This window comes from Pelodiscus sinensis, unplaced genomic scaffold (assembly GCF_049634645.1).
Source record: "Pelodiscus sinensis isolate JC-2024 unplaced genomic scaffold, ASM4963464v1 ctg111, whole genome shotgun sequence".
NCBI lineage: Eukaryota > Metazoa > Chordata > Testudines > Trionychidae > Pelodiscus > Pelodiscus sinensis.
Genome location: NW_027465815.1, coordinates 1 through 270086, shown reverse-complemented (window position 1 = coordinate 270086; position 270086 = coordinate 1). Strand labels below are relative to the sequence as shown.

At 62.6% G+C, this 270086-nt stretch overlaps 12 protein-coding genes and 2 long non-coding RNA genes across 27 annotated transcripts in view; 6 read left to right on the top strand and 8 right to left on the bottom strand.

The window, feature by feature from the left end:
* Positions 1-8697, bottom strand: part of CAD (carbamoyl-phosphate synthetase 2, aspartate transcarbamylase, and dihydroorotase) — a 41838-nt gene extending 33141 nt beyond the window's left edge. For 4 of the 5 annotated variants that reach the window (XM_075914495.1, XM_075914496.1, XM_075914497.1 and 1 more), the window contains exons 1-6: positions 8540-8697; positions 3620-3759; positions 2947-3076; positions 2079-2221; positions 642-783; positions 400-571 (exon numbers count right to left, since the gene is read on the bottom strand). In XM_075914495.1, coding sequence (XP_075770610.1) covers positions 400-571; positions 642-783; positions 2079-2221; positions 2947-3076; positions 3620-3759; positions 8540-8621 — 809 coding nt within the window. In that variant the 5' untranslated portion in view covers positions 8622-8697. The remainder of the gene's footprint in view (positions 1-399; positions 572-641; positions 784-2078; positions 2222-2946; positions 3077-3619; positions 3760-8539) is intronic. The other variant, XM_075914500.1, reaches the window with a different exon arrangement.
* A 36173-nt stretch (positions 8698-44870) lies between these two features.
* Positions 44871-92024, top strand: LOC102462066 (nuclear GTPase SLIP-GC-like). 3 transcript variants are annotated; one of them, XM_075914501.1, is made up of 20 exons: positions 44880-44972; positions 49355-49435; positions 50134-50294; positions 56238-56336; positions 58278-58383; positions 59202-59424; positions 61224-61424; positions 62375-62596; positions 63275-63450; positions 69570-69588; positions 70619-70708; positions 72450-72555; positions 76477-76607; positions 77620-77781; positions 79635-79852; positions 80573-80693; positions 83294-83402; positions 84329-84465; positions 89577-89667; positions 91811-92024. In XM_075914501.1, the coding sequence occupies exons 3-20, from the start codon at positions 50267-50269 to the stop codon at positions 91867-91869; spliced, it is 2298 nt and encodes a 765-aa protein (XP_075770616.1). In that variant the 5' UTR covers positions 44880-44972; positions 49355-49435; positions 50134-50266; the 3' UTR covers positions 91870-92024. The 3 variants fall into 3 exon arrangements, with proteins under 3 accessions (XP_075770617.1, XP_075770616.1, XP_075770618.1); XM_075914502.1 differs by lacking the exon at positions 49355-49435 and having other exon boundaries at positions 44871-44972; XM_075914503.1 differs by lacking the exons at positions 44880-44972; positions 49355-49435 and having other exon boundaries at positions 49443-50294.
* Positions 92025-100374: 8350 nt separating this feature from the next.
* LOC142823448 (uncharacterized) lies at positions 100375-102104 on the bottom strand. The gene is made up of 2 exons (XM_075914519.1): positions 101297-102104; positions 100375-101101 (listed from the first exon to the last, which is right to left on the bottom strand). Exons 1-2 carry the CDS (start codon positions 101844-101846, stop codon positions 100509-100511), a joined length of 1143 nt encoding a protein of 380 aa, XP_075770634.1. The 5' UTR covers positions 101847-102104; the 3' UTR covers positions 100375-100508.
* Positions 102105-112131: 10027 nt separating this feature from the next.
* On the bottom strand, positions 112132-122723 carry ATRAID (all-trans retinoic acid induced differentiation factor). Its single transcript, XM_075914494.1, has 7 exons — positions 122572-122723; positions 120452-120582; positions 119853-119924; positions 118893-118967; positions 118546-118667; positions 117986-118086; positions 112132-117648 (listed from the first exon to the last, which is right to left on the bottom strand). Exons 1-7 carry the CDS (start codon positions 122653-122655, stop codon positions 117544-117546), a joined length of 690 nt encoding a protein of 229 aa, XP_075770609.1. The 5' UTR covers positions 122656-122723; the 3' UTR covers positions 112132-117543.
* An 18271-nt stretch (positions 122724-140994) lies between these two features.
* On the top strand, positions 140995-161419 carry SLC5A6 (solute carrier family 5 member 6). Its single transcript, XM_075914521.1, is given in 20 exon segments — positions 140995-141431; positions 142144-142253; positions 142389-142646; positions 142648-142818; positions 142820-142882; positions 142884-142892; positions 143337-143402; positions 143804-143855; positions 144197-144264; positions 144632-144786; positions 145042-145182; positions 145515-145643; positions 146604-146693; positions 146826-146938; positions 148149-148216; positions 156969-157055; positions 157226-157413; positions 157889-157992; positions 158817-158938; positions 160312-161419. Coding segments are annotated over 18 exon segments (1878 nt in total). The 5' UTR covers positions 140995-141431; positions 142144-142253; positions 142389-142559; the 3' UTR covers positions 160477-161419.
* A 2568-nt stretch (positions 161420-163987) lies between these two features.
* TCF23 (transcription factor 23) lies at positions 163988-174653 on the bottom strand. Its single transcript, XM_075914520.1, has 3 exons — positions 173688-174653; positions 171382-171642; positions 163988-171018 (listed from the first exon to the last, which is right to left on the bottom strand). Exons 1-3 carry the CDS (start codon positions 173919-173921, stop codon positions 170884-170886), a joined length of 630 nt encoding a protein of 209 aa, XP_075770635.1. The 5' UTR covers positions 173922-174653; the 3' UTR covers positions 163988-170883.
* Positions 174654-177539: 2886 nt separating this feature from the next.
* Positions 177540-185139, top strand: PREB (prolactin regulatory element binding). Of its 2 annotated transcripts, XM_075914505.1 has the most exons (9): positions 177547-177726; positions 179618-179819; positions 180598-180815; positions 182580-182660; positions 182949-183073; positions 183582-183755; positions 183848-183920; positions 184552-184711; positions 184798-185139. In XM_075914505.1, exons 1-9 carry the CDS (start codon positions 177595-177597, stop codon positions 184890-184892), a joined length of 1260 nt encoding a protein of 419 aa, XP_075770620.1. In that variant the 5' UTR covers positions 177547-177594; the 3' UTR covers positions 184893-185139. The 2 variants fall into 2 exon arrangements, with proteins under 2 accessions (XP_075770621.1, XP_075770620.1); XM_075914506.1 differs by lacking the exon at positions 184552-184711 and having other exon boundaries at positions 177540-177726.
* Positions 185140-185488: 349 nt separating this feature from the next.
* LOC102443437 (protein ABHD1) lies at positions 185489-191214 on the bottom strand. The gene is made up of 9 exons (XM_075914514.1): positions 191046-191214; positions 188894-189054; positions 188596-188775; positions 188433-188481; positions 186590-186702; positions 186322-186495; positions 186166-186214; positions 185928-186093; positions 185489-185855 (listed from the first exon to the last, which is right to left on the bottom strand). Exons 1-9 carry the CDS (start codon positions 191118-191120, stop codon positions 185641-185643), a joined length of 1182 nt encoding a protein of 393 aa, XP_075770629.1. The 5' UTR covers positions 191121-191214; the 3' UTR covers positions 185489-185640.
* A 125-nt stretch (positions 191215-191339) lies between these two features.
* CGREF1 (cell growth regulator with EF-hand domain 1) lies at positions 191340-206197 on the top strand. 2 transcript variants are annotated; one of them, XM_075914511.1, is made up of 6 exons: positions 191340-192296; positions 195107-195192; positions 196563-196631; positions 198750-198910; positions 201600-201724; positions 202637-206197. In XM_075914511.1, exons 1-6 carry the CDS (start codon positions 192075-192077, stop codon positions 202970-202972), a joined length of 999 nt encoding a protein of 332 aa, XP_075770626.1. In that variant the 5' UTR covers positions 191340-192074; the 3' UTR covers positions 202973-206197. The 2 variants fall into 2 exon arrangements, with proteins under 2 accessions (XP_075770626.1, XP_075770627.1); XM_075914512.1 differs by having other exon boundaries at positions 198840-198910; positions 202637-203395.
* On the bottom strand, positions 206198-212287 carry KHK (ketohexokinase). Of its 3 annotated transcripts, XM_075914508.1 has the most exons (9): positions 211922-212287; positions 211345-211461; positions 210113-210247; positions 209892-210026; positions 208697-208769; positions 208366-208512; positions 206926-207014; positions 206517-206674; positions 206198-206433 (listed from the first exon to the last, which is right to left on the bottom strand). In XM_075914508.1, the coding sequence occupies exons 1-9, from the start codon at positions 212011-212013 to the stop codon at positions 206348-206350; spliced, it is 1032 nt and encodes a 343-aa protein (XP_075770623.1). In that variant the 5' UTR covers positions 212014-212287; the 3' UTR covers positions 206198-206347. The 3 variants fall into 3 exon arrangements, with proteins under 3 accessions (XP_075770623.1, XP_075770625.1, XP_075770624.1); XM_075914510.1 differs by lacking the exon at positions 209892-210026 and having other exon boundaries at positions 211922-212270; XM_075914509.1 differs by lacking the exon at positions 210113-210247 and having other exon boundaries at positions 211922-212268.
* A 2230-nt stretch (positions 212288-214517) lies between these two features.
* On the top strand, positions 214518-257769 carry LOC142823440 (cGMP-dependent protein kinase 1-like). Its single transcript, XM_075914504.1, is given in 26 exon segments — positions 214518-214623; positions 218420-218556; positions 220019-220138; positions 222240-222549; positions 227934-228100; positions 230038-230151; positions 230294-230399; positions 231161-231224; positions 231836-231913; positions 233694-233782; positions 234612-234677; positions 235095-235148; positions 236426-236470; positions 237915-238041; positions 240414-240544; positions 242666-242755; positions 253224-253302; positions 253305-253367; positions 254159-254272; positions 254274-254323; positions 256088-256136; positions 256138-256205; positions 256344-256406; positions 256972-257047; positions 257381-257600; positions 257735-257769. Coding segments are annotated over 24 exon segments (2409 nt in total). The 5' UTR covers positions 214518-214623; positions 218420-218468; the 3' UTR covers positions 257579-257600; positions 257735-257769.
* Positions 228107-229734, bottom strand: LOC142823445 (uncharacterized). Of its 3 annotated transcripts, none has more exons than XR_012898646.1 (3): positions 229112-229734; positions 228460-229041; positions 228107-228387 (listed from the first exon to the last, which is right to left on the bottom strand). It is a non-coding gene; the product is annotated as an uncharacterized LOC142823445 (long non-coding RNA). The 3 variants fall into 3 exon arrangements; XR_012898644.1 differs by having other exon boundaries at positions 228107-228501; positions 228574-229041; XR_012898645.1 differs by having other exon boundaries at positions 228107-228637; positions 228688-229041.
* A 2311-nt stretch (positions 257770-260080) lies between the features above and the next one.
* On the bottom strand, positions 260081-267802 carry EMILIN1 (elastin microfibril interfacer 1). Its single transcript, XM_075914513.1, is given in 25 exon segments — positions 260081-260954; positions 261505-261517; positions 262144-262573; positions 263242-263379; positions 264047-264064; positions 264500-264599; positions 264884-264994; positions 264997-265110; positions 265112-265183; positions 265186-265257; positions 265260-265313; positions 265315-265377; positions 265379-265411; positions 265413-265493; positions 265495-265563; positions 265565-265604; positions 265606-265646; positions 265649-265711; positions 265713-266204; positions 266207-266333; positions 266335-266562; positions 266564-266855; positions 267512-267617; positions 267619-267672; positions 267674-267802. Coding segments are annotated over 23 exon segments (2823 nt in total). The 5' UTR covers positions 267788-267802; the 3' UTR covers positions 260081-260954; positions 261505-261517; positions 262144-262232.
* On the top strand, positions 260948-262352 carry LOC142823446 (uncharacterized). Of its 2 annotated transcripts, none has more exons than XR_012898648.1 (2): positions 260948-261151; positions 262144-262352. It is a non-coding gene; the product is annotated as an uncharacterized LOC142823446 (long non-coding RNA). The 2 variants fall into 2 exon arrangements; XR_012898647.1 differs by lacking the exon at positions 260948-261151 and adding an exon at positions 261158-261282.
* Positions 267803-270086: the final 2284 nt, after the last annotated feature.

Sequence of the window (270086 nt, the reverse complement as noted above, 5' to 3'; positions counted from 1 at the left end):
CCTGGGAGGGAGGCTGCAAGGCTGGGGCAGGGTGCCGAGTAGCTGAGGGTGAGCGGAGGGGGGCTAGGCCCTGAACCCCCCACTCCTCATGCCGGGTTGGCCTGGCTGCCCAGTCTGTCGCATGCTGCGTCCCTGGGGACCAGGAGCCCTTCCCCCCAGCCGGCTCGGAGCCCCTCGGGCTGCGGGTGGGGGCAGGGCCGGCGACACCCCTCGGCGAGGCACCGCTCGGCGCGAGGGGCCTGATGGCCCTGCACGGGGGGCGGCCCCATAAGCCCCGGGGCTGGGTGCAGACCGGAGGGCTCTCCGTGCCAGAGCCTGGCGCACGCCTGACCTGGCCAGTCTCCCCAGTGCGGGCCCACGGACGGGGCGTCAGACCCCCCCCCCCCCCCCCGCACTCACTTCATCTTGTAGGTCTTGGCGCCGATGGCCAGCGCCAGCAGCTGGTGCCCCAGGCAGATCCCGAAGACGGGCTTGGGCCGGGCCGCGCCCAGCACCCGCCGCAGGCTGGCGATGGTCTCCTGGCACGAGAGCGGGTCCCCGGGGCCGTTGCTGACGAACAGCCCGTCAAAATCTGCAGGGACAGGCCGGGTCAGCGGCTGGGTGGGCTCCCCCCCCCCCCCCGCCGAGCCCCAGCCCCTCACCTGCGCTGTCCAGGGGGTGGTCCCAGGGCACCACGGTCACGGCCGCCCCCCGCTGGCACAGGCATCGGAGCTGGTTGTACTTGAGGCCACAGTCCACGGCCGTGATCCTGGGCGAGCCGCCGGGGTTGAAGACTCGGGGCTCCTGCCAGGATAACAGAGGCCAGTGGCGGCCAGGCCCCCAGCCGGCAGAGCGGGGAGCCTGGCGTCACGGCCCACGGGATCCGCGCTGCGTCCCAGCTTTGCAGCGGCCCCTCGTGAGCCCCGGCCCAGGAGTGAGGCGGCCGCCTCCGGACCCCAGCCGCATGCAGCCCCCACGCGGCGTTTCGGACGCAGCAGGGCTCACTCGGCACCTGGCCCCAGCCTGGGGTCAAGGCCAGTCCAGAGTCCCCCGGCCCCCCTCGGAACAGGAGCACAGCACCCGCTCGCTCCAGCACCCGCAGGCCCTGCCCAGCCTGGCTCCGGAACGCCCCCAGGTGTGAAAACCCAGCGCCCCAGCTCTGCAGACCCTGGCACCAAAGCGCTGAGACACCCACCCAGAGGGGGCCCCAGACCCGACTGTGGCCCCGTCTCAAGCCCCTGCCCCTGCTCTTCCAACGTGTGCAGGCAGCGGGGGGACGGGGACGCGGCTGCAAAGCAGCCCCTGTCTGCAGGGGTCCCAGAGGGGAGCTGGCCCTCACCAAGCAACCCCTAGTCACGGCAGCCAGGCCGGCCGCGGGCAGAGGCTGCTCCGGCACCAGCCCGTTCGGGCCCGGCCGGCCGCGGGCAGAGGCTGCTGGGACTGAGTATCCCGGCCCGCGCCGGATGCTGCACCCTGCACTTTAACCGTAGTAACAGCCCAGCGGCTCCTCCAGCGTTTAACCGGCGGAGCCGCAGCGCAGGCGGCTCTGGAGCTGGCATGGGCCAGGACTGCTCGGTGCCGGCTCCAGTCGTCTTCTCTGGAGCGCGGCCGCGGCGACTAATCGCACAGTCGACACCAATCGCACTGGCTGTGCGGTCGGCCAGGTAACCCCCTTTTAACACCCGCAGCACCCCCGCCCCCAGGGCCCCCGGCCAGCCCCCTCGTACCGGCAGCGACACCCCCGCCCCAGGGCCCCCCCCCGGCCAGCCCCCTCGTACCGGCAGCGACACCCCCCGCCCCCGGACTCCCCCCCCGGCCAGCCCCCTCGTACCGGCAGCGACACCCCCCGCCCCCGGGGCCCCCCCCCCGGCCAGCCCCCTCGTACCAGCAACGACACCCCCCGCCCCCGGGGCCCCCCCCCCCGGCCAGCCCCCTCGTACCGGCAGCGACACCCCCCGCCCCAGGGCCCCCCCCGGCCAGCCCCCTCGTACCGGCAGCGACACCCCCCGCCCCAGGGCCCCCCCCCCCCGGCCAGCCCCCTCGTACCGGCAGCGACACCCCCCGCCCCCAGGGCCCCCCCCCGGCCAGCCCCCTCGTACCGGCAGCGACACCTCCCGCACCAGGTGCCGCGTGTTGGGGTCCTCGAAAGGCAGGTTCGTCTCACTGCTGCCGTCCAGCACCAGCCGGCCCAGCAGCGTCCCCTTCTCCCGGATCCTCTTCGTCAGAGCCCTGGTGTCCACCCCTGGCAGAGACCCAGGCTCAGAGCTCTGCCCCCGCCAGCCCTGCCCCCCAGCCCCTAACCCAGCTTCAGCCCTCCCTTGCCAGCCCCGAGCTTACACCCCCCCGAGCCTACTGCCCCCCCCACAGAGCTTACGCCCCTCCCGAGCCTACCGCGGCCCCCCTCCAGAGCTTACGCCCCCCCGAGCCTACTGCGCCCCCCACAGAGCTTACACCCCCCCGAGCCTACTGCACCCCCCCCACAGAGCTTACACCCCCCGAGCCTACTGCGCCTCCCCCACGGAGCTTACGCCCCCCCGAGCCTACTGCACCCCCCCCACAGAGCTTACACCCCCCGAGCCTACTGCGCCTCCCCCACGGAGCTTACGCCCCCCCGAGCCTACTGCACCCCCCCCACAGAGCTTACACCCCCCCGAGCCTACTGCACCCCCCCCACAGAGCTTACACCCCCCGAGCCTACTGCGCCTCCCCCACGGAGCTTACGCCCCCCCGAGCCTACTGCGCCTCCCCCACGGAGCTTACGCCCCCCCGAGCCTACTGCGCCCCCCCACGGAGCTTACGCCCCCCCGAGCCTACTGCGCCCCCCACAGAGCTCCCACTCCCTCCCTGTAGGCCCATCCCAGAGTCCCTGCCTCCAGCCTAGACCTTCTGCCCCCTCCCCAATATCCAGCCTAGCCTGTAGCCCCTCCCATCCCTGACACTGGCCCCAGACCCCCAGCTGCTCCCCACCTTCCAGCCCGGGGATGTTCTGCTCCTGGAGCCACTGGCTGAGCGAGCGGGTGGCGCTCCAGTGGCTGGGGGTCTGCGCGCACTCGCCCACGATGAGCGCCGCCACGTGGATCTTGCTGGACTCGAACCACTGCGGGAGAGCACAGAGTGAGGGGCAGGCCCCTTCCCCACCCCCCAGCGCAGGGCCCACCCGCCCCCGGGCTGCATTCCCACCGCGCAGGCACCCCCCGCTGAGCCTGGCATGTCTGGGGGGGGCTCCCGTATCTGCCCCCCGCCGGCCACGCAGCCTCTCCTGGGGGCACCCAGGCCTGGCCTAGCTCCCAGCCACGGGGCGCTCTGGGTCAGGGTGCTCTGCCGAGGCAGGGTCCCGCTGCTGCCGAGCTGCCAGACACACGGTGCAAGAGGCAGACGGGCGCGGGGGCCCGGCTCCCTGGCACATCCCCGCATGGGCACACGCCGCTCTGGCCTCCCCTCGCTCCGCGGGCTGCTCTGCAGCCCCAGTACCGCACGGGCATCGGCACCTGCCCCGTGCCCTGGCCAGCGGGCGCAGGAGACCCGGCACCTCTTCCCCGCCGCGACTCAAACCACCTCCGTCCGGAGGGGGCGGGGCCTCTGCCGCCCACGCCAGCCCCACCGCGCCAAGGCCCCGCCCACGCGCCCGGCCCCGGCTCACCCTGCTGAGGCCGTAGGGGTCCAGCTCGTCCGGAGGCACGCCGTAGTTCCCGATCAGCGGGTACGTCAGCACCAGGATCTGGGACTTGTAGGAAGGGTCTGTCAAGGCCTCGGGGTAACCCACCATGCCGGTCTGGAAGACTGCGGCCAAGGCCAGGAGAAAGAGCTCTCAGCACGGCACGGCACGGCTCTGCAGGGAGGGCAGGGCCCCGGAGCCCGGCACCACAGCCCCTGGGCGTCCCCAGCCCAGCCCGGCACTGCACCCCCCGGCTGTAGTCAGCACAACTCTGCCAGGGAGAACAGGGCCACGGAGTCTGTCTCCGCAAACCACCACCCCGGTTGTACCCAGCACAACTCAGCAGCCTAGGACTGCACCCCCCTGGCTGTATCTAGCACAGCTGGGCAGCCTGGCACACTGTCCCCGGCTGTACTCAGCAGAGCTCTGCCATGGTGGGCAGAGCTCGGGAGCCCAATACCATGCCCCTGGCTGTACTCAACCTGGCTCTGCAGCCCGGCACTCAGCCCCCTCTGGCTGTAGTACCGGCTCTGCTTGGAGGGTAGGGCCCTGGATTGCAGCACCCTGCCCACCGGCTGTACTTAGCACAGCTCTGCATAGAGAGCAGGGCTCCGGATTGCAGCACCCTGCCCGCCGGCTGTATTTAGCACAGCTCTGCATGGAAAGCAGGGCTCCAGATCGCAGCACCCTGCCCGCCGGCTGTACTTAGCACAGCTCTGCATGGAGGGCAGGGCTCCGGATCGCAGCACCCTGCCCGCCGGCTGTACTTAGCACAGCTCTGCATGGAGGGCGGGGCTCCGGATCGCAGCACCCTGCCCGCCGGCTGTACTTAGCACAGCTCTGCATGGAGGGCGGGGCTCCGGATCGCAGCACCCTGCCCGCCGGCTGTACTTAGCACAGCTCTGCATGGAGGGCGGGGCTCCGGATCGCAGCACCCTGCCCGCCGGCTGTACTCAGCACAGCTCTGCATGGAGGGCGGGGCTCCGGATCGCAGCACCCTGCCCGCCAGCTGTACTCAGCACAGCTCTGCATGGAGGGCAGGGTCCCGGATCGCAGCACCCTGCCTGCCGGCTGTACTCAGCACAGCTCTGCATGGAGGGCGGGGCTCCGGATCGCAGCACCCTGCCTGCCGGCTGTACTTAGCACAGCTCTGCATGGAGGGCAGGGTCCCGGATCGCAGCACCCTGCCCGCCGGCTGTACTTAGCACAGCTCTGCATGGAAAGCGGGGCTCCAGATCGCAGCACCCTGCCTGCCGACTGTACTTAGCACAGCTCTGCATGGAGAGCGGGGTCCCGGATTGCAGCACCCTGCCCGCCGGCTGTACTTAGCACAGCTCTGCATGGAGAGCGGGGCCCCGGATCGCAGCACCCTGCCCGCCGGCTGTATCTAGCACAGCTCTGCATGGAGAGCGGGGTCCCGGATTGCAGCACCCTGCCTGCCGACTGTACTTAGCACAGCTCTGCATGGAGAGCGGGGTCCCGGATCGCAGCACCCTGCCTGCCGACTGTACTTAGCACAGCTCTGCATGGAGGGCAGGGTCCCGGATTGCAGCACCCTGCCCGCCGGCTGTACTTAGCACAGCTCTGCATGGAAAGCGGGGCTCCAGATCGCAGCACCCTGCCTGCCGTCTGTACTCAGCACAGCTCTGCATGGAGAGCGGGGTCCCGGATTGCAGCACCCTGCCTGCCGACTGTACTTAGCACAGCTCTGCATGGAGAGCGGGGTCCCGGATTGCAGCACCCTGCCTGCCGACTGTACTTAGCACAGCTCTGCATGGAGAGCGGGGTCCCCGATCGCAGCACCCTGCCTGCCGGCTGTACCTAGCACAGCTCTGCATGGAGGGCGGGGCCCCAGATCGCAGCACCCTGCCCGCCGGCTGTACTTAGCACAGCTCTGCATGGAGGGCAGGGCTCCGGATTGCAGCACCCTGCCCACCGGCTGTACTTAGCTCAGCTCTGCATGGAGGGCGGGGCCCCAGATCGCAGCACCCTGCCCGCCGGCTGTACTTAGCACAGCTCTGCATGAAGGGCAGGGCTCCGGATTGCAGCACCCTGCCCGCCGGCTGTACTTAGCACAGCTCTGCATGGACAGCAGGGCTCCGGATCGCAGCACCCTGCCCGCCGGCTGTACTCAGCACAGCTCTGCATGGAGAGCGGGGCTCCGGATTGCAGCACCCTGCCCGCCGGCTGTACTCAGCACAGCTCTGCATGGAGAGCGGGGCTCCGGATTGCAGCACCCTGCCCGCCGGCTGTACTTAGCACAGCTCTGCATGGAGAGCGGGGTCCCCGATCGCAGCACCCTGCCCACCGGCTGTACTTAGCTCAGCTCTGCATGGAGGGCGGGGCCCCAGATCGCAGCACCCTGCCTGCCGTCTGTACTCAGCACAGCTCTGCATGGAGGGCAGGGCTCCGGATTGCAGCACCCTGCCCGCCGGCTGTACTCAGCACAGCTCTGCATGGAGGGCGGGGTCCCGGATCGCAGCACCCTGCCCGCCGGCTGTACTTAGCACAGCTCTGCATGGAGGGCGGGGTCCCGGATCGCAGCACCCTGCCCGCCGGCTGTACTTAGCACAGCTCTGCATGTAGGGCAGTGTCCCGGATTGCAGCATCCTGCCCGCCGGCTGTACTTAGCACAGCTCTGCATGGAGAGCGGGGCTCCAGATCGCAGCACCCTGCCCGCCGGCTGTACTTAGCACAGCTCTGCATGGAGGGCAGGGCTCCGGATTGCAGCACCCTGCCCGCCGGCTGTACTTAGCACAGCTCTGCATGGAGGGCGGGGTCCCGGATCGCAGCACCCTGCCCGCCGGCTGTACTCAGCACAGCTCTGCATGGAGAGCGGGGCTCCAGATCGCAGCACCCTGCCTGCCGACTGTACTTACCACAGCTCTGCATGGAGGCCGGGGTCCCGGATCGCAGCACCCTGCCCGCCGGCTGTACCTAGCACAGCTCTGCATGGAGGGCGGGGCTCCGGATCGCAGCACCGTGCTCGCCGGCTGTACTTAGCACAGCTCTGCATGGAGGGCGGGGTCCCGGATCGCAGCACCCTGCCCGCCGGCTGTACCTAGCAGAGCTCTGCATGGAGGGCGGGGCTCCGGATCGCAGCACCCTGCTCGCCGGCTGTACTCAGCACAGCTCTGCATGGAGGGCGGGGTCCCGGATTGCAGCACCCTGCCCGCCGGCTGTACCTAGCACAGCTCTGCATGGAGGGCAGGGTCCCGGATCGCAGCACCCTGCCTGCCGGCTGTACCTAGCACAGCTCTGCATGGAGAGCGGGGTCCGCGATCGCAGCACCCTGCCTGCCGGCTGTACCTAGCACAGCTCTGCATGGAGAGCGGGGTCCCCGATCGCAGCACCCTGCCCGCCGGCTGTACTTAGCACAGCTCTGCATGGAGGGCAGGGTCCCGGATCGCAGCACCCTGCCCGCCGGCTGTACCTAGCATAGCTCTGCATGGAGAGCGGGGTCCCCGATCGCAGCACCCTGCCCGCCGGCTGTACCTAGCACAGCTCTGCATGGAGGGCAGGGTCCCGGATAGCAGCACCCTGCCCGCCGGCTGTACCTAGCACAGCTCTGCATGGAGGGCAGGGTCCCGGATAGCAGCACCCTGCCCGCCGGCTGTACCTAGCACAGCTCTGCATGGAGGGCAGGGTCCCGGATCGCAGCACCCTGGCCGCCGGCTGTACTCAGCACAGCTCTGCATGGAGGGCAGGGTCCCGGATCGCAGCATCCTGGCCACCGGCTGTACTTAGCACAGCTCTGCATGGAGGGCAGGGTCCCGGATCGCAGCACCCTGCCCGCCGGCTGTACTTAGCTGGGGCCCCGGATCGCAGCACCCTGCCCGCCGGCTGTACTTAGCACAGCTCAGCATGGAGGGTAGGATCCCGGATCGCAGCACCCTGCCCGCCGGCTGTACCTAGCACAGCTCTGCATGGAGGGCAGGGTCCCGGATCGCAGCACCCTGGCCGCCGGCTGTACTTAGCACAGCTCTACATGGAGGGCAGGATCCCGGATCGCAGCACCCTGCCCGCCGGCTGTACCTAGCACAGCTCTGCATGGAGGGCAGGATCCCGGATCGCAGCACCCTGCCAGCCGGCTGTACTTAGCTGGGGCCCCGGATCGCAGCACCCTGCCCACCGGCTGTACCTAGCACAGCTCAGCATGGAGGGCAGGATCCCGGATCGCAGCACCCTGCCCGCCGGCTGTACCTAGCACAGCTCTGCATGGAGGGCAGGGTCCCGGATCGCAGCACCCTGCCAGCCGGCTGTACCTAGCACAGCTCTGCATGGAGAGCAGGGCTCCAGATCGCAGCACCCTGCCCGCCGGCTGTACCTAGCACAGCTCTGCATGGAGGGCGGGGTCCCGGATCGCAGCACCCTGCCCGCCGGCTGTACTTAGCACAGCTCTGCATGGAGAGCGGGGTCCCGGATCGCAGCACCCTGCCCGCCGGCTGTACCTAGCACAACTCTGCATGGAGAGCGGGGTCCCGGATCGCAGCACCCTGCCCGCCGGCTGTACTTAGCTGGGGCTCCGGATCGCAGCACCACGCCCCCCCACGCTGTGCTCAGCACAAGTCTGCAGCCAGGCACCACACCCCCGGCTGCACCCAGCACTGCCCAAGCGGGGAGCAGGGATGGGGACGGGTCACGGAGAACCCCCCCCCCCAGTTCTGTTAACCAGGTCCCCGCCCGCCCCCTTGCACTCGTGGCAGGCAGCCCGGCTGGGCCTAGGGGCGGGGGCAAGTGCGTGTCCCCCCTGGTCCCCGAGGGGGACGCTCAGCCCCAGGCCTGCAGCAGAGCCGGGCACCAGGCAGAGCCCGGGAAGAGGCCCCGGGGCAGCCTGGCCAGCCGGGGGGGCGAGCGGCGCTGGGCCCCGGGATCACGCCCCCCCCGCTCGGCCCCCCCGCTCACCCACTTCCCCGGCGGCGCCGCGCGGGGCCCCGAAGGGGCGGCCCCTCAGCACGGCCCCGTCCTGCAGCTCCAGGCGGCCCATGGCGGCGGCGGGCGGGGCGGCCACGTGCGCGGCGGGACCGGGGCGAGCGGGGCCTGCGCCACGAGCCGGATGCGGGATGGGCGGGGCCGAGCGAGCCCCGCCCCCGGGCTGGCCCCGCCCCCTGCGCAGAGCGGCCCGCGGGGGGGCCGGGGGGCTCCGGAGCGTCCTCGCGCGGCCCCGGCTCCCTGCGCGCTACAGGGGGGCGGCCCCCGGCCCGGGCGCGGGGAGACCCAGTGTGCAGTGCGCAATAGCAGTGCCCCCCAGTGTCCTGTACCCCATTGTCCAGTGCCCCCCATTGTCCTGTACCCCATTGTCCAGTGCCCCCCATTGTCCTGTACCCCATTGTCCAGTGCCCCCCATTGTCCTGTACCCCATTGTCCAGTGCGCGGTAGCAGTGCGCCCTATTGTCCAGTGCATCCCTTTTTCCAGTGCACAATAGCAGTGTGCTCCATTGTCCAGTGCTCCCCATTGTCCAGCGTTCCCCATTGTCCAGAGTGCTCCCCATTGTCCTGTGTGCGGTAGCAGTGGGCTAGGACAGTGACGCTATTGCTCATGAATGAAAATTCAGGAAGAGGCGTTCCCAGGTGGCAGAGCACTGGTCTGTCTGGGAGCAGAGCAGCACAGCCACCAGGGACCCCCGGACCTGCAGCCCTGCTCCCCTGCACGCGTGTCAGCCCCGTCTGGGCTGTATCCAGATGTGCTTAAATCCTCCAGTGACTGGGATTCCGCAGGCAGGCCCGGCCAAAGAGTGTGCAGGGCCCAAGGCAGCACGAGCGCCCGGCTCCCAGCAAGGCCCTGGCACCGCGGGGCCCTGAGTGTGCGGGGCCCAAGGTCACCGCCTCGCTCGCCTTGCGCAAGGGCCGGGCCTGTCCACAGCCTCCCTGGGCAACGTATTCTGGGCGGAGCCTCCCTAGCAAGACGTGTTTCCTAATGTCCAACCTACACCTCCCTTGCTGCAGTTTCAGCCCAGTGCCGCTTGCCCTGCCCTGAGAGGTGACTGAGAGTGAGGGACCCTCGTCCTACTTCCATGTGTTTGAAACTCCCGGCTGCCCCTCAGTCTCTCTTTCCCAATCTAAACAAGCCCAGCGCTTTCACCCGTCCCACGCAGGACGGCTACGTCTGCACTGGCACCCTTTTCCGGAAATGCTTCAAACGGAACAGTTTTCCGTTATACGTATTTCCGGAAAAAGCGCGTCTACATTGGCAGGATGCTTTTCCGAAAAAGCACTTTTTCCGGAAAAGCGTCCGTGCTAATGTAGACGCGCTTTTCCGCAAAAAAGCCCCGATCGTCATTTTCACGATCGGGGCTATTTTGTGGAAAACACGACTGTGCTGTCTACACTGGCCCTTTTCCGGAACAGTTTTCTGGACAAGGACTTTTGCCCGAACGGGAGCAGCATAGTTTTTCCGGAAAAACACTGACAATTTTACATTAGATCGTCAGTGCTTTTCCGGAAATTCAAGGGGCCAGTGTAGACAGCTGGCAAGTTATTCCGGAAAAGCGGCTGATTTTCCGGAATAAGTGGCCAGTGTAGACACAGCCGACATGTTTTCTAGTCCTTCTGCCGGTTCGGTTGCTCTTCTCTAGACCTTTTCCAATTTCTCCACATCTTCCTTGCAATGCGGTGCCCAGAACTGGACACAAGACTCCAGTGGCCTACTCAGTGCAGCGCAGAGCGGAAGAACGCCTCCTCGCGTCTGGCTCGCAGCACTCCTGTTAACGTGCCAGAAGGAGGTTTGCTTTTTGTGCAATAGTGTTGCATTGTTAATTCAGGCGTTGTGATCCACTCTGCACTCCCCGTGCTTTGCTGCAGTATCCCTTCTAGGCAGTCTTGGCCCAGTTTGGGGCTGTGCTGTGTGCTGTGCTATTCCATGTCATTTATAGTAAAGATTTGGTGCAGCCTAGACAAACACAACCAATTTGCCGTAAGGAAAACAGAGCCAGTGACACTGAAGAAGAGGATGCAGAGGGACGGAGGCAAGAAGCAACCCTTCTGTTTCTTTGCTTAACCAAATGCAAGCCCAGTTCCCACTAGCAGTCCAGTTCTGCTCTGTCTTACACTGACAGCAGCCCGGAACGCCTGCCCGCTCCCAACTGAGACCGAATTTGGACGGGCTGTCGTCCAGCTTAGAATCCTCGATGTGGAAGGGACCCCGAGAGGTCAGGTCCCGTCCCCTGCACGCATGGCAGGACCAAGCACCATCTAGACCAGGGGTGGGCAAAAGCCTCTTAGTGGGCCGGATCTGGCCCGCCTTGGCCTTTGATCGGGCCCCGCCCCTAATTACGGGACCCGCGGGGGGTGGGGGGGGAGCTCAGCCACTCCACGCCCCGAGCTGCTGCTGGAGAGGGGGCAGCGCTGCAGCTCAGGCTCCTCAACAGGGCCAGCCCAGAGGCGCCGCTACCGTGGCCACACGGCCCAGGGCTGGCCCCAGAGGTGCCGCTGCCACAGAGCCTCCAGGGCCAGCCCCGGGCCACCTGGCTGCGGTAGCGGCGCCTTCGGAGCTGGCCCTGGGCCACGGCACCACCGTGTAACCGTGGCAGTGGCGCCTCTGGGGCGGCCTGTGGCCGTGGTGCCTGAGGGGCCTGCTCCAGGCACGTAGCCAGTCCCAAGCATCTCCTGTGGGTGCGGTGCCGTGGGTCTGGCCACGTGGCTGCGGAAGTGGAGCCTCCGGGGTGGCCTGTGGCTCCTCACCACATGGCCGCAGCAGTGATGTCTCTGGTCTCCATGATTGCGTGGCCGCGGAAGCAGGGCCTTCCTCTGGGGCGGCCCGGACAGTGCGGCTGCAGCCATTGCTGCGAGGGAGCACAAAGCCAGGGACGGTTCCCCCTCATGTCCAGAGCCCCCACCCCCGTCACATCCCTCTCCCCCAAGACCCAGCGCCCCCAGCTTGCTCCGACACCCTCCCTTGTTCCTGTTCCCTCTCTCCTGGCCACGCGCTGCCCCCTCCCTTGTTCCTGTTCCCTCTCTCCTGGCCACGCGCTGCCCCCTCCCTTGTTCCTGTTCCCTCTCTCCTGGCCACGCGCTGCCCCCTCCCTTGTTCCTGTTCCCTCTCTCCTGACCACGCGCTGCCCCCTCCCTTGTTCCTGTTCCCTCTCTCCTGGCCACGCGCTGCCCCCTCCCTTGTTCCTGTTCCCTCTCTCCTGGCCACGCGCTGCCCCCTCCCTTGTTCCTGTTCCCTCTCTCCTGGCCACGCGCTGCCCCCTCCCTTGTTCCTGTACCCTCTCTCCTGGCCACGCCCTGCCCCCTCCCTTGTTCCTGTACCCTCTCTCCTGGCCACGCCCTGCCCCCTCCCTTGTTCCTGTTCCCTCTCTCCTGGCCACGCGCTGCCCCCTCCCTTGTTCCTGCTCTCTCCACCTGGCCAGTCACCCTACTCCCAGCCTGCTTCTGCACCCCGCTACCTCCCAGATCCCGCACCCCATCCCTAGCCTTCTTGCTGGCAGCCCTGTCTCGCGCACTGTACTCTTCGGTTTTGTCCCTACCCCAGAGCCTATGGAGGTCCAGAAAATCCACTAACTCCTGTACCCCAGAAAAGTCAATCTGCTCTATGAGAAGCCCTGAACCTCACTTTCCCCCTTCCCTGCCCCTCACCCCATGAGGCGGGTGCACCAGAGGAGTGAGGTGTCAAATGGGGCCACATCGGGGGGGGGGGTTGGAAGGAGTTTTTTTGCTTCTCACGTGGATGGTCCCCAACTGATGTTTTTGTGGGTCAGTGACCCTTGACCCAAAAAGGGTTCCCCAGTCCTTCCAAAAACAAAGAAATCATGGAAACCTTTTGTGTTGGACAGCCTAGTTTACTTTATTTAAACTAACATGAGGAAATTAAAATGCCTCATCTATTTCGTAATTGAAATTAAACTGTTCTTGCTGGCAGCAGCTGGTTCAGAAAATAAGGTCACCATACCCAGCAGGGTAGTCCTCAGCCCCGCCTCTTCTGCCCTCAGCCCCGCCTCTTCCACCCTCAGCCACGCCCCTTCTGCCTGAGGCCCCTCCTCTTCTGCCCTCAGCCCCGCCCCTTCCACCCGAGGCCCCGCCCCTTCCGTCCGAGGCCCCGCCCCTTCCGTCCGAGGCCCGTGGCCACTTCCGAAATTTGTGAAGTGGCCCCCTTCCAAAATTATTGCCCACCCCTGGTGTAGACCATCCCTGACAGGTGTCTGTCCAACCTGCTCTGAACTATCTCCAGTTAGGGAGCTGCCACAGCCTCCCTAGGCAACTTATTCCAGTGTTTCACCACCGGGCTTGCTGGCAAGAGCCAAAGGGGGTGTCGGAGAGGCTGCAAAGGCAGAAAGTGCCAGAATAAGGGAGATTTCAGCTGCCTCGTATTGACTGAGTCAATGTTAGCTCGGGGCTGATGTGGAGATCGCGTTTCTAGGAGCAGCCAGTGCGGGAGCCCCTCGGGCAGGAGCGTTTCTGGCGTTAGCCGGCAGTGGAGCACTTGATACCAGTGAGCTGGAAGCCGGGACCGGGCCTGGGGACACAATACGAGCCGAGTGGTGAATAAGCCTGAGGCCAGGGCGGTGACAAGGAGAGATCTGGATCCCTTGGGAAACTGAACCCATGAAAAAACAGGTTTCCCAGAGCCAAAAGCAAGGTCCTGCCCTAGCCCCAAAACCCGCAGGCCCCACCCTTGGAAGGGGGCGCTGCACCCAGGCAATGCGACCCCAAGGGCGTCGGTAGCAAACACGGTTACAAATGCCCCTGGTGCCCTTGCCAGAGGCAGTGTCACGCTGTTGGATTGTAAAGATCCCTGCTGCACCCATGGGCGGGTGTTTGCCCCAAAGTCTGTACAAAGGGGCCGTGTGAGGGGTCACAGGAAGCTTCTGTTCTCCTGGTTCTGTGTCTGCTAGTCCTGCACTTGTGTGATATCTGTGTGTGGAGTTAGACACATGGACTCTGGGTCGATGCTGGAAACTTCTCTGTCTGTGGCTGAGCACTGGGCCAGGCATGTTCGGCCAGTGGCTAAAGAGCGAGGCCCCAGGGACAATAGATCTCTAGGTGCCAAAGACACACCTGGGGAATGAATCGAACCTGCAGACCAGCCAGAGTCGTGACTGCTGGCTTGGGACGCAAGGATAGGTCCCTGGGCCATGTGACCCGCTCCAGCTTGGAAGAGACCAGGCATGGATGTAAAATGCCATGAGGCAGGCTCCATCTTGCCTTCCCTTTTGCTACTGATCCCAGTTGCAGCCTTGCGAGGGACAGCGAGTCGGGAAGAATCATGAGCCCAGCCTGACACAGGATGTAACCAGAGACGTGTAAGATAGCAGTTTGTAACATCTCTGCTAGAGCCTGCATTGGAGATTCGCTGCATGTAACGTACTGTCCTTTAACAGCCTCACTCTCGCGCTTTTATTTTCTTGTAGCAATAAACCTTTCGATGGTAGATGCTAAAGGATCGGCTCAGTGTGGTCTCGTGGGTAAGATCCAGAGGGTAAATTGACCTGGGAACTGTGGCTGGTTTCTTGGGACCGGAAGAACCCGTTGGGGTGGGTGAGATTGGTTCTATAACCCCTCCCCGTGTGCAGGCCCGGGGCTGACTGGGGCACTGGGAGAGCTGGGGCGTCAGAGGGGTTTTGCACGTGAGGCTCCAAGCTGGCCAGATTAGCAGCTGGAGCACTCGGTGGGACTGGTGTGTGGCCTATTTGGGAAGGTCCCTGGTCTGGGGCTGTAAAGAGCCCCGAGTTTTGAGCAATTCGCCCTGAGCAGATGCCCTCAGCCGTGCCCAGACACAGCCCGGTCCGTCACAGTGGCGTAGTCGGCAGGATCCACAGATCTTGATCAATCGAGCATTGGACCAGGACCCCACGCTGGCATGAGAGAAAGTCCTGTCAATGTACACTGGCTATGGCATTGTTCCTATTACTCATGTTAACTTTTGTAACCAATGTACTTTTGTTACTGAGAATTGTAAAGATGTACAATGTGCACGATCTTATGGAAATACCGTGTAACCTGTCAAGAAATGTACCAAATGGCAGACTGTACGTTAAAGGACCTTATGATGTTGATATTTCATGGTTAATGCCTGTAACTGATCTTGGAACATCTTACAGGACAAAGGAGATTTCAGCCATAATGTATTATGTGAGAGGGGAAACTGAGGCACGTCACCATTATGTGTTCATGGCTAAGGGCCAAGAAGCCTACATTATGGCTACCCATGGGAGACATTCCCCTTCGCCGGGTAACCCCACCGCTGCCCATGCGGGGTCGCTCACCCGTTCCCCGGCAGCAGCGGGTGCTGGCTGGCTGTGTTCTCTGGAAGTGGGGCGCTTGGGCGGCCCCCCAGGAGAGATTCAAATGAAGAGCAGAGCGCCCGCAGCCGGCAGCAGGTGCTTCTCGTGGTGGTGCACATCTGCACAGGCCTTGGTGCACGGAACAAAATTTATTCCACCTGTGGATGGAAAAATGAGGGGGAACATTGCTGGCCAGTGTCCCAGGCAAGATGCAGGCCGGCTGGACCCCAGGCTGGGCCTGTCTTAAGCATTTCTCCGTGGGCTGTGTGTTTGTGGGAACCCAGCACCTTGGACAGCAGCAGCCCCTGACCCACAGAGCAGGGACTCCCCTCTGGACAGCCGTGCACGCAGCCACAGGGTTGCGCTGGCCCAGGGCGTGTGGCCGGGAGGAGGGGGAGGGAAGCTCTGAGCCCAGGGTGAGCGCCCTCGGGGGAGGGAAGGGCCAGCCAGGGCCGGGCGCAGCTGCACTGCGCTCTGGGCTGCCAGTCCTGGCTCGTGGGCTCCGTGGGTCCCCGCCCAGGCGTGAGCGTCCCCACGGCTTTGTGCGCCTGAGTGCGATGGCCGGGTCACACGGCCGGGCCGGCGGGTATCACAGGCAGGGGGAGGCTCTGCCTCCTCAAACCGCCAGCCTGGCCCCCCCAGACTCCGCCCCCACAACACGACTGTAGATGTACTGGGGGGTGGAGTGTTGCTGGCGCGAGCACCTGCCCTCCCCGAGCTCCGGGACTGGGGAGGCTGGAGCCACATGCCGCCCCATCTCCCTGTGATGCTGGGGGCGTGGCCAGCTTGGTTCCCGTGGGTGCTGGGGGCGTGGCCAGCTTGGTTCCCGTGGGTGCGGGGGGCGTGGCCAGCTTGGTTCCTGTGGGTGCGGGGGGCCTAGGCAGAAGAGGCAGGGCTTGGGATGGGTTGGGAAGTTGCCTACTCCGGCCCCACCTTCCCCCACCGCCCCTGCATGCGAGCAGCGTCACCCTGCACCGCACAGACCTGCCTCGGCTCGGCCTGCGGCCCACTGCTCATGGGAAGGCGGGAAGGGCCGCGGGCTCCGGCCCTGGGACCGGGGTCGGGAAGCCTGCTGGCCTGAGTCTGGCTGCTCTGGGTGTGATGGAAGGAAGCTTTGGGGCCAACCTGGATCCGAGCCTGGTCCCTTCCCACAGGGCAGACACCCCTGAGAGGCAGCCGCAGGCTCCCTGGCGGAGGGGCTGTGACGGACCGGGTGGGTCTGGGCACAGCTGAGGGCGTCCGCTCAGGGCGAATTGCTCAGATCCGGGGCTCCTTACAGCCCTCAGACTGGAGACCTTCCCAAACAGGCCACACACCAGTCCCACAGAGCGCTCCAGCAGCCTGCCTGAAGCCTCACGAGCAAAACCCCTCTGACACCCCAGCAATATCCGTGCCCCAGATGGCCCTGGGCCTCATACACAGGTGGGGGGTCCTAGCACCCAATCCCACCTACCCCGAACAAGTCCTGTCTGGTTCCAAGAAACCAGCCACAGATCCCTGGTCAATTTACCCTCTGGATCTTACCCACAAATCACGCTGAGCCAATCCTTTAGAATCTATATCTAAAGGTTTATTACTACAAGAAAGAAAAGCAGGAGAGTGAGGTTGTTGTTAAAGTATCCTACATTACGTGCATCGAGTCTCTCAGTTCTCGATGCAGGCTTGCAGCAGAGATGTTCTAGCTGCTGGCTAGAAGTCCTTGGTGCACATGTCCGGATGGGTCCACAGTTCTTCCCGGCTCGTGAATCCCTGCGAGGCTGCATCTGGGGTCAAAGCAGATCTTGAGACCTAGATGGAGTCGGCCACATGGCCTATTTCTACCTTCTTCCTGGCTTCTTCCAAGCTGGAAAGAGTCACATGGTCTCTGACCAGGCCCCTAGATTCCTTCATAGGTGGGTCTCTGGGTACTTAAGAGACCTATTGTCCCTGGAGCCTTAGAATCACAGAATCATAGAACTGGAAGAGACCTCAGAAGGTCAAGTCCAGCCCCCTGCTCTAGGCAGGACCAATCCCAACTAAATCAACCCGGCCAGGGCTTTGTCAAGCCGAGACTTAAACACCTCTAGGGATGGAGACTCCACTACTTCCCTAGGGAACCCAGCCCAGCGCTTCACCATCCTCCTAGTGAAATAGTTTTTCCTAATATCCAACCTGGACCTCTCCCACTGCAACTTGAGCCCATTGCTCCTTGTTCTGCCACCTGTCCCCACTGAGAACAGCCTCTCTCCAGCCTCTTTGGAACCCCCCTTCAGGCTGCTCTCAAATCCCCCCTCACTCTTCGCTTCTGCAGACTAAACAGACCCAAGTCCCTCAGCCTCTCCTCATAAGTCATGTGCTCCAGCCCCCTAATCATTTTGGTTGCCTCCGCTGGACCCTCTCCAATGCGTCCACATCCTTTCTATAATGGGGGGCCCAGAACTGGACACAATACTCCAGATGTGGCCTCACCAAAGCCGAATAAAGGGGAATGATGACATCTCTGGATCTGCTGGCAATGCTCCTCTTAATGCACCCTAATATGCCATTAGCCTTCTTGGCTACAAGGGCGCCCTGTTGACTTCTATCCAGCTTCTCATCCACTGTAACCCCCAGGTCCTTTTCTGCAGAACTACTACTTAACCGGTTGGTTCCCAGCCTGTAACTATGCTTGGGATTCTTCTGTCCCAAGTGCAGGACTCTGCTCTTGTCAATGTTGAACCTCATCAGATTTCTTGTGGCCCAATCCTCCAATTTATCTAAGTCACTCTGGACCCTATCTCTGCCCTCCAGCCTATCTACCTCTTCCCCTAACTTAGGGTGTGTCTAAACCACATGGCTCCGTTGATGGAGCCATGTAGCTTAGGCTGATCAGCAGAGGGAAATGAAGCCGCAATTATTTAAATCACGGCTTCACTTAAATTTAAATGGCTGCTGCGCTGAGCGGACAAATAGCTGATCAGCTGTTTGTCAGCTCAGCGCGCTAGTCTGGACACTCTCGCGCCGACCTGAAAGCCCTCGTAGGATGAGGTTTACCGGGGAGGTCGATAAAGGGCTTTCATGTCTACAGGGGAGTGTCCAGACTACCCCAATCTGCCGACAAACAGCTGATCAGCAGAGCGGGGCAACCATTTACATTTAAATGAAGCTGCGATTATTTAAATCGTGGCTTCATTTGCTTTTGCCAAACAAACAAATCTACATGGCTCTGTCGACGGAGCCATGTAGTCTAGACGTACCCTTAGTGTCATCCACAAACTTGCTGAGGGTGCAATCCATCCCCTCATCCAGGTCATTAATAAAGATATTGAACAAAACCGGCCCTAGAACCGAACCTTGGGGCACTCTGCTAGAAACCGACCGCCATCCTGACATCGAGCCATTGATCACTACCCGCTGGGCCCGGCCTTCTAACCAGCTTTCTATCCATCTTACCGTCCATTTATCCAGTCCACATTCCCTTAACTTGCTGGCAAGAATATTGTGGGAGACCGTATCAAAAGCCTTGCTAAAGTCAAGGTATATCACATCCACTGACTTCCCCATGTCCACCAAGCCAGTTACCTCATCTTAGAAGCTAATCAGATTGGTCAGGCACGACTTACCCTTTGTGAATCCATGCTGACTATTCCTAATCACTTTCCTCTCATCCAAGTGCCTCAATATGGATTCCTTAAGGATCCCTTCCATGATTTTTCCAGGAACCGAGGTAAGACTGACCGGCCTATAGTTCCCTGGATCGTCCTTCTTCCCTTTTTTGAAGATGGGCACCACATTTGCCTTTTTCCAATCATCCGGGATTTCTCCCGATCTCCATGACTTTTCAAAGATAATGGCCAAAAGCTCCTCAGTGACATTTGCCAATTCCCTCAGTACCCTCGGATGCGTTAAGTCCGGACCCATGGATTTATGTACATTTAGCTTTTCTAAATAGTTCCTAACCTGTTCTTTCTCCACCACGGGCTGCCCATCTTCATCCCATCTTGCGTCACTTAGCGCATTAGTTGGGGAGCCAACCTTGTCCGTGAATACAGAGGCAAAGAAAGCATTGAGTACTTCAGCTTTCCCCACATCATCTGTCATACATCATCGACTCATACAGTTACCTACATGCTTCCAGCTCCCATCCAGAACACACCACACGATCCATCGTCTATAGCCAAGCTCTTCGATACAACCGCATCTGCTCTAACCCCACTGACAGAGACCAGAAGCTTCAGGATCTCTACCAAGCATTTATAAACCTCAACTACCCACCCAGAGAAATAAAAAAGCAAATTGAAAGAGCCAGACGAATACCTAGAAACCATCTACTTCAAGACAGACCCAAGAAAACCAACAATAGAACACCACTTGTCATCACCTACAACCCCCAACTTAAACCTGTCCAACACATTATCAATAAACTACAACCTATACTGGAACAGGATACCATACTCCAAGAGGCTCTGGGAGACAGACCCATAGTCTCCTATAGACAACCACCTAACCTCAAGATGATTCTTACCAACCACCACAGGACATACCACACTAATACCAACCCTGGTACCTTCCCTTGCAACAAACCCCGTTGCCAGCTTTGTCCACATATTCACTCTGCTGATACCATTATTGGACCTAACCAAGTGAGTTATAAGATCAAGAACACATATTCCTGCGCATCCAGAAATATAATCTATGCTATCATGTGCCGAAAGTGTCCGTCTGCTATGTACATTGGACAAACGTCTCAGACACTTCGCCAAAGGATTAATGCCCACAAAACAGATATCAGACAAGATCACAAAGAGAAAACAGTTTCTTGCCACTTTAACCAGAAAGGACACTCTCTAAATGACTTAGCCACCTGCATTCTGCTACAAAGACCTTTTACATCTGCACTTGAAAGGGAATCCTCTGAACTGTCATTGATGTTAAAATTCGACACTTGCCAACAAGGACTTAACAAACATTTGAACTATCTCACCCATTACCAAGATAGCTTCCCCAATTATCACCTCTAATACCATTAACTCACAAACATCCCACTCTCCCTCCCTCTAATATCATCAATTCACAGACACTTACCTTCCTTCCTCCCCCCCCCCCCCCCGCATCCCCCTCCTGTTCTGTAATGTGATTTGTCCTTTTCATATTTGTTCATTTTTTTAATTGTATCCTTTGGTATATATGGTTGTGACTATTTTCTTCCACTATTTGATCTGAGGAAGTGGGTCTGGCCCACAAAAGCTCATCACCTAATAAACCATCTTGTTAGTCTTTAAAGTGCTACATTGTCCTGCATTTTGCTTCAACTACCCCAGACTAACACGGCTACATTTCTATCACTAGGTTACCTCCTTCATCCAGTAGGGGCCGCACACCCTCTCTGATCACCTTCTTCTTGTTGACATGCCTGTAGAAACCTTTCTTGTTATCCTTCACATCCTTAGCCAGTCGCAATTCCATTTGCGCTTTCGCCTTCCCGATAACCCCCCGGCATTCTCGAACTAGACATTTAAACCCCTCCCTGGTCATTTGTCCAAGTTTCCACTCTTTGTAAGCTTCCTTTTTGTGCTTAAGTTCACCAAGGATTTCCCCCGTAAGCCAGTCCGGTCTCCTACCACGTTTGCCTCTCTTGCTACGCGTCGGGATGGTTTCTTTCTGTGCCTTCAATAAGGCTTCTTTAAAATACTGCCAGCTGTCCTGGACTCCTTTACCCTTCATGTTAGCATCCCAGGGGATTCTGCCAATCAGGTCTCTGAGGGTATGTCTACACTGCCACCCTAGTTCGAACTAGGGTGGCTAATGTAGGCATTCGAAGTTGCAAATGAAGCCTGGGATTTAAATATCCCGGGCTTCATTTGCATCTTGCCGGGTGCCGCCATTTTTAAATCCCCCTTAGTGCAGACTCCGTGCCCGCGGTTGCACGCGGCACGGAGTAGGTAGTTCGAATTAGGCTCTCTAATTCGAACTACCATTACTCCTCGTGGAACCCAGTTAAAAGCTTTTCCGGAAAAGCACTTTTTGCGGAAAAGCGTCCGTGCCAATCTAGACGCGCTTTTCCGCAAAAAAGCCCCGATCGTCATTTTCACAATCGGGGCTTTTTTGTGGAAAACAAATCTCAGCTGTCTACACTGGCCCTTTTGCGCAAAAGTTTATCGGAAAAAGACTTTTGCCCGAACGGGAGCAGCACAGTATTTCCGTAAGAAGCCCTGATTTCTTACATGAGATCGTCAGTGCTTTTGCAGAAACTCAAGCGGCCAGTGTAGCCAGCTGGCAAGTTTTTCCGCAAAAGCAGCTGATTTTGCGGAAAAACTTGCCAGTCTAGACACAGCCCTGTTGTTTGCTCCTTTAAACTTAACCCATAGACTCTCAACAGGTTTTTCTCCCTCTTTATACCAGAGTTCAGAGCAATCGTAGTTCTCTCTTAGGGTACGTCTACACTACAGCACTAATTCAAACTAACTTAATTCAAATTAATTCGAACTAAGCTCATTCGAACTAGTTCATCTAGACCTAAAAACTAGTTTGAATTAGCGTTTTGCTAATTCGAACTAGCATGTCCACAATAAGTGGACCCTGAACCGGGGTTAAGGCTGGCCAGAAGCAGTGCCAGCAGGGCACCAGGTTAGGATTTAGAGCATGGAGCTGCTGTCTCAGGCTAGCCGAGGGCTGTGCTTAAAGGGACCCGACCCCCACCCCGGACAGACAGTTCTCAGGGTTCCCCGCTTGCTTGTCTACCTCGATGAGGGACAGCAAAGCAGTCCTGACTTGGAGTGCCCTGAGTGTCCACACTCGGCACATCACAGCACTCGGCCATCAGCCCGGCTGCACTTGCCACAGGCTGCCATCTGGGGGGAGGGTCAATTGGGGGGCTGCAGGAGAACTTCCACCCCGAGGAGCCCGCAGAGCCAGCCCAGTCCTCCCCATTGGGGGCTCGTACCCCATTCCTCCCTCACCTCCTTCCACTTACCCCTCCCTAGCCCCCCTTCCTGATGTACAAAATAAAGGACACGTGTGTTCAAAAATAGAAACTCTCTTTATTGAACAAAACTGGGGGGGGATTAATCTCTGGGGAGACTGGGAAAAGGAGGTGGGAGAGGGGAAGACAGAGGGTGGGAGAGGGGAGGGGGAAACCTGGGAGGAGGGAGCTGGAAGAGGGAAGCCAGGGGAAGAAGGAGGAGGGGAAGTATAAAACTATGGTATGCCCACATCTTGAATGCTGTGTACAGATGTGGTCTCCTCACCCCAGAAAAGATATTTTGGCCTTGGAAAGGGTTCAGAAAAGGGCAACTAAAATGATCAGGGGTTTGGAACAGGTCCCATATGAAGAGAGGCTAAAGAGACTGGGACTTCTCAGCTTAGAAAAGAGGAGACGGAGGGGGGAAATGATAGAGGTGTATAACATCATGAGTGGTGTGGAGAGGGTGCATAAAGAAAAGTTCTTCATTAGTTCCCATAATAGGAGGACTAGAGGACACCAAATGAAATGAATGGGTAGCAGGCCTCAAACTAACAACAGAAAGTTCTTCACAAAGCAAATAGTCAACCTGTGGAACTCCTTGCCACAGGAGGCTGGGAAGGCTAGAACTAGAACAGAGTTTAAAGAGAAGTGAGATAAAGTGATGGAGGTTGGGTCCATGGAGTGTTATTAGCCAGGGGATAGAAATGGTGTCCCTGGCCTCTGTTTGTCAGAGGCTGGAGATGGATGGCACAAGACAAATCGCTTGGTCATTGTCTTTGGTCCATCTCCTCCGGGGTACCTGGTGTTGGCCGCTGTTGACAGACAGGCTACTGGGCTACATGGACCTTTGGTCTGACCCAGTACGGCCATTCTAAGCTCAGGGCTCAGGGTCGGGGTATCACTGGACCACCTTGATTTTCATGCAAACTTGCTCCTGGGTTCGCATGTGGCCTTTGGTGGCCAGGCTGGCAGCTCTCCTGCCCTAGAAGGCCACTTTCCTGTGCCTAGTGCGGAGGTCGTGGATGTTGGAGGCCTCCCCCCAAAACCTGGATGAGGTCCACGATGTCCGCACTAGACCAGGCAGGCGCCCGCCTCTTGCAGCCCCAGGCAGGCTCCTGGGAGCCGCCAGCCTGGTCCTGGGAAGAGGCGGAGGGCTGGGTGGCAGCGGGTGGCTGGCTCGAGCCATGCCAGGTGCAGGATCTGCTGGCTGGGTGCTGGCAGGGTTGTACCTGGCACGGGCACCGTAGCCCTTTAAGGGCTCTGGGGCCGGGAGGGGAGCAGACGAGTTTCCCTGGTTTGGCCCAGAGTGGCCACCAGGGCAAGCTGGGGAGGGCTAGCCTCCCACTAGTTCGAATTAAGTGGCTACACAGCCCCTAATTCGAACTACTTAATTCGAACTAGGCTTAGTCCTCATAGAATGAGGTTTACCTAGTTCGAATTAGGCGCTCCGCTAGTTCGAATTAAGTTCAAACTAGCGGTTTGCATATGTAGCGCCTGTCAAAGTTAATTTGAACTAACACCTGTTAGTTCAAATTAACTTTGTAGTGTAGACATACCTTTACATATAGTGCAACTCCTCCTGCTTTTCTCCCCTGCCTGTTCTTCCTGAACAGTCTATACCCTTCCATGACAGCGCTCCAGTCATGCGAGTCATCCCACCAAGTCTCTGTTATCCCAATTCAATCATATTTCTTGGTCTGGGCCAGGGCCTCCAGTTCTTCCTGTTTGTTGCCCAGGCTTCTCGCATTAGTGTACAAACACCTCAGATAACCTGTTGATCGTCCTATCTTCTCCATTCGAAGCAGGGGTCCTCCTTTCTTGTTCGTTCCTCTCTGCATTTCTTCCCGGTATCCGACTTTCCCACTCCCCTCAGGGTTTTGGTCACCGTCCCCCGACGAACCTAGTTTAAAGCCCTCCTCACCAGATTTGCAAGCCTGCCCGCGAAGATGCTCCTTCCTCTCTTCGTTAGGTGGATCCCATCTCTTCCTAACAATCCTTGTGCCCGGAACTGAGTCCCATGGTCGAAGAAACCAAAGCCCTCTCTGCGACACCACCTGCGCAACCACGCATTGACGTCCTCAATTCGACGATCCCTGCCCAGTCCTTTCCCTTCAACAGGGAGGATGGACGAGATCACCACTTGCGCTCCGAGTTCTTGGGTCCTTCTTCCCAGCGCTACATAATCCGCAGTAACCTGCTCAAAGTCGTTCTTGGCTGTATCGTTGGTTCCCACGTGGAGAAGCAGGAAGGGGTAGCGATCCGAAGGTTTGATCAGCTTGGTAAGCCTCTCAGGATATGTCTACACTACAATGTTAGTTCGAACTAACATTCATAGGCGCTACACTAGCGCTCCGTTAGTTCGAATTTGAATCGAACTAGCGGAGCGCTTAGTTCGAACTAGGAAAACCTCATTTTACGAGGATTAAGCCTAGTTCGAACTTACTAGTTCAAATTAAGGGCTGTGTAGCCCCTTAATTCGAACTAGTGGGAGGCTAGCCCTCCCCAGGTTTCCCTGGTGGCCACTCTGGCCAACACCAGGGAAACTCTATTGCCCCCCTCCCGGCCCCAGACCCCTTAAAGGGGCACGGGCTGGCTACGGTGCCCGTGCCAGGTGCAAGCCTGCCAGCACCCAGCCAGCAGACCCTGCACCTGGCACGGCACAGAGCCACCCACCCGATGCCCCCCAGCCCTCCCCCTCTTCCCGGGACCAGGCTGGCGGCTCCCGGGAGCTTGCCCTGGACCGCAAGAGGCGGGCACCTTCCTGGGCTAGTGCGGACATTGTGGACCTTGTCCACGACCTCCGCACTAGGCACAGGAAAGTGGCCGTCTAGGGCAGGAGAGCTGCCAGCCTGGCCACCCAGGAGCAGGTGTGCATGAAAATCAAGGGGGTCCACTGAGACCCCCGACCCTGAGCCCTGAGCTTACAATGGCCGTCCCGGGTCAGACCAAAGGTCCATCTAGCCCAGTAGCCTGTCTGCCGACAGCGGCCAACCCTAGGGACCCTGGAGGGGATGGACCGAAGACAGTGACCAAGCCATTTGTCTCGTGCCATCCCTCTCCAGCCTTCCACAAACTTTGGGCAGGGACACCACTCCTACCCCCTGGCTAAGACTACTCCATGGACCCAACCTCCATGACTTGATCTCACTTCCCTTTCAACTCTGTTCTAGTTGTAGCCTTCCCAGCCTCCTGCAGCAAGGAGTTCCACAGGTTAACTATTTGCTTTGTCAACAACAACAACTTTCTCTTACTAGTTTCAAGCCTGCTACCCATTCCTTTCCTTTGGTGTCCTCTAGTCCTTCTTTATGGGAACTCAGGAAGAACTTTTATGAATGCACCCTCTCCACCCAACCCCTGCTTTTAGAGACCTCTATCCTGTCCCCACTCCGTCTCCTCTTTTCTAAGCTGAACAGTCCCAGTCTCTGTAGCCTTTCTTCATCTGGGACCTGTTCCCAACCCCTGATCATGTTAGTTGCCCTCCCCTCTCCCAGCCTTTCTCTTCCCCTCTCCCACCTCCTTTTCCCAGTGTCCCCCAGTTTTTTTCAATAAAGACAGAGTCAATGTTGGAAGAAACGTTATCTTTATTTTGTACATCAATAAGAAGAGGGGCTAGGGAAGGGTAAGTGGAAGGAGGTGAGGGAGGAATGGGGTACGAGCCCCCGATGGGGAGGACTGGGCTGGCTCTGCGGGCTTATGGGGGGTGGAAGCTCTCCTGCAGCCCCCCAATTGCCCCCTCTCCCCAGATGGCAGCCTGTGGCAAGTGCAGCCGGTCTGATGGCTGAGTGCTGTGATGTGCCCAGTGTGGGCACTCCAGGCAATCCAAGCCAGGACTGGTTTTCAAGCGGAGCACCCCTGAGAACTGTCTGTCCGAGGTGGGGGTTTAAGCACAGCCCTCGGCTAGCCTGAGACAGCATCTCCACGCTCTAAGTCCTCCTCTGTTGCCCTGCCGGCACTGCTTCCGGCCAGCCTTAAGCCCTGTTCAGGGTCCACTTAATGTGGACATGCTAGTTTGAATTAGCAAAACGCTAATTCGAACTAGTTTTTAGTTCTAGACGCGTTAGCTTAGTTCGAATTAACTAATTCGAACTAAGTTAGTTCGAACTAACTCTGTAGTGTAGACATACCCTCAGTGACATCCTGAATGCGAGCTCCCGGTAAGCAGCACACCTCTCGAGATTCCAGGTCCGGACAGCAGAGGGATGGCTCAGTCCCTCTTAGGAGGGAGTCCCCGACCACCACCACCCGTCGTTTCCTTTTGGGGGTGGTGGCCATGGAACTCCCATCCGTAGGACTACGCATCCCCATGCCTTCCAGTAGATGGTGTTCCCTTCTGGTTTCTTCCTTGCGAGGTCCCTTCCAAAGCTTTCAGCACTGCAGAGCCTGTGGAGAGAGCTTGAAAGCGATTGCTTACCTCTATAGCATCGGGGGATTCCCGTACTGGCCTTTTTCCCCTTCTAGAAGTTACATGCTGCCAGTTCTCTTCCTGGTCCCGTACTGCCCTCTCTGGCTCCTCTGCCTGCCGTGCTTGAAGGATCAAACGCTGCCTTCTATCGAGGAGTCTTCATCCCCCCTGATCGAGCGTAGGGTCAACACTTGGGCCTCCAGTCCTCTAATTTTTCTTCCAAAATGTCGACCAGCTTGCACTTGGTGCAGATGAAATCCGTTCTTTCTTCGGGCGGAAGACAAACATGGCAGACGCTGTGCAGGTAACAGCAGCAGACCCATCACCATCCATCACTGCTGTCCTGGAAAAGGGATTTAAAAAGAAAGTCAAGAGAACCTCCCGCCCTTCCCTCCGCCCTTCCAAACTCCCTGTTAGCACTCACCTGTTCACAAGCTCATTGGTCGCTTGCCCACTGCCTTATAAAGCCCTGGACTGCCTGAAAGTCCCTCCCCCTACCAAGGCTCAGCCAATCAGCAGAGGCTTCTAGAATTCAAACTTTAATTAGAAGCCAACAGTTTCCACCTGCCTAATTAGCATGTCCATAGGCTGAGCCGGTTGCTCAACCACATCCAGAGAAACTTCCAGTCTCCATACAGAGAACATCTTTATAACTCCACCCAGACGTTATACCGATCTATGGAGAGCAGATACAGAATAAGTGGAAAGCAGCTTTTGTTTGACCCCTCACATGGTCCCTTCTTACTAACTTTTGGGGGAACAGGAGGAGGGCTCTGGAGCTTGCGGTGGTAAATCCGGCACCCAAACACTAGGCTATTGTGGGATTTCAGGGGGTTCCTTTGCCCAGAGTGCAAGGACTTAGCTCTTCATCTGAACAGCACCTCAGGAATTCGCAGGGGGCGCCGGGCTGGCCGGTGACTTTCCAAACAAGGAGGAGGCCGGCTCATTGGGCAGGAATTCCTCCCCCCCCCCCCCCCCCCGGCTCACGCTCCCTGCAGGACAAGATCCCAAAGTGAAGGGTGCTCTGGGAACCGCTGGGAAACTCGCAAAGGGCATTTCTGCTGCAGCGCCCACGGACCCGGCTCATGCTATGAACAGGGCAGGCTGACAGGCCCTGCTGCAGACACCCCGAAAAGGGGCGGGGGCGCGTCCCAATTCAGGCAGCAGAACTTGAGAAGAGAGGCTGTGAAGGTAGCACATGTGACCCTGAATTGGAGGCTACTCGGTGCAGGTGAAGAACCCAGCAGGGGCAGCCCTGTTCTCACATTTGATCACTGCCGTTGATTTTTCATTCCCTTTCCTCTGTACAAACCCCGAACCCTAATGTCATTACCTCACAGACACTAACCTCCCCCACTCACCCGCCTCTGTTCTTAAATCTGATTCGTCGATTTTATACGTGGTCACTTTTTTTTTATTCTATCCCTTTGGTATCTATGGTCGTGCCAATTTTCTTCCACTATTTGATGTGAGGAAGTGGGTCTGGCCCAGAAAGCTCCTCACCTAATAAACCATCTTGTTAGTCTTTAAAGTGCTGCATTGTCCTGCCTTTTGTTTCGTCTGCATCTCTATCACTGTTGAACCTGCAAAGTGCCTAGAAACAGACAGACGGGAGCCCTGAAAGCCTGGGGAATAACCCTGCAGCGCGGAGAAGAGGTGGCGCTTCCTGTAGGACTTTGGGCATGGATCTGGCGAGCTGCCCCCCTGCAGCAAGTTACAGAATCATCCCAGAGGGAAGGAAAGGCTGGATGGCTGCCTGACTCCTCTCTCCCAGGAGCCCCTCTCTGCCTGAACACAGGGGCTCAGGCTAGACCAGCTCACCGTGTGACGTCTGCCCTGCCTGGCTCCATGGAAGATGGAGAACTGAGCAGCATTATGACATCACAGGCAGTAGGTTTGGCCTTCCCAACATCCTCTGACAAGGAGTTCCACAGGTTGACTGTGCGCTGTGTGAAGTTCATTTTGAACTTGCTGCTTATTAATTTCATTTGGTGACCTCTAGTTCTTACGTTAGAAGAAGAAGCAAATACCACTTCTTTATTTACTATCTCAGTCATGATTTTATATAGGCCTTTATCATATCCCTTCTTAGCTTTTCCAAGTTGAAAAATGTCTGTCTTATTTCTCTCGCCTCATTCGGAAGCTCTTCCATACCCCTAATCATCTTTATTACCCCTTTCTCAACCTTTTCCAATTGTGACGTAGTGGGGGTAATTGCTGGGCTGTGGTGACCCCTGCTGCCTGGAGCAAGACCCAGCAGGGAAAACCTCACTAGGCAGAGGTAAGGCCAAACTGGTTGAACCAGTGGCCAGACACCCCCCATGGAGAGGAACAAAGGAAGGTGGAATGCTGCCCTGACTGCGGGGGCAGGGCTGGAAGGGAATTTAGTTAGACTGTGGGAGAGCATGGAGGAGAGCCTAGAAGAAGGGACTGGAGTTTAGGGGCCCAGTCTCCCCCATCTCAAGGGGGCCTGAGGCATCCTAGCCCAGCTCTGGGACCAGACTACATCTGTGCTGGGCTGTATCCTGGAGAGGCAATAAACTTCCTCTATTCCACCGGCTGGTACAGTCTGTTTGTGCCATTTCGGGGTGCAGGAGACGGGGAACCCCCAACGCGCCGTCACACTGGTGTCAGAAGTGGGATGCACTGCACCCCGTGGATGGAGCTTCCAGCGGCGAGCGACAAGGCGCTGTAGAAGCAAGAGCCCTGGAGCCAGGCGTGCTGGAGACAGAGCGAAGCGGTTCCGGGGAATCGTGGGGCGCTGCAGCACTAGACTGGTGAGTCTGCACCGAGGGGCCCAGCGGGCAGATGGCCTACGCCCGACTCTTGAAGGCAGAGCTGGTGGGGCTGTGCAGAGAGAGGGGCTTGCCTGTGCAGAAAGCAACCAAGGCCCAGCTGATTGCCCAGCTGGAAGATAATGACCAGCCACAGGGCCAGGATCTTGTCCCCAGGGGAAGCAGCCAGACCCCCCCTGAGAGTGTGTCAGGCTCAGAGAGGGGGAGGAGCGCTGGAACCCAACGGAGAGATGAGACAGCGTCTCCCGGGAAGCCTGCAAGCTGTAGCCCATCTAGGGCAGGGGCCAGCCCAGCGGAGCTGCGGCGGCTGGAGATCCGGCTGCGGATCAGGGAATTGGAAGTAGAGGACCGAGAGAAGGACCGCCAGGACCGAGAGAGGCAGCGGCAGCATGAGCTGGCCATGGCAGAGCGGAGAACCGGCGGGGCACCGGCTGCGCCAAGTGCGGATGGGCCCCAGGGTCCCAGGACTGCCAGGCGCTTGGAGAGGCTCGTGGTGGCCCAATTGAAGGACATGGGCGACATAGACGGGTTCCTCAGCTCCTTTGAGAGGGCCTGTGGACTGCAACGGGTTCCCCCAGCTGACTGGCTGCAGGAGCTCATCCCCGCACTGAACCAGGAGGCGGCCGGAGTGCTCAGTCAGCTGGAGGACCTACAGCCAGGGGATTACAACCGAGTCAAGGAGGCCCTGCTGCACAAGTTCGGGCTGACCCCCGAGATGTACAGGAAGAAGTTCCGGGGGGTACAGAAAGGGCCACGGGAGACCTATGTGGACCTGGCCTCCCGCCTGGCGCAATACTGCCGCAAGTGGGTGTCTGGAGTCGGAGCCCAGACCGCAGAGGAGCTGCTCAAGCTGGTCATGATGGAGCAGTTCTATGAAGCGTGCCCACCCAAACTGAGGCTGTGGCTCAAGGACCAGAGACCAGAGAACCCCCAGGAGGCCGGGAGACTGGCGGATGAGTTCACGGAGAGCCGGTCCGGGTGTGAACGGGAGTCCCGGAGAGAAAGGGAACCGCGCAGAGACCGGATCTCGGCTGAGCGACGGAGGGAGTCAACTACGGGGCGAGACCAAGGAACAGGTCGTCTGCGCCCCAGAGAACCAGCCAGGGCCTGGACAGAGACAGCCCAAAGCCTTACTTGCCAGCGCTGTGGGCAACGGGGCCACAAGAGGGCTCAGTGCACCAGGTCCCGGGACCGGGGACTTTCCAGGGTTAACTGGCTGGGGCGGGAGGAAGGGCAGGCTGCCCCAGAGGCAGGGGCTGGCAGGCAAACCTCAGCTCAGAGAGAGGGGAAGGATGCTCTGTGCACCTCCCCTGGGAGGTCTGATTCTCAGGAGGTGGATTTCTCCGTGTACCGGGTGGGGGCAGGACGGCCCCTGCGGAGCGAGTGCCTCATACCCCTGGAGGTGGATGGTAGGAAGGTGACGGGCTTCTGGGACACGGGGGCGGAGGTGACTCTGGCCCGATCCGACATAGTGGCCCCGGAGCGGATACTACCCCACGCGCAGCTGACCCTGAAGGGCATAGATGGGTCCCCGTTTAAGGTGCCTGTAGCCAGGGTGCATCTGAAATGGGGGGCCAAGGAGGGCCTCAAGGAAGTGGGGGTGCACCCGCACTTGCCCACCGAGGTGCTGATGGGGAATGACCTAGAGGAGTGGCCCCATGAATCCCAGCGGGCTCTAGTCCCTACCCGGAGCCAGAGCCAGCGGGGGGCTGACAACGTGGGTCCAGGGAAGGACTCCTGGCAGCGTCCTCAGGGTCCCATCCCAGCGGGCACGGGGTCCAGCCAGGCTGGGACTCCGGACCTAGGCAGAGGTGGGGGACAGGTCCCGATCCCTGCCTCAGCAGCTGAATTCCAGGCTGAGGTGCAGGCAGACCCCTCCTTGCAGAGGCTGAGGGACCAGGCTGGCCTCCGTGCAGCTCAGCCCTGGGGGAGAGGTGGCCAGGAGAGATTCCTGCAGGAGCGTGGGCTCCTGTTCCGTGAGTGGCTCCCCCCCAGGAAGGCGAGGGCATGGGGGGTCCAGTGGCAGCTGGTCGTCCCCCGAAAGTATCGCCTCAAGCTGCTGTATTTGGCCCACGATGTCCCCGTTGGGGGCCACCGGGGGATCCGGAGCACCCGGCTGAAGCTGCTCCAGCACTTCTATTGGCCGGGAATCTTTACAGCCGTGCAGCGGTACTGCCGGTCCTGTGACTCCTGCCAGAGGGGCGGGAAGGCCCAAGACAGGAGGAAAGCGGCTTGGGGGTCTCTACCCCAGATAGACCCTCTGGGCTGGCTGAGAGAGTTATGGGAGGGGAAGTCCTCCCTGGATGGAGCTTCGGGGGTGGAAGCCGCCCTGGCTGTCCAGAGAAGGCTCACTGGGCTCATGGCCCCAACCCGAGAGACCCTGGCCAGAGATCAAGGCCAGCGGAAGGGTGGGTGTGACCCCCGAGGACAGGCCTGCGTCAGTCGCCCTGGAGCGGGGCGGCGAGTGGACAGAGGGAAGCCAATTCATGTGGGGCCTCGCCACGGCCGGCCCGAGTCAAGGGGAGCACCCATGTCCCCAGGGCGGGTTCTCACGCAGAGGACCCGAACTTCCCTAGGTCACGAGCGGAGTGACCCTGCTCAGTTCGCTCTCGGAGGGGGGAGAACTGTGACGTAGTGGGGGTACTTGCTGGGCTGTGGTGACCCCTGCTGCCTGGAGCAAGACCCAGCAGGGAAAACCTCACTATGCAAAGGTGATGCCAAACTGGTTGAACCAGTGGCCAGACACCCCCCATGGAGAGGAACAAAGAAAGGTGGATGCTGCCCTGACTGCGGGGGCAGGGCTGCAAGGGAATTTAGTTAGACTGTGGGAGAGCATGGAGGAGAGCCTAGAAGAAGGGACTGGAGTTTAGGGGCCCAGTCTCCCCCATCTCAAGGGGGCCTGAGGCATCCTAGCCCAGCTCTGTGGCCAGACTACATCTGTGCTATGCTGTATCCTGGAGAGGCAATAAACTTCCTCTATTCCACCGGCTGGTGCAGTCTGTTTGTGCCATTTCGGGGTGCAGGAGACGGGGAACCCCCAACGCGCCGTCACACCAATGCCAGTATATTATTTCCGATAAGATGTGACCGCATCTGTATGCAGTATTCAAGATGTGGGCATACCATGGTTCTGTACAGGCAATATGATTTCTCTGTCTTATTCACCATCCCTTTCTTAATGATCCCCAACCTGTTCTTTGCTTTATTGGCTGTTGCTGCACATTGAGTGGATGTTTTCAAAGAACTACCCCCAGTGACTCCAAGATCCCTCTCTGGCGTGGTAACAGCTAACGTGGACCCCAGCATCTGAGATGTACTTTGGGGGGTTGTTTTCCAATGAGAGTTACTTTGCCTAGATCAACACTGAATGTTATCTGCATTTTGTGTCCCCGCCTCCCAGTTCTGTGAGGTCCCTTTGTAGCTCTGTGCAGGCTGCTTTGGACTGAACACCCTCGAGAGTTTTAGCTCATCTACAATCTCAGCACCTCTCTGCTAACCCCTTTGTCCAGCCCATTTATAAACAGGTTGAACAGGGTTGGTCCCAGCACAGAGCCCTGTGGGACCCCACTAGTTACGTCTCTCCACTCTGAAAACTGCCCATTTCTTCCTACCCCTTGTTTCCTGTCGTCTAACCAGTGACCAGCCCGGGAGAGACCCGTCCCCTTATCCCAGGACAGCTCCCTTGGCTTAAGAGCCTCTGGGGAGGGACCTTGTCAAAGGCTTCCTGCCCGTCCCAGTGTGTCAGCATGCGGCATGGCCGTCAGTGGCTTCTCCTCCTCCCACAGGGACATGGGGTATGGGCCAGGTAACTCAGGCTGAGGCCTGACAAGAACTCAGATACACCCCCGCGAGGAACTCATTTTCATAGTGACGCCCCTGAGCTAGCAGCCCCTCAGGCCACAGGGCCACGCGTGGAACGTCCACACTGCCACTGGCAGATCCCGAATACCCACCACACCCCACAGCAATGTAGTGACTGTGACCCCTCACCTTGCATGTGCTGTGGCCAGCTCTGAGGTGCTGGTCCTGCCTCTGCTACTATCCTGATGGGCGGCCTTGAGCAAGTCACTGCCATGCTCTGTGCCTCAGTTTCCCCTCATTAATGTCACTGATCTCCTTTGTAAAATGTGTTAAAAACGGCTGCTGGAAAGTGTTAGATAAGAAATGAGGATTGTTGTGGTCCCGTGATATAGGATGCTTTTCAAAGTCAAGAGAACCTCGGCTTTTTTTTATTTTATTTTTAGCCGATCTCAGGCTCTGTTGGTTCAAAGAGAAGCTGCAAAGCAGGAATTGCCCCTCCCGGCTCACACCCCAGCAGGCACACGAAGCGTCCCGGAGCCGAGATGCATTTTCTTTCTCCTCATGCTAAGCCAACGGCCTGATGTTGGGGGGCCCATTTCCTGGTCTGGACTGCTGGGCTGGTAGCGCCAGGTGCATTGCTCTGCCCTCAGGGCTCCAGGGGACTCAGGTCAGGGCTGCGTCTCACCCCGGCCCGGGAGACTCTGCCTGAGTCCCAGGGTCTGTAAGTTCCCCCAAGCAGGGAAAGTTGACCATGCGGTGACTCCTCTCACCCAGGGAGCTGGAGCCAACTCAGCCTGGCTGGGGAAGCCTCCCAGCAAACTCCACAACCTGGGAATCAGCAGTAGAGACATAAACCCAGCGGAGGGATCCTGCCTTCAGGTCCCTAGAGGCCAGTTCTCAGGGGGAACCTGCCTGCAGGCCTGGGCTTACTAGCTCCCACCCAGCCAGCCCCCCCTTGCCCTGTTGGCTCCAGACTCCCCTCAACCATGGTCGCTCCTTCCCCCTGGGAGGGGCATCTCACTCCCCATGGGTTGCCGCCCCTGGTAGGGAGGGGGAGCCAAGGCAAACTCAGAGCCTCTCCCTGAGCTGCCAGCAGACAAGGCCCCGGGAATCTAAGTCATCTCCTTGGGGGTTACACACACTTAGGTTGTGGCCCTCAGCATGGGCTGGGAGTATCATTGTGGCCCTTGGTGCTTCCAAAGTTGCGTCGCCCTGATGTAGGGTTAACCCTTCCCGGGCCAGTGTGGGGTGAGTGCACCTTGCCACACGCCTGCTCCTGCCCAGGGTCTGACAGGTGCCATGTACTCTCCCCCGGACTCCCGGCGGGTGACAGGAATATCAGATTCCTGGTGTCTAGTGTCTGGAGACAGCAGGTTTGTGGCAGGCTCAGGGAGTGATGCACGGCCTAGTGGTTAGAGCCTGGTATTGGGAGCTATGTGATCGGCTCAGCTCTTGCACTGACATGCCGCATGGCCTGGGACACGTGGCTCTGATGTTGCAAAGGGGCAGCTGGGTGCCCAGTGTCTGCGCTGTCCTTAGCAGCGTGGCCACGGCACAGCGGAGCAGGTCTGTTCCCATCCAGCAGAGGGCCGTGGTGAGGCCACACGTGCCTGGCGGTTCCCACATTCCTTGTAGAGTCTTGCTGGAATTCCATACGATGCCTCCATGCAAAAGGGAAACTGAGTCATGCACTGTGACCTGCCGGGGGCCTCTCTCAACCCACAGCCAGCTCACCTGGGCTCTGGGGAATTTTCACAGCAGCCCCCTGCCGCACACAGACTCTTAACGAGCTGGCCTGGCAGCACGTGTCCCGGGGGTGCTCCACGCGAGCGTTGTGGCGGCTGCGCTCCTATCCGGAGTCATTAGGTAGCAGGGCCCTGTGCACTGCACACACGCAGCAGCCATCTCCAGCAGGGCCCACAGCCACCATGGGCCCCAGCTCAAGGGGGGGCTCCATGTCCCCAGGAGGGGCAGGGCCAAGGGCAGTCGGCCCCCAGCACTGCCTGGACAGCGGCTCTGGGCTCCCCCCCAGCCCTCAGAGCTGCGCAGAGAGGCGCTCTGGTGCTCCCACGGCAGTTCCAAGGGGCCCGGGGCTCTGGCCACTGCCCTGTGGCAGTAGCAGCGAAAGGCTGGGAGCTCTAGGCCCCTTCGAATGGCCAGTTCCTGGGACAACAGCCCCTTTGCCAGGGACGCGGTCCAGGGACTAGCGGGGAGCCTGGTGCTGGCAGTGGGTGTCAGGCTCCCCCCACAGACCGGTGATGGCAGGGATAAGCAGAGGAGCCAGGCCCCAGCCCACTCTGCCCCCCAGCTCCCCACTGCAAGGCCCTACGTCCCACTGCAGGTAAGTGTGGGGGGGTGGTTCCACTCCTCCCCGAGATCCTCTCCTCCCAGCAACGCAGCTGAGAGCCGGGGCAGTGGGGCAGGCTGGGGCAGGTCACTTCTCTTCCCTCTGCTGCTCCTGAGTGAGTGTGGGGGGTTACCCTGCAGCCCAGGGATTTCCCTACACCCGCCCTATGGGGGTGTATCCCCTCCTGAATTTCCCCAACCCTCCCTCCCAGTTTTGTGAACTAGTTACATGCCAATTTAGTGATTGTTTGGAGAGCTGAATTGAAATTGAAACATTCATACACACTTCAAAAGCACAGACAGTGTCTGATCAGGTGTGTGTCTGAACAAGTGTCATCGATTTGAGAAGTATGAACATAGACGAGCTTCCTTGCACAGCTGTTGTTTTTGTGACAATGTCAGTGCCTTCATCTGGGTGATGTTGGCCAACCTAATCATTTCAAATGACGATTTGTAAGCAAAGTCACAATGAGCTCCCTGACAGCTGGTGATGGGCTGGGGGCTGGGGGGAAAGGCTACAGCGCCAAATTGTATTTACAGTCACAGCTAATCCCCCTGGGGGATCCAGCAGACAGAGCTGTGTCGCCCAAGTGATAGATTTTGACTGGGGTTGGGTTACAAATCACTTGAATGGGGGGGGGGGGGATGAAATGTTGTTGTTCTTATTGTATGAGTAAAGGGCAGTAGAACTGTACTTAACCTGGACTGACTAAGAGCATCCAGAGAGAGGGTGGGACAGGTGTTTTGCTTGGTGGTCAGTCTGAGTCACAAGTACTATCTGACCCGCCCCTCTCCACTGGTTAAAGGCAGAGCTATTAGGCTCCATATCTAGTCTTTTGTTTTGTTAAGTGACCACTCCAGCTGAAATCACGGATAATCAGTCTAACTAAGCCAGGCATGTCCAAAGTCCGGCCCGCGGGCCAATCGCGGCCTGTGTTCCGGTTTAATACGGCCCCCCAGGTAATTTGGCAATATCTATCTTTTATGGCCCCCAACGAATCCATATGTATTGAGATGAATACATTGTAAAATCTCAGTTAATGTCAGTTGGTCTAAATCAGTTATAAATATATTTGGACACAACATGTATACTTGGTGTTATGTTCTTGTTCATATTTTTTGAACTTAAAAGTTGACAGACAACCTTTCTTACCAATAATATGTAAGGGTACGTCTACACTACAGCGCTAGTTCGAACTAACTTAGTTCGAATTAGTTAATTCGAACTAAGCTAGTTCGAACTAACGCGTCTAGAACTAAAAACTAGTTCGAACTAGCGTTTTGCTAGTTCGAACTAGTAAGTCCACATTGAGTGGACTCTGAACAGGGCTTAAGGATGGCCGGAAACAGTGCCGGCAGGGCATAAAAGGAGGACTTAGAGCATGGAGATGCTGTCTCAGGCTAGCCGAGGGCTGCGCTTAAAGGGTCCCGACCCCCACCCCGGACATACAGTTCTAAGGGGTGCCCCGCTTCCAAAGAAGTTCTGGCTTGGAGTGCCCTGAGTGCCCACACTGGGCACATCACAGCACTCGGCCATCAGCCCGGCTGCACTTGCCGCAGGCTGCCATCTGGGGAGAGGGAGTAATTGGGGGGCTGCAGGAGAGCTTCCACCCCCAGAAGCCCGCAGAGCCAGCCCAGTCCTCCCCATCGGGGGCTCGTACCCCATTCCTCCCTCACCTCCTTCCACTTACCCTTCCCTAGCCCCTCTTCTTATTGATGTACAAAATAAAGATAACGTTTCTTCCAACATTGACTCTGTCTTTATTGAAAAAAACTGGGGGACACTGGGAAAAGGAGGTGGGAGAGGGGAAGAGAAAGGCTGGGAGAGGGGAGGGCAACTAACATGATCAGGGGTTGGGAACAGGTCCCAGATGAAGAAAGGCTACAGAGACTGGGACTGTTCAGCTTAGAAAAGAGGAGACGGAGTGGGGACAGGATAGAGGTCTCTAAAAGCAGGGGTTGGGTGGAGAGGGTGCATTCATAAAAGTTCTTCCTGAGTTCCCATAAAGAAGGACTAGAGGACACCAAAGGAAAGGAATGGGTAGCAGGCTTGAAACTAGTAAGAGAAAGTTGTTGTTGTTGACAAAGCAAATAGTTAACCTGTGGAACTCCTTGCTGCAGGAGGCTGTGAAGGCTACAACTAGAACAGAGTTGAAAGGGAAGTGAGATCAAGTCATGGACGTTGGGTCCATGGAGTAGTCTTAGCCAGGGGGTAGGAGTGGTGTCCCTGCCCAAAGTTTGTGGAAGGCTGGAGAGGGATGGCACGAGACAAATGGCTTGGTCACTGTCTTCGGTCCATCCCCTCCAGGGTTCCTAGGGTTGGCCGCTGTCGGCAGACAGGCTACTGGGCTAGATGGACCTTTGGTCTGACCCAGGACGGCCATTGTAAGCTCAGGGCTCAGGGTCGGGGGTCTCAGTGGACCCCCTTGATTTTCATGCACACCTGCTCCTGGGTGGCCAGGCTGGCAGCTCTCCTGCCCTAGACGGCCACTTTCCTGTGCCTAGTGCGGAGATCGTGGACGAGGTCCACGATGTCCGCACTAGCCCAGGAAGGTGCCCGCCTCTTGCGGTCCAGGGCAAGCTCCCGGGAGCCGCCAGCCTGGTCCCGGCAAGAGGGGGTGGGCTGGGGGGCATCGGGTGGGTGGCTCTGTGCCGTGCCAGGTGCAGGGTCTGCTAGCTGGGTGCTGGCAGGCTTGCACCTGGCACGGGCACCGTAGCCAGCCCGTGCCCCTTTAAGGGGTCCGGGGCCGGGAGGGGGGCATAGAGTTTCCCTGGTGTTGGCCAGAGTGGCCACCAGGGAAACCTGGGGAGGGCTAGCCTCCCACTAGTTCGAACTAAAGGGCTACACAGCCCTTAGTTCGAACTAGCTAGTTCGAACTAGGCGTTAGTCCTCGTAAAATGAGGTTTACCTAGTTCGAACTAAGCGCTCCGCTAGTTCGATTCAAATTCGAACTAGCGGAGCGCTAGTGTAGCACCTATTAAAGTTAGTTCGAACTAACGTCCGTTAGTTCGAACTAACTTTGTAGTGTAGACATACCCTAATGTACTTTACAATGTTCCTGACATATATTTCAGCTTCCTGGATTTTTTTTTTCATCTGGCCTTCAGATATGAAAGGCCGAGTGATTTAACACCTGTGTAGATTTGTCCTCAAGAGACCAAGTCGCAGAGGTCACAGTGGCAGCAGAAGGTGACGGCGCGGGGCCATCGGCCACAGAGCGATGGAGTGAATGGTTTTCACAACGAACAACAGTGGCCAGAGCGAACAGTGAGCAGCTGGAGGAACAAGCAAGGTGCCTTCTTGCCCCCACCTGGGAGGCGTACTCACGGGAAAGCACCTCTGAGCTCTGAGTCGCCACTGACCAGGACAACACCGGCGAGTGGGGTGAGGCGGGGGGAAAACGAGGGGCACGTTAAATAACCATTTGTTTAGTGACTTTGCTCCAGAACGCTAGATCTGTGACTGGGAATGGAAACGTCTAGACATGTGTTTCCTAGTAGGCCAAGGTTTTTAAAATGCATCATTTGCCAAGGGTCGTATCTCACATCGTTGCTCTCTTGAGAGCTCGTTATGGTGGGGAGTTTCTGTACTAAACATTTTTATTATTAAAATTAATTTTTACATAAGAACGGTCGTGCTGGGTCAGACCAGTGGTCCGTAGAGCCCGGTGTCCTGTCTGCCGACAGTGGTCAAGGCCAGCTTCAGAGGGAATGAACAGAACAGGAAATCAAGCGACCCATCCCCTGTTGCACGTTCCCAGCTTCTGGCAACAGGCTAGGGACACTCAGAGCGTGGTGCATCCCTCCCCATCCTGGCTAATCACCACTGCTGGACCGATTCTCCAGGAATTTATCTAGTTCTTTTTTTAATCCTCTTATAGTTTTGGTCTTCACGGCATCCCCTGGCAAGGAGTTCCACAGGTTAACTTGCTGTTGTGTGAAGAAGTACTTCCTTTGGTTTTTTTAAAACCTGCTGCCTATTCATTTCATGGGGTGACTGCTAGTCCTTGTGTTATGGGAAGGATTAAATAACATTTCCTTTTCACTTTCTTCACACCAGTCAAGATTTTACAGCCACCTCCCATCATAATCCTCCCTTAGTCGTCTCTTTTCAAAGATGAAAATTCCCAGCCATTTTAATCTCCCCTCCTGTTTCATACCCTCATCATTTTAGTTGCCCGTCTCTGTACCTTTTCCAGGTCCAATCTATCTTTCTGGGGATGGGGTGACCAGACCTGCACTCAGTATTCAAGGTGTTCCCATCCCATGGATTTATAGAGAGGCAATATGATATTTTTTGTCCTATCCTCTCTCCCTTTCTTAATGATTCCCAACATTGTGTTTGCTGTGTTGCCTGCTGCTGCACTTTGAATGGCTATTTTCAGAGAACCATCCCCAAGGATCTTTCTTGAGTGTTAACAGCTCGTTTGGACCCCATTGTTTTGTACGTGTAGTTGATTTTATAGTGCCATACAGCCCACCTTCACCCTCACAGTCTCACCCCTCGTCAGCCCTGGCACCCCCCGTAAATTCAAACACCCCCCTAATTTCAGTTCCTGGGGAAAACACTGCTACAGCCTGGCCCGGCCCCCAAACCTTTGGACTCTGTCGCTCAGGGGAGGGGGCTCGGAGGAAGGGCTGGAACTGGCCCCCACACTCACCCGCCGTGGGACGCGGAGCGACGGGTCTGGAGCCGGCTGAGTGGAGCGGGCTGGGGCGGGGTCCCTCTGCTCTGGCTTCCCCAGAATGGCTGGAGGGGGAGCTGACAAGTAGCAGACAGGCCGGAGGGCGACTCTCTCCCATCTACTCATCCCTTTCTGGGAAACAGAGTCATGCCGCCTTCTCCCCAGTGGGAGGGGACTAAACCCTCCCTGGGTTGGGTAGGAAGAGTAGCTGAGTCCTTGCCCGTCCCACTGGCGGGGTCACCTCAGGCTCAGCCCGGGCTGGAAGTGAAATCACAAACGTCTTCATCGCTCCGGGCACTAATGCTGCTAGCCGCAAACCCGCACGGCAGTCACCAGCCAGGGCCCCGCCCTCCTGTGAGTGATCCGACAGGCAGGAGTACCCGCCGGCTGACGGAGCGGAGGTGTTTTTACTCATCCTACTGATGACAGAGACAGGTGTGACGTAGTGGGGGTACCTGGCTGGTTTCTATGCTGCTGGCTCTGGGGGAACCCCCACTGGCTGCCGTGGGTACCACGACCCAGCAAAACAGGATGAGTCACTATGCAACCAGTGGGCAGACACCCCCCATGGAGAGGAACAAAGGAAGGGGGAATGCTGCCCTGGCTGGGGGGCAGGGCTGGAAGAGGGTGAGTTAGTTGCTGGCTGGAAGCATGGAGGAGACAGCCTAGGGAAAGGGGCTGGAGTTTAGGGGCCCAGTCTCCCCCATCTCAAGGGGGCCTGAGGCATCGTAGCCCAGCTCTGTGATCAGATTCCATCTGTGCTGTGCTGTATCCTGGAGAGGCAATAAACTTCCTCTATTCCACCGGCTGGTGCAGTCTGTTTGGGCCATTTCGGGGTGCAGGAGACGGGGGACCCCCAATGCGCCGTCACAGCAGGTAATCAAAGCAGGAAGCAACATCAAACCAAAACGACCCCTGAAATAAATACTGGAAACGCCCAGACCTGTCTGGCAAGAAAGCCTATTTGCCGGCGACCCTCCAGTTTCGCAAGCTGCTTGGAAACTTTTCAAAGACACCACCATGGAGGTGCAAGTTCAATGTGCACCCTGCATTAAACAACACTGTGAGAGAACCAAATACTGCCACGGTGGCTTAGCAACCCAGTCACGAGAGAGCAAAAGAACCATTGTTTAAAAAGGAGAAGTTAAACCCTAGTGAGGAAAACGAAAGGAGCATAAACTCTGTCCAATTAAGCGTAAAAATCTAATAAGGAAGGCCAAAAATGAATTTTAAGAGCAGCTAAGCAAAGATGCAAAAAGTAAGAGCAATTTTTTTAAGTACATCAGAAGCAGGAAGCCGGCTAAACAATCTGTGGGGTTACCGGATGATCGAATGCCAAAGGAGCACTCCCGGACGATAAGGTCATTGCAGAGCAACTAAACACATTCTTTGCATCCGTTTTCAAGCCAAGGATACTGGGGAGATTCCCAAACCTGAGCCATTCTTTTTAAGTGACAAATCTGAGGAATTGTGCCAAAATAGGTGTCATTAGAGGAAGTTTTGGAACAAATTGATAAACACAAAAGTAACAAGTCACCGGGACCGGATGGCATTCACCCAAGAGTTCTGAAAACTCATTGGGAAATTCTAGAACTATTAACTATGGTTTGTAACCTGTCCTTTAAATTGGCTTCTGTACCGATTGACTGGACGATAGCTAACATGACACCGATATTTAAAAAGGGCTGTAGAAGTGATCCTGGCAATTACAGGCTGCTAAGGCTAGCATCTCTACCAGGCAAATTAGTTGAAACTATAGTAAAGAAAAAAATGTCCAGATACAGAGGTGAACACAGTTTGCTGGGGGAAAGTCAACGTGGTTTCCATAAGGGGAAAATCATGCCTTACTAGTCTACTAGAAAACAGCCATGCAGTGGGCAGCAGCAATCAAAAAAGCAAACAGAAAGTTAGGAATCATTAAAAAAGGGATAGAGAACAAGGCAGAGAATATCTTATTGCCTCTGTGTAAAACCAGGGGACGCCCACAGCTTGAATCCTGCACACAGATGTGGTCACCTCATCTCAAAAAAGATCTCTGGGCATTGGAAAAGGTTCAGAAAAGGGCAGCAAACATGCGGAGGGTTGGAAGGGGTCCCGTAGGAAGAGAGATTGAAACGGCTGGGACTTTCCGTTTAGAAAAGAGGAGACTCAGGGTGCGTCTGCACAAGGAGGAGCAGGGTGGCTGCACAGCCGGGCAGCAGGAGAGAAGGGATGTCAGATCTGGCGTGTGCAGGGCACAGGGACGGCCCAGACTATCAACACCAGGCGCTTCCCTTCAGCCTTTCTAAGGCCCAAATCCACCCACAGAATCCCACCCTGACCCCACCCCAACAAGTGGGTGTTATTGGGGTACCCCTCGCCCGTGTCACAGTGACAGCCCGGCTCCCCAGCACCGGTTCCTTGCCTTAACGAACCTAATCACAGCTCTAGCACCAGAGGCATAGCGAGGGTGTTATGCGCCCTGGGGCAAAAGCAAAATTTGCTCACCGCCCCGCTCCACCATGCGGTGGGACCCCAAACTTGGTGCATGGCTGAGCCCGACCCTGGGAGGAGGGGGGAGCTTGTACCGTGTCTTCCCTCGCTCCTTCCAGTTTGGGAGGGGCCCCCTCATGCACTATCCCGCCGCCGAAGATGGAGGAGGGTCAGGCTGGGGGCGAAGCGCAAGGGAGGAGGCTCCAGCCAGTGGCGGTGGGCGGAGGAGGAGCAGGCGAGCGGAGGGATGACAGGGGAAGTGGAGGGGGACTAAAGTAGCCCCCCCCGCCCCACCTTTGCCATGGTACTGAATGTAAGAGATTAACTTGCCTGTTAAAATAACACTCACAAAAACTTTTACACAAAACGAACGCACAACGTGAGAATCGCCCTCACTTTCCTGAAGGCACGTGAAGCCATGAGTAGCTGAGGATACACTGCAAGCCTGTCTGTCTGCCACGAGGACCTTTTCCTTCAGTGCCATGAGAGTCTGCCCGTAAGGAAAGGAGGGGTGTCTCCGAGATGCTCTTCCAATTTCACACAAGCCACTCAAGTGAAGCCGTAGATCTCAAGACGGAAGGCCAGCCTTGCCTCGGGCAGCCTGCCTCGCCAGGTGTTCCCAGTCACAACATCTGAACACGTGCAAGACTCCCAGTTGTTAATCCCAAGTCTCTGGAGGACGGGGAGATGCGGGTGACCGATAGAAAACACCGGCATTTTCTTTGGAAAATCCACAACAAATCATAGAGTGATTGATCACCTCAGTATTGCCAGCTCCTTTAGACCTGAGGCCCTGATTATCCAGCGGAGGTAGAGCGGGCACTGGGCGCATGGCTGATCGATTTTTACCAAAACTGCTGCTTGCCCAACTCCCCAAAGGAGAAAGGAAACAGGGAGGCCCAAAGGAATGGGACAGAGCAGTGTTCCCAACTGTTTTTTATAAGCTTCAGAGGGGGAGCTGAGTCAGTCTGCAACAGGGAAAACTTAAAAAAAACCAAATAGTCGGGTAGCACTTTAAAAACGAATGAAACGTGGAGGTGGGATTGTGAGTTTTTGTGGGAAGAAGTGGGCTTTGCCCATGAAAGCTCGTCATCCCATCCACGTGTTGTGTTAGTCGTTAAAGCGCGACCAGACTATTGGTTTTTAAGTTTTTAACCTTTTTTATAAAGTGCCTTTTCACAAAATTATAAGTACCCCCAATGCACCACCCCTCCCCCAGAGCCAGGCACCCCAGCCCAATGCACCACCCCTCCCCCAGAGCCAAGCACCCCAGCCCAATGCACCACCCCTCCCTCAGAGCCAAGCACCCCAGCCCAATGCACCACCCCTCCCCCAGAGCCAAGCACCCCAGCCCAATGCACCCACCCCTCCCCCAGAGCCAAGCACCCCAGCCCAATGCACCACCCCTCCCCCAGAGCCAAGCACCCCAGCCCAATGCACCCACCCCTCCCCCAGAGCCAAGCACCCCAGCCCAATGCACCACCCCTCCCCCAGAGCCAAGCACCCCAGCCCAATGCACCCACCCCTCCCCCAGAGCCAAGCACCCCAGCCCAATGCACCACCCCTCCCCCAGAGCCAAGCACCCCAGCCCAATGCACCCACCCCTCCCCCAGAGCCAAGCACCCCAGCCCAATGCACCCACCCCTCCCCCAGAGCCAAGCACCCCAGCCCAATGCACCCATCCCTCCCCCAGAGCCAGGCACCCCAGCCGATCCCAGCCCAATGCACCCACCCCTCCCCCAGAGCCAGGCACCCCAGCCCACCCCAGCCCAATGCACCCACCCCTCCCCCAGAGCCAAGCACCCCAGCCCACCCCAGCCCAATGCACCCACCCCTCCCACAGTACCAGGCACCCCCACACACACACCAAATCCCCCCCCCCCCTCAAAGCCAGGCACCAGAGATAAGAGACGGGTAAGGTAAATCCTGCCTTTAAAGTGACCGTTCCAGCTGGCCTGCCCGGCTGCTTCGGCTTGCTCACAGTTTGTACAGGGAGGTAGCACGTGCCCCCCAGGTATCCCTGGCTCGCCATGATGCAGCACATGGACCTGTGTGCTCCAGTCCCGCTCCAGCACCAGTGGGAACTGCTCCCCCACACCCTCCCCTCGCTACGCCTCTGACCAAGACATGGGCCGCAAGCAGCGGCCAGAACACGCCTGCAGCTTCTAGGGCGCGTCGACTGCCGCATGTGTCAAGAAGAGGTCAGACGAGGTCGCCCTCGCGGGCCCTTCTGGCTCTAAGGTCCTCACGTCTGAGGGGGCTTTGTGCGGGGCGGTGATGCTGTTCTGCCCACAGAGAAACGTCCGTGCGTGTGGGATGCAACTAGGCAGGCTGGGACAGCTCTGCCAGCGGGGGCTCTGCCGTGGAGACGCCCCCTCGGCTTTCTTTGAAACCTGATTCACAACCTCTGCTTTGCAGATGCCAGGCTGGGAAACCCCCCACCCAGTGTGTCCTCAGGCGCAGAGACACGCCAGACCCCAAATGCAGAATGACGCTCATCTTTAATCACGCTCTTCCAAGCCAATCGAGTGATGTTTATCTGACTCATGATGTAGGTACACCTGGGGGCTGGCCCTGCTCCAGGAAGTGAAAATTTTATCGATAAAACATCTGACAGGACCTTAAGTTTCATTTCTGCTGTTCTGGAAACAAAGGAGGAGGCAGCAGCCAGCCAGAGGCAACAGAGTCAGAAGGTTGTATGAATTCATATGATCTATCTATCTATCTATCTATCTATCTATCTATCTATCTATCTATCTATCTATCTATCTATCTATCCCCACACACCCATCTATCTATCTATCTATCTATCTATCTATCTATCTATCCCCACACACCCATCTATCTATCTATCTATCTATCTATCTATCTATCTATCTATCTATCTATCTATCTATCCCCACACACCCCCTCTATCTATCTATCTATCTATCTATCTATCTATCTATCTATCTATCTATCTATCTATCTATCTATCTATCTATCTATCACCACACACCCCCTCTATCTATCTATCTATCTATCTATCTATCTATCTATCTATCTATCTATCTATCCCCACACACCCCCTCTATCTATCTATCTATCTATCTATCTATCTATCTATCTATCTATCTATCTATCTATCCCCATACACCCCCTCTATCTATCTATCTATCTATCTATCTATCTATCTATCTATCTATCTAATCTGTCCCCACACACCCCTCTATCTATCTATCTATCTATCTATCTATCTATCTATCTATCTATCTATCTATCTATCTAATCTGTCCCCACACACCCCTCTATCTATCTATCTATCTATCTATCTATCTATCTATCTATCTATCTATCTATCTATCTATCCCCCCCCCCCCCCCCCACTGCCACACACATACCCTTGATCTGTTTTGGGAAGAGATGTTACCTGTCAGGCTGCTCCTGGTTTGCCCCAGTGGGGTATGGGAAATACACGAGTTCTGTGCTTTCGTAAGGGACAGGCGCCTTGACGGGTAATGTGCGCACTTGGCAGTGCTAGGAGGATGGCGTTGGTAATACAAGCTGCTCGTTACCTGACCTAGAGGGAGTTGCCGCTGCGTGAGCTGCTTTACTCCATGTGATGTGTTGTTTACTTTTGGGTGGGTGGGGCAGGCCTGGCTGGGGCTCTCCCGGGGCTATTCTCTGCTGTCCGTGTGCAGATGTTTCATGGCACTGACAGAGGTTCCCCGTGGGCACGTGTGGGCACTTACTGGTCGTGACCATTGCCTGGTTCCGTGCCAGCTCTGTGCGTGCGGCTCCTCTGCAAATCAGGCCCCTTAAATGTCGGTGTTTTCACGAGGACTTAGTGGCCTGATTCAGCAACCTGGGAGCTGCCATGAGTCCAGGGTTCATCCAGCCATTTCCCAGCTGTGACCGTGGCCAGCCCCCGCTGCAGCAGAGCAAGGGGCAACCCCCGGTACAGTGGAGACTGGGAAGTAACCTGTGTGCAGGGCACGTTCTTCCTGACCCCATCAGAGGTCGCACCTGCCCTGAGGCCCGAGGGCTCCTTTCCCTTCCCAACTGCCGGTTGTTCTGTTTGATTTTTAATCCTTTTTGGGGTCCCCATGGAGGTCCCAGTGTGTGTTCGGTAGGAAAACAGGAAGTGTCCTTGTTTGTTTCAAATCAACTGACATTCCAACCTTGTGTGGCCCTGTGCTCTGTGCTATGACAAAGGGTGAAAAGAAGTTCTAGACCCTCCTCTTCAGATCCTCTTCAAGCAGCAGTGGGGGAGGTCTAGGTTGGAGATTAGGACAAACGATTCCCTTAGGCGAGTGGGGAAGCTCTGGGCTGGGTTCCCTAGGGAGGGGGTGGAATCTCCATCCCTAGGGGTGTTTAAGTCTCAGCTGGACCAAGCCCTGGCTGGGATGATGGAGTTGGGCTGGTCCTGCTTTGGGCAGGGGGCTGGACTCGGGGACTCCTGAGGTCTCTCCCTCCCTGGGGTTCTAACCCCTCTGCAGGTGCCGTAGCTCAGCTAGAATCCCAGGGTGGAGTGGTAGAAGCACAGAGCTGGAAGAGACTCGGGAGTCCAATAACTGCGAGTGGTTGGGCCGGAGAACTTGATTTCAGATTCTAATGATGAAAACATTGTTAAGACCCCGCCCCTGCAGTGCGCTGTGTGGGGGCAAACCAGCCCCGGCCGAGTTAAGTGTGTGGGCGTCAGAGGGTGTCAGTATCCTGTGCCATCCGTGAGGTCCGTTCCCATGGGCTGCTGGCCCTTCTGGTCTTGCTACGATTCTGACTCTCGCGCTGTTCTGCCCTGGCTTGTGTGGAGCCGTTTGCAGGATCGGGGCCTAAAACCTTCCCTGACTGGGCATCAGTTCCATTGGCTCTTCCTCTGGGTTTTGTTATTTGAGCAAGTGTGTTTATTTATTAATTAGAACAGATCCAGGTCGGTCTGCGGTTACCTCGCCGTGTCCTTTCCCACTTTCCATCTTCCCAGGGGCAGAGCACAGTGCTCTGGGCCCAACACAAGGTTCCCGGGGAAATGTCGAAGGAGGCAGATTGGATCCCCCCTCGCAAAGGAGTCTGGGGAAGATTCCTGAGAATGATTTAGGGGCCTGGGCAATCGGTCACACAAGGAGAGGTCGTCAGGGTGTGGATCGTGCGCTGTGACATTCTGGGATCCAACTGCGACTCCTAACGGAGTGTGGCCTGGTCTGCCCCGCAGTGCTGGGAGCCATGAGTACGGAGGGACTGTGCTGTGACTCCTAGCCCCTATACCAACGGCCCCGCATGCAGCCCTGGCGTCCAGCACCCACTTACTGCTTGCAGTCGCACCACGACCTCCCCAGTCCCGCATTTCCCCCAAGCTGCCTCCTTGCAGTGCCCGGGCCTTTTCTGGAGCTCTCATGAAAGTTCAGTCGCTGCTCTTTTAAAGAGACAGAAACAGCGCCTTGTTATTTCCCTGGCAGTAACACTTCAGTCCAGGCAGGGGGCTGGTTTAGCTAAAAAGTAAAACCAGTCGCTTTGCTAGAAAGGAACGAGGTTTGAAGTGAGGTCAGGTACGGGACGAAGATAGAAACGGTCACAAACAGACCAAGTAGAAATCTGCCTCTAACACTAAACCTAACTCACCGTCTCCCTTTGCCTAAGCAGGTTCCTCGCTTCCGTTCCGTTCTGAGCTTTCAACCTTCTTTTCTTACGTGTGCTAGAGCCGCGGCCTCTGACACCTGCCCAGCAAGCGATACCTGTGGGACTCTCTCCCTTCCTTTGTATGGCCCAGGAAACCTTCCAGAGGTGTTGTTTGAACAGCAAACCCAGAGAGCGTTTCTTTTCCCCGCGGGGTGGAGTCTCCCTGCTGTCTGATGTAGGCGCCATGCTGTGTTCTCCCACACTGGCGATTGCCACCGTTCAAAGTTGCTCTTCCTGTAGCTCTGGATGCAGACAAATGGCCCACATGCAGTCTGAGAGGTTGGCCTTTTTGTCTGCACAAACCCATGTTCCGAGCTCTCCCTGTTACGCCTGGTTCAGATGCATTTTTATGGCACATTTCCAGCATACGTCTATAAGTCCTGTCTGGGTTTACTCTGCATGCGTCAGGCCAGAAAACTAATGATCTGCGAGTTTGGGGTTTTCCAGCTTCCATTTTTGGGGTAACTATCTTGCCCTGGTGTATTAAGTGGATTATGTCAGGTCTTGCTTCCACAGAGCAGTGAATCATGAATGGTGTCGCCTTGGCCTTCGCAGAGATGAGTAAGAGGAGTAATGTCTTGTCCATGAAGTCAGAGCAAAGATGCCCGGTCACCCTGTCTCCTAACACAAGAACAAGGGCACAATCCAGGAATCTGCAAGGCAGCAATTTTAAAAACAGTGGTGACATAAAATAGCATTGTCTGCAGTACAGATTTGACTGGGGAACGCATTGCCACAAGAAGTCACTGAGGCCAATTCTTAGCAAGATGCGTTCGTTCCCTTTGGGGCCCCTGGCATTGGCCGCTGTGGGCAGATGGGACCTTGGGCTGGATGGACCTTGGGTCTGACTCCGTCTGGCCGCGCTGATGTTCTTATTTACGTGGAGTTTAAAACCAGCCAGTTCTTATGGCTTGTGCTAAAGAGGGATTTGGGGAAGGGCTGGGTCGTACAACACTGGCCAGTGCTGAGCGGGGTCACATGTGTGTGGATGTGGGACAGTCGCCCACCTGCACCCTCTGTGGGGGTTTGTACTTTCCTCTGAGGCAGCTGATTGAATCTGTTTGTTCCTGTTCACTCTGTGACTGTCCCCTGCTCCCTATAGGGGGTCTCGCATTGCCTGGCCAGCAAGCAGGAGGGGGAAAGGCTTTGGGGAGAAAGGAGGTTGTCAGTCTCTGGGTTCACACTGGAACTGAGGGAGACCTGCCTCCCATTGGTGCCATCAGGAATTCGCAATGACGTTGTTCGATGGTTAACGGGTACACAAAGGGTTATACGTGTGAGGGCTCTTTGCCGGATGGCTTGGCCTTTGGGTTTATTACGAGGATACCTGGTTGAATTAGGGTCGGATGGTCTCCCCTCTGAATACTAATTTCTAATACTATCAGTTCTGATATTTGATGCTTTTTCCCTTTTCTCTCTGCAGTCTTCTGTGTTGCTGCTTTTCTTTTGTTTCTGTTCTCCTTGGGCACGAGTTGAACCGCCTTTACTTCTGCCACTACGACAGGTACTTCTTGGACCCGGGAGGTTGCTGGGTTCTCCTTGACCTCTGAGGATAGGTTAGCGAGAGACCTGTCAGGGAGGGTCTGGATGGTGCTTGGTCCTGCCGTGAGGGCAGGGGACTGGACGCGATGACCCTTCCAGTCCTAGTGTTGTGGGATTCTGCTAGTGTGTCAGGTTCTTGTACCTGGCATGTGAGGTGCCTGGTCTGTTACCAAGTATTAACAGCATTGCAGCTGGTTACAGACTCTCTTAAAAGTGCCAGGCTCTGTCTGTGTTAGTAGCTGCCCCTAGGCTGAACCCTTGTGCAAATGGTGAAAGTCCTCCTAAGCCACGATTTTCACAGGTGCACTTTGCCCATGTTTGTCTAGCTATGGGTGGAACGCTCCCATTGGTTTTGACTCCAGATACCTTCGTGGAGGACTCAAGGAGTTTACCAATGGCTAAGATGCAACAGCCTCCTTCCCAGCAGGAGGTCAACTGCACCCTGCAAATGTGGGGTTTAGGTGTCTGCATGGAGGGTTGCAGTGGGCTGGTTTCACTGCCGGCTGGGGTTGGTGTAGACACGGTCTGAGCCTCCCACGTAAGAAAACCAAAACCTCCGTGGAGCGGTGGAGGGTGTAAAGGGCACAAGCTAAGGGTGCAGGCGATACGGACACAGCGGGTTAGTCACACAAGGCAGCCTGACTTCCTTCTCCCCCTCAGGCAGCTGCTGTGATCATTGCACCTTGCAGGGTCATTCCCAGCCCTGGGCTCTGACTCCGCCCCGCTTTGGAAGAGCCCTGACGACCCAGTACCAGCGGGAACTCGCTTGTAACTTCGGAGCGGGTGAGCGAGCATGGCGAGCGCCTGGCCTGAGTGCTCAGGTAAGAGGAGATGCCCCACAACTGTACTCTGACCGCGAGCCCCGTGGCGTGCGCAGGGAGAGCTCCCCAGCTGGTGCCACGCGACGCGCCCTTGGGATTGGGGTCAGAGCAGAGTGAAACGGGCTCTTGCCGCAGTGGGACCAGCAGTAACATGTCTCTCTCCACCTCCGCATTCACCGGGGGAGCAGGCTGAGTCGGCTCCAAGGCGAGCTGGCTGTTCACAGCCCCAGGGCCGCTGGATTTCCTGAATCGGCTACGAATGCAAAAACAATTCCTTTCCCCAGGCACCTTTTGGCTACAATGAAGTGCTGAGGCTGGGTGAGATTTCCCACCTGTGGGGCACTAGGAACTCCCAGTGTCTTCCCTCCCCAGGATCTACCTCGTGAGGCTACTCCAATAGGGCCTCTCCTACAGGCTATTCAGAACGCTCTGGGATTAGGGCTGCCTGCCGATTACTTTTCCTTGTGAGCGACTTCCCTGGAGACGAGGGCAGAGGCATTTCCAGAGCGCCTGGCCCTCTCCTCACAGTGCCTCCTCCCCGGTTGCTCCTCTTAGGCCACGTCTCAACCTACTGGAGGACGGATACTCTTGTGATCGATATTCAAGAGTTCCATTCAGTGGGTCTAGTGAAGACCCACTAAATCAAATGCTGAGGGCTCCCCTGTCAACCACAGAACTCCTCACGGTAAGGGAAGTCGATGACAGAGTTTCTCCCATTGACTTCCCGATGTGGGGGTGCCCCAGAAAATCCATGCAAAGTGCGTCGACATTAGCTACACCATTCGCATAGCTGGGGTTGTGTATCTTGCATCAATTTCCTCCAGCTGTGTAGACCGGGCCTTACATAGATGAGATCCATCTGAGAGGTGGTGTGTTCCTACCCAATTATAGGATAGATTCCCAATAATTAACATAATCCCAGGGGTCATAGCTTTAGCCTGAACTAACTAAAAAGGGGGCTCACACACAGGCTGTGTCTTCGCCCCTCACAGGGTCAGGCCCTGTCAGAAGCCAACTGAGGCGAGAGGCGTGGGGTTCACCTCGCTGCGGTGAACAGGGGATTTGTTTCCTTGCTCTGTGATTGTTCGAGTGGAGCTGTGGGTACACGCCCCCTCCCCTCCCCGGCGTGGCCGGTTTGGGTTCTGAATGGACTTGCCAGGAATGGTGGGTTGTTTTCTCCAGAAACCTACAAAGGGTGTGTCTGCTGCAGACGTATCCCGCATGAGTCAGCCTGTTACATAGCTCACCCCGGCCTGACCTGAAAGGGAGAGAACCAGCCTCCTCGGCTGGGAGCCGCTGGCTTTTCACTCACACTGTAGCGGCTCTTGTGCCGAGGTCTGGGGTTCGGTTCTGCCCACCAGCATTACATGGGGGCGGGCCTTGTTTGGGCAGGTTCATTAAATCGGCCTGTTGCCATAGGCCACTGGGTTTCAAATGAGGATGGGGCGCGACCCAGGAGTGGGTGGTGGAATGTCGGGCCCTGGGTCTCGGTGCTGCAGAGGGGCGGGGGAGCTAAGGCAGCTCCCTGCCTGTCCTGGCACCATAGACTGTGCTGTGCCCTGGAAGCAGCCGGCAGCAGTCCTGGCTCTTGGGGAGTGGGGGAGAGAACCACACAGGGCTCCACACTGGCCCTGCTCCGATCATGAGTTCCTCATGTTATGCTTAAACGAAGCACACGAGATCTTTTCTAGGGGAAAAGGCAGTACGCCGCATGGACTGAGAATACAACAGTTGCGTAGGCTTTTCAGTCACACACACACACACACACACAGTCCCGCCAGATGATGTTACAGTTACCAGTCCAGAGTCTGGATCAATCTAGTGGCCACCCAGATCGATCACGGAGGGAGAGCAGGGCCTTTTTCGGTCGCGATCCGATGCTCTCCTGGAGTTGGTGGCAGGACGAACCCGAAGTTCCATAGCCAGGCACCCTGCTGTTCTCAGCCTTTCCTGTGTCGCTGTCTGTGGATTCCGCTGTCAGCCTGTGACCGGCGTGTTACCTTGTTGATGTCAGTCATTCCCAAACATCTCCAGAGCTCATCCTGTAATCAGTCGTCTTTTAGGGGTGCCAGCTCCACTTTAAAGACGTCAATCTGCCAACCCGGTCACTCCTTGGTCATGGGTACGCACTGCACTGATGGTTACTGATGCTTCCTCTGATGCCAACAAGTATCAGAGGGGCAGCCGTGTTAGTCTGAATCTGCAAAAGCGGCGAGGAGTCCTGTGTAGAGACTAACTGGAGTGTTGGAGCATAAGCTTTCGTGGGCAAAGACCCACTTCGTCAGATGCATGTAGTGGAAATTTCCAGAGGCAGGTATAAATATGCAGGCCAGAATCAGGCTGAAGATGACGAGGTGGATCCAATCAAGGAGGATGAGGCCCACTTCTAGCAGCTGATCTGGAGGTGTGAATTCCAAGAGAGCAGAAGCTGCTTGTGTAGTTAGCGAGCCATTCACAGTCTTTGTTTAATCCCGAGTTGATTGTGTCGAACTTGAAGATGAACTGTAGCTCAGCAGTTTCTCTTTGAAGTCTGGTCCTGAAGTTTTTTTGCTGCAGGATGGCTACCTTTAGATCTGCAATTGTGTGTCCAGGGAGATTGAAGTGTTCCCCTACAGGTTTTTGTATGTTGCCATTCCTAATATCTGATTTGTGTCCATTGATTCTTTTACGTAGGGACTGTCCAGTTTGGCCTATGTATATAGCAGTGGGGCATTGTTGGCACATGGTGGCATATATTACGTTAGTAGATGAGCAGGCGAATGGACCAGTGATGGAATGGCGGATCTGGTTAGGTCCTGTGATGGTGTTGCTGGTGTATATATGTGGGCAGAGTTGGCACCGAGGTTTGTTGCATGGATTGGTTCCTGAGTTCGAGTTATTATGGTGTGGTGCATAGTTGCTGGTGAGAATATGCTTCAGGTTGTCAGGTTGCCTGTGGTCAAGGACTGGCCTGCCTCCCAAGGCCTGTGAAAGAGAGGGATCATTGTCCAGGATGGGTTGTAGATCACTAATGATGCGTTGGAGAGGTTTTAGCTGAGGACTGTAGGTGATGGCCAGTGGTGTTCTGTTGGTTTCTTTCTTGGGCTTGTCCCGTAGCAGGAGGCTTCTGGGTACATGTCTGGCTCTGTCAATCTGTCTCCTCACTTCCTCGTGTGGGCATTGTAGTTTACAGAATGCTTGTTGAAGATCTTGTAGGTGTAGGTCTCTGTCTGAGGGTTTGGAGCATATGCGGTTGTACCTCAGTGCTTGGCTGTAAACAATGGATCGTGTGGTGTGTCCGGGATGGAGCTGGAGGCATGCAGGTAAGCATAGCGGTCCATAGGTTTTCGGTATAGGGTGGTGTTGATGTGACCGTCACTTATTTGCACCGTGGTGTCCAGGAAATGGACCTCCTGTGTAGACTGGTCCATGTTGAGGTTGATGGTGGGGTGGAAGCTGTTGAAATCGTGGTGAAATTCTTCCAGAGTCTCCTTCCCATGGGTTCAGATGATGAAGATGTCATCGATGTAGCGTAGGTAGAGAAGGGGTGTAAGTGGACGAGAGCTGAGGAAGCGTTGTTCCAGGTCGGCCATAAAAATGTTGGCGTATTGTGGGGCCATGCGGGTGCCCACAGCAGTGCCACTGGTCTGGAGGTATATATTGTCACCAAATCTGAAATAGTTGTGTGTGAGGATAAATTCACAGAGTTCAGCCATCAGTTGTGCTGTGGCATCATCAGGGACACTGTTCCTGACAGCTTGTACTCCATCTGCATGTGGGATGTTTGTGTAGAGAGCCTCTACATCCATGGTGGCTAGGATGATGTTTTCTGGAAGATCACCAATGCATTGTAGTTTTCTCAGGAAATCTGTAGTGTCACGGAGGTAACTGGGAGTGCTGGTGGCGTAGGGTCTGAGCAGAGAGTCCACATAGCCAGACAGTCCTTCAGTGGGCCTCATCCTCCCTGATTGGATCCACCTCGTCATCTCCAGCCTGATTCTGGCCTGCATATTTATACCTGCCTCTGGAAATTTCCACTCCATGCATCTGACGAAGTGGGTCTTTGCCCACGAAAGCTTGTGCTCCAACACTTCGGTTAGTCTCTAAGGTGCCACAGGACTCCTCGCCGCTGACGCCAACAAGTCTGTCTTCTTCACCCACGCTTCTCCCCTCCTTCCTTGGCCATCTGGATAACCTTCACACCTTTATCTCGATGTGTACATACCACTTCCACACATAAACAATTTTTTACAAGGACTTTCAAAGAAAAGCAAAACACCAGTATCTTGTATTGGGCTAAGCAACAGCCAATTAAATCAAACAAGACTTCAGCCTTCAACATTTCTCTAGTCTCATTAACATAGACACAAAACCAAAACTCCATTTCTGTACTTGCTAAACTCATTCAACTTTAAAACAAGACAATATCTACGTCACTAAAGGGTTTCGTTTAGCACAGTATTAACTGTGGTAATCTGTTACCGTACAATGCTACATTATTAAACCTAACATACAAATATAGAAAGAATAAAACTTTCAACACCAACACACTCTCCCATTGGCTGGGAACCTGCTGCCGGCTGTTTCTGGGGGCAGCGCGGTTTGCGGTGCCAGGAGAGGCAGGAAGCTGCCTTAGCCCACCCCCCGAACCGCTGCCCAGGACCCACTCCAGGTAAGGCCCAGCCCTAAGGAGTCCAGCTCCCTCCTTGGGACTTAGCCACATTGCCAGTGGCTGTGAGGAATCCAGTTCCAATCCAGGGACCCTATAAATAGCAACCAGGTTGGGCTCCCTTTCATGAGTCACAGTTGCATTACCTGGGCCTCTTCCCACCTGGCCCCTCAACCTCTCCCCGCTACCTCAGAGCTCTCAGGCCCGCCCTCCCCAGCGCCAGTCTGTGGTGCCGCTTGACCTCCCGTGGCTGGAGCACCGCTCCTTCCTCACCCTCTGCGCCCAGCCAGGAACCGTCCCGCTGCTCCTTTCACCTGAGCGCTGGCAGCTTCCACACGGCTCCCTAGGCCGGCCTGCAGGACCCCCCTTCAAGAAAGCTGTGGAGAAATTGGAGAGGGTCCAGAAAAGAGCAACAAGAATGTCTAGAAAACATGGGCTATGAAGGAAGACTGAAAGAATTGGGCTTGTTTAGTTTGGAAAAGAGAAGACTGAGAGGGGACATGAGAGCAGCTTTCAGGTGTCTAAAAGGGTGTCACAAAGAGGGGGGAGAAAATTTGTTCCCCTTGGTCTCTGAGGATAGGACAAGCAGCAATTGGCTTAAACTGCAGCAAGGGAGGTTTAAACTTCCTCACTGTCAGGGTGGTCAAACACTGGAATAAATTGGCTAGAGAGGTTGTAGAATCTCCATCTCTGGAGAATTTAAGAGCAGGTTTGACAGACACCTGCCCGGGATGGTCTGGATGGTGCTGGGTCCTGCCATGAGGGCTGGGGACTGGATTCAACGACCTCTCGAGGTCCCTTCCAGTTCTAATGCTCTATGGGTATGTCAACACTTGCAGCCTAATTCGAAATAGGGCTGCAAATGTAGGCATTCGAAATTGCAAATCAAGCCCAGGATTTAAATATCCCGCACTTGATTTGCATCTTCCCGGCCGGGTGCCACTTTTTGAAATTGACAAGCCCTATTTTGAAATACCTGTTAAACCTCATCACAGGAGGAATAACAGGTAGTTCAAAATAGGGCTTTATTTCGATCGCCTGTTTCACTGTCGCATGAGACACAGGCATGAATGAACTGAGGCCAGGGTTTTCGCGTGTATACAGCGCCTAGCGCAGTCTCAGCCACTAGGCCGAATTGTCGTGCACATGACAGTTGTGGATTGACACCCACACGTGGCTCAGCAGCTCCTGTTGCCGCCTGAAGTGAATCCCAGGTTATTTGTTAGTGAGACTTGGGCCTGGCACCCATCTCAGATCTAAGTGCATTAATGAGACGGCCCCTTTCATCTGCCAAGGTGAGCGGCGGGAATATACCTATGAACCCCCTGCCAAGAAGAGGAGGACGGCGGATCGACCTGGGACAGGCCTGTTGGGTGACCCGACCATGATCATCTGTAAGTACGAGAACCCTCCTGTGCTTGCCCACAGTGCATAGCGACGCCCAGGACAGTCCGGGAACGCCCTGGGCTTTAGGGAGCGGGCAGGACGGGCCGGGAACGCCCTGGGCTTTAGGGAGCGGGCAGGACGGGCCGGGAACGCCCTGGGCTTTAGGGAGCGGGCAGGACGGGCCGGGAACGCCCTGGGCTTTAGGGAGCGGACAGGACGGGCCGGGAACGCCCTGGGCTTTAGGGAGCGGGCAGGACGGGCCGGGAACGCCCTGGGCTTTAGGGAGCGGGCAGGACGGGCCGGGAACGCCCTGGGCTTTAGGGAGCGGGCAGGACGGGCCGGGAACGCCCTGGGCTTTAGGGAGCGGGCAGGACGGGCCGGGAACGCCCTGGGCTTTAGGGAGCGGGCAGGACGGGCCGGGAACGCCCTGGGCTTTAGGGAGCGGGCAGGACGGGCCGGGAACGCCCTGGGCTTTAGGGAGCGGGCAGGACGGGCCGGGAACGCCCTGGGCTTTAGGGAGCGGGCAGGACGGGCCGGGAACGCCCTGGGCTTTAGGGAGCGGGCAGGACGGGCCGGGAACGCCCTGGGCTTTAGGGAGCGGGCAGGACGGGCCGGGAACGCCCTGGGCTTTAGGGAGCGGGCAGGACGGGCCGGGAACGCCCTGGGCTTTAGGGAACGGGCAGGACGGGCCGGGAACGCCCTGGGCTTTAGGGAGCGGGCAGGACGGGCCGGGAACGCCCTGGGCTTTAGGGAGCTGGCAGGACGGGCCGGGAACGCCCTGGGCTTTAGGGAGCGGGCAGGACGGGCCGGGAACGCCCTGGGCTTTAGGGAGCGGACAGGACGGGCCGGGAACGCCCTGGGCTTTAGGGAGCGGGCAGGACGGGCCGGGAACGCCCTGGGCTTTAGGGAGCGGGCAGGACGGGCCGGGAACGCCCTGGGCTTTAGGGAGCGGGCAGGACGGGCCGGGAACGCCCTGGGCTTTAGGGAGCGGGCAGGACGGGCCGGGAACGCCCTGGGCTTTAGGGAGCGGGCAGGACGGGCCGGGAACGCCCTGGGCTTTAGGGAGCGGCAGGACGGGCCGGGAACGCCCTGGGCTTTAGGGAGCGGGCAGGACGGGCCGGGAACGCCCTGGGCTTTAGGGAGCGGGCAGGACGGGCCGGGAACGCCCGGGGCTTTAGGGAGCGGACAGGACGGGCCGGGAACGCCCTGGGCTTTAGGGAGCGGGCAGGACGGGCCGGGAATGCCCGGGGCTTTAGGGAGCGGGCAGGACGGGCCGGGAACGCCCTGGGCTTTAGGGAGCGGACAGGACGGGCCGGGAACGCCCTGGGCTTTAGGGAGCGGGCAGGACGGGCCGGGAATGCCCTGGGCTTTAGGGAGCGGGCAGGACGGGCCGGGAATGCCCGGGGCTTTAGGGAGCGGGCAGGACGGGCCGGGAACGCCCTGGGCTTTAGGGAGCGGGCAGGACGGGCCGGGAATGCCCGGGGCTTTAGGGAGCGGGCAGGACGGGCCGGGAACGCCCTGGGCTTTAGGGAGCGGGCAGGACGGGCCGGGAATGCCCGGGGCTTTAGGGAGCGGGCAGGACGGGCCGGGAACGCCCTGGGCTTTAGGGAGCGGGCAGGATGGGCCGGGAATGCCCGGGGCTTTAGGGAGCGGGCAGGACGGGCCGGGAACGCCCTGGGCTTTAGGGAGCGGGCAGGATGGGCCGGGAATGCCCGGGGCTTTAGGGAGCGGGCAGGACGGGCCGGGAACGCCCGGGGCTTTAGGGAGCGGGCAGGATGGGCCGGGAATGCCCTGGGCCTTAGGAAGTGGGGGCACTGACTCAGAGGGCTCGCCAGCCGCGGCCATTTCCTGGAGCTCCCAGGGGTAGCACAACCCTGCTCACTGCTCAGCTGGGACCCGGCTCCCGAGGGAGGGCTGCGGTGCTCTGACGTCACCGTGTCCTTCTTCAGACGAGACCCTGGAAGAGGAGGCCAGGGGACTTCTGAAGAACTTGTACGAGAAGCTGTGCAAGTTTCTGCCCGAGGGCAACATGTGGGACGGACTGAAATACCTCAAGTGAGTCGGCCGCTTGGTTCCTCTTGGGAAGACGAAGGGATTTAGACCCCCCTCCCAGCCCCTGCTCCCAGAGTGCTCAGCTCACCCGCTCTACGCTGGGCTCTGAACACCGCCTGCAGGCCTGGCTCTAGCCAGGAGCATAGGAACGGTCAGGCTGGGTCAGGCCACGGCCCCTCCAGCCCAGCGTTGTCCTTGACAGCTGCAGCCACTTCAGAGGGAAGCATAAGAACCCCTCCATTATGGGATGTCCCCCATGAATGTACAGCTCACCCCTCCCCCCCCAGCCCTGTATGGCCCCTGGAAAATACCCCTGCAGATACCTTCTCAGAGCCCTACCCGCTGAAGAGACAGCCTGGGGAGAAGAAGGAGTTCCGGGGGAGGGGTGTCTACACTGAATGCAAACCGGGGTGTGAGGGACCCACACTTCCAGAGACCCTGTGTGTGGAAACCTGCTCTTGTGTGTCCATGCGGCGCTGTAAGCCTGGGATTGCGATGGCGAGACCAGGACTCACAATTGCGCTGACATGTCCGTGCCGCCCCACGTAGATCTGGTGTATCCCGGGCATGTAGCAACCTCGCCGGCTGCAGCTGCTCGAACCCTCGTGTCCTGGAGGACGGTGGGAAAACTCACCTGTCCTTCCTGCCCACTGTAGCGGCAGAGGAGCCCAACCCTATGTCAACCGAAATCAGCTGAGGGCAGGGGAGAAAAGGGGCCTTTCCACTCACTTCCAAGGGGTTTATTTGTGAGACCAGGCAGGCATCAGGCTTCCCAAATACATGAACCTGCCTAACCCCCTCCCTCTCTCTTCCTCTAACAGGGACCGCCTCACTACCTTGAAAGAAAGCTCTTCCTTGGACCCCATCTGCATCGGGCTCTTAGGGAACACTGGGACCGGGAAGAGCTCCCTGCTCAACGCCATTATCGAGCGTCAGTTCTTCCTGCCGACGTCGGGGTACCAAGCCTGCACCTCCTGCATGGTGCAAGTCAGCAGCGGCCGGGGCCAAAACTATGAGGCGAAGATTCACCTTCTTTCAGAAGAGGCAAGTTGAGTGCAGCCTCCGGGCACAGGGACAGGGGCCTGTTTTCTGGGCGGATGGGCGAGGAGCCACAGCCCCCGCCCCACAGGGTCATGGTCGCCCATGGGGCTCAATCGGGAAGGGTGTGGGGTCTGCATCTGCCTGGCTCTGCAGGCCACAGCTGGGCTGTAGTTTGCCTTAAACCCCACCCCCTCATTGCCAAGGGCTCCAGCCAGGGAGGAGCACGCAGGAAGGGAGGCCTTCTAAGAGGAGAACCAGGCCCTCCCTGCCTGGCCTGTCGGTGGCCAGAATGGATTCCCGCTCCCTGAACCACACGCTGCTGGTTCATCTGACGCAGAAGCCAGGGAACTGTTCCAACTACTCCTGCGCTATTGCTCCCCATACCTGCTCCTCCGGCACCGAGCTACTTCCCGGCTCCCACCCCCACCCTCTGCTCACACTCACCTAGCTCCTGTGTCCCTCGGACTGCAACGCTGTCACACCAATCCCACCCTGTCTGAGCTCGCAGCACCCCTGGGGCTATTTGTTCCCACCATTCTCCCATCCCACACATGCTGTGATGGATAGGAGGGGTGCTGTCCTTTTCTGAACACCCCCAATGTTCAGTACCCAAAGGGTTAAACCCAGGTAGCTAGTAAGTATTGGCAGGGAGCCAGGAGAGCCAATGAGAAGAAAGCATTGAGATTTGAATGGAAGAGATACCTGCCTTCTGTTTTCCGTTGGGTGAGTTTAACCCGGGAGCTGGGGAAACAAGATGAATTGAACCAGACAGAGCTACCATGCCTACAAAGAAACGGACTGGACCTTGTAGCATGGATATGTGCGTAGACAGGGAATGTCTATTTAGACAAGATCAGGTTATTTTCTTTGTTTTGTTGTTTGATTAAACTTCTCTGTGGTAAATCCCTGTGCTCCTCCCCCATACACTGCAACTTTAAGCTGTATCCCAGGGATGAAATTCTCTGTGTTTTAATTTGTGCTTTTCTCAGTTGCTTCAAAACCCCTCGTAACCAAGTCTGCTTTACCAAGGATACCTTGTTGTTTTGTTCATAAAATCACCTTTCATTTTTTAAGGTTATGGTTTGATTCTTGTATCCTGGAAGAGAATAGAAGGTCTCTGTATGCATGTGTAAGATTGCAGCTATGTCTAGACTACAAAGAAAAGTTGGGAAAAGATACGCAAATTGTGAACTGCAATTTGCATATCTTTTTCCACTTTTCTTTTGAAAGAAGCTTTTTTGAAATTTGGTGCATCTACCCAGCACCAGATTTCAGAAAAAAATGCTCTTTCAAGCCGTCCCTTCTTCCTCATAAAATAAGTTTTACAGGGATGGCAAAAGAATAAAAGAAGAAATTTTTCAAAAAAAGCAGACGCTTTCCTTAGATGTGGCATTGTTTTTCCTGTATATCTCCAGTATCCCAGAAAAGCACTACAGGCTAGACATAGCCTGAGCGGTCAACTACCAGCGATTGCAGTTTGCTTTTTTTCTTTTTTTTATAAGCTCTCTTGTAAAACAGCTTGGAGGTACCCCTCTGGAAAACATTCCAAGTGCTTTCTTCCCATTTTCCAGAAGAAAGTGAGGGTGGGGGGTTGTTTTGTTTTGTTTTTACTTCATGGTAACAATCTATTTCCTGGGTCTGGGACTCTGTGATCTTGGGGAGTTTTTTGAAAGCAGAAGCATCTAGAGGCAACGTATTTTTAAGTTCTCTTGCAGGCCCCCACTTTCTGTACTCAGAGGGCCAGAGCGGGGGACACATGCCCAAGACAATAACGGTCCCTTTGCCTTGCTCTGACCTGGCAGGAGTGGCGGGAGGAGCTGAAGAATCTGGTGGAGGTTGTAGGCAATCCCGATGAGAAGGACAGCGATGTCGATGAAGCTGGCCAAAAGCTCCGAGCCCTCTATGGGAAAAATGCGGAGACCAGGCCTTATGAAGAGCTGTTGAGGGCAAAGCCACTGATACCGATCCCTCCCTCACGGTGTGTGGTCCTCAAGGATGAACAGGTGAGAGAGGGTGCGCCCGTAAATTCCCACCCAGAAGACAATGGTGACCTTCTAGTCCAATGGTACTAAGATGTCAATGGTGCGGGAGCCAAATTAGCAATTCCCGCCCGCCAAAGAGCCCCAGCCATGTGAATTCGTTGCTTCATTTACCATAGTGCTATATCTCCAAGGGGCCACCGTGTTAGTGTGTAACTGTCAAAACAACGAGCAGTCTTGTGGGACCTTTGCAACAAACAGATGTATTAGGGTATGAGCCTTTGTGGGTAAAACCCACTTCCTCAGGTGGGTTGCAGAGGAGTTTGCAGAATCCAGGCTATATGGAACAGCAAAAGAAGTTACGTGTCAATGGTTGGACCAGTGTGAATGAGGCTAATTGAGTCAGTTGGTTACTAACACAGTAAACTGGCTGAAAACACAGTAAAAGCCTCCTGACTGGTTAATATTTCAGGCATCCTGTAGTGTTGCAGAGAGCCGCAGGAGACACGTTAAAAGGCCATTTGCAACTCAAGAATCTTAGTTTGAGTGTCACTGACCTAGTCTGCAAAAGCGACAAGGAGTCCTGGAGCACCTTATAGACTAACGGAAGGTGCCACAGGACTCCTTGTCGCTTTTGCAGATCCAGACTAACACAGCTCCCCCTCGGATACTGACCTAGGCTGACCTTCTAGATCAAGTGGGCAATAAAAGGATAATGGGTCACATGGGTTAGCCCCTGCTAACCTGCAGGGTTATATTTACCTGCTCCTCCACAGGTATAGACGGTCCCAGCCCCCATTGGCCGGGAACGCTCACAACCATCTGAGGAAGTGGGTTGCCCATGAAAGCTCATGACACTGGTTTTTAAATTTACAGACCAACACGGCCACCCCTCTGAGCCTTTTCACAAGGGGATTTTGATTTTACTTACACTTTGTGCTATGCATAATAGCATCAACACTCTTTGTCCTCAGGCGGAAAAACTCTGTGCAAAACTGGACCCTTATGTCCGGTCTCAAAGAGACGAGGAGGAGCCAGGCCCGGATGCGGAGAAAGCCCTGGAGCGCCTCTGGCCGCTGGTCAAGTACGTGGAAGTGAAGATCCCGAAGTCGGACGTGATTCCAGAAGGCGTCGTGTTTGTGGATATTCCCGGGACGGGCGATTACAACAGCAAACGGGACGACATGTGGAAAGAGGTGACTTCCCAGCTCTGGGGGGAGGGGAGGGAGGGAAGCCGAGAGGGAAGGATGTTGAACCATTGACTTGGCTGGTGAGAATTTCAGCATTGGGTTGAATGGAATTGGTCCCAGGTCATACAGAGGATCGCTCGGAAGGGGGCAGGGTGCTCTGTGGCTTGGGAAAGGTGTTAGGGGGCGGGACAGAAGCAGCAGCTGGATCATACTCAGAGGCTGAGCCCCGGATATTAGTCAGAGACACGTCCCAGCCTGGCTCCGTTGCTGCTCCTGGATTCCGGCAGCATCAAAGGCCCGTGGGATCTTCCCTCCTCTGCGCTTCACTAGGGGGCTGAGGCTCTTCCTCCTGCATGCCCCTTTTATCTTCTCTCCCCTGGATCCATCCTAGGGGCCCACCGGGAACCTCCACCTAGCGCCGAGGCCCAATGGAGGGACTCAAAATAGGGACGTGAGCCTGCCAATTGCTGGCACAGTCCTGCAAAGCCTGCCCCTAGCCAGTGGGGAATTGCGGGTGCTCTGCATGGGGCAGGATGGAGCCCGGCTGCCTGCCTGCTCCCAGATATAGAATCACAGAACCCAGGGCTGGAAGAGGCCTCGGGAGGCACCAAGTCCAGCCTCCTGCCCAAAGCAGGACCCGGCCCAACTCAATCATCCCATTCTCTCTCTCTCCCTCCACTTAAGAGCATCAAAAAATGTTCAGTCATCTGGGTGATCAGCGACATCAAACGGATTCTGGGGGAGAAAGGCCATGAACAGCTGCTGGCAGAGGGCATCAAAGCGTACCAAGGCGGGATGTGCCGGGACCTGGCCCTGGTGGTCACCCAGTCGGATAACCTGAATCTGGGGGAATACAAGAGGTAGGACCCTCGATCATCCCCGGACTTTGGGGGACTGAGAGGTCTTCCTTTAGAGCAGGGGTGGGAACCTTTTTTGGGCTGGGGGCCACTGACCCACATTAAAGTCAGCTGGGGGCCTCATTCAAGCAAGAAGCCAAAAAAGCCGCTATTGCTCACACTAGAGGACACTGCTCTGTAGGCCCAGGTTACACAAAGAAATCCACTCAGAGCCCCAGCTTGAATTGTTTTAGACAGAAACATCCTCTGTTTGACAAACCAAAATAGCTGAAATCAGCCACAGCTTTCCTTTTCAGACTAACGTCTCACGTCTCTTGCAGTTTATCATATAATCATAAAATACCAGGACTGGAAAGGACCCTCGTGGCAGGACCAAATACCGTCTAGGCCATCCCTGATAGACATTTATCTAACCTGCTCTTAAATATCTCCACAGATGGAGATTCCACAACCTCCCAGGGCAATTTATTCCAGTGTTTGACCACCCTGACAGTTAGGAACTTTTTCCTAATGTCCAACCTAAACCTCCCTTGCTGAGGTTTAAGCCCATTGCTTCTTGTCCTGTCCTCAGAGGCCAAGGGGAACAAGTTTTCTCCCTCCTCCTTATGACACCCTTTTAGATACCTGAAAACTGCTATCATGTCCCCCCTCAGTCTTCTCTTCTCTAAACTAAACAAACCCAATTCTTTGAGCCTTACTTTATAGGTCATGTTCTCTAGAACTTTAATCATTTTTGTTGCTCTTCTCTGGACCCTCTCCAATTTCTCCACATCTTTCTTGAAATGCGGTGCCCAGAACTGGACACAATACTCCAACTGAGGCCTAACCAGCACAGAGTAGAGCGGAAGAATGACTTCTCGTGTCTTGTTCACAACACACCTGTTAATGCATCCCAGAATCATGTTTGCTTTTTTTGCAACAACATCACACTGTTGACTCATATTTAGCTTGTGGTCCACTATAACCCCTAGATCCCTTTCTGCCGTGCTCCTTCCCAGACAGTCGCTTCCCATTCTGTATGTGTGAAACTGATTGTTCCTTCCTAAGTGGAGCACTTTGCATTGTCTTTATTAAACTTCATCCTATTTATCTCAGACCATTTCTCCAATTTGTCCAGATCAGTTTGAATTATGACCCTATCCTGCAGAGCAGTCGCAACCTCTCCCAGCTTGGTATCATTTGCAAACTTAATAAGCGTACTTTCTATGCCAATAACTAAATCATTGATGAAGATACTGAACAAAGCCGGTCCCAAAATAGACCCCTGCGGAATCCCACATTATACCTTTCCATCAGGATTGAGAACCATTAATAACTACTCTCTGAGGGTATGTCTACACTACAAAGTTAGTTCGAACTAACGGACGTTAGTTCGAACTAACTTTAATAGGTGCTACACTAGCGCTCCGCTAGTTCGAATTTGAATCGAACTAGCGGAGCGCTTAGTTCGAACTAGGTAAACCTCATTTTACGAGGACTAACGCCTAGTTCGAACTAGCTAGTTCGAACTAAGGGCTGTGTAGCCCTTTAGTTCGAACTAGTGGGAGGCTAGCCCTCCCCAGGTTTCCCTGGTGGCCACTCTGGCCAACACCAGGGAAACTCTATGCCCCCCTCCCGGCCCCGGACCCCTTAAAGGGGCACGGGCTGGCTACGGTGCCCGTGCCAGGTGCAAGCCTGCCAGCACCCAGCTAGCAGACCCTGCACCTGGCACGGCACAGAGCCACCGACCCGATGCCCCCCAGCCCACCCCCTCTTGCCGGGACCAGGCTGGCGGCTCCCGGGAGTTTGCCCTGGACCGCAAGAGGCGGGCACCTTCCTGGGCTAGTGCGGACATCGTGGACCTCGTCCACGATCTCCGCACTAGGCACAGGAAAGTGGCCGTCTAGGGCAGGAGAGCTGCCAGCCTGGCCACCCAGGACCAGGTGTGCATGAAAATCAAGGGGGTCCACTGAGACCCCCGACACTGAGCCCTGAGCTTACAATGGCCGTCCTGGGTCAGACCAAAGGTCCATCTAGCCCAGTAGCCTGTCTGCCAACAGCGGCCAACCCTAGGGACCCTGGAGGGGATGGACCGAAGACAATGACCAAGCCATTTGTCTCGTGCCATCCCTCTCCAGCCTTCCACAAACTTTGGGCAGGGACACCACTCCTACCCTCTGGCTAATAGGACTCCATGGCCCCAACCTCCATGACTTGATCTCACTTCCCTTTCAACTCTGTTCTAGTTCCAGCCTTCACAGCCTCCTGCAGCAAGGAGTTCCACAGGTTAACTATTTGCTTTGTCAACAACAACAACTTTCTCTTACTAGTTTCAAGCCTGCTACCCATTCCTTTCCTTTGGTGTCCTCTAGTCCTTCTTTATGGGAACTCAGGAAGAACTTTTCTGAATGCACCCTCTCCACCCAACCCCTTCTTTTAGAGACCTCTATCCTGTCCCCTCTCCGTCTCCTCTTTTCTAAGCTGAACAGTCCCAGTCTCTGTAGCCTTTCTTCATCTGGGACCTGTTCCCAACCCCTGATCATGTTAGTTGCCCTCCCCTCTCCCAGCCTTTCTCTTCCCCTCTCCCACCTCCTTTTCCCAGTCCCCCCCAGTTTTGTTCAATAAAGACAGAGTCAATGTTGGAAGAAACGTTATCTTTATTTTGTACATCAATAAGAAGGGGGGCTAGGGAAGGGTAAGTGGAAGGAGGTGAGGGAGGAATGGGGTACGAGCCCCCGATGGGGAGGACTGGGCTGGCTCTGCGGGCTTCTGGGGGTGGAAGCTCTCCTGCAGCCCCCCAATTACTCCCTCTCCCCAGATGGCAGCCTGCGGCAAGTGCAGCCGGGCTGATGGCCGAGTGGTGTGATGTGCCCAGTGTGGGCACTCAGGGCACTCCAAGCCAGAACTTCTTTGCAAGCGGGGCACCCCTTAGAACTGTGTGTCCGGGGTGGGGGTCGGGACCCTTTAAGCGCAGCCCTCGGCTAGCCTGAGACAGCATCTCCATGCTCTAAGTCCTCCTTTTATGCCCTGCCGGCACTGCTTCCGGCCATCCTTAAGCCCTGTCCAGAGTCCACTCAATGTGGACTTACTAGTTCGAACTAGCAAAACGCTAGTTCGAACTAGTTTTTAGTTCTAGATGCGTTAGTTCGAACTAGCTTAGTTCGAATTAACTAATTCGAACTAAGTTAGTTCGAACTAGCGCTGTAGTGTAGACGTACCCTGAGTATGGTTATCCAGCCAGTTATGCACCCCCCTTACAATAGCCCCATCTAAATTGTATTTGCCTAGTTCATTGATAAGAATATCATGCAAGACCATATGAAACACCTTACTAAAGTCTAGGTATACTCCATCCACCGCTTCTCCCTTATCCACAAGGCTCGTTATCCTACCAAAAAAGCTATCAGATTGGTTTGACATGATTTGTTCTTTACAAATCCATGCTGGCTGTTCCCTATCACCTTGCCACCTTCCAAGTGTTTACAGATGATTTCCTTAATTACTTGCACCATTATTTTCCCTGGCACAGAAGTTAAACTGACTGGTCTGTAGTTTCCTGGGTTGTTCTTATTTCCCTTTTTATAGATGGGCACTAGATTTGCCCTTTTCCAGTCTTCTGGAATCTCTCCTGTCTGCCATGATTTTCCAAAGTTGATAGCTAGAGGCTCAAATACCTCCTCTATCAGCTCCTTGAGTATTTTAGGATTCATTTAATCAGGCCCTGGTGACTTGCAGGCATCTAACTTTTCTAGGTGATTTTTAATGTGTTCTTTTTTATTTTATCTTCTAAACCTTCCCCCTTCCCACTAGCATTCACTGTTAGGCATTCCTTCAGACTTCTCGGTGAAGACCGAAACAAAGAAGTCATTGAGCATCTCCGCCATTTCCAAGTTCCCTGTTACTGTTTCTTCCTCCTCACTGACCAGTGGGCCTACCCTGTCCTCACTCTTCCTCTTGCTTCTAATGTATTTATAAAAAGTCTTCTTGTTTCCTTTATGCCTGTAGCTAGTTTGAGCTCATTTTGTGCCTTTGCCTTTCTAATCTTGCCCCTGCATTCCTGTGTTGTTTGCCTATATTCATCCTTTGTAATTTGTCCTACTTTCCATTTTTTATTTTTAGATCATGCAAGATCTCGTGGTTAAGCCAAGGTGGTCTTCTGCCATATTTTCTATCTTTCCAATGCAGCGGAATTGTTTGCTTTTGGGCCATTAATAATGTCCCTTTGAAAAACTGCCAACTCTCCTCAGTTGTTTTTCCCCTCAGTAGAACTCCACCAAGATCACCTGTGGCCACTAAGAACTTCACAGTGGTAGTGGGGATAGAACTGTGATCCTCTTGTTCCAAAAGCAACATTTGGGCTATTGGAGACTCGCCACTAGCAGGCACTACAGGGCCTAGGACACACACAATTGGCAGTTCTTATACCAGCCAGTAGTGTTCAACACTAGCACCCTCCAGCCTTTCTATAAGGGGAGCAAATGAGCCTAATGGCCAATAAAAGGGGACAAGGCTGGGAAGGCAGTAGGAAAAGGAAATGCAACCAGATGATTTGATCCCATTCGCCCCACGCTCCCCTCTGCTCCGTTCACATAGCTGAGACACAGTTGTGAAAAGGGGAGTGGCCTGGCAGGAGAGGGGAGGAGTCAAGGGACATTTTCTGCTCCTTTAAAGAGACAGGAACAGCAGCTTGTTCTTCTGGCTGGCGTTAACGCCCCCTTCAGTTCAATCCATGCGCTGGGCTGGTTCAATACCAAGGAAGACAGAAACGCAAGGGAGGGAGATTTTGAGTGAGCTTAGGCACGAGGGGTCCAGACAGGCTGGTGAATAAGGAAACGAAGGTAAATCTACGCTTCTAAGATTCATCCTCAGCAAGTTACAATCTCCTGAAATGTGGGTGCAGATAAAGATCCTGTCCCGATCCCACGTGGCTGCCAGACTGTCTGGTGTAGGCTCCAGGCTGTCTTCTCCTCCCCTGAAACAAAAGGCAGGACTGTGCAGCACTTTAAAGACTAACAAGATGGTTTATTAGGTGATGAGCTTTCGTGGGCCAGACCCACTTCCTCCCCTGTGATTTTTCAACGCCAATGAGCTCTTCACAACCTCAGATATAGATGAATAATTCCCAGCATCGTGCCACACCTGGTGTGAGGTGTTGCCTTCTTTCCTTTGTTTGCAGAGAGCTCATTTCTCCAGCCCTCTGACTTTCCTGCCCACCTGCAGTGACCTTTGTGGGCTGACTCTACATACCTCTTCACAGTCTGCTTGGGTCTTAACTATCCTGAGCAGTTTGGTATTATCTGCAAATTTTGCCTCCTCACTGTTCACCCCTTTCTCCAGGTCATTTATAAATAAGTTGCATAGGATTGGTCCCAGGACAGATTCTTGGGGGACACCACTAGTTATCTCTCTCCACACTGAAAACTGACCATTTATTCCCACCCTTTGTTTCCTGCCTTTCAACCAGTTCTCAGTCCATGAGAAGACATTCCCACTCATCCCATGACAACTTACTTTACTTAAGACCCTTTGATGAGGGACCTTGTCAAAGGCTTTCTGGAAATCTAAGTACACTCTAGCCACTGGATCCCCCTCGTCCACATGTTTGTTGACCTCCTCAAAGAACTCCAGCAGATTAGTAAGGCAGGATTGCCCTTTACAGAAACCATGTTGACTTCCCCTAACAAACTATGTTCATCTAGGCTCCTTTTTGACTGAGTATTCCGGTCAAAAACCAAACACCAGGCAACCTTGCAGGCAAGAACATTACTGATCAGTGAGTTATGAGTTTTCCAGTGAGATATTGCATGTCACCTTCTGGGTGTATATGACGACAGGGTGTTAGGTGCAGCTTGCCTGACACAAATTGTTCCATGGGCATGTGTGTCACAGGGGGTTAGCAGGAAGCAGGTCATTCTGTTATTGTCCTCCAGAGAAAATCTTGCACCTTCCCCTGGAGCACCTGTTGCTGGCCAACGCCGGAAACAGTAATGCGGGGCTAGAAGGACTTTGGGTCTAATCCAGTCTGCCTTTGCACTTTACAGACTGGTCATTGTCACCTCACAGACCCCGCTGCTCACAGGACAGGACAGGGGTTTTGAAGTTTGCTGAACCTGGTTAATGTGTCCTTTTTGTCTTTCTTCCAGGGAAAGGAAAGTGAAAAATGTGAGTATTTGCAAACCTTTTTTCTTAAAGGAGGTTATAATCTTTTTTGAAAAAGAGAGAAAGAGAGAGAGAGAGAATACTGTCTATGAACAAAAATGAGAGCTAGCTGATTTGTCTTCTGAAGACGAATGTTCCCCCTCCTCATATTTATCAGTCCTTGGCAACGTTCCCTCTATTTTTAATGTGTATGTGGAATAAATTTTGTTGTATGCACTAAGCCATGCTCAGATGTGCACCACCAAATCGAAACACGTGGTGCCAGTTGTGGGAGGCTGTGGGTGCTCTGCTAATTAGGTAGGCGGCATTTCACTCTCTGCTGCAAAGTGCTCAGTTTACAGGGAATGCTGGTCCTATAAAAACAAGTCCTGCTCACTGTAAGAGGAGCTATAGGATTAAATTTTGAAAAAATTAGGCATTTATAGCATGCTTGGATCCTGTCTAGATGTCACTTGCTCACCACACACATGGGAGTCCCTCACTTGCTTTGTGTACATAACAGAGAGTTTAGCTCGCAGTCAGGATAAAATTACAAGAACTATTGGCATTTGTACCTCAGGAAGGAGGTTGATCACCAGCTAGAACCAGGTAAATATCCTGAGAGAGGCCCTGATCCAGTGGCGTGAGATCCAAGAATTCCTTTGATCTCACCCAATCTGTGACAAACTCAACATGTGCCCTTGGGCAAGTCACTTAACCTCTGTGCCTTGGCTTCTCCATCTGTACAACTGGGGCAGCAGGGCTGTCCACATACATGGCAGCCCTGAGGAATGCAAGAGGTTAGAACTTCGGCAGCTGAGCAACGTTGACAACAAAGCCGAGTGGAATCCGTCCTATGGGTTTATGACCCTAATCCCAGTAGTGTCCAAATACCTCACAAAGCTTCTCAAAATTCCTGGGTAAGGTTCTTTGCCTGGCGTAAGGTTGGTCCCTGGTGGCCTTAGATGGTCCCTGGTGGCCATCACATCTGCTGTAGCATTTTGGCAAGTTTCGAAGTGATCTACAATAGCTTTTATTGTATTTCCGTGTGTAGAAATCCATAAGAAATAAACACGACGCCATTATAGAGAGGAACACAACGGTGAAACTGGAGAAGGGCAGCCAAATGAAGGTCAAGCTCCAGGTAAAGTTAGGATCCTGAGCGCTCTGGTTTCAGTTGCGTGACTACAGGATACGGTGGTTATACCCTATGCATATATTAGCAGAATTGGGATCAATGTATTGACATGAGAAAGCTGCTCCAATATGACTCTGCCAAGCTTTTAGACTAGCCATGGGCATGCTGGCTAGTGTGTGGGCTGCAGGAGTGGCCCTCCTTCATCTCAATGGGCTGCAAGATTGTTGTATCCCAGAGGGTCTCCCAGGATACGGCAGCTTTGCTCACTGTGCTTGAGAACTTTGAATTTGTGTGTGTGCGTGGGGGGCGGGGCGGGAGACTGAACTGTAGCAGCACAGTGATTGGAGGCTGAGGGAGCATGCGGCTCTCGCAGTCAACGTCATGTGCCATCGACACGCCCCTCACTTCCCATGCCCTGGCTTTATGTGCCCATCACTTTAGTAAGGGTATGTCTACACTACAGAGTTTTGTTGGAAAAGCGACCGATTCTCCGACAACCTGAGTTATGTCCACATTGCAATCGCATTCTTCCAAAAGTAAATCCAAAGAACAGAGGGGATTTCCGACATTGGTAATACACTTTCTATGAGGACGAAACTTTTTTGGGAAAGAGCTCTTTGGGAAAGGCATCTGTGGATGGGGAAGAGAGTTCTTTCGCAAGAGGAGGAAAGAGGAAAAAGCACAGGGCGCACAGGTGCCCTGGTGGCCACTCTGTCCATAGTAATGACAGCTTACATGCAAGAAAGCGTTCACACTGAATGGACACTATCTGTCGAAAAAGCAGATCACTTTTTCGATGTGCTTTTGCTGTATGGATGCTCTCTTTTGGAAGAAGTTTTTTCGGAAGATCCCTCCAATAAAAGGTTCTTCCGGAAGAAGCCTGCAGTCTAGACATAACCTAACTACAGTAGGAAAAAAACAACGTGGACGGAAAATAGCATAATCTGACAGCCCTGTGTGTGGGCAGTGGTAACAAAATGTCTCGTGGCCCACATGTGAGACCCCGATGGGCCACAGGTCACCCACCATTTCCCTACAGTATCTGTCCCTGGTAGTGCCCGGATAAATTCTACGTGACTAAGGAACTTGGCGGATTTGCCTCAGAGGCTCCCAGCAGCCTACAGTTGTCGGCCCCACACCCAGAGCTTCAGTTTGCCGTTTGTCGAGCTCTTTGCATCCTTGGCCAGTGTAGGGTAAAACAGGGATCAAGCTCCAGAGTCCTTTTCCCCGAGTGGAAATGGAGAGGTGGGTGTTGGGGGAAACCCGGGCTCCCCGCTACTGCGGGTTCCAGCCTAGGGCCCTGGGACACCTGCTAGAAGACAGCTCCAGGACCCCATGGCTACTTCCCCACACCTTCCCCAGCCCCTTCTCTCAATTTTGTCCTCCTAGTTGTGGGCTCCTTTCCTCCTACTCATAACACCACTCTCCTCCTTCCTCCCAGCTGCACACCCCCTACCACTGCCCACAGCTTCTTTTCTAGCCAGTCTGAATTGGTTTTCTTAATTGCCCCCAGGTGTCCTAATTGGCCCATGCTGCCTGACTCTGCCGGCCTGGTCAATTAGCCCCAGGTTTTCCTCCACCCCCATTGCCTCTGCTGGTTCTAAACCAGCCCCTCCCTGTTACCCTGGGAACAGAGATCTCCTCAGTGTGAGGCTTATACAGCTCCTCTCCATTGCTTTCTTATAGCCGTCTGCTCTGACCTTGTCACAGTGTTTGTGTGTGTGTGTGTGTCTTGTGTGTGTTTTAGAAAAATCTGGAGAGTGATCTGGAGCTCCTGAAGAACCCTGATCTAGTTTACACCGTCAGCGCCGAAGAATACTGGGAAGGGAAGTATCTCACAAAGGAGGAGACAGGTAACGTGCACTGGTTTCCTCTTACCTGAGTTGCTAACGCTTCATTGCCCAGGGTGCTGCCTCTGCTTAAAATCACAGAACCCCAGGGCTGGCAGAGACCTCAGGAGGCATCAAGTCCAGCCCCCTGCCCAACGCAGGACCCACCCCAATTCAATCATCCCAGCCAGGGCTTTGTCCAGCTGGGACTTAAACACCTAGAATCATAGAACCATAGAGCTGGAAGAGACCTTACAAGGTCATCAAGTCCAGCCCCCTGCTCTAGACCAATCCCAGTGCTTCACCACCCACCTAGGGAAATATTTTATCCTACTCTCCAACCTAGACCTCTACCACTGTAACTTGAAACCATTGCACCTCGTTCTGCCATCACTGATGAGAACAGCCCCTCTCCATCCTCTTTGGAACCCCCTGAAGTTATTTAAAGCTGCTCTCAAATCCCCCCTAACTCTTCTCTTCTGCAGACTAAACAAGCCCAAATCCTTCAGCCTCTCCTCATAGGTCATGTGCTCCAGCCCCCGAATCATTTTGGTCACCCTCCACTGGACACTCTCCAATGCATCCACATCCTTTCTAGAGTGGGGGGCCCAGAACTGGACACAATACTCCAGATGTGGCCTCACTAGAGCCGAATGAAGGGGAATAATCACTTCTCTGGATCTGCTGGCAATGCTCCTCCTAATGCACCTCAATATGCCATTAGCCTTCTTAGCTACAAAGGCACCACTCATATCCAGCTTCTCCTCCACTGGAATCCCCAAATCCTTCTCTGCAGAACTGCTCCTTAGCCAGTCAATCCCCAGCCTGTACCAATGCTTGGGATTCTTCCATCCCAAGGGCAGGACTCTGCACTTGTCCTTGTTGAACCTCATCAGGTTTCTTTTGTCCCAATCCTCTAATCTGTCCAGGTCACTCTGGACCCTATCCCTGCCCTCCAACATATCTACCTCTCCCCCCTAGCTTAATGTCACCTCCAAACTTGTTGAGGGTGCAACCCTTCTCCTCAGCCTGGTCATTAATAAAAATGTTGAACAAAACCAGCCCTAAAACTGATCCTTGGGGCCCCCCGCTTGAAACTGAAAACCAACCTGACATCAAGCCATTGATCACTACCCGTTAGGCCCAACAATCTCGCCAGTTTTCTATCCACCTAATCGTCCATTTATCCAATCCCACACTCCCTGAACTTGCTGGCAAGAATATGGTGGGAGACCGTATCAAAAACTTTGCTAAAGTCAAGGTGTATCACATCCACTGATTTTTCCCACGTCCACAGAGCCAGTTACCTCATCTTAGAAGCTAATCAGATTGGTTTCCCTTTGTGAATCCATGCTGACTATTCCTGATCACTTTCCCCTCTTCCAAGAGCTTCAAAATGGATTCCTTGGAGATCCCCTCCATGATTTGTCCAGAGATTGAGGTAAGACTGACTGGTCTGTAGTTCCCTGAATCGTCCTTCTTCCCTTTTTTAAAGACGGGCCCTACATTTGCCTTTTTCCAGTCATCCAGAATCTCTCCCAATCCCCACGAGTTTTCAAAGATAATGGCCAAAGGATCTGCAATGACATTTACCAACTCCCTCAGTACCCTCGGATGCATTAAATCTGGACCCGTGGATTTGTGTATCTCTAGCTTTTCTAAATAGTTCTTAGCCTGTTCTTTCTCCACCAAGGGCTGCCCACCTCCTTCCCATACTGCATTGCCTAGTGCAGCAGTCAGGGAGCTGACCTTGTCTGTGAAGACAGAAGCAAAAAAGTACTTCAGCTTTTCCCACATCATCTATCACTAGGTTACCTCCCTCCTCCAGTAAGGCCCCCACACCCTCCCTGATCACCCTCTTATTCTAACATGTCTGTGGAAACCTTTCTTGTTTCCCGTCACATCCTTTGCTACCTGAAATTCCAATTGTGCTTTCACCTCCTTGATAAGTCCCCTGCATTCCCAAGCAATATATTTATACTCCTCCCTGGTCATCTGTCCAAGTTTCCACTTCTTATAAGTTTCCTTTTTGTGTTTAAGCTCACCAAGGATTTCCCCGTAAGCCAAGCTGGTCCCCTACCATATTTGCTTTACTTACTGGGCATCGGGATGGCTTTAACATCTAGCCAACTCTCCTGGATGCCTTTCCCCCTCATGTTACATCCCAGGAGATCCAGTTCTCTGAGTGAGCCAAAGGCTGCTTTTCTGAAGTCCAGGATGTGTATGTTGCTGCTCCTCTTTCTTCCTTTGGTCAGGATCCTGAAATCTACCATCTTGTGGTCACTGCTGCTAGGTTGCCACCCACCTCTACTTCCCCTACTAGTTCCTCCCTGTTTGTGAGCAGCAGGTCAAGCTGCGCACGGCCCCTAGTCGGTTCCTTATCTTCTTGGTAATGTGCTGATCCCCAACATTCTCCAAAACCTTCCTGCATTGTCTGTGTCCTGCTGTATCAGTTTCCCAATAGATGTCAGGGGGATTAAAGACCCCTGAAAACCAGGGCCTGCGATGTAGAAGCTTTTCTTAGTTGTCTGAAGAAAGCCTCATCTGCCTCACCCACCTGATCTGGTCTCCAGCAGACACCGACCACGACATCACTGGGCCCGCTAATGCTGGCCTGGCCCGGCTTCACATCCTGTTGCCAACCTACTGCCCCAGTGGCCCCCAGGGTTTCTAGCTGGGACCACCTGGTGGCTCTACCACCACTGGGCATTTCCTGAGGTTTCCCCCTGGGGCCACCTGCCTCCGCCAGCCCCACTTCAGTGGGGGTTGGGTTATCAGGTCACCCCAGCCCTGCTGCCAAAAAGGGTTTCCCAGATTTCCTGGCATCAGCAGCCCAGCTGCAGCCAGGGGTTCGCTGGCTCAGGCCAGGACTTCCTGACTGCCTGGCCCCCTGATGCTGGGGTTCCTTGGCCAGGGCTAGGGTTCCTCAGCTGCTGTTGGGCCAAGACAGGGCTCCTCAGTCCCCCGCTTCTCTCCGCTGGCTCCCACCTCCGCCTCCGGGACCCTCTGGCCCAGCGACATCCAAGCATTGTAAGCACGAGATCACTTTTTGAATTTCAGTGCAATCCAAGATCTACCTCACACCCAAATACCCTGGCCCCGCCTCCTTCTGTGAGGCCCCGCCCCGGCTCACTCCCCCTCCCTCCCTTTCACTAAGCAGGGGCAGAGGGCTGGGGTGCAGGCTCCGGTCTGGGATTAAGGGATTTGCAGCTGAGCTCGGGGCAGGCAGTTGGGGTGCTGGAGGGGTCCTAGGTGCAGGCTCTGGGAGGGGTGCTCAGGGCTGGGGCAGGGGTTTGGGGTGCAGGAGGGGTTCATTCCTGGGGAGGGGTTTCAGGATGTGGCCTCTGACTGGGCCCTGCTTATCTCAGGTGGCTCCTGGGTGGTGGTGCAGTGGGGTTAAGGCAGGCCCCTGCCCCACTCCCAAAAGCAGCCAGCAAACTCCCTCCCACGTCCTGCTGTGCCCCCTCTCTGCTCTGTGGAGAGACGATACAGGGTGGGAGGGGGGCACCTTGACAACAGCCCCTCCTCTCCCTCCCCTGCCCTGCCCAGAAAGCAGGAGGCTCCCGAGGGGGCAGCTCTAAGGCAGAGGGCAGGAGGTGCCCAGCAGTGGGAGGGGCAGGGCAGGGTGCTGCACTTGATAACAGCCTCTTGGCCAAATCGGTCAGGATTCCCTGTCCGAGGCTCCAGGATCTACCGGTAGATCCCGACCGACTGCTTGGTGACCCCTGACCTGGGAGGTTCCCCCAGCACTCGGACCCGTTGTTCTTTTGCTGCTCCCGGAGGTGGTAGCGAGGCCGTCGACCGCGCTGCGTCCCCGTTGGGGGTCCGGTCGCCCTTGCTGCACCGCGCAGGGCACGAAGCTTCGCACAGCCCCACACCCCTCGCCCTGCTGTCCCCCACTGGGCTGGCGGCCCGGCTCACCTCTGCCTCTCTGTGCCCTTCCAGAGATCCCCAAGCTGAGAGCGCGCGTCAGGACTGTCTACCACAAGGAGAAGAAGAAGCAGCTGGAGGGTTATATGTCTGAGGTTCACAGCGCTGTCCTGCTGGCCCAGAACAACTTTACCAAAGAGGCGATGGTATGGCTAGAACGGCCGGGGGGAGAGAGGAAGGGGATGTTCTGATCTGCCTGCTGCAGGGGATATTACCCTCTCCTCACACCGCAGCCGCTTCCCTGCGCCTTCTCTCCATTGCCTCTCCCAGCCCTGGGCCTTGGAGTCAGGCTGCCCGCTCTCCAGGTCCTAACAGGGAACAAATGCAAAGACTGGGCTCCGAAAAGCTAGGAATGAGCTGGCCAGCATGTAAATGCATCACTGCCCTGGTGGGCGGAGCTGGAGCTGTTCAGCTGTGTGCCATAGTCCCCGGACTGCTGACGGTTAATAGGGATGGTTCTGGAGTTCCAATTAGAGAAGGGGGCTTTGTTTTTGACCACCATGGGCTGTCTCTGCAAAAGCAGCCAAATGCTGGAGCTTAGCCAGTTGCCCTGCTGTCACTTCCCCACCAACCCTTCCACTGCGGGTGGTGGGTACGCTGGGCAGGGCAAGGTGTTGCCTTCCCAAACTGCCATCCAAGCTCTGGCCACACTCCACCCGCTGCAGGTGTACTGGGGACAGAGTGTTTCGCGCCCCCCCGCCCCCACACACACACACCAGTTCCCAGTGCTCTGGGGAGGCTAGCGCCACACACCACCCAGCTTCCTAGTGGTGATGGGGAGAGGTGGGGAGGCAGCTTGGCTCCCATGGGGGGCAAGGCCTTGACAGAAGGGGAGGGGCATGAGCAGAAGGGGCGGGGCTTGCCTCACCCGGCCCTACCTTCACCCACTGCCCAAGCCCTGACCTCTCTCCTTGCAGAAGCCTCCAGTGCCACATCGCACTCGAGGGCTTTGGCTCTGTACCAACGCAGGACGCCCCTGGCTGGACGGGTGACCCCCTCTTCCAGCGCATTGTGCTCCTCAGGTGCCTGCGAGGCAGGGGCTGTTTGAAGCCAGGCCCGCGCTGCAGGTCTAGAGAGCAGAAATCTGGACAGGCCCCTTCATTTTGCCTCCTGCCTCAGCAGCGCAGTGACGTGGCCTCTGCCCTTCTGCTGTTGCAGGATCTCTACCAGCAGAGAGAGCTGGAAAGCTTCATGGAGGGCAAGATCGAGGATTTGGAGAAGGAGACTGAGAAGTGTTTTGCCCAGCTGGAGCAGCTCCTTCACAGAGGCCTGGAGGAAGCAAAGTTCTGTCATGCTGAAGTGCTCCCGCAGCTCATTTCGGTGAGTCCACTGAGCCCACGTGGGCAGCTTCCGTTCTGTGGCCACCAGCTGCCTCCGCCATGGCATCTCTGTGACTGAAGAACGGTGGAGACGTGCCTTGGGGCCTGGGCAGGAATGCCCTAAACGGGCTCATTGGCAGTGGGTGTTGAGAGGGGGAATTCAATTTTGTTGGATACAAGCCGCTTGCAGAGAGCAGCACCTTCTTCCAGCGGTGCCCGGTGGGGGCCCCACTCTAGGAGTCGGTGGGTCCTCGTGCCAGCGATCGGAGATTTCCGCGAGCAGCACCTGGCTGCGCCGTGCACGAGCAGTAGCCGTCTCATGCTGCAGTTGGCATCTGCTGACTGCCAGCGCGGCACCTTCGGTTCCTTCCCTACCCTCCTGGGCAGCAGACTGAGCTCTTGGGCAGCGCAACTCCTCAGCTTAGAAAATCAACAAACCCCCCTGAAAATGAACCCTCTCCCTGGCCAAGTGCAGTTCACTCCTTATTTAAAAGGAAACTAATATTTGTTTTCTGACAGCCCCATCTGGCAAAGTGCCAGCCGTGCCCCTGGTCTCGTGCTGCTGGCGGATGGTATTAGCCTCAGAGACTCGCTGTGGTCCTATACACGACCCCGTTCTCTTTACAGAAGGCAGAGCCCACGGCTTAGTGAGCCATGCTCCTCACAGGCTAGTCCGTGGTTTGGGGGTAAAACCCCTTGAGAAGCCTGACCTCCCTTCCTGGCTCTGTGTTGGCAGGGGGAGAGTAGGGGGAAGGAAGGCTTGGGGGGAACCCAGGCCCACTCAATACTCCAGGTTCCAGCCCAGGGACCCTACAACAGCAGCAGGCAAGGTTGTTTTCCCTTGTGACCTGGCAGCTTTTCCCTGGGCCACTTCCCCCAAACAACCCCTCCAAAGTGTCTCCCTCTGGTGCCTGTTAACCAGCTCTCAGCTCCCACATGGCTTCTTGTTCCTCCCTTTCTCCTTCCGGTCCGTCACACTTCATCTTCCGTGTCCCTTGCCTGGGGGACCCCTTTTAAAGCAACTCCACTGGCCTTACTGGGCTGCAGGTGCCAGTGACTTGCCTGAAGGAGCAATCTAGCTAACTAGCCCCAGGTGTGTTCTGCTGTCGTTGGCCCTGGTCAGCTGCTTGTGGCACCCTGTGGAGACCTTTAAATGAAAGTGTTTAGATGGGAACGCGGCTTATCCAGACTCTCCCCCTTTTGTGTCTACTACAAACAATCAGCTAGAAGGTGTCGGTGTGACAGTGCACACAACAAATCACTTTCCTGGAGCACAGGAGGGTGGGTGCTTGGGGGCAGCACCACTCTACCCCCCTCAGCCCCCCGTATGCCTACAGTCAGCATTCTGGGGCTGGAGAATGGGTGGGGCCAGGCTGGCGGTTTGAGAAGGCAACACCTCCCCCTGCCTAGCGTACCACCATCATGTTCCTCAGACTCTTCTTTACAATCTCAGTGGGTTCAGCCCCCTGTGGACTCCGGCTATTTGTCGAGGTCCTGAGCCAGAGCAGCTCCCTTCTTCTCTCCTCTCTGCCTAGCCGGGCACCCACCTGCTCAGCCCTTGCAGCTCCTTTTATATGAACCTGCTGGGCTCTGATTGGCTGTCGCTAGCCCTTCAGGGACACGTTGCTATGGTTTCCAAGATGGTTCCTCTGGAAAGGCCTCTCTGCACTGGCCTGGACGACCTGCCTTTACTGCTCTGCTCATCCCACAGGGCTGCTTCCAGAGGGAGGGTGAAGTAGGTCTGCGGGGCCGTGTCACAGGGCGGCTCCCAGCACGCAGGGGCCTACAGTTCTACAAATTGTCAGTCGTATCCCCCGTACTCACTGCGCTGCGACTGTGTTTCCAATTGTCCAGCGCAACACCAACCGGAACAGCAACCAAGGTTTCCACAGGACCCTGAAAGCCTTGTGCCAGAAGAACGGGGTGTACATGTCCCCCACCTTCGGCTACCTGGACCTCAACACCGCCCTGGCTCAGCCCATCTATGATGCAATCAACCCCGTGTTTGCAGAAATATTCAGGAGAGACGACCCCTGCCTTGCACAGGCTGCAGGGACACCGAGCTCCCAGCGGTAGGGCTGTCTGCCCCTCTCCCGCATGACCCCCAGTTCCTGCCGCTTCCGGGTAACCTAGTCTGGCGGAGTCCTCCCCCCGCCGGCTTCCCTAACCCACGGCAGCTGGTTTATGGCGTGAGGTTCTGTGGGGGGTAAAATCCCGGTGCACAGGGTGGCGGACACGTCCGCACTGTGACCCAGCAGCCCTGGCAGTACAGCATGTTCTCACACAGAGGAGGCAGGGGGAAACTTTTTTGGGTGGGGGGGGCCGCTGACCCACCACAAAATCAGCCGCACACAAGTGAGAGGCAAAAAAATCTCCCAAATCTTCATGGATGTGGCCCCTGCTGGGAGGGAAAAAGACACTCCCCGCCTTCCCCTTGCACGCCAGACTTCGGGAGGGGGCAAGCTAGAGCCGGGGGTGGGCATGGAGCACTGGTGTGTGCTCCTCAATGCTGAAGGGGAGCCCCAAGCTTCCTGAGCTGGATTCAGGCAAGCCAGGGGTCACATCTGGGGCCCAGGCCTTAGGTTCTGGCCGCTAGACCTGGTGAGGTAACACCACAGGGCCTGCCAGCTTGGAAGGCAGGGCCGACAGCTTCCTTCATGTCCCTGGCCGGTCCTGGCGCCCTGTGTAGGCCCAGGAGCCAGGCCAGGCAGGGTCAGCACAAGAAGCCGAACTTCCTAGCTGGAGTGATGGGCCGGCCTCGGGGCTGACTCCGGCTGTTCGCTCTTCCCCAGCGCCTCGCTGAGGCCGTGCCTGGACAAGTTCAGAACCTCGGTCCAGGCGAAGATCCGAGACGTCAGGCAGACGAGGGCTGTGACCAGTGACACCTGGAAGATCAAGTTCTTAATTCAGGAGGTAAGTGAAGAGGGGAGGGCGCTGCACCGCCAGCTAGCGCACCTGGGGCAGGAGTCGTCCAGCTCTGTCCACACCCTGCCCCACCTTCTCACTTCCCCAAAGGCCTCACCCCCACCTTGCTTTCTACCCCCTCCCACTCTGTCCCCGACTGCCTGTTCCTGCCCCATTCCACCCCGCTCCTGAGCGCATCCCTCCCGCCCCGTGCACTGCCCCGCCGCCTGGTGCCTCTGGCATGCTGGGGAACAGCTGATGGCAGCAGGCAGAAGGTGCCGAGGGAGGGGGGACGGTGGAGCGGATGGGGGGGCTGCCTCTGGGTGCTTGGCCACCACTGTTTTTTTCCAGCACCAGACCACCCCTGGAGTCAGCTGTTCAGAGTATTGCCTGGTGTCCCTGTTGGGCCGATCACCCGGCAAGCAGAGCTGTGTTTAGTGCAGGGCCCCGGGATAGGGGAACCGCGTTGACTCCAGGGCTGGTTTGGCCCTGATGTCAATTACAGCAACCCATGGGCTTTTCAAAGTGACGCCAGCAGGAGCGGTTCCCCTAGGGACCCCCCAGCGACCAAGCATAGGTGAGCGCAGCACATCTCATTAGGGTGTGCACCCAGGGAATTTTTTTTTTTTTAAAGGCAAACATTTATTGAATACTCAATCATAAAGGACATGCTGTGAGTGAGCACTGGCTTTCTATACATTTCTACAGCATCTATATTACGCAATTCGGCGCTTATTGCATAAGACAACAATCCATACTTGAAAACTAAAAGAGGGTATCATGCGATTCAATTAAAACGCAAAGCCACTTTTTTTTGAGACATTAGGGTGTGCCTGGGCACACCCAGCACACACCATGCGCACACCTATGCGACCAAGAACAGCCAAAGCACAAGGCAAGGTGACCCCAGAAACCCCACCCTTCCTGCTGTAAAGTGACCCCCGGACTGGATTGGCTGGGCCCTATAGGGAAGGATGTCAGCCAACCCCCCCAGCCCAGTGTCCTTGACACACCCAAGGGGAAGGCCTAGGACCAGTCTGTGAGCCAAGCAGAATTTGACTTTCTCTGCCCACCAATGAAATAAATAGCAAGAGCTGAAAATCATCCCGGCCCACAGTGTGGGGCGGATACGCTGCTCAGCCCCTTCTCCACCAGAGCCCTGCCAGGTACGTGTCATGTCAGCATCAACGGGCAGAGCTCGAATGCATCGTATCGTTGGAAAGCAGCCAGGCATGCCAAAGGACACACCAGCATGGGTTCTCATCCCCGTGGCTGGACAGAGAACCTGCTCCCTTAGGTTGCTGCTGAGTGTAGTTATTTGAAAGCACCAGAGCAGATCAGAACATCAGAACAGCCAGACGGGTCAGACCAAAGGTCCTTCCGGCCCAGGGTCCTGTCTGCCCACAGTGGCCAATGCCAGGGACCCCAGTGGGAGCGAACAGAACAGGGAATCATCACGTGATCCCTCCCCTGTTGCCCATTCCCAGCCTCTGCCAAACAGAGGCCAGGGACATCATCCCTGCCCATCCTGGTTAATAGCCATTGATGGACCTAACCTCTGAAGTTATCTAGTTCTTTTTTGAACCCTGTTCAAGTCCTGACCTTCACCACATCCTCTGGCAAGGAATTCCACAGGTTGACTGTGCGCTGAGTGAAGAAAAACTTCCTTTGGTTTGTTTTAAACCTACTACCTATTCATTTCCTTTGGTGACCCTTAGTTCTTATGTCATGGGAGCAAGTAAATAACTTTTCCTTATTCACTTTCTCCACACCACTCATGATTTCATAGACCTCGATCACATCTCTCTTCATATGGGACCCATTCCAAACCCCTCATCATTTTTGTTGCCCTTTTCTGAACCTTCTTCAATTCCAAGATATCTTTTTGGAGATGAGGCAACCACATTTGTACGCAGTGTTCAAGATTTAGGCATCCCATGGATTTATTCAGAGGCCGTAAGATGTTCTCTGTCTTATCCTCTGTTCCTTTTTTAATGATTCTTAACATTCAGTTTGCTTTTTTGATGGACGCTGTGCATGGAGTGACTATTTTCTGTGAACCATCCACAGTGACTCCAAGCTCTCTCTTGAGTGGTTCTAGCCAAATTAGTTCCCATCATTTTGTATGTAGAGTGGGGACTATTCTTTCCAGTGTGCACGCCTTTACATTTCTCAACATTAAAATTAGGTTTCTAGGCTCTGGTTCCTGTCCTAGAAGCAGAAAACTCAGCAGAGACTCCAAGTTTCTACCCACAAGTCGGCAATCTTCAGATTCCAGCTAGAACTCTGGGGCTCAGTGCATGAGGCCCAGGAATATGAAATCCAAGTTAGTTAGAAGCTACCAGGCAGCCTTTAAGGTGGAAAATTAATTGTGGAGATCACAGAGGCAGTTTGAATTCACCATTTGTGTCTAAACTCTGGCCTTAAAAATTCACACCTGCGTAGTCCACCTTAATTGTGGGTTGAACCACACACACCCACACAGACACACCCTGTGATCAGCTGCAATGTCCCAACACCTGACCAGTGTCCCAAACCATTTCTTTAGCTCATTTTCACAAACAGGGATAGCAGAGATAATGGCAAATGCTTTAAATTGATTCCCACAGACTAACATCATCTTGAGCCTGCTGGAAAGGAAGATCCTTCAGAGGAAGATAGATATCTACTCCTCCCTGGTGCAGTCCATCCAAAGTCACTTACGCCCTCACTACGAAGGTAGGACCCTTCTGCTGGGTGACCCCGAGCTTCCTGGTGTGGGCTGGTTCTTTGGCATCAGGCCGAGAGGGAGGGGTGGGGGTGAGGATGAATTTGAACTTCATCCTCCAAAGTGGAAGAATGTCAGGTGAAACTCGAGGGTGAAGGCTGCAGGAGAAGAAAACGTTTTAGGAATCGGTGGACCTAAGGTGGAATTCACGTGCTGCTTCACCGAGAGGGACAATGAGAAGCAAGTTAAACTAGCCGGGGTGGGGCGTTAGAGTCTGTGCGTCAGATAGTCCTGGGGGCTGGACTAGATGATCTATTGAGGTCCCCGTCCAGCCCTGCCCTTCTGCGATCCCATGAGCCTGTGAACAGCTCTGAGTTGTTGATCAAAGCTCCGTGGAGTTTTTTTGGCTTTTGTTACAGCGCAAGAACAACAAGGAAAAGGTGCTAGAGTCAAGGAACTTTAGTCCTTGATACCATCCGCCTTACCGTGTGCCTGGCTAATTAGAGAGACATTGTCATGTCTCTGGGAACGGGTTGGCCATTAGTAAAACCCACTTTCTCACATGAATCCACACGTCATTGTCGTCATCGATGGGGCAGTCTTGGAAGAGCGGCTGGGATCTGGCACAAATCCATTCCTGCTCAGCATTTCACTGGCACCTCTGCAGTACCTGAAGCCCACTCAGGCTGGAGCACGTACAGGCATGGAGGGGCCATTTGCCCTGAGAGATACGAGGGAGGGTTATTCTCAGCGGCAGCCAGGCGGCTCTGTTCTCCAGCACTCAGGTCGCTCTCCCTAGAAGAGCAGCGGGGACGTCCCTTTGGTGCTGACACTGCCGTTGTTTTCCTCCTGTAAACCTGTCTCCAGCACCTCCTGCTGCCACTGCAAATCTTCCCCGGCGCCTCTAGCTCGCTGACTGCTCCCGTCTTTCCAACAGTTGCAGCTCAGCTCAAGGGCCCGGGATCCTTCCAGCGGATGAAGAAAATCCTCCAGGAAAACATAGAGAGGGAGACGAAGGACAGGATGTTTGATAACGAAATAGAGAAGATGAACAAGCAGCTCCAGGATCTGAAGGTGAGAGGCACTTCCCCCTGTTCTGTGGGGCTGTACTGATGGGGGTGAGGAGTGGGGTCTGGGAGCTGCACAGTGTCCAAAGAAGGAGAGGCCCGGAGCAAGCTGCCCAGCCAGATACTAGACCAAAGATCAGGGCTGTTCAACAGATTCATAAAGCATCTGGAAAAAGGGGTAAACAGGTGGCAAACTGTGCAGATGGAAAGGGACAGAGAATAATCCTGAAACCGAATGTTCCTCCATACAGTTTGGAATACCCCCACCCAGAATACTGCATGCAGCCCTCTCAGCTCGCCTCACAAAGGTTATGTCTACACTACAGCACTAATTCGAACTAATGTAGTTCGAATTAGTTAATTTGAACTAAGCTAATTCGAATTAGCGCATCTAGACTTAAAGACTAGTTCGAATTAGCGTTTTGCTAATTCGAACTAGCATGTCCACACTGAGTGACCCTGAACCAAGGTTAAGGCTGGCCGGAAGCAGTGCCGGCAGGGCATCAGATTAGGACTTAGAGCGTGGAGCTGCTGTCTCAGGCTAGCCGAGGGCTGTGCTTAAAGGGACCCGACCCCCACCCCGGACAGACAGTTCTCAGGGGTTCCCCGCTTGCAAAGCAGTCCTGGCTTGGAGTGCCCTGAGTGCCAACACTCGGCACATCACAGCACTCAGCCATCAGCCCGGCTGCACTTGCCGCAGGCTGCCATCCGGGGGGGGGGGTCAATCGAGGGGCTTCAGGAGAGCTTCTACCCTAAGGAGCCCGCAGAGCCAGCCCAGTCCTCCCCATTGGGGGCTCGTACCCCATTCCTCCCTCACCTCCTTCCACTTACCCCTCCCTAGCGCCCCTTCCTGATGTACAAAATAAAGGACACGTGTGTTCAAAAATAGAAACTCTCTTTATTGAACAAAACTCAGGGAGACTGGGAAAAGGAGGTGGGAGAGGGGAAGAGAGAGGGTGGGAGAGGGGAGGGCAACTAAAATGATCAGGGATTTGGAACAGGTCCCATATGAAGAGAGGCTAAAGAGACTGGGACTTCTCAGCTTAGAAAAGAGGAGACTGAGGGGGGATATAATAGAGGTCTATAAAAGCATGAGTGGTGTGGAGAGGGTGCATAAAGAAAAGTTCTTCATTAGTTCCCATAATAGAAGGACTAGAGGACACCAAATGAAATGAATAGGTAGCAGTCTTCAAACTAACAACAGAAATTTGTTCTTCACAAAGCAAATAGTCAACCTGTGGAACTCCTTGCTGCAGGAGGCTGTGAAGGCTAGAACTAGAACAGAGTTTACAGAGAAGTGAGATAAAGTCATGGAGGTTGGGTCCATGGAGTGTTATTAGCCAGGGGGTAGAAATGGTGTCCCTGGCCTCTGTTTGTGGAAGGCTGGAGATGGATGGCGCGAGACAAATGGCTTGGTCTTTGTCTTCACTCCATCCCCTCCAGGGTCCCTAGGGTTGGCCGCTGTTGGCAGACAGGCTACTGGGCTAGATGGACCTTTGGTCTGACCCAGTACGGCCATTCTAAGCTCAAGGCTCAGGGTCGGGGGTCTCAGTGGACTACCTTGATTTTCATGCAAACCTGCTTCTGGGTGGCCAGGCTGGCAGCTATCCTGCCCTAGATGGCCACTTTCCTGTGCCTAGTGCGGAGGTCGTGGATGAGGTCCAAGATGTCTGCACTAGACCAGGCGGGCGCCCGCCTCTTGCGGACCTGGGCAGGCTCCCGGGAGCCGCCAGCCTGGTCCCGGGAAGAGGTGGAGGGCTGGGTGGCGGGCTCGTGCCATGCCAGGTGCAGGGTCTGCTGGCCGGGTGCTGGCAGGCTTGCACCTGGCACGGTCACCGTAGCCAGCCCGTGCCCCTTTAAGGGCTCCGGGGCCAGGAGGGGGGCAGAAGTGTTTCCCTGGTGTTGGCCAGAGTGGCCACCAGGGCAAGCTGGGGAGGGCTAGCCTCCCACTAATTCAAATTAAGTGGCTACATAGCCCTTAATTCGAACTAGGCATTAGTCCTCGTGGAATGAGGTTTACCTAGTTCGAATTAAGCGCTCCGCTAGTTCGAATTAAGTTCGAACTAGCGGTTCGTGTGTGTAGCGCCTATGAAAGTTAGTTTGAACTAACGTCTGTTAGTTCGAATTAACTTTGTAGTGTAGACATACCCAAAGATACACTACAATTTGGAAAGGGGCAGAGAAGGGCAACAAAGATGAGTAAGAATATGGACGAGGAGCCCTTGCAAAGACTCAGATATCTGAGCTTGGAAAAGTGATCTCCAGGGGATTTGCTCTCCGTCTATACAATCATGAATGGCATGTAGAAAATGAATATAGAAGTGCTATTTCCTCCTTCACATAATGAAAGAACTAGGGGTCACCCAATGAAATTAATAGACAGCAGGTTTAAAACAAACCAAAGGACGTTTTTCTTCATGCAGCACACATCAACCCGTGGAACTCCTTGCCAGGGGATGTTGCAAAGTCCAAAACAACAATGGGATTTCACAAAAGAATTAGACAAATTCATGGAGGATAGGTCTATCAGTGATTATTAGCTAAGATGGGCAGAGATGCAGCCTCATCTTCTGAATGTCTCAAGCTGGGAGTGGTAGACAGAGGATGGATGACTCGCTAATAAACCCATCCTGTTTTATCCCCTCTGGACGTGTGACATTGAGCACTGTCAGATCACAGGACACTGGGCTAGATGGACCTTTAATCTGACCCAGTCTGGCCATTCTTAAGTTCTCATAACACAAGAATGAGGGGACGTGAAATGAAATGAATCAGGAGCAATTTTAAAACAAACCAAAGGAAGTTTTTCTTCACTCAGCGCAGTCAACCTGTGGAACTCCTTGCCAGAAGATGCAGTGAAGGCTAGGAATTTAACAGGGTTCAAAAAAGAGCTAGATAGATTCATGGAGGATGGATCCTTCAATACTTATTAGCCAGGATGGGGAGGAATGGTGTCCCTGGTCTCTGTTTGTCAAAAGCTGGAAATGGGCAACAGAGGAGGGATCTCGTGATGATTCTCTCTTCTGTTCACTCCCTTTGAACACCTGGCATTGGCCACTGTGAGCAGACAGGACACTGGGCTAGATGGACCTTTGGTCTCACCCGTTATGGCTGCTCTGATGTTCTTATGTTCCCTATGGCAAACGGCATGGAACTCCAAGGCTGTAGCTAGGAACAATATTGACGGTACCAGCAAATATATATTCTAGCAACATGTACCTTCTTTGTGTAGCCCTCTCTTCCCTCCCTGGTCACTCGGGAGCAGGCCAGGCTCCCCTGGGTGCCTGGAGGTTTTAACACTAACAGGGATCCTGCGTAGCCAAGTGGTGATATTGGATAGCCGGGAATCCCCACTCACCCCCTTGCCACTGTCCCTTGGTCCTAAAGGAATATACAGTGCCGGTGCCTCCACCTGGCTGGCCCTGTGCACACTGAATGCTGCGCCTGGGGAGCCTCCAGGAATCAACTTACTCCAGTAACGATCTGGGTCTAACTCCAAGGCAACCATTGTAAATAACACTCCTCTCATTGATTGAATTAGAATTAGCCACCTCTGCTCAGCAACGTAACCAAACAGGGTTGAGCAGACTAAACATGAAGAAAATCAATTGAAGTGCCCAGGAAGAAAGGAGACGTGTCTCTGGCATGTGCTGCCACCCTCCTCTGGACTCACCTGCTGGCCTGGGGCGCTCAAAGGGCTGCAGCTGGAGTGGAGACAGCCCTGGGCAGGTTGTGTGTGTCAGTCCAGGCAGACAGCCAGCTGAAAACCCCTCTGCTGCTGGAGCAGGCCCACCCAATGCCAGCAGCTCTGGTCCCTGGGGAGCTCACTCTGGCTCTCTTTGGGCAGAGTCAGTCGGTCTTCCGGGCTCCGTCCCAGGCAGCGCTCTGCCAAACAGCCCCAGTTACTCACAGTCACCTCCTGTGCAGGCCCTTCCCAGCCACAGGCACAGCCGGGGGCTCTCCCCTCCAGGGACAATCAACCGCCCCGAAGCAGCCTGCTAGAGCCAAGCCCCAGCACAACAGCTCCTGGCCTGGAAGAGGCTCCTCAGCAGCAATCCGGCTCCTCTCCCCAAATGCAGCCTCCCCTGACTCTCCCTGCGCAGCCTGGAAGAGCAGCAACAGCTTTTCCCTCCTTTTTCCCAAGGGCTCCTGGGAGGGGGCAGGAAAGGATCAGGAGGAAGTTATTGAGGAAAAAAGGTCAGCTGCCTCTTTAAGGGCGGCCAGTTTGAATTCTGTTGCTCTCCGTGGCACACCTCCAACTGCCTCGCAGCACACCGGTGTGCCTCGGAACACAGTTTAAGAAACACTGGGCCAGACTGCAGCTCAGAGGATCCTCCCAGGAAAAGTCAGAGGCTCCTGCATTAAGGGGACTGACATTGCCTAGAATAACGAGCAGTTGTTTAACAGCTGGCACGGTGTGATGAACCATCCTCTCCACACGCTCCTGAAAGCTTCGTGACCCTGGTTCCTGTGGACTCGCCTGCAGGGGAATCCCAGGGACTTGGCGCAGATGCTGAAAGACACAAACAAGCAGTCTGACGTTGCTCCCTGTTGTTACGGATGCAGCGTCCAACTAGCCCAGGACCTCTGTGGCCTGCAATGGAGTTCTTCCAAGGGGGCTGGTGCCGCTGCCAGTGACCCTGGGCGGGCAAGGCGGGTGAGGGAATCTCTGCCGTTGGCTTTCAAGCATCACAGAGCTCTTCCTCGGGCCGGGAGCAGGAGGCCGGTGTGTCACAGCTCTATGCAAGGTGTGACTGAGGGCTCAGCTTAAGCCAGGGGTCTCCTCTGGAAAGCCACCGTCAAAATGGCGTCTCTGCCATCATTTGTACTGTGACCCAGACGAAATGAGCTCTGCCTACAAGCCACCTGCCAGAGCCGTCAACTCCCCTTGGGTTGTACAAGTCCAGCGGGCTCTTTCCTTCCTGCCCGTCCTAACCAGCACGCCCGTGTTACCCTCCAGCTGTCACACAAGGCCCTCCTTGACCCATTGATGTCATTGCAGGGTGTGTGTGTGTGTGTGTGTGTGATTGTGAGTGGAAAGTCACAGGCAGTGCAGCTGGGGCACAGATCCAGCTCCCTCTCCCCGTGCTCACTGGCAGGGCTGTGTGTTTATTGCAGGACAAGATCAAGATGCAGCTGCAGAAGGCCATCTCCATGATGTTCAAAGTCGCCCCGTTCCACTGGGAAGAACTCACCAAGGAGCTGCCAGGTAACACCGAAATCACCTCCGTCTGCAGCGGCGGGAGCCACCTTTGGTCAGGCAGGGCAGAAGGGTCCAACAAGGGGCCCATGCCCAGGTCTTCCCAGGCTGCTGAGCCAGGCCCTTACGTGATCTCGGAGCGTGAGCAGAACCGTGCGTGTGGGGAGACGTCCACGGGCTTAGGATGCGTCACGGTGAAGCGGGGGCCTCCTCCCTGCAAGGGACGGATGGGGTGAGCTTTGGACACCGCAGCTCCTCCCGCCCTTCTGAAAGGGGCTAGTGCAGAAGGCCCCTGTGAGGGCAGGCGCTGGGTTTTCCCAGTGCCACGAGCACCCCGGGTGCACACCATGCAACCAGTGTGGAGGGGCTGCCGACGGAGCAGGGGGGCTGCATGGCTCCCTGCATCCTGGCCGCTCCAAGGGCTACCCAACCTCCACCCATACCGCTAAACCACTCGGGAGGGTTTCCATTGACTTTGGGGTGGTAAAATGACCTGCCCATGGCTCACAGGCATGCTGGCAGAGCTGGGAATCCCACCGGCTCCATAGGCGGTGGGTGAAGGTAGGGCTGAGGGAGGCAAGCCCCTAACCCCACCCCCTTTGTCTAGGCCCCACCTCCACAGGAACCAAGCCACACGCCCCCAGCATCACGGGGAGATGGAGCAGTGCACAGCCCCAGCATCCCCAGCCCCAGAGCACAGGGAGGGAGGGCACTTGGGAGCAGCAACACTCCACCCCCAGTACGTTGACAGCGTTCTGAGGGTGGACTGTGGGCAGGGCCAGGCTGGTGGTTTGGGAAGGCAACGCCTCCCCCTGCCTAGCATACCCACTGCACATGCCCACCTCTTCTTAGTGCCAAGGCCATGCCTAACCCTAAGGTGATCTGTTCTCTTGCTGGCTGTGCTGCCTCCTTCTGTGTGGCCTTGGGAAATTCACTGAACTGCCCCGTGCCTCTGTTTCTCCATCTGTAAAATGGGGACATTTTCCCCACTATTCCAAAGCACTCTGTGCTCTTTGGATGCAAAGCCCCAGGGGAGTGTCAAAGAAGGTGAACTCCAGAGAAAACACATTCATAAGAGTGGAAGTTGTGTGCAGATGTAACCCACACGCCAGGGGTGGGTCACTGTCCCATGCAGTGGCAAGAGATAAGAAGAAGGGAGCTCTACAGCCCAACCGGGAGCCAGCTGGCTTTATCACGCTAGGGCTGTGTCTACACTGGCACCCTTTTCCGGAAAAGGGATGCAGATGAGCCAAGTCGGAATTGCAAATGCAGCGGGGATTTAAATTTTCCCCGCTCCATTTGCATGAACATGGCTGCCGCTTTTTTCCGGCTCGGGGCTTTGCCGGAAAAAAGCACCAGTCTAGACAGGGACCTTTCAGAAAATAAAGCCTTTTCCGAAAGATCCCTTATTCCTCTTAAAATCAGGAATAAGAGATCTTCCGGAAAAGGCTTTATTTTACGAAAGATCCCTGTCTAAACTGGCGCTTTTTTCCAGCAAACCCCGAGCCGGAAAAAAGCGGCAGCCATGTTCATGCAAATGGAGCGGGGAAAATTTAAATCCCCGCTGCATTTGCAATTCCGACTTGGCTCATCTGCATCCCTTTTCCGGAAAAGGGTGCCAGTGTAGATGTAGCCTAGCTGTAGAGGTCCTACACTAAGCCCCAGGGGTCCTAGGTTTAAATTTGCCCGGTGGTGGTTGCCCAGAGGGACTTCAGCAAGCAAGAGTCTCATCCAAATGCTCAGGGGCTGACCGTTTGTCATTTTTAGGAAGGGTTCCCCCACCTGTCACTCTCTGGGTTGAACTCATGCACAGGGGGGATTCTCTGCATATTGAAGTCTTCAGAGCAAGATTTAAGGACTTCAGAGGTGATAACCCTGCTACAGACATGGGTGGGGGAGGGTTAGAGGCCTCCGAAGTGCAGACTGGATTATCGTGAGGGTCCATTCTGACCTTAAAGTCTCAGTCTATGAGGAGAACGTATCACTGCGGCACTCCACAAAGCACTGAAATACACAGAACGGAGGTCGTTGTGTTCCTATGTTTGGATGGAGGATTAGAACCCTTTCCTTGCTGCGTAACAAAGGGAAATGGCCAATTCTTCTGCAGAAGAAAGTCAGCTAACCATGTTCTAACCTGCTGCTCTCTTTGCAGACTTCAACGTGGAATACAGAAAAATTAATCGGCTGCTTGAACTGCTGAAAAAAATGTGACTTTTCAAAGGAGGCAACGACAATTCTCATTAATGAAACCTGTCTTTTAGTGAGCTTTTGTACAGACTTTTTTTCCTTTCATTTTGTGGGGGTGTTAATTGAGCTATTTCAATGTCTCTCACTGAAGTATGAGTAAAGTGGGAATTTAAAATACAGTGATTGTAGCATTAATTAATTGAAGCGGGAAATACAGATGAAATGTGCTGTCATGCGGTGCCTTAAGTGTTATAGCAAATCTTAGGGTATGTCTACACTACAAAGTTAATTTGAACTAGCAGCCATTAGTTTGAATTAACTTTCATAGGGTATGTCTACACTACCCTCCTAGTTCGAACTAGCGGGGTAATGTAGGCATACCGCACTTACAAATGAAGCCCGGGATTTGAATTTCCCGGGCTTCATTTGCATAAGCGGGGAGCCGCCATTTTTAAAACCCCGCTGGTTCGAACCCCGTGCAGCGCGGCTACACAGGGCTCGAACTAGGTAGTTCGGACTAGGATTCCTATTCCGAACTACCGGTACACCTCGTGGAACCGTGCCAGCACCCAGCCAACAGACCCTGCACCTGGCACGGCACAAGCCAGCCACCCGCTGCCACCCAGCCCTCCGCCTCTTCCCAGGTCCAGGCTGGCGGCTCCCAGGAGCCTGCCCAGGGCTGCAAGAGGTGTACTGGTAGTTCGGAATAGGAATCCTAGTCCGAACTACCTAGTTCGAGCCCCGTGTAGCCGCGCTGCACGGGGTTCAAACCAGTGGGGTTTTAAAAATGGCAGCTCCCCGCTTATGCAAATGAAGCCCGGGAAATTCAAATCCCGGGCTTCATTTGCAAGTGCGGTATGCATACATTACCCACCTAGTTCGAACTAGGAGGGTAGTGTAGACATACCCATAGGCACTACACATACAAACCACTAGTTCAAATTTATATCGAACTAGCGGAGCGCCTAATTCGAACTAGGTAAACCTCATTCTACGAGGACTAACGCCTAGTTCGAATTAAGTAGTTCGAATTAAGGGCTGTGTAGCCACTTAATTCGAACTAGTTGGAGGCTAGCCCTTCCCTGGTTGCCTTGGTGGCCATTCTGGCCCAAACCAGGGAAACTTTTCTGCCCCCCTCCCGGCCCCAGAGCCCTTAAAGGGGCACGGTCTGGCAACGGTGCTTGTGCCAGTTGCAAGCCTGCCAGCACCCAGCCAGCAGACCCTGCACCTGGCACGGCACAAGCCAGCCACCCGCTGCCACCCAGCCCTTCGCCTCTTCCCAGGTCCAGGCTGGCGGCTCCCAGGAGCCTGCCCAGGGCTGCAAGAGGCGGGCGCCTGCCTGGTCTAGTGAGGAGATCATGGACCTCATCGAGGTTTGGGGGGAGGCCTCCAACGTCCACGATCTCCACACTAGCCACAGGAACACGGCCGTCTATGGCCGCATGGCTGACAGCCTGGCCACCAGAGGCCACATGCAGACCCAGGAGCAGGTTTGCATGAAAATCAAGTTGTTCCAGTGTGACCCCCAACCCTGAGCCCTGAGCTTAGAACATAAGAATGGTCGTACTGGGTCAGACCAAAGGTCCATCTAGCCCAGTAGCCTGTCTGCCGACAGTGGCCAGAACCAGGTACCCTGGAGGGGATGGACTAAAGACAATGACCAAGCGATTTGTCTCATGCCATCCATCTCCAGCCTTTCACAAACAGAGGCCAGGGACACCATTTCTACCCCCTGGCTAATAGCACTCCATGGATCCAACCTCCATGGATTTATCTAACTTCTCTTTAAACTCTGTAATAGTTCTAGCCTTCACAGCTCCTGTGGCAAGGAGTTCCACAAGTTGACTATGTGCTGTGTGAAGAAGAACTTTCGCTTATTAGTTTTAAACCTGCTGCCCATTAATTTCATTTGGTGTCCTCTAGTCCTTATATTATGGGAACTAATGGAGAACTTTTATTTATTCACCCTCTCCACACCACTCATGATTTTCCAAACCTCTATCATATCCCCCCCAGTCTTCTCTTTTCTAAGCTGAAAAGTCCCAGTCTCTTTAGCCTCTCTTCATATGGGACCCGTTCCAAACCCCTAATCATTTTAGTTGCCCTTTTCTGAACCCTTTCCAAGGCCAAAATATCTTTTTTGAGGTGAGGAGACGACATCTGTACACAGTACTGAAGATACGGCATTCCATAGTTTTATACTTCCCCTCCTCCTTCTTCCCCTGGCTTCCCCCTTCCAGCTCCCTCCTCCCAGGTTTCCCCCTCCCCTCTCCCACCCTCTCTCTTCCCCTCTCCCACCTCCTTTTCCCAGTCTCCCCAGAGGTTAACCTCCACCCCAGTTTTGTTAAATAAAGAGAGTTTCTATTTTTGAACACACGTGTCCTTTATTTTTTACTTCAGGAAGGAGGGGTAGGGAGGGGTAAGTGGAAGGAGGTGAGGGAGGGCTGGGGTGGCTCTGCGGTCTCCTCGGGGTGGAAGCTCTCCTGCAGAGCCTCCTGGATCCTGACAGCCCCGCAATTGACCCCCCCAGATGGCAACCTGCGGCAGGTGCAGCCGCGCTGATGGCCGAATGCTGTGATGTGCTGAGTGTGGGCACTCAGGGCATTCCAAGACAGGACTGCTTTGCTGTCCCTCATCGAGGTAGACAAGCAAGCGGGGAACCCTGAGAACTGTCTGTCTGGGGTGGGGTTCGGGTCCTTTTAAGCACGGCCCTCGGCTAGCCTGAGGCAGCAGCTCCACGCTCTAAATCCTAACCTGGTGCCCTGCCGGCACTGGTTCCAGCCAGCCTTAACTTTGGTTCAGGGTCCACTCAATGTGGACATGCTAGTTTGAATTAGCAAAATGCTAATTCGAATTAGTTTTTAGGTCTAGATGCACTAGTTCGAATTAGCTTAGTTCGAATTAGTGCTGTAGTGTAGACATACCCTTAGAGAGCAAGAGAGATTCTCATTCCATTACCTGGCAGTGCATTTCAATGGTAGAGAGTAGGGGATACCTATGTTTTCAGACTCCTCAGTTCACAGAATTTGCAAAATGCCCAACTTGCTAATGGCAGAGTCAGTTGTGCACATGTCAAATGCGAACATAGATATGTTAGAAGACTAGAACTAAAACAGCTCGAGAGATTTTTAAAAAAATTTTTTTTAGCAGCTAACAAAATGTGCAGGCTTTTTTTCCTCCAAAAACCTAAATGATATATTTCAAGATTTGCAGAGGAAAACCAGTCAGTTTGGGCTTTTTTTTCTGAGGGGAATGTGAGGAGGGTCTTTCTGCTTCTTAGTCAGAAGTCACATCAGGGAGGGAGGGGTTGTTTGTTTGTTTTGCTTCTCACTTGTGTGCAGCCCCCGACTGATTTTTCTGTGGGTCAGCGGCCCCCGGACCCAAAAAAGGTTCCCCAACTCTGCTCTAAATATTCAGACCAGCTTGAAAAGACTAATATATTTCAGAACATAGGTATTTGTATCACCTCCTGAGTCCCAAGTGTAACCATGTCACATTACTGGATTTTTAAGGGGAGCAACCAGCTCACTGCTGCACCCATAGGGGGGTAATTTGCCCCAAAGTGTTTACAAAGGGGGCCATGTAATGTGTCAAGCAAAAGCTTCTGTTCTACTGAATCTGTGTATGCTGTTCATGTACTTGTTTGGTATCTGTATGTGGAGTTATAAATATGTACTCTGTATGGATGCTGGAAAATTCTCTGTCTTAGGCAGAGAAATGGGCCAGGAATGTTTGCTTATTGGCCATGCTGATGAGCAAGGGTCCAAGGACAATACATCTCTAAATGCCAAAGACAAACCTGGTAAATGAAGCTATAGGCGTGACCACTGACCATGTGACCCACTCTAGCCAGGAAGATGCCAGGGGAGGTATATAAGTGTCGTGTGGTACTCTCCATCTTGGTCTTCAGCTCAGCTTTTATGCCAGCAGTTATAACATCTCTGCTGCAAGCCTGTATCGAGAACTGGGAGATTCGATGCACGTAATGTATTATCCTTTAAGGGTATGTCTACACTACCCCCCTAGTTCGAACTAGGGGGGGTAATGTAGTCATACGGAGTTGCAAATGAAGCCTGGGATTTGAATTTCCCGGGCTTCATTTGCATAAAGCCGGCCGGCGCCATTTTTAAATGCCGGCTAGGTCGGACCCCGTACCACACGGCTACACGCGGCACGGACTAGCTAGTTCGGATTAGGCTTCCTAATCCAAACTAGCTGTACACCTCGTTCCATGACATACCCTAACAGCCTCACTCTCAGGCTTTTCTTTCTTTTAGTAATAAACCTTTAGATGTTAGATTCTAAAGGATTGGCTCAGCGTGATCTTGTGGGTAAGATCCAGAGTGTAAATTGACCTAGGACCTGTGGCTGGTTTCTTGGAACCAGGAGAACCCATTCAGGGTAGGTGAGATTGGGTTCTACAACCCCTCACGGGTGTGTTAGGCCCAGAGCTGATTGGGGCACAGGAAGAGCTGGGGTGTCAGAGAGGTTTTTCTCTTGAAACTCACCTCCCATTCCAGCTAACCCCTCCTAGCACAAGCCAGGCACAACTCTACCTCCATGGGGTAGGGGCAGGGAGACTCTCTCTGTCCCCAGCCGCCACATGCTGTTGAAGAAGCTCACCCTGTCTCATAGCCTGCGGCTCGTGGAGGAGAGGATACAGGACGTGGCCCGGTACCTAGGTGAAGATCTGACACCGTAAGACCATGCACGGGGGCACCAGACTCAAGGATGTTGCGGGGAGGGGAGTGAATGCAGAGAAGAGGGGGCAGGGAAAACCAGACACTCCAGGATCCTAAAATAGCAGGGAAAAGCCCCCAAGAGGCTTTATCTGCCCAGGCCAGGGACCCGTGACAGGGACGTGAGGTAGCAGCAGGGAGGCCTTGCAAAAGCCTGAGCCAGCCCTGGCATCCTGGCAGCAGCAGCTGAGGGTGACTGTGGAGGAGAAAAGGAACCAGCCTCTTGTGGTGGGAGACACCGGGCAGGGGAGAGAGAGAGTGTGTACACATGGCTGCAGGAGACACGGGGTGGGGGGGGGGGGCAGCTACCTGCCCACTGTCAGCAGTAGCAGGACTCTGTGCCCACCCCACCCCACCCTGGCAGGGCCTAAGGTGGCCAGGCGGGCCTAGGAACCCTACAAGAGGTCCCTGAAAGGAAGAACAGCAGCGGGGAAGGGATGGCAAACAGACTGAGCTGGGCAGGAGCGGGCTGGGTGGAGAAAGCCAAGAAGCCGGCTGCAGAGAGGGGCTGCTGCTGGAGAGGACGGTCCCTGCCTGGGCAGAGGGAGGCATGTTTGGACCCGGCACACCCAGCGCAGGAAGGGGAACTAGGAGCAGTAGGAAGCAGTCCAGGGACGGAGCAGTGACAGCTGGGCCAGGCAGCCCAGAACTGCTGGGAGGAGGGTCCCTGGCCTGGAATGGGGAGGTAGATGGGCGCCTGGGTTTCCCTGCCAGCCACTGAGCTTGTCGCAGGGTCTGGCAGGGCAGTGAGAGGGGAACCTGCCGGGGCACCATAGGGGTGACAAGGAGCCGAAGGGCTGCCCTTGGGAAGAGGGGAAACGCCAAGTGGCCACGTCAGGGAGCGGAGTCAGGAACAGGCCGTTGAACGAGAGAGAAGCTGCAGCCCCAAGAGAGAGGGATGTGATGGCGTGTGACAGCGGGAGGGGCACTGACCTCCCCCACGAACTCCTGGGGTGACCAGGCAGAGTGGCACATCCCATGACACACCCCAACCATGGGTCATCAGCTGGGTTCAAACCCAGTATGTTCAGGCCCATAGTACAGCGCTCCCCCACTGGAGCAAAAGGAGAAACTCCACTAACTGGTAGCAGTAGTAGGTTGTCATCATCCAATGTATCAGCCACTAGAGGAGGACAATTTTCCAGTGGGTGTGGATGGGTGGGTGGGTCTGTTTCTCTCTCTCTCTCTCTCTCTCTCTCTCTCTCTCACACACACACACACAATTTTGAGTAGCTAATCTTTCTATTAGAATAGCACAAGCCCCCAGCCATGCTCAGGCCTGTGTGCTAGGGGCTGTACGTGTGCCTGCAGGGAAGGGGTTCTGGATCCAATGCTGCCATTTCCCCTGCTTCCTGGGGAGCAACGCTAGGATAGGAAGTGGCTGGAGTTCCACATCACCAAGACGCAGGTGCAGCACAGATGGGGGCTGCCCCGGAGGGTGCAGGATTCCCTGAGGGAGTTCATTGCCCCGCCCCCCAGGACAGAGAGGCTGGCTCTCTCTTCTGCACGGTGGCGGTATGGCACCGTATTTCTCACCATTCCTGCCGCCTTCCAGAAAGGCTCAGTCCAGTCTCTGGCCTCCCAGGACCCCCGCTGAGAGGGGGATGGATGCACGTGCCCTGCCCATGGACACAAGGCAGCGACTGGCCCGCTCTTACTCCCGGAAGTATCCTGGGGCAGTGAGAGGGGAGGAACACGCAGCCCACCATCGCCCCTGCATGGCAGACAGAGAGGCAAAGCACCGGCTCCGAACGCCCTGCCCGGCGCCAGGGCAAGACATCACTGCAGAGATGGGAAGAGCAAGGGTACGTCTACACTACAGCGCTAGTTCGAACTAACTTAGTTCGAATTAGTTAATTCGAACTAAGCTAGTTCGAACTAGCGCATCTAGAACTAAAAACTAGTTCGAACTAGCGTTTTGCTAGTTCGAACTAGCGCGTCCACACTGATTGGACGCAGGGGGGCATTTAAGGGCAGCTGAAACCGGTTCTGGCAGGGCATCAGGTCAGCAGTTGCTTTGTGTGGCTGCTGTCTGAGGCTATCTGAGGCTCGTGCTTAAAGGGACCCCCCCTGGACAGCCGGTTCTCAGCTTTTCCTGCTTGCTTGCCAACCTCGCCGAGGGACAGCAAAGCGTCGGTCTCTGTGCCCGTCTGTGTCGGTGCTTCCCTTCGGGGGGGCCGCCGCAGGTGGCAACATGGAGCCACGGCTCGCCCTGCACCTTCTGGTGCACGTTCTGGACTTGCTGCTGCAAGCCTGCCAGCAATGGCTCGAGGCTGCCTGGCACCACCTGGGGAACGTCAGCCCCCTGCCTCTCCGCCTGGCCGCCCTGGGGGCCGTGGAGGAGCCGCGGCGGCGCCCCGGCACCGGCGTGCCCCGCCGCATCTGGCGTCTGGACACCAGCAGCGACTGGTGGGACCGCATCGTCCTGGAGCGCTGGGACAACCGACAGTGGACCCAGAACTTTAGGATGAGGAGGGACACCTTCCTGGAGCTCTGCGAGTGGCTCGCCCCTGCCCTGCAAAGAAGGGACACTCGCATGAGGCCCGCCATCCCCCTCCAGAAGCGGGTGGCCATCGCCCTCTGGAAGCTCTCCACGCCGGACAGCTACCGATCCGTCGGGAACCAGTTCGGCGTGGGGAGATCCACTGTCGGAGCAGTGCTCATGCAGGTACGGCGCTCGTCGGCCACCGAGCCGGGGGGCAGGGGGGCTGCGAGGAGGGGATGGGCCGCCCCAGGGACAAAGGGGGGGGCGGGAGGAGGCGAAAGCGCCCCGCACCGGAGGGGTCGGGCTGTCCCGGCCGTACTACACGCCGCCAGGGGGGTTGCTTCCGGGAGTGGGGCGCGGGGCACTGCCAGGGCACGCACGCTTCCAGCCACCCGGGCGCCCCACTGATTGACGCTTTGCTGTGTCTCTCTCCGCAGGTGGTCAAGGCCATCAACCGGGTGCTGCTCCGCAGGGTGGTCCGCCTCGCCGACCCGGATGCCGTCATCCGGGGATTCGGCGCCCTCGGCTTCCCCAACTGCGGGGGGGCCATCGACGGGACGCACATCCCCATCCGTGCCCCGGAACACCAGGCGTCCCGGTACGTCAACCGCAAGGGGTACTTCTCCGTCATCCTGCAGGCCGTATGTGACCACCGGGGACAGTTGACGGACATAAATGTGGGCTGGTCCGGCAAAGCACACGACGCCCGGGTGTACCGGAACTCCTCCGTGTGCCAGCGGCTGCAGGACGGGACCTTCTTCCCCGACCGCCACATCAGGGTCGGGGACGTGGACATGCCCGTCTGCCTGGTGGGGGATGCCGCCTACCCACTGCAGCCCTGGCTCATGAAGCCCTACACGGGACACCTCAATCCCTCCCGCCAGGCCTTCAATAACAGGCTGAGCAGGGCCCGCATCGTGGTGGAGGGGGCCTTCGGGCGACTGAAAGCCCGCTTTCGATGCCTCCTCACCCGTCTGGACCTGGCCGAGCACAACATCCCTCCCGTGGTGGCGGCATGTTGTGTGCTCCACAATTTGTGTGAGCGGAAGGGGGAGGCTTTCTTGCCAGCCTGGATGGCTGAGGCTGACCGCATGGCTGGACACTACGGTCAGCCCCGCACCGCCGCCGTCCGGGAAGCCCAGCGGGGGGCCATCCGGATCCGGGAAGCCCTGCGGGAGAGCTTCCAGGTGGAGGAGGAGGAGGACTGACCTCTCCCTGCATGCCCCACCGGGGCCTTCTTCCACCCTACCCCCCCCCTTCCCCTTTCCCCTCCCTAGCTACTGTACAATAAAGACACCTGTTTTTCAAACAAAAACGTCTGTTTATTTCAGAGAACTGGGGTGGGGGAGGGAGGAATGAAGGTGGGAGAAGGGAGGGGGAAACCTGGGACGAGGGAGCTGGGAGGGGAGGGGAGGGAAGGGAGGAAGGGAAAGGAAAGCTCAGGGGTGGGAGTCTGGGTGCCTCTCCCGTCTCGCCACACTGCGGGTCCGGGGGCGTCGGTGGGGAATGGTTGTGGAGGGGGGGGCAGAGAGGACAGGGGGTGTGGAGGAAGCAGGAGCGGAAGCAGGAGGAGCAGGAGGAGCAGGAGGAGCAAGAGGGGGAGCAGGGGGAGCAAGAGGGGGAGCAAGAGGGGGAGCAGGGGGAGCAAGAGGGGGAGCAAGAGGGGGAGCAGGAGGAGCAAGAGGGGGAGCAAGAGGGGGAGCAGGGGGAGCAAGAGGGGGAGCAAGAGGGGGAGCAGGGGGAGCAAGAGGGGGAGCAAGAGGGGGAGCAGGGGGAGGAGGAAATGGAAAGCGGTCTAGCAGGCTCTGGAGGTGGCCTCGCAGGGCACGGCCCTGCTCCTCCAGGGCCTCCAGACTCCTCTGGCGCAGCCTGAGGTCCTCCTGGACCCAGTGGTCCTGGAGACGGAGCTGTCGGTCCAGGAACCGGAGATGCCGCCTCTGGTAGTCCTCCTGGTTCCTGGCTGTCCTGCTTGCCCGGGCGCGGGCGGCTGCTGCAGGCGGTGTGGTGCGCCCTGCAGGCCCCGGTGCTGCAGCTGTGGTGCAAGAAGACCAGCGGTCAATTACCCCAGGGGCCCAGGTGTGTGAAACCCAGCTCCCCTCTGCAAGGCCAGGGCCCCTGCAGGATCCCCAGCTGCTGCTCCGTGGTGGGCAAGGCCCAGGCGCACGGTCCCGGGGCTCCCTCTCGCCCCAGCCCCCCGTACACATAAGGGGAACAGGAGGGTACTCACAGGTGGACGCCTCCCCGGCCTCTGATGATGCAGGCGAGCGGCTCTGTGGGGTGCCTCGGGGGTCCCGGGTCCTGGGAAGGCTGGCAGCAGGCTCCTGGCTCTCAGAGCCCTCTTGCTCCTCCTCGGTGTCCAGGAGCGGTCCCTCTGCCCCGGGGTCAATCACGTCCCGGGGGGCAGGGACGGCATGAGGCCCCAGGATGCGGTCCAGGGCATGGAAGTGGGGGCAGGCCTCCGGGTCAGCCCCTGGCAGGCAGGCCCGGGAGTAGGACTGCCGCAAGTCTTTAATCTTGCAGCGCACCTGCTCCCGGCTGCGCTGGTGGCCCCTGGCGGCCAGGCTGGCAGCCATGCGTCCATAGACGGCCGCGTTCCGGTGGCTAGTGCGGAGATCGTGGACATTTGAGGCTTCCCCCCAAACCTCGATGAGGTCCACGATCTCCGCACTTGACCAGGCGGGCGCCCGCCTTGTGCGCCCCCGGGCAGGCTCCCGGGAGCCGCCAGGCTGGTCGTGGGGAGCAGTGGAGGGCTGGGAGCCCTCGGATGGCTGGCTCATGGTGTGGCAGGTGCAGGCTGTGCAGGCACGGGTGCTGGCAGCCTTGCAACTGGCACAAAGTGAGTAGCCAGCCCGTGGCCCTTTAAGGGCTCCGGGGCCGGGAGGGGGGCAATAGAGTTTCCCTGGTGTTGGCCAGAGTGGCCACCAGGGAAACCTGGGAAGCCTTAGCCTCCCACTAGTTCGAACTAAAGGGCTACACAGCCCTTAGTTCGAACTAGCTAGTTCGAACTAGGCGTTAGTCCTCGTAAAATGAGGTTTACCTAGTTCGAACTAAGCGCTCCGTTAGTTCGAATTAAGTTCGAACTAACGGAGCGCTAGTGTAGCGCATAGGAAAGTTAGTTCGAACTAACGTCCGTTAGTTCGAACTAACTTTCTAGTGTAGACATACCCCAATAGAGTGGCAGGCAGCCGGGCGAGCCCTGGGCCCTGTGACCTGCTGGCAGGCCAGATCTGACATCACCCCCTCCGGGGTCAGACAGGACAGAGCAGACGCTTGCGGTGACACTCCACGTTCACCGGAGCGAGGCCGGCGCTGCAGGGAGCGGGGAGAAGCTGGAGCTGCACAGGGACAGGAAGGGGGTCTCCGGAGAAGTCCTGTGCCTGAGGGAGTTGGGAGGCCAAGACGGAGCAGCTCTTCCCAGGAGCCAAGACCGCGAGGTTGCCCCCAAGGCAGCAGGCTCTGGGCAGTGCACAAGCTCTATCATCAACGCACTGGTCACTGGGCAGGTCACACACCACTTGCAGCTCAAGCGCCTGATGCAGATGCTGAACAGCGCCAGCCCTGGGGCAGACCATGTCTCCATGGGGCACTCAGCCGACCCGGACCCCGGAGCGATGCAGAGTCAGGAACCGCAGAAGACTCATGTCTCTGAGGAGTTGCTTGGTCTCTGGGACGTGGCAGCTCCACCTGGGCTCAATGGGACGGTGCCTCCTGAGGGCTGCAGGTACCAGCCCCCAGCCCGAGTCTGCCAGAAGTGCAGCAAGCAGCAAGAGAAGAGACCCGCTGGCTCGGCAGGTGCTGACTCGCCCACAAGATCCCCTGGGGTTCCTCAGTGCGGGGCTCTGGGAGACGCATGCGCATCGTCCAGCCACAGCATGCCAGTGGGGTGGCTCCTTCCCGCCTACAGAAGCCAGGCGCAGGACAGGAAGGGGAGAAAGGCTCCCAGCAAGCACCCAGCAGTGATGTCCATGGCCACAAGCACAACCAACCTTTTGCAAGCTAGTCCAAAAACACTGGGCAGCCCTGAGGGTTCCCCTCTACAGGCCTCCAGATTGAGGACACCCCCACTCCCCACCCAGGAGCAGAGTTCCTGTTCTCCGGCGGGTCCTCACACGCCTCCAGCAAACTTTCAAGCTACGGAGCAACATGAGGCCCAGCACGTCCCATGGCGCACACGCAAAGCCACCCGAGGCAAAGTCTACAAAGCTGCCCTTCTGCAAGGGATGGACTGCCAAGAGCGCGCATGTGCCCTACCAACTGATCCCACCCTGCTAACGTGCCCATCAGCAGATAGCTCACCAGCCCCACCAGTTCCCTTCAGCCGGCGGGTCTGGCACACATGGATTAGTTGTTTTACTTAGATTAGTTACTTTAACCAGTGGTTCCCAACCTTTTCCAGATGGGGACCCATTTCGACAATTCAGGAAGACTTGGTGACCCAGGACAATTCAAAAAATGTGTGAATGGCTCCTTAAGAGCCACCTGGGGGGATATCTGATTACCCTTTTGAAATGTAACGGCAACTCATATTTGGGTCCGGACCCATAGGTTGGGAAACCTGCTTTAACCTAACCAGAGTAGTAGTTTTACGTAATGAAATTAGTTGTTTTACTTTGTTGTGTTTCGGCCACACACGTAAATAAAAGCCAAACATGTTTCAAGGAGGATAACGCCCCAAGTTTTCACAAACTGCCCTGGTGCTAGATACCCAAAGGTGGTGGGAACATGGGGGTTCAGCTAGGTTCAGCATTAATCTCTTGGGGTATGTCTACACTACCCCGCTAGTTCGAACTAGGGTGGTAATGTATGCATACCGCACTTGCAAATGAAGCCCGGGATTTGAATTTCCCGGGCTTCATTTGCATAAGCTGGCCGGCGCCATTTTTAAATGCCGGCTTGTTCGAACCCCGTGCCGCGCGGCTACAGATAGTGCGGAATGGCTTGCTAGTTCGAACTATCTAGCCCGTGCCGCGTGTAGCCGCGCGGCACGGGGTTCGAACAAGCCGGCATTTAAAAATGGCGCCGGCCGGCTTATGCAAATGAAGCCCAGGAAATTCAAATCCCGGTCTTCATTTGCAAGTGCGGTATGCATACATTACCCCGCTAGTTCGAACTAGCGGGGTAGTGTAGACATACCTTTGGTCACCAGGACTGGGCTTGGCACAGTGGGAGACACGAGACCAGATGGAGGCTTGCAGTAGGCGGGCAGGGAGGGGCCCCTGAGCCAAAGGGTTGGAGATGGGGAGATCTGCCACTGACCCGCAGGGAGGGCCTCCAAATGGAGTTACAGCAACCCCAAACTCCCCGCTGCCCTGCACAGCTGAGCGGCCATGGGGCTGAGGGGCAGGAAGACACCCAGAGTTGAGGGGAGGCTTGGTGTGAGGACTGGCCCTCTGGGGTCAGGGCAATGCTCTGGAAAGCACAGATTTCAAGACCTGAGCCTGGAGAATGGAGATACCCCAGGCCACTATGCCTGGTTTTCACATCTTTGCCAAGCCGGCGGGGCTTGGTTCCCACGGCCCACGACCAGAGCAAGGCCAGTTTCAGAGCAGAAGAGAGCAGGTTCATGGCAGCGAGAAGCAGAAGGGGGCAGAGGGGCTGGAGACAAGGGTCTGGTTCTTCTGACTCCTGGTCTGTAACAGTGGTGAGCTGCCCCTGCCTCATGGCTTGGAGGAGGCTGGATGGGGGGCCCTGGGGCCTTGTGGCTGATGCCAGGAGCTGTTCACACCTGGGAAGGACTGAATTCAGAAGTTCCAGGAACCTAACGCAATCATCTTATGCAGGCACTGGCTGGTCTGCCCCAGCGTGAAAGGCCAAGGCAGACTGGGGTTTATGCAGGGTTGGGGGTGAGCGCAGCAGCTCGGAGGGAAGGTCACAATGGTCCCTTCTACCCTTAAAGCCTGGGAGAGAATGGGCCTGGCTTTCCCAAGGATCCCACGGCTCCGCCAGCCCTTCCCAGCTGTGAGTTCTTCCCCATGAGCTCACATCACAGCTCTGCCTGCCTCCAGGAGGCCAGGCTCCCGAGAGACACGGGCACTGAACTGCTGCTCTGTGCCCCGCCCTCCCAGCATCAGACCCTTTGGGACACCCGGAGCCCTTCCCAGTGGCGGCCAAGCCCCAACCTCACCGGACACATGTAGCTGATCAGGAGAGGCCCACTAGGCACCAGTTTTTCTGAGTGTACACCTGGTAACATCCACACCAGGCAGGGCAGGACTTTAGCCTCCTCACTCGGCTGTGGGGCCAGATCAGGCCCCTAGGAGTGAGCTGACAATGTGGGAGGAGGCTGGGAAGGTGGGAACCCCAGCATCCGGCCCTTGCCCCAATGGATTTTTAATTGTTTGCCCCACTGTGGGACTGTGTCAATGGGAGAGACTGAGGGACCCGGTCAGGTGTCCCAGGGTATGTCTACACTACCCCGCTAGTTCGAACTAGCAGGGGTAATGTAGTCATCCGCAGTTGCAAATGAAGCCGGCCGGTGCCATTTTTAAATGCCGGCTAGTTCGGACTCCGTGCCGCATGGCTACACGCGGCACGGAGTCCGAACTAGCCGGCATTTAAAAATGGCGCCGGCCGGCTTCATGCAAATGAAGCCCGGGAAATTCAAATCCCAGGCTTCATTTGCAACTGCGGATGACTACATTACCCCCGCTAGTTCGAACTAGTGGGGTAGTGTAGACATACCCCCAGAGCCTCGTGGTCCGAGCACTTCCCTGAGAGGGGGCAGATTCCAGCTCCAATTCTTCTGCCATCTGCTGCGGGGGATTTGAACCCAGAGTCTGCTCCACCCCCAGCTCCCAAGAATCCCTTGCTCAGGGCCTGTCGCTCCCCTGTCACTGGGCAGGGAGCCAGGCAGCAGACCAGATTTTGGGAGGTGTCTGGACATCAGGCCGTTCAGTATCCCCACCCCGTGGTCACCTTGTGACCTCAGCTTTTAGGCTCTTGGGGGTCAGAGGCAGGCTCGGGACAAAGAGGCTCATTCAGTGAGAAGAGCCGTGCTGAGTGACCTGAGCTGAGCAGGGAATGTCTCACTTGTGGCTTTGGCCAGTGACAAAAGGGCCAGGGGAGCAGGCGAAAGGCGGCACATGAGGGGTTAGTTGAACTGTCCAGCCTTTGGCCCAGCGGCAAGGGGCTCTGTCCCGGGCTGTGAAAGACGAGATGTCAGAGCCCTGCTCTTGGTCCCCCGTCCGCTCCCCTTCCCTCTCCCCCACATGGATGGGCACTTCTGGAGTCACTGAACCATCTGAAACATGTCCTGCTCAGTCTGACCCTGCACTGGCCCCTGGCCCAGGAGCAGCTGCTACCACGTGATGCAGGGGCAGCCTGTAACATATCAGCTGGGTCTGGGCACTGCTGAGAGGGTCACATCAGGGCCACATTGTTAAGCCCCACGATGGACACAGTACACAGAAGGCCCACCCCTCTTTGTGTCTCTCTTTGAAGGGTCATGGCCAGCCAGAGTCAGTGGAAGGGGAGACGGCCACCAGATGGTGCCTGTAAGCCAGGACGTCTTCCAGGCCTCCCAGGAGACTTCTGGTGAGTGGTCTCACTGTCACACACACAGGGTAGGTGAGACAGGGGACAAGTGTCGCTCAGGCTGGACATTGTGCTGCAGTCCATGCACGTGCAATCATGTGCAGCATTACTGTGCGGTACATGTACATAGCAGGCAGCCCCTGAGCACGTCTAGGATCCTGCTGGCAGGCTCAGGGGAGACCACATATGTCCTGCCATGGGGCGGGGAACCACCATGGCTGAAAGCAGGCTAACCACAAGGGCTCAGGCATGACCCCACACAGACGGAGGAGTGCTGCACCTAGCACATGCCCGTAGACAGCGCTGCTAACTGCATCTGTGTGTGAGACCCCCAGAAAGGTCCAGGCTGCTCCCAGCTCCTCTGCCACCCATGAGGGGATCCCACTGCTGCTTGTCCATGGACTGGGGTGGGGGGGAAGTGAGCAACACAGTCCTCTGGGCACATCTGTGTGGCATGGCCCGCTGTGCAATCCACACATGGCCTTGCTCCCAGGACATCCCCCTCCTCTGGGATGTGGACTGTTGGTCGCTTCTCACAGAGGAGGACACGGCCTCAGGGACAGTGTCTGCAGGGATAACTGACCGCCTCTCCCTCTGTGTGTTCTCCACAGCTGGGCTAATCCACACCACCGCAGCCACCTGCCAGAGCCCGGGGAATTGAAGGCATGCCAGGGTCCAAGAACAGCTTACGCGCCAGCACGTCAGTGTCCTGTGTGATATCCACCAGACCCTGGCACACAAGGTCAGAGTGGACTTGGAGTGGCGGGACCATGCATGGGAACAGTTGATGCAGCAGTGGACAACATGTGTGCTGTCGTAACCCGCCTCACGGCACACCCACCTAATGCCGCTCCTGGCTTCCGCCCTTCTGCCCCCCTATGCTATGCCCATATGCCTGCACCTCTACTATGTCTCTGCCCTCTCCACAGGTGATGCCCATGCCCCCTCCCCCTGGCCTTCCTGCCCACACTGACCCCGCTCCAGCCCCCTCCCCTCCATCTTGTCCATTCTCCTGTGCTGCCTAGGCCCACCTGACTGCAACTCCAAAGAGGTCCCCACACCGGAGGTGGCACATCAAGCCACCCCCTTCCCTGTCCCAGTTATGAGCCCCCCGCCCACCTTTTCAGAATGTTTCATAAATTGTATTGTGAGGTCAGGGAGAGGGTGAAGGGAGGAAGAGAGGAGAAGTGATAGGGAAGGGATAGGACTGCAAGCCAGAGGCCCCTAGAGAGGAGGCCTTGGGAGAGTTACTGGGGTCCTTGAGAGAACCTCTCCCTCAGGGACTCCTGGATGCGCACCCCATCCTGATGGGCCTCGCAGATACAGCTGTCCACGGCTGCTCAAAGGGTCTCCCCGCATGACTTGTGTCTTCCCCCAATCCTGGTAGGAATGCCTCCCCCTTCCTCTCCACTATGTTGAGGAGGATAAAACGTGCCTCAATCACCTCAGGGATGTTGTGCTCCCCCACGAGGCAAGTCAGCAGACACTGGAAACATGCCTTGAGGCGGACGAAGGTTCACTCCTCCTGCCAGCAGACAGAGCTCATCAGCTCCCTTCAGCCAGCAGACCTGGCTTGCATGGGCTGAGCAGAATGAGAACAATGGGGCAGAGAGATTGATCCAGAAGAGACCAACCTTGGGATGCTTATCCCCAAATTTCAAGATGAAAGGAAGCCCCAGGAGTTGAGCCTGGGGGTGTAGATACCTACTAGATCAGTTAGGAACTATGGTGAGCTGAATGGCAGCAAGTAGACGTCCCAAACAAACATCTTGTGCCAGACCCCATCACTGAGCAGAAAGGTTTCGCTCTTCCCCAGAGACTGTGGTGTGCTCTAACTGGGCTTAGGACCGGTCAGGGCAGGTGCCGTTATCTACTGCATAAGAGGAATTTGTTGCCATCTCCACTTTGTGATTGTGCCAGTACACAAACTATGCACCACATTGTTGCGGAATGCCCAACACAAAATCGTATCGGCTCACTGGAGGATCTCCACAATCTAACCAGTGATGCTCTTCGCTGCCTGGAGAGTTTGGACGTCCAACTTTGACGAGGAAATACAGCAGTGAACATGACATTCAAAATAAGAAGAAGACTGGATTAGTTGCTCTACTTCATTTTGGTTTGGCCACAGGTATAAATAAAAGCCAATGCTGTTTGATGGAACGTAAAGCCTCTATGTTTTCAGAAACTGCTCTGGGGCTAGACATCCAAAGGTGGTGGGGCATGTGGGGGGGAAATGCCCCAGAGATGTGTGTATGAGAGGGTGGCAACCTCGGGACTGCAGGGGACCTGGGTTTGGACAAGGCTCAGAAGAGACACGAACTAGGAAGAGAATGGGCCTGGCTTTCACGAGCAGCCATACGGATCCCACAGCTCCGCCAGCCCTTCCCAGCTGCGAGTCCTTCCCCAGGAGCTCACGTCCCAGCTCCGCCCACCTCTGGGGGCCAGGCTCACAAAGGACTCACACACCCAAATGCCACTCTGGGCCCCGCCTTCCCAGCATCAGGCCTCGCTGGGGCTCCCAGAGCCCTGCCTAGCAGCAGCCGAGTACCATTCTCACTGGACACCAGTGTTTCTGAGTGCAACTGGCAGCATCCACACTGAGCAGGGCAGGAGTTTGGCCTCCTCACTTAGCTATGGAGCAGAATCAGGCCCGTAGGGGTGATGTGACAGTGTGGGGGACACAACTGGGCTTTTGCAAGCTAGGCTGAAAGCATCTGGCAGCTCTGAGGATTCCCCTCACAGGCCTCCAGACCCAGGACACCATCCCCACCAAGGGGCAGAGTTGCAGTTCTCCAGTGGGTGCTAACACGCCTCAAGCAAACCTTCCCCAAACCTTTCCCAAGATCTGCAGCAACATGAGGCCCCACAGGTCCCACGGCACGTGCGCAGAACCACCCAAGGCCAAATTTACAAAGCCACCCTTCTGGAAGGGACCAACCCCCACGGACACACACTTCCTCTACCAACGGGTCCCACCTGGCTAATGTGCCCACCAGCAGACAGCTCACCAGCCCCACCCGCTCCCTCGCAGCCAGCAGCCTGGCACGCATGGGGCAAACAGAACGAAAACAATGGGACAGAGACTGATCCGCAAGAGCCCAATCTTGGGATGCTCATCCCAGATCCCAAGGTAATGGAAACCCCAGCAGATGAGCCTAGAGGTGTAGATACCTGCTGGGTTAGTTGTTTTAACCTAATGGCCCCTAAGTGCAGGGCCCTTTCTCTCCTGAGGACTGGCCGTGGCGCTGGGGGAGGCGCCCAGGCAGGGGCAGATGACCATTTTGCAGGGCCCAGGGCAGCCCAATTTCATGGGGCCCCCCTTTGCCACGGCGCATGTGCGGTGGCACCACAGTGCATGAGCTGAGCTTCTTGAAGCATGGGGCCCAGGGCGGCTGCCCCGCTCGCCCTGCCCTATATCTGCCCAGGACCTGCTCCCCTCAGGCTGATTTAGCACTGGGGAGTCCCACAATGTCCTGTCCTGCACTGGGGGGTGAAGGGGAGTCGCAGGCTGGTGTCAATACGGGCAGGCTACGTGTGGGGGGGGGATGGTAAATCCCCTGCTGCCCCTCACTGCCGGGGGCAGAGCAGAGGGACCCGCCTGCTGCCACTAGGGCACACGGCCCCGAGGCGGAGGCGGCGCAGCCCTGAGGGGACGGAACCTTCGCAGCCGCTTGGCGGGAAAATCCGGTTCCGACCGGTCTGTGGGCGGCGCAGCCCTGAGGGGACGGAACCTTCACAGCCGCTTGGCGGGAAAATCCGGTTCCGACCGGTCTGTGGGCGGCGCAGCCCTGAGGGGACGGAACCTTCACGGCCGCTTGGCGGGAAAATCCGGTTCCGACCGGTCTGTGGGTGGCCAGCACCTGAGGAGATCCAGCATGGATCCCTGGGCCAAGGGTCACCCCCCCCCCCGTGGTTGTTCAGTTACTGACCCAGACGCCGCCATCACATGACACTTAACTAGGCAGTACAATTAAACCGGTCAGAAACAAAACTCCCTGACACCAGTGCCCCAGCTCTGTAAGAGAATGCGAAGGGGAACTCGGAACCATTTACACTCTTCTCTCCCTGCCTGTGCGCTCTTGTCTCATTGCATGGCCCTGCCCCTCTGCTGTGAAGAACGGCAAACTCCATCCTCCATCGGGCCAGTTCTCTAACACCCATTTCTCCACACTGCCCCTTCCACTCAGCTCACTTTCCCCAGCCTGTCCACAGTGCCCCTGCCCTCTCCTCATTCAGCTCCCTCCTCAGACACATCTCAGCCACCGCCTACGAGACATTAGCCAGCTGCACCTGGAAACCTGTAGACCAGTCAGTAGCTAATGGTTGCTAGCAGAGTACACAGGGCTAGGTCACTTAGCCATGTGACCCGCTCCAGCTTGGAAGGTACCAGGAATGGATATAAAGTGTCATAAGGTGGACACCATCTTGTCTTCAATTCCACTACTGATCCTAGATGCAGCCTTGCGAGGAACAGAGAGCCAGGAAGGATTGCTGCCCCGTCCTGACATCGGATGTGCATCAGAGACTTTTAAGCCAGCAGTTTGTAACATCTTTGCTCAGATCCTGCATCGAGAACTGGGAGATTCGATGCATGTCATGTATTCTCCTTAACCTCACTCTCAGTTTTTTCTTTCTTTTATTAATAAACCTTTAGATTTTAGATTCTGAAGGATTGGCTCAGTGACACCTTGCGGGTAAGATCTAAATTGACTGGGAATTTGTGGCTGGTTCTTTGGGATTGGAAGAACCCATTTGGGATAGGTGAGATTGGGCTCTACAACCCCTCACTTGTGTGCAGGCCTGGGGCTGATTGTGACACAGGGAGAGCTGGGATACCTGAGGGCTGTGTCTACACTGGCCACTTATTCCGGAAAATCAGCCGCTTTTCCAGAATAACTTGCCAGCTGTCTACACTGGCCCCTTGAATTTCCAGAAAAGCACTGATGATTTACTGTAAGAAATCAGCTGCTTTTCCAGAAAAACTATGTTGCTCCCGTTTGGGCAAAAGTCCTTTTTCCGGAAAACTGTTCCAGAAAAGGGACAGTGTAGACAGCACAATAGTGTTTTCCGCAAAAAAGCCCCGATCACGAAAATTACGATCAGGGCTTTTTTGCGGAAAAGCGCGTCTACATTGGCATGGACGCTTTTCCAGAAAAAGTGTTTTTCCGGAAAAGCATCCTGCCAATGTAGACACACTTTTTCCGGAAATACTTATAATGGAAAACTGTTCCGTTTTAAGCATTTCCGGAAAATCATGCCAGTGTAGACGTAGCTGAGGAGTTTTGGTTGTGAGGCTTCTGACTGGCCTGGTAGGCAGCTGAAGCGCTCAGTGTGACTAGTGTGTGGCCTATTTGGGAAAGGTAGCCAGTCTGGGGCTATAAGGAGCCCTGGATTTGAGCAATCCGCCCTGAGTGGATGCTCTCAGCGGTCCCCGGACCTAGCCCGGTCCATCACACAGCGCCTTTAATCCATTATGCTGGTGTGAAAAGAAATAGCCAATACAATGAATTGATGTTCTAGGACCGGTTTTGTTCAATATCTTTATTAATGACCTGGATGAGGGGATGGATTGCACCCTCAGCAAGTTTGCCGATGACACTAAGCTGGGGGGAGAGGTAGATACGCTTAAGGGCAGAGATAGGGTACAGAATGACTTAGACAAATTGGAGGATTGGGCCACAAGAAATCTGATGAGGTTCAACAAGGACAAGTGTAGAGTCCTGCACTTGGGACGGAAGAATCCCAAGCATTGTTACAGGCTGGGGACCAACCGGTTAAGTAGTAGTTCTGCAGAAAAGGACCTGGGGGTTACAGTGGATGAGAAGCTGGATATGAGTCGACAGTGTGCCCTTGTAGCCAAGAAGGCTAATGGCATATTAGGGTGCATCAAGAGGAGCATTGCCAGCAGATCCAGAGATGTCATCATTCCCCTTTATTCGGCTTTGGTGAGGCCGTATCTGGAGTATTGTGTCCAGTTCTGGGCCCCCTACTACAAAAAGGATGTGGACACATTGGAGAGGGTCCAGCGGAGGGCAACCAAAATGATTAGGGGGCTGGAGCATATGACTTATGAGGAGAGGCTGAGGGAGTTGGGTCTGTTTAGTCTGCAGAAGCGAAGAGTGAGGGGGGATTTGATAGCAGCCTTCAACTTCCTGAAGGGAGGTTCCAAAGAGGATGGACAGAGGCTGTTCTCAGTAGTGACAGATGGCAGAACAAGGAGCAATGGTCTCAAGTTGTGGTGGGAGAGGTCCAGGTTGGATATTAGGAAAAACTATTTCACTAGGAGGGTGGGGAAGCACTGGAATGGGTTCCCTAGGGAAGTAGTGGAGTCTCCATCCCTAGAGGTGTTTAAGTCTCGGCTTGACAAAGCTCTGGCCGGGTTGATTTAGTTGGGATTGGTCCTGCCTAGAGCAGGGGGCTGGACTTGATGACCTTCTGAGGTCTCTTCCAGTTCTATGATTCTATGATGACCTCCCTTTAGTGTGGATAAGGAGGCCAGACCGCCCCAAGGGAGACTCCCAGTAGTGCAGACCATGGCGGGGAAAAGGTCTCTGAGAATCTAAGACTAGGGCCCTACCAAATTCACAGGCTAGGCAGGGATGGGAGTTGCATAGCTGCTCGTGGTAGGGAGACTGGAGTGCCCCTGAGAGGCAGGATAGAAATGAGGGTGGAACCCACTGTAGCCCTGCCCTGGAGGCAGCACTGAAGGGAAGGTGGCATTCCTGGGAACCCTCCCCACAACAATTGTGCAAACCCCCCAATCTCCACATGGTCCCATTTTGGGTCAGAACTCACGTGGCTAGAACATGGTGAAATTTCCCATGTCAACATCTGAAACTGTGGAAGGAAGCAATTTGAAAACTTCTGACCGTGGAATAGATGGGGAGGCAGGTGAATTTGGTAGGGCCCAATCTATGAGCTCGGCAGTGGAAGTTATGGGAAATGGTCTGCCAGAAACCTTCGGCTGTGTTGGACCTCAGGGTCATGGGGGAATCTCCAAGAGCAGCCTTTCTCCACCTGGGGCCCCCAACCCAAAAGGGGGTTGCAGGACCAGTGTAGGGGGTTGTGAATAGGGTCACTGGCTGTCTGGGCTTTCCCTGACATGACCTCTTCTTTGGTCCTCAGATCTTCCCCTGGGCAAATTTTGGAAGTATTAAAACACATCTCAGATTTTCCTTTGCCTTCTGAGCTGGGTGTCTGGAGACCTGCCGCCACTGTCTGAGCACCCAGCTCAGAGGCAGCACCACCATCAGGAGCAGTGCAGAAGGGAGGGGGGCCATGGGATGGTCTTGCCTCCCTTCCCTCTGCACTGCTGCGGGTGACAGGGCTGCCTTTGGATCTGGGCAGCAGCAGAACAATGTCCATTGGCAGTGCCCCCACACCAATGACCATGGTTAGGCGTAACCTAGTGACTCTCAAGGCCTGAGGCTGGTGCCTGGCTCCCTGCAAACTGATGGGTGAAGGCCAGGGCTAGAAAAGGGACTTGCAGATGTGGGGAATGGAGAAGACCCAGGTTCAAGTCCCACCCCCCAGCTGACAAGAATTTGACCCAGGATCTGCTCCTCTCTAATAAGTGCTCTGCCAAATGAATGGCGGGAGAGCATGACAGAGGCTTCTACAGTCTCTCCCCTGGAAACTGGTCCCAGCTCAATAATGAAAATCATTGGTGCAGGAGAGCGGGATGCTGGGGCTTCCCCCACTGCGTGAACTCACCTACAGGTGTTCGATGGGGCTGCCCAGCTGAGCAAGTTCACCAGACCCCTATCCTCCCTTCTCCACTGCACTGAGCCTCACAGCTCTCTGAGGCAGGGCCATGCCATGCCCTCACAGTACCACTGGCAATTGCAGGCACTGAGAGTCCAACAGGAACTGACCCTAGCTCACACTGGGCAGAGCCATCACCTGAATCTAAGGCCAGCCCTCCCCTCCGGTGCTAGTCAGGCACAGGCAGCAAACCCTTGTTCTGTGCCATGACACAGAACCAGAGGTAGGCTCTCCGCCTGGCTCAGGATGCTCAAAGGTGCCACCAGCCTTCTCTCAGCTCGGGGCAGTGTCCCATTCTCAACCAGTGTCATAACCCGGAGTGCTGATCAGCACCTGGTGACTAAGGGACCAAGCTACCAGGCAGTCAGTCAATAACACCGCAGGTAGAAATTTCAAACTGGAAAAGAGGGGTTCTCTCTCTCTTCTTTGTTTGCGATCAGAGCAGTTTCTCTGAGCTATTAAGGGAGATGGGAGTCGCTTCTCTCTCCAAGAACAGACTTCTTGAAATGTGTAAGCAGGGAAAAGTTTAGCTAGTCCATCAGGGCTTATTGTTTTCCCTCTTTGGGGGTTTGGAAATCATGTCTGAGCTGGCTAATTGTTTTTATTTTTTGTAACTAAGGATTACAGCCCAGGGACTTTCCCTGAATATCCATAGCAAACTGTGACTCTTTCCATCCAGCCCATCTACTATGCTTGCAAGACTAGTTTTGTTTTGATAATAAAAGATTGAGGGGTTTCTTATTAACCGGTATTGGTTAATTGTTGTCTCCTTAGGACACAGTGCCTAGTTACAAGGGCAGAGTCTATAGTTGCCTGCGGATTCCGTTTTTCCCAACTCCAAGCAAAACAGAGATTGGGCAGGGGGGAGTTTCACATTAGGAAGGGGAATTCCCACATGATCTCTTCCCTGATTTTCTTGGGATTACTTGGGTGGTAGCAGTGTCCCCAAAGATCTGCATATTAGGATTTTGTGGGGGGGAGTTTTTGTACCAGAGCCCATAGAGGCAAGGTTTTGGGAGTGCTCTCCAGAGTGGGGAACAGCTTAACACATGGCAACCCCAGGCCTACCATTGCTCCCAGCCATGCCGATGAAGCCCGTCTGGCCTAGCTCTGTGGCCTGACTTTTGTTACCAGGGTGGGGGAGTCTCCAGGCCCTGCACCCCCACTTGCAGCCAGAGGGGACTCTCAGCTGGCAGGGAGTGCAGAAGGTTTATTAGTTCACAAGGACACAGCCCAGAGCAGACTTCTCAGCACAGGAACAGCCCAGCTTGGAGTGAGGGGGCCAAACTGCTCCACTCCCAGCAGCCAGATCCCCCCCAAGCTCCTCCTGTCTTTGTCCTGCTTCCTGGACAACAGGTAGCACCTGGTGGCATCACTCCAGGTACAATGGGCATCAGTGGGGCTCCCTGTGGCTCGCTGGGCCCCCGCAGCACTTCCATGGCACACGGAGGCTTTCCAGCTCCATAGGCAGGCACTCTGGTGCTGTGATGGCTAGGAGGGTTGCTGTCCAGCATTCAGTGACTAAAGGGTTAAACTCAGGTACTAGGGGGTATTAGCAGGAGCCCAGAGAACCAGGGGAAGGAGGTATTGAGATCTGAATTGGAAGAGATACGCGCCTGCTGTTTTCATTGTGTGAGTTTCCAAGAGCTAGGGGAACAAGATGAATTGATCAGGCAGAGCTACCATGCCTACAAAGAATATGGGGCATGGAAACAGACTGGACCTAGAAGCAGAGATGGGAGTAGACACGGAATGTCTATTTAGACACAATCAGGTTATTTTCTTTATTTGGTTCAATGTCCCCGGGCCAGCTCCACATTTCTCTGTTTATAAATTGCTCTTTTCTCAGTTGCTCAAACACCTAGCAGCCAAGTCTGCTTCACCACAGCTACCTTTCTATTTCGTTAATAAAATCACCTTTTCTAAGGTCATGATTTGATTCTTGGGCCCTGGAAGGTAACAGGAGGTCTGTGTGCACCTGCCTGAGACAGAGGTCAGCTAGCTGAGCGTGTCATTCTCCTTTTTTCCCCCAAGCTCTCATGTGGTGAAAACGCTTGGGGGTGGCCCCTATGCAGAAGTCCAAGTGCCTTCTTTCTGGGGTCAAAAAGAAAGGGGATTTTTCACTTGGTGATGGGCAACTAACCCCCTGCCCTAGTGCTGGCCCCACCCTAGACGTTCTGGGCCAAGGAGTCTTCACCTCCCTGAGTGACAGTTCCAGCCGCCTAGTGTCCTACCACTTAGCCGCCAGGCCCGGGCAGATGAAATGACCGAGGAAGTGGCTGAAGTTGACCTAGCTGAGCTCCAGCAACCGGGGATTGTCCTACCCCGCAGCAAGGCTGCTGAGAACAAAGATGGGGCTAGGAGTTAGGCCCAGATCTCTCAGAGGGAGCTGCTGAAGGAAGGGAGGTAGATGCGCCCCAGAACTGGGGTTCCCTACAGTGTGGACGGCCTCTAATCCTCAGTGCCCTGGGGCTGCCTGGGCCATGCCACAGATAAACCTGCCTGCGCTGGCTGGTGCCCACGGGCGGAGGGGAAGAGAAGGGAGTACTGCTCCCCACGATGGTACAAGTCTCCCTTGGGTTCTGTCCCAGCTGGGCTCTTTGCCTGGAGCTCATGGAGGGGGAGAGAAGCACAGGGCTGGCAGGAGAGAGGCCCAGTCTCATCGCTCACCCCAGGGGAAGAGTGAGACCCAGGGGTCCAGCCCACTGACAGGCCCCTGCCAGAGCCTGTGCCCAGGCAGGGGTGTAGCCCCAGGCTCATAACTTGGGGAACAGGGGGTCAGAGCTGGAAGCCTCCAGTGCACCAGGGACCTTGCAGGCCAGCAGCCATGAGATGTGCACGCAGGGAGCTGGCCCCAGGCAGAGGCTCCATGTGGGGTGTGATGTGTAGCCCCCCAGAGCTCGCTGCAGGACTTGCCTTGTGGTGGACCCTGGAGTGGGGCCAGGCAAGGCCTAGGGCTGGGGAGTTGGGTCTCCCCTGCTGGTGGAGAATAATGGGACGCAGGCAGCCAGACTGTTCCAGGGCGCTACCCCCCCGTCTCTCGGAGCCCCTTGGCAGTGGTGCCCAGGGAGCTGGGCCATGGCAGCACAGTGAGTTCAGTAGCTGGGCAAGCCCTAGGAAAGGGCCCCCATCCAGTCTCCAGGCTGCACCCTTCTCCCCACAGTCCAGGAGAGGTCAGGAGGACTTGGCTTTCCGGCGCTGGGTGCCCCAGGCCAGCAGGGCCAGGCTGGTGGTCACAGCCCCCAGGGTCCCATAGAAGAGCAGCATGGGGAAGGCGCCCTGCAAAGTGAAGCCAGCAGGTGAGAAGCAGGGGATGTCTGTGAGTCTGACCCCACCCTTCGGCTCCAGGGAGCCTGCAGCCACCCCCTGCAGCCCAGCACTGCTTCCCCAGGCCTGGGAGGCACCCCAGAAAGGAGGTACCACAGCCTTGCACTGTAGCTTGCGCCATGCTCACTTGGATCCTGGCACACCAGCCAGAAGCAGCCGCCACGGCCAGTGTTCCCCAGGCAGGCAGGAGAGGCCTGAGCCCCCGGCTGTGAGGATGACCTCAGGGAGAGCCAGAGGCCTGTGCTGAGCCCAGCCCCTACCCCGCCCCATGGCCAAGCACCCGGCTCACCTCGCGCAGACACTTGTAGCCGTGGGAGCTGCCGGCGCACAGGCACTGGAAGAGGCCGGGCCCGTCCGGGGCGCACAGGGAGCTCTCTGGGCACAGACAGGCTGGTAGGACCAGACATGAGTCAGGATTGGAAGTGGGGCTGGGCTGAGGCCCTCTAGCTGCAGTGTCGGACAGCCGGGGGGACCCTGCTCCTGCCTGCCCAGCAGCCTGCCTAGGAGGGAGAACAGGCCCATCGGGGAGGCAGCGCTGGGTTGCCGCAGCAGCCCCAGGCCCAGGCTGGAAGGTGGGGGGAGTGGGTATGATGGAAGCCCCAGGGTGGTGGCTGGGGTGACACTAGAACTAGGGCAGCAGGAGCCCAGGAGGGTCAGCAGGAGCCAGGGCAGCATGGCTTTCCCTTGCATGTTGTGTTGCACATAGTGGGAGGGGAGATGGAGGGACACCTGCCCGGGATCCTACCCCTGTGCCTCCCAGTGTCGCTGCCATGGGCTCTTCTCAGCCTGGGGCAGGGGTCATCACAGAGCCCCTCCCCCCAGCATCTTCCCAACCCCTCCGTACCGTACCGAGCTCCCCCGAGCCGTTGCAGGGGTTCCTCTGACCCTGGCAGATCCGGCTGTCCCCGCGGATGGTGACGGTGTCCCAGGCCATGCTCCCTCCAGGGCACTCCAGGGGCAGCGGCAGGGATCTGGCCAAGAGGGAGTCAGAGCTGGGCAGGGCCAGCCAAGGGCTCACATGCTGCCCCACACTGGAGAGCCCCTCAACCCCCAGGAGGCAAGTCCCACAAGGAACCTCAGGTGTCCAGGGGAGAGATCTGCCCCTCACATGCAGGGTCGCCCCAGTGTCCCCACTGGGCCGTCCTCCCCCTCCCCTGAAGCAGGGCAGCCCGGCTGCAGGCCGGCCCAGCACTCACATGCTCTGCAGCCTGGTGAAGCCCCGGAAGGTGGTGTTGGGGATGCTCTCCTGCAGCGGATTCTCCGTCAGGTCGCTGCAAACAGACAGACCTGGTGGTATTAACCCCCCGACCCCCACTGCACCAGGGCCTGCCCAGCGCCCTTCCCCCGCCTGGCACCAGCACATCCCCTCCCCCCATCGCCAGGCTCCAGGATGCTGCTCCCGACCCCTTGGGCCAGGCTCCGCCCTGCCTGGGCCTGTCCCAGCACAATGGGTCCCTCTGGGCTCAGGGGTGCAGCTGTGACAAGGGCTGGGCAAGCAGATGCCCCAGCCACCCCCCATTCCACAGAGGTTCCCCCCAGTAGTCCACTGCCCTCAGGAGACCGACAGAATTGCCAGGGCCCTGGGCAAGGCGTGTGGGGGTGCCTGGCTCCGCACCCCCACAAAGAGCAGGGCCTGAGGCGGAAGGAGCAGGGCAGGGGTGTTGTCTCCCCCAGCCGGAGCAAGCCATGCGGGAGCCCTTTCGAATCTCCAGCCCCGAGGCAGCTGCCCCCTGTGCCTCCCCCAGTCAGTGGACCTGACGCTGAGGCTGGGGGGTGCTGCTGCAGGGGCATGCTATAGTGGCAGAGGGTGAGGAAGCATAATCCCCCCCTACGCCCCCCCAGGCACAGCTCCCACAGGAAGGCGCAGGGAGGCCCAAGCATCCAGCCGGGCAGGGGAGGCCAGAGCTATTCCAGGGGCTTGGCTGGGGGACGGGAGCGTGGCCGCTCCCCAGCCAAGCGAGGGGCCAGTGGCAGAACAGGCTCCGGGGAGCCAAGCCCCGCTCACTACGCTCCAGCGGCCCACGGGGGAGGGTGGGGGCAGGAGGTGGAAGGCCCACAGGCGGAGCAGCACGCCCCCCCTCCCTGCCCCCGGGAGGTGTGTGGCTTACAGCCCAGAGGAAGAGGAGCAGGCAGGGAGAACTCCAGGCCCCACTCACATGACAGCCGTGGTGCTGGCAGCCTGGAACCCAGCACAGGGCGCAGACAAGGAGCAATTGCTCAGATCCAGCCTGGGGAGGACAAAGCTGTCTGAGGCCCTGGGAGGCGGAGGATTAACAAGCCCCAATGCAGCCCTGACCCACCAACCCACAACTCCCACCCCCAATTCCATGCTCACCCCCCACTCACTGCTATCCCCTCCCCCACCCTGCAAACTCCTCCATCCCTTCCTGCACCCCCTCATGCTAACCCCCTCACCACCCAGCATGTGACTCCATATACTCCCTGCCCCCCATCCTACTTCCTCCCTTCGCCAGACACCCCCAGTGCCTGTCCCCACAGCCTTACGGGAGGCAGGCCCCCAGGGTCTGGGCTGAGCTCCTGCAGGGCTGGCTCACGGGGGGATTTGCCGCCCCACACTCGGGCCAGAGCAGATTCCAGGGCTCTGCCCAACCGCCCCGCTCCCGGGGGCTGCTCCCTGCCCCTCACGCACAGCCCAGGGGAGGGGCGAGGCGCCCTCCTGCACCAGCTCGGAGCCCCCCCCCGTCAGGGCCAGCGAGGCAGCACATTGCCCTGCCCCGGCCGCGCCCGCACTCACCCCACGATGAGGCCCCGCTCTGTGTCCCCGCGGAAGCAGCAGCGCCCCCAAAGCACCAGGTCGGACCGCGCCGCGCAGAACCCGGCCACGCTGGAGCCGGCGCGCACCGGGCCCGGGCAGCAGCTGCACACCTGGGGGGGGGAGCGCGGTGAAAGGGAGCCCCAACTCCCCGCCGGGCCGCCCCTCCCCCAGCGCCCCCCAACTCCCCGCCGGGCCGCCCCTCCCCCCAGCGCCCCCCCAACTCCCCGCCAGGCCGCCGCTCCCCCCAGCGCCCCCCCAATTCCCCGCCAGGCCGCCGCTCCCCCCAGCGCCCCCCCAACTCCCCGCCGGGCCGCCCCTCCCCCCAGCACCCCCCAACTCCCCGCCGGGCCGCCCCTCCCCCCAGCACCCCCCCAACTCCCCGCCGGGCCGCCCCTCCCCCCAGCACCCCCCCCAACTCCCCGCCGGGCCGCCCCTCCCCCCAGCACCCCCCCCAACTCCCCGCCGGGCCGCCCCTCCCCCCAGCACCCCCCCCAACTCCCCGCCGGGCCGCCCCTCCCCCCAGCACCCCCCCCCCAGCACCCCCCCCAACTCCCCGCCGGGCCGCCCCTCCCCCCAGCACCCCCCCCAACTCCCCGCCGGGCCGCCGCTCCCCCCAGCGCCCCCCCCAACTCCCCGCCGGGCCGCCGCTCCCCCCAGCGCCCCCCCCCAACTCCCCGCCGGGCCGCCGCTCCCCCCAGCGCCCCCCCCCAACTCCCCGCCGGGCCGCCGCTCCCCCCAGCGCCCCCCCCCCAACTCCCCGCCGGGATGCCCCTCCCCCCGGCGCCCCCCCCAACTCCCCGCCGGGATGCCCCTCCCCCCGGCGCCCCCCCCAACTCCCCGCCGGGATGCCCCTCCCCCCGGCGCCCCCCCCAACTCCCCGCCGGGATGCCCCTCCCCCCAGCGCCCTCCCCAACTCCCCGCCGGGCCGCCCCTCCCCCCAGCGCCCCCCCCAACTCCCCGCCGGGATGCCGCTCCCCCCAGCGCCCCCCCCCAACTCCCCGCCGGGATGCCGCTCCCCCCAGCGCCCCCCCCCAACTCCCCGCCGGGATGCCGCTCCCCCCAGCGCCCCCCCCAACTCCCCGCCGGGATGCCCCTCCCCCCAGCGGCCCCCCCCCAACTCCCCGCCGGGATGCCCCTCCCCCCAGCGGCCCCCCCCCAACTCCCCGCCGGGCCGCCGCTCCCCCCAGCGCCCCCCCCCAACTCCCCGCCGGGATGCCCCTCCCCCCGGCGCCCCCCCCCCAACTCCCCGCCGGGATGCCCCTCCCCCCGGCGCCCCCCCCCAACTCCCCGCCGGGATGCCGCTCCCCCCAGCGCCCCCCCCAACTCCCCGCCGGGCCGCCGCTCCCCCCAGCGCCCCCCCCCCCCAACTCCCCGCCGGGATGCCCCTCCCCCCGGCGCCCCCCCCAACTCCCCGCCGGGATGCCCCTCCCCCCAGCGGCCCCCCCCAACTCCCCGCCGGGCCGCCGCTCCCCCCAGCGCCCCCCCCCAACTCCCCGCCGGGATGCCCCTCCCCCCGGCGCCCCCCCCAACTCCCCGCCGGGATGCCCCTCCCCCCAGAGGCCCCCCCCCAACTCCCCGCCGGGCCGCCGCTCCCCCCAGCGCCCCCCCCCCAACTCCCCGCCGGGCCGCCGCTCCCCCCAGCGCCCCCCCCAACTCCCCGCCGGGATGCCGCTCCCCCCAGCGCCCCCCCCAACTCCCCGCCGGGATGCCGCTCCCCCCAGCGCCCCCCCCCCAACTCCCCGCCGGGATGCCGCTCCCCCCGGCGCCCCCCCCCAACTCCCCGCCGGGCCGCCGCTCCCCCCGGCGCCCCCCCCCAACTCCCCGCCGGGCCGCCCCTCCCCCCAGCGCCCCCCCCCAACTCCCCGCCGGGCCGCCCCTCCCCCCAGCGCCTCCCCCCAACTCCCCGCCGGGCCGCCCCTCCCCCCAGCGCCCCCCCCCAACTCCCCGCCGGGCCGCCCCTCCCCCCAGCGCCCCCCCCCAACTCCCCGCCGGGATGCCCCTCCCCCCGGCGCCCCCCCCCAGCTCCCCGCCGGGCTGCCCCCCCCCAGCGCCCCCCCCAACTCCCCGCGGGGCTGCCCCTCCCCCCAGCGGTCTCTCACCGGCTCCCGCCCGGCCGCGCCCCCCCAGGCCGCCAGCGCCAGCAGGAAGCAGCCCGCCGGCCCCATCGCCGACTGACGGGTCATGTGACGCGCGGCGCCCTCACGTGATAGCACCTGACTTGAGGTTTCACCACGTGACCCGCGGAGTGCCTGCCTGCCCGCCCGGCACCGCTAGGGCGGTCGGTGCGCAGGCGCGGGGGTATGACGATCGTCCCGGCTCGCCACGTGGCCGGGCTGTATCGGGCTGGGAGTGGGCGGGGCTGGGCTCGAGGGGCGGGGCTGGGTCCTGCCTGCACCCCGCGCCCATGAGTTAGGGAGCCCCTGTGCGCGCGGGGGAGGCCACGCCCACCTGCACACGGGGTGTGGACGCTTTGGAGGGGCCAGCGGGGGGCGACCAAAATGTTTAGGGGTCCTGGAGCACGTGACCTGCGAGGAGAGGCTGAGGGACTTGGGTCTGTTCAGTCTGCAGGAGAGCAGAGCGAGGGGGGGTTGAGAGCAGCCTGCAGCTCCCTGCGGGGGGTCCAGAGAGGCCGGCAGCAGGAGGAGGCACAATGGGCTCAAGTTGCAGTGGGGAGGTCCAGGTTGGAGATTAGGAAAAATGATTCCCTAGGAGGGTGGGGAAGCGCTGGGCTGGGTTCCCTGCGGGATGGCTGGACACAGCCCCGGCTGGGATGATGGAGTTGGGGTGGGTCCTGCTTTGGGCAGGGGGCTGGACGCGATGGCTCTTAAGGTCTCCTCCAGCTCTGGGGTTCTATGACATTATTCCTTCACAGCTAACCTGTGGAACTCTTTGCCAGGAGACGTGGAAAGGCCCAAACTACAACAGGTTGTCAATACAAATGAAGTAAGTTCAAGGTTAGGTCTATGAATGGCTGCTAGCCAGGATGGGCAGGGCTGCTGTCACTCACCTCTGCCAGAAGGCAGGAATGATGACAGGAAGATCACTTCACGATTCCTTCTGTTCACGCCTTCTGAAGCACCTGGCAGTGGCCACTGTGGGCAGACAGGATCCTGGGCTAGACGGACCTTTGGTCTGACCCAATCTGACCTTACTTATGTTCTTATATAGAGCCCGAATGTATCTGCCCCCTGCTGTAACCCACCAGACCCTCTCCCCTCCCAGAGCTGAGAGGTCCAACACGTCTTTGTCCTCTGTGCAGGCACTGGAGGAGTTGCTCAGCACTACTTGGGTACTTCCCTCTTTCCTTTTCTTCCTTTGAATCCTGGCTCAGGATGCAGGCTACCCTGGGGAGAGAGGATGCCCCAGCCCTCTTACCACAGCAGCTGCAGCGGGCACAGATGGGGGAGGGGCATGCGTCTCCCAGCTGGAGCAGGTCCAAGTTCATCTGTCCCCTGTGCTCCCCAGCTGGAGTGAGGAGTGCAGCAAGCTGCACTTTCCCCTCGCTCCCTGTCGAAGGGGACCAGCCAGCCAGATTCCTTTAGGAATCCGGGGGGGGTAAGATTCATCCCCCCACACCTTCCCACTTGTGGGGTGGGAGGCTGAGGGCTGGGGCAGTAATTGTGTCTCTCTTCTGTAGGGTTTTCTGAGATGCTGTCCCACTCACAGACTCATAGACTTTAAGGTCAGAAGGGACCATTATGATCATCTAGTCTGACCCCCTGCACAGGGCAGGCCACAGAATCTCACCCACCCCTCCCAGAATAATCCTCTCACCTATATCTCAGATATTGAAGCCTTCAAATACTTTGAAGACCCCAAGATGCAGAGAATCCTCTAGCTGTGATCCGTGCCCCATGCTACAGAGGAAGGCGAAAAACCTCCAGGGCCTCTGCCAATCTACCCTGGAGGAAAATTCCTTCCCAACCCCAAATATGGCGATCAGCTAAACCCTGAGCATGTGGGCAAGAATCACCAGCCAGACACCCAGAAAGTTCCCTATAGTAACTCCTGTCATCCCTCCATTGACCTAGTCCCACTGATAATGAATGGTCAATTAGATAGCAAGATCATGTTATTTCATCAAACCATCCCCTTCCTAAACCCATCAAGTTTAATCTTGAAACCAGATAGATCTTTTCCCCCCACTACGTCCCTTGGAAGGCTGTTCCAGAACCTCACTCCTCTAATGGTTAGAAACCTTCATCTAATCTCAAGTCTAAACTTCCTACTAGCCAGCTTATATCCATTTGTTCTTGTGTCCACATTGGTATTAAGCTTAAATAATTCCTCTCCCTCCCTGGTATTTATCCCTCTAATATATTTAAAAAGTGCAATCATGTCCCCCCTCAGCCTTCTTTTGGTTAAGGTAAACAAGCCAAGCTCCTTGAGTCTCCTTTCATAAGACAGGTTTTCCATTCCTCGGATCATCCTAGTGGCCCTTCTTTGTACCTGTTCCAGTTTGAATTCATCCCTCTTAAACATGGGAGACCAGAGCTGCACACAGTATTCCAAATGGGGTCTCACCAATGCCTTGTATAATGGCACTAACACCTCCTTATCCCTACTGGAAATACCTCGCCTAATACATCCCAAGATCGTATTAGCCTTTTTCACGGCCATGTCACAATGGCGGCTCATAGTCATCCTATAATCAACCAGGACTCCGAGGTCCTTCTCCTCCTCCGTTACTTCCAACTGATGTGTCCCCAGCTTATAACTAAAATTCTTGTTATTAATCCCTAAATGCATAACCTTACACTTCTCACTATTACATTTCATCCTATTGCTATCACTCCAATTTATAAGATCATCCAGATCTTCCTGTATGATATCCCGATCCTTTTCTGAATTGGCAATAGCTCCCAACTTTGTGTCATCCGCAAATTTTATTAGGACACTTCCACTTTTGGTGCCAAGATCAGCAATAAAAAGATTAAATAAAATTGGCCTCAAAACTGATCCCTGAGGAACTCCGCTAGTAACCTTCCTCCAACCCGACAGTTCACCTTTCAATATGACCCGCTGTAGTCTCCCCTTTAACCAGTTGCTTATCCACCTCTCAACTTTCATATTAATCCCTATCTTTTCCAATTTAACCAATAGTTCCCCATGTGGTACTGTATCAAATGCCTTACTAAAGTTGAGGTAGATTAGATCCACTGCATTTCCTTTATCTAAAAAATCTGTTACTTTCTCAAAAAAGGAGATCAGGTTGGTTTGGCACGATCTACCTTTTGTAAAACCATGTTGTAATTTGTCCCAATTGCCATTAGCCTCAATGTCTCTAACTACTTTCTCCTTCAAAATTTTTTCCAGGATCTTACATACTACAGATGTCAAACTAACAGGCCTATAGTTACCCGGGTCGCTTTTTTTCCCTTTCTTAAAAATCGGAACTATATTAGCAATTCTCCAGTCAAATGGTACAACCCCTGAGTTTAGAGATTTATTAAAAAATTTTGCTAATGGACTTGCAAGTTCATGTGCCAGTTCCTTTAATATTCTGGGATGAAGATTATCTGGGCCTCCCAATTTACTCCCATTAAGCTGTTCAAGTTTGGCTTTTACCTCGGATATGGTAATATCTACCTCCATATCCTTAGTCCCATTTGTTAAGTTACCATTATCCCTAAGCTCTTCATTAGCCTCATTAAAGACTGAAGCAAAATATTTGTTTAGATATTGGGCCATTCCTAGATTATCCTTAACCTCCACTCCATCCTTAGTAATTAGCGGTCCTACTTCTTTTTTTGTTTTTTTTCCTATTTATATGGCTATAAAACCTTTTACTATTGGTTTTAATTCCCTTTGCAAGGTCCAACCCTACCTGACTTTTAGCCTCTCTCACTTTATCCCTACATGCTCTAACCTCAATAAGGTAGCTTTCTTTACTGATCCCTCCCATTTTCCACTCCTTATATGCTTTCTGCTTTTTCTTAATCACCTCTCTGAGATGCTTGCTCATCCAGCTTGGTCTCACACACCTGCCTATAAATTTGTTCCCTTTTCTAGGGATACAGGCTTCTGGCATAGGTCCCAGGTTTGCCTCTTGCTCTGGGTTGGCTCATTCGTTGGGGGTCACTCTTGGGAGGGGAGGGGAGGGTACCAATTCTCGCAGCAGCTGCTTGTGTTCTCCTGAGAACAGCAGAGCGACCAACAGGGCCTGACCAAAGGTCTGTCCAGCCCGACCTCTCTGCTGCCAAATCCCTCCCCGTGGAGCTCTCCTGCAGGAGCTGGGTCCCCAGGGCCGGGTCCTTCCCTCCCCGGAATTGCACCAACACAGACACATCCACCAACAGCACCTCTGAGTGGGCCGGTTAGTCAGCGCTCCTGAGCCGGGCCCTTACGTGTCCCTGGACTCGGGGCTAGTGGCACAGCACTGCCACGCTGGGCCCCTCCTGTGCCCGTGGACTCAAGGGGCTGGTTGCACAGCACTGTGAGCTGCCACCCTCATGCACCCCCAGGTTCAGCACCTCTGTCCCCCTTTCACACCACAACCCTTCTGCCAGTGACCTGCTTGGAGAGCAAACCCCAATGGATTTGGGGGCGCTAGCTTAGGCACAAGGAGCCTTGTGGCAGAGGGCATGGGGAAGCCAAAACACCCCGCAGAGCGAGCGCATGCGAGAGAAGCAGCCAGCTTAACCACGAGAGTTATTTATTTCCAGGTACTCCCCGGACAAGGGGAGCCAAGCAAAGAGAACAGGCACGCCTGGCTGTGGATGGGGTGCAGGGCCTGGTGACTCCCCCACATTCCATGTCAGTGCCCCCTCCCAGAACCCTTCCCCTGCACTCCCTGGGTGTGATCTCCCTCCTGGAGTTCTTCCCCATGCCCCCAGCCCCTGTGCCCCCAGGTGTGATCCTCCCCCCCCCACCAAGCACCCTGCCCTCCCAAGCATGGGTCCCCTGAGCCCCTCCCTCCCTGTGTGCTCCCCAACCCCCTAACCCCACTCTCCTCTGAAGCGTGCCCCCCCCCCAGCCCTGCTGGGAGCTCTGGCCATGTGCACTGCCTGGCTGCTGATTGCTCTGCAGCCTGGTGGCAAAGGAGGCCACGGGGGCGCTGGGCAGCTGGAGCCTGGGCAGAGCGCTGCATCCCCAGCCCCGTGGACCCCGGCGGAGAACAGCTGCCCTCCTCCCACCTGCACACGGCCAGCCCGCAGTCCTGGGCCCCGGGCGCCCCCGTAGCGTGGTGCCCGACAGCCCCTCGCACAACTGCAGAGCTCTCGCTCACACCGGCCTTCTGAGGAACGGCCCTTGGAACCTCCCGCCTGCAACTGCCCCCGTCCTCGTTCCTGGAGCACGAGAGAGGGACAGCCCCACAGCTCACCGCAGAGTCCAGTCACAACCGCGCGGCCACCCCTCAGTGCACATATAGGTACCGAACAACGGGTTCCAGCCAGTCGTGGCCTTTCCCATACCTCACGTGGCCTGTGTACCCCCTCCTGTGCCCCAAGCCCCAGCCCAGAGCCTGTACCTCTTCCTGCACCCCAATCCCCTAGCCCAGGGCCTGTACCCCTTCCTGCACGCCAATCCCCTAGCCCAGGGCCTGTTCCCCCCCTCCTGCGTCCCACCCCCCAGCCCAGGGCCTGTACCCCAACCCCCATCCCAGAGCCTGTACCCCTTCCTGCACCCCAACCCCCAGCCCATGGCCTATACCCCCTCTTGCATCCCAACCCCCATCCCAGAGCCTGTACCCCTTCCTGCACCCCAACCCCCACCCCAGGGCCTGTACCCCTTCCTGCACCCCAATCCCCTAGCCCATGGCCTGTACCCCCTCCTGCACCCCAACCCCCAGTCCAGAGCCTGTACCCCTTCCTGCACCCTAACCCCCAGCCCACGGCCTGTACCCCCCTCCTGCGTCCCACCCCCCAGCCCAGGGCCTGTACCCCAGCCCCCATCCCAGAGCCTGTACCCCTTCCTGCACCCCAACCCCCAGCCCATGGCCTATACCCCCTCTTGCACCCCAACCCCCATCCCAGAGCCTGTACCCCCTCCTGCACCCCAACCCCCAGCCCAGAGCCTGTACCCCTTCCTGCACCCTAACCCTCAGCCCACGGCCTGTACCCCCTCCTGCGTCCCACCCCCCAGCCCAGGGCCTGTACCCCAACCCCCAGCCCAGAGCCTGTACTCCCTGCACCCCAATCCCCTAGCCCAGAGCCTGTACCCCAACCCCCAGCCCATGGCCTGTACCCCTTCCTGCACCCCAATCCCCTAGCCCATGGCCTGTACCCCCTCCTACACCCCAACCCCCAGCCCAGAGCCTGTACCCCTTCCTGCGCCCCAACCGCCAGCCCAGAGGCCGTACCCCCTCCTGCACCCGAATCCTCAGAGCTTGTACCCCCTCCTGTACCCCAGCCCAGAGCCTGTACCCAAGTCCACAGCCTGTACCCCTTCCTGCACCCCAATCCCCCCAAACCTAGAGCCTCCTTTCTGCACTGAAAACCCGTCATTCCCAGCTCCACGCAAGAGCTTGAACTCCCAGCCAGAGCCCTTGCACCCCAACTCTGTCCCAGTTCTGAGCCCCTCAATCCCAGCCCCACTCTAGAGCCCACACTCCCAGCCAGAGGCCTCACACTCCTGCACCCCAGCCCTGAGACTCGCCCCACATCAGAACCCTTTGGCCCCACTCATAGGTTTTGTTACATGTCGCACGTCCCCTCTACATTGGTGCACGTAAGAAAATTCATTCCGCAGGGGTGGAAAAAAGCGGAGGCAACACTGGTTCCAGGGTGCTACTTTGAGGTACATAGGAATCATAGAACCATAGAGCTGGAAGAGACCTCAGAAGGTCAAGTCCAGCCCCCTGCTCTAGGCAGGACCAATCCCAACTAAATCAACCCGGCCAGGGCTTGGTCAAGCCGAGACTTAAACACCTCTAGGGATGGAGAATCCACTACTGCCCTAGGGAACCCATCCCAGTGCTTCCCCACCCTCCTAGTGAAATAGTTTTTCCTAATATCCAACCTGGACCTCTCCCCCCACAACTTGAGCCCATTGCTCCTTGTTCTGCATCTGTCACCACTGAGAACAGCCTCTGTCCATCCTCTTTGGAACCTCCCTTCAGGAAGTTGAAGGCTGCTATCAAATCCCCCCTCACTCTTCGCTTCTACAGACTAAACAGACCCAACTCCCTCAGCCTCTCCTCATAGGTCATACGCTCCAGCCCCTAAACATTTTGGGTTGCTGGACCTCCTCCAATGCGTCCACATCCTTTTTGTAGTGGGGGGCCCAGAACTGGACACAATACTCCAGATGTGGCCTCACCAGAGCCGAATAAAGGGGAATAATGACATCTCTGGATCTGCTGACAATGCTCCTCCTAATGTACCTTAATATGCCATTAGCCTTCTTGGCTACAAGGGCACCCTGTTGACTCATCTCCAGCTTCTCATCCACTGTAACCCCCAGGTCCTTTTCTGCAGAACTACTACTTAGCTGGTTGGTCCCCAGCCTGTAACAATGCTTGGGATTCTTCCATCCCAAGTGCAGGACTCTACACTTGTCCTTGTTGAACCTCATCAGATTTCTTGTGGCCCAATCCTCCAATTTGTCTAAGTCACTCTGGACCCTATCTCTGCCCTCAAGCGTATCTACCTCTCCCCCTAGCTTAGTGTCATCTGCAAACTTGCTGAGGGTGCAGTCCAGCCCCTCATCCAGATCATTCATAAAGATATTGAACAAAACCGGTCCTACAACCAAACCTTGGGGCACTCCGCTAGAAACTGACCACCATCCTGACATCGAGCCGTTGATCACTGCTGGGCCGGCCTTCTAGCCGTCTTTCTATCCATCTTACCGTCCATTTATCCAATCCACGTTCCCTTAACTTGCTGGCAAGAATATTGTGGGAGACTGTATCAAAAACCTTGCTAAAGTCAAAGTGTATCACATCCACTGACTTTCCCACATCCACCGAGCCAGTTACCTCATCATAGAAGCGAATCAGATTGGTCAGGCACGACTTGCCCTTTGTGAATCCATGCTGACTATTCCTAATGGCTACGTCTACACTGCATCCTTTTCCAGAAATGCTTAAAATGGAACAGTTTTCCATTATAAGTATTTCTGGAAAAAGCACATCTACATTGGCAGGATGCTTTTCTGGAAAAGCGTCCGTGCCAATGTAGACGCGCTTTTCCGGAAAAAAGCCCCGATCGTCATTTTCGCGATCGGGGCTTTTTTGTGGAAAAGACTACTGTGCTGTCTACACTGGCCCTTTTCCAGAATAGTTTTTCCAGAAAAGGACTTTTGCCCGAACGGGAGCAGCATAGTTTTTCCAGAAAAACACTGACAATTTTACAGTAGATCGTCAGTGCTTTTCCGGAAAAGCAAGCGGCCAGTGTAGACAGCTGGCAAGTTATTCCGGAAAAGCGGCTGCTTTTCCAGAATAAGTGGCCCAGTGTAGACACAGCCAATCACTTTCCTCTCTTCCAAGTGCCTTAAAATGGATTCCTTAAGGATCCCTTCCATGATTTTTCCAGGAACCAAGGTAAGACTGACCGGCCTATAGTTCCCTGGATCGTCCTTCTTCCCTTTTTTGAAGATGGGCACTACATTTGCCTTTTTCCAATCATCCGGGATTTCTTCCTCTCTCCATGACTTTTCAAAGATAATGGCCAAAGGCTTCTCAATGACATTTGCCAACTCCCTCAGTACCCTCGGATGCGATAAGTCCGGACCTGTGGATTTGTGTACGTTTAGCTTTTCTAAATAGTTCCTAACCTGTTCTTTACCCACCACGGGTTGTCCATCTTCATCCCATCTTGCGTCACTTAGTGCATTAGTCTGGGAGCCGACCTTGACGGTGAATACAGAGGCAAAGAAAGCATTGAGTACTTCAGCTTTCCCCACATCATCTGTCACTGGGGGTATGTCTACACTACCCCGCTAGTTCGAACTAGGGTGGTAATGTAGGCATACCGCACTTGCAAATGAAGCCCGGGATTTGAATTTCCTGGGCTTCATTTGCATAAGCCGGCCGGCGCCATTTTTAAATGCCGGCTTGTTCGAACCCTGTGCCGCGCGGCTACACGCGGCACGGGCTAGATAGTTCGGAATGGCTTGCTAGTTCGAACTATCTAGCCCGTGCCGCGCGTAGCCGCGCGGTACGGGGTTCGAACAAGCCGGCATTTAAAAATGGCGCCGGCCGGCTTATGCAAATGAAGCCCAGGAAATTCAAATCCCGGGCTTCATTTGCAAGTGCGGTATGCCTACATTACCACCCTAGTTCGAACTAGCGGGGTAGTGTAGACATACCCTAGGTTACCTCCTTCATCCAGTAGGGGCCGCACACCCTCTCTGATCACCTTCTTCTTGTTCACATGCCTGTAGAAACCTTTCTTGTTATCCTTCACATCCTTAGCCAGTCGCAATTCCATTTGCGCTTTCGCCTTCCTGATAACCCTCCGGCATTCTCGAGCTATACCTTTAAACCCCTCCCTGGTCATTTGTCCAAGTTTCCACTCTTTGTAAGCTTCCTTTTTGTGCTTAAGTTCACCAAGGATTTCCCCCGTAAGCCAGTCCGGTCTCCTACCACGTTTGCCTCTCCTGCTACGTGTCGGGATGGTTTCTTTCTGTGCCTTCAATAAGGCTTCTTTAAAATACTGCCAGCTGTCCTGGACTCCTTTCCCCTTCATGTTAACATCCCAGGGGATTCTGCCCATCAGATCTCTGAGGGAGTCAAAATCTGCTTTTTTGAAGTCCAAGGTGTGTATTTTACTACTCTCTTTTCTTCCTTTGGTCAGGATCCTGAAATCTACCATCTCATGATCACTGCTTCCCAGGTTGTCACTCACCTCTACTTCCCCTATTAGTTCCTCCCTGTTTGTGAGCAGAAGGTCAAGCTGCGCACGGCCCCTGGTCGGATCCTTCAGCACTTGTACCAAGAAGTTCTCCCCAACATTCTCCCAAAACGTCCTGGATTGCCTGTGTCCTGCCGTATTGGTTTCCCAGCAGATGTCAGGTTAATTGAACAGTCAATTAACCTCATGAATTTTTATGGGTTAATTAACGATTCTGTAGTTCCCAGAGGTGGGTCTGGCAGCCAGTGTGCTCTGGCCCCACTCCTGAGGAGCCCCTGCCCTCTGTATTAGAGGTAGCAGCACGGGGTGCCAGGTGGGAGCAGCTCCCCTCGCAGACCAGCTGCCTGTTGCAGCCTGATACAGAGGCAGCAGTGCAGGGTGGCAGCAGCCCTTGCCCAGGGGGTGGGGTCTGAGCTCTGAGCCCTGGTGTGAGCAAGAACTGAGCCGGGCTGTCAGCCCGCCTGGCTACTAAGACACTTACAATGCAGAGCTGCAGCGAGGGTCGGTCCGGACTCCGTGCGCGCTATTACATCCCTAGCAGGACGTTGAGGCATTGCTGTATCATGCCCCGAGCTAGAAAGGCAGGGCCACACTCGTTTTCAGACACACTAGCGTGTCCCATCTCTTTCTCATCTGCTTAAGGGACAGTTCTCGGGGGGGGGGGGGGGGGGGAGTGAGGTGTGAACAAGACGGGACATTTCTGCCCCAGGAGGGGTCAAACTTCACTTCCACAAGAGACTGTGGCTCAGCCTGACTCAGCACGGAGGTGTCCAAGAGGAGAGACCGACTGCTTGACCTCACCCCTCCTCCCTCTCGGCTCATGACACCAGGGAGCTTGGGGGCAGGGGAATCCGGGCGGGGGAGGCGGTTCAGCCAGTGGAGGCTGCTGGCAGCTTCTGGTGAGAAACCCCTTTCTGGGCCCTGGAGCTCCTGCAGTTGGGTATTAACTTGAGTTCCACTTTCTTTGGAGCCAGCCCTGATTGTCACACCTGGTTACCTACAGGCTCCTACAGCCAAGGGGCTGGGTCCCGGCTCATCCCGCCTGCGTGTCCGTTTGACGAGGCTGCCTTGTGCAGCCCAGAGCTGGGCAGGGCAGACCTGTCGGGGGACAGCCTGGGCTGAGTCTGCTGCTGCTCTGCAGCTCGGTTTGGGACTGGCCCACAGCGCTCACCGCTGCGCATGGCGCAGGGCATGGGCTGGAGGCTGGCTGCTAACTGGCCAGTGCGGCTGTTCCCCAGCACGGGCACGGGACCCTGGGCCTCCCGGGGTGCTCTGGGGCTACGGCAGCCAGGCTCACGCACGCTTCCTACAAACATGGCAAGCACCCCTGCCTCACATCAAATGGAGCAGGGCCTGGCCCCCAACCACAGAGCGGACGCAATGGGGAGCCGGCCAGGGAGGAGGCCCCGATGCTCTTTCTGTCCCAACCTCTGCTGCTGCTTCTGGCACTCTGCCTCCTCTGGGGGCCTGCGTCTCCCAATGCCCGACCAACCGTCCTCAGCTGCATCCTGTTGGGCTTCCCAAAGTGGAGCTCTCCCCCTGCACAAGGGTGCAAAGACTGGGCTGGGCCGTTACCTTTGACTGCCCTCGTCTCTGCTGCACGTCACTGCCTGCAACATACTTCTTGTGTGTTCAGCATCCCACCGCTGCCACCACCTGTGTTCTATCCAGCCCAGAGAGCAAACACTTTCCCCCACTGGGGGGGGAGGGAGGACTGATTACACACATAGGGGACACTGAGGCACCCATAGGTTTCATTCAAATATTACAAAAACATTCTCCCCCCCGCCCTTCTGCAGAGCAGGAGCCTGCCAGCCCAACGTGGGATTCCCCCACACACGCCCTGGCCCAGAGCAGCAGCCCGCCCTCCCCATGTGGCACAGGAGAGATGCCCCTTCCCTCTGAGCCGCTTCTGCTCCAACTCTCTCACCTGTGGCTGCCTGCAGCCTGCCCCCAAACCCCCAGCCTGCTCACCCCTCCCCCCCGTGCACAGTTGTCAGCGTGCTCACCCCCCCCACAGGCACCCCCGTGCACAGCCCCCAGTGTACCCCCCCGTGCACAGCCCCCAGTGTGCTCACCCCCCACAGGCACACCCCGTGCACAGCCCCCAGTGTACCCCCCCGTGCACAGCCCCCAGTGTGCTCACCCCCCCACAGGCACACCCCGTGCACAGCCCCCAGTGTACCCCCCCGTGCACAGCCCCCAGTGTGCTCACCCCCCACAGGCACCCCCGTGCACAGCCCCCAGTGTACCCCCCCGTGCACAGCCCCCAGTGTGCTCACCCCCCACAGGCACACCCCGTGCACAGCCCCCAGTGTACCCCCCCGTGCACAGCCCCCAGTGTGCTCACCCCCCACAGGCACACCCCGTGCACAGCCCCCAGTGTACCCCCCCCCCGTGCACAGCCCCCAGTGTGCTCACCCCCCACAGGAACACCCCCCCCCGTGCACAGCCCCCAGTGTACCCCCCCACAGACACACTCCCCGTGCACAGCCCCCAGTGTACCCCCCCACAGACACACCCCCCGTGCACAGCCCCCAGTGTGCTCACCCCCCACAGGCACCTCCCCCCGTGCACAGCCCCCAGTGTACCCCCCACAGGCACATCCCCCCGTGCACAGCCCCCAGTGTACCCCCCACAGGCACCTCCCCCGGTGCACAGCCCCCAGTGTACCCCCCACAGGCACCTCCCCCGGTGCACAGCCCCCAGTGTACCCCCCCACAGACACCCCCCCCGTGCACAGCCCCCAGTGTGCTCACCCCCCCGTACACAGCCCCCAGTGTACCCCCCCACAGACACCCCCCCGTGCACAGCCCCCAGTGTGCTCACCCCCCCGTACACAGCCCCCAGTGTACCCCCCCCACAGACACCCCCCCGTGCACAGCCCCCAGTGTGCTCACCCCCCCGTACACAGCCCCCAGTGTACCCCCCCCACAGACACCCCCCCGTGCACAGCCCCCAGTGTGCTCACCCCCCCGTGCACAGCCCCCAGTGTGCTCACCCCCCCCGTACACAGCCCCCAGTGTGCTCACCCCCCCGTACACAGCCCCCAGTGTACCCCCCCACAGACACCCCCCGTGCACAGCCCCAGTGTGCTCACCCCCCCGTACACAGCCCCCAGTGTGCTCACCCCCCCGTACACAGCCCCCAGTGTACCCCCCCACAGACACCCCCCGTGCACAGCCCCCAGTGTGCTCACCCCCCCGTACACAGCCCCCAGTGTGCTCACCCCCCCGTACACAGCCCCCAGTGTACCCCCCCACAGACACCCCCCGTGCACAGCCCCCAGTGTGCTCACCCCCCCCGTACACAGCCCCCAGTGTGCTCACCCCCCCGTGCACAGCCCCAGTGTACCCCCCCCCCCGTGCACAGCCCCCAGTGTGCTCACCCCCCACAGGAACACCCCCCCCGTGCACAGCCCCAGTGTACCCCCCCACAGACACACTCCCCGTGCACAGCCCCCAGTGTGCTCACCCCCCACAGACACACCCCCCCGTGCACAGGCCCCCAGTGTACCCCCACAGGCACCTCCCCCGGTGCACAGCCCCCAGTGTACCCCCCACAGGCACCTCCCCGGTGCACAGCCCCCAGTGTACCCCCCCACAGACACCCCCCCGTGCACAGCCCCCAGTGTGCTCACCCCCCCGTACACAGCCCCCAGTGTACCCCCCCACAGACACCCCCCCGTGCACAGCCCCCAGTGTGCTCACCCCCCCGTACACAGCCCCCAGTGTGCTCACCCCCCCCGTACACAGCCCCCAGTGTACCCCCCCCCCACAGACACCCCCCCGTGCACAGCCCCCAGTGTGCTCACCCCCCGTACACAGCCCCCAGTGTACCCCCCACAGACACCGCCCGTGCACAGCCCCCAGTGTGCTCACCCCCCCGTGCACAGCCCCCAGTGTGCTCACCCCCCCCGTACACAGCCCCCAGTGTGCTCACCCCCCCCGTACACAGCCCCCAGTGTACCCCCCCACAGACACCCCCCGTGCACAGCCCCCAGTGTGCTCACCCCCCCGTGCACAGCCCCCAGTGTGCTCACCCCCCCGTGCACAGCCCCCAGTGTGCTCACCCCCCCCGTACACAGCCCCCAGTGTGCTCACCCCCCCGTACACAGCCCCCAGTGTACCCCCCCCCACAGACACCCCCCTGTGCACAGCCCCCAGTGTGCTCACCCCCCCGTACACAGCCCCCAGTGTACCCCCCCACAGACACCCCCCGTGCACAGCCCCCAGTGTGCTCACCCCCCCCGTACACAGCCCCCAGTGTGCTCACCCCCCCGTACACAGCCCCCAGTGTACCCCCCCACAGACACCCCCCCGTGCACAGCCCCCAGTGTGCTCACCCCCCCCGTACACAGCCCCCAGTGTACCCCCCCACAGACACCCCCCGTGCACAGCCCCCAGTGTGCTCACCCCCCCCGTACACAGCCCCAGTGTGCTCACCCCCCGTACACAGCCCCCAGTGTACCCCCCCACAGACACCCCCCGTGCACAGCCCCCAGTGTGCTCACCCCCCGTACACAGCCCCCAGTGTACCCCCCCACAGACACCCCCCCGTGCACAGCCCCCAGTGTGCTCACCCCCCGTACACAGCCCCCAGTGTACCCCCCCACAGACACCCCCCGTGCACAGCCCCCAGTGTGCTCACCCCCCCGTACACAGCCCCCAGTGTGCTCACCCCCCCGTACACAGCCCCAGTGTACCCCCCCACAGACACCCCCCGTGCACAGCCCCCAGTGTGCTCACCCCCCCGTGCACAGCCCCAGTGTGCTCACCCCCCCCGTACACAGCCCCCAGTGTGCTCACCCCCCCGTACACAGCCCCCAGTGTACCCCCCCACAGACACCCCCCGTGCACAGCCCCCAGTGTGCTCACCCCCCCGTACACAGCCCCCAGTGTGCTCACCCCCCCGTACACAGCCCCCAGTGTACCCCCCCACAGACACCCCCCGTGCACAGCCCCCAGTGTGCTCACCCCCCCGTACACAGCCCCAGTGTGCTCACCCCCCCGTACACAGCCCCCAGTGTACCCCCCCACAGACACCCCCCGTGCACAGCCCCCAGTGTGCTCACCCCCCCCGTACACAGCCCCCAGTGTGCTCACCCCCCCGTGCACAGCCCCAGTGTACCCCCCCCCGTGCACAGCCCCCAGTGTGCTCACCCCCCACAGGAACACCCCCCCCGTGCACAGCCCCCAGTGTACCCCCCCACAGACACACTCCCCGTGCACAGCCCCCAGTGTGCTCACCCCCCACAGACACACCCCCCGTGCACAGCCCCCAGTGTACCCCCCACAGGCACCTCCCCCGGTGCACAGCCCCCAGTGTACCCCCCACAGGCACCTCCCCGGTGCACAGCCCCCAGTGTACCCCCCCACAGACACCCCCCCGTGCACAGCCCCCAGTGTGCTCACCCCCCCGTACACAGCCCCCAGTGTACCCCCCCACAGACACCCCCCCCCGTGCACAGCCCCCAGTGTGCTCACCCCCCCCGTACACAGCCCCCAGTGTGCTCACCCCCCCCGTACACAGCCCCCAGTGTACCCCCCCCCACAGACACCCCCCCGTGCACAGCCCCCAGTGTGCTCACCCCCCCGTACACAGCCCCCAGTGTACCCCCCACAGACACCGCCCGTGCACAGCCCCCAGTGTGCTCACCCCCCCGTGCACAGCCCCAGTGTGCTCACCCCCCCGTACACAGCCCCCAGTGTGCTCACCCCCCCGTACACAGCCCCCAGTGTACCCCCCCACAGACACCCCCCGTGCACAGCCCCCAGTGTGCTCACCCCCCGTGCACAGCCCCCAGTGTGCTCACCCCCCCGTGCACAGCCCCCAGTGTGCTCACCCCCCGTACACAGCCCCCAGTGTACCCCCCCCCACAGACACCCCCCTGTGCACAGCCCCCAGTGTGCTCACCCCCCCGTACACAGCCCCCAGTGTACCCCCCCACAGACACCCCCCGTGCACAGCCCCCAGTGTGCTCACCCCCCCCGTACACAGCCCCCAGTGTGCTCACCCCCCCGTACACAGCCCCAGTGTACCCCCCCACAGACACCCCCCGTGCACAGCCCCCAGTGTGCTCACCCCCCCCGTACACAGCCCCCAGTGTACCCCCCCACAGACACCCCCCGTGCACAGCCCCCAGTGTGCTCACCCCCCCCGTACACAGCCCCCAGTGTGCTCACCCCCCCGTACACAGCCCCCAGTGTACCCCCCACAGACACCACCCCCGTGCACAGCCCCCAGTGTGCTCACCCCCCCGTACACAGCCCCCAGTGTACCCCCCCACAGACACCCCCCCGTGCACAGCCCCCAGTGTGCTCACCCCCCCGTACACAGCCCCAGTGTAACCCCCCCACAGACACCCCCCGTGCACAGCCCCCAGTGTGCTCACCCCCCCGTACACAGCCCCCAGTGTGCTCACCCCCCCGTACACAGCCCCCAGTGTGCCCCCCCACAGACACCCCCCGTGCACAGCCCCAGTGTGCTCACCCCCCCGTACACAGCCCCCAGTGTACCCCCCCACAGACACCCCCCGTGCACAGCCCCCAGTGTGCTCACCCCCCCCCCATGCACAGCCCCCAGTGTGCTCACCCCCCACAGGCACCCCCCCGTGCGCAGCCCCCAGTGTGCTCACCCCCCAGGGGTGCCCCCTCCCCACGTGCCCACACTGGCGCGTGAAGCGCTGCCCGGTGGTTCAGCTGCAGAGCAGCAGCGGTGACGCCGTAAACACAGCTCGCCCCGCCCCCTCCCCACGTGGGGTCAGCGCTGGGTTCGCTGCCCCGCCCCCGCGTGACCCCAGGCTCCGCTGCCCGGAGTGCAGATGGCGGTTCGGGAGACGGGCCGTCCGTGCCAGTGCCTGACGTCATCAGCATGCGCCGGCCCGGGGGAAGCCCCGCCTTGGGCTGCTCGCCCCGCAGCACGTGCGGGGCACCAAGGAGACAGGCCGGGCAGCGCGGGGCGGGGCCTCCCCGGTGAGTGGTGGGGAGCCCGCGTGGGGCGCGCTGCCGGGGGGGGAGCCTGCGTGGGGCGCGCTGCCGGGGGGGGGAGCTCGCGTGGGGCGCGCTGCCGGGGGGGGGGGCTCGCTGCCGGGGGGGGAGCTCGTGTGGGGCGCGCTGCCGGGGGGGAGCTCGCGTGGGGCGCGCTGCCGGGGGGGGAGCTCGCGTGGGGCGCGCTGCCGGGGGGGGAGCTCGCGTGGGGCGCGCTGCGGGGGGGGAGCTCGCGTGGGGCGCGCTGCCGGGGGGGGAGCTCGCGTGGGGCGCGCTGCCGGGGGGGGGGGCTCGCTGCCGGGGGGGGGAGCTCGCGTGGGGCGCGCTGCCGGGGGGGAGCCCGCGTGGGGTGCGCTGCCGGGGGGGGGAAGCTCGCGTGGGGCGCGCTGCCGGGGGGGGGGGCTCGCTGCCGGGGGGGGAGCTCGCGTGGGGCGCGCTGCCGGGGGGGAGCCCGCGTGGGGTGCGCTGCCGGGGGGGGGAAGCTCGCGTGGGGCGCGCTGCCGGGGGGGGAGCTCGCGTGGGGCGCGCTGCCGGGGGGGGGAAGCTCGCGTGGGGCGCGCTGCCGGGGGGGGAAGCTCGCGTGGGGTGCGCTGCCGGGGGGGGAGCCCGCGTGGGAGCGGGGGGGGTAGTTAGCGTGGCGCCGTTTTAACCTCCCTGGCTGTGACCCGCCTGCAGGCCCCGCCTGGAGCGTGGGGAGCGCCCCCAGTGCAGCGCCTCTGCCGGTGGGGGGGGGCGGGGGGTAGAGCCATGCTGACCCCAGCACGGCCGGAGTAACAGGCGGGGGGGGGGAGACAGCCGGGTCACTGCCCGCACGTGCAGGACACACACCCCCCCCCCCCCCCCCGCAGCCAGCAGCGCCCGGGGTGGCCGCTCCCTCACTGGCCGCAGCACGAGGTGCCCCCTGTGAATGGGGGCCCGCAGGGGGGCTGTGGGGTCACTGCCCGCCTGGCCCCATCCGGCTCCCCGCCCCAGGCGAGCCCAGACACGCAGCCCCAGGCTGAGCCTTAATCCCAGCAAATATGCCCAGAAAATTCCTCCTGGGACAAAGCCTCCGAGCGGAGCGGCCCCGGCCAGGCCTGAGCCCCCACCGGCCCCTCCCCTGCGCCCTGGCCCTGCTCGGCCCCCGGCTGCCCGTGGGTAGGAACCTGCCCCCAGCCTGATGTGGGGTTGGCGACGCACTGGTGCCAGGAGCCCTGGGCTGCAGGTACCAGACCCCGGCCGTGCCCCCCCCCAGCCTCTCCTCTGTGGCACCGCGCAGGGTCAGCCGTGGGCACCGGGAATCCAGGCCGCTGCCCTGCCTGCCCCACTTGCAGTCCGGGAATGGGCCCCTCACCCTCCTGCCTGCCCCTAGCCTGTGGGGTCGCCCACTCAGCAGCCTTCCTTCTCCCCCACTGGGCTGGGGCCGGGTGCAGGCTCTGGGGATGGTCCTTGGGAACGACCCCCCTGATGTGCCTGACCCTCCCCCCCCCCAGGGTCCCGTTGGGAACGACCCCCCTGATGTGCCTGACCCTCCCCCCCCCCAGGGTCCCGTTCCCCCAGGCTGTAGCCCCCAGCGTCACTGGCTTTTCGGTCGTTCGGGGATGGCGGCCAGTCCTGTTCAGTGTCCCGCCTGCCCTGGGAACAAACGCTCGCGTCTCCCTCCAGGGGAATGAGCCACCGATGGGGAAACTGAGGCACGCCCCGGGGTAATGGAAACATTACAGCACATTCTCCTGCTGGCGCGTAGGGAAGCCGGGGGGAGGGGGGCATGACGGGGCTGGATCCAGCAGGAGCCCTGCCCCTGTGAACAGCCGCTGCTTAGAGAGTCCTTCTGTGAGCCAGGGAACTGCTCGTCCTGCCCGGGGCTTGCAGGCGCGGCCCAGCCCGGTCTCAGCGGGGAGCTGGCTGAGCGGCGCCGGGCAGGGAGAGGCTGTTGAGGGAGCCAGAGCCCAGCAAAGACCCGGCCCCCAGGCCCGGGGAGCGGAGACCCGACACCTCTGCTGTCTGGCTTCTGCCACGGCGCTGGGGGCGGCACCGTGAGGGACCAGGCAGCCGCCTTTGCGGGGCAGAAGAGGACCAGCCCGGGACTCAGGGCAGGGACAGCCCTGCAGAGCGTCCACAGAGCAGGGTGTCTGGCAGCCAGGGCTCCTGGCCCCTCTCCCTGGCTCTCGGAGGGGACGGGAGTCTGGTCCGGTAGGAAACGGGGCAGGATCAGGACTCCCCTATGGGAGGGGGGGGAGCCTGGGGGGTTAGAGCAGGGGCTCTGGCTGGGGACTTCTGGGTCCTGTCCCTGCCTTGGGGCAAGGAGGGGGGGTCTGGTGGGTTAGGAAATGGGGCAGGGTGGGGACTCCTGGGTTCTCTCCCCAGCCAAGGACGGGAGTGGGGCTAGTGGTTAGAGCAGGGGCAGTGCAGGGAGGCAGGACTCCTGGGTTCTCTCCCCAGCCAAGGAGGGGAGTGGGGGCTAGTGGTTAGAGCGGGGGCAGTGCAGGGAGGCAGGACTCCTGGGTTCTCTCCCCAGCCAAGGAGGGGAGTGGGGCTAGTGGTTAGAGCGGGGGCAGTGCAGGGAGGCAGGACTCCTGGGTTCTCCTCCCCAGCCAAGGAGGGGAGTGGGGCTAGTGGTTAGAGCAGGGAAGGCTGGGGGCCAGGACTCCAGGGTGGGGTGTTTGCCATGTGCTGGGCTGGGCTGGGCGGTTGTTTGGCTGTTTCCTGTTGCCTGTGGGGCGGGTGAGGGCCAGGATGGTGGTGTGTGGCTGGGCGTGTCTTGGGGAGACTTGGCCGGGGAGGCAAGGGGAGGTCCGGGGCAGGCTGCAGAGCTCCCCGCGCTGCGCCGAGGGCTGGGGAGGGACGCGCCGGGCTGTGCAGGCGTGAAGGGGTTAACGTGCCCGTCCCCTCCCATGTGCCGCAGGGTGCTCAGCCCAGCGCGGGTCCTTGAGCGGGGCGAGATTAGTCGGAGCCGCCGGAGCGAAGGTCCCTGCTGCGCTGCCTCCGCGCTGGCTGGCTGCCCGTGGGAAGAAGGTGAGAGGGCAGCCCTGGGCCGCGGGCACCTGGTCCCAGCCGGCTGGGCAGCGGCGCGTGACCCTGGCGCGGGACGGATCGGGGGCGGGGGGCGAGCTGCCCGTGTTGCTCGCCAACTTCTCCATCCTCTTCCAGCTGGCGGCTCGGTGATGCTGGCGGGGACCCAGGCCCGGGCGGGCTGCCCGTGAGCGAGCCGGCGAGCCCTGCATGGCCCGGGGCCGGTAGAGCCGGGGCCGGGGCAGCCGGCATGGCAGGCCGGGGCAGAGCCGGCGGGCACAGGCGACTGTAGCGCGCCCGGCGGTGGCCATGGCGTTCACGGCGGCGGATTACACCATCTTCGTGCTGCTGCTGGTGCTGTCCTCGGCCGTGGGGCTGTACTACGCGCTGAGCGGCGGGGGGGCAGCGCACGGTGCAGGAGTTCCTGCTGGCCAACCGCAGCATGCGCTTCCTGCCCGTGGCCCTGTCCCTGCTGGCCACCTTCCAGTCGGCCGTGGCCATCCTGGGCGTGCCGGCCGAGATCTACCGCGAAGGCACCGAGTACTGGTTCCTGGGCTGCTGCTACTTCCCTGGGCCTGCTCATCCCGGCCCACGTCTTCATCCCCATCTTCTACCGCCTCCGCCTCACCAGCCGCCTACGAGGTGGGGGCCGCGGGGGGGGCAGGCAGGGAGATGGACCGGGTGGGAGGCAAGTTAGGGCTGGTGAAGTGGAGTGGGTGTGGCAGTGAGCTGGTGGGTGGAGCTATGGGCTGGGAAGGGGCAGGTGAGGCGACGGGGGGGCGGGGTTATGGGCTGGAAGGGGCAGTGGAGGGATGGGCGGGGCTATGGGCTGGAAGGGGCAGGGGAGGGATGGGAGGCACCCCAAAGAGGGGCTGGTGGGTAGGGAGCTGGACAATGCCAGTGCAGATCCCCTCTCCTGGGTTGTGGGCACCGTGGGGCCAGCGGGTGGAAGTGAGCCTTGTATGCCAAGGTGGCGTGTGCAGGCGTGTGTGTGCGTGTGCAGGCGTGTGTGTGCGTGTGCAGGCGTGTGTGTGCGTGGTGCGCGTGTCCCGCTCATCCCTGCGTCTCTCCCTTCTCCGCTCTCAGTACCTGGAGCTGCGCTTCAACAAGGCCGTGCGCGTGTGCGGCACCATCACCTTCATCTTCCAGATGGTGAGCGCCCGTGTGACCCGGCGGGAAGGGGCCCAGGCTGCTGCTGGTTCCGACTCGGGCATGGCCCTGGGCCCGGGCCCAGCTCCCCCCCGACACCCTAATCTGCCTCCCTGCTGAGCAGGCAGGTGCTGGGGGCTGCAGCCAGGCCCCTGGGGCCATGGGGCACAGTGTGTGTGTGGGGCCAGCATAGAGGTGGGCTCTACCCTGCCCCCAGCTCTCTGCCCCCCCAGCTGCCTGGCCCATGCCTGGCTCTGGGGAGAGCTGCTAAGCCTCACGCCTCCTGGCTGTTGAATCCCCCCTCGTCCTGCCGTGCCCTGTGCCAGCCCGCGGGGGCGCTGCATGGCCCGGCTGGCTGCCCGTGCGCTCCGGCACCGTAACGGCTGCTGCTTGTCTCCCTGCAGGTGATTTACATGGGGGTGGTTCTCTACGCGCCCGCGCTGGCTCTCAACGCAGGTAGCTCGGGGCCCTGGGCTGGGCTGGTCCGGGGGGCGGGGCGGCTGCTTTTCCTTCTGAGCCGGGGGCCAGGGAGGGTCGGGGGCACCGAGAGGAGAGAGCCCTGCCTGTGGGACTCTCTGCCACTGGGCGCTACTGAGCCCCCTCTGGCTGGCAGAGCCCGGAGGAGCCCTGGGGGGGCAGGTCCGGGGGGTTCTCGCATCGGGAGCACAGCTCAGGCCCAGCTGGAGGCCTGTGGTGCCCGGGCCGCTGGGGGCAGCCGGGCCGTGGGCTCAGCCTGGCATGTCGCTCGGTCCCACGGGCCTCGGGGCGCTGTCCTGAGCTTGGTGTTTTGCTTGCAGTGACTCAGTTTGACCTCTGGGGGGCAGTGCTCACCATGGGGCTGGTCTGCACCCTGTACACCACCCTGGTAAGCGCTGGCTGGGGCCGCGGGGGGGCGGGGGCCACTCTGGGGAGCCCCTGGGCCACCGGGAGGTGAAGCGGGAGCAGAGGAGCAGTCGCCCTGGCCCAGGGCAGGAAGCACCAGCTGGCAGGGGGCCCAGCCGGACCCCTTCCCCCACTGCCCCAGCTGGACCCCCGCCCCCGCCAGGGAGCAGCCCCCCGCCACAGCGGTCTGCCTGCTGGGGAATGTCACTAGAGTCCCCCTCCCCTCCCTCGGTGTCCCCCCGCCCCTCAGTGTCCCCCTGCCCTCGGTCTGCCCCCGCCCCCATGTGCTGGGTGCGCTGGCCGCGGGGAGCCGGCGGTGCTCAGCCTGGGCCGGGCCCTTCCTCCGGCAGGGCGGGCTGAAGGCCGTGATCTGGACCGACGTCTTCCAGACAGTGGTGATGTTCGCCGGGCAGCTGGCCGTCATCGTGGTGGGCACCATGAAGGTGGGCGGCATGGGCCGGGTCTGGCAGCTGGCCACGGAGCACGGCAAGATCTCGGGGGTCGAGTGAGTGAACCTTGGAGGCCCCCTGCCTGCTCCCCCGCAAGGCCGCCCCTGGGGGCTGCCAGCTCAGCCCTGGCTGGGGGATCCGGCCTGCCTGGGGGGCACTGGCCCAGCCACGGCCCGGTGCAGCACCTGCCTTGGACGGAGAAACGGCCCTGCCCAGCGGGCGCCCTGCCTGGGGTGGGCAGACACACGGAGCCCCCAGCCCCAGTGCTCCGTGGGGACCCAGCCCCACCTGCCCCCTCTGTGTCATTGCAGCCTGGACCCCGACCCCTTTGAGCGACACACCTTCTGGACCCTGGCCGTGGGCGGCGTCTTCATGATGCTGTCGCTGTACGGCGTGAACCAGGCCCAGGTGCAGCGCTACCTCAGCTCCCGCTCCGAGCGGGAGGCCCAGCTGTGAGTGGGGGGCGGGACCTGTGGGGGGGAGGGGGGCGGGGACATGCTGGGCGGGAGCCATGGGGGGGGGCGCGCCAGGCGGGAGCCGTGGAGGGAGGCGGGGGGCGCTCTGCACGGGAGCCCTGCCCCAGCAGCTCCGCCCTCTCCCACCTGCAGCCCTCCCACCATGCCCACGATGCCGCCCAGGCCGTGCCCGGGGCAGCGCAGTCCTGCCCGGGACGCCAGCATGTTCCCAGCCACAGAGCCGGCTCCCTGTGCCAAGCCGGCCTCAGACCTCCCCCCCCCGTGTCCCCCCCTGCACGCGCCCATAACGCCCCCCTCGTCCCTCGCAGCTCCTGTTACGCCGTGTTCCCCTGCCAGCAGGTCGTGCTCTGCCTCAGCTGCCTCACCGGCCTCGTCATGTTTGCCTATTACCAGGAGCACGAGCTCTCAGCAGCCCAGAGCAGGCCTCCTCCGACCAGGTGAGTGGGGGCGAGTGCCGGCCGGCGGGGCCGGGTTCCTGGCACGGCCTGGGCCTGGCTCCCCTCAGGGCCCTGGGCTCAGCTGCGGGAAGGGAAACCTACCTGGCTGCCTGATGCATGGAGTCCAGCCTGAGTGTGCAAGGAGACCCCGGCCCGCCCGCTCCCCTCTCCCTCCCCTGGCGGGCGCCCGGCCCGCCCGCTCCCCTCTCCCTCCCCTGGCCGGCGCCCAGCCCGCCCGCTCCCCTCTCCCTCCCCTGGCGGGCGCCCGGCCCGCCCGCTCCCCTCTCCCTCCCCTGCGGGCGCCCGGCCCGCCCGCTCCCCTCTCCCTCCCCTGGCGGGCGCCCGGCCCGCCCGCTCCCTCTCCCTCCCCTGGCGGGCGCCCGGCCCGCCCGCTCCCCTCTCCCTCCCCTGGCCGGCGCCCGGCCCGCCGCTCCCCCTCTCCCTCCCCTGGCCGGCGCCCGGCCCGCCCGCTCCCCTCTCCCTCCCCTGGCCGGCGCCCGGCCCGCCCGCTCCCCTCTCCCTCCCCTGGCGGGCGCCCGGCCCGCCCGCTCCCCTCTCCCTCCCCTGGCGGGCCGCCCCGGCCCGCCCGCTCCCCTCTCCCTCCCTGGCGGGCGCCCGGCCCGCCCGCTCCCCTCTCCCTCCCCTGGCGGGCGCCCGGCCCGCCCGCTCCCCTCTCCCTCCCTGGCGGGCGCCCGGCCCGCCGCTCCCCTCTCCCTCCCCTGGCGGGCGCCCGGCCCGCCCGCTCTCCCCTCTCCCTCCCCTGGCGGGGCGCCCGGCCCGCCCGCTCCCCTCTCCCTCCCCTGGCGGGCGCCCGGCCCGCCCGCTCCCCTCTCCCTCCCCTTGCCGGCCAGCGCCCGGCCCGCCCGCTCCCCTCTCCCTCCCCTGGCGGGCGCCCGGCCCGCCCGCTCCCCTCTCCTTCCCCTGCCTGGCCAGCGCTCTGACCCGCTCCCTGCTCTGCAGCTGGTTCTGTACTTTTGTCATGGATGTGCTGAAGGACCTGCCCGGCCTGCCCGGGCTCTTCGTGGCCTGCCTCTTCAGCGGCTCCCTGAGGTGAGTGCCCCGACCTGCAGCTCCGACCGCAGGCTGCAGTGCGGCCGGCCTGGGGCCTGTGCTGAGCCCCCCCGTGCCCCTGGGCTGTCTGGGGCTCCCCACCTGCCTGCTCAGCTCCCCTCTGCCTTGCAGCACCATCTCCTCCGCCTTCAACTCCCTGGCCACGGTGACCATGCAGGACCTGATCCAGCCCCACTTCCCCGGCATGCGGGAGTCCCGCGCCACGCTGATCTCCAAGCTGCTGGGTGAGTCCGGCTCCTGAGGAGGGGAGGAGGGTGGGGTGGGGTGAGGTGTCCTCCCAACCCCCCGCCAGGGCCCAGAGGCTGCACCGGGCAGGCAGGTCTCTCGGATCTTCTCCTCTTACCAGGGATCTGTCCCCCAGCCCTGCCGGTGCCCCTCACCCCGACCCGCAGCCCCCTGCCCCCCTGGCTCTGCCGGCCGCCCCTCACCCCGACCTGCAGCCCCCTGCCCCCTGGCTCTGCCGGTGCCCCTCACCCCGACCCGCAGCCCCCTGCCCCCTGGCTCTGCCGGCGCCCCTCACCCCGACCCGCAGCCCCCTGCCCCCTGGCTCTGCCGGTGCCCCTCACCCCGACCTGCAGCCCCCCTGCCCCCTGGCTCTGCCGGTGCCCCTCACCCCGACCTGCAGCCCCTTGCCCCCTGGCTCTGCCGGTGCCCCTCACACCCGACCTGCAGCCCCCTGCCCCCTGGCTCTGCCGGTGCCCCTCACCCCGACCTGCAGCCCCTTGCCCCCTGGCTCTGCCGGTGCCCCTCACCCCGACCTGCAGCCCCCTGCCCCCTGGCTCTGCCGGTGCCCCTCACCCCGACCTGCAGCCCCCTGCCCCCTGGCTCTGCCGGTGCCCCTCACCCCGTCCTGCAGCCCCCTGCCCCATGGCTCTGCCGGTGCCCCTCACCCCGACCTGCAGCCCCCTGCCCCCTGGCTCTGCCGGTGCCCCTCACCCCGACCTGCAGCCCCCTGCCCCTGGCTCTGCCGGTGCCCTCACCCCGACCTGCAGCCCCCTGCCCCCTGGCTCTGCCGTTTGCCCCTCACCCCGACCTGCAGCCCCCTGCCCCCTGCTCTGCCGGTGCCCCTCACCCTGACCTGCAGCCCCCTGCCCCCTGGCTCTGCCGGTGCCCCTCACCACGACCTGCAGCCCCGCTGCCCCCTGGCTCTGCCGGTGCCCCTCACCCCGACCCGCAGCCTCCTGCCCCCGGCTCTGCCGGCGCCCCTCACACCCGACCTGCAGCCCCCTGCCCCCCAGCCCTGCTGCTGCCCTTTACTCCGACCTGCAGCCTCCTGCCCTCCTGCCCCCTCACTCCGACCTGGAGCCCCCCCGACATCCCAGCCCTGCCCCCCTCACTCTGATAGCACCCCCAGGCCGTGCCCGGTGCCGGTGGCTGTACTGCGTGACGCTGGCCAGGCTGCTGCAGCCTCTAACCCCCTTCTCCCCCTGCCAGCTCTCGGCTACGGGCTGCTGTGCCTGGGCATGGCCTACCTGTCCTCCATGATGGGCCCCGTGCTGCAGGTAGTGACGCCGCCCTGGCTCGGGGGGGGGGGGGGGGGGGTCTGGCCGTTCGCCGAAGGACATTGTGTTCAGAGCATAACCCAGGGGCTGCCAGGCCGGAAGGGCCCGTCCTGACCCCCCATTTGCTCCCCAGCGATGGAACCCCCCCCCCCCCACACACACTGATCCTAGCACAACTCCCCCCCCCCCCCCCCCCCCCCCCACCGTGTCTTGGCCATGGGGGTAGCGTTCCTCCCCGACCTCAGATCTGGGGATCAGCTGGTCCCACAGCACATGGGCCACCGGGAAGAGACTCTGCAGTAACTCGCAGCCCCCCCCGCGCCCCCAGGGGTATTTGCTGCTGCCCCCCCAGGCAGCCCCAGCCTGCCCTCCCCTCCGCGGACCTGTCGGGTGGGACTGGCAGCCAGTTGGGTAAGGACTTGCCCTGCTGCTCCCCGGGGGGGCGGAGGGGGGGGTGGCGTTCCTTCCACAGCCAAGGCCCCCTCTAGCTAGTCGCACGCCACAGACCACAGATGGCAGGTGGGCTTGGCTGCCCGGCCAGGCAGGATCAGGCCCATCCGGGGGACCCCACTTCTGCTCGTGTCTCTGGCACGGGAGTGGGGCCTGGCAGCTCTGAGCCTGGGGCTGGTCCCCAAAGAACATCCCGTTCATGCCTAGCGGCCAGAGTCAATATCTACACCCTGTTCCCGCAGGGCAGCGCGGCCTAGTGGCCAGAGTCAATATCTACACCCTGTTCCCGCAAGGCAGCCTGGCCTAGTGGCCAGAGTCAATATCTACACCCTGTTCCCGCAGGGCAGCGCGGCCTAGTGGCCAGAGTCAATATCTACACCCTGTTCCCGCAAGGCAGCCTGGCCTAGTGGCCTGAGTCAATATCTACACCCTGTTCCCGCAGGGCAGCGCGGCCTAGTGGCCAGAGTCAATAGCTGTTCCCTCCAGCAGCACCTCCTTCCCCAGAGGGGTCCCAACTGAGCCACTCCACAGCCTTTATAGCCGGGCCAAGGGGCAGGGCCTCCTCCGCCAGGTTAGCCCTCACCACCCCCATGTGGGGTTGGAACAGCCCGTCGCGCTGTTGGAACAGCCCGTCGCGCTGTTGGAACAGCCCGTCGCGCTGTTGGTACAGCCCGTCGCGCTGTTGGAACAGCCCGTCGCGCTGTTGGAACAGCCCGTCGCGCTGTTGGAACAGCCCGTCGCGCTGTTGGAACAGCCCGTCGCGCTGTTGGTACAGCCCGTCGCGCTGTTGGAACAGCCCGTCGCGCTGTTGGAACAGCCCGTCACACCATCCTAAGCTCCGTGTCTTCGCCGCGGGTGCTGGATGCCCTTAGGACGGAGCCTCCTGAGCAGCCCCCCCCCCCACTAAGGGGTGGTCTTTGTGACCTGCAGGAGGGGATGGGTTTCACCCTCAGCAAGTCTGCGCATGACACTAAGCTGGGGGAGAGGGATACGCTGGGGGGCAGGGAAGGGCCCAGAGTGACCTGGGCAGATTAGAGGATTGGGCCAAAATAAACCTGCTGAGGTTCAACAAGGACAAGTGCAGAGTCCTGCCCTTGGGATGGAAGAATCCCAAGTATTGGTACAGGCTGGGGACTGACTGGTTAAGTAGCAGTTCTGCAGAAAGGGACCTGGGGGTTACAGTGGGTGAGAAGCTGGAGATGAGTCACCAGGGCGCCCTTGTAGCCAAGAAGGCTAATGGCATATTAGGTGCATTAAGAGGAGCATTGCCAGCAGATCCAGAGGTGTCATTCCCCTTTATTCGGCTTTGGTGAGGCCGCATCTGGAGTATTGTGTCCAGTTCTGGGCCCCCCGCTACAGACAGGATGTGGACGCATTGGAGAGGGTCCAGCGGAGGGCAACCAAAATGATTAGGGGGCTGGAGCACATGACTTATGAGGAGAGGCTGAGGGAGTTGGGGCTTGTTCAGTCTGCAGAAGAGCAGAGTGAGGGGGGATTCAGTCTGCAGGGGGGTCCAAAGAGGCTGGAGAGAGGCTGGTCTCAGTGGGGGCAGGTGCCAGAACAAGGAGCAATGGGCTCAAGTTGCAGTCAGGGGGTCTAGGATATTAGGACAAACTGTTTCCCTAGGCGGGTGGGGAAGCCCTGGGCTGGGTTCCCTGGGGAGGGGGTGGAATCTCCATTTCTAGGGGTGTATAAGTCCCGGCTGGCCCAAGCCCTGGCTGGGATGGTTGAGTTGGGCTGGTCCTGCCTTGGGCAGGGGGCTGGACTCGACTCCTGAGGTCTCTGCCCGCTCTGGGATTCTGACTCCCGCTAACGGCGGCTGCTCCGTCAGTCCGGCTGCATTGAGAGGCTGAGTCCGTTCACTCCTCCCCTCGGCGACGTTTTCACGGACACCACCGCTCCCGCCCCTGGCGTCCAGCGCTCCGCCCTGCCTCCTGGGGTTTGACAGGCCCTTGTTGGTCTGAGGGGGTCTTTAGAGGGGGAGGACAATACCAATGCACTGGGCTCGTTGCGAGAACAGCGGCCAAGCAGTCAGCAGGTAGGCCAAGTGCAAGGGAGGGGTCTGGCCGAGGCTCCAGCCGAGAATGGGGGGAGGAGCCCGGCTGGGACGGGAAGGGGCCCTCCTTTTCCAACGGGGCGTCTCCACCCGGAGCAGCAGGGTTGGCACGAAGCTGCTTTTCGGGCGGCGGTTTGTCATCTCTGGCTCCGTTTCCTTTCTGCGCTGCCAGGCTGTGCTGGTTTGGACACGGTGTCTTGTCCGCAGCCCTTTCCCCCGGAGTCCCGGGTCACCAACGTGCCCTCTTGATACGCAGTCACGTCTGGCGCCTCTGCTCTGAGGCCTTCACCCTTCTCTCCCACGCGCCGCGCTCAGACACAGCAAGGTTACAGAGTCGTTCCCTTCTTCCACTAGACCGTGGCAATCTCTGCTTCAGCACGAACAGCCGCACAAGCCCCGTCTCAGTCGAAACCCTTCCTACGAAAACAACAACCCTGACTCTGTTTTGACTCCGAATGGCTCGCCAGAGTCTGCAGCATAAACCCTCGCGCACGGAAAATGCAAGACTTGAATGCTCAAAATATCCCTAGAAATAGGAGTTGTCCTGCTGCCCCTCTGCAGCCAGCGTCCTGCGCCCTTCCAGCGCCCTCGCCACCCAGCAGCCAAGCCGTCTGCTCACCGCAAAGGCCGGCTGGATCCCAGTGGGGGTGTTAAAATGTGTTTAAGTGAACGTGGAACTGCTGCAAAAGGCAGCAGCTACGCGGCTCCACGCAGACAGCTTCCCAGGAGCCAGTGCACGTGGGCCGGCTCCCCAGCAGACTGACTGCTGCCTGCCCCCTGTGCTTCTGATATACAGACAGCAGCACCAGGGGAGGCAGCTCCCTGGGAGTCGGTGCGCACCGGGAACCCGCTTTTAAGCCAGCTCCCTGTGCGTCCTGGGAGCCTGCCTGTCACCGGGAAGGTTAACCCGTCATCGGTTAACCGTGTGCACGCTACTTTCCCATCCGCAGCAGGGTGAGCTGTTCGCTTTCGCACACCGCCTGCAGAAACCCCCCACCTTAATCGCCAGGAGTGACGCCCTGCGTGCCCGAGTGATTTCTGCATTCTCCTGTTCCGCTTCAGTAGGGGCTTGTTCTCCTGTGTGGGCAATACGCGGTGCGTGTGACTGACGTAGGGTGGATTGACACTTTTCTTACCGTGGCCACGTTTGCACTGACGGTGACAGGCGTTACACTGGGATGCGACTGTAGTTTAACCTTCCATACAGGCATATAGCATCCAACATCCCAGCTCTGAATCTTTGTAATGTTGCGAAACATCAATTAACTAAAGGAGTCATGAAATTCGGTTCCTCGTCATCTGCTACTGCTGTTGGACAGCGACTCCTCACACAAGCACGTCCCTTCCTGCATGCGCAACAGCCGCCTTTAGGTCAGTCCGTGCATCTGTCAGACAGACATCTGGTGAAGTGGGTTTTACCCACAAACGCTTGTGCCCCAATAAATCCGCTATCTCTAAGGGCGCCTCTACCTGGCATGCTTATTTCGAAATAAGCCACTCCGGAGGAAATACTCCAAAATAACGTGTCTACGCTGCAGGGACACCTCAAAGTGAGTCCGGGGCAGGCTCCCCTAATGTGGGGCTACGTCGAGTTAGAGCCCCGGGAGGCGCCGGGGAGGAGCGATTTGGACACAGCTATTCCAGAAGACGTGTTGTTGCTCGTGGAACGAGGTTGACAGAAGTCAGAATAAGCCGCCTGTGATTTCGAAATAACGGAAATAACTGTGTAGACGCTCGCGTTGTTGTTTTGAAATTCCTGCGCTGTGTAGACGCACCCTAAGGAGCCACACCACGACTCCTCCTTTGTATGCCTTTGGGTCCCTTTGTCTCTCAACATCGAACATCCATCTCTTTCTCGTAAAGGCAGCACCTCGCACGCACGTCCCCACACGCTGAAACCTCTCCGGGGCTTTCCATCGCTGGCTTCCTTTCTCTGCCCAGGAATGCTGAGCGGGGGGGGGACACCAGCCAGGTTCTTGGTGGCTGGATTCCCGCGGGTGCTGCTGGCTGGATAATAGGTCTGCGGGGCGTACAGGTCCTGCATCTGCTCCTAGAACACATGGGATCTTTGCGCAAGGGTGAAATTTACCAGTTTCCTCCCTGCCGTGTAGCGTCTCTCCCCTCCTGTAACATTCCCCACGACCCCTTTCTTCCTCCCAGAGGCGAATTTCCTCGTGTGCCTTCCCGGACCAGACTGACCAGTTGGTGACTTGTCTCCCGCGCCTGGGTCCGGGCTCCGGACCCCTCTGCTTGTATTGGTTCCACCGAACCCTCCTCCCCTTGCGGGTGCCCGGCTGGCCGCGTCGCCTTGCCTGCTTCTAGCGCTGACGGAAGCACCGAGGGGCGTTCCCCGCTCTTGTATTTCAGCTGTGCCAGCGCTGAGCTCGTGTGCCAGGCCTCCGCACCAACGCCTGCCCCACTCGTACCCGCCTCTGGGAGCCTCTTTAGGCTCCCCACCCTGCTGCCGGCCAGACCAACCCAGTCGCTCTCGCGGAGCTAGTGGTCAGGCAGCTGCCCCTTCCCTGTCCTGCCCCTTGCGATGCCTCCCGATTCCTGTGCCAGACTCCTTCCCCTGCTTCCAGTGCTGTGCAGCAGGGCTTGCCGGTTATCCCTGATCGGTTCCAGCAGCCAATGCTTCCCCATCCCCTCGCTGCCCGGGGCCGGTCCCACCGACAGTGTCCCCAGGCGCATTCTGCCTTCAAAGTGCCCCTCCCGCCTGCGGATGTTCTCCCGCCGGTCCCCGGCCTCTGCCCTTCTGCGGCACCGGGTCTGTCAACGCTGCTGGAAGGTGCAGTCACCCTGCTCTGCCTAATGCGTGGAACCCCAGTTCCCAGCGATGCTAGCAGCGTGGCCAACAGTGCAGACCTGCGCTCTGTCTGGACAGCGGATCCGGGGGCTTCTGGGTGGTTCTTCAGCCCGTACCAGTGTTGCCTGGTTCTCTGAACCACAGAAAGGAACATTTTTCTGCTCCTTTCTTTTACCGGGATCCTTGCTGATTGCAGGCAAAACAGGGGCATTACCCCCATCGCTGTCTGTGGCTGTGTTCTGCAGGCAGGCCAGGTCTCAATGGCTTCTACCCCTGAAGGGTTTAGGGTGAACTATCCCACGGTTCGGTCACTAAAGTTGTGAGGTGATGTGCCTCAGTTTCTCTTCTTGTGCTACAGACCAGGTTTGCAGTACTTTCTCTGCGGTGCTGCGTTAAGTTTATTCTCGAGGTAGCGGAGAGCGGGTGAGTTTCCGGTTACCGTTCTAGCATGCCGAAACGGGCCCCGTGTTAAACGGAACGTTCGCATCGATCTCTTACACGTGGGTGTTCGTAAGTATCTCCTTCCACCAGGCCTTTTGTTTGAGCAATTTGTCTTTGGGGCCAGCGTGTGTTCGGCGCCCTCTTGTGGTCTTTGCACAGGCGTTAGTGTAGTGATGTTCTTGGGGTCCGTGTGAATGGGAAGGTCGGGGTGTCATGCAGACAAGTGGGCCCCTTTTACATCTACCTTCCGATGTCAGCGCTGTGTGCACAGGGCTTTTCCCTGCATAGGCCGAACCAATCCCCTTACTCTTAGGCGGGACGCCTTTTTCCACCTTCCTTTCTGGAGGGCCGGGATCGGAGCTTTTTCATTTCAGGTCGTTTGTTCGCTGGCCAGGTATATTCACTACTTGCAGCTCCTGTGTGCTGTTTGTGGGCGGTTCTCTCCCTTCCCAGCTGCTGGGCAATTTGGCATCCGCACAGACGCTTTCTGGCTTGCCTTTGAATCCAAAGCTGTCAGCGGCTCGCAGACTCTGTCTTAGAAGGGGTCTATCAACTTCCGGAGTTGTGATTGCTTTTCACTTGGAACTCCTGTTTCCAAAACAGCCCTCTGGCTGAGAGAACACAAGCTAACCTGGCTCCTTCTGGGAGCCCTCGTAGGATTTTAATTAATTAAGTAGCATGTGTTGTTTGTGGGGGGGTACCCCTTCTACAACACACTTTATATGCCCCCAGAAGGATGCACGTTCCTTCCATAGTTTAACTTCTATAACGTTGCATTGGCCATATGAATTTTTGCATAAGGTTTCATCTTTCTTTCGTGTTGACGGTTTTCATGTGCCCTTGTCAAAGCGTCCATGACTCAGAACCCGCATAAGGCTCAGTGGTCCGAACGTTGCCTTTTTCTTCTTCTTTTCCTCCAGCCCTCGTCTGCTATTTTGTTACCAAAACCAAAAAATCCAGAATCCCGCCCCATCGTCCCGGCTCTGGCTGCCCCTTGTCACAGCCACGACTCGATCTATAAGAGATTGAGCTGTTAAAAGCACCGAGGTACCTTACGGGTGAAATGCTGCATTCCAAAGCCAAACAACGCTAATTACCGGTGCCTGGCAAAACGTCGGTCAGTTTTGCAACTCCGAATGAAATGGCCTTATTGAAAACAAAACCAATTTGTGTTACGCCTGCAAAGCAGGGCTTTACAAATCAGGCGTAGTGGTTAGGTCTTAAAACCCTCACCCCGCCTCACACAGTTCCGCAATGTTTGCACGCAGACAGACAGACAGACATTCTGCTTCGATGATTTGTACACGGCCGTTCCTAGATTACGTTCCCTTTCATACGTTTGGGGCAGTTCCAGTAGAAACCCCTTCTCTTCTTTTAGCAAATCTGACTAAAGCATCTATAGTCAAATGATTTCAATCAGATTGTCTCTCTGCCTGGCTCTTTTACAGACATTCCTTTGGAAAAGGGCCCATTTTTCCTTCTGAATGGCTGCAGAGAACCAAGAATTCTCTTCCCACAACACTGTCCCTCTGTCACATTTACACAACTTTCAGCGGCTCAATTCCCTCCACGCTTGGCTGAGTTCAGTCTGCACTGGCACGTTTTGTCACCAGACACTGCCTTTTGGTGACAGAACAGCGAGCGTGTTTACGCTACAATGTGACTTTTGGCAACAAAAAACGTCCACCCCTGTGAGAGACTTTTGTCTTTTCCCCTCCCTTCCTTGTTGACAAACAGCCAGCGTGGACTGTCTGCTGTTTGTTTTGGTGAGAGAACTGGCTTCCGCCAGTGTCCCACAATGCCTGCGCGGTTGGCTCTGCTCAGTGTTCTGTGATCTCTGCTGCCCTGCAGGCTGCGCCCCTCCCCTTTCAAAGCTCTAGGACGTATCTAACCACACGTATCCAGGACACGCGAGCCCAGCGGGACGGGGCCTTCGCCAGCCGGTGCACGGAACCACTGCTAACCAGGCCTGGCATGTGCGGGCTCCCAGCTCTCCCCGCCGGGCGCCAGAGCCGCCAAGGGGTCGGGTCCCTCCGGCCGGCAACGCTGGCGACTCAAATTGTAACGTCAGTTGCTGACCAGTTGTGCCCCCTTTGCTGAGGGTTGCCCGCAGCATTCGGCACGCCGCAAACAGAAACAATTACACCAGCCACACAGCGGGGAAGTGGGAACTGTAACCGAGAGGCAAGGAAGGAGGATTTTGCAGCCCCAGCTATTGCTGGGTGGTTTCTTGCCACACACTGTTCTGGGCAGACTGGGAAGAGCTTCTAAAAGATCTCACCAGTGTGAGTGATTGGGCACAAAATGGCAAATGAATTTTAGTGCTGATCAATGTAACGTAATCCACATGGGGAAACGTAATCCCAACTGTAAGTACAATACGATGGGGACTGATTTAGCTACCGCTACTCGAGAGATCTTAGAGTCATTGTGGATCGTTCTCTGGAGACGTCCACACAGTGGGCAGCAGCGGCCAAAAGAGCCAACAGGATGTTCGGAATCATTAAAAAAGGGAGAGAGAATAGGACAGAGAATATCTTAGTGCCTCTCTATAAAACCATGGGACACCCACAGCTTCAGTACTGCGGACAGATGTGCTCGCCTCATCTCAAAAAAGCTTTATTGGCATTGGAAAAGGTTCAGAGAAGGGCAATAAAAATGCGGAGGGGTTTGGAACGGGTCCCATATGGAGAGAGATTAAAAAGACTGGGACTTGCAGCTTAGAAAAGCGACTAAAGGGGGATAGGCGAGAGGTCTATAAAATCATGAGTGGGGTGGAGAAAGTGAATAAGGAGACGTTATTTACTTGTTCCCACAATATAAATACTAGGGGTCACCAAATGAAACTAAGAGGCAGCAGGTTTAAAACAAACCAAAGGAAGTTTTTCGTCATGCAGTGCAGAGTCAACCTGTGGAACTCCTCGCCAGAGGATGTGTGAAGACTAGAACTATAACAGGATTCAAAAAAGAGCTAGATAGACCCTGCTCTCTCCTCACAGGCAGCCATCAGCATCTTCGGCATGGTGGGCGGCCCGCTGCTGGGACTCTTCTGCCTGGGGATGTTCTTCCCGTGCGCCAACCCCACCGTGAGTCTCCCTGCCTCCTCCCTGGGCCCTGCTGACCTGGCTGGGGCAGGCCTGGGCCCAGCTGCTGAGAGTCCTGAGGGAACAGCCCAGGGGAAACTGAGGCTGCACTGGGGGATGGGTTCCCCTGGGGCTCCTGCAAGCCACCCCCTGCCTGTTGTTCCCACCTGCAGGGTGCGATTGTGGGGCTGGTGGCTGGGCTGGCCATGGCCTTCTGGATCGGCATCGGGAACCTGGTGTGCAACCCGCGGGCGGCTCCCGCGGCCCCTCTGCTCCCCAACGGCACCGACTTCCCCCCGAACGGCAGCCTGAGCACGGCCATCGCCGCCACCCTGCTGAGCTCCACCCCGGCCCCCAGACGGTGAGCGGGGGGCGTCCCTGAGCCTGCCGGCCGTGGGGGGAGGGGGGCTCGAGCTCAGTTCCCTCTTGGCTGCGTGGCCTGTGAGCTGCGTGTGGGACAGGGGCCTGCCCGGGCCCGACCCTTCCCCCAGAGCTGCCACCCCCAGCCCAGGCGCTGCTGCGGGGAGTCCGATCCCATCCGGCCCGGCCCCAGCTCTGAGCTCCTGGGCCCTGCCTGCTGAGCCCCTCCGAGCCCTTGGCCCTACCCCAGCACGTGTGCACCACTGTGGGCGCCGCCGTGTCAGTGCCCAGGCGCCGCTCGCTGCGTGGGTGGGGGTGAGCGGAAGGATGCTGGCTGGGCGGCCGAAGGCTCGTCCCGCGGGGGGAGGGGGCGTGCCCAGCTTGGGGGGCTTGGAAGCGCACCACGCCCAACCCGCAGCAGCCCCCGGAGCGGAGCCCCCCAGGCTGCCCCCTAACCCGGCTCTTCCTCCCCCCAGCCTGTCGGGGCTCCGGCGGTTCTACAACCTGTCGTACATGTGGTACAGCGCCCACAACTCCACCACCGTCATCCTGGTGGGCCTGCTGGTCAGCCTGCTCACAGGTACGGCTCGCCGGGCCGGGCCCCTGGGGCGCCCCGAGCCCCTCTCCTGCCTCAGCCGCGACTCTGCCCGGGGGGCCGTGTCCCCCACGGCCTGCCGCTGCCCCACAGCACCTCTCCCTCGGCCTGGCCCTTGGCTTGGCCAGAGCCAGGCGGGCCCAGATCCGTCCAGCCAGCCGGGTGCCATCAGGGGAACCTGTCTCTCCCCAAGGGCAGCTCCTGTCCCGGCCTCGGGCCCGGCCCTGCCGGCCGGCACTTCCCACTGTCCGTGGGTCTGTCCTGGGCACCCGCCCCAGCCAGTCCTCGCCCTAGGCTGGGCCGTGCCCCCTCCCCCTGCCCAGGAGCAGCCCCGAGCCGGGGTCACGGCCAGGCCCGGCTGTCCGGAACGGGACCCCCAGGGGATTGAGGACTGCTGGTAGGAGCCAGGAGGGGCTGCTAGCTCCTGGCCGGGGCTCAGCTGCCCCGGGGGGGGGGCAGGGTCTAGGCCGGGGGCTTGGCGGCCCCGGGGGAGGGCAGGGTCTAGGCCGGGGGCGCCTCTCGTTTTTTCCATCCATGTGCGGAATAAAAGTTCTGTGCGCCCCGGCACGTGTGGCTGTGCACTGCCAGGAGAAACGCCCCCTGCTGGCTGTGGGCGCTGCGAATCCGCCGAGCGGCCCCTGCATCTCCCCTGGCGCCCCCAAGCGCTCAGCTGTCAGGGAGCCCTGGCCAAGGCCCGGCCCTGCCCTCCCCTGGCCCCCTGGCAGGCTGAAGTGGGGGGTAGCCGGGAGCAGGACAGCGTGGGGGGAGCCCCACGTAAGCCCCTGTGCTCTGTCCCTCCGCCCTGGCAGGCCCCACCAAGGGAGCGTCCGTCAACCCTCGCACCATCTACCCCGTGCTGCCGCGGCTGCTGTGCTGTCTGCCCCCCCGGTGGCGGGCGAAGCTGCGCTGCGGGGTGGACAGCCCCACGGAGGTGAGTGGCTGGGCCGGGACCCACTTCCCAGGGGGTCGGGCCAGCTCTGTCTGCCCCCCAGACCAGCCCGAGTCGGGTGTGTCTGCCCCGCCCGGCCTGGGGCTCTGGGCTTGAGCTCCCCGGGGCCCAGGCGCGACAGCCCTGCCTGCCTATGGGTCGCGCTGGCTCTCGGGGCCAGGCCCTGTGCACCTCCTCCCCCTCGGCCCGGCAGCGTGTCTGGGCCCTCAGCCTGTCTCTGCCTAGGGCCCCTCGGGGCCTCCCCTCGCTCTGGGCCCCGGGGCCTGCACCCCCCTCCACCGGGGGTCTGAGCCGTGCCCGTGGGCTCCGGCTGACCCACGCCCCCTCCTCCCAGCCGAGCCTCTGTCCAGGTGAACGGGGCGCCTGGGCCCCCCCCGGGTTCTTTGTTCCCCTGGCTGGGCAGGGCCCGCGTGCGCCCTGTGGCCAGGCTGGCCAGAGCAGGGAGGCTGCACTGGAGCCCGGCGCCGGACCGGCCGGCCTAGCGGCTGCTCAGGGAAATGCCCAGTGCTGGGGAGGGGCCGTTCCCTGCACCAAGGACGGGCCCGTTCCCAGCGCTGGAGATGGAGCCATTCCCAGCGCCAGGGAGGGGCCGTTCCCAGTGCTAAGGAGGGGCCTTGCGACCCAGCACCGGAGATGGAGCCGTTCCCAGCGCCAGGGAGGGCCCGTTCCCAGCGCTGGAGATGGAGCCGTTCCCAGTGCCAGGGAGGGGCCGTTCCCAGTGCTAAGGAGGGGCCTTGCGACCCAGCGCCAGGGAGGGGCCGTTCCCAGCGCCGGAGATGGAGCCGTTCCCAGCGCCGGAGATGGAGCCGTTCCCAGCGCCAGGGAGGGCCCGTTCCCAGTGCTAAGGAGGGGCCTTGCGACCCAGTGCCAGGGAGGGGCCGTTCCCAGCGCCGGAGATGGAGCCGTTCCCAGCGCCAGGGAGGGGCCGTTCCCAGCGCCAGGGTCGAGCCGTTCCCAGCGCTGCTCCCTGGGTGCCGCCCTCGGCAAGGACCGGGTGCAGTTGGCGCTTGGCCCTGGGCCTGGCGCGGCGGCAGTCGCCCGCTGCCTGCTGAGGGGGGCTCCTCCCGTGTGCTGGGCGCCCCGGGGAGCCGCACCTGGGTCCATGCCTCTCTGCTCTGAGCGGGCTCCCACCTGGGCAGGGGCCGGGGGTTGAGGGAGGGAGGTTTGCCCCCCGCAGGGGAGCTGGCTCCGGCACTAGCCCGAGAGCAGGGCTGGGAATGGCGGCCGCTGGGTCTGACAGGGAAGGGGGGCAGGGCCGTGGTGCCAGCCCCGTTCCCTGAGCCCGCGGGGCCACGGCCTGGCCGAGCGGAGAGCCCCCGCCCCTCCCCCCATCGTGCTCGTCTCTCCCTGCGCAGGACGGGAGCTGCGCGGAGCCGGCGCTCGCTGCCCCGGAGAAGACCAGCAACGGGACGCTGAACGGCCCCGTGGGGGGCCTGGCCCACGGCGAGGAGGCGGCGGGCGAAGGCTACGCCCGGGCAGAGGGCGGACACACCTACGTCGTGCAGGAGACGTCGCTCTGAGCCGGGCAGCACGGGAGTGGGGCGTGAAGAGGGGCAGCCCCCCGAGAGCGCTGGTCCCACGGCCGGGCTGCCCCCCCTTTGGGCGAGTTCCTGCCCCGTCCCCGCTGCCTGGCCCGGCCCAGGGCTGCCCCACACGACGGCCACAAAGCACCAAATCAGCCCCCCCTCCGCCCTGCCCGGAGCCAGGCCCAGCGCCCAGTCTGTCTGGCGGAGGGACGAACTGCTGCGACGTGCCAATGCCCTGGGCAGATCCGCCAGCTGCCCCCACACACGTGTCCAGCATCGGGCCCTCGGTTCTGGGAGCCAACCCCTGGTGGCTGCTGCCCATCCCCACCCAAGCCTTGTGGGGGGGCAGAGGGGGTCTCTGCCTGCTCCGGGCTGCCTGACCCCTGCATAGCTCTGCCTGGAGCGCAGGGCCCTGCCCCTCAGCCTCCCGCCGGCCCTGCCCCTGCCCAATCCTTGGTCTCTCAGACTCGTGCCGTTCGCTGCCCTGGCTCCGGTCGGAGGGGGCTCTGCTGCGTGGGGTGCTGGGGGAGGATGAGTGGGCCCCGTTGGCTGGCTGCGGGGGCGCTTGCTCCGGGTGCAGGCGACATGTTGGACCAGCTGCAACCCTGGGGGCTCCCCAGACCTCTGGGGTGCCCCCATGTGCTGGGCCGGGCACGGGGCTGGGAGCGGTCTTGCTGTGCCCTGGCTTGGGTCCCCCATCTCTGTGCCCCGTCGGGTCCCCCATGGGGCAGGGCCTGCACTGTGATTCTGTGGGGTGCTGGCACCAGGCCAGTGCGTCGCTGGGGGAGCAGCTACAATTCCCTAGGACGCCCCTGCTGGCAGCCCCCCTTCCCGGCCCCGCTCGCCCCCTTCTCTGGTTCTCTCAGGAGTTGCTCCAATTGGTTGTTCATTGTCTGCCCCCGCTGGGGCTGTTGTCTCAGTAAAGTGATTCTCCACAGCCACGGGGCCGCGGTGCTTCCTGGCCCGGCTCTGCCGCGGCACTCGCAGGGATCGGGCCCCCCGGCCGGTGAGCCAGGCGGGTGGCTTCAGCCACTGGCCAAAGGGTCCTGCTGTGGGGCTGGACCCAGGCAGCAAAGCGCAAGGCTGCTGCTGTGGCCGAGGGAGGTGGGGGGCCCCCCCGAGCCAGGCGAGCCCATGGGGGTGGCTGCAGGGTGGGCAGTGGCAGTAGGAGCCATTCACAGCCCTGAGGGTAGTGCAAGGACTCTCCCGCCTGCCCGGCCTCGCTCCTGCCACATCTGGGGTGGGGCTGCAAGGGAGACCCAACCCCGGGGTGGGGGTAGGACGGGGCCAGAAACAGCACAAGCAGCTGGAGCCGTGGCGCAGGATGGCCCAGCGAGGGACACGGGACCGAGGATCCAGGGCGCAAGAGGACGCCGAGGGCCCGTGGCTGGAGGGGGAAGCAGTAACCCTGCAGGGGCAGGGCAGCCGGGCCTGGGGGCAGCGATCAGACGTCTCCCGGGGACCGGCCGGGGAAACGAGGGGTCAGAGGCTAAGCTAGGGGGAGGGTGGGGTGGGGCAGAGTCACGCAGTGGTCACATCACTGGTGTTCCCCCCTCCCCTGCAGCTGCCCCGACTCACGGAGCTGAGAGGAGGTGTCTGAGCTTTTAGCTGTCATCTCGGGAAAGTCAGAAGAGATTCCAGAAGAAGGAAAAGGCCAAATAGAGAACCCAGCTATAGAAAGGGAGATAAGACCAGCCCGAGGACCTGCAGATCAGTCCGTTTAATTTCTGTGCCGAGGGCGATAAGGGAGCAGGTAATTAAGGAAATCAGCTGCAAACACCTGGAAGATAAGGTGCTAGGGAACAGCCAGCGTGGATTTGTACAGAACAAATCCTGTCAAACCAATCAGCTAGCTCTCTTTGATAGGAGAACGAGTCTTGTGGCTAAGGGAGAAGCGGTGGAGGTGGTATCTCTAGTCTTCGGTAAGGCGTTTGATACGGTCTCCCATGATGTTCTTCTCAATAAACTAAGGAAATGCAACTTAGATGGAGCTACTAGAAGGTGAGTGCATAGCTGGCTGGACAACTGTTCCCAGAGAGTAGTTATTAATGGTTCACAGTCCTGCTGGAAGGGCAGAGCAAGTTGGGTTTCCGCAGGGCTCTGTTCTGGGACCGGCTCTGTTCAATATCTTCATCAGCGATTTAGAAATTGGCATCGAGAGGACGCTTATTAAGTTTGCAGATGATCCCGAGCTGGGAGGGGTTGCAAGTGCTCTGGGGAATAGGGTCAGAATTCAAACTGATCTGGACAGACGGGAGAAGTGGTCGGAGGTCAATATGATGAAGTTGAATAAGGACACGTGCGAAGTGCCCCACTTAGGAAGGAACAATCCGTGTCACACGCACAGAACGGGAAGCGACTGGCTAGGGAGGAGTCCGGCACAAAGGGATCTAGGGGTCAGGGTGGACAAGTTAAACTTGAGTGAACAGAGTGTCACTTGCAAGGTAAGCGAACATGGTTCTGGGCGCATGAACAGGAGCCAGACACGAGGAGTCGTTCTGCTCTGTGCTGCTCTGCGCTGGTTAGACCTCAGCTGGAGTCTTGTGTCCAGTTCTGGGCCCCACGTGGGAAAGGCGTGAAATTGGAGACCGTAAGAGCGGCCAGACTGGGTCAGACCAAGGGGCCCTCCAGCCCAGGGTCCTGTGTCCACAGTGGCCAGTGCCAGGTGCCCTGGAGGGAGGGAACAGAACCGGGAATCCTCACGTGATCCATTCCCAGCCTCTGCCGAACAGAAGGCCCAGAGAAGAGCAGGTCTAGAGCACAGGAGCTAGGAGGCAAGGCTGAAGGAACCGGGCTCGGTTAGTCTGGGAACGAGAAGACTGCGGGACACGAGAGCGGTTTTCGTGGAGAGGGAGAAATTCTCGTTAAGACTGAGGCGAGGACAAGAACCAACCGGCTCAACCTGCGGCCAGTTGGGACATTCGGAAAAGTGTCCTGCCTGGGGGGCTGCACCACGAGTAAATCGCCTGGGGGGCTGTGGACTCTCGGCACCGGGGTATTGAAGAGCGGGCGCGACAAACCCGTCAGGGCGGGTCCAGATGGTGCTTGGTCCTGCCGGGTGGGCAGGGGGAGGCACTGGGGGCCCGTCCAGCCCTGAGTCCATGGCGTAGCAGGGCTGCTATGCCAGCCTCGCTGTGCTGCTCTGGCGGTGGGCGTGGGTGAGTGCCAGGCTCTGCCCTGCCCGCTGGGCGCAATGCACAAGGCGAATTAGGTCCCCAGCTATGTGGGTTGATGTCACCTCCCCCAGCCCTTCATCCCCTCCCCATCCAGATCAGCCACAACAGGCCAAGCCATCCTAGTGCCCCTGCCTGGCACCCTTCCTGGCAGGCCCATGCTGGGCGCTATCCTACCCCCCACCTGGGGGGCAGGGGCTCCCCTGCTCCTGCAGCTGATCCCCACCCTATGTCTAGCTGCACCCCATGCCGGCCCTGGCACCAGGCCCTCTCCGAGGGGACCCCCAGTATCTCAGCCTTGCCTTGGGGCTGCCCTGTTCTCCCCTGCAGGCACCCCCCACTGTTCCCCACTCCCTCACTGCTGATTGGGGGCACTTCTCGACCACCTCCATGGAAACTTTGCAAAGACACCACGAGAGAGGCCCAACTTCCATGTACACCCCACAATAAACAACACAGAGAGAACCGAAAAGGCCACCGCGGCTTAATAACCAGGTACAAGAAGCAGTGAGGGATAAAAAGGCGCCTTTTCAAAAGTGGAAGTCAGATCCTAGTGAGGAATATAGAAAGGAGCAGAAACTCTGCCAAAGTAAGTGTAAAAATATAAGAAAAGCCAAGAAGGAGTTTGAAGAACAGCGAGACAAAACGTAAGAGCAAAATGTTAAGTACAATGGAAGCAGGAAGCCGGCTAACCAACCAGGGGGCCCTTGGACGATGGAGATGCCAAAGGAGCACTCACAGACAATAAGGTCATTGCGGAGAAGCTGGATGAATTCTCTGCTACAGTCTTCACGGCTGAGGATATTGGGGAGATTCCCAAACCTGAGCCATTCTTTTTGTCCCAGATGGAGGTGTCCGTAAAGGAGGTGTTACCCCCTTTTTCCTACTGGGAGCAGGTCACACTCACAGGTGTGCTGGGGCTCCTGCTGGTTTTAACATGAAAGGAGACCCTGAGCACCCCAGTGGTGATGTTGTTTACTTGGGGAAACCCTGTCCACCCCCTTGCTGCTGTCCCTTGCTCATAAAGAACATACAATGGCAGTGCCTCCACCTGGCTGGCCCTGTACACACTTACTGGTGTGCCCTGGGAACCTCCAGGAATAAACTGATTCCAGCAATAATCTGGATCTAGCTCTAGAACAACAACTACAAATCATAGACATCGGATTGATTACATTGGAATGCACAATCTTTACTTAGCACCGGAAAGAAACAGGCTTTACCAGATGAACAGTGACTAACACTAACCAAACCCACAGGAATACTAGGAACGTTCCTATCTGGCATTTGCACTGCCACCATTGATCCCGCCCCAGAGCGCGCCCCCCTCAGGACTCACAGTGCCGTACCCTTGCTTGTGTGGGCGGGTTTGAAGATTTTGCAGCTGGAGTGGATGATCCCAGTCTCCTTCAGCGCGCCGGGTGCAGAGTAGCTTCTAGCCACAGGTACAGCCAAAGGGTGATCAGAAGCAGCCTGCTAGATTCCAGTCACAAAGGCTCTGAATCCAAGTCTAGCTGCAACCCAACAGCTCCTGGACTGGCTCACACTCCTCCACAGCAGCCTGGCTCCTCTTTTCCAAAAACAAAGGGAAGAGTCCACAGACTGCTGTGCCTCCCTCCACACAGGGAGAGCCTCAGACCCCAAACAAAAAAAACCTTCCTTCCTGGTTTCCTCCAGGGCTCATGGGAATTGTAGTCTCTGGGGCTAGATTGCTGCACACAGGATCTTCCCAGAGAATAAGCAGAGGCACCTTTAGTAAGGGGACTACAGAGGTTTGGGAACAAATCGATAAACTCAACAGTAACAAATCACCGGGACCGGACGGCATTCACCCAAGGGTTCAGAAAGAACTCAAAAGGGAGATTGCGGAACTATTAACTGTGGTTTGTAACGTATCCTTTAGATCAGCTTCTGTACCCAATGACTGGAAGATCGCTAATGTGACACCAATATTGAATTATTACTGGCAATTACAGACCAGTAAGTCTAGCGTCAGTACTGGGCAAATTAGCTGAAATTATAGTAAAGAATAAAATTGTCAGACGTAGATGAACATAATTTGTTGGGAGAAAGTCAACATGGTTTCTGTAAAGGGCAATCCTGCCTTACTAATCTGCTGGAGTTCTTTGAGGAGGTCAACAAACATGTGGACGAGGGGGATCCAGTGGCTAGAGTGTACTTAGATTTCCAGAAAGCCTTTGACAAGGTCCCTCACCAAAGGCTCTTAAGCAAAGTTGTCATGGGATAAGAGGGAGGGTCCTCTCATGGACTGAGAACTTATTAAGACAGGAAACAAAGGGTCGGAATAAATGGTCAGTTTTCCGAGTGCAGAGAGGTAACTAGTGGGGTCCTCCAGGCTCTGTCCTGGGACCATCCTATGCAACATATTTACCAGTGATCTGCAGAAAGGGGTGAACAGGGAGGTGGCAACATCTGCAGATGACACCAAACTGCTCAAGATCCTTAAGACCAAACCCGACTGTGAAGAGCTTCACAACGATCTCACCCAACTACGTGATGGGGCAAGAAACTGGCAAATGAAACTGAACGCTGAGGAGGGTAAAGTAATGCACACGGGGAATCATCCCAGCGAGCCGTACAATCGGATGGGGGCTCATTGGCTGGAGCTACTCGCGAGAGATCTTGGCGTCGCTGTGCCTGGTTCTCTGAACACATCCACCCCCTGCATGTTTGTGCAGCGCCAGTCAAAAAATCAGTATTTTAGGACTCATTAAAGGGATAGAGAATAAGACGGAGAATATCTTATTGCCTCCATATAAAACCATGGGGAGACGGCGCGTCGGGGCGCCCCCGCCCTGCACCCCCATCCACGGCCAGTAGAGCAGGTTACCTGGTTCGCAGAGACACGGCCTAGCTTGGGGTCGATGTTAGCGCAGGAGACAGGGCAGAGCCTTCCTCCTCTAGGGGGAAAGGGGTTCCCGGCCCCTGGATCCTCTGTCCTGGACTTAGTCTGCTCTCCTCATGCTTCCCCTCAGCCCCAGAGTGACTCAGCTCCCAGGCCCTGCCCCCAGCCAGGTGTTGGTCTCCACCTCCCTCCCTTTGTCCGTCCCCGGGAAGAGCCTTGTTACCTGCCCAGGCTGGGACTGGGTGTCTGGGCCCATCCACGTGTGGGTGAGTCCGTGGGGATCTCACAGCCCAGCCCAGGGGGACCCGGGTCACAGAGCAGACCCCCCCCACTACGTCACACACGGGATGCCCACACCCCCAACATTGCGTGCAGGTGTGATCGCCTCACCTCGCAAAAGGGCTCTTGGCGTTGGAAAAGGGCAACTAAACTGCGGAGGGTTTGGAACGGGCCCTAGGAAGAGACTGAAAAGACGGGGACTTGCCAGCTTAGAAAAGAGGCTGAGGGGGGACAGGCCAGAGGGCGATAAAATCATGACGGGTGTGGAGAACGTGAATAAGGGAAATTATTGACTTCTTCCCACAATAGAAGAACCAGAGGCCACCCAATGAACTGAACAGGGAGCAGGTTTAAAACAAACAAGTTTTTCTTCACTCAGCGCACAGCCAACCTGTGGAACTCCTCGCCAGGGGACGCGGTGAAGGCCAGGACTCGAACAGGGTTCAAAAGAGCTAGAGAGAGTCCTGGAGGTTGGGTCCATCAATGGCTACTACCCAGATGGGTGGGAATGGTGGCCCCAGGCTCTGTTTGTCCGGCGGTGGGTGACAGGGGAGGGATCACGTGAGGATTCCCGGTTCTGTTCCCTCCCTCTGGGGCCCCGGGGCTGGATGGACCATTGGTCTGACCCCGTCTGGCTGCTCTTAAGTGTGTTCTCTGCTGGGCAGGGATAGACCCGCCCCCTCCAGCTGTTCTCCCCTCCCTGTGGCCCCAGCCTGGCGGTAGCTGCTGGAGCAGAGCCCTCGGTGGGCTGGATTGGGGGGGGCCGGGGGCTGAGCCGGGGAGCAGTCCTGGGGGAGCCTGGCCTCGGGCAGGGCGGGGGCGCAGCCGCGGAGGGTTACCCCCTTGGAGCTGCAAGGAGCCCCCCCCAGCAGCCTCCCCCGGCACCGAGTGCGGTTACACGGCTTGACACGTTGCACGGCTCCTCACGCGTGAGTCACGCCCTCGTGCCCGTGGCGGGGGCGAGCAGCCACCCTCCCTTCCACACTTGGATCTGAGCCCCAGGGTGGGGAAAGGGCAGCGCCGGTCGCTGGCCCCGGGCGTTTAACCCTCGCCCACCGGGCGCTGGCGGCGAGCCCCCCGCGGAGTCGGGCAGCGGGTCCCAGGTAAGCAGCGGCCTGCGACCCCCGGGCTCTTAAACACTCACGGCTCCCCGGGCCGGGGCTCACAGCCCCTCCCCCCCAGGTGAGAGCCCTGGGCCCGTGCCAAGCAACCCGGCAGGGCTGGCTGTGCCTGGCTGGTCGGTCACCCGGGCAGGGCCATGCACGAGTGGGGGTGGGGGATTGCCATGGCCCCTAGGAGGGCTCCAGCTGCCAGAGCCGGCAGCTCCAACCCCCCCCCAGCAGCGTGGCCACGGAGCTCCCCCCCCGCCCTGCATGATCACCTTGCGCAGGGCAGCGGTGGAGAGACGCCCTGTCGGGCCCGGCCCATGGATGGGCACCCGCCGCCCGGGCTGCCCCCCATCCCTCTCCCGCGAGGGCCCCGGCTCTGGGAGGCCTGGCTGGGAGCCGGGGAGACAGGCCAGCGGCTGCCACAGGCCCGGGGGGACGTTTCCTCGGGCCCCCTCCCCCGGCAGAGCAGCTGTGGGAGGAGACGGCCGCCTCGCTGGGAGTGGGACACCGGCCAGGGGCCGGACAGATTTACAGCCCTAGCCTTGGCCCTGGCCTCTTTCCCATGGAGCGGGGCGCTGGCTCCTCTCCCTCCAGAGACCCTCCCACCCACGGTACCAGGCCTCGGCTGCTTGCCGGGCCAGCTCCCCCCGGCCGGCATGGGGCCAGGGAGCCCCGGGGCCAGAGCCCAGGTGCTGGGCTGTACGAGGCGGTGGATAGTCACTCCCAGGGGCAGACGGACTGGGGGGCTTGCGGCTGCCCAGGGGGACACAGCAGGGAAGTTCACCAGGCGAGGGAACCAGGCCCCCAGAGGGGGCAGCTCTCCAAGCCCCACGGCACCGGCCCCAGGGGACGGCCGATGACGGGCCAAGGGGGATTCGGAGCGGAGGCCGGGCAGGACTCGGTTACATGCTGCATCCGCAGCCGGTGGAACTCATGGCCACCGGACGCTGCGGAGGACAAGTATCCGGCAAGGCTCACCGAGGGGCAGGCTCCCCGGACAAGCCAGCGCTGGCAGGAGGGGCGCCAGGGTCCGGGGGGCAGTGGCCCCACTCGGGGCAGGTCCGACCCCCGCGCCGTTCTGAGCTGTGAAAGTCCCGCGCGGCCGGAGAATCGCAGGGCTCTGCCGTTGCACGAGTCCGGCCCCAGGCGTGGGAGCAGGGGCTGCAGGGACCGAGGGGCACCCCCCAAAACCACACCTGGGGGGCTCTAGCTCTGCCCCAGCTGCCCGCTCTGGCCCCAAGGGATTCTGGGTGAACGCTGGCTCGGCAGACGAGCGACGGGCAGGTCCCAATGCCCGCTGCAGCCCCTGGGCGTCGGAGGCCTGGGCTCCAGGCAGGAGTCCCAGCTCCAGGCTCTGGCTCCAAACCCAGCGGCACCGTGGAGCATGGGCCAGGTGCTCGCGGCGGCAGGCGAAGGACGCCAGGAGCTGCTGCCCCCAGGGACGGCGCCGCACTCTGCTCCCGGCACAAGAGTGAGCAGAGCCAGGCCGGGCGCCAGAGGGGCCGAGCGCCCGGGCGGGTGCATCCCGAGCCAGGGCTTGGCGTGGGGGGGGCCACCAAGGCAGCGCCCAGCCGTGAAACGGGAACTGGCCTTCGGCAAACCCAGCCAGCGCTGCCCACCCCGGCCTGCCCACCCATGGCACTGGCTGCCGTCCCCCCCCGCCTACATGCGACGCCCGGGGTACGACCGCCCCCCAGGCCGGACGCGGGGGCGGGGAGGGCTGGGGGCGGGGAGGCTCCCTGTAGGAAGCTTTAATGTGCCCAGCGCCTGGAGAAAGGCCCCTGCTGCTGGGCAGGGCTCGGGGCATTAGCTCCGGCGCCACCCAGCACAGGCGTGGGCCCCCAAGGGCCCGAGGCAAAGGGCCCCCGATGCTGGGGGGGGCAGGGCCTCGCTCAGCCTGAGGGGCAGCAATTTCGACCCCAGCTGGGGCGCCCGGGGCAGACGTTGGCAGGGCTCTGGGCCCGTCCGCAGCAGGGCCCGGCACCGGGCGAGGGGCTCCTGGCTCGTCTCCCTGCGCCCCGTCGCCCCGCCCAGGCTGCAGCCTGCGGCGCTGGGAACGGCCCCGCACCCGGATCCCTGCCCGGCCACCCCGGCTCGCCCAGCACGGGCTGGTCAGGGGACCGGTGACCCCGGCACAGGCTGGGCAGGGCCCGCGGGGACGTGGCTCCCTCCCGCTCTCTGGCCTCTGCCCAGCCGGGCTGCCCTGTGGCAGCATTTCCCCCTCACCCGTCGCTTCCCCTTTCCTCCGGGCTCGCTCGTCCCCTGTCCCCTGGCCGGCCTGGGCTCACCCATCCCCTGTCCACTGGCTGGCCTGGGCTCACCCGTCCCCTGTCCCCCTGGCCGGCCTGGGCTCGCCCGTCCCCTGTCCCCCTGGCCGGCCTGGGCTCACCCGTCCCCTGGCCAGCCTGGGCTCACCCATCCCCTGTCCACTGGCTGGCCTGGGCTCACCCGTCCCCTGTCCCCTGGCCGGCCTGGGCTCACCCGTCCCCTGTCCCCTGGCCGGCCTGGGCTCACCCGTCCCCTGCCCCCCTGGCCAGCCTGGGCTCACCCGTCCCCTGTCCACTGGCTGGCCTGGGCTCACCCGTCCCCTGTCCCCTGGCCGGCCTGGGCTCGCCCGTCCCCTGTCCCCTGGCCAGCCTGGGCTCGCCCGTCCCCTGTCCCCTGGCCGGCCTGGGCTCACCCGTCTCCTGCCCCCCCAAGCCATAGGGTGCTCGTGCCAGGCACTGGCAGTGGTCCGGGGACACAGGGAAGCCCTGGGGAGCTAGAGCCAGTGGGAGAGGCAGTGCCAGCCAGGCGCACACCTGTGGGCCCAGGCTGGGGCTGCGGCTGCGGGGATCAGAGAGGAGCAGGTGCGGCCGAGCAGACCCCGGGTCCTTTGGGGGGGCGCAGGCGGCTGGCTGGGCCGGTCGTGGGCTGAGTCTCCCCCCTGGATCCGCGCCCGGAGCCGGGGGGCTGAGCTGCAGGCTGGGCGGTGTCACACGGCTGTTCCGCCGGCCCCCGGGCTGCTCCCCTCACGGCCCCTCCACGTCCCGCGGCTGGGAGTGACCGGAGCATCCGCAGCGTCCGCGGCCCAGGCTCCAGCGTAGAGACGGGCCCGCATGGGCCACTTCTGCAAGACACGGCGCACGAGGGCTCAGCCGCCGGCTGGGGGCAGAGCCGGGGCTGCGGTGGCCTGGAGCCCACAGGACAAGTGGGGCTCAGGCGGGGACCCCAATCTGGGGGGCCTCCTGGCTCTGCGCCCCCCGCTGGGTCAGGGGCCCCCCCCGCCCCCTCTCCCGCTGCTCCCGCTCCTCCAGCCCCGCTGCCCTGTTCCCCCAGGGACCCGGCTTTCCCTGCGGCTGCCCCAGCCCCCTCCTGGGACCAGCTGCCCGCCCCTTGTGCCCCGCGGCAGCCCCCGGGCGTCGGCGATGGGGCAGTGCCCACCGCCCTGGCGAGGGAGCGGGCACCGGGGCCCTGGAGCCCGGCCCGGTACCTTCATGGGGTGCAGGAAGCGGGGGCCCCTCGCCGGCGCCTGGCCCGGGTGCAGCGTGTGGCTCAGGTGGGCGATGTAGCTGGTGGCCAGCACGAGCACGTCCAGCTTGGAGAGCTTGGTGTCGGGCGGCACCGTGGGCAGCGCCGCCTGCAGGGCCAGGAAGGCCTGGCGCAGGGTCCGCACCCGGCTGCGCTCCCGGGCCGCGTTGGCAGGGCACAGCCTCCCTGCGCCCCCGTGGGGCTCCCCGCAGCCGCCACGGCCCTGGGGGGAGAGACAGCGCTAAGCCCCAGCGCCCCGGGGTGAGCGGGCACCGCCACGGCCCGCACGAAGCCTGGAGAGCCCGCCGCACTCCCCACGGCCACGCCTGGGCCCGGACACCCTCCCCCACACGCCACGGCCACGCCTGGGCCCAGACACCCTCCCCACACGCCACGGCCACGCCTGGGCCCGGACACCCTCCCCACACGCCACGGCCACGCCTGGGCCCGGACACCCTCCCCCACACGCCACGGCCACGCCTGGGCCCGGACACCCTCCCCCACACGCCACGGCCACGCCTGGGCCCGGACACCCTCCCCCACACGCCACGGCCACGCCTGGGCCCGGACACCCTCCCCCACACGCCACGGCCACGCCTGGGCCCGGACACCCTCCCCCACACGCCACGGCCACGCCTGGGCCCGGACACCCTCCCCCACACGCCACGGCCACGCCTGGGCCCGGACACCCTCCCCCACACGCCACGGCCACGCCTGGGCCCGAACACCCTCCCCCACATGCCACGGCCACGCCTGGGCCTGGAGACCCCCCCCAAATCTCCCTGTGCTGGGTCTCTGAGCACAGGAGAGCCGGGGACGCTCCGGGGCGATGCCGACAGCTGCTTGGCCGGGTCAGCCCGAGCGCCTGGCGCCTGATAAGGCCGATGTGGGAGGCAGGCCGGAGCCAGAGGCCACAGGCCTGAGCATTCGCCCCCCTGCCCTGTTCTGAGCCGAGAAACGGCTCCCTGGAGCCCGGGAGTCACTGCCCCTTCCCCCCCCGGCGCGGCGAGCAGGCCGGTCCCTGCAGCCTGGCTCCGTTCCCACGCAAACCTCCAGCCCGTCTGCAGCCTGCTGGGCGCGTGGCCCCGGGCCTGGTGGCAGGGAGTTCCCCAGGCTGTGGCGCTGCCCTGCCTCTCTGCGGCGTACGCAGGGCTCTGCTGGGCGCGTGGCCCCGGGCCTGGTGGCAGGGAGTTCCCCAGGCTGTGGCGCTGCCCTGCCTCTCTGCGGCGTACGCAGGGCTCTGCTGGGCGCGTGGCCCCGGGCCTGGTGGCAGGGAGTTCCCCAGGCTGTGGCGCTGCCCTGCCTCTCTGCGGCGTACGCAGGGCTCTGCTGGGCGCGTGGCCCCGGGCCTGGTGGCAGGGAGTTCCCCAGGCTGTGGCGCTGCCCTGCCTCTCTGCGGCGTACGCAGGGCTCTGCTGGGCGCGTGGCCCCGGGCCTGGTGGCAGGGAGTTCCCCAGGCTGCGGCGCTGCCCTGCCTCTCTGCGGCGTACGCAGGGCTCTGCTGGGCGCGTGGCCCCGGGCCTGGTGGCAGGGAGTTCCCCAGGCTGCGGCGCTGCCCTGCCTCTCTGCGGCATACGCAGGGCTCTGCCTCGGCTGGGGGCCAGCAGCCCTGGCCCGTCCCTCCCTCGGGCTCCCGCCTTCGCCCCGGCCGCCGGCCGCCAAGATCCCGCCGAGAGGCCATGGCCCGGCGTGTGGGGAGCGCAACGCACACGGGCCCGTTCCCCTGCTGCCGTATCACTAAGGCACCCGCTGGGTAACGGGGTCCTCACAGCCAGTGCCCTGCGCCCTACGCCCCCTGCTGGGAGGGGCTGGGGTAACGGGGTCCCCACAGCCAGTGCCCTGCGCCCTACGCCCCCTGCTGGGAGGGGCTGGGGTAACGGGGTCCTCACAGCCAGTGCCCTGCGCCCTACGCCCCCTGCTGGGAGGGGCTGGGGTAACGGGGGGTCCCCACAGGGCCGTGCCCTGCCCCTCACGCCCCCTGCTGGGAGGGGCTGGGGTAACGGGGGGTCCCCACAGGGCCGTGCCCTGCCCCTCACGCCCCCTGCTGGGAGGGGCTGGGGTAACGGGGGGTCCCCACAGGGCCGTGCCCTGCCCCTCACGCCCCCTGCTGGGAGGGGCTGGGGTAACGGGGGGTCCCCACAGCCAGTGCCCTGCGCCCTACGCCCCCTGCTGGGAGGGGCTGAGTAACGGGGGGTCCCCACAGCCAGTGCCCTGCCCCACACAGCGCCCCCTGCTTGTCCCAGCTTCCCCTCCCCCTCCGGCCCTTACCCTGCCTGGGGTTGGGAGGCTGCCCCTCGCGCTGCGGCCCAGGGGGGGTGGGTTGCTGGCCCCCTGGCTGCCGCCCGCCTCTCGCCGGCTTGCTCTCTGGCAGCCCCGGGACAGCTCCGGCGTGCGTGGGCTGCTCCTGCCGCCCGGAGCAGTGGCTGGCCTGGGGATGCCGGTCTCCCGTCTCCGGCCAGCCCTCGGCTCCCCACGCCCCCTGGCAAAGGTGCCCTCCGCCATGCCCAGCCCACGGCGCTGCTGGGCCGGCTGTCCCCCGCGGCAGGGTGGGGAGGCTGCGCTGCCCAGGCGTCTCCCTCGGCCGAGGGGGGGTCCTGCCGGTCCCGGGGGTGCCGCTCGCGCCTTATCTGCGCCTGGGATGCGGAGGGAGACGCCGCAGCCCGTTCCTGCGCCCAGCCCGCTCTGGGCGAGCAGCCCACGCTCCCCAGCCCCCACCCCCCGGCTGCGGAGCCTCCCTCTGGCTCTCCCAGCAGCTGGGCCAGGGAGCTCGCTCTCCGCAGGGCAGGGCAGGGCGCCCCGGGGCAGCCCAGACCAGAGCCCTGCTGCATGGGAGCGGCAGGTTGGCGCCGGGTCCCTGCCCCTCGGGGATCCAGGGGGGCTGGGCTCAGGGGCTAGAGGGGCCCAGGCCGCCCATCCCACGCCCCGCTCAGCCCCTGGGTGCCCGGCAGGGGGCTCGGCTCCGCGCCGGGGCACTGATCAAAGGGCCGGGAGGCAGCCCGGAGCCCCAAGCCCCCTCCTGGGGCCCATGCCCTGCCCCCGCACACAGCCGGGGAGCACGACAGGCTGGAGCCCGCCCCAGGCCGCCCGTTGGGGGTGAGGGGCGCAGGGGCTGCCTGAGAGGAGGCCGAGCTGGGTGGCCAAGGGGAGCAGGGTGGACGATGGAGCCAAGGGCCCAGGGCTGCCAGCCCAGAGGTCAAGGAGAAGTAGGAGGGAGCAGCTGGAGGAAGGGGGAGGTGGCAGAGGGAAGGGGAGGGAGCAGCTGGAAGAGGGGGGCGCTGGTCTGGGTGGGGGGAGGAAATAGCTGGAGGAGGGGGGGTGAAGGCCGGGGCGGGGGGAGGGAGCAGCTGGAGGAGGGGGGCGCTGTCTGGGGCAGGGGAGGGAGCAGCCGGAGGAGGGGGGCGCTGGCCGGTGGGGGAGGGAGCAGCCGGAGGAGGGGGGCGCTGGCCGGGGCAGGGGAGGGAGCAGCCGGAGGAGGGGGGCGCTGGCCGGGGCAGGGGAGGGAGCAGCCGGAGGAGGGGGGCGCTGACCGGTGGGGGAGGGAGCTGCCGGAGGAGGGGGGCGCTGGCCGGGGCAGGGGAGGAAACAGCTGGAGGAGGGGGGCGCTGGCCGGGGCAGGGGAGGGAGCAGCCGGAGGAGGGGGGCGCTGGCCGGGGCAGGGGAGGGAGCAGCCGGAGGAGGGGGGCGCTGGCCAGGGGCGGGGAGGAAACAGCCGGAGGAGGGGGGCGCTGACCGGTGGGGGAGGGAGCTGCCGGAGGAGGGGGGCGCTGACCGGGGCAGGGGGAGGGAGCAGCTGGAGGAGGGGGGTGCTGGCCAGGGCAGGGGAGGGAGCAGCCGGAGGAGGGGGGCGCTGGCCGGGGCAGGGGAGGAAACAGCCGGAGGAGGGGGGCGCTGGCCGGGGCAGGGGAGGGAGCAGCCGGAGGAGGGGGGCGCTGGCCGGGGCAGGGGAGGGAGCAGCCGGAGGAGGGGGGCGCTGGCCGGGGCAGGGGAGGGAGCAGCCAGAGGAGGGGGGCGCTGGCCGGGGCAGGGGAGGGAGCAGCCGGAGGAGGGGGGCGCTGGCCGGGGCAGGGGAGGGAGCAGCCGGAGGAGGGGGGCGCTGGCCGGGGCAGGGGAGGGAGCAGCCGGAGGAGGGGGGCGCTGGCCGGGGCGGGGAGGAAACAGCCGGAGGAGGGGGGCGCTGGCCAGGGGCGGGGAGGAAACAGCCGGAGGAGGGGGGCGCTGGCCGGGGCAGGGGAGGGAGCAGCCGGAGGAGGGGGGCGCTGGCCGGGGCGGGGAGGAAACAGCCGGAGGAGGGGGGCGCTGGCCAGGGGCGGGGAGGAAACAGCCGGAGGAGGGGGGCGCTGGCCAGGGCAGGGGAGGGAGCAGCTGCAGGAGGGGCCAAGGCCTTGGGGGGGCAGGGACCCCTGCAGAAGTCTGGTGAGGAGCAGGTGTGGGGGTGCTGGCAGGGGAGCGCAGGGGCTGTTCTGTGAGGAGGGGATGCTGGCGGGAGGGGGTGATGAAGTGGGGATTGGGTTCACTCTGTTCGCTGGTTGTGTTGCGTAACCCCAGGTGTGTGCCTCAGTTTCCCTGGGCGCTGTGCCATGGGAGTTCTGGGTGCGACTTTCACGGAGGGAGGTGCCCCAGGCTGCCCAGCCGGTTCACACTAGGCCAGGCTGTCACCTTGGCCTCGGGGGTGTGACCAGGGGACCCCTTTTGCCTGGCAAGCTGGAGAGAGGAGGGGGCGGGGCTGCCACGGGGCTGGGCAGGGTGCTGGGTGTGTGAGTCTGGGCTGGCTTGGGGGGCAGGGAGGGGGCGGGGCCTCTCCCCCCAAGCTGGGCTGTCCTGGCTGCCTCTGGTCCCTGTGCTGACCAGTCTGTGCTGCCCCGTGTCCCTGGGGACCAAGACCCCCCCCGCTGGTGACAGGGGTTCTGGAGGGGGGTCCCTAGGGGGCATTCTGTGAAGGGGGACTGGCGGGGGGCAGCAGGCGGCCTAGGGGATGTATGAGGAGCCGGGCTGGCGAGTGGAGGTGCCAGCGGGGGAGGGGGGGGATCAGGGGATGTTCTATGAAGAGCGGGGGGTGGGGGGTTGCCGGTGGAGGGGCTCAAGGGCTGTTCTGTGAGGCCAGGGGCTGCCAGGGCCGGCTACACCACACACCCCGTAGCCAGGAGCACAAAGCAGAGACATGAGGCGGAGCAGAAGAGGACCCCCCCCCCGCCACGGGCCTGGCCACACGTTAGGACAGTGCAGGCCTAGGAGCTAGGACCAGCTGCCGACAGTCCGAGGCCAGCGCCCCCCCGGGTGCATGGGAATCTAGAAACTCAGGGCTAGTGCGGCCGCGGAAGGTGAACAAAGTGTTAAGTCCTTCCCAGAGCCCAGAACCAGGGGAGCTGGGAGCCGGCAGCAGGCGTTAAACATCCCAGAGGAGCCATGTCATGGCTGTTAGCCTGCGGAACTCCCTGCCGGGGGACGGCCAGGCCTGCGGGCGGCAGGGGCCGGGTCACTGCTCACGGGACACTGGGCTGGATGGGCCCTTAGTCTGCTGGGGTGTGGTGGGGGGCGGGGGCTGGCTCTGGGAAAGGGGGGGCCCTGGGGAGCCCCTGGGGCAGGGGCGAGGCGCAGGGAGAGGATCTGGGGGTCACGGGGTGCGGCACAGGGAGCAGGACCAATGGGGGCCACGGGGGGGCGGGGGCCCACGGGGAGGGACGCAGGGAGGGGCCCCGGGGGGGGCGGGGGCCCGCGGGGAGGGACACAGGGAGGGGCCCCGGGGGGGGCGGGGGCCCGCGGGGAGGGACGCAGGGAGGGGCCCTGGGGGGGGCGGGGGCCCGCGGGGAGAGACGCGGGGAGGGGCCCCGGGGGGGGGCGGGGGCCCGCGGGGAGGGCCGCGGGGAGGGGCCCCGGGGGGGGGGCGGGGGCCCGCGGGGAGGGCCGCGGGGAGGGGCCCCGGGGGGGGCGGGGGCCCGCGGGGAGGGACGCAGGGAGGGGTCCCTGGGGGGGGGGGGCCGCGGGGGGGGGCCCTGCAGGTCGGTCTCGCGCGGGACGCGGCCCCTTTAAGGCTCCGCCGGGCCCGAGGCTACGAGCGCCCCGCACAAAGATGGCGCCGGGCATCACGTGACCCCGGCCCCGCGGTGCTGACGTGTTCGGGCCGCTCCGCGCAGGCGCAGTGGGCGTCGGGGTGTCCGGGAGCCCCCCCCAGGCCGCCATGGGGCCCCGCCGGCCGCTCGAGCTCTACCGGGCCCCGTTCCCGCTCTACGCGCTGCAGCTGCACCCGCGCGGGCTGGCCCTGGCGGCGGGCGGCGGCGGCGCGGCTCGGACCGGAGTCCGCAACGGGCTGGTGCGGGGCTGGGGGAGCCGGGGGGGGCGGGGCAGGGAGGGGCCTGGGGGTGCTCGGGGGGGGCGGGGCAGTGAGGGGCCTGGGGGTGCGCGGGGGGGGCGGGGCAGGGAGGGGCCTGGGGGTGCTCGGGGGGGGCGGGGCAGGGAGGGGCCTGGGGGTGCGCGGGGGGGGCGGGGCAGTGAGGGGTCTGGGGGTGCGCGGGGGGGGCGGGGCAGGGAGGGGCCTGGGGGTGCGCGGGGGGCAGGGAGGGGCCTGGGGGTGCGCGGGGGGGCAGGGCAGTGAGGGGGCTGGGGGTGCGCGGGGGGCGGGGCAGTGAGGAGTTTGGGGGTGCGCGGAGGAGCTGGGGGGCGGGGCAGTGAGGGGCCTGGGGGTGCGCGGGGGGGCAGGGCAGTGAGAGGTCTGGGGTTGCGCGGGGGGGCGGGGCAGTGAGGGGTCTGGGGGTGCGCGGGGGGGCGGGGCAGTGAGGGGCCTGGGGGTGCGCGGGGGGCGGGGCAGTGAGGGGTCTGGGGGTGCGCGGGGGGCGGGGCAGTGAGGGGTCTGGGGGTGCGCGGGGGGCGGGGCAGTGAGGGGGCTGGCGGAACCTGGGGTAGCTGCGGGGCTTGAGGGGGGGCAGGGCAGGGGCACCAGCTGAGCTCCATGGGTCCTGCAGTCTCACCCCAATCTGGGCTGTTGTGGTTTTGGGCCAGGGTCGCGGTCTGGTCACTCCTGAGCCTATGCCCCGGGCAACTGCCTGGTGGGAGCCTGTGCGGGTGCTGCTGGCGCGCCGGGGCTCGGGGACGGCGCTAGAGCCTGTGCGGGTGCTGCTGGCGCGCCGGGGCTTGGGGACGGCGCTAGAGCCTGTGCGGGTGCTGCTGGCGCGCCGGGGCTTGGGGACGGCGCTAGAGCCTGTGCGGGTGCTGCTGGCGCGCCGGGGCTTGGGGACGGCGCTAGAGCCTGTGCGGGTGCTGCTGGCGTGCCGGGGCTCGGGGACGGTGCTAGAGCCTGTGCGGGTGCTGCTGGCGCGCCGGAGTTCGGGGACGGCGCTAGAGCCTGTGCGAGTGCTGCTGGCGCGCCGGGGCTCGGGGACGGTGCTAGAGCCTGTGCGGGTGCTGCTGGCGTGCTGGGGCTCGGGGACGGTGCTAGAGCCTGTGTGGGTGCTGCTGGCGCGCCGGGGTTCGGGGACGGTGCTAGAGCCTGTGTGGGTGCTGCTGGCGCGCCAGGGCTCGGGGACGGCGCTAGAGCCTGTGCAAGTGCTGCTGGCGCGCTGAGGCTTGGGGACAGCGCTAGAGCCTGTGCGGGTGCTGCTGGCGCGCCGAGGCTCGGGGACGGTGCTAGAGCCTGTGTGGGTGCTGCTGGCGCGCCGGGGCTCGGGGACGGCGCTAGAGCCTGTGTGGGTGCTGCTGGCGTGCCGGGGCTCGGGGACGGCGCTAGAGCCTGTGCGGGTGCTGCTGGCGTGCTGGGGCTCGGGGGCGGCGCTAGAGCTGGTGCGGGTGCTGCTGGCGTGCTGGGGCTCGGGGGCGGCGCTAGAGCCTGTGCCGGTGCTGCTGGTGTGCCAGGGCTCGGGGACAGCGCTAGAGCCTGTGCCGGTCCTGCTGGTGTGCCAGGGCTCGGGGACAGCGCTAGAGCCTGTGCCAGTCCTGCTGGCGCGCCGGGGCTCGGGGACGGCAGTAGAGCCGATGCGGCTGCTGCTGGCGCGCCGGGGCTCGGGGACAGTGCTAGAGCCTGTGCGGGTATAATCCTGGTATCTGCATTCCATAGGCAGCAAAACGAGCTGCAGGCTCCAGGTTGGCAGGGCTCTGGAGAGCCTCCCTTGGGTTTGTGCGTTGGGGCTCCCAGCCCAAGGTGTCTCCAGGCTCCTCTGCCCCATCCCGTCTCTGATGGCCCTGTGCCGGTCTTCCTCTTCTCGCTGCAGCATTTCCTCCAGCTGGAGCAGGTGGAGGGCCAGCTCAGCGCCTCGCTGCTGCACTCCCACGACACCGAGACCCGGGCCACCATGAGCATGGCACTGGCTGGCGACGTCATTGCGGCGGGGCAGGACGCCAGCTGCCACATTCTCCGCTTCCGCCTGCAGGGCCCTGAGGAGAAAAGCTGCAGCAACGCCCCCAGCAAAGCCGGTGAGACGCGCAGCCCCCGGCGCCAGCACAGCCACAGGATCGGAGTCCAGGGGCAGGCGTTGGCAGCACCTAGGCCGCGTGTGCCGTGAGGAAGGGTGGGGCGCTGGCTGGGGGCGCGCCCAGTTGCTGTGTCATGGACTCCCCAGCAGGGGGCGCTGTGGGAAGCGGGGTGCTGGTGGAGAGGAGCTCCTGGCGATTGCAGCCCTGGGCTCTCCCAGCAGGGGGCGCTGTGAGGAGCGGGGTGCTGGTGGAGAGGAGCTCCTGGCGATTGCAGCCCTGGGCTCTCCCAGCAGGGGGCGCTGTGAGGAGCGGGGTGCTGGTGGAGAGGAGCTCCTGGCGATTGCAGCCCTGGGCTCTCCCAGCAGGGGGCGCTGTGGGAAGCGGGGTGCTGGTGGAGAGGAGCTCCTGGCGATTGCAGCCCTGGGCTCTCCCAGCAGGGGGCGCTGTGAGGAGCGGGGTGCTGGTGGAGAGGAGCTCCTGGCGATTGCAGCCCTGGGCTCTCCCAGCAGGGGGCGCTGTGAGGAGCGGGGTGCTGGTGGAGAGGAGCTCCTGGCGATTGCAGCCCTGGGCTCTCCCAGCAGGGGGCGCTGTGGGAAGCGGGGTGCTGTCTGGGGGGCAGCTCCCAGCTGCTCTGTGCTGGCCTCCCCCACAGAGGGTGCTGTGGAGGGGGAAGCTGTTGGCTGCAGGGGGAGGTCCCTGCTATGCCAGCCCCAGGGTGCAGATAGGGCCCCGTGGGGTGCTGCCGGCGGCGGGGCTGACGTTGCTCCGTGCGTGCCAGGCGAAGCGGAGAAGGGGCTGCGGAAGCGGAAGGGCCCCGGCCCATCTGAGAAGGGCGAGGGCGACACGAGGAGCGAGACGGGCGCGGTGGCGGTGGAGACTCTGTGCAGCGTCCAGACGGATTTCAGCCCCGAGGCGCTGCAGAAGGCCGTGTGCGTCAGCGCAGACCACTCGCTGCTGGCCACGGGCGGCGCCGACGGCTTCCTCAGAGTCTGGGAGGTAGGAGCCGGCCTGGCCCAGCCCGGGTGCGCTGTGGGCCCCGGGAGCAGAGCCTGCTGCCCTGGGTAGCTGCGTATCCCCACTGGGTGAGCGTTTGGACAGGGCGTGACGCTTCCTGCTGCTGACTGGTGGTGCCACGAGCCACGCCCTTCCTCACCTGCCTTCCCCATCCCCGGCCTGGCCGCAGAGTCCCCCGTCGGCGCCCTTCCCACGCCGGGCACGTCCCTCGTGACCCCGTTCCGCTGCCCTTCTCTGTCCTCCTCCCAGTGCCCACGCGCCCTGCCAGCGATGGGGCGGCCAGCCGGGCGTTCCATGGCGTGATTTCTCTGTCTCGCTCGCCCCCCTTTCCTAACGATGCTCACCGGGCTGTTCCCTGCTTGGCCGCCGCGGCGCACGTGGTGGATGTTTTCAGGGAGCGGTCCCAGGGACGCCCCACTCTGTCTAAATGGGATGTGTCCGGCGCGCGCCACTCTGCGTTCATCGGCGTGGAGTATTCCCTGCCTTCTCCTTGCCCGGTCACCCGGTTCTGAGGCCCTTTTCCAGCTCTCTGCTCTGGGCTTGGCACTTCGCCGCAGTGAGCTCTTTTCTGCCACCTCGCTGCGTACCCCTGTCCAGGTCATTCATGAATGTGTTGAATTGGTTTGGGCCCAGTACGGACACCTGGGGACCCCACTAGTTACCTCTCTCCCTGTCTTCTAACCAGTGAGCAAGCCACTAGGGCACCTTCCCTCTGATCCCATGAAAACTTACTTTGCTTAAGAGTCTTTGGTGAGGGACCTTGTCAACGGCTTTCTGGAAATCTAAGTGCACTGTAGCCACTGGATCCCCTTGTCCCCGTGTGCTGACCCCCTCGAAGAACTTCAGCAGATCGATGAGGCAGGATTGCCCTTTACAGAAACCCCGTTGACTTTTCCCCAACAAATTCTGTTCATCCGTGTGTCCGGCAGTTCTGTCCTTGACTCTAGTTCCAGCCAGTTTGCCTGGTACTGATGGAATTGCCAGGATCACTCTGGAGCCCTCTGTAAGGATCGGTGTCTCGTTAGTTCTCGTCCCGTCTTCCCGAGGTGCGCCAGCAGCTTTGCGGTTCCGTGCAGTTGGCTGAGAACTCTTGGCTGCACGTGGGATCGTCCTGTGACTTAGGGGCAGGGTGTGTCCGTGTGTTCCCAACCCCTCCATCTGGGCCGGCTCTGCAGAACTGTCGCCCGGCAGGGCTGGCTCAGGTGTGGGAGTCCCTCTGCCACGGCTGGGCCTTCCCGAGTGCTCCTCCTGTGGCCCCGCCGACTGTGTCACAGGCTGCCTGCTTCTGACACCCTTAGGGAACGCTGCCGCCCCTTCTTGTCTCCTGCTAGCTGCTCTTTGTGGCCCATATTTGTCTCTTGGGCCACTCAGGTGGATTCCAGGACTGGCAGCACCAAGCAGCAGCTACCAATGGTGCCTAGAAGTGGCTAGAAATCAGAGCTGATGCAGGAAGTACTTTTTGCCTGGTGGTAGTTAGCCTGTGGAACTCACTGCTTCAGGAAACCAGTGAGGCTTCAAACAGGACTGGCCGGGGGCTGACAAGGCTCCCTGGTGTGGTTAATAACTAACGCTGCGATTTCAGGGCTAAGTGCGTCCCAGTCTCGCCCGTCCCTAGCAGGGGGGAGGGGAGGGACCGGGGACAGGGTTGGTGCGCGTGCATGAGGGGTGCTAGGGATTAGTAGGGGCAGGGCAGGGGAGGCTGTGGGGGGTTTGGCCCGGCCTAGCACCTGAGCCCGGGTCTCTCAGTTCCCCAGCATGAAGAAGCTGCTGGAATTCAAAGCACACGACGGGGAGATCGAAGACATTGCGCTGGGCCCGGACAACAAGGTGAGCAGCTGAGCCAGCGCCGGGGGCCCCCCGCGTGCGCCGGGGGGTGGGGGCCGAGGCCAGAGGGAGCCTTGGGTGGGGGGTTGGGACGATTGGCTCACAGCCAGCCCCGGTCCTGCCCCCTTTCCAGGAAGGTGTCCCACGGCGGGCAGGGAGCTCCGTGCCTCAGACAGGAGAGGAGGGAGTCAGCTTGGACAGACTGGGAGAAACTGAGGCTAAGTTAGCACTCATGGGGGCCAGGGCCCTGCTCTCCCGGGGAGGGGGCGAGTCTCACGCTGTGCCTGGCAGGTGGTGACGGCGGGCCGGGATTTCCGGTGCTGCGTGTGGCAGAAGGACCAGCTGGTGCTGCAGCTGCACTGGGACGAGAACGTGCCGGGCGTCCCCGACAAGACCTACCGCTACCAGGCCTGCAGGTAGGGCCCGGGGGCAGGGCTGGGCTGCAGGGTGGCTGCCAGGAGCTTGGTTGGGGGGAGGGCTAGGAGTGAGGCGGGCATGGGCCCTGGGCTGGCGTAGGGGTGGGGCCTGGGCTGAGGGGGGAATTGGGTGGGGCAGGCATGGGGCCTTGGGCTGGCGTAGGGGTAGGGCTAGGAGTGGGGCCTGGGCTGAGGAGGGAATTGGGGGTGGGGCAGGCATGGGGCCTTGGGCTGGGCTGATGGGGGGTGGGGGGACTGCGGGGTCGGCCTGGGGCTGGGCTGAGGCGGGCGTGAGGCTGATGGGGGGGGGGGGGGAGGGAGGGGGTCTGCGGGGCAGGCGTGGGCCTGGGGCTGGGCTGATGGGCAGGGAGGGGGGGGCGGGGCTGGGCTGATGGGGAGGGAGGGGGGCGGGGGGACCGGGGCAGGCGCGGGGCTGGGCTGATGGGGAGGGCGGGGGGGCAGGGGGACGGGGCAGGCGCGGGCCCAGGGCTGACAGGCTCCGGTGCAGGTTCGGGGCGGTGCCGGACCAGGCGGAGGCGCTGCGGCTCTACACGGTGCAGGTGCCCCACAAGCGCGGGCGGCGCCCCCCACCCTGCTACCTCACCAAGTGGGACGGCAAGAGCTTCCTGCCGCTGCTCAGCCAGCCCTGCGGGGCCGAGGTCGTGTCCTGCCTCTCCGTCAGGTGAGGGGCCCAGGCTGCGGGGGGGAGAGGGGGTGGGGGGGCCGTGCTGTCCGTGTGTCTGACCAGCTGCTTGGTGCTGTCTGTCCCACCAGTGACTCGGGCACGTTTCTGGGGCTGGGCACAGTGACGGGCTCGGTCGCCATCCACGTCGCCTTCTCGCTGCAGGTAACTGGCTCTGAGGCCGGGCCCCCAGGGCAGGGTGGGGAAGGGGGGTCCCCGGGCAGGGCTGAGCCCCCAGAGCGGGGCCGGAAAGGGGGGTCCCTGGGCAGGGCTGGGCCCCCAGGGCGGGGCGGAAAGGAGGGTCCCTGGGCAGGGCTGGGCCCCCAGGGCGGGGCTGGAAAGGGGGATCCCCGGGGCAGGGTGGGGAAGGGGGGGGGGTCCCTGGGGTGGGGCTGGGAAGGGGGGTCCCCAGGGCAGGGTGGGGAAGGGGGGGGTCCCTGGGGCGGGGCCGGGCCCATGGGGCTGGGTAGGGAAGGGGGCTCCCTGGGCGGGGCCCCCAGGCCAGGGTGAGGAAGGGGGCTCTCTGGGCCAGGCTCCCAGGGCTGAGGGTGTAGAAAGGGGGCTCTTCATGTGGGGTTGTGGGGAAGGGGGTTCCCTGGTCGGGGCTGGGCCCCCAGGGCAGGAGCTGTGGGAGGGGGCTCTCTGGGTCGGGTGTGGGGGGGGTTCTTCGTGCCAGGCTCCCTTGCTGGGTCCCCAGAGAGGGGGTGTGGGGCAGGTGGATCCCTGGGGCACCCCTGGGCTGGGCAGGGCCCTGGCAGCTGCCAGAGGCGGTGCCCGTGACCCGCCCCCCCCGCAGAGGCTGTACTACGTGCGGGAGGCGCATGGCATCGTGGTGACGGACGTGGCCTTCCTGCCCGAGAGCCCGCGGGGCCGGGAGCTGCTGGCGAAGAACGAGGCCGCCCTGCTCAGCGTGGCCGTGGACAGTCGCTGCAAGCTGCACCTGCTGCCCCCCCGCCGTACGTGCCCCGGGCCCGGGGGTGGGTCCTGCCCTGGCCAGCCCCTGTCTCCGGCTGCCCCTGAGCTGTGCCCTTTCCTCCCACAGGCAGCTTCCCCGTCTGGCTGCTGCTCCTGCTGTGTGCTGGCCTGGTGGTGGCCACGGTCCTGCTGCTGCAGCTGGCCTTCCCCGGCTTCCTGTAGGCACGAGGCGCCCCGCTCGTCAGCCAGCCCTGGGACACACGGGGTGCCCCCCCCCAATGTGAAGCAGCTCAGAGACCTGGTGTGGGGGCTCCGGCCCCGCCCTGCCCACGCAGCCAATGGTGGGATCTGCGTGGAGGCGGGCCGCAGACTGGCTTTGTAGAGACGTTCTGGCTGGGCCAGGGCACGGGGCTGGCTCTGTGGGGCCCCACTGCGACTCGCTGCCCCCATTAAAACCAGTCGGACCTGCCCCGCCCCAGCCTGTCTGTGCCAGGGCCAGCGCGCAGTGAACAGGACGCAGGCAGCCTGCGGCCGGGGGTGGGGACCAGGGGCCCTGGAAGCTGGCTGCTCGTGCGGCCCCGCGGGAGCCATGCCAGCGCCACCCAGCTCGGTCTGTATGTAGCGGGGGTGCACGTGCCAGTGCCCAGGACGTTTATTCCGCACAAATAGAAAAAGTGCACATGATAAAGAGTAGGGGGAACACGGCCCGGGGCTCCCAAAGCTGGGCCCCAGCTGGCCCCCCAGCCCTGAATCTTGGGGGCTGTGTCCCTGCGGGGACCCAGGGATCTGCTGCCTGGCTGGGAACCTGGCCTGGGGCTGGCTGCTTCTCCCTGCCTTCTGCCCCTGGAGGAAATGAGGCAGCTAGTTGAGTGGGGGCTGCCCTGCAGCGGGCAGGTTGGAGGAGGCCCGGCTTGTTCTTGCACCCTGGCCCAGTGCTCCAGAGGGCCCCTGTGGGCTGCCCCCCCCACTGTCAGTGCCCAGGGGGGGTGCAGCCGGCGCCCGCCCCTGTGCTGCGGCTTAGCTCCTCGCTGTGCTCGAAGGCCGCCGTGATGAACTGGGCGAAGACGTGCTCCATGTAGGTCTCGTGGCGTGGGAAGAGTCCCTTCAGGAAGCCGATGTGCCCGCCGTGCGCCGTCACCAGCAGCGCCACGCTGGGGAGGTGCCGCACCACGGCCAGCGGGATGGCTGGAAGAGAGGGCAGTCAGGAGGCAGCCGGGTCAGCAGGCCCCTGGCCGCCCGGCGGGGCTGGGCACTCACCGTGCAGCGGGGAGAAGGGGTCGTCCGCGGCGTTGAGACAGAGCAGGGGCAGGCGCACGGAGTGCACCGTGGACGCGGGGCTGGCGGCGCGGTAATACTCCGTGCACGTCCCGTAGCCAAACACCACAGCCGTGTAGCGCGCGTCGAACTCCCGGATGCTGCGTGCCTGGGGCAGAGAGCAGGGTCAGGGGCTGGGGCCAGAGCGGGGCGGGGGGCGCATGAGCGGGCAGGGGTGTACCTTCAGGATGTGATCCACGTCTACCTTCTCTGCCATCACCTTCCTGTGCCTGCAACATGCCCCACAGTCAGCTGGGAAACAGCCACGCGCCCTGCTAACCCCACGGGCGCCGGGGCCCAGCCCACAGCCCCTCGGGGGGCCAGGCCCCAGCCCCACCTGGTGATGATGCGGAGCAGGTCGGCCGTGAGGTGCCGGTTGAAGAGCAGGCGGTTGAGCGGCTGCTCCAGCGAGTGACTGGTCTCCAGGGCGTCCCAGGGGACGGACACCGTCATGGCAGCCACCAGCCCCGTGTGGCACCCCCGCTGTGCCAGGTACGTCAGCACCAGGATCCTGGGGACACAGCACCCACACGGGCCTGGGTCAAGGACCCACCCAGGCGCTGCCAGCCTCCCCCTGCCGTCCCCCGGATGCCCCTGCTCCTCACCCGCCTAGCGAGACGCCCACAGCCAGGAGAGGCGCCCGTGGGAGCTGGGCCTTGATGTGCGTGACCACGGCCTGCAGGTCCTCCGTGTTGCTGGCGCAGAAAGCTCTGTGGGTCTAAGAGCACAAGCGGGGCTGGGGGGCAGGGCTGAGGCTGGCTTGGGGGATTCCCCACACAGTGGAAGCGACTCCTGGCTCCCAGCCCCTCAGAGGCCTGGGCAGGGGCTGACCCCAGGGGCTGGGCCAGCAGCTCAGAACTGCCCGGCCAGCTGCCCCCAGCAGGAGTGTCCGGCAGGGACCCCTCAGTCGCCCACGCCCAACGTCTGGCCAACCGGCTTGGGCAAGTTATGGCCTGATGCCACCGAGCCCTTTCATTGGGCCTGCAGCTGGCTGCTCCACGTGGCTCCCGCGCTGCCCCCACCCACAACACAGTCTCAGCTGCTTCCTGGAAACTGGCCAATGGGAGTGGTGAGACTGTGCTGGGGGGGGGGGGGGGAGCGCACAAAGCTTCCTCCCCCCCAATGCAACAAGCTTCATGGAGCAGCCAGCTGCTTTGAGCCTGCCTGAGGGACCCGCTGGGCTGCTGGCTGGGAGCTGCCGGGGTAAGCGACTTCCAGCCAGAGCCTGCAGCTGGCACCTCACTCCCTCCTGCCCCAGGGAACCACCCAAACCCTTTGCACTTCACCTGCCACAGACCCTAACTCCCTCCCGGACCCTGCACCCCTCCCCCAGGCACCCACAACCCCTCCCGGACCCTGCACCCCAACCCTCCGCCCCAGGTGACAAACCCCTGCAGCTGTCCCCTGTTCTAATCTCCCTTCTGCACCCAGTCTGCATCCCAGATCCTGCACCGTCTCCATAGGAGAGTGTGGAGCCTCGACCACGTACCGAAGTCTGAGTGGCCCCTAGCAAAAATTATTGCCCACCCCTGGCTAGGGACACCCGGCCCTGCCCATCCTGGCTACTAGCCACTGATGGACTGATCCGCCATGGACCTGTCTAGTTCTTTTATGAATCCTGTTAAACTCCTGGGCTACGTCTACACTGCAGGCTTCTTGCACAAAAACCTGCAGAGCGTCTACAGTGCACGCACGTTCTTGTGCACGCACGTTCTTGTGCACGTAAATTTACAGTAAAGCGTCGGCACAGAGGGCTTCTTGCGGAAGAGTTCCGCTCCCCACGAGGAATAAGCCTTTTTGCACAAGAGCTCCTGCGCAAGCAGGCAGTATGGACAGGTAACGTGGATTTCTTGCGCAAGAAACCCCTATGGCTAAAATGGCCATCAGAGCTTTCTTGCACAAGAACTCTTGTGCAAAACAGTTCTTGTGCAAGAAGCCGGCAGTGCAGTCTCTTTTCTAAGCTGAGCCAGTTGGAAAGGTTCTGTGAGCTGCAGCGACCACTCCTGCAGATGGGGTTCGGGGTCGGCAGCCCATGGATTTACACAGAGGTTGTGGGGTGTTTCTTGCCCCATTGCTGGCACCTCTCCAGCTGGCTCCTCGCATTGTGGTAGCTGGTCTGGGCACTGCTGCCTGCTGAGCTGTTCTCCAGAGAGGCAGAAATGTGTCTCGGGGGGGGGGGGGGGCGGGCAGCTAGTTTAGACCCCTTTGTTTTGTCTGTACAGTCGGGACAGCAGCTCCAACCTGCCCGGATCCAGAAGCCTAGCCCTGCCCCCACTGGCTGGGCCCTGGGCCAGGATCTCTGCATGGGGCTGGGCCCCTGCCCCGATGGCTCACTCACCAGCAGCTCCAACCTGCCCGGATCCAGAAGCCTAGCCCTGCCCCCACTGGCTGGGCCCTGGGCCAGGATCTCTGCATGGGGCTGGGCCCCCGCCCCGATGGCTCACTCACCAGCAGCTCCTGCCCTTTGCACCCTCGGTTATTGAGCACAACAGCCCTGCGGAGAGGGGAGACAGATGAGGATCCAGGCTTTCCTCCCCCACCGGCGGCCCCTTCCCCACCCCAGAGCGCCCACTGCTGCCAGGGCCCCTCGCCCAAAGCACCTCTCACCTGTAGCCCCGCGCGGGAGGCCTGCTGCACCATGTGCAGGATGTAGGTGACCTCGCTGGTGCCGGTGAGGCCTGGCAGCAGCAGGACGGTGGGGCGCGTGCCAGGCTCCGGGTAGCGCTGGCTCTCCGCGTTGTCAGCCCAGTCCAGCAGCAGCTGCCCGCCGTCGGCCGTGCGGAGCACCTCGCTGGGGAGGGAGCACAGGGCAGTGAGCTGTGGGCAGGGCCCCCGGGCTCACAGCAGCAGCTCCGGGGGCATGCCCAGCCCCCCGCCGAAGGCAGGCCCAGGGTGGCCCCAGCACGCACCTGCGGTAGGAGACCTGGGGCCGGGACTGGAGGAAGAAACGCAGCAGGGTCTGGAGCCGGCCTTCGAAGCCCCAGGGAGTGGGGCAGAAGGTGGCGCTGACGCTGGGGCAGTGGGTCTCCAGGAAGGTGCAGAACAGCGGCCCGCCCACCAGCTGGGGCCTCTGGGGAGAGAGTGGAGGGAGCTGGGGGGCGGCCCAAGGTGGTGGATGGGCCGGGTCCCCCGCAGCTCCAGCACAGCCGGGTTTGTCCCGTCTGCTCAGACCCCCCGCAGGGCGCAGGCGCTCCCCAGCGCTCCCGCAGTGAGGGGCCTGCGAGGGCAGGGACAGGGCCCCAGCTCGCCCCCCAGGCCTCACGTGGCGGCGGCTCTGCGCGGCAGCCCCCGGGCCCTGCTCACAATCGGCCCCCAGGAGCATGGGGGGGGGTGCAGCCTGGCAGCTCCCGGGCCCCGGCAGACGGGCGGTGACGTGCCACGTGCGCGCCGTGGGGCCGGGAGGGCACAGCCCAGGTCTGCCAGCTGCCCCTGGGCAGGGCACAGCCCCCCCGGGACCCGCACACAGCCGGGGGGGGGGACACGCCACGAGCCCCCCCCGGGACCGCACACAGCCAGGGGGGGGGGACACGCCACGAGCCCCCCCCGACCCGCACACAGCCGGGGGGGGACACGCCAAGAGCCCCCCCCCAGACCCGCACACAGCCGGGGGGGGACACGCCACGAGCCCCCCCCGACCCGCACACAGCCGGGGGGGGGGACACGCCAAGAGCCCCCCCCAGACCCGCACACAGCCGGGGGGGGACACGCCACGAGCCCCCCCCAGACCCGCACACAGCCGGGGGGGGGACAGGCCACGAGCCCCCCCCAGACCCGCACACAGCCGGGGGGGGGACAGGCCACGAGCCCCCCCCAGACCCGCACACAGCCAGGGGGGGGGACAGGCCACGAGCCCCCCCCCAGACCCGCACACAGCCGGGGGGGACACGCCACGAGCCCCCCCCAGACCCACACACAGCCGGGGGGGGACACGCCACGAGCCCCCCCCAGACCCACACACAGCCGGGGGGGGACACGCCACGAGCCCCCCCCGACCCGCACACAGCCGGGGGGGGACACGCCAAGAGCCCCCCCCAGACCCGCACACAGCCGGGGGGGACACGCCACGAGCCCCCCCCCAGACCCGCACACAGCCGGGGGGGGGGACAGGCCACGAGCCCCCCCCCGACCCGCACACAGCCGGGGGGGGACACGCCACGAGCCCCCCCCCCCGACCCGCACACAGCCGGGGGGGGACACGCCACGAGCCCCCCCCCAGACCCGCACACAGCCGGGGGGGGGGACACGCCACGAGCCCCCCCCCCAGACCCGCACACAGCCGGGGGGGGACACGCCACGAGCCCCCCCCAGACCCGCACACAGCCGGGGGGGGGACACGCCACGAGCCCCCCCCAGACCCGCACACAGCCGGGGGGGGACACGCCACGAGCCCCCCCCAGACCCGCACACAGCCGGGGGGGGGACAGGCCACGAGCCCCCCCCCCAGACCCGCACACAGCCGGGGGGGGGGACAGGCCACGAGCCCCCCCCCAGACCCGCACACAGCCGGGGGGGGGGACAGGCCACGAGCCCCCCCCCAGACCCGCACACAGCCGGGGGGGGGACACGCCACGAGCCCCCCCCCCCAGACCCGCACACAGCCGGGGGGGGGGACAGGCCACGAGCCCCCCCCCCAGACCCGCACACAGCCGGGGGGGGACACGCCACGAGCCCCCCCCCCCAGACCCGCACACAGCCGGGGGGGGGGACAGGCCACGAGCCCCCCCCCCAGACCCGCACACAGCCGGGGGGGGGGACAGGCCACGAGCCCCCCCCCAGACCCGCACACAGCCGGGGGGGGGGACACGCCACGAGCCCCCCCCCAGACCCGCACACAGCCGGGGGGGGGGACACGCCACGAGCCCCCCCCAGACCCGCACACAGCCGGGGGGGGGACACGCCACGAGCCCCCCCCAGACCCGCACACAGCCGGGGGGGGGGACACGCCACGAGCCCCCCCCAGACCCGCACACAGCCGGGGGGGGGGGGGGAGACGTGCCCGGCCGCGACACCGGCAGAGTCAAGGCCGCGCCGGCCCCCCCTGACACCCCCCCCGGGCCGGACCTGCGCGACGCGCGCCCAGTAGTAGCCCAGGAAGGCGGCGCTGGCGGCCACCAGCAGCGCCCCGAGCTCGAGCATCTTGCCGCTTCCCGGGCAGCCCCGCCCCGCCAGCCATCTTTGTGCGGGGCAACCCCGCCCCCCACGCAGCGGCAGCCATCTTTGTGCGGGGTAACCCCGCCCCCCACGCAGCGGCAGCCATCTTTGTGCGGGGCAACCCCGCCCCCCACGCAGCGGCAGCCATCTTTGTGCGGGGCAACCCCGCCCCCCACGCAGCGACAGCCATCTTTGTGCGGGGCAACTCCCGTGCACCCTACCGGCAGCCATCTTTGTGCGGGGCAAGTCGCCCGGCCGTGGTTAACCCCGTAGGTGCCGGGCAGCAGCAGGGCGAGGGGGTTCTGCGCTGGAGGGGGGGGGATTGTGCTCCTCCCCCAGGCACTGACAAGCCCCGCCCCCAAGCAGGGCCCCGCCCCCCCGCAGTACCCGGCCCGGGCCGCAGCGAGAAGGCGCCTGCTCTCAGCTCTGGGGCCAGGCAGGGGCGGCCCGAGCCGGGCACCGAACGGAGGAACAACTAGGCCAGATCCGCCCCCCCCGGCGCTTGGGCTCTGCCCCCCAGGACATGGCACAAGTCCCGCCCATGGCTCCTCCCGCCAGTCACCAGCCGCTCCCGCCCCATCCCTGCCCTGGTGCTGAACGTCGAACCCTGAGCCCCCTGGGTCTCCTCCCCATCCTGCGGCAGTGAGTTCCGCAGCCTGCTTGGTAACAGTCTTCCGCTCCCACCCACCAGCTGCCCCCAGGGAGAAAGCGGGGAGCAGTGCCCCTTCCCCAGCCGGCAGCCGTGGGTGCCCTCCCCTCCCCGGCAGTGCCCGGGCTCTGGGGGGGGGGGGGGCGGAGCCCCTCTCTCTGGCGGGCCATGCGCCGGCTCCGGCCCCGTGTGGCAGCCGGGGAGCCCCCGCGCTGCAGCCCCCGAGCGGCGATGCCCCGGGGCCGCTTTTCGGAGGCGCTGGGCGGGGGGCTCGGCCCGCGCCGCTCAGGATGCCCGGCACAAAGCCAGCGCCGGGGGCGGGGCGGGGACCAGGCTGTCGTGCGGCCCCGGGAGGGGGCGGGGGACACCGGGCGGGGCCGGCAGCGCGGTTCCCAGCGGGCGGCTGCGGCGGGGAGCGGGGACGTGTCCCAGCCACGTGGATTCGCCGCGTAGGGGCGGAGCCGCCGGGGCCGGGCCGGGCGGAGAGACGCTGCGGAGCCGGCGAGATGCAGGTGAGTGTCGGCGTGGGGGGGCCTTGGATGCGGGTGCAGCGGTTGGGAGGGCGGCGGGTGCCCTGGTGCAGTGGCTGTAATGGTTGTGGGTGCAGTGCATGCAGTGGTTGTGAGTGCAGTGAGTGTAACGGTTGTAGGTACAATGGGTGCCCCGGTGCAGTGGTTGTAATGGTTGTGGGTGCAGTGCATGCAGTGGTTGTGAGTGCAGTGAGTGTAACGGTTGTAGGTACAATGGGTGCCCCGGTGCAGTGGTTGTAATGGTTGTGGGTGCAGTGCATGCAGTGGTTGTGAGTGCAGTGAGTGTAACAATTGTAGGTGCAATAGGTGCCCTGGTGCAGTGGTTGTAATGGTTGTGGGTGCAGTGCATGCAGTGGTTGTGAGTGCAGTGAGTGTAACAATTGTAGGTGCAATAGGTGCCCTGGTGCAGTGGTTGTAATGGTTGTGGGTGCAGTGCATGCAGTGGTTGTGGGTGCAGTGAGTGTAACGATTGTAGGTGCAATAGGTGCCCTGGTGCAGTGGTTGTAATGGTTGTGGGTGCAGTGCATGCAGTGGTTGTGGGTGCAGTGAGTGTAACGATTGTAGGTGCAATAGGTGCCCTGGTGCAGTGGTTGTAATGGTTGTGGGTGCAGTGCATGCAGTGGTTGTGGGTGCAGTGAGTGTAACGGTTGTAGGTGCCATGGGTGCCCCGGTGCAGTGGTTGTAATGGTTGTGGGTGCAGTGCATGCAGTGATTGTGGGTGCAGTGAGTGTAACGGTTGTAGGTGCCATGGGTGCCCTGGTGCAGTGGTTGTAATGGTTGTGGGTGCAGTGCATGCAGTGGTTGTGAGTGCAGTGAGTGTAACGATTGTAGGTGCCATGGGTGCCCTGGTGCAGTGGTTGTAATGGTTGTGGGTGCAGTGCATGCAGTGGTTGTGGGTGCAGTGAGTGTAACGATTGTAGGTGCAATAGGTGCCCTGGTGCAGTGGTTGTAATGGTTGTGGGTGCAGTGCATGCAGTGGTTGTGAGTGCAGTGAGTGTAACGGTTGTAGGTGCCATGGGTGCCCCGGTGCAGTGGTTGTAATGGTTGTGGGTGCAGTGCATGCAGTGGTTGTGGGTGCAGTGAGTGTAACGATTGTAGGTGCCATGGGTGCCCTGGTGCAGTGGTTGTAATGGTTGTGGGTGCAGTGCATGCAGTGGTTGTGAGTGCAGTGAGTGTAACGGTTGTAGGTGCCATGGGTGCCCTGGTGCAGTGGTTGTAATGGTTGTGGGTGCAGTGCATGCAGTGGTTGTGAGTGCAGTGAGTGTAACGATTGTAGGTGCCATGGGTGCCCTGGTGCAGTGGTTGTAATGGTTGTGGGTGCAGTGCATGCAGTGGTTGTGGGTGCAGTGAGTGTAACGGTTGTAGGTGCAATGGGTGCCCCGGTGCAGTGGTTGTAATGGTTGTGGGTGCAGTGCATGCAGTGGTTGTGGGTGCAGTGAGTGTAACGGTTGTAGGTGCAATGGGTGCCCCGGTGCAGTGGTTGTAATGGTTGTGGGTGCAGTGCATGCAGTGGTTGTGAGTGCAGTGAGTGTAACGGTTGTAGGTGCCATGGGTGCCCCGGTGCAGTGGTTGTAATGGTTGTGGGTGCAGTGCATGCAGTGGTTGTGGGTGCAGTGAGTGTAACGATTGTAGGTGCAATGGGTGCCCTGGTGCAGTGGTTGTAATGGTTGTGGGTGCAGTGCATGCAGTGGTTGTGGGTGCAGTGAGTGTAACGATTGTAGGTGCCATGGGTGCCCTGGTGCAGTGGTTGTAATGGTTGTGGGTGCCCTGGGTGTTTCTGGCAGTGCACACAGGGGCCCAGCCCTGAGCCGGTTTCAGTGGGAGTTGTGTGGCTGTGTGTTAGCGTGACACCGCGTGTACAGGCGCACGTGGCATGTGCCTACGGTATCGCTGCGCAGGGCATGGAGGGGATGAGGGAGCGGCTGTGCCGGAGGGGTCTTTGTGCGGTGCCAGCTCTGCTAGCATGTGGCCAGGGCTGTGGGGCTGGGCGTGGGTGGGTCCCAGCGGCCACGTCGCTGGGCCTGACGGGTGCTGTCTGGCAGGAGTCCAGGGCAGCCTGTGCTGGGAGTGGCTCTTGCTGCCTTCTCTGCTCCTGGGAGTGTTTTGCCCACGTGTTGCCTAGTGGTCGCAGCGGGTGCCCCACCTGCCCACTGGCCTGGCCCGGCCCGGCCCAGCTAGACGCGCCTTCATTTAATCCATGTCCCCAAGCGGGCAGGTGTCTCTGCCAGGGGCAGGGCAGCCCCAAGGCCTGCTGAGTACCCCTCTGCCTGGGCACTGATGTGGCCGAGGCGGCTTAGAGCGGGGTGGACATGCAGGGTCGAACCAGGGAGCTGGGGCTGGGAGGAAGCAAAATGGGGCAGCCGGAGAGCCAAGGGGGCCCCCAGCAGCAGCTGGGCTGGGCCTCTCGCTCCCCCGGATCCATCTCCCACCAACGCCTGCCCCGGGGTCCATACAGGCGAGGGCCAGCCCTGTGTGTCCACCCCGCTCTAAGCTGCTTCGGCCCCTGGGCGCTTGCCTGGGGGTGCTGATGTGGTGCCAGCGTCGGATCAGGGCCCAGGGAGCTGGATCCCCCATAGCAGCATCCCCAGAGATCCACCTCCCGCCGCCTTGGCCAGCTGGCAGCGCCCCGGAGCTGGCATGGCCCACTCAGCTTGGCACACACAGCACCTGCCCGGTGCGATGCCGGGACTCCAGGCCCTCCCTGGCCGGGTCCCCAGCTGAGGCTGCCACCGCTGGAGCTAAAGGGCCTTTCCCGGCACTGGAGGGGGTGACAGGGCTGCTGTGTCCCCCAGGCCGCACCCTGGACGAGGAGCTTGGTGCTACTGTCTCTGCTGCTGGCCGTGCCGGGCAGGGCCGCGCCCAAGGATGGTATCAGCAGGTACCGGACAGCAGGGCTGCCAGTGGGTGGGACGGACAAGGGAGCCCAAGTGGGGGGGCTGGGCCGGGGCAGGGCTGGAGTCCTGGCTGCAGCGGGGGAGGGGAGACTGGGGGGGGGCCCTACCGTAATACTGGGTGGAGCTGGACTGGAGCCCTGGCTGCAGGAGGGGGGGCTGAGGGGGCCCTGCCGTAGCACTGGGGGGTACAGTGTGGAGCTGGACTGGAGCCCTGGCTGCAGGAGGGGGGCTGGGGGGGCCCTGCCGTAGCACTGGGGGGTACAGTGTGGAGCTGGACTGGAGCCCTGGCTGCAGGAGGGGGGGCTGAGGGGGCCCTGCTGTAGCACTGGGGGGTACAGTGTGGAGCTGGACTGGAGCCCTGGCTGCAGGAGGGGGGCTGAGGGGGCCCTGCCGTAGCACTGGGGGGTACAGTGTGGAGCTGGACTGGAGCCCTGACTGCAGGAGGGGGGCTGAGGGGGCCCTGCCGTAGCACTGGGGGGTACAGTGTGGAGCTGGACTGGAGCCCTGACTGCAGGAGGGGGGCTGAGGGGGCCCTGCCGTAGCACTGGGGGGTACAGTGTGGAGCTGGACTGGAGCCCTGGCTGCAGGAGGGGGGGCTGAGGGGGCCCTGCCGTAGCACTGGGGGGTACAGTGTGGAGCTGGACTGGAGCCCTGACTGCAGGAGGGGGGGCTGAGGGGGCCCTGCCGTAGCACTGGGGGGGTACAGTGTGGAGCTGGACTGAGCCCTGGCTGCAGGAGGGGGGCTGGGGGGGCCCTGCCGTAGCACTGGGGGGTACAGTGTGGAGCTGGACTGGAGCCCTGGCTGCAGGAGGGGGGCTGAGGGGGCCCTGCCGTAGCACTGGGGGGTACAGTGTGGAGCTGGACTGGAGCCCTGGCTGCAGGAGGGGGGGCTGAGGGGGCCCTGCCGTAGCACTGGGGGGTACAGTGTGGAGCTGGACTGGAGCCCTGGCTGCAGGAGGGGGGGCTGGGGGGACCCTGCCATAGCACTGGGGGGTACAGTGTGGAGCTGGACTGGAGCCCTGGCTGCAGGAGGGGGGCTGAGGGGGCCCTGCCGTAGCACTGGGGGGTACAGTGTGGAGCTGGACTGGAGCCCTGGCTGCAGGAGGGGGGCTGAGGGGGCCCTGCCGTAGCACTGGGGGGTACAGTGTGGAGCTGGACTGGAGCCCTGGCTGCAGGAGGGGAGGCTGCCTTAGCACTGGGTGGTGCCAGACTGGAGCCCCAGCCGGGGGGTTGGCTCTGAACCCCAGTGGCGGGAGGGGTGCTGTGGGGAGCCCCCTTGTCAGCTCTCGACACTGGGGGCCCTGTGCTGTGGGGCTCGATCCCACCCCTGGCCCCCCCCCTTTGTTGCTCCCAGGTCTGAGGACCCTGCTGCTGGGCTGGAGCCGGTTCCCAACCTTCTGCACCCCAAGCCGGAGGAGCTGCGGTGAGTCCAACCCCCCAGCGAGGGCGGCAGCCGGCAGGGAGCTGCTGGGCCCAGCCTGGGGGAGGGGGCAGGTCTGGGGGGAGGCCCTGGGGGGTTTCGATGGGGGGGCACTGACTGGCGCCAGTCCTTGGCTGCCCCCTGCACTGGCTGAGACCCAGGGAGCGTGCCCTGGCGGGGGCGGGGGCAGGGCCAGTGCCAGGAGGGGCAGTGAGAGCTGGGGGGGGATGGCACTGGGCTGTTGGGCTTCAGGGAACACGAAGCACAGCCGGGCTGTACCCGGCCTGGGCCCTGCTGGCACTGGGCACTTCCCACAGTGGCCAATGCCGGGTGCCCAGAGGGAGGGAACAGAACCGGGAATCCTCACGGGATCCCTCCCATCCCGTCACCCATTCCCAGACAAAGAGGTCAAGGACACCCGCCCCGCCCCTCCCGGTTAGGAGCCCTTGATGGATCTATCCTCCATGAATGTATCTAGCTCTTTTTTGAGCCCTGGTCTTCACAACATCCTCTGGCGAGGAGTTCCACAGGTTGACACTGCGCTGCATGAGGAAAGACTGCCTTTGGTTTGGTTTAAATCTGCTCCCTATTGATTTCACTGGGTGACTCCTAGTTCCTGTGTTCGGAGTATATGACACTTCCGGTTTGTTACTCTTTCCCCACCAGCCATGAATTTGCAGACCTGCCCTCTCCCCCTTACTCGTCTCTTTCCCAACACCAAAAGGCCCAGCCTTATTCACCTGTCCTCACAAGGGCTCTGTCCCGTACCCCACACCCTTTTTGTGGCCCATGGCTGTATTTTCCCAAAGCCACTTTGCCTTGTTGAGCTGGGGTGAGCGCCTCTGCGCAGTGCTCACGATGTGGGCGTGCCGGAGAGTCACGGAGAGGCAAGATCTCCCTTTGGTCTGTAGAGCCCTGCACGGCTACACAAGTGCCTCTGCATCGCCGGCCCGTGGCTAGCAAGTGGAGATCCAGGGATCGGCTCGCTCTCTCGCCCGGCCCGCTGGATCCCAACATGCTGTTGGCTTCTCCGGCGCTTGCTGCACAGGGAGCGGCTGTTTTCAGAGAACTACCCACAGTGAGGCCAAGATCTCTCCCTGGAGCTTGTCACAGTGTGTGGGGGAGTCCTCGATCCTGCCCCCCCATCCGCAGCCAGAGGGGACTCTCAGGCGGCAGGTAGAAGAGAAGGTTCATTGGTTCCCAGGGACACAGGGTAGCTCAGACTTACTGGCACAGGGACCAGGAGCAGCCAGGACCATCCGTCTTGGGGAGGGGGGGGGGGCAAAGCCAGGGCTCTGGACCCTGCCCAGCCCCCCAGGCCAGGACCATCCATCTTGGGGAGGGGGGGGGGGCAAAGCCAGGGCTCTGGACCCTGCCCAGCCCCCCAGGCCAGGACCATCCATCTTGGGGAGGGGGGGGCAAAGCCAGGGCTCTGGACCCTGCCCAGCCCCCCAGGCCAGCTGGGCTCCCCTCTCCCTGAGCCAGCCGAAAACTAGCTCACCCAGCAACTGGTCCCAGCCCCATAGGCAGCCCCTCCCCCTCCTTCGGGGGCTGCAGGTGTTCTCTCTCACGGGCAGCATCTTCCCCTAGGGTCAGGTCAGCCTGGGCCATTCCCTACGGGCCTTCCCTCAGGAATCCCCCCCGAGATCCCCCCCCCCAGGTCAATAGGAATCTCACACAGCACAAAGCACCCAGCGCACACAATCCCCGCTCCGACCCGCAGCTCAGGCAGCCCCGGTCCCTGATCCCTGCAGCGGGATTGTCCCCCGGGCGCTGCTCCACGTTTCTCACATTGTTTCACCTGCCCCATCACTTCGTCCGGCGGCTTCGGGCTTCGCTCCCTGGAGCAGTTTGGGGTCATCTGGGAGTTTTGCCACCTCCCTGTTCACCCCTCTCTCCAGGTCACTGGTACGTTGCACAGGATGGTCCCAGCACAGACCCTGGGGCTCCGCCAGCTCCCTCTGCACTGGGAGAAGGGACCAGTCAGTCCCACCCTCTGTGTCCTGCCTTCTAAGCAGCTGCTGATCCACAGCTGGGCTGGACCAGGGCTGGGGGGCAGCAGGAGCAGAGGGGGTGGGGGCCCTAGGCCTGACCAGCTGTGCTGCCCGTCTGGGTCTGCAGCCGCCAGCGTCGGGCATCCCCCGTGCCCCGGGCGAAGCGTTGCCATGGTTACCGCCTGGCCCCTTCCCGGCTCACTCCGGCTCGTTGCAGGCTGCTGCAGGGCTACCTGAGGAGCGTGGGGCAGCCGGCCCAGGACCCCGCCCACATGACGAGGGAGCAGGGTAAGGCCACGGCAGCCCCCGGCCCGTGGAGGGGGGACCCCTCGGGAGCATGGCAATGCTAGGCTCTCCTGCAGGGTGTGCCCAGGCGGGCTGGGGGGGCTCAGGAGCATGGCCATGCTGGGGGGCAGGTGCCCGCTGGCTCTCCTGCAGGGTGTGCCCAGGAGGGCTGGGGGGGGCTCAGGAGCGTGGCCATGCTGGGGGGCAGGTGCCCGCTGGCTCTCCTGCAGGGTGTGCCCAGGCGGGCTGGGGGGGCTCAGGAGCGTGGCCGTGCTGGGGGGTAGGTGCCCGCTGGCTCTCCTGCAGGGTGCGCCCAGGCGGGCTGGGGGGGGCTCAGGAGCGTGGCCGTGCTGGGGGGCAGGTGCCCGCTGGCTCTCCTGCAGGGTGCGCCCAGGCGGGCTGGGGGGGGCTCAGGAGCGTGGCCGTGCTGGGGGGCAGGTGCCCGCTGGCTCTCCTGCAGGGTGTGCCCAGGCGGGCTGGGGGGGGCTCAGGAGCGTGGCCGTGCTGGGGGGCAGATGCCCGCTGGCTCTCCTGCAGGGTGTGCCCAGGCGGGCTGGGGGGGCTCAGGAGCGTGGCCGTGCTGGGGGGCAGGTGCCCGCTGGCTCTCCTGCAGGGTGTGCCCAGATATGCGGGCTGGGGGGGGCTCAGGAGCGTGGCCGTGCTGGGGGGCAGGTGCCCGCTGGCTCTCCTGCAGGGTGTGCCCAGATATGCGGGCTGGGGGGGGCTCAGGAGCGTGGCCGTGCTGGGGGGCAGGTGCCCGCTGGCTCTCCTGCAGGGTGTGCCCAGATATGCGGGCTGGGGGGGGCTCAGGAGCGTGGCCGTGCTGGGGGGCAGGTGCCCGCTGGCTCTCCTGCAGGGTGTGCCCAGATATGCGGGCTGGGGGGGGCTCAGGAGCGTGGCCGTGCTGGGGGGCAGGTGCCCGCTGGCTCTCCTGCAGGGTGTGCCCAGATATGCGGGCTGGGGGGGGCTCAGGAGCGTGGCCGTGCTGGGGGGCAGGTGCCCGCTGGCTCTCCTGCAGGGTGTGCCCAGGCGGGCTGGGGGGGGCTCAGGAGCGTGGCCATGCTGGGGGGCAGGTGCCCTCTGGCTCTCCTGCAGGGTGTGCCCAGATATGCGGGCTGGGGGGGGCTCAGGAGCGTGGCCGTGCTGGGGGGCAGGTGCCCGCTGGCTCTCCTGCAGGGTGTGCCCAGATATGCGGGCTGGGGGGGGCTCAGGAGCGTGGCCGTGCTGGGGGGCAGGTGCCCGCTGGCTCTCCTGCAGGGTGTGCCCAGGCGGGCTGGGGGGGGCTCAGGAGCGTGGCCGTGCTGGGGGGCAGGTGCCCGCTGGCTCTCCTGCAGGGTGTGCCCAGGCGGGCTGGGGGGGGCTCAGGAGCGTGGCCGTGCTGGGGGGCAGGTGCCCGCTGGCTCTCCTGCAGGGTGTGCCCAGGCGGGCTGGGGGGGGCTCAGGAGCGTGGCCGTGCTGGGGGGCAGGTGCCCGCTGGCTCTCCTGCAGGGTGTGCCCAGGCGGGCTGGGGGGGGCTCAGGAGCGTGGCCGTGCTGGGGGGCAGGTGCCCGCTGGCTCTCCTGCAGGGTGTGCCCAGGTATGCGGGCTGGGGGGGCTCAGGAGCGTGGCCGTGCTGGGGGGCAGGTGCCCGCTGGCTCTCCTGCAGGGTGTGCCCAGGTATGCGGGCTGGGGGGGCTCAGGAGCGTGGCCGTGCTGGGGGGCAGGTGCCCGCTGGCTCTCCTGCAGGGTGTGCCCAGGCGGGCTGGGGGGGGCTCAGGAGCGTGGCCGTGCTGGGGGGCAGGTGCCTGCTGGCTCTCCTGCAGGGTGTGCCCAGGCGGGCTGGGGGGGGCTCAGGAGCGTGGCCGTGCTGGGGGGCAGGTGCCCGCTGGCTCTCCTGCAGGGTGTGCCCAGATATGCGGGCTGGGGGGGGCTCAGGAGCGTGGCCGTGCTGGGGGGCAGGTGCCCGCTGGCTCTCCTGCAGGGTGTGCCCAGGCGGGCTGGGGGGGGCTCAGGAGCGTGGCCGTGCTGGGGGGCAGGTGCCCGCTGGCTCTCCTGCAGGGTGTGCCCAGGCGGGCTGGGGGGGGCTCAGGAGCGTGGCCGTGCTGGGGGGCAGGTGCCCGCTGGCTCTCCTGCAGGGTGTGCCCAGGCGGGCTGGGGGGGGCTCAGGAGCGTGGCCGTGCTGGGGGGCAGGTGCCCGCTGGCTCTCCTGCAGGGTGTGCCCAGGCGGGCTGGGGGGGGCTCAGGAGCGTGGCCGTGCTGGGGGGCAGGTGCCCGCTGGCTCTCCTGCAGGGTGTGCCCAGGCGGGCTGGGGGGGGCTCAGGAGCGTGGCCGTGCTGGGGGGCAGGTGCCCGCTGGCTCTCCTGCAGGGTGTGCCCAGGCGGGCTGGGGGGGGCTCAGGAGCGTGGCCGTGCTGGGGGGCAGGTGCCCGCTGGCTCTCCTGCAGGGTGCGCCCAGGCGGGCTGGGGGGGGCTCAGGAGCGTGGCCGTGCTGGGGGGCAGGTGCCCGCTGGCTCTCCTGCAGGGTGTGCCCAGGCGGGCTGGGGGGGGCTCAGGAGCGTGGCCGTGCTGGGGGGCAGGTGCCCGCTGGCTCTCCTGCAGAGTGTGCCCAGGCGAGGGTGAGTTTGGCAGCTGCCAGGCTCCCGGAAGGGGGGCACTGCAGACCCCTGCCCAGGTTGCACCCCCTCTGCCTGCCACTGACCCCCCGCCCCCCGCAGTGCTGCTGTACCTGTGCGCCCTGCACGACTACGACCGCAGCGGCCAGCTGGACGGGCTGGAGTTCATGCAGCTGCTGACCGGGCTGGTCGCCCAGCAGGCTCAGGGGCAGCCCTCTCCCGACGCCGTAAGTGCCCCCGGGCCAGCTGGGCGGGGGGGCATCGCTGCCAGGTGTGGGATCTGCCCAGCTCAGGCTAGGGGGCAGCCGGGCTCTGGAGCCTCCCTCTGCCCCAGATCAAGGGCAGCAGCAGGGACCTGCTGGGGTGAAAAACCTGGTCCCTGCCCTGGGGCGGGTGGGACCCCGCACCCCTAGAAGGGACAGGCCCCGCCCCCAATCTCTGCCCTGCCCTGGGGTGGTGGGACCTGGCGCCCCAGAGGGGACAGGCCCCGCCCCTCAATCCCTGCCCTAGGGCGGGTGGGACCCGGCACCCCAGAGGGGACAGGCCCCGCCCCCCAATCCCTGCCCTGGGGTGGTGGGACCCGGCACCCCAGAGGGGACAGACCCCGCCCCCAATCTCTGCCCTGGGGCGGGTGGGACCCGGCGCCCCAGAGGGGACAGGCCCCGCCCCCCAATCCCTGCCCTAGGGCGGGTGGGACCCGGCGCCCCAGAGGGGACAGACCCCGCCCCCAATCTCTGCCCTGGGGCGGGTGGGACCCGGCGCCCCAGAGGGGACAGACCCCGCCCCCCAATCTCTGCCCTGGGGCGGGTGGGACCCGGCGCCCCAGAGGGGACAGGCCCCGCCCCCCAATCTCTGCCCTGGGGCGGGTGGGACCCGGCCCCCCAGAGGGGACAGACCCCGCCCCCAATCTCTGCCCTGGGGCGGGTGGGACCCGGCGCCCCAGAGGGGACAGGCCCCGCCCCCCAATCCCTGCCCTAGGGCGGGTGGGACCCGGCGCCCCAGAGGGGACAGGCCCCGCCCCCCAATCCCTGCCCTAGGGCGGGTGGGACCCGGCGCCCCAGAGGGGACAGGCCCCGCCCCAGAGGGGACAGGCCCCGCCCCCGCCCCAGCCAGCCAGCGCCGTGTCTCCGGCCCCGCAGGTGATCGTGGCGGTGGACGGGATCCTGGCGACTCAGGACCTGAACCAGGACGGGCTGCTGAACCCCTCGGAGCTGCTGCTGCCAGCCCAGGCGCCCGCCGGAGACGGGGTCGTGCAGTGGGCACCCCAGGAGCCGGAGCCCCCAGCCGCCGCCCTCGAGACGCCCAGCCCCCAGGGAGCAGCAGCTGCTGGCGTGGAGCCCCCGGAGGCGGTAGAGCCCGTATCGGAGCAGCCGGCGGCGACAGGCCCCTCCCAGAGCCCCCCGGGGCCAGAGGCAGCTCAGCCCACAGAGGATGCTGCCGGGGAAGCTCCAGGGGGCCCCAATTCCGAGATCTAGGCCCCCCAAGACCCTGTGGAGCTCAGGGCGCTGCCGGGCAGACTGGCGCGGGGCTGCAGCGCGGGGACGCTGAGGTGGGGGTCAGGGACCCCCCCCCGAATCTGGCTGCGAGTGGGGCTGGGGGGAGGAGGGATGGGGGTGTAAGACCTTGGGGCCCTGGCATGGTCGGGGGGGCCTGACCCCCCTCCGTGCTTTCAGCCTGGTAGGTGGCCTCCACCCGGCCGAGCCAGTGGGGTGACCCTTGGGACGGGCCTGACCCCTAACTGGGTGGGGGGCACAGGAGGCAGCCGGGTGCTGCAGGCCCAGCATGGAAGCTGGTAGCAGCCCCTAGCGGGGTAGGAGCCGTCTGGGGAAGGGGGGGGCCGTGTTACTTGATCATGTGACTTGCACTTGGAAAGAGGAAAATACACAAGGTGCCTCAGGGCTGCTGGCCGTGCCCCCGGCGCCGTGGGGTGGGACATGGGCTGGGGGGGCAGGAGGGGCTTGCCCAGCCGAGGGTGCCTCCTGCCTGCCCCTCCAGGGGGGGGGGTTGCCGCAGTCTCCCCCAGGCAGAGTGCCCGCCCCTCTAACCCTCCCCCACCCCCTCCGGGCCTGGCCCCTCCTGGCCATTCCTGCGGGGGGGAGCTAGGGGGTTAACCCGCCCCAGCGCCAGCCCGAGGGGGACAGTGCAGCCGGGATCCAGCCCCTCCTGGGGGCCTGCGGGCAGGGACCAGCTCCAGCCACCGAGCCGGGTTCCACCCAGCACTCCCCTCACCCCACAGCCCCAGGCCTGCCTGCCCAGCACGTGGGCACCTCACGCTCCCCCGGGCCAGACTGGCATGGCCCCTGGGGGCCAGGCCCCAGAGCACTTTGGCCTGCACCTGGACCCCCCATCACAATCAGAATGGGGGTGGGGCTGGGCCCCTGGGCAGGATCCTGGAGCCCACAGGGCAGCCCCCACCCCCTCACCCTTCCCAGGGGCTCACGCCAGTCCTGCAGGCAGGCAGCTCTTAGCCGGGTCCCCCGCCCGCTTTCCTCGCTGGAGGGGAGTCGCTGCTGTCCCAGGAGCCCCGGGCCCGGCTCCGGCAGCCCCCACAGCCTGGCTTGGGCCCCACAGCTCTCACAGGGCCACCCGTGGGCCCAGGGGGCAGCGCTAACACGGGGCTCGTGCCGCGCCCGCCATGGCCCCTAGGAGCTCTCTGCACCGGCCAGGCGGCGCGTGCTGAGAACATGGCCCTGCCCGGGGTGACTGACCAGCCAGGCACAGCCAGCCCTGCCGGGTTGCTTGGCACGGGCCCAGGGCTCTCACCTGGGGGGGAGGGGCTGTGAGCCCCGGCCCAGGGAGCCGTGAGTGTTTAAGAGCCCGGGGGTCGCAGGCCGCTGCTTACCTGGGACCCGCTGCCCGACTCCGCGGGGGGCTCGCCGCCAGCGCCCGGTGGGCGAGGGTTAAACGCCCGGGGCCAGCGACCGGCGCTGCCCTTTCCCCACCCTGGGCCTCAGATCCAAGTGTGGAAGGGAGGGTGGCTGCTCGCCCCCGCCACGGGCACGAGGGCGTGACTCACGCGTGAGGAGCCGTGCAACGTGTCAAGCCGTGTAACCACGCTCGGTGCCGGGGGAGGCTGCTGGGGGGGGCTCCTTGCAGCTCCAAGGGGGTAACCCTCCGCGGCTGTGCCCTGCCCGAGGCCAGGCTCCCCCAGGACTGCTCCCCGGCTCAGCCCCCGGCCCCCCCCAATCCAGCCCACCGAGGGCTCTGCTCCAGCAGCTACCGCCAGGCTGGGGCCACAGGGAGGGGAGAACAGCTGGAGGGGGCGGGTCTATCCCTGCCCAGCAGAGAACACACTTAAGAGCAGCCAGACGGGGTCAGACCAATGGTCCATCCAGCCCCGGGGCCTGTCTGCCCACAGGGGCCAGTGCCAGGGGCCCCAGAGGGAGGGAACAGAACCGGGAATCCTCACGTGATCCCTCCCCTGTCACCCACCGCCGGACAAACAGAGCCTGGGGCCACCATTCCCACCCATCTGGGTAGTAGCCATTGATGGACCCAACCTCCAGGACTCTCTCTAGCTCTTTTGAACCCTGTTCGAGTCCTGGCCTTCACCGCGTCCCCTGGCGAGGAGTTCCACAGGTTGGCTGTGCACTGAGTGAAGAAAAACTTGTTTGTTTTAAACCTGCTCCCTGTTCAGTTCATTGGGTGGCCTCTGGTTCTTCTATTGTGGGAAGAAGTCAATAATTTCCCTTATTCACGTTCTCCACACCCGTCATTTTATCGCCCTCTGGCCTGTCCCCCCTCAGCCTCCTCTTTTCTAAGCTGGCAAGTCCCCGTCTTTTCAATCTCTTCCTAGGGCCCGTTCCAAACCCTCCGCATTTTAGTTGCCCTTTTCCAACGCCAAGAGCCCTTTTGCGAGGTGAGGCGATCACACCTGCACGCAATGTTGGGGGTGTGGGCATCCCGTGTGTGACGTGGGGGGGGGGGTCTGCTCTGTGACCCGGGTCCCCCTGGGCTGGGCTGTGAGATCCCCACGGACTCACCCACACGTGGATGGGCCCAGACACCCAGTCCCAGCCTGGGCAGGTAACAAGGCTCTTCCTGGGGACGGACAAAGGGAGGGAGGTGGAGACCGACACCTGGCTGGGGGCAGGGCCTGGGAGCTGAGTCACTCTGGGGCTGAGGGGAAGCATGAGGAGAGCAGACTAAGTCCAGGACAGAGGATCCAGGGGGCCGGGAACCCCTTTCCCCCGAGAGGAGGAAGGCTCTGCCCTGGCTCCTGCGCTAACATCGACCCCAAGCTAGGCCGTGTCTCTGCGAACCAGGTAACCTGCTCTACTGGCCGTGGATGGGGGTGCAGGGCGGGGGCGCCCCGACGCGCCGTCTCCCCATGGTTTTATATGGAGGCAATAAGATATTCTCCGTCTTATTCTCCATCCCTTTAATGAGTCCTAAAATACTGATTTTTTGACTGGCGCTGCACAAACATGCAGGGGGTGGATGTGTTCAGAGAACCAGGCACAGTGACGCCAAGATCTCTCGCGCGTAGCTCCAGCCAATGAGCCCCCATCCGATTGTACGGCTCGCTGGGATGATTCCCCGTGTGCATTACTTTACCCTCCTCAGCGCTCAGTTTCATTTGCCAGTTTCTTGCCCCATCACGTAGTTGGGTGAGATCGTTGTGACGCTCTTCACAGTCGGGTTTGGTCTTAACGATCTTGAGCAGTTTGGTGTCATCTGCAGATGTTGCCACCTCCCTGTTCACCCCTTTCTGCAGATCACTGGTAAATATGTTGCGTAGGATGGTCCCAGGACAGACCCTTGGGGGACCAGGGAGGGGGCAGGTGGCGGCTCAGCCCTCTGGCCCCCGTCAGCCCCAGCCGAGTCTCCTCTGCCCCGGCAGGCGGCCCTCACACGATGCCATCGTAGCCGTGCACGCCGCACTTCCTGCCGGCCACCTGGCAGCCGAAGGTGAGCGCCTCCTGCAGGCTCTGCCCTGTCGTGGGAGAGCGAACCGCCCGTCAGCCCGAGTGACGCCCAGCCCCGCCCCCCCCCGCTGGCCGCGGCGCCCCCCCTCACCTCGCGATAGGGCCAAGATGACGGCGGCGTTGAAGGTGTCGCCGGCGCCCAGCGTGTCCACAACGCTCTCTGGGGGGAAGGCGTCGGAGTGGACGAGCTGCCCGTCGGGCCCCAGCGCGTCGGCCCCGTCCTCGGCCCAGGCGCAGATCACGGTGGCCCTGGGGGAGAGCAGGGCTGAGCGGGGGCGCCCCACAGCGGGATCCCAGCACCGCGGCTCTGAGCCACCCAGCCGTAGCCTGGCAGCGAGCGAGCACACGACCCCTCCAGAGCCAGCTCCGCTCCCCATGGGCCACAGGGGCGGGGAGGGCCTGGAGGCGGCATCTCTTGGGGCAGCCCCGGCACAGCGCAGTCCCTGCCCGCCGCCCCCGGGGCGAGTTCATCCTCCCCATCCGACCTGTCCCAGGCCTACCCCGGTCGCACGCGGGCCCGCAGCCCCTTCACCGCCTCGGGAGCTGCCTGGAAGCCCAAGTCCCTGGCCACGTCCTTGCTGACAAACACCTGCAGGGAGAGAAGGGCCGTCGGGGCAGCACTTGGCAGCCAGCGCCAATGAACAAGGCCCCACCTGTACCCCCCCGTCCTTCCGCCAGTGCAAACAACCCCCCCCACGCCCCGCCATGCCCCTCCACTAGGGCAAACAGCCCCCCCACGCCCCGCCATGCCCCTCCACTAGGGCAAACAACCCCCCCACCTGTACCCCCATGTCCTTCCGCCAGTGCAAACAACCCCCCCACACCCCGCCATGCCCCTCCACTAGGGCAAACAACCCCCCCACCTGTACCCCCATGTCCTTCCGCCAGTGCAAACAACCCCCCCCACGCCCCGCCATGCCCCTCCGCCAGTGCAAACAACCCCCCCACGCCCCGCCATGCCCCTCCACTAGGGCAAACAACCCCCCCACCTGTACCCCCATGTCCTTCCGCCAGTGCAAACAACCCCCCCCACGCCCCGCCATGCCCCTCCGCCAGTGCAAACAACCCCCCCACGCCCCGCCATGCCCCTCCACTAGGGCAAACAACCCCCCCACCTGTACCCCCATGTCCTTCCGCCAGTGCAAACAACCCCCCCCACGCCCCGCCATGCCCCTCCACTAGGGCAAACAACCCCCCTACCTGTACCCCCTTGTCCTTCCGCCAGTGCAAACAACCCCCCATGCCCCTCTGCCAGGGAGAACAAATGCCCCCCCCATGCCCCTCCACTAGGGAAAACAACCCCCCCATGCCCCTCCGCCAGCTCCAATGCCACCGCACCCCTGCTGCCCCTCTGCCGGCAGTAAGGACCCCTCCGATTCCAGCGCATGCTGCCCAGGGAGCCCCCACCCATGGCCAATGCGTCCCCTCCCCCACTGCCCCCCCGAGCAGCATTGAGCCCATGTGGCCAGTGAGCTCAGCATGTGCCCGGGCTCCCAGAGCCATGCAGGAGCCAGTGTCTGATTGGCTAGTGGGACTGCTCAGCCGGCCAATCAGCTGCCCTCCTCACCGGCACCCCAACCTGGAGGCAGGTGCCCTCCCAGACCCCCTCCCCGCACGTACCATAGAGAGCGGGTCAGCTCCACAGAGCGCCCCCCAGAGGAAACGGCCTGTCACCTGGGTGTGGGAGGGGCCTACCACAGCGCCCCCCCCACCTCCTGATGGCCCCTCCCCCTACAGGGGCCCGATGGCCCCCAGCAAGAGGGGCTGGGAGAGCGAAGCTCTGTGGCCCCCTCCCCCAGCACCCCCAGGCAGGGGAGGATCAGGTGGCCGCCAGGCACCAGAGAGGCGGGGCTTCGGTGAGACTCCGCCCACTGAAAGCAGCTGAGATCAGTGCAACCCCCCTTCCCCCGCAGCCCCCCCCCATGCCCCCGGGTTCCTACCACGTCTCCGTAGCCGAGCAGCTGGTACAGCTCCTCCCGGGCCTTCTCCACCTCCACCGACGTGGAGACTCTCTGCGGGGCTGGGCAGGCCCGGTTGTGCTCCTCCACGCGCCGCAGCATCTGGGCTTGCTCCGCCGCGTTCCTGCCCTGGGAGCCGGGGAGCGCTCAGCAGGGCCAGGCCCGGGCCGTCGCCCCCACCCCCTGCGCCCGCAGGCCTGGGCGCCGCAGCGGGCACGGCCGGAGGCAGCCCCAGGGGACGGAGGAGCGAGGGGCTGTCTGCTCCTCCCCCCACGGAGCCGGGCAGGGGAGCCCCCCCCCCGTCAGGACTCACCTCCCAGTGGATCCACTTGTACCGGCTGAGGTCGACCTGCTCGAAATCCTGGGCGGTCACGTCCGGCAGGTTTCTAACGGGGGGAGGGGGGAGAGAGACGTCGGGCGCGCATGGGGTCTCTCCCAGCAGAGGTTGGGCCGAAGGGGTTTCAGCCGGTGCCCAGCCCCTCTGCCCTCGACCCACCGGGGAATCCAGGCAGGCGCCCACGGTCCCGCCACGCAGGCCCTCTGCCTTGTCCGGGTGCACAGAGCCCCCCATGGGGCCCTGCCCCCTCTGCACGCGGGGCTGGGGGAGCGGCTGGGGCAGGGGGGCGAAGGCCAGGCGGCAGGCAGACAGGTGTGACAGCATGGGGCGCCCTGGGGATCGGCGCCAGCAGCAGCGGGCCCGGCTTCAATGATTAACCAGGGCCGCTAGGCAGGGAGACCCTGGCCTGATCTCAAAGGGCACCCGCCAGACTTTGCTCACAGCAAGCCCAGGGCTGCGGCTGCTCCCGGACGCCCAAGGGCCGAAGCAGCCAGAGCTGCAGGAAACAGGGCCCAGTGGCTCCGGGAGCCCCAGGCCCGCCCTTCCCAGGCGGCTGGATCCCAGCTCCACCCTCCCGCGGGCAGGGGGTCCCAGGGCAGTGTCTGCGGGAGACAGGGCAGGTTGGGGGGGGGGATCTCAGAGCACAGGGGAGAGGCCATCGGCTTCCTAACGCGCTGGGCTGGGACCGAGGAGTCCCCCAAAGATGGGGCTCCCCACGCAGGGATGTGAACGCTGGGCAGGCAGCAGGGGGCGCCCCACCAACCTGCCCCCTGGGGGGATGGAGGCCAGGGCTGGCATGGGCTGGGCGAGTTGCCCCGGGAGCCCGTCCCATGGGCAGAGGGAGCCAGCGGAAGGCCTGGCACAGGGACGCCCCCCGCCCCCCACATGCCTGGCGCCTACACGGGGTGCGAGGGCCCAGCAGCGTCGCACATGCAGATTCCCCCCGGAGGCCTGGCCGTCGGGATGTGCCGATTATGGCGGTCGGATTACCGGGTGCTGATTGGCCGGCCAGGACTGGCATTGCTGCGGATGATTGGCATGTGGGTGCAGAATCAGCGGATCAATCGGTCAATCAGTCATGCGGGACGGGTCCCCTGACAGGCGCCCCCATGGGGAGCTGTCGGCCTGCGGGGGGTTGGCGGGATGGCTCGGCAGACAGGCCCGGCCTTACGTGTCGTACAGCGTGACCGTCCGCGAGCCGTTGGTGCGGTTGACCAGGCAGCAGGCGCACGGCGTGTCCCCCCGGCTCTGCCACGCCACATGCGCTACATCCACACCCCTGCGCCGGAAGTCCGCCACGATGAAACTTAGCGGGGGGCAGAGAACAGGGGGAGGGAGAGACGGGTTAGCTGCTGGTGGGCGCGGCGGGCACCGGGCACAGCCCCTACGCACCTGTTCGTGTGCAGGATGGTGCGGGTGCCCCTGCTCACGCTGCTGATGACAATGGAGGTGGGGAAGGAGCTGGCGGGGTGCAGGACCACGTGGGTGAGCTCCACGCCATAGCGCCGCAGGTCGGCCAGGACGAAGCTGCCGGGGAGGGGCGCAGAGAGCGTTAGCTGGGGAGGGGGGGCAGTGGGGCTGGGCACTCAATCAGTTCCCGGGAGGCCCCCAGCAGAGAGCTCCAGCCCCCTCTATGCAGGGAGCTCCACAGACCACGACTGCTCAGAGCAGCCCAAGGGTGACCCCACAAGTTTAAAACAAACCAAAGGAAGTTTTTCTTCACTCAGCGCACAGCCAACCTGTGGAACTCCTCGCCAGAGGATGTGGTGAAGGCCAGGACTTGAACAGGGTTCAAAAACGAGCTAGAGAGATTCCTGGAGGTTAGGCTGTTAGCCAGGCTGGGCAGGGCTGGTGTCCCCAGCCTCTGTTTCTCTGGACGGGGGTGACAGGCGAGGGACCGTGTGAGGATTCCCGGTTCGGTTCCCTCCCTCTGGGGCACCTGGCTCTGGCCACTGTGGGCAGGCGGGACCCGGGCACAGCACAGCCGCTCTTGTGTTCTTATGGGTGGGGTGGAAAGGGCGGCTCTGCAGAGCCATCCCGGCAGGGAGAGGGGCTGGCAGGGGGTCTCCTAGGAAGGGCTGGGGGCTCAGTTACTGCCCAGCAGGGTGGTGGGTCTGGAGGGGGGGCTCCAGGGAAGGGCTGGGGGGCTGGTGCTGTGAAAGATGCCCTCCCCCCCCCGCTGAAGGCCTGGAGGGCGCCCCCTAGCTCCAGGGGAACAGGCTGCATGGGACCAGGGGAACCCTCTCAGCTTGTTTCCATGGCAATCCGCAGGCGCACAGCTGGTCCGGGCTGTGGTGGGTCACACCAAAATGGCCGCTGTGGGGTTTAGGAACGCCCGGCACACGCTAGCCCGCCCCCGCCCCCGCGCCCGCAGAGGCCGAGCACAGGCCCCGCCCGTGGGGAAAGGCCCGAGGGACACGCGGGCTCACGCCTCGCTCGGGAAAGGAAAGCCCGTCTGACCCGCCCCCCCACGCCCCTCCGGCAGAGCCACAGCCCCCAGCAGCAGCGGCCGGGGCTCGTCCCCCAGCCCGGAAAGGGAGCGTCCTGCCTGCGGGCTCCCTCCCCACCCGGCAGCGGGGCGGCACTGGCTGGCTCAGGCGCCCCCGCACCCGGTTCTCACTTACTCTGCCGCGTGTCCCGGCGCCAGGGAGCCCATGAAGGCGCAGGGCGCGCCCAGCAGGGACAGCACGGTGCAGGAGTTGGAGGCATTGCCGCCGCGCTGCCAGCGCTGAGACAGGCACCTGGAACACAGACAGCCATGGCAGGGCCGGGCCGGGCACAGCCCCCAGCCCCACACCCCCTGCAGGGATCAGTCAGCAGGTGCCCTGCCTGCTGACGGGCGCAGGGAGGGGCAGAGAAGGTCATGCCACCCCCTGCCTGCGGGCCAGGCCAGGGCTCCCTGGGCAGCAGCGTACCCAGTGTCCTGGGGGCACAGCCCGGGCCTGTGTGGAGGCACGAGGGGGGGCTGGACGACTCTGCCCAGGAAGTCAGGCTGCAGGCAAAGCCACTTGGAGAAAGCGCCTCCCCGTTGGCCAGGGCCCCGCTGCCGGCCTGCTGGTCCTGCTCCAGCCACCTGAGCACCAGCTGGATCCTCACAGCCCCAGGGCCTGGGGAGCCAGGGACCCTTCTCTGCCGCCCAGCCCCGGCGACCCCAGCTCTGTGCCCCGCAATGCAGCCTCCCGCAGAGCCGCGCCCCCGGACCTGGTGTCTGTGTCCTCGGCCGGGTACTCGTCCACCACGCTGATAATGTCCAGGCAAACCAGGCCGATGCAGAGGATGTGCTTGTCCTCCATGGGTGGGCTGCTCCTGTGGCACCAGCTCCTAGGCACCTGCCCCTGCCCCTCCTGCACCCGCGCCCTGGGGATCTCCCCCTCCCCCGCACCCTGGGCACCTACCCCTCCTGCACCAGCACCCTGGGGACCCTGCCCCTCCTGCACCAGCAGCCTGGGGACCCTGCCCCTCCCTCGCACCTGTGCCCTGGGGACCTACCCCTCCTGCACCAGCACCCTGGGGACCTACCCCCCCCTCCTGCACCAGCACCCTGGGGACCTACCCCTCCTGCACCAGCACCCTGGGGACCTACCCCTCCTGCACCCGCGCCCTGGGGATCTCCCCCTCCCCCGCACCCTGGGCACCTACCCCTCCTGCACCAGCACCCTGGGGACCCTGCCCCTCCTGCACCAGCAGCCTGGGGACCTACCCCTCCCTCGCACCTGTGCCCTGGGGACCTACCCCTCCTGCACCAGCACCCTGGGGACCTACCCCCCCCTCCTGCACCAGCACCCTGGGGACCTACCCCTCCTGCACCAGCACCCTGGGGACCTACCCCGCCCTCCTGCACCAGCACCCTGGGGACCCTGCCCCTCCTGCACCAGCACCCTGGGGACCCTGCCCCTCCTGCACCAGCAGCCTGGGCACCTACCCCCTGCCCCCCCGCACCAGCACCCTGGGGTCCTACTTCCTGCCCCTCCTGCCCCAGCAGTTTGGGCACGTACCCCCGGGGACCTGCCCCCCCGCAGTCCGGCACGGAGGCGCGCGGTGCCCAGCAGCTGAGACAGGATCGCCCGGGGCCGATAAGCTCTTGCCTGGCCCCGCCCCTTTCCTGCTCTCCCCTGCCCGGCCCCGCTTTAGCCCCGCCCCTTTTCAGCCAGGCCCCGCCCCGGCGCGCCTATGCAGTCCGCAGCCCGACGCCCCGCCCCGCGCCCAGCCGCGCACGTGACAGGAGCGGCCGGGATCAGGTGACGGGGCGGGCACTGGGGCGGCCCCCCCTCCCCCGCGGCCTGCGTGCGCGCGCCTTCCCTCGCGGCGGCCCCAGGCCGATGCCCGCGTGGGCTCTGGGCGGGGTTCCCGGGCCCTCCACTGCTCGTGGTGCCCCCTGGCGGGGAGCCCGGGCTGCTGAAGGCTGCCTGGGTAACCTTAACTCTGCCCAGCCTGGCTTCCCCGGCACCGCTGTGAGCTCAGAGCCCGGCACCCTCCAGGCCCCGCCCCGCTCACGGCTCGCCGGGCAGGGAGCATCTTCTCTGGCGCCAGGGGCCCACATAAGAGCGGCCGTACTGGGTCAGACCCAAGGTCCATCCAGCCCAGTGTCCTGTCTGCCGACAGTGGCAGCACCAGGTGCCCCAGAGGGGGTGGACCGAAGACAATGATCAAGCGATTTGTCTCCTGCCATCCCTCTCCAGCCTCTGACAAACAGAGGCCAAGGGCACCATTTTATCCCCTGGATAATAGCCTTTTATAGACCTAACCTCCAGGAAATTATCTAGCTTCTCTTTAAACTCTATTATAGTCCTAGCCTTCACAGCCTCCTCCGGCAAGGAGTTCCACAGGTTGACAACACACTGTATGAAGAAGAACTTGCTTTTATTAGCTTTAAAGCTGCTACCCATTAATTTCATTTGGTGTCCTCTAGTTCTTCTATTTAGGGAACTAATAAATAACTTTTCTTTATCGGCCCTCTCCACACCACTCATGGTTTTATAGACCTCTATCATATCCCCCCTCAGTCTCCTCTTTTCCAAACTGAGAAGTCCCAGTCTCTTTAGCCTCTCTTCATATGGGACCCGTTCCAAACCCCTAATCATTTTAGTTGCCCTTTTCTGAACCTTTTCCAAGGCCAAAATATCTTTTTTGCAGTGATCCGCCAGCCTCAGAATCGGGGGTAGCTGAGCCTGCCCTGGGGACCAGCCCCTGCAGCCACCCTCCGGACTGGGGCGCTAGAGGGGAAAGGCCCAATGTCCAGGGGACCCACCCTTCCTTTGGTGCCTGGATGCCCTGGCTGGGTCCTGGCCTGCTGCCTGACAGGCCCTTGGGGTTTCTAGCTGCTGTGCTTGTCCCCGCCAGCGGGTCAGGAGCTCCTGGACACACCTGCCCGTCACGCACCCTCCAGCTGCTCTCCCACCCCCCAGGGCATGTGTGGAACTCCAGGCTGGAGTCCCTGCCGAGTGGATGTGTCTGTGCTCCGGCGTGGCCCTGCCCGGCGTGGGGCTCTGTCCTTCGCTGGCCAAGCCTGTGCAGGGAGGCCGGTCCCCTTCCCTGGGGCACAGGGCGCCGGCGGGAAGCTGCCTGTGCAGGCACAAAGGTCCCGGCTGATAAGACTTGTTTATCCAGGATCATGTGCCCATCCTCCACGCAGGCACGTTTGGCAAGAGACCTGGGAGCGAAAGCAACACAAGCCCTCTGCCGTCCTGCTCCCTGCGTGAGCCACTGCCCCGGAACGTCCCCCCACCCCGCCCGGGCATCTCCAGCTTCAGCCCACCCCCTCGCCTTAACCCTTGAGCCCCTCTTCTCCTCCCCCTTTCTGCACCTGACACTTCTCTCCCTTGCTTCCTGCCCCTGGACAGTGTTGCTGGGAGCTGCTACCCAGCAGCTGCCTTCACCCAGAGGTGGCTGCATTTCTCGGGCAAGTGAGTAAGTGTACATGGCCTGCAGCCTGCAAAGCTCTGGGGGTCCCAGGCGCTCGATCACAGGGGTCTACCCTCCTGGCTCCCACTGCCCGTTTCCTGTTCTCTGACGTCCCCGCCCCCAGCTGCCCCGCTGCGGAGGCTGAGTGCTGGGCCCTACAATGTTCTCTTCTGAAACGACCAGCACACTGTCCATGGGGGGGAGGGGTTGCACCCTGCTGGGCCCCATGGGGTTACCATCCACACTGACTCAGAAGGGGAGAGAGGGTGGGGCTGACTCGTGGGCAGAACTGTGGGTTACAGAATCCATCTGGGCAGGCAGCATGGCCCGTTGGCCCATCACGAGCTGGGGGGAGCCCTGCAGGTCTTCCCCGGCCAGCAGGATGGTCTGAGCCCTCCAGGGCAGTTCCGAATGGGCCTCCAGAGCAAGAGCCTGCCGGGACACTGGCTGGAAGGAAGGGCTAAGGGGTCCCTCATGCTCCAGGCCAGAGCAGAGCTGCTGGGCTCAGGAAGGCCGTTTTGGGCCAGGAGACAGCGTGGCACAGTGAACTGCTTAAGCACGCCCCTGCCCAGCCTGACTACTAGCCACTGATGGGCCTGTCTGCCAGGAACTGATTCATGTTTTGTTAAACCTGCATCTGCCTTTGGTTTTTACAGCATCCCCTGGCAAGGAGTTCCACAGGTTGGCTGAGCGTTGTGGGAAGAAATCCCTCCATTTGCTGTTGATTTCACCGGGCGCCCTCTGGTTCTTGTGTTACAGGAAGGGGGGAATAAGCACGTGACAGGAGCGGCAGGGGAGCGCCCTGGGAGGACGCCACCCTCTTTCCTGGCTCCTTCCTGACTGTGCTGGAGAGCCCCGGGACCTGCTCGTTACGGAGCCAGGAGCCGGCAGCCGAGGGATGTCACAGCCCTTGGTGCGGGGCTTGCTCAAAGGCTTTCTGCAAAGCCAAGTCGTCCCCGAAAGCCGGCTGTCCCCCAGTCAGCACAGAGCCCCGCCGTGTCCCAACGCCCCTGGGCCGTGCAGCCAGTGCGGTGAGGGGCTGCAGCAGGGGCACCTGTGAGTGAGGACCCGGGCGTGTTCTCACTACGTGCCCCCCAAACCATTCAGTGCCTCAGTTTCCCCGTGCTGCCCCGGGGCTGTGAGGCTGGGCTGGCTGTGCGCCACGCGCAGGCGGTGCTGGGCCAAGGCAGATGAGCAGCTCCCCCCCCCCCCCCCCGTGTGCACATGAGTCAGCGCCTGGCTCTTCCCTGCCGGCGTGTGGGAGGGAGCAGGCAGCCGCCAGGCCTGGCTGGGGAGATGCACCGGAGGGAGGGCTCGGCTGGGGCGGCCCAGCCCCTGGTTAATGTGTCATCAGGCCGGGCGTAGCCGGGGGCTGGAGCCAGGTAGCCCCGCCATGGAGTGAGCCGCGCGGCTGGGCACAGGTAGGTCGGCACCTGGCCAGAGGGCAGAGTCAGGGACGTGGGGGAGGGGGCCGGGCGCTGCACGGCTGGGGTGCCAGATTCGGGGGGCCCCCGCACCAGTGGGTGCTTGTCTGGCAGGGCAGGGGGCCTGGGCAGCTGCACATCACCCCTAGGGAGTGGGGTCCAGCCTAGGGCGAGTGGGGGGCACCGGGGCCCGCAGGCCTGGGGTGTGTCCGGTGCCAGCGGGCTCCACGTGGCAGCTCCGCACACGCTGCAGCTGCTGCTGGGGCTCCCTGCCCTTTCCGCCCGCCCTTTGCCCAGGGCGGAGGCGCTGAGGCTGTGGCCCCCGGGGCACACGCTGCAGGTGGGGGCAGAGCCCCGCGGTGCCCGGTCCCCCGCAGGGCGCAGTGCAGGGGCTGGCTGGGGGGGTCCTGGCGCTCGGCCGGGGGGGGCCGGGAGGCCACCGGGCTCCCCATTACCCTGCCTGCACCGTGCTCCAGCCGCTCGTGTGACGGGGGTGCCCCAGACTGGCCCTGCCCCTGCAGGGGAGGGGCACCACCCTGCGCCCCTTCTCGGGGAGCGGGCGGGGGCAGGGCCCCTGAGCTGCATGGCCCCTTTTCCGCCCCCTCCTGCTGTGAGACTGGCCCAGCTGGCGTGGGGGAGGGGTGGAGAGCGCCTCTTGCCGCAGCTGTGATTGGCTGCTCCTCCCCCAGGGGCGGGGCCAGTCAGAGGTGCCGGGCTGCCCCCTGGCTGCCCAGACTGTCACTCCAGCTTTTTCCAATTTTTATTAGAGACTTTTTCAAAATTTGGCCCATCTACACTGGGCCAAATTTCGGAAAATCCCCCTTTCGGAGGAGGCCTTCCTCCTTGTGGAAGGAGGAAGACAGGGCTTCCCATGGAGCATGTCTTCTCTTCCGCAAAAAAAAGCGGATGAGCAGACACATTCCCTGGGCGTGGTGGAGTTTTTCCGGGATACCACCGCTTTCCCGAAACAACCCCCCCCCAGTAGCCGTACCAACAATAACATGGGTTGTCGTGTAAGTACCTCAAATGGGCAACCGGCCGACTTTCAGACTGGAGAGAGTAGCTAGCGGGTCCCTCGGGGTCCTGCAGGGACCAGTCCCAGTCCACATAGTCCTGAATGAGCTGGAGAAAGGGGCCAACAGGAGCTCACACTGGTAGATGATACGAACTACGAAAGGATCTCCCCAAACTGGGTGACTGGGCAGCATGGTGGCGGAGGAAATTCAATACTGCTACATGCAAAGGCGTGCCCATTGGAAATACAACCCCACCAATATGTACACGGCGCCGGGGTCTACGTTAGCTGTCACCGCTCAAGGGAGAGATCTTGGAGCCACTGTGGGTAGTTCCCCAAAAGGGCATTCAAGACAGAAAATAACGTATTGCCTCTATAAATGCACGGGATGTGCACATCTTGAATACTGTGTGCAGGTGTGGTTGTTCCTAAGGAGGAGTTATTTACGCCTCTTGACACAAGAACGAGGCGGCACTCAATGAAAAAGGAAGTTTTTCTTCATGCAGAGCAAAGTCAACCTGTGGAACTCCTTGCCAGAGGATGTGGGGAAGGCTAGAATTTTAACAAGATTCAAAGAAAGACAGATCCATTCATGGAGGCTAGGTCCATCGATGGCTGTTAGCCAAGATGGGCAGGGCTGGTGTCCCTGGCCTCTGTCTGTCAGAGGCCGGGAATGGGCGACAGGGGAGGGATCACTGGATGGTTCTCTGGTCTGTTCCCTCCCTCTGGGGCACCTGGCATAGGCCACTGTCGGCAGACAGGACCCTGGGCTGGATGGGCCTTTGGTCTGTCTCCAGGAGGCTGCTCTACGTTCTTGGTCCTGTCCAGTCCCTTCCCAAAGTGCCAGGCAGTGTTGCTTGGTGCAGTTACACAGCTCCTGTGTCCCACCCCAGCGGTGGCTGTGGGGTAAATACGGCATCAGACACAGGCTGAGTCGCTACACTTCTTCAGTACCCCTCAGCAGGGCTCTCTGGGGTTGTGTGGAGCCCAGGGCCCGTCCCAGCGCACGTGAGGCAGGAACAGACCACAGTGAGACGACAGGCAAGAAGTTATGGCAGGGGAAGCAAAGACAACGTGGAGAGTTTCTGACCCGCTGTGTGACTCAGTTTCCCCACTAGCCCCTGGGAGTGAGGTGCGAATCCCAGCTCTGCAATGGGAGGCGGGACCTGCTGGGGTCTCGGGGCGACTCTGTTTGGGTTCCTGCTCCCTGGCGGTTTCTGTGGGGCCTGGGACTGTCGCGGGACCCGGCAGAGGTGCTGGGCCAAGGGTCCTGGGGGTGTATGTGAAGCTGGAGGGGAGGAGGCTGGGGAGGGCAGAAACAGCCTCTACATAGCTAGGGCATGTCTCTGTCCCCAGCAGGCACCGGAGGCTGGGCGTCCCCTGCCCTGCCCGCGCCCTGGGCTGGCACATGGACCGCCGGCTGCGCCAGCTGCGGCTGCAGGAGGAGCGGGCGTATCTGCAGAGCGTGGCGCGGCGCAGCGGCTCGCAGGAACAGGGTAAGGGGGCAGCTGGGGCTTGGCCACAGGGCAGGGGCACAGCAGGCCGTGGCCCACCCCTGCCAGCGTGCCCAGTGCTCCAGCCCGGGAGAGGGGCCGGGGGCTAGACCAACCCAACTCAATCCGCCCAGCCAGGCCCTTGTCCAGCGGGGACATAAACCCCTCTAGGGATGGAGACTCCCCCCTCCCCAGGGAACCCAGCCCAGGGCTTCCCCCCCCCGCCCCGCCTAGGGGAATCCTTTGTCCTGATCTCCAACCTAGACCCCCCCTGCAACGTGAGCCCATCGCGCCTCGCTCTGCCCCCACTGAGCCCAGCCTCTCTCCAGCCCCTCTGGACCCCCGGCAGGGAGCTGCAGGCTGCTCTCAAATCCCCCCTCCCTCTGCTCTTCTGCAGACTGAACAGACCCAAATCCCTCTGTGACGGCCGGTCGGGTCCCCCCGACCCTGCACCCCCGGAGCAGCCAGAACAGGCTCCGCCGGCCGGTAGAACAGGGGGGTTCTTGCCCCTCCGGGACAGCCCAGCACAGACGGGACGGGGCTGCAGGAGTCAGGCCAGGACCCCTTGGGGTGGGTCCCTGGGCCCCTAGATTCCAGCCCCCTCCCTAGGCTGGTCCCTGCATGAATCCAGCCCCAGACTGCCCCTCCCCCAACTCTCCCTTCCCTAGTCTGACCGGTTGGGTCTTTGTCTACCTGGCTTAGGCAGCCCCCCGCTGGGCCGTGCTCACAGGCAGAGGCCAGTAGGGGTCAGTCACAGCCCACAGCCCAAGCACCGCACCCAGCACGGGGACTGACACTGCAGCACCACTTGTGGGTGAGTCCGTGGGAACCGCACCTCCCCGCACAGCGGGATCCCGGGATGCAGAGCAGACAGCCCCCCTACGCCACACCCTCAGCCTCTCCTCCTAGGCCATGTGCTCCAGCCCCCGAATCAGTCTGGTCGCCCTTTGCTGGACCCTCTCCAGTGCGTCCACATCCTTCCTGTAGTGGGGGGCCCAGAACTGGACACAATACTCCAGACGTGGCCTCACCAGCACCGGATAAAGGGGAATAATCACATCTCCTAATGCCCCTAATATGCCATTAGCCTTCTTGGCTACAAGGGCGCCCTGGTGACTCATCTCCAGCTTCTCACCCACTGTAACCCCCAGGGCCTTTTCTGCTGAACTGCTCCTTAGCCAGTCGGTCCCCAGCCTGTACCAATGTTTGGGATTCTTCCTCCCAAGGGCAGGACTCTGCACTTGCCCTTGTTGAACCTCTCTAGGTCACTCTGGACCCTCTCCCGGCTTTAGAAAGGCTCCAGCCGTGCCCCTGGCCCGAGCGCCTGACCTCAGTCCTGGGCAAACGGGCTGAAGGAATAGGAGTCGAGAGCATCGTGGTCAGCTCTGCAGGCGGCACAAGGCTGGGGTGGGCGGATTGCCCACACTTGGGGGCACAGAGCTGAGATTCAGTGGGGCCCTGACAGGTTCGGTGGCTGGGCTGCAGACAGTGAAGTGGAATTCAGCACGGACGCCAGGTGCCGCCCTCGGGAGGAAACCCCAATGCACGGACCCGGCCTGGGCGGGGACTGGCTGGGCAGCACAATGTGAGTTCTCTGGTGAAACTCCCTAAATCCCGTTTCTCCACATGGGCACCGCATGTAGCCAGAGCGCTTTCATGGCCGGCTGTGTGCCTGTCTTCAGCAAAGCCAAAAGATGGAAGCGACGCCCGGCTGGCTTGCTGCCCCATAGCATTCGCTCCAGAGGGGACCTGTGCATCTCCACGTGCTTTGTGGAGTTTGTTTGCCATTCAAAAGCGTGCAACATTCTGCCTCTGGTCTGTACTTTGCAGGCCTACTGGGGCGGGGGGCAGTTACTGCACAGTAGGGTTCTCTAGGGAGGGAGTGGAATTGTTATGCTTAAACGAAGCACACGAGATCTTTTCTAGGGGAAAAGGCAGTACGCCGCATGGACTGAGAATACAACAGTTGCATAGGCTTTTCAGTCACACACACACACACACACACACACACACACACACACACAGTCCCGCCAGATCAATCTAGTGGCCACCCAGATCGATCACGGAGGGGGAGCAGGGCCTTTGTCAGTCACGATCAGATGCTCTCCTGGAGTTGGTGGCAGGACGAACCCGAAGTTCCATAGCCAGGCACCCTGCTGTTCTCAGCCTTTCCTGTGTCGCTGTCTGTGGATTCCGCTGTCAGCCCGTGACCGGCGTGTTACCTTGTTGATGTCAGTCATTCCCAAACATCTCCAGAGCTCATCCTGTAATCAATCGTCTTTTAGGGGTGCCAGCTCCACTTTAGGGCTGTCAATCTGCCAACCCGGTCACTCCTTGGCCATGGGTACGCACTGGTGGGAACTGGTGGTTTTTCTGACGCCAATCAGTCTGTTTTCACCCATGCTCATCTTTCCTTCTTTGGCCATCTGGTTCTGAGCAATAACCTTCGCACCTTTATCTCGACACACACATACCACTTCCACACAAACAGTCTTTTACAAGGCCTTTCGAAGAGAAGCATGACGTTAGTGTCTCATATTGGGCAAAGCAAGAGGCATTGTAAATCAAACCATTAAAACTTCAGCCTTCGACATCCCTCTAGTCTCATTAACATAGACACAGAACCAAAACTCTATTTCCTTCCTTACTAAACTCACCTAACTTTAAAACGAAAGGGAATACAATGCTAACGTGCCTGTACATTGCACCATTCTTAAACCTACAAAATACAAATACAAAAAGAATAAAACTTTCAGTCCTAACAGAATCTCCATCCCTAGAGGTGTTGAAGTGCCGGCTGGACTAAGCCCTGGCTGGGATGATGGAGTGGGGGCTGGCCCTGCTTTGGGCAGGGGGTGGACTCTACCCACCCTGGGATTCTGTGAGCTGCCCTGGGGCCTGGCAGGTCAAAAGGACCCCGGGTTCCCTGCCACCACCGTGGCTACTGCAGCAGCAGTTGGAGGCCAGGCCCCTTAAATCGCCACCTGATTGGTGCACTTGGGCAGCGCTGGAGGGCTGGTGGGGCAGGTTAGCCCCCAGTCCCTCCCCTTCCACCAAGGCCCTGCCCCTTGCGGGAGCATGGAGCCGACACCCTAACCTTTCCACGGCCAGCAATTCCGTCACCCCCCCCATCCCTGGCAAGGTTTGTCAAAGCCGAGTTCAGTGGGCACTGAACAATGGCAGGTGCAGACCCTGCAGCCTTTTGCTCCTCCCCCTCCTGAGTTTATTTCTGACGCCATGTCCCGTGCCTCTGCCCCAGGCACGGGCTGGCGACGGCGCGTCCTGCTGAGCCACCCACACGCCCGGTGTCCAGCCTCCCCAGACCCTTTTGATGCTCCCCACTGGCTCCGGCTACTGGCCAGCGAGGCCTCTTCCCCGCGCCGCTGGCGGCTGCCCCGCATCTTGAGCGATTGCGCCCTTGTGTGCTCCAGCACATGTGGGCTCCTTGTGAGCCATGGCCCCAGGCCAGATTCCCGGGGGGGTCATGTTAATCGGCCCGGTGCAGACGAGGGTGTGAGGTGCAGCTGGTCCCTGAGGCGCTGCCTTGTGCACCAGGGCGTGCGCCGTGCCCTGGAGATGGGCTCCCTGCGTGACATGTTGGCGGAGGGGCTGCCGCAGGGGTCCCTACGGGCGTGTGACACTCCAGTAGCGCCCTGCGGGAGCCTCACATCCTCCTCTCCCCACAGCCACAGGCGAGGCACCGGAGAGCAGCGGGATGCTGGAGAACAGCGGGGCCCCGGAGAGCAGTGGGACGCCGGAGAGCAGCAGGGCTCCAGAGAGCAGGGGGGTGCTGGAGAACAGCGGGGCTCCGGAGAGCAGGGGGGCGCCGGAGAGCAGCGGGACACTGGAGAACAGTGGGGCTCCGGAGAGCAGGGGGGCCACAGACCAGGCGGATGCGGACGGCGGACAGAGGCAGAGCCGGGCCCATCCCATCGTTCCCGAACCTCTCACTAGTGACACGGCCCTGCAGGTGCCCCCCGTGCCTATGTCAGCCAGGTAAGCCCTCGAGCAGGGCACAGACAGCCCAGGGGGCTCTGCCCCTCCCCCAGGGCACCCCAGCCAGCCGGCTCCTGCGTGGGTCAGGCTCCGGCAGGGCCGTGGCGAGGTTGCCAGGCCAGGCTGCTGGCAAAGGGAGCTCCCGGCTGCTACTACCCAGCTCCCGGAAGCGGCCAGCACGTCCCTCTCCCTGAGCGCCAGCTCTGCAGCTCCCATTGGCCAGGAACAGCGGCCAAGGAGAGCTGCCGGGATGGGGCATACGGGCAGGGCAGTGGGCAGAGCCGTCTGGCTGCCCCTCAGCCTCAGAGATGGAGGGACACGCTCCCTGCCCGGAGCCTGCACCCCGAACTCAACCCATCACCCCAGCCCCTGTCCCAGCCAGGTGAAAATGAGAGGGATTGGGGGATGGAATGAGCAGGGGTGGGGCCTTGGGGTAGGGGCGGGGCCTCAGAGAAGGGGCGGGGCCTCAGAGCAGGGAGGCGTCAGGGAAGGGGCAACGGAGCAGGGCCTCAAAGTGGTGGGTGCTCGGAGAAGGGGCAAGGGGGCAGGGCAGGGTGCTTGGTTTCAGCAGTCAGTGAGTTGGCAGCCCCAGCAGGGTCTCCAACGGGGCAGGGGTGCAGCAGGACAGGGAGGGCAGGGGGGTGCAGTGGGACGGGGAGGGCAGGGGGGTGCAGTGGGACGGGGAGGGGGTTGTGACGGCGCGTTGGGGGTTCCCCGTCTCCTGCACCCCGAAATGGCACAAACAGACTGCACCAGCCAGTGGAATTGAGGGTGGTTTATTGCTCCTCCAGCACAGCGCAGCACAGATGTAATCTGGTCACAGGAACTGGGCTAGGATGCCTCAGGCCCCCTTGAGATGGGGGAGACTGGGCCCCTAAACTCCAGCTCCTCTCCCTAGGCTGTCTCATCCATGCCCTCCGACAGCCAGCAACCAACTCCCTAACTTCCAGCCCTGCCCCCCAGCCAAGGCAGCATTCCACCTTCCTTTGTTCCTCTCCATGGGGGGTGTCTGGCCACTGGTTTGCATAGTGACTCATCCTGTTTTGCTGGGTCGTGGTACCCACAGCAGCCAGTGGGGGTTCCCCCAGAGCCAGCAGCATAGAAACCAGCCAGGTACCCCCACTACGTCACAGTTCTCCCCCCTCCGAGAGCGAACTGAGCAGGGTCACTCCGCTCGTGACCTAGGGAAGTTCGGGTCCTCTGCGTGGGAACCCGCCCTGGGGACATGGGTGCTCCCCTTGACTTGGGCCGGCCGTGGCGAGGCTCCACATGAGCTGGCTTCCCTCTGTCCACTCGCCGCCCCACTCCAGGGCGACTGGCACAGGCCTGTCCTCGGGGGTCACACCCACCCTTCCGCTGGCCTTGATCTCTGGCCGGGGTCTCTCGGGCCGGGGCCATGAGCCCAGCGAGCCTTCTCTGGACAGCCAGGGCGGCTTCCACCCCCGATGCTCCATCCAGGGAGGACTTCCCCTCCCATAACTCTCTCAGCCAGCCCAGAGGGTCCTCTATCTGGGGTAGAGACCCCCAAGCCGCTTTCCTCCTGTCTTGGGCCTTCCCGCCCCTCTGGCAGGAGTCACAGGACCGGCAGTACCGCTGCACGGCTGTAAAGATTCCCGGCCAATAGAAGTGCTGGAGCAGCTTCAGCCGGGTGCTCCGGATCCCCCGGTGGCCCCCAACGGGGACATCGTGGGCCAAATACAGCAGCTTGAGGCGATACTTTCGGGGGACGACCAGCTGCCGCTGGACACCCCATGCCCTCGCCTTCCTGGGGGGGAGCCACTCACGGAACAGGAGCCCACGCTCCCGCAGGAATCTCTCCTGGCCACCTCTCCCCCGGGGCTGAGCTGCACGGAGGCCAGCCTGGTCCCTCAGCCTCTGCAAGGAGGGGTCTGCCTGCACCTCAGCCTGGAATTCAGCTGCTGAGGCAGGGATCGGGACCTGTCCCCCACCTCTGCCTAGGTCCGGAGTCCCAGCCTGGCTGGACCCCGTGTCCACTGGGATGGGACCCTGAGGACGCTGCCAGGAGTCCTTCCCTGGACCCACGTTGTCAGCCCCCCGCTGGCTCTGGCTCCGGGTAGTGACTAGAGCCCGCTGGGATTCATGGGGCCACTCCTCTAGGTCGTTCCCCATCAGCACCTCGGTGGGCAAGTGCGGGTGCACCCCCACTTCCTTGAGGCCTTCCTTCGCCCCCCATTTCAGATGCACCCTGGCTACAGGCACCTTAAACGGGGACCCGTCTATGCCCTTCAGGGTCAGCTGCGCGTGGGGTAGTATCCGCTCCTGGGCCACTATGTCAGATTGGGCCAGAGTCACCTCCGCCCCCGTGTCCCAGAAGCCCGTCACCTTCCTACCATCCACCTCCAGGGGTATGAGGCACTCGCTCCGCAGGGGCCGTCCTGCCCCCACCCGGTACACGGAGGAATCCGCCTCCTGAGAATCAGACCTCCCAGGGGAGGTGCACTGAGCATCCTTCCCCTCTCTCTGAGCTGAGGTTTGCCTGCCAGCCCCTGCCTCTGGGGCAGCCTGCCCTTCCTCCCGCCCCAGCCAGTTAACCCTGGACAGTCCCCGGTCCTGGGACCTGGTGCACTGAGCCCTCTTGTGGCCTTTTTGCCCACAGCGATGGCAAGTTAGGCTTTGGGCTGTCTCTGTCCAGGCCCTGGCTGGTTCTCTGGGGCGCAGACGACCTGTTCCTTGGTCTCGCCCCGTAGTTGACTCCCTCCGTCGCTCAGCCGAGATCCGGTCTCTGCGCGGTTCCCTTTCTCTCCGGGACTCCCGTTCACACCCGGACCGGCTCTCCGTGAACTCATCCGCCAGTCTCCCGGCCTCCTGGGGGTTCTCTGGTCTCCGGTCCTTGAGCCACAGCCTCAGTTTGGGTGGGCACGCTTCATAGAACTGCTCCATCATGACCAGCTTGAGCAGCTCCTCTGCGGTCTGGGCTCCAACTCCAGACACCCACTTGCGGCAGTATTGCGCCAGGCGGGAGGCCAGGTCCACATAGGTCTCCCGTGGCCCTTTCTGTACCCCCCGGAACTTCTTCCTGTACATCTCGGGGGTCAGCCCGAACTTGTGCAGCAGGGCCTCCTTGACTCGGTTGTAATCCCCTGGCTGTAGGTCCTCCAGCTGACTGAGCACTCCGGCCGCCTCCTGGCTCAGTGCGGGGATGAGCTCCTGCAGCCAGTCAGCTGGGGGAACCCGTTGCAGTCCACAGGCCCTCTCAAAGGAGCTGAGGAACCCGTCTATGTCACCCATGTCCTTCAATTGGGCCACCACGAGCCTCTCCAAGTGGCTGGCAGCCCTGGGACCTTGGGGCCCATCCGCACTTGGCGCAGCCGGTGCCCCGCTGGTTCTCCGCTCTGCCATGGCCAGCTCATGCTGTCGCTGCCTCTCTCGATCTTGGCGCTCCTTCTCTCGGTCCTCTACTTCCAATTCCCTGATCCGCAGCTGGATCTCCAGCCGCCGCAGCTCCGCTGGGCTGGCCCCTGCCCTATATGGGCTACGGCTTGCAGGCCTCCCGGGAGACGCTGTCTCATCTCTCCGGTGGGTTCCAGCGCTCCTCCCCCTCTCTGAGCCTGACACACTCTCAGGGGGGGTCTGGCTGCTTCCCCTGGGGACAAGATCCTGGCCCTGTGGCTGGTCATTCTCTTCCAGCTGGGTAATCAGCTGGGCCTTGGTTGCTTTCCGCACAGGCAAGCCCCTCTCTCTGCACAGCCCCACCAGCTCTGCCTTCAAGAGTCGGGCGTAGGCCATCTGCCCGCTGGGCCCCTCGGTGCAGACTCACCAGTCTAGTGCTGCAGCGCCCCATGATTCCCAGGAACCGCTTCGCTCTGTCTCCAGCACGCCTGGCTCCAGGGCTCTTGCTTCTACTGCGCCTTGTCGCTTGCCGCTGGGAGCTTCATCCACGGGGTGCAGTGCATCCCACTCCTGACACCAGTGTGACGGCACGTTGGGGGTTCCCCGTCTCCTGCACCCCGAAATGGCACAAACAGACTGCACCAGCCAGTGGAATTGAGGGTGGTTTATTGCTCCTCCAGCACAGCGCAGCACAGATGTAATCTGGTCACAGGAACTGGGCTAGGATGCCTCAGGCCCCCTTGAGATGGGGGAGACTGGGCCCCTAAACTCCAGCTCCTCTCCCTAGGCTGTCTCATCCATGCCCTCCGACAGCCAGCAACCAACTCCCTAACTTCCAGCCCTGCCCCCCAGCCAAGGCAGCATTCCACCTTCCTTTGTTCCTCTCCATGGGGGGTGTCTGGCCACTGGTTTGCATAGTGACTCATCCTGTTTTGCTGGGTCGTGGTACCCACAGCAGCCAGTGGGGGTTCCCCCAGAGCCAGCAGCATAGAAACCAGCCAGGTACCCCCACTACGTCACAGGGGTGCAGCGGGACGGGGAGGGCAGGGGGGTGCAGCGGGACAGGGAGGGCAGGGGGGTGCAGTGGGGCAGGGAGGGGGTGCAGCGGGACGGGGAGGGCAGGGGGTGCAGCGGGACGGGGAGGGCAGGGGGGTGCAGTGGGGCAGGGAGGGCAGAGGGGTACAGCGGGACAGGGAGGGCAGGAGGGTGCAGTGGGGCAGGGAGGGGGTGCAGCGGGACGGGGAGGGCAGGGGGGTGCAGTGGGGCAGGGAGGGGGTGCAGTGGGGCAGGGAGGGCAGAGGGGTACAGTGGGACAGGGAGGGCAGGAGGGTGCAGTGGGGCAGGGAGGGGGTGCAGTGGGGCAGGGAGGGCAGGGGGGTGCAGCGGGACGGGGAGGGCAGGGGGGTGCAGTGGGGCAGGGAGGGGGTGCAGTGGGGCAGGGAGGGCAGAGGGGTGCAGCGGGACAGGGAGGGCAGGGGGGTGCATTGGGGCAGGGAGGGGGTGCAGTGGGATGGGGAGGGGGTGCAGTGGGGTGCAGCAGGACGGGGAGGGCAGGGGGGTGCAGCGGGGCAGGGAGGGCAGTGGGGTGCAGCAGGACGGGGAGGGCAGTGGGGTGCAGCGGGGCAGGGAGGGCAGTGGGGTGCAGCAGGACGGGGAGGGCAGGGGAGTGCAGTGGGGCAGGGAGGGCAGTGGGGTGCAGCGGGACAGGGAGGGCAGTGGGGTGCAGTGGGGCAGGGAGGGCAGGGGGGTGCAGCGGGGCAGGGAGGGCAGTGGAGCAGAGGTGCAGCAGGGCGGGGGGGGGGGGATGCAGTGGAGCAGGAGTGGGGTTATACCACTTAGGGGAACAGCCTGTGGCCTGCCCATGAGAGGACGCAGCTTCCGGCTGGCTCCCGTGGGCTCCGGGCCGTGGCAGGTGCCAGGACGGCCCCGCTCTGGCAGCCGCGTCCCTGCCCTGGGCTGCGGGGGCTGGGGCATTGCCTGCTGGGGGCGCGTGGGGGCCCCTGAAGGGACCTGCCCCCATCTCTGCCCCCCAGGGACTGCAGCCTGATCGCTGGGGCCGTGCAGCGCAGCGCCTTCCTGCGGCTGCTGGGCGAGGGCCAGACGGACGCCCTGGCACGGAGCTTCACGCCGGCCCGGCACAGCCCTGGGCACCTGGTGCTGGCCGAGGGCACCCACGGGGATGCCATGTACATTGTCGCTGGTGAGAGCCGGCCCTGCCTGGTGTGTGTGTGCCAGCCACATCCTGTGTGTGTGCCAGCCCTGCCCTGTGTGTGTGTGTAAGCCAGCCACATCCTGTGTGTGTGCATGACCTGCCCTGTGTGTGTGCCAACCACGCCCTCTGTGTGTGAGCCCTGCCCTGTGTGTGTGCCAGCCCTGCCCTGTGTGTGTGTGTAAGCCAGCCACATCCTGTGTGTGTGCATGACCTGCCCTATGTGTGTGCCAACCACGCCCTCTGTGTGTGAGCCCTGCCCTGTGTGTGTGCCAGCCCTGCCCTGTGTGTGTGCCAACCCTGCCCTGTGTGTGTGTGTAAGCCAGCCACATCCTGTGTGTGTGCATGACCTGCCCTGTGTGTGTGCCAACCACGCCCTCTGTGTGTGAGCCCTGCCCTGTGTGTGTGCCAGCCCTGCCCTGTGTGTGTGTGTAAGCCAGCCACATCCTGTGTGTGTGCATGACCTGCCCTGTGTGTGTGCCAACCACGCCCTCTGTGTGTGAGCCCTGCCCTGTGTGTGTGCCAGCCCTGCCCTGTGTGTGTGTGTAAGCCAGCCACATCCTGTGTGTGTGCATGACCTGCCCTGTGTGTGTGCCAACCACGCCCTCTGTGTGTGAGCCCTGCCCTGTGTGTGTGCCAGCCCTGCCCTGTGTGTGTGTGTAAGCCAGCCACATCCTGTGTGTGTGCATGACCTGCCCTGTGTGTGTGCCAACCACACCCTCTGTGTGTGTGCCAGCCACATCCTGTGTGTGTGCATGGCCTGCCCTCTGTGTGTGCCAACCCTGCCCTCTGTGTGTGCCAACCCTGCCCTGTGTGTGTGTGCCCTGCCCTGTGTGTGTGCCAACCCTGCCCTGTGTGTGTGAGCCCTGCCCTGTGTGTGTGCCAGCCCTGCCCTCTGTGTGTGTGCCAACCACGCCCTCTGTGTGTGTGCCCTGCCCTCTGTGTGCCAGCCCTGCCCTGTGTGTGTGTGTAAGCCAGCCACATCCTGTGTGTGTGCATGACCTGCCCTGTGTGTGTGCCAGCCCTGCCCTCTGTGTGTGTGCCCTGCCCTGTGTGTGTGATCCAGCCCTCCCCTAGCCACATCAGATGCACCATCAGGGGCTCATCCCCCTACACCTCCACTGCGTGATCCATGGGTCACGTGCCAGCAACGCCCCTCTGCCACATTGGCAAACCGGGCAGTCTCCGCGCCCGCTGCAGGTGAACGGGTGCCAATCAGACACCAGGAAAGGTAACACCCACACACCGGAAGGGAGGGGGAGGGGAACCTTCTTTGGGTCGGGGGCCCCTGAGCCACAGAAAAATCAGGTGGGGGGCCACACACAAGAGAGAAGGAAAACCCCACACCCCAACCCCTCGCTGCCATGGCCCCCGACTGTGAAGGGGACGCGAACACCAGAGCTGGGGTGCCCAGCCTAGTTGAGTCTGTGTGCTGTGGGGAGGCCGTGGGGGGCTGGAGTGCCAGCGTGGGCTCCCCAGTGCTGGTGGGGGCTGAGCCTTGGAGGTGGGATTCTGGCAGGCCAGGGCCGCATCCAGCTGCCGGGCCTGAGGCTCGCCACCCCTGCTGTGGGGACAGACTGTGACCTGCGGGGCCGCTCAGCGCTGGCTTTGAAGGCAGCCAGCCTGGTCCAGGCCGAACTGGAGTCGCTAGCAGCTTAGTGCTGAAGACGGGTGTCAGCGGGGTGACGCAGTGCAAAGGCCATTCCCCCCGCTCTGGATAGCCACATCTCCACCCCGCTGCTGCGGAGCCGCTCCCACCCTGACGCGATCCGCCTGCTCCCGCCCAGCCCGTGCCCAGCCAGCCGAGGCCGTGGCCCCAGTGGTACCCCTGAGGCGCGTGCCCCAGTCAGTGCGGGGCTCCTCGCGGGTCCTGCCCCAGGCAAGGCGGGGCGGGGACGTCGTCCCACTTGGGGGCCTTTCCTCTGCAGAGGGAGAGCTGGGCGTGACCCAGCGCGGCCGCCACCTCCGCACGCTGCTCCCGGGGGACGTGTTCGGGGAACTTGCCATCCTGTACGACTGCAAGCGCACGGCCACGGTCACAGGTGAGGGCTGGCGGCCTTGGCTCCGCCCCGGCTGCCTGAGCACAGCCCCGGCCCCACGGTGCCCCCCGCCCTGCCCCCTCGCAGCCGGGTCCTGTGAGAGCTGGGACCCTCCCCGCAGCCCCCGGCTAACTCTTGTCCCCAGCGCTCACCCAGGTCCGGCTCTGGGCCATCGACCGGCAGAGCTACCGCGCCATCGTCACCAGCCAGGCCAAGCGCCGGCGGGCAGAGATCCTGGACAGCCTCAGAGAGTGAGGGGGGGCAGCCCGTCGGGGGGTGCCCATGGGGGCAGGGTCTGTTGGGAGCAGGGAGAGAGTCCATAGAGGTGGGACAGGGGAAAAAGGAGGGCCCATGAGGAGTGGGTGGGAGCACTCATGGGGGGCAGGGCCCATCAGGAGCAGGGGCGGAGCGCCCATCGGGAGCAGGGGGGGAGCACCCATGGGGGGCAGAAGAGGGCAGGACCCATGGGGGACAGGGCCCATCAGGAGCAGGGGGAGCGCCCATGGGGGACAGAAGGGGGCAGGGCCCATGGGGGGCAGGGCCCATCAGGAGCAGGGGGAGCGCCCATGGGGGACAGAAGGGGGTAGGGTCCATGGGGGGCAGGGCCCATTGGGAGCAGGGGGGAGCGCCCATGGGGGGCAGGAGGGGGCAGGACCCATGGGGGGCAGGGCCCATGATGAGCAGAAGGGAGGAGTGGGACCCATGGGGGGCAGGGCCCATGGGGGGCAGGAGGGAGGAGCGGGACCCATGGGGGACAGGGCCCATGGGGGGCAGGAGGGAGGAGCGGGACCCATGGGGGGCAGGAGGGAGGAGCGGGACCCATGGGGGACAGGGCCCATGGGGGGCAGGAGGGAGGAGCGGGACCCATGATGAGCAGAAGGGAGGAGCGGGACCCATGGGGGGCAGGGCCCATGGGGGGCAGGAGGGAGGAGCGGGACCCATGGGGGGCAGGGCCAGGTCTCTGGCTGGGTGTGGGGTGCCCGTGTGCTGACAGGGCCTCCCGCCTCCCCAGGGCGCCGGCGCTGCAGGGCCTGGCGGACGCCCGGCTCTCCAAGCTGCTGGACGCCATGGAGGAGGTAGGCGCTGGGGCTGCCCGAGGGACCCCGCCGGGGGGCAGAACCCAGGTGGCGCCAGCCGCCGGCCTGGCACATGTGGGCACGGCCGGGGGAGCCCCTGGGCTGCCTGGTCCCATGCTGGGCGTGGGGGGGGCAGTGGCAGGGCTGGCCCCACAAGGCTGCTGCGACGGCGCGTCGGGGTTCCCCCGTCCTGCACCCCAGAGCAGCCAGAACAGGCTCCGCCGGCCGGTAGAACGGGGGTCAGTGCCCCCCAGGACAGCCCAGCACAGACGGGCCGTGGCTGCAGGAGTCAGGCCAGGGTGCCCCAGACCCCTTGGGGGGGGGGGGTCCATCGCCCCCAGACCCTCCGCCTAGGCTGTTCCCTTCCTGGTTCCCAGCCAGCAGCTGCCCCGCTCCCGGCCCTGCCCCAGCCAGGTGCCCCCCTGGGAAGAGTTTTGCTAACTGCCCAGGCTGGGCCGGGTGTCTGGGCCAATCCACACGTGGGGGAGTCCGGGGGATCCCCCAGCCCAGCGCAGGGGCCCGGGTCACAGAGCAGCCCCCCCACTAGGCCACAGAGGGGTCCGTCCGTGGGACTGTCCCGTGACGCGGCCCGTCCGTGTGTCCGTCCGCAGTGCACGTTCGCTCCCGGAGAGGCGATCGTCCGCGAAGGGGACGAGGGCAAAAACTTCTACATCATCCTGAGAGGAGAGGTGGGTCCGGCCAGGCCTGGCACTACCCCTCCTGTCCCCTCCCCCGCCCTGCATGGGGACTACCCTCCCCTCCCCCGCCTGCCCGAGGAACTACCCTCCCCTCCCCCGCCTGCCCGGGGAACTACCCTCCCCTCCCCCGCCTGCCCAGGGAACTACCCTCCCCTCCCCCGCCTGCCCAGGGAACTACCCTCCCTTCCCCGCCTGCCCTGGAACCTACCCTCCCTTCCCCGCCTGCCCGAGGAACTACCCTCCCCTCCCCCGCCTGCCCGGGGAACTACCCTCCCTTCCCCGCCTGCCCGAGGAACTACCCTCCCCTCCCCCGCCTGCCCGGGGAACTACCCTCCCCTCCCCCGCCTGCCCGGGGAACTACCCTCCCCTCCCCCGCCTGCCCGGGGAACTACCCTCCCCTCCCCCGCCTGCCCGGGGAACTACCCTCCCTTCCCCGCCCGGGGAACTACCCCTCCCCTCCCCCGCCTGCCCAGGGAACTATCCTCCCTTCCCCTCCCCCGCCCTGCCTGGGGAACTACCCTCCCCTCCCCCGCCTGCCCAGGGAACTATCCTCCCTTCCCCTCCCCCGCCCTGCCCGGGGAACTACCCTCCCCTCCCCTGCCTGCCCGGGGAACTACCCTCCCCTCCCCCACCTGCCCTGGAACCTACCCTCCCTTCCCCGCCTGCCCGAGGAACTACCCTCCCCTCCCCCGCCTGCCCGGGGAACTACCCTCCCTTCCCCGCCTGCCCTGGAACCTACCCTCCCCTCCCCCGCCTGCCCGGGGAACTACCCTCCCTTCCCCGCCTGCCCTGGAACCTACCCTCCCCTCCCCCGCCTGCCCAGGGAACTACCCTCCCCTCCCCCGCCTGCCCGGGGAACTACCCTCCCTTCCCCGCCTGCCCTGGAACCTACCCTCCCCTCCCCCGCCTGCCCGGGGAACTACCCTCCCTTCCCCGCCTGCCCTGGAACCTACCCTCCCCTCCCCCGCCTGCCCAGGGAACTACCCTCCCCTCCCCACTCTTCTGAGGCAACCTCTCCTGCCCTGCAAGGGCTTGGGGCAGGGCAGCCTGCCCCCCTCTGCCCTGCCCCAGGGTACTTGGGAAGAAGCCCAGGAGCTGCAGCTCCCACCTGGCCCTCTGGTCGCCTTGTCCCCAGCAGCCCCTCAGTCCAGCCGGGCACCTCGCGCGCCCGCCTTCCGCTGGGCCAGGCCATGGGGCAGCCCCCCACGGCCCCGCTCCCCTCAGCCCAGGTCTAAACAGCGCCCGACCTCTGCCTGCCCCCCACCTCAGCCCCCCAGACTGGGCCCCCTGCCCACCCTGCGCCCCGCCTCAGCCCCCCCAGACTGGGCCCCCTACCCCTCGCCTCAGCCCCCCAGGCTGGGCCCCCTGCCCGCCCTGCCCCCGCCTCAGCCCCCCAGGCTGGGCCCCCTACCCGCCCTGCCCCCCACCTCAGCCCCCCCAGACTGGGCCCCCTGCCCCTCGCCTCAGCCCCCCAGGCTGGGCCCCCTGCCCGCCCTGCCCCCCACCTCAGCCCCCAGACTGGGCCCCCTGCCCGCCCTGCCCCCCACCTCAGCCCCCAGACTGGGCCCCCTGCCCGCCCTGCCCCCCACCTCAGCCCTCCCAGACTGGGCCCCCTGCCCCCCACCTCAGCGCCCAGACTGGGCCCCCTGCCCCTTGCCTTAGCCCCCCAGGCTGGGCCCCCTGCCTGCCCTGCCCCCCACCTCAGCCCCCCAGACTGGGCCCCCTGCCCTCCCAGCCCCCAGGACCGATGCGGCAGCCCGTGTCCCTGCAGGTTCGGGTCAGCCGGAGCGTGAAAGGGCAGGAGGAGCCGATCCGGGTGCTACGAGCCGGTGACCACTTTGGGGAGCTCTCGCTGCTGCGGTAGGTACCGGCCCAGAACCCCTCCGCCCTGCCTGGCTGGCCCCGCACACCCCCCACAGGATCCCCCCCACGCGCCCCCCGCAGGGCCCCCCCACACGCACACACTGCGGAGCCCCCCATAGGCACCCCCCACACACGCCCCCCGCAGGGCCCCCCCACACGTGCACACCACGGGGCCCCCCACACACGCACACCACGGGGCCCCCACACGTGCACACCACGGGGCCCCCCACACACGCACACCACGGGGCCCCCACACGTGCACAGCACGGGGCCCCCCACACACGCACACCATGGGGCCCCCCACACGTGCACACCACGGGGCCCCCCACACACGCACACCATGGGGCCCCCCACACGTGCACACCACGGGGCCCCCCACACACGCACACCATGGGGCCCCCCACACGTGCACATCATGGGGCCCCCCACACACGCACACCACAGGGGCCCCCACACACACGCACACCATGGGGCCCCCCACACGCTCACACACCGCGGAGCCCCCCATAGGCACCCCCCCGCAGGGTCCCCCACACGTGCACACACCGCGGGGCCCCCCACACGCACACACTGCTAGGCTCCACATTCACACACACCGCAGGGCCCCCCACACATGCACACTGGGCGCCCCACATGCACACACACTCTCCAGGGGCCCCCCCCACACCGTGGGGCCCCTCCCACACATACACACTGCAAGGCCCCCCACACACGCACATACTGTGAGGCCCCACACACGGGCATGTTCCTTCAGGCCTGTGATCTTACGTCTCCTGCTCCTGAAGCCCCCCGCACGGCCCCCCTCATGCCTCCCTCCTCTCCGCAGCAACATCCGCCGGACAGCCACCTGCCGGGCGCTCGGCGAGGTCACCTGCATCACCCTCACCAAGGAGTAAGTCAGCCCGGGAGGGGAGTGGGGTCTAGTGGTTAGAGTGAGGGGGGGTTAGGGAGCCCGGACTCCTGGGCTCTCCCCCAGCTCCGGAGGGGAGTGGGGTCTAGTGGTTAGAGCAGGGAGGTTGAGCCAGGACTCCTGGGATGTAACCTGGCTGTGTGAGGGGAGTGAAGTCTAGTGGTTAGCGCAGGGAGGCTGGGCGCCAGGACGCCCGGGTTGGATGTCTGGGTTGGGGGAGGGGACGGGGTCTTGTGTTTAGCCAGGACTCCTGGGTTTCCTCCCCAGTGGTGGGCCTGGCCAAGTCCCTTTGTCTCTGCCTCTCCCCCGTGGGTCAGGGGCTGTTCTTGCCTTGACTCCCATGGACAGAGGCTGGGCTCCCCCGGCTGGTCCTGCCAACCGCCCCCTTTCTCCCTGCAGAGACTTCCAGGAGATCGGCCCCTGCTGCCCCATGCCCCTGGAGCTCTCAGAGCCGTGAGTGTCTGGGGGGCCCCTCCGTGGGCCGGGCATCCCTCGGGCCTGTGCGGGGCACGGGGGTGGGTGCCAACGGGAGGGATTGCTAGGGGGCCATGGGGAGGTGGGTGCTATGGGGCAGTGGAAGGCAGGAGGTACCATGGGAGGCAGGTACAATGGGAAGGTGGGAGCAGGGGTGCTATAGGATTGGTTGCCATGGGCAGGTGGGTGCTATGGGAAGGGGGTTGCCATGGGGATGGGAGGTGGGGGAGGCCATGGGGTGCTGTAGGGGAGATGGTTGCCATGGGGATGGGAGGTGGGGGAGGCCATGGGGTGCTGTAGGGGAGATGGTTGCCATGGGGATGGGAGGTGGGGGAGGCCATGGGGTGCTGTAGGGGAGATGGTTGCCAGGGGGATGGGAGGTGGGGGAGGCCATGGGGTGCTGTAGGGGAGATGGTTGCCAGGGGGATGGGAGGTGGGGGAGGCCATGGGGTGCTGTAGGGGAGATGGTTGCCAGGGGGATGGGAGGTGGGGGAGGCCATGGGGCGCTGTAGGGGAGATGGTTGCCAAGGGGATGGGAGGTGGGGGAGGCCATGGGGCGCTGTAGGGGAGATGGTTGCCAGGGGGATGGGAGGTGGGGGAGGCCATGGGGTGCTGTAGGGGAGATGGTTGCCATGGGGATGGGAGGTGGGGGAGGCCATGGGGTGCTGTAGGGGAGATGGTTGCCAGGGGGATGGGTGGTGGGGGAGGCCATGGGGTGCTGTAGGGGAGATGGTTGCCAGGGGGATGGGAGGTGGGGGAGGCCATGGGGTGCTGTAGGGGAGATGGTTGCCAGGGGGATGGGAGGTGGGGGAGGCCATGGGGTGCTGTAGGGGAGATGGTTGCCAAGGGGATGGGAGGTGGGGGAGGCCATGGGGCGCTGTAGGGGAGATGGTTGCCAGGGGGATGGGAGGTGGGGGAGGCCATGGGGTGCTGTAGGGGAGATGGTTGCCATGGGGATGGGAGGTGGGGGAGGCCATGGGGTGCTGTAGGGGAGATGGTTGCCAGGGGGATGGGTGGTGGGGGAGGCCATGGGGTGCTGTAGGGGAGATGGTTGCCAGGGGGATGGGAGGTGGGGGAGGCCATGGGGTGCTGTAGGGGAGATGGTTGCCCGGGGGATGGGAGGTGGGGGAGGCCATGGGGTGCTGTAGGGGAGATGGTTGCCAGGGGGATGGGAGGTGGGGGAAGGGGCGGTGGGAGGCAGGGGGCCGGGAGGCAGGGTAGCCCCTGCCTGACTGTTCCCTTCTCTGCCCCTGCAGGGAGGTGGCCGGGCGGGAGGCCCCTGCCCCGGCTGAGCCGGGATGGTGAGTGGCCGCCCGGGCAGCTGTCGGGCACACGGGGGTCCCCACCCAGCAGAGCGGCTCCTTCCAGGAGGGGTTTTCAGGGAAGATCAGGGGCTCAGCGGCATCTCCTGCAAACCCCGGGCCCTGGGGGCTGAGGCAGCTGGCCGGGGCCGTGGGACTGAGTGCTGGGGGGTTGCTGGCGCCTGGCGGAGCTGGGTTGTGTGGGGTGACTGTGGGGCTGAGCCCCTGGGGGTGGGATCAGAGGCTGGGGATGTAAATCCACCGGATGCCCACGCCTGGAATGCTGCGTCCACGTGTGGTCGTCTCACCTCACAAAAGGTCTCTTGGCATTGGAAAAGGGTCAGAGAAGGGCAATAAATATGCTGAGGGGTTTGAAACAGGTCCTGTCCGAGGAGAGATTAAAGAGACGGGGACTGTTCAGCTTAGAAAAGAGGAGGCTGAGGGGGGATAGGACAGAGGTCTATGAAATCATGGCTGGTGCAGAGAAAGTGAATAAGGCAAAGTCATCGACTTGTTCCCATAACACAAGAACTAGGGCTCACCCAATGAAACGAACAGGCAGCAGGTTTAAAACAAACCAAAGGAAGTTTTTCTTCACTCAGCGCACAGTCCACCTGTGGAACTCCTCGCCAGAGGACGTGGTGAAGGCCAGAACTTGAACAGGGTTCAAAAAAGAGCTAGATCCATTCCTGGAGGTTAGGTCCATCAGTGGCTCTTAGCCAGGCTGGGCAGGGCTGGTGTCCCTGGCCTCTGTTTGTCAGAAGCTGGCAATGGGCGACAGGGGAGGGATCCCATGAGGATTCCCTGTTGTTTTCCCTCCCTCTGGGGCACCTGGCATTAGCCACTGTGGGCAGACAGGACCCTGGGCTGGAGGGACCCTTGGTCTGATCCTGTATGGCCGTTCTCATGGTCACATCCTGTGGGGGAGGCAGGAGCTGGGGGGGGGGGGGGTCACAGTCTGGGGAGAGCTGAGGCTGGGAGGTTACAGCCATAGGGAGGAGACATGGGCTGGGGGTCACAGCCTGGGGGGCAGGTGGGACTCAGGGGGCCACAACCAGAGGGAGGAGACATGGGCTGGGGGTCACAGCCTGGGGGGAGGCAGGAGCCGGGGGGGGGGGTCACCGCCACAGGGTGGGGAGCTCAAGCTGTCAGACACCCCCCCAGGCGCTGGTCCGTGCAGCTGGCGGCCTGGCTGGGCTGGCGCTGAGCCCCTGGGGGGGCAGTTCTGGGTCTCTCCCCCGTCCCTCGGGCAAAGGCCCCTGGCCGGCCCCATGGGAGGCCCAGGCGTGAGCAGGCCACAGTGGGCGAGGGGCTGTGGGGTGGCTGGGGGTGAGCAGGACCTGCCCTGATTTGCCCATCCCCTGGGTGCAGGGCTCAGCACCGGCCGGGCGGGGCACGTGCCCCCCGCATGTGCGGCCTCTCACCGAGCTGTCGCTCCCCGCAGCGCCCCAAGCCCCGAGGCAGCCCCGGCCCCGCGGCTCCAGGACCTGGCGGCCGTGTGCTACGAGGACGGGCCGCACCAGGGCCTCCCCGTCATCCTGGGCACCGGCGGCTTCGGCCGCGTTGAGCTGGTGAGACCGAGCAGCCTGTCGCGTGGCAGGTTGGGGGGGCGCGTGGGGAAGGGTCGCTCCGAACCAGGGCGACTTCCAGCCCGGCCGGGGACCCTCCCTGTACGGCCCCAACCAGCCCCACCAATCCTGGCTCTTCCCTGCGCTGGCCAGTGCGGAGATTCACCAGCAACCCCCCTCAGACACCCAGTGCCCCCCAGCACCCCCACACAGGGGAGAGGTTCTAACCCCTCCCCCACCTCCCCTCACACACCCTAGTGCTCCCTGTGCCCCCCCAGCCCCCCTCACACAGGGGAGAGGTTCTAACCCCTCCCCCACCTCCCCTCACACACCCCAGTGCTCCCTGTGCCCCCCCAGCCCCCCTCACACAGGGGAGAGGTTCTAACCCATCCCCCACCTCCCCTCACACACCCCAGTGCTCCCTGTGCCCCCCAGCACCCCCACACAGGGGAGAGGTTCTAACCCATCCCCCACCTCCCCTCACACACCCCAGTGCTCCCTGTGCCCCCCCAGCCCCCTCACACAGGGGAGAGGTTCTAACCCATCCCCCAGCTCCCCTCAGATACCCAGGTGCTCCCTGTGCCCCCCAGCCCCCCTCACACAGGGGAGAGGTTCTAACCCATCCCCCACCTCCCCTCACACACCCCAGTGCTCCCTGTGCCCCCCAGCCCCCCTCACACAGGGGAGAGGTTCTAACCCATCCCCCACCTCCCCTCAGACACCCCAGCACTCCCTGTGCCCCACAGCCCCCCTCACACAGGGGAGAGGTTCTAACCCTCCCCCCGACTCCGGACAGGCTCTCCCAGTGCCAAAGGAGCAGCCCCAGTCCCAGGGCGATTTACCCCTCAGGTCTCACCCCAGGGCTCGCTGGGCCCGGCCTGTGGCATCTCCCATCTGGGGGTTGCTGGTGCAGAAGGAAGAGGCCGGGAGGGGGGTGTGAAGGGAACAAGCGACCCCCCCCCCCCCCACGGCCGGGTGCCGGGTGCAGGCGTGTGGGGGGTGGACAAGCTGCTGTCGGACCCGTCTCTGGCGCTCGCCCTGGGCCGGGCCGTCAGCCCTTCCGGGCCCCGCTCACCTGCCGGCTGCAGGGTCCCAGCGAAGCCCCCGGCCCGGCGCAGAGCCCCCCAATCACAGGGGCGTGGGCGCGTAGAAACTGCCTCAGCGAAGTGTTCGCTTGCAACAGACGCCTCACGTGGCCACCGTGGAACACGTGGGGCAACCGCCCGGCAGCGGGTGCAGCTCCCCCTCCAACGCGGGAGAATGTCCCCCCATGGGGTGGGCCTGCTCTACACAGTGGGGGTGCCCCACAGCTCCCGGCTTGCGGGGGAGAGCCCTCACCCCGCCCGCCGCCCTGCCCCGCCTGAGTCCTGCCCCCTGCCCGGGCCCGGCCTAGCCAGGCGTTTGTGCCCCGGTGGCTCTCCGTGGCATGGCTGACTGGGCGGGGGGCAGTCCTGCTGGCGGCGCCGTGGGGCTCAGGCAGGCTCCCCCCCGCCGCCCCGCCTGGCTCCACCGAGGCAGGAGGCAGCCAGCAGGACTGGGCGAGGGGACCCGGGGTCTTGCCCCTGCTCTGAGCACCAGCTGTGCGGCTCAGGGCCTGGGGGGCAGCGCCAGCCTGGGGGCAGCACAGAGTCCCGGGCTCCTGCGCCTGCCAGACACGCCGGCTGCTTCTGCCTTCCCGGGAGCTGTGAGAGCGGGCGGAACGGAGCCCTGTGCCCTGCGCCCTGCGCCCCCCGGCCCGCTGAGAGTGAGCGGCAGGCGGGGGGGGGATGGAGCGAGATGGGGCGGGGCAAAGGTGTTTGGTTTTTGCCTGCCATGCCCAGCCTTGAGGCAAGACCCCCTCCCCGTGTCCGGGGCGCTGCCCCTGCTTTGCCCCCCAGGCCCTGCCTGCCCCACCCGGCCTTGAAGCTAGACCCCGCCGTGCCCTGCCCCTCACCCACCCGCCCGCCCCGCCTGCCCCCAGGCCCTGCCTGCCCCACCCGGCCTTGAAGCTAGACCCCGCCGTGCCCTGCCCCTCGCCCACCGGCCCGCCTCGCCTGCCCCCAGGCCCTGCCTGCCCCACCCGGCCTTGAAGCTAGACCCCGCCGTGCCCTGCCCCTCGCCCACCCGCCCGCCCCGCCTGCCCCCAGGCCCTGCCTGCCCCACCCGGCCTTGAAGCTAGACCCCGCCGTGCCCTGCCCCTCGCCCACCGGCCCGCCTCGCCTGCCCCCAGGCCCTGCCTGCCCCACCCGGCCTTGAAGCTAGACCCCGCCGTGCCCTGCCCCTCGCCCACCGGCCCACCTCGCCTGCCCCCAGGCCCTGCCTGCCCCACCCGGCCTTGAAGCTAGACCCCGCCGTGCCCTGCCCCTCGCCCACCCGCCCGCCCCGCCTGCCCCCAGGTGCGTGCCCGGGACCAGCTCTTCGCCCTCAAGCGGATCCGCAAGGACCACGTGGTGCGGAGGCAGCAGCAGGAGCACGTGCACACGGAGAAGCGGGTGCTGGAGCGGAGCCGCTGCCCCTTCGTCGTGCGGTAGACACCGCCCCGGGCACTGGAGGGGCTGTCTGGGGAGGCTGCCCCACAGGAGTGGGGGTGGTAGTGAGGGGGGCACGAGTGGTGTTGGGTGGCTGCCCTAGGAGGGGGGCACTGGCGGGGCTGTGGGGTGGTTCAGGGGGGCGCTGGCGGGGCTGGTGGGGTCATTCAGGGGGGCACTGGCGGGGCTGTGGGGTGGTTCAGGGGGGCACTGGTGGGGCTGGTGGGGTCATTCAGGGGGGCACTGGCAGGGTTGTGGGATGGTTCGGGGGGCACTGGTGGGGTTGTGGGATGGTTCAGGGGGGCACTGGCGGGGCTGGTAGGGTCATTCAGGGGGGCACTGGTGGGGCTGTGGGGTGGTTCAGGGGGGCACTGGCGGGGCTGAAGGGTGGTTCAGGGGGGCACTGGCGGAGCTGAAGGGTGGTTATGGGGGGCACTGGCGGGGCTGTGGGGTGGTTCAGGGGGGCGCTGGTGGGGCTGGTGGGGTCATTCCGGGGGGCACTGGCGGGGTTGTGGGATGGTTCGGGGGCACTGGCGGGGCTGGTGGGGTCATTCCGGGGGGCACTGGCGGGGTTGTGGGATGGTTCGGGGGGCACTGGCGGGGCTGTGGGATGGTTCGGGGGGCACTGGCAGGACTATGGGGTGGTTCAGGGGGGCGGTGGTGGGGCTGGTGGGGTCAGTCAGGGGGCACTGGGGGGGCTGTGGGGTGGTTCAGGGGGGCACTGGTGGGGCTGGTGGGGTCATTCAGGGGGGCACTGGCAGGGTTGTGGGATGGTTCGGGGGGCACTGGTGGGGTTGTGGGATGGTTCAGGGGGGCACTGGCGGGGCTGAAGGGTGGTTCAGGGGGGCACTGGAGGAGCTGGTGGGGTGGTTCAGGGGGGTGCTGGTGGGGCTGAAGAGTGGTTCAGGGGGGCACTGGTGGGGCTGTGGGGTGGTTCAGGGGGGCACTGGCGGGGCTGAAGGGTGGTTCAGGGGGGCACTGGAGGAGCTGGTGGGGTGGTTCAGGGGGGTGCTGGTGGGGCTGAAGAGTGGTTCAGGGGGGCACTGGCGGAGCTGAAGGGTGGTTATGGGGGGCACTGGCGGGGCTGTGGGGTGGTTCAGGGGGGCGCTGGTGGGGCTGGTGGGGTCATTCCGGGGGGCACTGGCGGGGTTGTGGGATGGTTCGGGGGCACTGGCGGGGCTGGTGGGGTCATTCCGGGGGGCACTGGCGGGGTTGTGGGATGGTTCGGGGGGCACTGGCGGGGCTGTGGGATGGTTCGGGGGGCACTGGCAGGACTATGGGGTGGTTCAGGGGGGCGGTGGTGGGGCTGGTGGGGTCAGTCAGGGGGCACTGGGGGGGCTGTGGGGTGGTTCAGGGGGGCACTGGTGGGGCTGGTGGGGTCATTCAGGGGGGCACTGGCAGGGTTGTGGGATGGTTCGGGGGGCACTGGTGGGGTTGTGGGATGGTTCAGGGGGGCACTGGCGGGGCTGAAGGGTGGTTCAGGGGGGCACTGGAGGAGCTGGTGGGGTGGTTCAGGGGGGTGCTGGTGGGGCTGAAGAGTGGTTCAGGGGGGCACTGGTGGGGCTGTGGGGTGGTTCAGGGGGGCACTGGCGGGGCTGAAGGGTGGTTCAGGGGGGCACTGGAGGAGCTGGTGGGGTGGTTCAGGGGGGTGCTGGTGGGGCTGAAGAGTGGTTCAGGGGGGCACTGGCGGAGCTGAAGGGTGGTTATGGGGGGCACTGGCGGGGCTGTGGGGTGGTTCAGGGGGGCACTGGCAGCGTCAGTGGGGTCGTTCAGGGGGGCTCTGGCGGGGTTGTGGGATGGTTCAGGGCGGCACTGGGGGGCTGTGGGGTGGTTCAGGGGGGCACTGGCAGCGTCAGTGGGGTCATTCAGGGGGGCTCTGGCGGGGTTGTGGGATGGTTCAGGGCGGCACTGGGGGGCTGTGGGGTGGTTCAGGGGGGCACTGGCGGGGCAGTGGGGTGGTTCAGGGGGCACTGGCGGGGCTTTGGGGTGGTTCAGGGGGGCACTGGCAGAGGTGTGGGGTGGTTCAGGGGGCACTGGCAGCGTCAGTGGGGTGGTTCAGGGGGGCACTGGTGGGGCTGTGGGGTGGTTCAGGGTTAACCCCTTTGCACTTTCTGCCCTAGGCTCTTTGGCACCTACAGGGACAACCAGTACGTCTACATGCTACTGGAGTTCTGCCAGGGGGGTGAGCTGTGGACCAAGCTGCGTGAGGTGTACGGAGCCAGGGCGCGGGCAGGGAGGGGCGGCCAGGAGCCGGGTATGGGGCTGTGTGGCAGGCGGCTGGGGGGCAGACATGGGGTGGTGCCGGGGTGGGGTGGGAAGGGATCGAGTTGGTAGGCAGTGTGGGATAGGCTGGGGCAGAGTTGCTGGGCTAGGGGAGGCGGTGTGGGCAGGTGGTGAGGGATAAGCTGTGTGGGTGGGGAAGTGGTGGGGTTGCTGGGGATGGAGGCAGGCTGTGTAGGCAGCAGAGTGGGCAGGACAATGGTGGTGTTCCTGGGAGTGGAAGGATGCGGTGTGGGCGGCGGTGTGGGTAGGACAGTGGTGTTGTTCCTGGGAGTGGAAGGATGTGGCGTGGGCGGCGGTGTGGGTAGGACAGTGGTGTTGTTCCTGGGAGTGGAAGGATGTGGCGTGGGCGGCGGTGTGACCGGGACAGTGGTGGTGTTCCTGGGAGTGGAAGGATGTGGCGTGGGCGGCGGTGTGGGTAGGACAGTGGTGTTGTTCCTGGGAGTGGAAGGATGCGGTGTGGGCGGCGGTGTGGGCGGGACAGTGGTGGTGTTCCTGGGAGTGGAAGGATGCGGCGTGGGCGGCGGTGTGGGTAGGACAGTGGGTGGTGTTCCTGGGAGTGGAAGGATGCGGCGTGGGCGGCGGTGTGGGTGGGACATTGGTGATGTTCCTGGGAGTGGAAGGATGCGGTGTGGGCGGCGGTGTGGGCGGGACAGTGGTGGTGTTCCTGGGAGTGGAAGGATGCGACGTGGGCGGCGGTGTGGGTAGGACAGTGGTGGTGTTCCTGGGAGTGGAAGGATGCGGCGTGGGCGGCGGTGTGGGTAGGACAGTGGTGGTGTTCCTGGGAGTGGAAGGATGCGGTGTGGGCGGCGGTGTGGGTAGGACAGTGGTGTTGTTCCTGGGAGTGGAAGGATGCGGCGTGGGCGGCGGTGTGGGTGGGACAGTGGTGGTGTTCCTGGGAGTGGAAGGATGTGGTGTGGGCGGCGGTGTGGGTAGGACAGTGGTGGTGTTCCTGGGAGTGGAAGGATGCGGTGTGGGCGGCGGTGTGGGCGGGACAGTGGTGGTGTTCCTGGGAGTGGAAGGATGTGGTGTGGGCAGTGGTGTGGGCGGGACAGTGGTGGTGTTCCTGGGAGTGGAAGGATGTGGTGTGGGCGGCGGTGTGGGTAGGACAGTGGTGGTGTTCCTGGGAGTGGAAGGATGCGGTGTGGGCGGCGGTGTGGGCGGGACAGTGGTGGTGTTCCTGGGAGTGGAAGGATGTGGTGTGGGCAGTGGTGTGGGCGGGACAGTGGTGGTGTTCCTGGGAGTGGAAGGATGTGGTGTGGGCGGCGGTGTGGGTAGGACAGTGGTGGTGTTCCTGGGAGTGGAAGGATGCGGTGTGGGCGGCGGTGTGGGTAGGACAGTGGTGGTGTTCCTGGGAGTGGAAGGATGCGGCGTGGGCGGCGGTGTGGGTGGGACAGTGGTGGTGTTCCTGGGAGTGGAAGGATGCGGTGTGGGCGGCGGTGTGGGCGGGACAGTGGTGGTGTTCCTGGGAGTGGAAGGATGTGGTGTGGGTGGGACAGTGGTGGTGTTCCTGGGAGTGGAAGGATGCGGTGTGGGCGGCGGTGTGGGCGGGACAGTGGTGGTGTTCCTGGGAGTGGAAGGATGTGGTGTGGGCAGTGGTGTGGGCGGGACAGTGGTGGTGTTCCTGGGAGTGGAAGGATGTGGTGTGGGCGGCGGTGTGGGTGGGACAGTGGTGGTGTTCCTGGGAGTGGAAGGATGCGGTGTGGGCGGCGGTGTGGGTAGGACAGTGGTGGTGTTCCTGGGAGTGGAAGGATGCGGCGTGGGCGGCGGTGTGGGTGGGACAGTGGTGGTGTTCCTGGGAGTGGAAGGATGCGGTGTGGGCGGCGGTGTGGGCGGGACAGTGGTGGTGTTCCTGGGAGTGGAAGGATGTGGTGTGGACGGGACAGTGGTGGTGTTCCTGGGAGTGGAAGGATGCGGTGTGGGCGGCGGTGTGGGCGGGACAGTGGTGGTGTTCCTGGGAGTGGAAGGATGTGGTGTGGGCAGTGGTGTGGGCGGGACAGTGGTGGTGTTCCTGGGAGTGGAAGGATGTGGTGTGGGCGGTGGTGTGGGTAGGACAGTGGTGGTGTTCCTGGGAGTGGAAGGATGCGGTGTGGGCGGCGGTGTGGGTGGGACAGTGGTGGTGTTCCTGGGAGTGGAAGGATGTGGTGTGGGCAGTGGTGTGGGCGGGACAGTGGTGGTGTTCCTGGGAGTGGAAGGATGTGGTGTGGGCGGCGGTGTGGGTGGGACAGTGGTGGTGTTCCTGGGAGTGGAAGGATGTGGTGTGGGCAGTGGTGTGGGTGGGACAGTGGTGGTGTTCCTGGGAGTGGAAGGATGTGGTGTGGGCGGCGGTGTGGGTGGGACAGTGGTGGTGTTCCTGGGAGTGGAAGGATGTGGTGTGGGCAGTGGTGTGGGCGGGACAGTGGTGGTGTTCCTGGGAGTGGAAGGATGTGGTGTGGGCGGCGGTGTGGATGGGACAGTGGTGGTGTTCCTGGGAGTGGAAGGATGCGGTGTGGGCGGCGGTGTGGGCGGGACAATGGTGGTGTTCCTGGGAGTGGAAGGATGCGGTGTGGGCGGCGGTGTGGGCGGGACAATGGTGTTGTTCCTGGGAGTGGAAGGATGCGGTGTGGGCGGTGGTGTGGGCGGGACAATGGTGGTGTTCCTGGGAGTGGAAGGATGTGGTGTGGGCAGCGGTGTGGGCGGGACAATGGTGGTGTTCCTGGGAGTGGAAGGATGCGGTGTGGGCGGTGGTGTGGGCGGGACAATGGTGGTGTTCCTGGGAGTGGAAGGATGCGGCGTGGGCAGTGGTGTGGGCGGGACAGTGGTGGTGTTCCTGGGAGTGGAAGGATGCGGTGTGGGCGGCGGTGTGGGTGGGACAGTGGTGGTGTTCCTGGGAGTGGAAGGATGCGGTGTGGGCGGCGGTGTGGGTAGGACAGTGGTGTTGTTCCTGGGAGTGGAAGGATGTGGCGTGGGCGGCGGTGTGGGTAGGACAGTGGTGGTGTTCCTGGGAGTGGAGGGATGCGGCGTGGGCGGCGGTGTGGGTAGGACAGTGGTGTTGTTCCTGGGAGTGGAAGGATGTGGCATGGGCGGCGGTGTGGGCGGGACAGTGGTGGTGTTCCTGGGAGTGGAAGGATGCGGTGTGGGCAGTGGTGTGGGTGGGACAATGGTGTTGTTCCTGAGAGTGGAAGGATGCGGCATGGGCGGCGGTGTGGGCGGGACAGTGGTGGTGTTCCTGAGAGTGGAAGGGTGCGGCATGGGTGGCGGTGTGGGTAGGACAGTGGTGTTGTTCCTGGGAGTGGAAGGATGCGGCGTGGGCGGCGGTGTGGGAGGGACAGTGGTGGTGTTCCTGGGAGTGGAAGGATGCGGTGTGGGCAGTGGTGTGGGTGGGACAATGGTGTTGTTCCTGAGAGTGGAAGGATGCGGCATGGGCGGCGGTGTGGGCGGGACAGTGGTGGTGTTCCTGAGAGTGGAAGGGTGCGGCATGGGTGGCGGTGTGGGTAGGACAGTGGTGTTGTTCCTGGGAGTGGAAGGATGTGGCGTGGGCGGCGGTGTGGGCAGGACAGTGGTGTTGTTCCTGGGAGTGGAAGGATGTGGTGTGGGCGGCGGTGTGGGTGGGACAGTGGTGGTGTTCCTGGGAGTGGAAGGATGCGGCATGGGCGGCGGTGTGGGCGGGACAGTGGTGTTGTTCCTGGGAGTGGAAGGATGCGGTGTGGGCAGTGGTGTGTGCGGGACAATGGTGTTGTTCCTGAGAGTGGAAGGATGCTGCGTGGGCGGTGGTGTGGGCGGGACAGTGGTGGTGTTCCTGGGAGTGGAAGGATGCGGCATGGGCGGCGGTGTGGGCGGGACAGTGGTGTTGTTCCTGGGAGTGGAAGGATGCGGCGTGGGCGGCGGTGTGGGCGGGACAGTGGTGGTGTTCCTGGGAGTGGAAGGATGTGGTGTGGGCAGGACAGTGGTGGTGTTCCTGGGAGTGGAAGGATGTGGTGTGGGTGGTGGTGTGGGCAGGACATTGGTGGTGTTCCTGGGAGTGGAAGGATGTGGTGTGGGCAGTGGTGTGGGCGGGACAGTGGTGGTGTTCCTGGGAGTGGAAGGATGTGGTGTGGGTGGTGGTGTGGGTGGGACAGTGGTGGTGTTCCTGGGAGTGGAAGGATGCGGTGTGGGCAGTGGTGTGGGTGGGACAATGGTGTTGTTCCTGAGAGTGGAAGGATGCGGCATGGGCGGCGGTGTGGGTGGGACAGTGGTGGTGTTCCTGAGAGTGGAAGGGTGCGGCATGGGTGGCGGTGTGGGTAGGACAGTGGTGTTGTTCCTGGGAGTGGAAGGATGTGGCGTGGGCGGCGGTGTGGGAGGGACAGTGGTGGTGTTCCTGGGAGTGGAAGGATGCGGTGTGGGCAGTGGTGTGTGCGGGACAATGGTGTTGTTCCTGAGAGTGGAAGGAAGCGGCGTGGGCGGCGGTGTGGGCGGGACAGTGGTGGTGTTCCTGGGAGTGGAAGGATGCGGCATGGGCAGTGGTGTGGGTAGGACAGTGGTGTTGTTCCTGGGAGTGGAAGGATGTGGCGTGGGCGGCGGTGTGGGCAGGACAGTGGTGTTGTTCCTGGGAGTGGAAGGATGTGGTGTGGGCGGCGGTGTGGGTGGGACAGTGGTGGTGTTCCTGGGAGTGGAAGGATGCGGTGTGGGCAGTGGTGTGTGCGGGACAATGGTGTTGTTCCTGAGAGTGGAAGGATGCGGCGTGGGCGGCGGTGTGGGTGGGACAGTGGTTGTGTTCCTGAGAGTGGAAGGATGCGGCATGGGCGGCGGTGTGGGCGGGACAGTGGTGTTGTTCCTGGGAGTGGAAGGATGCGGCGTGGGCGGTGGTGTGGGCGGGACAGTGGTGGTGTTCCTGGGAGTGGAAGGATGCGGCATGGGCGGCGGTGTGGGCGGGACAGTGGTGTTGTTCCTGGGAGTGGAAGGATGCGGCGTGGGCGGCGGTGTGGGCGGGACAGTGGTGGTGTTCCTGGGAGTGGAAGGATGTGGTGTGGGCAGGACAGTGGTGGTGTTCCTGGGAGTGGAAGGATGTGGTGTGGGTGGTGGTGTGGGCAGGACATTGGTGGTGTTCCTGGGAGTGGAAGGATGTGGTGTGGGCAGTGGTGTGGGCGGGACAGTGGTGGTGTTCCTGGGAGTGGAAGGATGTGGTGTGGGTGGTGGTGTGGGTGGGACAGTGGTGGTGTTCCTGGGAGTGGAAGGATGTGGTGTGGGTGGTGGTGTGGGCGGGACAGTGGTGGTGTTCCTGGGAGTGGAAGGATGCGGCGTGGGCGGCGGTGTGGGCGGGACAGTGGTGGTGTTCCTGGGAGTGGAAGGATGCGGCGTGGGCGGCGGTGTGGGCGGGACAGTGGTGGTGTTCCTGGGAGTGGAAGGATGCGGTGTGGACGGCGGTGTGGGCGGAACAGTGGTGGTGTTCCTGGGAGTGGAAGGATGCGGTGTGGGCGGCGGTGTGGGTGGGACAGTGGTGGTGTTCCTGGGAGTGGAAGGATGCGGTGTGGGTGGCGGTGTGGGCGGGACAGTGGTGGTGTTCCTGGGAGTGGAAGGATGCGGTGTGGGCAGTGGTGTGGGTGGGACAATGGTGTTGTTCCTGAGAGTGGAAGGATGCGGCATGGGCGGCGGTGTGGGTGGGACAGTGGTGGTGTTCCTGAGAGTGGAAGGGTGCGGCATGGGTGGCGGTGTGGGTAGGACAGTGGTGTTGTTCCTGGGAGTGGAAGGATGTGGCGTGGGCGGCGGTGTGGGAGGGACAGTGGTGGTGTTCCTGGGAGTGGAAGGATGCGGTGTGGGCAGTGGTGTGTGCGGGACAATGGTGTTGTTCCTGAGAGTGGAAGGAAGCGGCGTGGGCGGCGGTGTGGGCGGGACAGTGGTGGTGTTCCTGGGAGTGGAAGGATGCGGCATGGGCAGTGGTGTGGGTAGGACAGTGGTGTTGTTCCTGGGAGTGGAAGGATGTGGCGTGGGCGGCGGTGTGGGCAGGACAGTGGTGTTGTTCCTGGGAGTGGAAGGATGTGGTGTGGGCGGCGGTGTGGGTGGGACAGTGGTGGTGTTCCTGGGAGTGGAAGGATGCGGTGTGGGCAGTGGTGTGTGCGGGACAATGGTGTTGTTCCTGAGAGTGGAAGGATGCGGCGTGGGCGGCGGTGTGGGTGGGACAGTGGTTGTGTTCCTGAGAGTGGAAGGATGCGGCATGGGCGGCGGTGTGGGCGGGACAGTGGTGTTGTTCCTGGGAGTGGAAGGATGCGGCGTGGGCGGTGGTGTGGGCGGGACAGTGGTGGTGTTCCTGGGAGTGGAAGGATGCGGCATGGGCGGCGGTGTGGGCGGGACAGTGGTGTTGTTCCTGGGAGTGGAAGGATGCGGCGTGGGCGGCGGTGTGGGCGGGACAGTGGTGGTGTTCCTGGGAGTGGAAGGATGTGGTGTGGGCAGGACAGTGGTGGTGTTCCTGGGAGTGGAAGGATGTGGTGTGGGTGGTGGTGTGGGCAGGACATTGGTGGTGTTCCTGGGAGTGGAAGGATGTGGTGTGGGCAGTGGTGTGGGCGGGACAGTGGTGGTGTTCCTGGGAGTGGAAGGATGTGGTGTGGGTGGTGGTGTGGGTGGGACAGTGGTGGTGTTCCTGGGAGTGGAAGGATGTGGTGTGGGTGGTGGTGTGGGCGGGACAGTGGTGGTGTTCCTGGGAGTGGAAGGATGCGGCGTGGGCGGCGGTGTGGGCGGGACAGTGGTGGTGTTCCTGGGAGTGGAAGGATGCGGCGTGGGCGGCGGTGTGGGCGGGACAGTGGTGGTGTTCCTGGGAGTGGAAGGATGCGGTGTGGACGGCGGTGTGGGCGGAACAGTGGTGGTGTTCCTGGGAGTGGAAGGATGCGGTGTGGGCGGCGGTGTGGGTGGGACAGTGGTGGTGTTCCTGGGAGTGGAAGGATGCGGTGTGGGTGGCGGTGTGGGCGGGACAGTGGTGGTGTTCCTGGGAGTGGAAGGATGTGGCGTGGGCGGCGGTGTGGGCGGGACAGTGGTGGTGTTCCTGGGAGTGGAAGGATGTGGTGTGGGCGGCGGTGTGGGCGGGACAGTGGTGGTGTTCCTGGGAGTGGAAGGATGCGGTGTGGGCGGCGGTGTGGGCGGGACAGTGGTGGTGTTCCTGGGAGTGGAAGGATGTGGCTGTGGGCGGCGGTGTGGGCGGGACAGTGGTGGTGTTCCTGGGAGTGGAAGGATGCGGTGTGGGCGGCAGTGTGGACGGGACAGTGGTGGTGTTCCTGGGAGTGGAAGGATGCGGTGTGGGCGGTGGTATGGGCGGGACAGTGGTGGTGTTCCTGGGAGAGGAAGGATGCGGTGTGGGCGGCGGTGTGGGCGGGACAGTGGTGGGGTTTTGCAGATGGAGGCAGGTGGTGAAGGCAAGTGGCTTGGGAAGGGCTGTGGGGGGCAGTGCAGGCTGGCAGGATTGCCGGGGACAGGAGAGGTGGGGGAGGTGAAGGCATGGGCAGGGCTGAAGTAAGGATGTAAAGGCAGGGGCGGACATAGGGCAGAGCGAATGGGGCGGCCCGCCCCAGGCCCCGTGCTTCAAAAAGCCCCGCACATGCGCTGTGGCAAAGGGGGGCCCCACGAAATTATGCTGCCCGGGGCCCCACAAAATGGTCGTCTGCCCCTGTGTAAAGGACTAATTGTCTGGTCAATATCCCCCGTGAATGAGGAGTAACGGTAGTTGGAATCAGCATCTTTAATTCAAACTACCTGCTCCGGGCCACGTGTAGCCGCGGGCACGGAGTTCGGACTAAGGGGGATTTAAAAATGGAGGCGCCCAGGAACATGCAAATGAAGCCCAGGATATTTAAATCCGGCTTCATTTGCATCTCCGCTTGCCCTCATTACCCTACCGAGCTCGAACTAACGAGCTAGCGTAGACGTCCCCTGGCTGTGCGCTGCCTGAAGAACTTCCTTTGATTTGTTTTAACCTGCTGCCCATTAGTTTCATTTGGTGGCCCCTAGTTCTTATATCGTGGGAACTAAGAAATAACTTTTCTGTATTCACCCTCCCCACCCCACTCATGATTTTCTAGACCTCTAGCATAGCCCCCCTCAGTCTCCTCTTTTCTAAGCTGAGAAGTCCCCGTCTCTTTAATCTCTCCTCATATGGGACCCGTTCCAAACCCCTCAGCATTTTAGTTGCCCTTCTCTGAACCTTTTCTAAAGCCAGTGTCTCTTTTTTGAGATGAGGAGACCACATCTGTGCGCAGTATTCCAGACGTGGGCGTTCCATGGATTTATAGAAGGGCAATAAAATATTCTCTGTCTTATTCTCTATCCCTTTTTAATGATTCCCAACATCCTGTTTGCTTTTCTGACTGCCGCTGCCCACTGCATGGACGTCTCCAGAGATCTACCCACAGTGACTCCAAGATCTTTCCTGATTAGTTGTAGCTAAATTACCCCCTATCATATTGTATGTCTAGTTGGGGGTATTTTTTCCAATGTGCATTAATTTAAATTTATCCACATTCAATTTCATTTGCCATTTTGTTGCCCAGTCACTCAGTTTGCTGAGATCTTTGTGAGGTTCTTCACAGTCTGCTTTGGTCTTAACTACCTTGAGCAGTTTTGTATCATCTGCAAACTTGCCACCTCTCTGCTTCCCCCTTTCTCCAGGTCATTTATGAAGAAGTTGAAGAGGATTGGTCCCAGGACTGACCCTTGGGGGACACCACTCGTTACCCTCTCCAGTCTGAACATTTCCCATTTATTCCTCCCTTTGTCTCCTGTGCAGGGGAAGGGGTACTTCAAAGTGGCAGCGCCACACAGCAGGTTACCCAAGGCTTTTCAAAGGGACAGCGGCTGCTCAGCTGTCCGCGGATCAGCTGTGCGGTGGCTGCCCCTTTAAAACGCCACCTGTGCGCCTTCCAAAGAGGCATTTCCTTGGAATCCAGGATCAGCTGTGGACTCCCAGCCGACCCCGGGCTCCCTGCAGCGTGCAGGTTGACAGTGTAGCTGGAGAGTTGAACGTGTCCGGAGTGAGAGATCCTGAGGCGGGTAGGAGTGTGGATAGTTTACTGTCCCCTTTCTTCTGACGGAGCTGAAGGATCCTTGTGGTGGTTGGTGAATTGTAGTAAAGTCTGGAGAAGGGGAAGTGTGTGCGGGAACCTTGGTTTTTTATGAGAGTTTCTAATGTAGAGAGCTGCTCCTTTGCTTTTCTTCCGTTTGTTGCCTACGGCCCTGATAAGCATTCTCTACAACCCTGAGTTTCTTTGCCAGAGTGTGGCATAATCTCTGGCTGCAGTCTGTGGGATACGTAGGGTGCAGCGGGTGTCCGCCCTCAGTCCCTTAGGTCCAATGTTCATCTGTTTGCACTCGGAAAGGAAGACGATGTCTGTCTGGATCGTTGTGAGGTTCTCCGTGTAGTTTCAGACCAATTCCACAAGCCAAATGCACAGAGAAGGGTTGGAACTTCACTTCGTCACAGGTTCAATTCTTATGTGAATGGTTTGAATCCCCAGTGAAGGTGCAATGGTTCTTGATGTCTGTGTAGAATCCGGTGTTGGCCATCTTCCTTTCCTAGTGCAGATGAACGGTTCTGCTCCGCCTCTTGTATCTATTTAGTCTTTGAGATGTTAACTGGACTAATTGTTGTTTTCTAAGTTTTTCCTGTTACAGACTCACTGGGGGTATGTCTACACTACCCCGCTAGTTCGAACTAGCGGGGTAATGTATGCATACCGAACTTGCTAATGAAGCCCGGGATTTGAATTTCCCGGGCTTCATTTGCATAAAGCCGGCGCCGCCATTTTTAAAAGCCGGCTAGTGCGAACTACGTAGCCATTCCGAACTATCTATACTCTTCGTTCCACGGGCTGTGGCGAGCTGGCTGGGGTGTGTGGGCGGGGCTATGGTGTGGGTGCTAGGGGTGGGCGGGGTTGCCGTGTGGCGGGCTGGCTGGGGGTGTGGGAGGGGCTACGGTGTGGGTACTAGGGGGTGGGCGGGGTTGCCATGTGGCAGGCTGGCTGGGTGGTGTGGGAGGGGCTATGGTGTGGGTGCTAGGGGTGGCGGGGTTGCCGTGTGGTGGGCTGGCTGGGGTGTGTGGGAGGGGCTATGGTGTGGGTGCTAGGGGGGGCGGGGTTACCATGTGGCGGGCTGGCTGGATGGTGTGGGAGGGGCTATGGTGTGGGTGCTAGGGGTGGGCGGGGTTGCCGTGTGTGCAGGCTGGCTGGGGTGTGTGGGTGGGGCTATGTGTGGGGCTGGGTTGGCAGGGTTGCCGTGTGGTGGGCTGGCTGGGGGGGTGTGGGAGGGGCTATGGTGTGGGTGCTGGGGGTGGGCGGGGTTGCCATGTGGCGGGCTGGCCGTCGGTGTGGGCGGGACCACAGGGGGGCGCTTGCAGGGCTGTGGGAGGACCTTAGGCCAGGCACCGTGCGGGAGGCGGGGCGCTAAGCCGTGGTTGCCCCCCAGGCGCTGCTTCGAGGAGGCCGTGGCCGTGTTCTGCGCGGCCTGCGTGGTGGAGGCTCTCGACTACCTGCACGGCAACGGTGGGTCGTCTACCGGGACCTGAAGCCCGAGAACCTGATGCTGGACACGCAGGGCTACGTCAAGCTGGTACTGGGGCCGGGCCGGCCTCGCGCAGCCGGGGCGCTGGCAGCTCCTAGCCCGACTCTGCCCCTCTGAGCTGGCTCCGTTCCCCCCAGCCCCGTAGGGGCCCCGGGCCCCCCAGCCAGGGCAGGGACCCCCTGGTGTCTAGGCCTGGGCTCCAAGTGAGCGTCCGTCGGGGCTGGCTCCAGTGGGCACAGGGAGCGCCTGCCTGAGGGGCGGCAGCATGGCGGGGCAGGTGCAGGTGCGGTGCAAGGCTGGCGCTGGCGGGACTTGCACCTGGCCTGCCAGGGGCCCTTGGTGGACCCCACGGGGCCCGGCAGAAGGGAGGGGGTCTTGGTTGCCCACGGGGCCAGGCAGAGGGGAGGGGTGGTGTCAGTGGGCCCCACGGGGGCCCGGCAGAGGGAAGGGGGTCTTGGTGGGCCCCACGGGGCCAGGCAGAGGGGAGGGGTGCTCTCAGTGGGCCCCCACGGGGCCAGGCAGAGGGGAGGGGGGTGTCGGTGAGCCCCACGGGCCAGGCCCAGGGGGGAGGGTTGTCGGTGGGCCCCACAGGGCCCGGCAGAGGGGAGGGGGTCTTGGTGGGCCCCACGGGGCCCGGCAGAGGGGAGGTGGTGTCGGTGGGCCCCCACGGGGCCCGGCAGAGGGGAGGGGGTCTTGGTGGGCCCCACGGGGCCAGGCAGAGGGGAGGGGGTGTCGGTGGGCCCCACGGGGCCCGGCAGAGGGGAGGGGGGTGTCGGTGGGCCCCACGGGGCCCGGCAGAGGGGAGGGGGTCTTGGTGGGCTCACGGCTGCCCCCTGCAGGTGGATTTCGGCTTTGCCAAGGAGCTGGCGCGGGGGGAGAAGACCTACTCGTTCTGCGGCACCCCCGAGTACCTGGCGCCCGAGATCCTGCGTCACGAGGGCCACGACTTCGCTTGTCGACTTCTGGATGCTGGGCGTCCTCGTCTTCGAGATGCTGGCGGGACGGTGAGGGGCCTGCGCGCTGGCGTGTGCCAGCCTGGGATGCCCGCGGCCCCCCCGGGTCACCCCCCTCTGTGCGCCCCCCCGGTCACGCCCCCTTCTGTGCACCCCCCCGGGCCCACCTCCCTCTGTGCGCCCAGCCGGGTCACCCCCCTCTGTGCGCCCCCCCGGGTTACCCCACCCCCCCCGGGTCACCCCCTCTCTGTGCGCCCCCCCGGGTCACCCTCCTCTCTGTGCGCCCCCCGGGTCACCCCCCCTCTGTGCGCCCCCCCCGGGTCACCCTGCCCCCCCCGGGTCACCCCCCTCTCTGTGCGCCCCCGGGTCACCCCCCTCTGTGCGCCCCCCCGGGTCACTCCCCTCTGTGCGCCCCCCCCGGGTCACCCCGCCCCCCCCGGGTCACCCCCCTCTCTGTGCGCCCCCCCGGTTGGCCCCCATCTGTGTCAGTGGCCCCGCAGTTTGGCCCCCATCTTTGTCTGCACCCCCCCAGGTCGGCCCCCATCTGTATCTGCGCCCCTCCCGGGACGACTCACCTCTGGCTGCACCCCCCCCCCCGTGTATGTGGGCCCCCCAGGTCGGCCCCCCCCTCTGTATCTGCGCCCCCCGGCTCGGCTCCCCTCTGTGTATGCCCCCCCGGGTTGTTCCCCCCGGGTCTGTGCCCCTCCGGGTCGGCCCCCCTCTGTGTCTGCGCCCCACAGGAGTGGCCCCCGTCTCTGTGGGGCCCGCCGTGCCCCCCATGTCACCCGCTGCCCAACAAGTTTTGGATGCCCCACAGGGGTTCACCCATCTGTGCCCACTTGAGTTTTGGGGGGGTCAGTTCTCCAGCAGTGGCCAATGTGGGGTTGGGAGAAGAGGGGGACTCCCAGAGAGGCCCGTGGGGAGGGGCAGTAGGTGGGGCTCCCGGAGGGGCCATGGGGAGGGGTTAGTATGGGGTGTGTGCCGGGAACTCGGGGGTCCCCCCCGATCCTGCAGCCCCGGAGCAGCAAGAACAGGCTCCGCCGGCCAGTAGAACAGGGGGGTTCTTGCCCCTCCGGGACAGCCCAGCACAGACGGGACGCGGCTGCAGGAGTCAGGCCAGGACCCCTTGGGGTGGGTCCCTGGGCCCCCTAGATTCCAGCCCCTCCCTAGGCTGGTCCCTGCATGAATCCAGCCCAGACTGCCCCTCCCCCAACACTCACTTCCCTTAACGGTAGGACGGTTCGGTCGCTGTCCTGGGGCCCTCAAGGCGCCCCGCCCCCCCTCCCGCCGGGCTGTGCTGACAGACACAGGCCAGTAGGGGTCACCCATGGCCAAGCCCAGCGACCAGCAGGGTACTGACACTGCAGCACAGGGGGCCTCCCGGAGGGGCCGTGGGGGGAGCCGTGGGGGGTTCCGGAGGGGCCGTGGGGGGGAAGTAGGGGCTCCCGGAGGGGCCGTGGGGGGTTTCCAGGGGGGCAGAAGGGGGTTCCCGGAGGGGCCGTGGGGGGGGTTGTGGGGGGGGGGTTCCCAGGGGGGCGGTGGGGGGGCAGAGGGCGGTTCCCGGAGGGGCCGTGGGGGGGGGCCGTGGGGGGGGTTCCCGGAGGGGGCCGTGGGGGGGAAGTGAGGGGTTCCCGGAGGGGCCGTGGGGGGGAAGTGGGCGGTTCCCGGAGGGGCGGTGGGGGGGGCAGAGGGGGGTTCCCGGAGGGGCCGTGGGGGGAAGTGGGCGGTTCCCGGAGGGGCGGCGGGGGGGGCAGAGGGGGGTTCCCGGAGGGGCCGTGGGGGGGGCAGTAGTGGACTCTCTTCCCGTCTCGCCAGGCCCCCGTTCCACGGCGCGGAGCCCCAGCTGATCTACAGCAAGATCCTGGGGGGGGGCGCTCTGCTTCCCCGCCCCCCTGAGCGAGGCCGCCTGCGCCCTGGTCTCCAAGCTGTGCAGGTGGGTGGGCCGGGCGGAGGGGCCCCGGCCAGCTCCCGAGGGAGGAGGAGACCCCCCCCCCCCGGCCCCGCTAGCGCCGTGGGCGCTGCCACCCCACCCTGCCGGGGGGGGCACTGACCCCGCTTTCTGCCCCTGCAGGCGCCGGCCGGGGCAGCGCCTGGGGAACACCAGCAGCGGGATCCGCGGCATCAGAAAGCACCGGTAGGGGAGCCGGGGACCCCTCCCCGCCAGCGCCCCCCCCGCTACCCCCCGCTGCTCCCCCAGCGCCCCCTGCTGCCCCCCCCCGCTGCTCCCCCGGCGCCCCCTGCTGCTCCCCCGGCGCCCCCTGCTGCCTCCCCGTCCTGCTCCCCCGCTGCCCCCTGCTGGCCCCCCTCCCTGCTCCCCCTGCACTCACTGCTGGGGCCCCCACTCTGCTCCCCCGGTACCCCCTGCTGGCCCCCCCCGCTCTGCTCCCCCAGAACCCCCTGCTGGCCCCTCACCCTGCTCCCCCGGCGCCCCCTGCTAGCCCCCCCGCCCTGCTCTCCCGGTGCCCCTTGCTGGCTCTGCCCCCCTCCCCCCTCCCGCCCTGATCCCCAGCGCCCCCTGCTGGCTCTGCCCCCCCTGCCCTGCTCCCCAGCGCCCCCTGGCTGGCTCTGCTCCCCCCCCCCCCCCCCGCCCTGATCCCCCAGCGCCCCCTGCTGGCTCTGCCCCCCCTGCCCTGCTGGGAGAAGTGTGCCAGGCCCGGGCCCCAGCCCTGCAGCCCCACTGCCACTGCGCTTGGTTCCAGGTGGTTTGGCTCGGTGCAGTGGAAGCGGCTGGCCCTGCGGCAGATCCAGGCCCCCACGCTGGCGCTGGTGAAGCAGGTGAGGGGTGTGGGGGGAGGGGCAGGTCTGTGGGGGGGAGACCCGCTGAGTCCTTGGAGCAGGCTGGGAGGGGGCTGCCATGAGCTGCCCCGTGGGGCCGTTGCGATTTCCAGCATGCCCTGCTGCACGCTGTCCCCCTGCCGTGAGCTGTCACCCTGCCCCCTCGCCCCTGCCTGTGCCAAGGCCGCCCTCCCGGGGGCACTGTCCCCCTCCCGGGCAGCCCATGGCTGTGCGGGGCCCCACGGGGCTGGTGGCGAGGCAGGAGGGAGGACCCAGGCGGGAGCCGCAGCCTTGCCCCAGAGCCGCAGACCAAGCCCTTCCCTCCCTCCGCAGGGCCCGCCCTACGCCAACTTCCAGCGGCTCTCGGAGGACTGGCTGCCAGCTGAGGAGGAGCTGTCGGGCTGGGACGAGGGTTCTGAGCGCCGTAGGGCTGCCGGCCGGAGGAGGAGCCGTGGGGCCGGGGACGGGGGCTCTGAGCGCCGTGGGGCTGCCGGCCGGAGAGGAGCCGTGGGGCCGGGACGGGGGCTCTGAGCGCCGTGGGGCTGCCGGCCGGCTGGGGGGGGGGGCCGGGGGCGGAGAGGAGCTGTGGGGCCGGGACGGGGGCTCTGAGCGCTGTGGGGCTTCCGGCCAGAGAGGAGCCGTGGGGCCGGGACGGGGGCTCTGAGTGCCGTGGGGGCTGCCGGCCGGAGAGGAGCCGTGGGGCCGGGACGGGGGCTCTGAGCTGCCGGCCGGAGAGGAGCCGTGGGGCCGGGACGGGGGCTCTGAGCGCCGTGGGGCCCCCTGCTCGGGTGGAGCCCTCCAGGAGACCTGCTTGGCTGTCTGGCCCTGGCTGGCCCCTCGTGGCCATGGGCCCAGCCTGGCAGACCCCACGGGGCGTGGAGCGTGGGGGGCCGTGGGAGGCTCCGGGGCCTGGCCCGGCCGGGCTGTGTGACTCCAGGCAGCCTGGTCCGGTCTCCACGGGCAGGCAGGGAGCCGGTGGTGCCGGGCAGGGGAACGAGGCTGGAACAGGAATTCAGGCGCCAGCTGCGGGCGGGGCCCAGGGCTCTGGGCAGGGCCAGCGGGCGGCTCTGAGGCTCCCTGCTCCCGCCAAGGTGCCATCTCCCTGCTGGCTCTGCCCCGCTCCCAGCTGGTACCTGAGCGCTGCACTGGCAGGACAGCAGCCCCCAGGGCGTGTGGCAGGGCGGCCCGGTGCCCAGCCACCGGCTGGCTAGGAAGAGCGACATCTGCCCTGCCCGCGCCCCCTCGCCAGCCGTGCCCACAGGGAACCGAGCGCCTCCCGAGCGTTCCTGGGCACACGGCTGGGCCTGAGGTGGCTCTGGAGGGCGGCTGGCACCCCGCGGGGTGGGGGAGCTGGCTCTGTCCTGGGGGACACTGGCTGTAGGCAGGGCCCCCCCCGCCTCCCCGCACGGTGCTGGGGAACCGTTCTGCTGCCCTGGAACAGGAGCCGAGGAATTACCCTGAGTGGGGGAGGAGAAGCCACGGACCCCCCCAAGCCACGGAGCATCCCAAGCCACAGACCCCCCCCAACCACGGGCCTGCAGCCACGGACCCCCCCAACCACGGGCCTGCAGCCACGGACCCCCCCAAGCCACGGACCCCCCCAAGCCACGGATTCCCCAAGCCACAGGCCTGCAGCCACGGACCCCCCAAGCCACGGACCCCCCAAGCCACAGGCCTGCAGCCACGGACCCCCAAAGCCATGGACTCCCCAAGCCGCCGGCCTGCAGCCACGGACCCCCAAAGCCACGGACCCCCCAAGCCACAGGCCTGCAGCCACGGACCCCCAAAGCCACGGATTCCCCAAGCCACGGACCCCCCAAGCCACAGGCCTGCAGCCACGGACCCCCAAAGCCATGGACTCCCCAAGCCATGGACCCCCCAAGCCACAGGCCTGCAGCCACGGACCCCCCAAGCCAGGATGGTGTAGACGGAGCTTGATCCTGCCTTGAGGGCGGGGGGCTGGACTCGATGACCTCTCGAGGTCCCTTCCAGTCCTATTATTCTATGATTCTATGATTCTATAAGCCACAGGCCTGCAGCCACACTGCAGGGAGGACGCGCAGGGCAGCAGGGGCCGGAGACTCTCTTCTGAGGGGGACAGGGACCGCATCTGGCGCCCTGACACCACATCCTGGGAGGTGCTGCCTGCCAGGGGCCCGTGTCCGGGGCGCAGCGGAGGGATTGGCGGGGGTCAGCCGGCCTGCTCAGACCAGGGGCTGGCGGCGCTGGGCCCTGCCGGGAGGGCAGGGGGACTGGACTCGATGCCTCCCGAGGGCCCTTCTGGTTCTAGGGGTCTGGGATTCTCTGACTGCTGCCCCAGCTACTCCTCCACGTGGGCTCTCCCCATCCCGCGGGCGAGGGCATCTGGGTGGGGGTCTTGGTCCTTCCTACCAAAGGTCGGGCCAGGCAGACACGGGCGCATCCTGGAGGGGAATTCCTGGCTGCCAAGATGGTGTCGCCAGGAGGGATTCGGCTTCCTCCACCTCGGGATGCTGTTCCAGGAAGAAGGGCGGCTGAGCAGCGAGGGAGGGCAAGCGACTTTGGTTACAGACCGGCTACAGAGTCAGCATGCGCTCCAGCCCCTCGCCCATTTCCAGAGGCCAGGGACCCCAGCCCGGCTTGTAGCATTGATGGACTTGTCCTCTGTGAACGGATTGCCGTCTTATTGCAACCCTATTCCAGTTTGGGCCTGTCCACCATCCCCTGGCAAGGAGTTCCACAGGTTGGCTGTGAAGAAATAATCTCTCTGGTTTGGTTGAAACCTGCCCTCTATAAAGGTGATTGTGTGAGCATCGTGGTTACGTTAGTGATGGCGTAAATGGCATTTCCTTCCTCTGGTTCCCAGGCCATTCCAAGCGGAAAAGGCCCCGTCTTGTTCATCTCCCCTATGGCGGCTGTTCCTTACCCCTCGGCATTATGTACCTTTCCAAGGCCACCAGCGGGTCCTGGGAGGGGCTGGCCGGCTCGGCCCGGGGCATGCGAGCTGTGGGCGTGCCGGGGGAGCCGGGCTGAGGAACGAGACAGGCCCCAGGGTACAAAAGACGTTTCTTTATTGATACCTGCAATAGGTGCCTGGGCAGAGCTGGCCCCAGCCTGCAGAGCCACCCCCGGCGCCCGCCGGCTCAGGCTCCGCAGGGTCCCTGCCGGGGCGGCGAGGGGCCGAGGGGGGGCCGGGCTGTGCAGAGGGGGCGCGGTGGGCACAGGCAGGGCAGGAACGGGCGTGGCAGGATGATAAATAACGAGGAGGTGCCTGGTCGCTGGGGTGGGGGAGGGGCTGGCTTTGGGGGGGGATCCTGGGCCTGGGGCAGCCCTGCAGGTTTCCTGGCCTGGAGGCCCCCCTCCCCCCGCAGCAGCTGGCCTCTGGGGAGTGTTGGCCTCCGGGGGGCTGCCGGGAGCAGTGAGGGACTCGGGGGGGGGAGAGCCCCTGGAATCACAGACTGGGGCTGGAAGAGACCCCTTGGGTCCCCCAGCGACCCCTCCCAGGCAGGGCCTTGTCGCGCCGGGCCCAGCCAGGCCTGCCCTGCTCGGGGCGGCTCTGACCCGGCGGGGGGGGTCCCTGGGGCACTGGCTGCCTCCTGAGCAGGCTGCTCCAGGCATGGGGGCAGAACCCAAGCCCCTGGCTCCTGGGGCAGGGCTCTGGCTTGGGCTCCCGCCGGGCCGGGGCTGGGCGGTTTCGGGCCGGGCCGGGGGGTTGGCGGGTTCGGGCCGGGCCGGGCCGGGGGGGTTGGCGGTTTCGGGCCGGGCCGGGGGTTGGCGGTTTCAGGCCGGGCCGGGGGTTGGCGGTTTCGGGCCGGGGCCGGGGGTTGGCGGTTTCGTGCCGGGCCGGGGGTTGGCGGTTTCAGGCCGGGCCGGGGGTTGGCGGTTTCGTGCCGGGCCGGGGGTTGGCGGTTTCGTGCCGGGCCGGGGGGTTGGCGGTTTCAGGCCGGGCCGGGGGTTGGCGGTTTCGGGCCGGGCCGGGGGTTGGCGGTTTCGGGCCGGGCCGGGGGGTTGGCGGTTTCGGGCCGGGCCGGGGGTTGGCGGTTTCGGGCCGGGCCGGGGGGTTGGCGGTTTCGGGCCGGGCCGGGGTTGGCGGTTTCGGGCCGGGCCGGGGGTTGGCGGTTTCATGCCGGGCCGGGGGTTGGCGGTTTCGCGCCGGGCCGGGGGTTGGCGGTTTCAGGCCGGGCCGGGGGTTGGCGGTTTCAGGCCGGGCCGGGGGGTTGGCGGTTTCAGGCCGGGCCGGGGGTTGGCGGTTTCAGGCCGGGCCGGGGGGTTGGCGGTTTCGGGCCGGGCCGGGGGGTTGGCGGTTTCGGGCCGGGCCGGGGGTTGGCGGTTTCGGGCCGGGCCGGGGGTTGGCGGTTTCGGGCCGGGCCGGGGGTTGGCGGTTTCGGGCCGGGCCGGGGGTTGGCGGTTTCGGGCCGGGCCGGGGGTTGGCGGTTTCGGGCCGGGCCGGGGGTTGGCGGTTTCGGGCCGGGCGGGGGTTGGCGGTTTCGTGCCGGGCCGGGGGTTGGCGGTTTCAGGCCGGGCCGGGGGTTGGCGGTTTCACGCCGGGCCGGGGGTTGGCGGTTTCACGCCGGGCCGGGGGTTGGCGGTTTCACGCCGGGCCGGGGGTTGGCGGTTTCGGCCGGGCCGGGGGGTTGGCGGTTTCACGCCGGGCCGGGGGTTGGCGGTTTCCGGGGTTGGCGGTTTCAGGCCGGGCCGGGGGTTGGCGGTTTCATGCCGGGCCGGCGGTTGGCGGTTTCGGCCGGGCCGGGGGTTGGCGGTTTCACGCCGGGCCGGGGGTTGGCGGTTTCAGGCCGGGCCGGGGGTTGGCGGTTTCACGCCGGGCCGGGGGTTGGCGGTTTCACGCCGGGCCGGGGGTTGGCGGTTTCGGGCCGGGCCGGGGGTTGGCGGTTTCGGGCCGGGCCGGGGGTTGGCGGTTTCGGCCGGGCCGGGGGGTTGGCGGTTTCGGGCCGGGCCGGGGGTTGGCGGTTTTGGGCCGGGCCGGGGGTTGGCGGTTTCGGGCCGGGCCGGGGGTTGGCGGTTTCGGGCCGGGCCGGGGGTTGGCGGTTTCGGGCCGGGCCGGGGGTTGGTGGTTTCAGGCCGGGCCGGGCCAGGGGTTGGCGGGTTGGCGGTTTCAGGCCGGGCCGGGCCTAGACGGCCTCGTGCCCCAGGAGCCGGCTGGGGAGGCCTGGCCGGAGCCCAGCCGGGCCTCCCGCGGGGCCGGGGACTAGGCGGCCTCGTGCCCCTCGCCCGGGTACAGCAGCACGGCGCTGAAGACGGTGAGCGGCTCGTCGGCGGAGTGGGCCAGTTGCCCCGTCACCAGGTCCACGCAGAGCGTCTCGCCGGCCGCCAGCGGCAGCAGCAGGTTGAAGACGCCCAGGGAGCCGCTGCTGGGCTGGCTCTCGGCCACGGGCTTGTTCTCCAGCCCCTCGGGCTGGTAGCCCCCCGAGTCGCTGCGGGCGATGGCCTGGTTGGAGCGCGACAGCACGGCCTCGATCTTCTCGTGCCGGTGTCCTGTGAGCACCGCGCTGACGAAGTAGCGACCGCTCACGGGCACCGTGAAGATGCCTGGGAGAGAGGCCAGCGGTCAGCGGGGCCCCCCAGGGCCCGTGTAGTTCAGCCCCACGGTCCCTCCCCAGCCCCGCCCATGGCCCTCACTCCCGACTGCCAGCTGGCTATGGGGCGCTCCCAGCAGGGGGCGCTGTGGGGGGCTGGTTATGCCCCGCCCATGGCCCTCACTCCCGACTGCCAGCTGGCTATGGGGCGCTCCCAGCAGGGGCGCGCTGTGGGGGGCTGGTTATGGGGCGCTCCCAGCAGGGGGTGCTGTGGGGGGCTGGTTATGGGGCGCTCCCAGCAGGGGGCGCTGTGGGAGGGGCTGGCTATTGGGGTGCTGCCAGCAGGGGGGCGCTGTGGGAGGGGGCTGGCTATTGGGGTGCTGCCAGCAGGGGGCGCTGTTGGGGGGCTGGCTATGGGGCGCTGTGGGGGGCTGGCTATGGGGGCGCTCCCAGCAGGGGGCGCTGTGGGAGGGGCTGGCTATGGGGCGCTCCCAGCAGGGGGGCGCTGTGGGAGGGGCTGGCTATTGGGTGCTGCCAGCAGGGGGCGCTGTGGGAGGGGCTGGCTATGGGGCGCTGTGGGGGGCTGGCTATGGGGCGCTGCCAGCAGGGGGCGCTGTGGGGGGCTGGCTATGGGGCGCTGCCAGCAGGGGGCGCTGTTGGGGGGCTGGCTATGGGGCTCACCGGAGTAGGGGTCGTAGGCGTCCCCGTCGTTCAGCAGCACCAGGTCGAAGGGGGACGGTCCCGGGCTCGCCGTGCCGGGCTGCCAGTGCGGCCCGGAGAAGGCGACTCTGGGCACCGTGGCCGCCTCGCCCATGGGGCCTGGCACAGAGACGGGGTGAGCTGGACCCCGGGACGCCCCCGTTTGCCCCCCAGCAGCCCTGTGCCCCCCGCCCAGCACCGCCCGGGCTGCACCTGGGTCCCCCCTGCACCCAGCACCTGCCCCCACCCAGCTAGCCCCTGGGGCCCCCCCAGCCCAGCGCCTGCCCCGCCCAGCTAGCCCCTGGGGCCCCCCCCAGCCCCCCCAGCCCAGCGCCTGCCCCGCCCAGCTAGCCCCTGGGGCCCCCCCAGCCCCCCCAGCCCAGCGCCTGCCCCGCCCAGCTAGCCCCTGGGGCCCCCCCCAGCCCCCCCAGCCCAGCACCTGCCCCCGCCCAGCTAGCCCCTGGGGGCCCCCCCCAGCCCAGCGCCTGCCCCGCCCAGCTAGCCCTTGGGGCCCCCCCCAGCCCCCCCAGCCCAGCACCTGCCCCGCCCAGCTAGCCCCTGGGGCCCCCCCAGCCCCCCCAGCCCAACACCTGCCCCCCGCCCAGCTAGCCCCTGGGCCCACCCCAGCCCGCTGCCGCCCGGGCCCTGGAACCCCTCCCTCCCCCCGCCAGGCCCACCCTCCGTCCGAGCCCCAAGAGGCCCAGCCCCCCTGGCAGGCCAGGGCCAGCTCCTGGGGGTGCAGAACAGGCGCTGCCCCCCCACCCCCCTGCCCCCCCGCCAGTCTCACCTTGCTCGCCAGGGAGCCCTGCAAGAGAGGAGACGAGAGTGAGTACGGAGGGGGCGGGCAAGTGGGGAGCTGGGCTGGGGGGGGGTGGGGAAGAGGGGCCAGCCTGGGGGAGAAGGGGGGAGGGGCCTGGCCGAGCCTGGGGGGGAGGGGGGCTGGCCGAGGCTGGGGGGGGTGGGGGTGGGAAGAGGGGCCAGCCTGGGGGAGAAGGGGGGAGGGGCCTGGCCGAGGCTGGGGGGGTGGGAAAGAGGGGGCCGGCTGGGCCTGGGGGCAGGGCAGGCTTGGGGCAGGGGCCAGTGTGCATGTGGGGGCTCCTGAGGGGCTCATGATGGGGCCCCTAGAGTCCCAGCAGGGCCCCATGCCGGGGGGGGGGTGCTGTGCCCGGAGAGAGAGTCAGCCGGGACGGGATGGACCCAGGCACTCCCCCCCACCCCGTGGGGCTGGGCTGCTCCTCACCTGGGGGTCCCACAGGCCCCTGCTTTCCTTCCTGGCCTGGGGGCCCTGCTGGCCCCAGGGGGCCCTGTCTTCCCAGGGGGCCTTCGGGGCCAGGTGTGGCCTGGGGGTCCTGCAACAGAGCAGAGAGTCAGAGCTGCCCCCCAGCAGTGTGAGCCCTGGGCTCACCCCCAAGTGCCCTGCCCCACTGGTGTCTGCCCCCCCAAGTGCCCTGCCCCACTGGTGTCTGCCCCCCAAGTGCCCTTCCCCCCCAATGCTCTGCCCCCCCAATGCCCTGCCCCCAAGTGCCCTGCCCCCCCCAATGTCCTGCCCCCCCGGTCCTGCCTCCCAAGTGCCCTTCCCCTCAATGCCCTGCCCCCCCGGCCCTGCCCCCATGCCCCAGCGAGCCGGGGCCGTACCTGTCAGGTCCTGCTGCGTGAGGTCGTGCAGCTGCCCCCAGAGGCGCCGCAGGGAGGCGTTGAGGTTGCCCAGGTGGGTGTCCCGCAGGGTGGGCGAGCTGGGCCGCCGTGGGCGCGCAGGGTCCCGTTCACCTCCTGCAGGCAGCCCCACAGCCCCGCCACGTGCTTGCTCAGCCCCTCCTTGACGTGGCGCAGGCCGCCCGCCACGCCGTCCAAGCCGCTGGCACACGCCCTCCAGCGCGGCCAGCCGGGGCTCCAGGCCGGCAGCAGCGACCCGCCGGCACTCGCCCCGCCTCGCCCCGCAGCGCCCCCGCCCAGCTGCTGCAGCTGGCGCGCCACCCCGTCCAGCCGCTCCTCGCTCTCTCGGCCGCCCGCTCCGTGGCCTCGGCCTGCACCTTGTTGATCTCGGCGATGACGAGGGTCCTTGGTGGCGTCCAGCTGGCGGATGTCGGTCTGGTGCCGGTCCACCGTGCGCTGCAGCCCCCCGCACCGAGTCGTTGAGCGAGCTGAAGCTGAGGGATCACCTCGGAGAGCTCGCCCTGCAGCGACTTCAGGTCCACGCCCGACGTGCCCCCGAAGACGCTGAAGCCGTCCAGGGGGCTTGGGGGCCTCGGCGGGCTCCCGGCCTGGCTCCGGCTTCCTGGGCAGCAGCGGGCAGGCGCCGGCGCAGGGCCACCACCTCCCCGCGCAGCCGGCCCACCTCCCTCCTGCAGCCCCCGCAGCGCCGCCTCCAGCTGGCCCAGCCGCGCCCCACCGTGCGGTTGAGGGAGAGCGCCAGGTCCTTGGGGGTGGGGGCGCTGCCCCCCGCGCCCGCCAGCCCGCCCCTCCAGCCTGCCGAGCTCGCCCGCCAGCCGCCTCAGCGACTCCCGGTTGGCCTCCGCCAGCTCCCACAGCTTCTTCCCCTCGGCCTGCAGGTCCTGCACGGAGCCGGCCAGCCCCTCCCCGGAGCTCCGGAGCTGGTCCAGGCCGGAGCCCAGGATGCGGAGCTGCTCCTGGTTCTCCAGCACCCGCCGGTCCAGGTCCTGGAGGAGGCCGCTGAGCTGCAAGTCCTGGCTGCCCAGGAAGGGGTCAGGGGGCGTGGGGCAGGGCTGGCTGCATCCCGCGCCCTGAGCCGCGCCGTCCCGCAGCGCCTCCACCGCGCCGCTCAGGTTGGCCAGGGCCCGCTGCACGTGCTCCTGGAAGCCGCCGAGCTGCCCAGCCACGTTGGCGAGCTGGCCCTCGGCCCCGCGGAGCCGTGAGCCCAGCTCCCCCGCCAGGTGCTGCTGCCGGGCGTGGCGCTCCTCCAGGCGGCGCTGCGTGGCGTTCAGAGCGCATCCTCCATCTCCACCAGCCGGCCCTCCGGCGCCTGCCCGCCCGCCCCCGCTGGCTCCAGCCGCCCGCTCAGGCTGGCGAAGGAGCTGGAGACGCGCTCCAGGCCCCGCTCCAGGTCGCCCACCCCGGGCGTCCAGCGGGGAGCAGCAGTCCTTGGGCAGGTGCCCGGCCAGGCGGCTCAGGTGCCGCTGGATGTTCTCCACCGCCTCCCGGTTGCGCTGGTCCACCGAGCCGACCAGCTTCTCCAGGCCCCGCATGCGCTCGCGGTCCTCGGCCTGCTGCCGCCGCAGCCCCTCGGTGCCCGCCAGGCAGGCGGCGCAGGACTCCTGCAGCCGCCGCTCCACCTCCTGCAGGAGGGCCCCCTCCGGCGGGGGCGCCCGGCCCCGGCCCGTTGCTGAGGTTGGTCAGCTCGGCCTCGTGGCTGGAGACGCGGTTGTCCAGGTGCTGCAGGTGCCGCTGGATCTCGTTGAGCGTCTCCTTCACCTCGGGCTGGGCCGCGTCCGCCGGCTGCTTCCCGTTGAGCGGCAGCTCGGCCGCCCGGCGCCCCTCCTGCAGCAGCTTCTCCGTGCTGGCCTGCATCGCCTGCAGCTGCTGGCTCAAGGCCTGCACCTTCTGCTCCAGCTGCCTCACCTTCTCCGCGTCTCCCCGGCCTGCCGAGAGAGCGCGCTGAGCCGGGGCCCCGGCCCCCCCCCGGCCAGGGCTCCCCCGGCCAGGCCCCCCCGGCTCCCCCCGGCCAGGCCCCCCCCGGTTCCCCCAGCCAGGCCCCCCGGCCCCCCCCCAGCCAGGTCCCCCTAGCTCTCCCAGCCAGGCCCCCCAGCCCCTCCAGCCAGGTCCCCCCGGTTCCTCCAGCCAGGTCCCCCCGGCCCCCTCCGGCCAGGCCCCCCCAGCTCCCTGGCCAGGTCCCCCAGGTTCCCCCGGCCAGGCCCCCCAGTTCCCCCACCGAGGCCCCCCCAGCCAGGCCCCCCCCGGCTCCTCCATCTGCCCTCCCCAGCCTGTGGGAGAGAGCGCGCTGACCCAGACTACCCTGCCAGGCACCGCCCCACAAGCCGCCCAGCCGAGGCCTTTCCTTTCGGGGCACAGTGGCCCCGGTTGGCCACACCTGCTCCCCTGCTGTGTCCCATGGAGAGGGGGGCTCCCAGCATGCAGGGGGGCCCTGGCGCCAGGCCAGGGGTGCAGGGCAGGCTGGGAGCAGGAGGTGAGGTGGGCACCCTGAGGGGTGTGGGGGACACGGGGCAGCCGAGAGACTCCAGAGCCCTGTCACCAGCCAGCCCCCTCCCGTCCCCGCCCAGCCCTGGGCCCCTGGTACCTTCTCCGCCCAGGCCGCTCAGGGGGTTCCCGAAGCCGGAGAGCGTGGGGCGGCCCGGCCGGGGGCGCGGGCGGCTGGTGGTGAGGGGGGGGCCCTGGGCCGGCCCCCTCCAGGCAGTCGTCACCCGAGTAGCCGTGGCAGCATTTCCACTCCATGTCCGAACACCGTCTTGTAGGCCACCTTGTAGCGCGGCCTGACAAAGCTGCGATACCTGCCAGGAGAAGGGGGACGGCTCAGGCGCCGGCGCTGCCACTGGGGGGGCGCTGCCCTGCCCATGGCTCAGGCGCCGGCGCTGCCACTGGGGGCGCTGCCCTGCCCATGGCTCAGGCGCCGGCGCTGCCACTGGGGGCGCTGCCCTGCCCATGGCTCAGGCGCCGGGGCTGCCACTGGGGGGCGCTTGCCCTGCCCATGGCTCAGGCGCCGGCGCTGCCACTGGGGGGCGCTGCCCTGCCCATGGCTCAGGGGCCGGCGCTGCCACTGGGGGGTGCTGCCCTGCCCATGGCTCAGGCGCCAGCGCTGCCACTGGGGGCGCTGCGCCTGCCCATGGCTCAGGCGCCGGCGCTGCCACTGGGGGGCGCTGCCCTGCCCATGGCTCAGGCGCCGGCGCTGCCACTGGGGGGGCGCTGCCCTGCCCATGGCTCAGGCGCCCGGCGCTGCCACTGGGGGGTGCTGCCCTGCCCATGGCTCAGGCGCCGGCGCTGGCCACTGGGGGCGCTGCCCTGCCCATGGCTCAGGCGCCGGCGCTGCCACTGGGGGCGCTGCCCCTGCCCATGGCTCAGGCGCCGGCGCTGCCACTGGGGGGCGCTGCCCTGCCCTGGGCTCAGGCGCCAGCGCTTGCCACTGGGGGGCGCTGCCCTGCCCATGGCTCAGGCAGCCGGCGCTGCCACTGGGGGGGCGCTGCCCCTGCCCTGGGCTCAGGCGCCGGCGCTGCCACTGGGGGGGCGCTGCCCTGCCCATGGCTCAGGCGCCGGCGCTGCCACTGGGGGCGCTGCCCTGCCCATGGCTCAGGCGCCGGCGCTGCCACTGGGGGCGCTGCCCTGCCCTGGGCTCATTGCGGGGTGAGGCGCCGGCGCTGCCCTGGGCTAATTGGTACTTGGGGTCCCCAGGCCCGGGGGCTGACCCCCCCCCCCACACCGGCCCAGCACGGCCGGCGGAAAAAGCGCAGGTGGGGATTGATGGAGACCCCAGCCCGGGCGGGTGAACTGTCCCCGGGACGATGCCTCTCCGGGTTCCCAGCGGAGCCCTTTCTGGCCCTGGCAACTTGTGCCGCGCCGGCCGGCCGCTCCCCGGGGGGGTCTGTTCCCCGCGTGGGGTCCTACCGCCTGGGCCCTGCCCCTCCCCCCACAGCCCAGCCCCAGCCACACCCTTTGGTCTGGCACCGAGGTGCCCCAGCCCCGGCCTCCTGGGCCGCCGCGCGGAGCCTGAGCCACGCCGCAGAGTGCCGCCGCGGGGCAAGGGGGTCAGTGGGAACAGGGGGCGGGGAACTGGGGGAGTCAGTGGGAACAGGGGGAGGGGGAACTGGGGGAGTCAGTGGGAACAGGGGGAGGGGAACTGGGGGAGTCAAGGGGAACTGGGAGGGGTCAGTGGGAATGGGGGGGTGGGAACTAGGGGAATGGGGGGAGGGGGAACGGGGCCCCGGCTGCTGGAAGCTGAGCCCAGGGACAGTGCCCGGCCGGAGGGCGCCCCAGGGGCGGGGGGGGGGGGCGTGTTCGCTCTGGGCGCTTTATGCCGGGTGTGCGTTCTACTGGCCTGTGCTGCTCCGCAGTAACCCCGTGTGCTGCCTCGGTTTCCCTGGGCGCCGTACCAGCGGGGGAGGGGATGGCGGGGTGGCTCTCGCTGAGGGAGGATGCCCCATGGTGGCCCGTACCAGCAACAGCCCAGGCTGCCCTGTGACCTGAGTCTGGGGTGGGGGAGCAACCAGGTGACGCCAGCCCTGGCAGCCGGGCAGAGCGGGGGGCTGCCGGCCGGGTTGGGGCCAGTTGCGGGGGGGGGGGAGCTGCCGGCCGGGCTGGGGCCAGTTGCGGGGGGGGGGGGGGGGCTGCCGGCCGGGCTGGGGGCCAGTTGCGGGGGGAGGGGCTGCCGGCCGGGCTGGGGCCAGTTGCGGGGGGGGGGGGGGCTGCCGGCCGGGCTGGGGCCAGTTGCGGGGGGGGGGGGGCTGCCGGCCGGGTTGGGGCCAGTTGCGGGGGGGGGGGGCTGCCGGCCGGACTGGGCCCAGTTGCGGGGGGGGGGGGGCTGCCGGCCGGGCTGGGCCCAGTTGCGGGGGGGGGGGGGCTGCCGGCCGGGCTGGGCCAGTTGCGGGGGGGGGGGGGCTGCCGGCCGGGGTTGGGGGCCAGTTGCGGGTGGGGGGGGGGGCTGCCGGCCGGGCTGGGGCCAGTTGCGGGGGGGGGGGGCTGCCGGCCGGGCTGGGCCCAGTTTGCGGCGGGGGGGGGGGCTGCCGGCCGGGCTGGGCCCAGTTGCGGGGGGGGGGGGCTGCCGGCCGGGCTTGGGGCCAGTTGCGGGGGGGGGGGGCTGCCGGCCGGGTTGGGGCCAGTTGCGGGGGGGGGGGGCTGCCGGCCGGGCTGGGGCCAGTTGCGGG

Excerpts from the sequence above, each read along its gene's own strand:
- LOC102462066 (XM_075914502.1), top strand. The coding sequence starts at position 50,267 with ATGGCGAGCGCCTGGCCTGAGTGCTCAG. Across the intron at positions 56,337-58,277 it reads TGACCCGACCATGATCATCT|ACGAGACCCTGGAAGAGGAG; the intron begins GTAAGTACGAGA and ends GTCCTTCTTCAG. Across the intron at positions 61,425-62,374 it reads TGGTCCTCAAGGATGAACAG|GCGGAAAAACTCTGTGCAAA; the intron begins GTGAGAGAGGGT and ends CTTTGTCCTCAG.
- LOC142823448 (XM_075914519.1), bottom strand. The coding sequence starts at position 101,846 with ATGAGCCAGCCATCCGAGGGCTCCCAGCCCTCCACTGCTCCCCACGAC. Across the intron at positions 101,102-101,296 it reads GGCCGGGGAGGCGTCCACCT|CTGCAGCACCGGGGCCTGCA; the intron begins GTGAGTACCCTC and ends CTTGCACCACAG.
- ATRAID (XM_075914494.1), bottom strand. The coding sequence starts at position 122,655 with ATGACCCGTCAGTCGGCGATGGGGCCGGCGGGCTGCTTCCTGCTGGCG. Across the intron at positions 119,925-120,451 it reads GAGCGGGGCCTCATCGTGGG|GCTGGATCTGAGCAATTGCT; the intron begins GTGAGTGCGGGC and ends TGTCCTCCCCAG. Across the intron at positions 118,968-119,852 it reads GCCAGCACCACGGCTGTCAT|CGACCTGACGGAGAATCCGC; the intron begins GTGAGTGGGGCC and ends GTCTGTTTGCAG.
- TCF23 (XM_075914520.1), bottom strand. The coding sequence starts at position 173,921 with ATGGCGGAGGGCACCTTTGCCAGGGGGCGTGGGGAGCCGAGGGCTGGC. Across the intron at positions 171,643-173,687 it reads GCCTCCCAACCCCAGGCAGG|GGCCGTGGCGGCTGCGGGGA; the intron begins GTAAGGGCCGGA and ends CTCTCCCCCCAG. Across the intron at positions 171,019-171,381 it reads GCTTCCTGCACCCCATGAAG|AAGTGGCCCATGCGGGCCCG; the intron begins GTACCGGGCCGG and ends CGTGTCTTGCAG.
- PREB (XM_075914506.1), top strand. The coding sequence starts at position 177,595 with ATGGGGCCCCGCCGGCCGCTCGAGCTCTACCGGGCCCCGTTCCCGCTC. Across the intron at positions 177,727-179,617 it reads CCGGAGTCCGCAACGGGCTG|CATTTCCTCCAGCTGGAGCA; the intron begins GTGCGGGGCTGG and ends TTCTCGCTGCAG. Across the intron at positions 183,921-184,797 it reads ACGTCGCCTTCTCGCTGCAG|GCAGCTTCCCCGTCTGGCTG; the intron begins GTAACTGGCTCT and ends TTCCTCCCACAG.
- LOC102443437 (XM_075914514.1), bottom strand. The coding sequence starts at position 191,120 with ATGCTCGAGCTCGGGGCGCTGCTGGTGGCCGCCAGCGCCGCCTTCCTG. Across the intron at positions 189,055-191,045 it reads ACTGGGCGCGCGTCGCGCAG|AGGCCCCAGCTGGTGGGCGG; the intron begins GTCCGGCCCGGG and ends CTCTCTCCCCAG. Across the intron at positions 186,094-186,165 it reads ACGTGGATCACATCCTGAAG|GCACGCAGCATCCGGGAGTT; the intron begins GTACACCCCTGC and ends TCTCTGCCCCAG.
- CGREF1 (XM_075914511.1), top strand. The coding sequence starts at position 192,075 with ATGCCCGGCACAAAGCCAGCGCCGGGGGCGGGGCGGGGACCAGGCTGT. Across the intron at positions 192,297-195,106 it reads GCGGAGCCGGCGAGATGCAG|GCCGCACCCTGGACGAGGAG; the intron begins GTGAGTGTCGGC and ends TGTGTCCCCCAG. Across the intron at positions 198,911-201,599 it reads CCACATGACGAGGGAGCAGG|TGCTGCTGTACCTGTGCGCC; the intron begins GTAAGGCCACGG and ends CGCCCCCCGCAG.
- KHK (XM_075914508.1), bottom strand. The coding sequence starts at position 212,013 with ATGGAGGACAAGCACATCCTCTGCATCGGCCTGGTTTGCCTGGACATT. Across the intron at positions 210,248-211,344 it reads GCGCCGGGACACGCGGCAGA|CTTCGTCCTGGCCGACCTGC; the intron begins GTAAGTGAGAAC and ends CCTCCCCGGCAG. Across the intron at positions 208,770-209,891 it reads ACGGTCACGCTGTACGACAC|AAACCTGCCGGACGTGACCG; the intron begins GTAAGGCCGGGC and ends TCCCCCCGTTAG.